This window comes from Erinaceus europaeus, chromosome 20 (genome assembly GCF_950295315.1).
Source record: "Erinaceus europaeus chromosome 20, mEriEur2.1, whole genome shotgun sequence".
NCBI classification, from domain to species: Eukaryota; Metazoa; Chordata; class Mammalia; order Eulipotyphla; family Erinaceidae; genus Erinaceus; species Erinaceus europaeus.
This window is the reverse complement of record NC_080181.1, coordinates 18978639-19262866: the sequence shown is the minus strand read 5'-3', so window position 1 is coordinate 19262866 and position 284228 is coordinate 18978639. Positions and strand designations below refer to the sequence as shown.

At 50.5% G+C, this 284228-nt stretch overlaps 2 protein-coding genes across 3 annotated transcripts in view; both read left to right on the top strand.

The window, feature by feature from the left end:
- Positions 1 to 1594, top strand: part of HTR3A (5-hydroxytryptamine receptor 3A) — a 10963-nt gene extending 9369 nt beyond the window's left edge. Inside the window, exons 8-9 of the mRNA XM_007535352.3 lie at positions 1 to 87; positions 524 to 1594. The exon at positions 1 to 87 is cut by the window's left edge and continues 135 nt beyond it. Coding sequence (XP_007535414.1) covers positions 1 to 87; positions 524 to 822 — 386 coding nt within the window. The 3' untranslated portion in view covers positions 823 to 1594. The remainder of the gene's footprint in view (positions 88 to 523) is intronic.
- Positions 1595 to 69256: 67662 nt separating this feature from the next.
- Positions 69257 to 282491, top strand: ZBTB16 (zinc finger and BTB domain containing 16). Of its 2 annotated transcripts, none has more exons than XM_007535244.3 (7): positions 69257 to 69529; positions 73029 to 74406; positions 183096 to 183193; positions 214901 to 214987; positions 267398 to 267568; positions 274708 to 274875; positions 277107 to 282491. In XM_007535244.3, exons 2-7 carry the CDS (start codon positions 73130 to 73132, stop codon positions 277334 to 277336), a joined length of 2031 nt encoding a protein of 676 aa, XP_007535306.1. In that variant the 5' UTR covers positions 69257 to 69529; positions 73029 to 73129; the 3' UTR covers positions 277337 to 282491. The 2 variants fall into 2 exon arrangements, with proteins under 2 accessions (XP_007535306.1, XP_060036016.1); XM_060180033.1 differs by lacking the exon at positions 69257 to 69529 and adding an exon at positions 69668 to 69804.
- Positions 282492 to 284228: the final 1737 nt, after the last annotated feature.

The window sequence follows — 284228 nt, the reverse complement described above, 5'->3', positions numbered from 1 at the left end:
TCGCTCTGCTGCTATGTCTAGGGGAGCAGCCCACTGTCCGCAATCCCCCGGCCACCCCACAGGTCCCCAAGATAGAAGACTGCCGAGGTGAGCAGGACAGGGGAGTGCCACATGCAAGGTTCCTTTATGGCCAAGGGGGGGCATGCCAAATCAGAAGGGGCGGGGCATTTCCCCCAAGGCAGGGCACATCAGGGGTGTGTCAGGTCAGAGTGGGTGTGGCGTGTTAGAAGGGGCGGGGTGTTCCGAAGTGGGTGTGGCATGTCAAGGGCGGGGCATGTCAGGAGGGGCGGGGGAGCGTCTGAGTGGGTGTGGCATGTCCAGAGTGGGGCGTGCCAGGGGTCGGGGCCTTGGGGTGGGTGCCGGCCTGGAACCCAGAGCTTCAGGCGGGCCCTGGCGCTCTAGTTACTCAGTAAGCTCATCACAGCAATCCCTGCAGACCATAAAACGTAGGGGACACGTTCACACAACCCCAGGCCTGCCTCCCTCAGTGCGCCTCTCCCACACACAAACACACTCCTTGCAGACTTGGGGAATCACTGCTGCCCGTTGGTGGCGCCCCAGAACTTGGAGAAGACCCCGAGGGCCCGCGGCAGCCCGGTGCCCCCGCCGCGGGAGGCTTCGCTGGCGGTGCGGGGGCTGCTGCAGGAGCTGGCCGCCATCCGCCACTTCCTTGAGAAGCGCGAGGAGAGCCGCGAGGTGGCACGGGACTGGCTGCGGGTGGGCTCGGTGCTCGACCGCCTGCTCTTCCGCATCTACCTGCTGGCAGTGCTGGCCTACAGCGTCACCCTGGTCACGCTCTGGTCCATCTGGCAGTATTCCTGAAGCGACAACCTGCAGGGGACATGGGAGGCAATCTGCTGTGGGTGGTGGCAGAGAATGCCAGGGAAACACTTTCACCCCCCATCCCCGCCCAGCTTCCAAAAGCCAGTTTCCAAAACCAGTCCAGTTCAGTACAAAAGCCAGGCCTTAACACCCCCACCCCGACCCTCAAAAAACAAAACAAAACAAAACAAAACTCGCAGTATTCAGTATCTTTGCATTTTCTTGGTCTTCCCTCGCCTGCCCACTATGGCTTTAAAAACCCCCACCATCTTAGGTGGGTGGATCCCTCCCCTGCCCCCTCCCACATACTTAACCTCCCCCTGACTCTACTCTAACCTGCTTCTGCCTCAGTTTCCCCACAGGCACCTCCCTACAGGAAGTACTTTGGAATTCAGTTTCTCCCCCTTCACCTTGTCTTTAGACTGAAGGCAGCCAGCTATCTTTCCTGGATGTGGGTCTCTCCAGCATTCCACCTTCTTCTGTGGCCACTGGCCTCCCCTTGCACTACCTCTACCCCCGCCCCATTCTCCTGTCCCTTAGATGGTGGGGGTAGAGGCAGGGCTGGGTGGGGTAATAAAAAACCAGGGCTCCTTCAGCTCCCTTACTGTCAGCTATCAGCAGCTGAGCTGGCAGAAGAATTTTCATGTTACCGGCTGTGGCTCAGTGGATAGTGCTCTTGTCTTATATGTGTGAAGCCTTGGGATTGGTTCTCAGTGCTATGTACCAGAGAAGTACTCAACTATCACTCTCAGTAATAAATCATAAACAAAAACATTATTACATTATTGGTGACAGCTGGCAAAGTGGCTGAGAGGTAGAAGTCAGGATTTGCAAGCCCACGACCGCAGGCTCCATCCCGGACCCCGCATACACCAAAGCAGAAGTCTGGTGTTTCTCTCTCTCTCTTTCTGGTCTCTCACACATGAAATAAAGAAAACAATTTTTGGGGTCAGGTGGTAGCACAGCGGGTTAAGCGCACATGGCATGAAGTGCAAGGACAGGTGTAAGGATCCTGATTCAAGCACCCGGCTCCCCACCTGCAGGGGGGTCGCTTCACAAGTGGTGAAGCAGGTCTGCAGGTGTCTATCTTTCTCTTCCCCTCTGTCTCCCCTCCTCTCTTGATTTCTCTCTGTCCTATCCAACAACAATGACATCAATAACAACAATAACCACAACAACGATAAAACAACAAAGGCAACAAAAGGGAAAAAAATAGCCTCTAGGAGGAGTGGATTCGTAGTGCAGGCACTGAGCCCCAGCAAAAACCCAGGAGGCAAAAATAAATAAAGTTACTGGTGCGAGGGGACAGGGATTTAGCTCAGAGGTAGAGCTCACACCTTGCATGTCAAAGGTGTTGGGTTCAATCTCTGGAAACTCATCCCTACCCCCCATCTCCAAAAACAGCTACCCAACTGGGTAGTGGTGTACCTAGTTGTGCACAATCGTTAAATCATTAAGTCGTTACAATGTGTAAGGATCCAAGTTCAAGCCCCTGGTCCTCACCTGCAGGGTGTTTCCCTCTTCCCTTTCAATTTCAAAGTCCAATAAAAGAATACAAAAGGAAGAGGAGGAGGAGGGGGAAGAATGTGAGAAGGAGGAGGAAGAGAAGGGGAAGAAGCAGCTTCCAGTAGAAATGAGTTTGGGGGGACTCTCCATAGCTTCAGTTGCCAGGTGCTTCCTGGCCCCAAGGAACGGGAAAGGCAACAGATGGGAGAAAGACGTGGCAGCCACAGGCGGATGTGAGGTGTACGGGTCAGGAGTGGGAATGCTGAGCAGTGGGTGGTGGGGAGGATGGGGCTCAGTTCATCTGGGCTGCTGTCTCTCAGTGAGGCTGGGAGCTAGGAGTAAGTTCACCTGGTCAGAGCTTCCAGGAATGGAGACATCAGCACCTTGGCCAGTGCCTGCTGGCTTGGAGTTTGCAGGACTGAGAAAGGCCAGCCTGGCTTTCACCATCTTTGGAAATCTCCACAGCTAGCAGGAGGCAGGAAGGAGGGTCAAGGGCTGGGGATCTAGCAGGCTTCTCAAATCCTGATTCCCTGCCTCAGGTAGCAGGTCTCCGCCCCAGCCCTGGAGCAGACTTCCTGCACCAAATCCCCCAGAGGCTAACTAACCCTGCTCTCCCCTCCTTGACCTGGTTTCAGGCAGCCTGTCTCCTGGGGGCTCGTCACTGGCAGGCTCCAGGGCAAGGACCCACAGCGAATACTCCAGGGGTCCCACATGGAACTCTGACCAGATACCTCCCCTGGACCCTGCTGCTCACACACCCTGGATGGAGACTGGGCAGGGGCTGGAACCTGGAGCCCTGGTGCCTCCTGTGTGAGGGAGCTGAGGGGTTGAAAAGGGGGCCTGCCTGGTTGAGCATGGTTCCCCTCAGCCAGGTTCCCCAGTGTGCAGTGAGACCCCATTAAATGCTGGTTAGCCACGGGCTCTTGTGCCAGCCAGAATCACTTTGGTCTGCTATCCCCACCCAGACATGTACTTTTAAAATGTTAAATATATTGTATTTGTTTTACTTTAATGATATAGAGAAAAAGACAGATTGAGAGAGGAGAGAAAGAGACACTAGAACACTGCTCAGCTCTGACCTATGGTGGTGCTGGGGTTTGAACCTGGGACTTTGGAGTCTCAGCAGGAAAGTCTTTTTACATAACCATTTTGCTGTGTGTGTCCCCCACTACTCCCCGACATTTGTGATTTTAGTATTCACATCCATCCACCTTTCTCTCTTTCTTCTTCCTTTCTTTCTCTCCCTCTTCTTTCTTTCTTTCTTCCCTTCTTTCTTTCTTCAGTGAGGCACCAGGAAGTGAATCTAGAATTTCCCATCTGTGTGATGCCACTGCTATCAATCTCCCAGACTAATTCTTTTATTCTTTTATTTATTGGGGCTTTTATTCTTTTATTTATTGGGGCAGATGCAAGCACTGATCCATCATTCATGGAGCTGCCCAGTGCTGTCATTGATGCTCCCATGTGGGGCTGGGGCTTGAACCCAGGGCCACCCACTTCCCAAGCCCTGTGCTTTCTGGAGGGAGCTAGCTGCTATTGAGTCAGTATCAGCATCTCACAGCAAAGGCAGGCTGCGGCCTCGATCCCACTCACTATTGTGGTCTGTTACTGAGCTGAGGCTGGGCCAAAGGTGTGGGGAGGGATGGCGGCTCACCCTTCCTTTCCCAGGATGCAGCCTGATGCCAGGGACCCAAAGCTGTCCCGCTTCACTGGGATGTGGAAGGACCAGTCACACAGCTGGAGGGCTCTCATGTCTCCGGCCAGGAGCAAGCAAGGTGGAGGGTCGGGTGCTGTGGATGCACGGCTGGTCAGTAAGTGGGTGGCTATTGACAAAGTGTCAGGAGTAGAGAGCTAGTAAGACACTAATCAGCCTATTGATTTCCCATATTCCCACCCAGTCCTCGCCCACAATCAATGGGGCAACAACGCCTCTGGCCAGGCGGCCAATTAACCACCCCCAGAGTGAGCCAGAGTGAGCCACCAGGAACAGCTCCTGCTCCCACATTCTCCTTGGCTCTCCACCTGGTGTCCAGGTTGTGCTGTGCGGGAAGGGAAATTGTGATATACGGACACACACACACACACACTAACTCATGGAGTTCCTTTGTTTTGCTCAAAACTTCCTCACCTGACTGGGACATGAGTCTTGCCCCACCTGTCAGTGCTCCCAGAAGTAACCCCTTCCCTCCTGCAACTATACACGGCCTCTGTCCCTCAGGGTTAGGCACGAAGAGGAGGCAGTGACTATGCTGTGCCTAAGAGTTAGGCCAGGGGCAGGGAGATAGCATAAGGGTTCTGCAAAGAGACTTTCCTGCCTGAGGCTCTGAGGTCCCCGGTTCAATCCCCGGCACCACCATAAACCAGAGCTGAGCAGTGCTTCTGCAGATGCATGACTAGAGAGGCACCCTCTCCTTCAGGAGAGACACATTCTCTTTTAAAGATAAAAATGTATACATAAACTAATTTTTTAAAGTTACACAAAGGTACCGCTTAAAAAAAAAAAAAAAAAAAAAAAGAGCAGCTCTCCAGCTCATGGACACTCTATCCCACCGCCTTATTCATTCCCCAGTCCTGTTTCAGTCTCACTTCCTTCTTCCCACACCCTTCCTTCCAGCGGAGTTAGCCTCTTGCACATGCGCAGTTTCACTACTCCACCTAGCTAGAGACAGGAAGAGAGATGCCACAGCCTTGGAAATTCCTCCCACGTGGTGCCGGAGCTCAAGCCTGGGCCAGGCACCACCTAGCAAGGCAGGCACCCTCCCCAGTGAGCTCTCTCCCTGGCCCCCCAAACCTGCCTTTTCTACTGGAAAGGCCCCTTCCTATCCCCGAAGGGGTGTGACCTGATCCCCTCCATCCCTCTGCCCTGCACCAGGTTAGGGAACCTCCGGGACATGGGGACCTGGGCTCAAGGACCCAAGGGGAAGAGGACACCAAGGATCGGGCCTGGGTTCAGGTAAAATTTCCCTGGGAGAACAGGAGGTGAGGGGTTGGGGGGGGGGAGCTGTCTGGTGGGTGGGTCAGGCAGGAAGCTCAGTGGAGGTGTGGCTCCCCCCTCCCCCGCCCCTCCTTCAGCCCCAAATCAATACATTTCGAATCTAATCTAATAACACAGATTGAACGCGGGATAATGTGTGTGGAGCGGCCAGGCGCTTTGTCTCCGCTTTCAGGCGGCAGCTGGGGCCCATTATCGGGGACAATGCCCCATGCTAATCACTCCCTCTCCCTTCCCAGGCTTGGGGGTGGGGGGTGAGGGCACCAGGGCATCTCCTCCCCGGATCGGAGAGGTGGGAGGAGGTTGAAGAAGTCCAGACCCGCACACCCGCCTTGCCCTGACACCCACTCTGCTGGCTTCCCTGCCCCCCTACTCAGGGCCCCCACCCAGGCCCCCTGACCACAGGGTGGAACCCCACGCCTTGCTGCAAACAGCAGTAATTAGCCATCAGCTGCTGTCTCCGTGGTGAGGAGCTGGGTGGGCTGTGTGGGTTTTATTTTTTCCCCCTTCTTTCTTTTCTCTAACTCGGTCCTCTATAATTTAAACACTCCCATTAAGGCCTGCGATTGGCCAGCTCGATGGTTACAACGTTTAGCCTTGGCTTTAGGGACAGAGAGCACACCAGATTGGAAGCAGAATCCTGCCCCACAACCTCTCTCTCTTCTATCTGGAACCTCATATCTCTTTTTCTTCCCTTCCTTCCTTCCTTCCTTCTTTCTTTCTTTCTTTCTTTTCTTCTTTTTTTTTTTTTTTTTTTAATTATTGCTAGGGCTCTGTGACTGCATGGCAAATCCACTGCTCCTGGCAGACATTTTACTTTATTTTGATAGGCACAAAGAGATTCAGAGGGGAGGGGGAGATAGAGAAGAAGAAGAGAGAGGGATGCCTGCAGCGCTGCTTCACAGCTTATGAAACTTCCCCCCAGCAGGTGGGGACAATGGCCTTGAACCTGGGTCTTTGTGCTTTGTAAAGTGCGCTCAACTGGGTGTGACACCATCCAACCTCATTTCTTTTAGTCAAGTTTTTTTTTTTTTAAATGTGTGATTAATTGTGGTTTAGGCAAACGCTAGAAGAAGAAGAATTGTGGTTTACACAATTCTAAGACTACAGGGTATAATTTCACACTGCAGCCACCCCTGAAGTTCTCTACCCTTCCTGTCCCCATGATAACCACCATAGTTGTGAGTCTTGGCGATTCTTGGAGACAATTTGTTTACTTCTGGTTTCGTTTTTTTTTTTTTTTTTTGCAAGTTCATGTGTTTAAAGCCTCTATAGTCCACATTATGAATGAAACCATCCGGTAGTCATCTTTTAGCTCCTTACTTATTTCACTAAGCATAACTACTTCCAGTTCCATTCATTTTGTCCCTAAGGACACAATGTCATCTTTTTTGATTGCAGAGTAATATTCCATGAAGGATATATCCCATAATTTCTTTCTCCAGGCCTCTGTGTGGTAGACATTTAGGCTGCTTCCACTCTTTCGGGGCCTTATTTCTAAAGAGATCTCTTCCTGTGTTTCCTGTAAAGAGAGCTTTAGAGTTGTGGGTTGGGAGGGGGGCAAGCAAGAGGAGAGAAACTGGATTTGGATCAGGAGAGCTGCAGCTGAGAGGGGCCTAGAGCCCCAGTCTGAGGCCACAGGTCACCCCCACGCCCATTTCACACCCTCTGTGTGGGGGAGGGGGCGATACCAGAGCACCGTGTAGAGCAAGTGAGTGCCCCCCCCCCCCCGTTTGAACTGTGGTCCCCTTCCCAATAGTGGGTGGCACTTGGGGCCTCTTTCTGCCATCTGGAAAATGGAGTGGAGGGGAGGGCGGGTGGTGGTGCACCTGGTTACGTGCACATAGTATGAAGCACAAGGACCCAAGCAAAGATCTGGGTTCAAGCCTCCGCTCCCCACCTGCAGGGGGTCCACTTCACAAGCTGTGAAACAGGTCTGCATCTGTCTTTCTCCCTCTCTATCTCCCCTTCCCCTCTTAATTTCCCTCTGTCCTATCCAATTAAAAAAAAAAATGAAAAAAATGGCTGCCAGGAGCAGTGGATTTGTGGTGCTAGTACTGAGCCCCAGTGAGAACCCTAGAGGCAAAAATAAAATAAAATTCAGGAGTCACGTGGTAGTGCAGCGGGTTAAACGCACAGGGCATGACACTTGAGGACCAGCATAAGGATCCTGGTTCGAGCCCTGGCTCCCCACCTGCAGGGGAGTCGCTTCACAGGCGGTGAAGCAGGTCTGCAGGTGTCTATCTTTCTCTCCCCCTCTCTGTCTTCCCCTCCTCTCTCCATTTCTTTCTGTTCTATCCAAAAAGGACATCAACAACAATAATAATAACTACAACAACAATGAAAAACAACATGGGCAACAAAAGGGAAAATAAATACATACATACATATATATATATATATATATATATATATATATATATATATATAAAATGGGGTGGAGGGCTCCCTACCAGGCTGGACTCAGACCTCTGCATCCAAGCCTTTGTTATCCCCCTCCACTTCTCCCATCGTCACCCTTTCTCCTGTGCACACCCCTAGCCCCTTCACAGAGGTCTCCCCAAATCCCAGCCTCAAGGAGTCCCTAATCTGTTCATTTGCACCTCCTGGGTCCCTATTTGCAAAACGGAGCCAAACTCTGGGCAGGGAGACACACGAGGACTGTGACAACTGGAACTGTGTCCCCCTCCCCCCAACTCTACCTCCACCCTTCAACTCCAAACTCAGAGAGAAGATCTAGCCCCAGGTTCAGAGAGAGGTGTCCATCTGAGGTCCAGGGCAAGGAGAGCACAGTCTTTCTAGATCTTGTCCACAAGGTGGCAGCAGAGTCCAGAAAGTCTGTGGAGGGGCCTTTAGGAAACACTTTCCCCATTTTCCTCCCCACCTGCCCCCTTAAGAGCCTGTGAGTCTCCAGAAGCCTCTGAAGCTCCTTTTCTTGGAGACCCACCTGAGGCTCCTGTTTCAGAGTGTGCGGTGCCCATCCTGTGGCCTGGGCGAAAGCTGGTCTGCAGACTCCTCTGCCAGCAGTTTCCCTGCCTGGTCTGCTCCCCTTCCCCCCCCCAGAAAGAAGCTCAGTGATCACAGCGAATCACCTCTCATGCCAGAACTCCAGTTTCATTCAGCTCTTTCACCGTGTAAAGCAGTGTGGTCCAGGCCCCAGGGTAGGAAGTGGACATCTCTGGGAGGCCCCCATGCTGTCTGCTGCTCCTGTATTTTGGGCAAGTGCTCCACTTTCCTCCTCTGTAAGATCTGTTCTCTTAATAGTGCCCATCATACAGGATTAATGCTAAGGTTTAAAAGTGAAGGGATGGCGAGTCGGGCAGTAGCACAGCAGGTTGAGCTCACGTGGCGCAAAGCACAAGGACCGGCATAAGGATCCTGGTTCGAGCCCCCAGCTCCCCACCTGCAGGGGAGTCGCTTCACACGTGGTGAAGCAGGTCTGCAGGTGTCTGTCTTTTTCTCCCCGTCTTCCCCTCCTGTCTCCCTTTCTCTCTGTCCTATCCAACAACGAATGACATCAACAACAACAATAATAACCATGACAAGGCTACAACAACAAGAGCAACAAAAGGGGGAAAATGGCCTCCAGGAGCAGTGGATTCATGGCGCAGGAACTGAGCCCCAGCAATAACCCTGGAGGCAAAAAAATAAATAAATAAATAAGTGAAGGGATGCAGGGGGCTGGGTGGTGGCGCACCCAGCTAAGCACACCTCTAAATTGGAGTTCCTGCTCCCCACCTGCAGGGATTCTGCTTCAGGATCCGGGAAGCAGGTCTGCAGATTGCAGGTGACCGTCTTTGTCTCCCTCTCTATCTCCCCATCCTCTCTCAGTTTCTCTTTGTCCTATTTAACAAAAATAACAACAACAAAAGGAAGAAATGACCACTAGGAGCGGTGGATTCATAGTGCTGGCCCCAAGTCATGCAATAACCCTGGTAGGATAAATAAATAAATAAGTGAAGGGATGCTAGAAGGGAAAATAAGACCTTACTTTAAAAAAATATTTTATTTATTTTCCCTTTTTGTTGCCCTTGTTGTTTTTATCCTTGTTATTGTTATTGTTGCTATTGATGTTGTTGTTGTTGCCGGATAAGACAGAGAGAAATGGAGAGAGGAGGGGAAGACAGAGAGGGGGAGAGAAAGATAGACACCTGCAGACCTGCTTCACCTCCTATGAAGTGACTCCCCTGCAGGTGGGGAGTGGGGGCTCGAACCGGGATCCTTATGCCGATACTTGAGTTTCATGCCATGTGCGCTTAACGCGCGGTGCTACAGCCTGACCCCCAAGACCTTACTTTTTCTTTTTAGTGTTATTGATTTATTTGATAGACACTGAGAAAGTGAGAAGACAGAGGAGATGGAGAGGCACCTGGAGCACTGCCTCACCTCTCCCCTTTCTCTTCTTACTTTTTTCTTCCTTCTTACTATTTTATTCAATACTTAAAAAAATTCTTTATTGGGGGGTTAATGGTTTACTGTCAGCAGTAAAATATAATAGTTTGTACATGTGTAACATTTCTCAATTATCCACATAACAATTCAACCCCCACTAGGTCTTCCTCTGCCATCATGTTCCAGGACCTGAACCCTCCTCTCCACCCCAGAGTCTTTGACTTTGGTGCAATAGACCTAATACGTTTTTATTTATTGGACCGAGACAGAGAAATTGAGAGGGAAGCAGGAGATGGAGAGGAAGGAAGAGAGAGAGAGAGAGAGAGAGACCCCCTGAAGCACTGCTTGCAAAGCTTCCCCTTGCAGGTGGGGCCCGGAAGCTTGAACCTGGGTCCTTGCACATGGGTAACACATGCAATGTACCCATGCACTACCACCTGGCTCTACAGTTTACCTGTTGATACTCAGCATTTGGTTCACTATTAAAGCCTGTCATCCTCAGTGCCTCTTTCCAATGAGGGGTCTTTGAGAAACCCCTGAGACTCCTCAGCTGAAGAGACTGGCAGTCAACTGTTAGCGGGCCGTTTTACGGTCATGGGTGGCAGCCCCTTTTATTCACTTTGTTCTCAACAGCTAGATCTTTCATGCCTAGTTTTCAGGAAATGTAAAACTTTACAGCGTTTGTGGCGAGGGGCCTTCATACTCAGTAGTTTCCTGCTCCCTCTGCAGACAGAACTCTCCCATAAATAAGAAGTCTTCCATTTGTGTGGGGCTGGCTGTGGCCACAGCTGTCTTACCCGGATGTGACTACCCTTTGTGTCTGATGCTCTGATTAGGGCTGGGCCTGAATCGAATGGGTGAGGGGCCCTGGGCAGAGGACATGATGATAGGGGACCCTGGGTGACTGCTCCCCACTTTCCTTGAGCCTGATCTGAGGTTTGGGCTCCTGTCCCATCCTTAGTGGTGGGAGCGGGAGGTGGGGGGAATGTCCTTCCTGAATGCAGCCAGGGAGATGGACAGCAATCAGCTCAGCCGGGGTTGCCTGAGGTCTAGCACTGGGTTGGGAGAGAGGAGACAGGGCACATCCTGGCTTCAGGAGGCACCAGCTTCTCTGAGCACAAACCCTGGTGCTGGGAAGGAACACGGAGGAACACAGGACCACTGTCCCCAGGTGAATTCTCTGAGTGGGAACTGGTTTCTCTGTCCTTTTAGTAATAATTTTAAAAAGTATTCTTTTGATCATTTGATCAGGGGGTTAATAGTTTACAGTGCAGTTGTTGATACCTGAGTACAGTTTCACATCTCCCCATGATAGGTATCCACAGAACACTCTCACTCCCAGATTAGGCTTTTTGTTGTTGTTGTTGTCTCAAAAAGCTCTCCAGGAACAGTGGATTCATAGTGCAGGCACCGAGCCCCAGCAATAACCCTGGAGACAACAAAAAGAACGTTGGCCTTGGAACAGGAACTAGGGTTACCTGAGCCAGTCTGGGCAGCTGGAGTGGGGGGGCAGAGGGGGGGCTACAGTTTAAAGGAGAAGTCAAGCGACCCAAAAACATTGCTTACCTAGCAGAAGATGACCCTTACCTTGAGCAAAGTTCCTCCACTAGGGTTATTGCTTGGCTTGGTGCCTGCACAATGAATCCACCATTCCTGATGGCCATTTCCCCCCTTTTATTAGGCAAGACAGTAGTTGAAAGAGGGAGGGGGAGATGTGGGAGAGAGAAAGAGAGATACCTACAGCACCTCCCATGAAGCTTCCCACCTGCAAAGTGGGACTAGGGGCTCGAACCTGAGTCCTTGAGCACCGTAATGTGTATGCTCAGTTGGGTGTGTCACTGCCTGGCTTCCCCTCTCTGTCTTCCCTATTTCTCTCAATTTATCTCTATCCTATTCTTTTTTTTTTTTTTTTTTTTTTTTTTGCCTCCTGGGTTATTGCTGGGGCTCAATGCCTGCACTACAAATCTACTGCTCCTGGAGGCTATTGTTCCCCCTTTTTTGCCCTGGTTGTTTTATCATTGTCGTGGTGATTATTATTGTTGCTATTGTTGCTACTGTTGCTGCTGTTGGATAGGGCAAATGCTAGAAGAAGGACAGAGAAAAATCAAGAGAGGAGGGAAAGACAGAGAGGGGGAGGGAAAGACACCTGCAGGCCAGCTTCACTGCTTGTGAAGTGACCCTCCTGCAGGTCGGGAGCCAGGGGTTTGAACCAGGATCCTTGCACTGATCCTTGTGCTTTGTGCCATTTGCACTTAACCTGCTGCCCAACCCCTATCTCTGTCCTATTCTAACAACAGCAGCAGCAACAACAGGCCTCCAGGAACAGTGGATTCATACAGGTTCTGAGCCACAGAGATAATCCTGGAGGCAAAAAAAAAAAAAAAAAAAAAAAAAAGCTTCAGGATCCAGGTATCCAGGTTTGTGACTGGCCCTTCCATTAAAATACTGAGCTCAAGGTGTTGCCTTTTGCTCCCTGCCCTCCATTTTCTGAAGACCTCATAGATTCCCAGGTGCACCCAGCTGGGCATGTGACTTCCGGGTGGAAAGATCTTGGGACATTGATAGAGATCCTACCCGGAGAAGCCAGCTAACGTTGCGAGGAAAAGACACTAGATCTGGAATCAGAATCCTCAGTTTTCAGTCCCTGCCCTGCCTGCCACTCCGTAGCCCTCATCCCAGAAGATAGTGACCCTCACGACCCAACAACAACATCCTTTTGCCCAAAGAATACCCCGTAAGCCACAGACCCAAAGCCCTCCAGGTCATTCTGGTGTGGGGTGAGAAGCTCCAGCTAGGCTGAGAAATAGTTGACTTTGTGAAATCCTGAATTTGAGCCCTGGCCCGCATGGGAACTCCATGGCTACTGGAGCATTGCTATGGTGTCTCTTCCTCATTCTCCTCTCTCTCTGACTTCTCTTTCCCTCCACCTCTCTTTCTTTTCTTTCTTTCTTTCTTTTTTTTTTTTTGCCTCCAGGGTTATTGTGGAGGCTTGGTGCCTGTACTATGAAGCTACTGCTCCTGTTGCCACTTTTTTTTTTCTATTGTTTTGATAGGACAGAGAGAAATTGAGAGGGGAGGGGAAGATAGAGAGGGAGAAAGATACCTGAAGACCTGCTTCTCTGCTTGTAAAGTGACTCTCCTGCAGGTGGGGAGCTGGGGGCTCAAACCAGGAGCCTTGTGGGTCCTTGCGCTTTGTATTAGGACTTGTGCATTTAAGCTGGTGTGCCACTGCTTGCCTCCCTCCCCCGCAACTCTCTATAAAAGGACACAGCCAGCCCCCAGAGGCTGCTCAATGGTGGCATCGATTTTGTACAAGGCCATTGAAGTGAACCAGCATTCCTGACATCATCTTGCTTTCCAGATGTGTGTTTTTCCTGATGTTAAAGAAAGCCAGTTGCGTGACCCTCTGGGGAAAAAAAAGCACTCAGGTATGATTTGATAATTCTATCTCAAAGGATTTGGTGTTCTGTTGGTATGCTTCTAAAACCTCTTCTGTTTCATTGGTTTAATCCCTCCTGCTTCACACTGTATTCTATTTACATAACCACTGTTAATTAAGCACTGCCCTGCCTGCAGGGCATTGGTTTAATCCCCAGTGGTTCATGATGTATTTTTGCTCTGCCCCCTCTCGTAGCACACCCTGATTTTCACCAATATCTTTTCACTCCACACTCTCTACGTCACATCCTGCTTACATCCTACTTGGCCAGTATATGTATAAGGACAGGATTGTGATGGTGGTGTTAGTTTAGTTTAGTTTAGTTTAGTTTAGTTTAGCTTGGCTTAGATTGTGCTGCATTCCGCATGAATAAAGACTGATCTGTGTACCACTCAGCCATGAGTCCCTGGTCTTCTGTCTCCTGTCAGTGAAGCTAGTCCGACAGTGTTCGTTTTTCTGGGTCACCAGGGTTATCGCTGGGACTCCATGCCTACACAATTCCTATGTTCCTAGCAGACTGCTTCTATTTATTTCCAGATAGTGGGTGAGAAGTACACAGAGAGAAAAAGAGACTCCACAGCATGGCTCCACCACTCATGAAGCTGTTCCCATCAGGTACTCCTGTGTGGTAGCTGGGGGGAGGGCTTGGACCCAGGTCCTCCCATTTGACTGTAAGGTGAGCCACCTCCCAGCCCCCTTGGAGTTTTACAGAACAGAAGACTTCTTTTTAGAAAAAAATTTTTTTTTATATTTATTTATCCCCGTTTGTTCTCCTTGTTGTTTTTTTATTGTTGTAGTTATTATTGTTGTTATAGATGTCATTGTTGGATAGGACAGAGAGAAATGGAGAGAGGAGGGGAAGACAGAGAGGGGGAGAGAAAGATAGACACCTGCAGACCTGCTTCACCATGTGTGAAGCGACTCCCCTGCAGGTGGGGAGCCAGGGGCTCGAACTGGGATCCTTGTGCCAGTCCTTGTGCTTTGCGCCACGTGCACTTAACCCGCTGTGCTACTGCCTGACTCCCAGAACAGAAGACTTCTAGGGCTCCTTCCTCTTGGCAGCACCCTTCCAGCCGGACAGACAGTTCTGTCACAGAATCCTCTACATGAGCCAGAAGACTATGTGTGACTGGATCCCTTCTCCCACACCGTCACATTGCATATTATTATTATTACCACCAGGGTTATCGCTGGAGCTCAGTGCTGGCAGTATGACTCCATTCCCCCCTCCCTTTTTTTCTTTCTATTTTGTTTGATAGTTCAGAGAGAAATTGAGGGGGGGAGGGAGAGATAGAGAGGGAAAACGAGAGACACCTGCAGACTTGCTTCGCCGTTTGTAAACCACCCCCTGTACTGTGGGGTAGTGGGAGCTCAGCTCCTGGTCCTTGCACAGGGTACTATGTGTGCTCAACTGAGTGTGCTCCCGCTGCCCCTTCCCCCACCCCCACCAATGACCTTTATAAATCTTCAACCCCAGCCTCCGCATATCTCAAAGCTTGACTAGAACCTGGTTAAATCTGTTTTTCTTGCACTGACCCTTGCCATACAGTTAACTTTCTGAGGGGTAAGAAATTCGGACCTTTGATTTGATACTAGCCCTGCTTCATTTCACACACACACACACACACACACACACACACACACACACACGCACGCACGCGCGCGCGCGCATTGTCTGGTGCCATTTTCCATGTCTGAAGTGAATTTTTTTTTTTTTTTAACTAGAGCACTATTTAGTTCTGGTTTATGGTGGTGCTGGGGATTGAACCTGGGACTTTGGATCCTCAGGCATGACAGTCTCTTTGCATAACCATTGTGCTCTCTACCCCATGCACTGCGAACTTTCTTCATATATAACATGGGGAGGAAAATATGTTTTGTGAGATTATCAGAAACGTGGCCGCAGTCTGAAAGCATCTGGCACCACACCTTGTCACACTGTCACCTGGAAGGTGCCTTTCAAGGGTTGTTGTATTGGTAGGCTGAGGGTCAGGGGAGACCTCAAGTTGTGAATTCCAGGAGGAGGTCTGTCTCTCCTGCACCTCCCCACCCCTGTTCTGAGGTATAGCCATGAGGCCCAGAGTTGAATTTCAGCTAGTGCTATCTTTGTTGGCCTGGAATCATTGGTCCTTTGATTCTGGGGACATATGACAGCCTTGCCCTGCTCTCTGCTGCTAATCCAAAGTAGGCATGATCATTTTTCTGGAACATCCCTTAAGGGTTGCCCCTGGCCTTCAAGAGACCATCTCAATCATTAAGGGCAAACATAAGGACAGCAAGAAGGACAAATCCTCTGTAGCACAGCACAGGGCTGGAGGAACAGACCTTGTAAGAGAAGATTCCCCTGAGCCATCGCTGTGGAGTTGGCTAACTTAGTCAGGGGCTGTTGGACAGACAGGCCTTTAGATCTTTAGAAGTCTTCTGTTGGCTTGTCTTTCACACATGTATTCTCTCTGGGGCTGCCTCCCTCCGTGCTTGATGAGTCCATGAGAGGGAAACAGGAGGAACCTTCTGGTGATGGGCAGTTTTGCTACCCGTAGGCTGCCTAGCTCTTAAATTAAGGGGGCAAGTTTGCTCAGAACCCATGCCATGGGTTATGGGTTAAGGTCTCTTTGCACTTCCTGCACGACAAAAACAAGTTTTCTTTTCTTTTTCTTTTTCTTTTTTTTTTTTTTTTTCTTTTTTACCAGAGCACTGCTCAGTTCTGGTTCATGGTGGTGCATGGAATTAAACCTGGGATTTTGGAGCCTCAGGCATGGGAGTCTGTTTGCATAACCATTATGCTATCTACCCCTGCCTCCAAAACAAGTTTTCTTAAGCATCTCAGAAACTCAAAGGGAGCAGGACTGAATCCTGTCTGCACAAAACCCTTCCTGTGGAGGCTAAAGTTGACAGCCTGACTTTCTGTGAAGCACTTGCCATTAGCTCCCCTGGAAATGTCTGTGGGTACCAGCCCCCAATTTGGACACAATGGGAAAAGACTAGGGACTCTGTGTGGTGACTTTGGGTCTATGCCTGGAGCACTTGAATCCGTTCCTCTATGACACCAACACTTCCACACTGCCTCTTGTGTGGCCCATGATCACAGGATGGCGGTGCCCCCAGGCCCTGCTGAGACAGACAATCCTCCAGACTGCCTGCAGGAAGAAGTGTTTGGGTGCTTTTGTCTGTGCCCTTCCTCTGCTTTCTGCATGTTTGTGCCTCTCTCTTCCCCATCTTGCTAAGAAACCAAATTAATTCCACTGTCATGTAGCTAGTAGTATCAGTGTGAACATCCTGGTTTTGATCACTGGGCAGTGGTTATGTACAGTGTGAACAAGGGAACCTGGGTGAGTGTCATGTAGGATTTCTCTGCACTGCTTTTTTCAGCATTTTTGTAAGTCTAAAATCAGTTCAAAATATGACATGAAACAGTCTCAGGGCTAGAAGATGGCTCACCCACTACAGTGCATATTTTGTCAGGTGAGATGACATGGATTTGAGCCCCTGGTCGCTTACATGGGAGCATTTGACAGGAGAAGCTTCACTAGCGGTTGAGCAGTGCTGTGGTGTCTCTCTATATCTCTGTCTCCCTCCCCATCTCTGTAAGTCACTCTTGATCTAAGAAAAGAAGAAGTCTCCTGGGAGTGGAGGAATCATGCAGGCTTGGAGTCCCAGTGATAATCCTGGTGATAGGAACAACAAAAAAGGATTTCAGGGAGTCGGGTGGTAGCAGCCGGTTAAGCGCAGGTGGGGCAAAGCACAAGGACCGGTGTAAGGATCAGTGCCTGCACTGTGGGTCCACTGCTCCTGGAGGCTATTTTCTCCCTTTTGTTGCTCTTGTTGTTGTTGCTGTCATTGTTGCTGGATAGGACAGAAAGAAATGTAGAGAGGAGGGGAAGACAGAGGGGGAGAGAAAGATAGACACTGGGAGTCCGGCGGTAGCGCAGCGGGTTAAGTGCATGTAGCGCAAAGTGCAAGGACCAGCATAATGATCCCGGTTTGAACCCCCGGCTCCCCACCTGCAGGGGAGTCGTTTCACAGGCAGTGAAGCAGGTTTGCAGGTGTCTGTCTTTCTCTCCCCCTCTCTGTCTTCCCCTCCTCTCTCCATTTCTCTCTGTCCTATCCAACAACGAGATCAGTAACAACAGTAATAATAACTACAACAATAAAACAAGGGCAACAAAAAAAGGGAATAGATAAATATAAAAAAGTAAAAAAAAAAGAAAAAAAAAAGGACACCTACAGACCTGCTTCACTGCTTGTGAAGCGACCCCCCCTACAGGTGGGGAGCCGGGACTTGAACTGGCATCCTTGAGCCGATGCTTGCCATGTGTGCTGGGATGCATTGGATCGACCTTCTCGTGGTGCATCCGGTGAGTACCCATTCATTGGGGAAACTGATGATCCTTCCTAGCCGACTGAATCCACATGGATCCCAGTCACTTTCAAAGCCAGCAACAAGCAGCTCCTGACAGCTTTCAACCTGACCTGTTGACTGGCTACGGAAGAAGGGCAAACGCTAGAAGAAGAAGCCATGTGTGCTTACCCGGCTGAGCCACCGCCCAGCCCGCTCCGCTGGTGGATTCTTTCTGAGGGTTTCTTTTCCCATCTCTGTTTCTAGCTCTGCCTTTCTATAATCTCTTCAGCATCTCTTTGCCCTTTTCGTTCATTTCCTTTTCTCAGTCTCTGTCCCTCATTTTTCTCTCCCACCAAAATCTGTTCTCCACATACTCTCAGGTTGCTCCTCCTTGAAGGAGCAAGACACTTTGCTCAACTTTGAACATGTCTCTTAATGTACTTAGGATAAAAACAAAGAGAAATTTAAAAGGAAGAGGGAGCAGAGAAGGAGAGACACCTGCAGACCTTCCCCCTTACATGTGGGGGGACCAAGGGTGTTGAACCCAGGTCCTTGCACATGGTAACATCTGTGCTTAACTTAGCACGCCACCATGTGCCCCCCACGCCCCCGCCCCGAGCGGGTTTCTAGTCTCTTCCCACAACCTCCTGCACCCCTGCCTACGTCCCAGCTTTCCGGTCACCACCACCAGGACGGCGCACAGTCCTCCGGCCATTTCCCATGCTGCCTCTCTGAACTTCCGGCTTCCGGTGCGTGCAGGGGCCCCACATCCGGCGCGTGCCCCCAGCAGCCGCAGCTCGGCGACCTGGCTGAAGGATGACCGCGGGGTCCGCATGTGCTGTGGAAATATGTCCAGCCAGGCTGCCTCCTCCAAGACCAGCCCGGCTTCTCCAGTTTCCGACCGGTGGCAGGACGAGATCACCCTGGGCCCCAGCAGCGGCCTTCTGTCTCCTGCGGCCGTAAGGTCAGTTCTAGGTGCAAAAGAAGGGAGGTGAGAAAAAGAGAGAGACTTTTATTCATTTCTTAGTCTGCAGAAGAGGAGAAGGGCGGGGACTCATGCACTTTCACCACTGTGCTCGGAGGGCTTGGTGACTGCTGTGCAGAATCCAGGAGGGAGATGTGTGTGTACGGACCAGGCTGGGGCCATCCCGCCACGCCCGCAGGGCCACCGCCAGCAGCCCCGCGCTGAGCTCAATGCAGACCCTGCAAAGCTCATGGACCCCCAGCAGGGCCGAAATCGCCTCCTCGCAGCTCCTAACCACCCTTCCTCCATCATTTAAGTGTCACTATGCCAAGCAGACCTGAACGTGGCAGTTAAGGGGCTGAGGGAGTGTAAATGTTTGTAGGTTCGCATCCATCAATCATTAGCCTGTCCCCTCCCCCCCCCAGTAGAGGTGGGTCAGGCAGTTCACTTCCAGCAAAGCAGGTCTCTCTGAAAAAGAGACACAAGGTGATATCTGTTGGGAATGAACACACACACACACACACACACACACACACACACGTCAGAAGTCTGGGCTCCTGAAAGTGGCAAAGGATCTATCTGCAGGAGCTGGACAGCGGCTGCTACACAAAAGGGGGTCATGGTGTTTTATTTCTCTTTTTCTGTGGTGCCAGGACTGAACCCAGGGCTTCATACATGCAAAGTGTGCATGCTATCCATTGCTGTACCTCCGTGCCATTTTAGATGGGGTGCCCTTTGAGAAGGTGGCATTTGGATATAAGCATGCAGGAGCTGCGGTGAGGGAGATAGCTCAGCTGGTAGAGCGCAGGACTTTGGTGCCTGAGGAGCCTGGTTTGATACACAGAGCGGTACTCACTCAGCCTCATCTCTTTCTCTGTCTTATTCATGTGAAACTCTCTACAGCTCACACGAAATAAATACATTAAGACAACAACAAGAACACACTGCTCAGCTCTGGCTAACAATGGTGCTGGGGTCTCTGTAAGTCTTAGACACGAAAGTCTTTTATGTAAACCATTGTGTCATCTTCCTGGCTTAGATATAGCATCATAATCATCATCATCATCTTCTTTTCCTCTTCCTCTTCTTTTTCTTTTTTCACTTCTTTGTGTAGGGGGGTGAGGGGTGGCTGGGGGGTGGGGTGGAGTTGTCAACACCAGGGCTTCCCTGCTCCAAGATGACTTTTTCAGATAGAAAAGTTGCAGGTGGGGCAGGAAAGAGAAGCCACAGCACTGTAGCTTTCTCCAGCATGGTGGGGCCAGGTTGGAACCTGGGTGTGGCAAAGCAGATGCGCTATCCTGGTGGCTATTCAAGCCAGTCCCAAATAAATCCTAAAAAAAAACTTGCAGGAAGTGAAAGCAGACCATGCAGTTCTCCTTAGTGTCCGTGGAAGCGTCTGGCACAGACTTTCAGGTTGTTTGCTGAGTAGCTGGGTGACTGGAGAAGCAAAGATGTGGTTTGTCCATCTCCTCAGGCTGGGATCCAGGGCTCCTGGCCACTACCCCAGGTTCCAGGTCTGCAGCTGTGCAGAATCTTCATGATGGGTGACTCGAGACCCTTCCAGCTGGAGCAGGAGCACCCAAGCCTCCATCCTCACGCAGAGAACCCTCCCAGTGTGGAGGGTGGCAAACTTGCATGGGCTGCCTTGGGAGCGACAAATGAGCCCGTGCAGATGGCGCCGAGATAAACGGCACCATCTCTTGACTGTAGTGGTGCAGTCGTAATTTCCCGGTGACATTTATTAGGTGGCGTCCCCTTTCATTTGGGAGCTGCGATAGGTAGCTGGTGCTCGGAGCCGCTTCACTAAGGTGGAGCTGGAACCCCAGGCCTCTTGGGAGATGGCCCTGCACTGTCTCTTCCCCCCTCCTGATGATCTGTGGCCTGACAACATGACTTGGGTGCTGGAATAGTCATCCCTTTGCAGGAAAGAGGAGCTGGCATCTTTGTCAGCGTCTCCCGCTGCGGCATATCCACAGAGAGCTCCATCAAATAATTATCTCCCTTTTGATTTAGTCTGCTCCTTTCCACTCGATGTGCATCTCGATGAAGTAGCCGGCGGTCTCCCGTGGAAAGCTGGGCCTGCTGCTGGGAAGCGTGTCTGTGTACAGTGTTAAATCCTCGCTGCTGGCTTTTCCGTCTCTGCACGCGCAGGCTTTTGGGTGCCAGTGCGCACCCCCTCCCACTTGCTGTGGGGAGAGGGCGAGCCTGGGGAAGCCCACCCAGGAACCCCCTCGTCAGCCCATGACCTTGACGAGGCAGTACACCCTCTCCCTAAGGTCTCCTGCCTCTCCATCCAGGTTCACCAGATAGAGCTCCCTCCTTTGCCATGGGGGGGTCCTGGCCCAGCATTCCCTGCTTCTCAGAATCTAGAGGAAGTTGGAGGTGGTGGCAGGGAGCCTTGCTTGTGGCCTACAGTACTGGAGAGTCTTAGCTTCCTCACTTTCTCTGAAGGCTTCAGCACAGAGCTCAGTGAGCTGCTGGCCCCCAGTAGGAGGTACTCACGCTGAGCTGCTCTTTGCACACGGTGTCCTGTGACCTTTGTGCCCATGTGAACGTGCTTGTTGAATGCACACCTTTGCAGGGCTCCTCAGGACCCCTCCAGCTGCCTCTTCTCAGAGCCAGAAACCTTCTGGGCCTCATGGCCCCTGCGTTTGGAAGATGTGAACTTGAAGCATGCCTGGCCTTTTGCTTTGCTTTGATCTGTTTATCTTCCTAGGGCTCAGACTAGACTTAAAGGGAGAAGACACCAGTGTTGTAGAGCCCAGCCGCCCACCTAACACTGTCCTTCTGAGCACCCACAAGCGCATCCTCTTGGCCTGGCCTCCAGCATTCATATGTCAGTGTGCAAATGCAGACTTAACAAAAGGAGGGAGATGGCTCCAGGTGTGCATCTACCTAAACAGCAAAGGGTCATGGGAAGTGGCCTCCCAACAACCTTGCAGGGCCCTGGACTGGAAAGCCCTCCCTGGCCCCTGTGTCTCGCCTGCAGTCTAAACAGCATCTCCTGGCTTCAGGGGAGGAGCAGTCACTTCTCTCTGGTCTGCAGCCGAGGGAGGAGGTTAGAATGTAGCTGAGGGCAGCGCGTGGACTCCCCCAGGGTGCTTGTCTCCACCCCATTCTGCCACAGACCCTGTGCCGATCTGAATGCTTGATCCAGTCAGGGACAGGTCTGTGCTCCTGGACCAGAGGCTGGGGCTTTGGTCCCTGAAACTTTTTTTTTTCTCCAGGGTTATTGCTGGGCTCAGTGCCTGCACCATGAATCCACCGCTCCTGGAGGCCATTTTTCCCCCTTTTGTTGCCCTTGTTGTTGTTACTATTATTACCATTGTTGTTCGTTGTTGTACCGTTGATGTTCGTTGTTGGATAGGACAGAGAGAAATGGAGAGAGGAGGGGAAGACAGAGAGGGGGAGAGAAAGATAGACACCTGCAGACCTGCTTCACCACCTGTGAAGCGACACCCCTACAGGTGGGGAGCTGGGGGCTCGAACTGGGATCCTTATGCCGGTCCTTGCACTTTGTGCCACATGCGCTTAAACCACTGCGCCACCGCCCGACCCCCCCTGAAATTTTTTTTCTTTTCTAAATTTTTTAAATTTATTTATTTAGTTTCCCTTTTGTTGCCCTTGTTTTTTATTGTTGTAGTTATTGTTGTTGTTATTGATGTCGTCATTGTTAGGACAGAGAGAAATGACGAGAGGAGAGGAAGACGGGGAAAGAAAGACAGATACCTGCAGATCTTCAGTGGCTGTGAAGCGACTCCCCTGCAGGTGGGGAGCCGGGGGCTCAAACTGGGATCCTTACACCTGTCCTTGCGCTTCCTTGTGCTTCACGCCACATGTGCTTAACCTGCTGCACTACACCTGACTCCCGCAACTTTCTTCTTAAAGAGTGACTATCTTCTGTCGTCTAGCTATCTGCCACCTATCACCTATTATCTGTCCATTATCTCCTATACATCTATCTTCTGTCATCTGTCACCTCTCATCTGTCTCTCATCTATCTGTCATCTATCACCTGTTATCTGCATATCCATCTAGCCACTGTCCATCACCTGCCTGTTACCTGCTGTGTATTGTCTGTCTACAATCTGTCATCCGTTTTCTGTCTGCCACTGGTCTGTCATCTGTCTCTGCCGGAGAATGTATCCAGGCTCTCCTACTCAGCACCTCTGAGCAACCTCTTCAGTTTATTTTTGTCATTGTTTTTAGTGAGGAGAGAGGGAGGAGAGAGACTTCATGTCATAACTCCACCATCCGTACAGCATCCCAGGTGCCATCCATGGGGCTCCCAGGTGGTGGTGGGGGCATGAACCCAGCCAGGGTCCTGTGCATGGGAAAGCGCATGCTCTGCTTAGTGAGCCTGAGCCAGGCCCTGAGGATGATGGACTGATTCAGTGACAGAGAGAGACCAGTGGGGCTGGTGCCAGCACTAACCAGAACTCACTGCACGTGCAGGCGGTGAACTCTCCCTTCTCAGTGCTCTCTCATGAGCTACATCAGTGTTCTGTGAAAACTCCCCTGTTGCTTCTGAAAGGGTCCCGTGGCCCTCAGCCTTCCCCTGCACACCAGGGGCAAAGCCTCCGGGTATTGAACCACGAATTGCAGCGTCTTTGTGGGATAAGGGCAGGCGGCTGAGAGGTGTCCTGGATCAGCACCCCAAAGGGAGGGAGAGAGAGCCTTAGCCAGAGGCAGACGAGATCTCCCCAGCACTCTTGCTTTGCCAGCTCTAAGAGACATTCCAAGACCAGTGTCCACCTCCATCCTGGCAGGGCAGAGGGCGAGCGGGACTCCTCGCGGTCTCTAAAGAAGAAAGGGCAGTAGGAAGAAGTGCCCGTGCCCGCTCCCCTGCTCCTCCCTGGTGCACGTGGGGCACTGCGCTCGCCCAGGGAACCTTCTAGACATCCTCAAAGTGCATCGACAACTGTTCAGCATTTGCATTTTACACAGTGCAAGGTTATTTGCCTGCCACGACGCGATCTTCTCTAGTTAATAACCTTGACTTATAGAATAATTGCAGCTATGACTCTGTTCCCTCTCCCTGCCTGGGGTGCTGGCTGCTGGGACCCCCTGTCCTCTTTGGAGACCCACTGCACTCCTGTCCCCAAAGGAAGGGGCCCCTGACTCTTTGCTTAGGCCGTCCGCCAGCACCTTCTGCCCCCCCTTCTTAGAACTCTTAAGACCCCTGACCTGGACCCTCGTATGTCCCATTTCCTTTTTCTTTGCCACCATGTTGTCACTCTCTGAATCGGCACAGTTCCACTGCTCCTGGCAGGTGTGTCTCACTAGCTCTTTCAAAATATGTATTATATGCTTTTTTTTTTTTTTTTTTTTTTTTTTTTTGTCATTGCCGGGTCTTCATCATTACAGGCTGACTCTTTCAGAATGAAACATGGAAGGGCCGGGTGGTGACACTCAAATGAGCCCTGGGTCCCCATCTGCAGGGGGAAGCTTCATGGGCAGGGAAGCAGTGCTGCAGTTGTCTCTCTGTCTCTGTCTCTCTACCATTCTGCTCCTCTTGATTTCTTTCTGTCTTTACCCAGTCAATAGATACATATAAATTAAATGGGGGGAGGGGAAACACCACGGCACCAAGGCTTCCTCCAGTGCCATGGAGAGTGGGCTCAAACCTAGGCTGTGTGCATGACGGTTTTTAGATAGGGGGTAAGAGAGGGAGGGAGAGGAGAGACACTATAATACTGCTCTGCCACTCATGAAGCCTCCCCCATGCAGACACTCCCATGGTATGGCTAGGACTCCAACCCAATCCTTGTGCATGGTAAGGTGTGCACTCTACCAGGTAAGCTATCTCCTGACTCACTATTTTCTTTCTTCCTTCTTCCTTTCTTTCTCTGTTCCTCTTCCTTTCTTCCTCCCTTCTTTTAGATATATATATATATATTTAATATTTATTTATTTTCTTTTTGTTGCCCTTGTTTTTATTGTTGTTGTAGTTATTATTGCTGTTGATGTTGTTCGTTGTTGGATAGGACAGAGAGAAATGGAGAGAGGAGGGGAAGACAGAGAGGGGGAGAGAAAGATAGACACCTGCAGACCTGCTTCACCGCCTGTGAAGCGACTCCCCTGCAGGTGGGGAGCCGGGGGCTCGAACCCGGATTCTTACACAGGTCCTTGCGCTTTGCGCCACGTGCTTAATCTGCTGCGCTACCGCCTGACTCCCTTTCTTTTTAATTTTTTAAATTATGTTTATTTATTTATTGGCTAGGGACAGCCAGAAAGCAAAAGGGAAGAGGGTAATAGATACAGACACACCTGCAGTACTGCTTCACTACTCGCAGAGCTATCCCCCTACAAGTGGGGACCGGGGATTCGAACCCACGTCCTTGAACATTGTGACATGTGCACCAACACCCGGCCCCTTCTTCCTTCCTCTCTTCCTTTCTTCCTTTTAATATTTACTTATTATGAGAGAGGGAGAGAGAGGCCAGAGCACTGCTCAGCTCTGGAACAAGGCAATGGCATCTACGGAGACTTTGAGACCCAGGCATTTCCGATGGTGCTCTGACAGGCTGCACTCTCTCCCCAGTCCTCTGGCTCTTCCTCAGGGAGCCTCACCCCTCCTGCCTCTCTTGAATCCTGAGCCTCAAGTAGAAAGGGGCCAAGCCTTGCTTCCCTCCCCTCTCGGGGGAGCCCTTCCCTGCATGGGTTAACTGTGTGGCTGAAATTGATTGTGATTTTAGTAACTCGGTATAATCACAGTCTACCAGCAGGTTGCTTTTTCAGCAGGAGGGTTCGGAATTATTTTCTGGAGTTTGCAATATAGAACTTAAATTAAGCCTCAGAAGTCAGGGGAGCTCCGCCGCATCCCTAATGTGGTGCTAAATTCTCAGCAGCACAGTCTCCGGATTAAAGCCTTTGCCGACAATTAGGTTCATTAACTATCACAATCCCTTATTTATGCCTCCTCGTGCCATATGGCTTCCCAGCGCAAGGATGGCGCCCGCGCCTCCGCCAGACCATTTGGCATCATAAAAATGTTCACAAATAATATTACGGCTCTCGGGGGCACGGGGCCTCGCTGGGTTCCGGGCCTGAGCGGCGGGAGAGAATATGAAAACATTTTTCTTCTATGGAGAAATAAAAAAGGAAAAAAAGAGAAAAAAGTTCCTTAAGACGGAAGTCTTCCCAGAGCGCAGCGTCATGCGGGGTTTGTTTACTCTGCGAATGGTGGTGTCAATATCCGCCCACGACTGTCTTCCTCACCAGCCCCCCTCACATCAGCTTCATCTTTTCAGCTCTAACTTCTCTGCTTCCAAGTTCTAGGGGTGCACTGCTCCTGGACCCAGCCAGGGGCCCAGCCCACCCTGCCCTTGCCTCTGGGGTCCCAGGGCCCCCTTAACTGTGAGTCGTGTGTGCAGTCAACAGATCTGCTGCCTGGCCTGGCAGGTCTTCCCACTATGGGGGAGAGGAGGAAGAGAGTTCTTGGGGGGGGGAGCAGCAGGAAGAGAGGACCCCACATGGTGGGGAGGTACAGTCTGAGAATGCCCCCTCTAGAGAACAGAACATGTCCCTGCTTCTTCTCTGGGTGTGCATGTGCAGGAGGCAAGCATAGAAACTTAATAGAGGGAGTCCAGCGGTAACTTAGTGGGTAAAGCGCTCGTGGTGCAAAGCACAGGGACTGGCGTAAGGATCCCGGTTTGAGCCTCTGGCTCCCCACCTGCAGGGGAGTCTCTTCACAGGCGGTGAAGCAGGTCTGCAGGTGTCTGTCTTTCTCTCCCCCTCTCTGTCTTCCCCTCCTCTCGCCATTTCTCTCTGTCCTATCTAACAACGACATCAACAACAACAAAAATAACTATAACAACAATGAAAAACAAGGGCAACAAAAGGGAAAATAAATAAATAAAATACCTTTAAAAAATAAAATTATTAGAGGGGAGTTCTGATGGGTTTTCAGGGGGCTCAGAGCTGAGCAGGTGGGTGCCAGCTAGCCCTCAGTCCTTAGAGCAGCCCTGGGCCCGAGGGGGGAGGTGCTACAGTGGTCTCATTGCACAGATGAGCACCAGGAGTCTGCAGTTGGCAGATGGCATTGCTAGGGGTGGAAACGTGGGGTCTACCACACTCCCCCACCCTGTGAGGGGCTCCCCTTACTATTCCCCATGATCTCCCTTTGAATGGAAGTCCTCATGGGCAGGAAGGATTCCAATGCAGGCTCTGGAGAGGGACACCCCTCACTCAGATTTCCCTCCTCTCAAACTAAACATTTCAAAAAAAGAAGATTTACTTTGGGGAGTGTCTGGAAGGTAGCTCACCTGGTAGAATGCACACTTTACTGTGATTGAGGACCTGGTTCAAGCCACTTGCCACCACTTGGAAATACCATGCCCTGGGGGAACCTCATGAACCACAGAGCAGTGTCCCTTGTCTCTCCCTTCCCTCCCTCCCTCCTTCTTCCCTCTCTCCTTCTGTGTCTCCTCTCTCTCTCTCTTTCAACTTAAGGAGTGGTGCCCATTAAAAGCAGTGGGTCCTGCCAGCACCAAATAAATAGATAAAACTAATTTTTGTGTAAGAAAGACTGTATATAACACCACTAAGCTCTCACATTTGGTGGTGCTGGAAATTGAACCTGGGACCTATAGGGGCCTTAGGAATGCAAGTCCTATGCTCTACTGTTGAGCTATCTGTCTAGTCCTCAAATTAAACAAACCCCACTCAGAGTCAATAAGTGGAATGTACCTGCTCTCTTAGACCGGGGTGGGGATACTGTCACATGTAATTGATGAACAACACTTGAACTCAATCAACATCTAGTTCTTTCCCCCAGCACTGCCATTACCGGCTGTTGAGCCTTGTTAGGTCTTAATGTCCCCCTCAGTGATGTGGGCTCATGACAGTGGTATGAAGTGAGTTGGTCTCTCCAAGCAGCACAGAGCCCTATGTCAGCCGGGTTCTCCAGAGCCATGGTCCTCCCTGCCCAGCACGGTGGGCACAGCTGATGGAGGCCTGGTTGGAGTCCTAGATGAGAAGGCCAGGCTGGACGAGACCTCAGAGATAGCCAGAGAAGGTGGTGATGCTGCTGTCACAGCCCCACCGCCTGGAAGGAGCCAAAATAGGTCTCTCACCTGGGCCGCTGTTCCTGGTCTCGTTGCCCTGGGAAGATCAGAGAGGAAGGAAACTGAGCGAGAAAGAGGAATTTGTTTATCGAAATAAACAAACTCCACTAACTGTCAGTTACACGTCAAGTGCAGAAAGGACAGAGCCCATCGACAGACTGGGTGGGTGAGGCTCTGCCAGGGGCTGCCCATGTGCTCAGGCAGCTGGGCTTGGGGCCCCTGAAGAGAGAGGGGACTCTGAAGGCGGGGAACAGTATCCAGGACGCATGTGCAGGGCAGCTGCTTCATTGCTGATGCAGATAAGCAGCTTCTCTCCTCCGGAGGCACTAGTTTGAGGGCTGCGAAACAGTTCACCTGGTGGAGTGCACATGTTAGCATGTTCAGGGATCTGAGTTCAAGGCCCTGACTCCTACATGGGAGCACCTGTATGGAGGATGCTTGGTGAGTGGTGGAACAGAACGGTGGTGTCTCTCCTCTTTCTGTCTGTCACCTTCTATGAATAACAATAACCGTAATAGTCTGATAGGAACATTGGAATCATACAGATGTAAAGCCCTAGCAAAAACCCTGGTGGCAAAGAAGAGGCACTTGCAGGGTCAGGCGGCAGGATGACCAGTTGACTGCTTATTTTAACATGTGCAGAGACCCAGGTTCAAGCCCCCAGTCCCCAACTGCAAGGGGGAAGCTTCACAAGAATGAAACAGTGCTGAGATAGCTCCCTTTCTCTCCCTCCCTCCTTTCCTCTCTCTTCTCAATTTCTCTGTGCCTCTATCCTTCTTGTCCATCTGCCAGGAGTAGTGGTGGATTCGTCATGCAGGCACTTCTTCTAGCGTTTGCTCTTCTTCCGTAGCCAGTCAACAGCATCAGGTTGAAAGCTGTCAGGAGCTGCTTGTTGCTGCCTTTGAAAGTGACTGGGATCCATGTGGATTCAGTCGGCTAGGAAGGATCATCAGTTTCCCCAATGAATGGGTACTCACGGGATGCACCACGAGAAGGTCGATCCAATGCATCCCCAGCGATAAACTGGCGGCAGTTAGTTAACACAAAACAGGCTTGCTTGCTTGCCTTCCTGTCAGTCTTTCCCTGTAAGCTGTGGTGCCCGGTTTGTTGCCTGTGCTACTCTGAAGCTGGGCCCTCCGGGAGGTGGCTCCTAGAAGAAGGGTGCTGTGCCTGGGTCCATGGGTGTGTGCAGTGTGTGTGTGTCCCCAGACGCATGGGCAGACTCTTCCTGAGCCGTCACATCCCCACTGGCCACCCTCCAGCTCCCCACTAACCAAAGGCGTGGCTTCGTCGTGTTTCCTCACACCTCTGACCTCATGTCCTCCATTTGTGAAGGGGGATGGTGAAAGAGCAGGCCTCAGAGCATCGCTGTGATTAAACAACACATGGAGACCATTATCCTGCCATGCGCACTTAATAGATACCATCAGTGACCATCGAGTCAGCGAGGTAGCCCACTTAGTGTGCTGCTTTGCCCTGTGTGCAACCAAGCCTGGCCCCCGCCACACTGGGGGAAACGTTGGTGTCATGGTCTCTTTCTGCTTCTAGAACAATAGTGATAATAAATACTATTATTGCAGCCCTTGGTAGTAGGGATTGCCATCACACAGCCTTCCAGCGGCCTTGGCATCTCTCTGTTCTAGATGCCTCGCTGCCTCTGAACTTTCTCATCTAGTGTGCATTACCATCTGTCCCACAGAGAGTTGCTTCTCCGTTTTGCAAAAGGGAAGATGAAGATTCAGAGAGAACCCACTCCTGGACGCCCAGGCTTCTGGGTACCACCTTTGACCCCTAGGCAAGTGTTCCTTCTGCTCTGCGTGCTGCCGGTCTGCTCCCCGGGAGATGGCGGACTGGGGGTGCAGAGTTCCACTTCCACAGAGGCATCTGGACAGCAGACAGGGAGGATCAGGGGTGGGCTTGCCAGGACCGTGCCCTCCAGCCCAGCCATGCAGGAAGGACAAGAGTGTCAGGGAGTCCACTTACCAGTCGCTGGGGCCACAAGGGGCAGGAAGTGGTTTCAGGGACACTTGACAGAGGCCAGAGGGAAGTGGGCAGTTTGAATCCCAGGCAGCTGCTGGGAATTCATTTTCATTGTGCGGGTGCTGGCTCTTCTTGGCTCCAGCTGACTCCATCAAGGGCCTGATGGAGGGCTGAGCCCAGCCCAGGCCGGATCTGCTATGCCTGCTGCTGCTGCCACACCTTTTCTGTCTTTCTCCCTTAATGGGGTCCCAGGGCTTCACGTATGCTTCCTGGAGGCTTCCTGGGGCCAGTTTCTCACCCTGTATATTACTTATATAAAGTCAGAGAAACGGGAACCAGGTGGTGGTGCACCTGGTTAAGCACACAAGGACCGGCACAAAGATCTGGGTTCGAGCCCAGAAGCAGTGAAGCAGGTCAGCCAGCAGGTGTCTGTTTTTCTCTCTCCCTCTCTACGTCCCCTCCTCTCTTAATATCTCTCTGTTGGCCTGGAGCCTCAGCAATCACTCTGGAGGCAAATAATAATAATAATAATTAAAAAGAGTGTGAGAGAGGGAGGGGGAGAGCCCACAGCACAGTTCCACCATCCATGGAGCTGCCCTGTGTTGCCAGGGATCAACCCCACATGTAAGGCACATGTCTTACTGAGTGCATTATCTCTCCACTCCTCTTCTGGCTTTTTGTCAGTGTAGACTGAAGTAAGACAAGCAAACTTGGCCAGGAGTAAAGGCATGAGCTGTTTGGATGGAGGGAAGAGGCTGGACACTACCTCCCCTGACCCTCAAGGATAATAGAGATGGTCTGGGAATCTTGGCTTCTGGAGTCTGTGCCGAGGTTCAGCAGACTACTCAGCTCATTTCCCAGTCAGCCAGCCACAGGGACAACAGGACCCCCATCCACCAGGCTCAGACACTGTTGGTGTGCAAAGCCTGGTTAACTCAGGAGCACATCTGGCAAACTCAGTTATTGTGAGAACTTCACAAGTACAGGCGCAGGGGCCAGGAGGCGGGTCCCCTGGTAGAGTACACATGTTACCGTGCACAAGAACCTGGGCTTGAGCCACTGCCACCCCGTGGAGGCAGCATGTAAAGCAAAAGCTTCCTGCAAGTGGCGGATTAGTGCTGTGGTGTTTCTCCGTTCTCTACCTCTGTCTCTCTTTCTCTCTCTCTTAAAAACAGAAAAGTAGGGGCAAGATGGTGGCATACCTGATTGACCACACATTTTTTTTTCTTAAAATATTTATTTTATTTATTTATTCCCTTTTGTTGCCCTTGTTGTTTTTTTGTTGTAGTTATTATTGTTGTTGTCGTTGTTGGATAGGACAGAGAGAAATGGAGAGAGGAGGGGAAGACAGAGAGGAGGAGAGAAAGATAGACACCTGCAGACCTGCTTCACCGCCTGTGAAGCGACTCCCCTGCAGGTGGGGAGCCGGGGTTCGAACCGGGATCCTTATGCCGGTCCTTGTGCTTTGCGCCACCTGCGCTTAACCCGCTGCGCTACAGCCCAACTCCCACATTTTTTTTTTTAACCAGAGCACTGCTCAACTCTGGATTATGGTGTGGTGCAGGGGATTGAACCTGGGACTTTGGAGCCCCAGGCTTGAGAATCTCTTTTGCATAGCTATTATGTTCTCTCCCCCACCCAAGCACACATATAGTGTGCATTGATCCAGGTTCGAGCTTCCATTCCCCACCTGCAGAAGGGAGGCTTCACAAGTGGTAAAGGAGTACTGCAGGTGTTTCTCTCTCTCTCTCTCTCTCTCTCTCTCTCTCTCTCCTTATCTCCAACTCCTTTCTTGATTTCTCTGCCTCTATCCAATATATATATATAGTCTACTGGGGAAGGTAGGATAATGCAAGCCTGAAGCTCCAGAGAAATCTGGCAGAAAAACAAAACAAAAAGCTAACACATATGGATTCCCTCATTGGAGATTCAGACTTGGTGAAGATGGACACACAGCTGATCAAACCTCAGCAGGTGGAGGCAAGTTCTTGCTTCCCTGCCTGCCAGTGTCCTGGTCAGTTCTACCTTGTGACCACTAGAGGTCAGTAAGGCCTGAAGGAACTATCTCAGAGGCTGGGCAGTGCCTGACCCCTGGTGCTAGTGTTGCCTGGATAGTTTTCTCACTGCAGTGGCCTCTGGAGGAAGGTTTAGGCTGAGAGAGAGTCAACACTGTGAGGGGTCTGAAGCGGCTTGCTAGCTGGATCCATGCCCCTGAGCACACAAAATCAATTTCATTTAACAAGATTTTTAAAAAATATTTTGTTTATTTTTTATTTATTGGATAGAGACAGAGAGAAATTGAGAGTGAGATAGAGAGGGAAAGAGACAGAAAGATACCTACAGCCCTGCTTCACCACTCATGAAGCCCCCTGCCCCCCGCAGGTGGAGACCAGGAGACCGGGGGATTGAACCTGGGTCTATAGTGTATACACTCAACTAGGTGCGCCACTGTCTGGCCCTCTTACAAGATTTTTTTAAAAAACATCTCTGATGAAAACCTTCCAGTCTCGGCTTCCCCACCCGGAGTCTGCACCAGCATTTTCCCCAAGATCACTGTCCACTCCAGGTGGGTGGGCACCCTCTCAAAGTCTTAACGGGAACCTCCACCAACTTAGAAAGAATTTGGGGCCAGGAAGTAGCTCACCCAGCAGAGTGCACGCTCATGTGTGAGGACCCGTGTTTAAGCTCTCGGCACCTCATGGGAGCACCATGCAGACACCCAAGGAGGCCTCATGAATGGAAGAGCAGTGCTGTGCTATCTCTCCTCTCTCTCCCCCTTCCCCCCACCTCTCTCATCCCTACCTGCAATGAAAGGAGAAATATCTTGCCTCGTTCTGTAGGCTGAACCAATGTTTGGGTCACAAGGGTTGTGTACTTGTACTTGTTTTTGCTGGAAAAGAACAAAGCAAAGTTCCTCTACTTTGGCTGAGACGTGGCGCACGTGACCTCCCTGAGACCCATTTCCAGATGAGAGCATGAAAGCGAACCAGTTTTTCAGTCTGTATCACCTCCAAGAAGAATGACACGGGGGTGGGGTTGGGCTCACCAAGTAGAGTGCACATGTTACCATGCTTGACGGCCCAAGTTCAAGTCCCAGGTGACCATGTGAGAGCACCTTCTAGGGGAAGCATCATGAGTAGAGGAGCAGTGCTGTGGAGACTTCTCTCTCTCTCCCTTTCTTTTCTTTCTTTCTTCTTCCTTTTTTTTTTTTTTTTTTGCCTCCAGGGTTATTGTTGGTGCTCAGTGCCTGTACTGCTCCTGGAGGCTATTTTTTTCCCCTTTGTTTGCCCTTGTTTATCATCATCATTGTTATTATTGTTGTTGCTGCTGTTATTGTTGTTGGATAGGACAGAGAGAAATGGAGAGAGGAGGGGAAGACAGAGAAGAGGAGAGAAAAATGGACACCTGCAGACCTGCTTCACCGCTTGTGAAGCGACCCCCCTGCAGCCGGGGAACCTGGGGCTCAAACCAGTTTCCCTGCACCAGTCCTTGTGCTTTATGCTATGTGCACTTAACCTGCTGCACTACTGCCCGACCCCCATCTCTCCCCCTTTCTCTCTCTCTGTTTCACCCTACATCCTTGGTGAGGCAGGTCTGCAGGTGTCTCTCTTTTTCTTTCTTTTAAAAAGATTTTATTTGGGGATGGGTGGTAGCACAGTGGGTTAAGTGCCCATGGCGCAAAATGCAAGGACAGCATAAGGATCCTGGTTTGAGCCCCCGGCTCCCCACCTGCATGGGGGTCACTTCACAAGTGGTGAAGCAGGTCTGCAGGTGTCTTATCTTTCTCTCCCCTTTCTTTTTCTTCCCCTCTTCTCTCCATTTCTCTCTGTCCTATCCAACAACAACGATAGTTGTAGTAACAACAACAATGATAATAATAATAATGATAAACAACAAGGGCAACAAAAGGGAAAAAAATAGCCTCCAGGAGCAGTGGATTCATAGTGCAGGCAATGAGCTCCAGCAATAACACTGGAGGAAAAAAAAGATTTTATTTATTAATGAGAAAGGTAGGTGGAGGGAGAGAGAGAATGAGAACCAGACATCACTCTGGTACATGTGCTTCTGGGGATTGAACTCAGGACCTCATGCTTAAGAATCCAGTGCTTTATCCACTGCACCATCTCCTGGACCACAGTATCTCCCTTTTCCTCCCCCCCCCCCCGCCTCCCTCTGCCCTGTCAAATAAAACAGAAAGAATATATCCACTGGGAGCAGGAGATTCATAGTGCTGGCACTGAGGTCCAGCAATAACCCTGTTGACAAAGAAAAAAAATTAATGAGAGAGATAAAGAAAGAAAGGAAGATAGAGACTATAGGAGAGTACTGCTCAGCTCTGGATTATGGTGGTGCTGAGGATTGAACCTGGGACCTCAGAGTCTTAGATAGGAAAGACTTCTCCATAACCACTATGCTATCTCCTCAGCCCAAGAAAACACATTACTAACAGACATCTTGGGTGATTCAGAATGCTGCTAGAGGTTCAGAACACTCCTTTCCTCAGCACCCCTAAACTTCTAGCTGGGTTTCCCAGTCCAGGGAATTCCATGACTTGCTTCCTTCACCTCCAGTGAGAGCAGTCTTAAAGAAACTTGATAGCTCTCAGCACCACTCTTTCTCCTCATCCTCTTCCTCCTCCGCTATGCTACTCCTTTCTTTGGGTTCCCTGACCATTTCCTGCAAGGAGGTGGGGGCTGGAAAAATATCCCAGGCCCCTAGGACAGTGATGGAGAGGGATCTGCAAACCAGAGCTAGAGTTCTTGTGGATGTGGGTGGGGTCCAGAGTTTGGGCTTTCACCGACAAAGGGACCAAAGAAGCCAGAGGAAAGGAGAGAGGGTCTGAGAGTTTAGCCTGCAGCCAGGCCCCCACCCAACCATAGCTGCCCCCATCACACCCTCTTCATCATCAGGCCAGAGCCCACAGCCATCCTCCCTTGTCACAGCGACACTGTCAAAAGGGCTGCTCTCCAGGGAGTCATTTTATGAGCCCAACTAGATTAGGAAGGAAAAACTGTACTAAAATAGCTTTGATTACTGAGTCATCACTCCATTGTAAACATTAGACTAGACACCTTAATTCTCCACTTCTCTCTCTCTCCCTCCCTCCCTCCCTTCCTTCCTCCCTCCTCCCATCATCAGTGGCCTGGGAGACTATGCAGTGAGTAGAATGACCATCAAACACGAGATCCCAAGTTCAATTCCCCAGCATTGCAAATACCAGAATATCATTCTGATTCTTGTTCTTTCTGTTCCTGTCTCTTTCTTGTTAATGAAAATGAATAATTTCCTAAGACCTTACACCAGGATTGACAGGGTGTCACAAATGTACGTCATTCTCTCCCTCTTATGGATGGAACTATAGAAATGACTTTTCCAGGACACACACCCGTGAGGCAGTGGCAGGGAGAGAACCTACACCTCGGTCTATCTGGCAAAGCTTCAGAGTTCAGCCTCAGAATTAAAGGTGAATCCTTGCCATCCTCCTCTGCCCAGAGCTGTTTTGTAATGAGTCATTCTCAAAAAAAAAAAAAAAAGGAGCCAGGACCAACTCGGTCCCGGAACTACTTAACATCAGAAAAATTGCAGGGAGGAATTGACAGAGCTGGACTGTTTGAAGAGTCCAGATTCAAGAGCCAGGAGGTTGACTCACTGAGCAGTGCTTACAACACATGGCGCCCGATACCGATGATGGTCAATGAAGGATGCGTGCTCATCCTGAGAGGCTGGGGGCACTGCTACCTAAGGGACAGACTAGAGGGGCCCCAAATGTTCCTCCCCTCCCAATCTGGGCCTCCCCATCCATCAACCCTGCCACCTCTCCAGATCACTACAACAGATTTGATTTTCAACAAATCGAAGGTCAGCTTCAGTCCCGCATCTAGCAAGTCCATCTGTACTGTTTGTCCCTCTGTCACACTGAGTTAGGGTCTGCATGCTGATTTCTTATGCACGGTGATGATGCACACCTTGGGGACTGCAGGGCAGTGAAGGGACAACTTTTCTGACATGGCTTCTCTAGTCACCAAGAAAGCAAAAGATCCTGGGACTTAAAAAAAAAAAAAAAGAAGAAGATCCTGGGACTTGCCTTGCTGTGGCGTTCAATTCATTACCGTGACCAGGAATTGAACCTGCGGCATCTCTGATTTTTAAAAATCATTTTTATATTAGTTTTTGAAGGGTTAATGGTTTCTAGTATAGTTGTTGACACCAGGAGGATACAATTTCTCATCTCCCCAAGATATGTTAGGTGTCTGTCTACAAAACCCCCAAGCCCCAATATAGACCCTTTTCCACCATCATGCTCCAGAACCCCAGTGTCCCTGCTCCTGGACCCCCACCCTGGTCTCCTTTCCCAGAGTCCTTTGCTTTGGAGCAAGACACCGCACCCAGTCCAAGTTTTACTTTGTGTGAGGTCATCTAGTATTCATCCTTCTCTGTTAAGTTTTCTCAGTTATGATTCCTTCAAGCTGCATCCAAGATGAGATGAAGCAGATAACTTTTTCATCTTTAATAGCTGAGTAGTTGTGATAAGAACCATTCATTTTTATTTAATTTTTAAAAATTTATTTATTTCCCCTTTTTGTTGCCCTTGTTTTTTATTGTTGTTGTAGTTATTACTGTTGTTGTTATTGATGTTGTCATTGTTAGATAAGACAGAAGGAAATGGGGAGAGGTGGGGAAGACAGAGAGGGGGAGACTCCGATAACACCACCTGCAGACCTTCTTCCTTGCTCATGAAACTTACCCCTGCAGAGGGCAGCTAGGGGCAGGAACCCAGGTTCCTGTGCATGGTAATGTGTGTGTTCAACCACCCTACCCCAGTGAGAACTTATATATATATATTTTTTTGCCTACAGGGTTAAAGCAGGGACTCAGTGCCTGCACTACCAGTCCACTGCTGCTAGAGCCATCCTTTCTCCATTGTTGTTGTTGTTGTTGTTAGATAGGACAGAGAGAAATGGAGAGAGGAGGGGAAGACAGAGAGGGGAGAGAAAGACAGACACCTGCAGACCTGCTTTACCACTTGTGAAGCGACCCACCTGTGGATGAGGAACCGGGGCCTGGAACCAGGATCCTTGCACTGGTCCCTGTGTTTTGTACTATGTATGTTTAACCTGGTGTGCTACTTCCTGGCTCCCGGTGAGAGAACCTTTTTTTTTTAATGTTTGTTTATTTTCCCTTTTGTTGCCCTTGTTATTTTATTGTTGTAGTTACTATTGTTGTTATTGATGTCATCGTTGTTGGATAGGACAGAGAGAAATGGAGAGAGAAGGGAAAGATAGAGGGGGAGAGAAAGACAAGACACCTGCAGACCTGCTTCACTGCTTGTGAAGCGACTCCCTTGCAGGTAGGGAGCCAGAGGCTCAAACCGGGATCCTTCCACTGGTCCTTGTGCTTCGTGCTGTGTGCGCTTAACCCACTGAGCTACCACCCAGCCCCCAAGAACCATTTTTAAAGAGGTGGTTAGTACTCAGATGATGATGATGATGACTGAGATTGCCATGAGGTTCAACAAGAAAAGACAGGAAAGCCGCGTAGCACCCGGACTGTGTGGCAGGCTCTCAGAAGCCAGGGGAGCGTCCTCATTTACTGTGGTTATCATTACAGTAATGACTAGCAGCCAGCAGGCATGCACAGCCTGTCTTCTCTAAGTCTTTCCCACCCCACCTTGCACATAAATTTCCTTTCCAGGAATGAAGATCTCAAATCTCAGCTCCTGAGGGAAACCGGGCCAAAATGTCAGTCTGACTTTGGCTTGGTTCTCAAGAGCACGCAGAGATGGGGGAAGGCAGACACAGAAAGAAGGGAAAACAGTGGGTGAGCAGGGAGGGAGCCAGGCTAAAGGTCAGGCCTGCTGAGCCAGCTGCGGTGAAGCTGCAAATGGGACCCACACCCAGCCCTGGCAACTTGGGACAACCTCATGCCAAAGGGTAAAGTCTGTAGATGGCCCCGAACACTTGGGACCTGGTTCCATGTCACTGCCAGCAGCTAGGACCCAAAGTTCCCGCCCCCGAGAAGTACAAGCAAATCAGTTCACAAGTGGGTTCACACTTAGACTCACTAGAACTTAGGATGGCAGGATGGGGATAGATAGCAAAATGGTTCTGCAAAGAGACTCTCATGCCTCAGGCTCTGAGATTCCAGGTTCAATTCAGTCATAAGCCAGAGCTGAGCCGGGCCCGGGGGAGAAAAGAGCAAAACTTAGAATCTCTGTGCTGCAGTCGGTGCCAGCCGACAAGTGGAACCGAGACCTGGAGAGGGCGTGAGGATGAAGAAAAGACAGACATACAAAAGATGGGACGGGACAGGAGGGCCAACAGTCCAATGACTGAGACCACCAGTTTATTTTCTCACAGTCCTTTTATAACACACACAGCAAGAAGCTTAATTATGCTGGCTCTGCATAAGGTTTCTCAAAACATAATCCAGGTTCATAAGTAAAGTACAGTTTCTCAAAACATAAGCAAGATACAGTTGGGGCAAAAGTTCATGTAGTTAGACAATTATAATTTCCCAGGGAGTCTGCAAAGTGTTTATCTTTTCTAGGGAGTCTGCAAAATGTTTATCTTACTTTCAGTTCCCTTTGATCTATACCTTCAATTCTTTTTGATCCAATTAGGAGAAAATGTGAGGAGCTTTGCAGAAAGGCTGCTTTGCAGGCCTTTTGCTCATAAGCCCAGGGGCCTTGCTTTACAAGGGACCTGCAGCTCCCGACATGCTGCCCACTCCCAGGCTGAGTCCCCAGAGTCAGCTGCCACCCCAGCTTCTCTATGAATGGATTGTGGGTGAGGAGCCCCAGGAGCTGTAGGCTGACTGGCAGGTGCCATCCCTCTAACCAGCACTGGCCTCCTCCATGGCTACCTCCCGGGGCCCCACGGCGAGCTGTCTCTATGTCAGCTTTGCTTCAGCTGTGTCATCTAGAGTGCAGATGACCTGGTGGCTTTGACCCAAATGAGCAGGGAAGGGGCCTCAGGTAGAGGGCACAGCCTGTGCAGAGCCACGGTGCATGGCGGTGCTCAGGAGGCCGAGATGAGGTGCCTAGACGAGCAAGTGAAGCAGGCCTTGGAAACATAGCAGGTGCCTCCGTTGCCTTCCTCCTCTTCCTCCTGAATGCTGGATGCAAGGAGAGACAACAGAGGGTTGTCAGTATGGGAGTGACAGGGCTTTGGGACAAAGGCTGCCCATGACTACTTGGAGGGAGGCTGCCAAGACGTGGCCAGGGGCATCTTAGTGAAGCTGCCCATGTCCTCTCCATGCTGTCTGCCTTTGAGTCACTGGAGTGACCCTTCTCGCTAGAGAAGCAGAGTGTGACATGAGCTAAACAGACAGCAGGCTTGCAGAGAGCTCCATTGAGCTGGGCCTGGACTCGCTGAGGCAAGCGTGAGGCTCAAGGGCAAAATTCACTGAGCTCTACAGTCAGGGAGGTGCCTCAGCCGGTAGAGCACAGGACTTGCATGTGAGAGGCCCTGGGCTTGATTCCTAGCTCTGTACAGGCCAGAATGGTGTGTTGGCTTCCTTCTCCCACCCCCCTTTTGTGCGCATGTGCATGCACACACACACACATATACACACACACATATATTTTTTAAATAAGTTAATTAAAAAACTCACTAGGAGCTGGAGAGATAGTTCATCAGTAGAGTGCGTGCCTTGCCACGTATGTGACCCTGGCACCACATGGAATGTGCTTTTGCACCAGGGGACAGTCTGGTACTGTGGTCACTCTTCTAATGAAATCATGCACACACACAAGGCCTAACTTCTGTGAATAAGAACAGTGTTGAGTTTTTTTTTTTTTTTTTTTTTTTTTTTTGCCTCCAGGGTTATTGCTGGGACTCGGTGCTGCACCAGGAATCCACTGCTATTGGAAGCTATTTTTTTCCTTTTTGTTTCCCTTGTTGTGGTTGTTATTGTTGTTATTGCTATTGTTGTTGTTATTGATGTTGCTTTTTTGGGTAGGACAGAGAGAAATGGAGAGAGGAGGGGAAGACAGAGAGGGGGAGAGAAAGATAGACACCTACAGACCTGCTTCACCACTTGTGAAGCGACTCCCCTGCAGGTGGGGAGCTGGGGGCTTGAACTGGGATCCTTGTGCTTTGTGCCATGTACGCTTAACCCGCTGTGCTATCGCCCGAATCCCCAGTGTTGGGTTCTTACCCTTAGAGCTGTGGATTGATCCCCTAGGGGGTGATGCCTTCTTGAGCTCCTCTCTCCTGGATCTCCTCTGCCTCATGCAGTCCTGCCTGTGCGGGGTCTGTACATGGTCAGGTAGTGATGGCTCCATAGTGTGAAGGGGTGGGGCTGGAGAGCCAGTAAGCTGTGCTTCTCTGCAGAAAGTTCTGCAAAGCCAGGAGCAGTGACTGCCAGCAAGACTGTCAAAATCCCAGAGCTCTCTACTTCTTTTTAAAGATGTATTTACTTTTTTGGGTCCTGGAGACAGCTCACCTGGTAGAGGGTATGGTTTACCAACTGCAAGGACCTGGGTCTGAGCCCCAGCACACACAGGAGCACCTGAACATGGGAACCACCACAGGCGGTGGAGCAGTGCTGTGGTGTCTCTGTTTCCCCTCTCTGCCTCTCACTCTAAATGGTAACGGCCAAAGAGAGAGAGAGAGAAAGACTGAGGAGAGACACCACAGCTCATGAGGTACCACCCCTGCAGGTGCTCCTGTGTGGCAACCCCGGCAGGACTTGAACCTGGGTCCTTGATCCTGGGCTCTGTCTACCAGGAGAGCCACCTGCTGGCCTCAGGTGGAGCACATATTTCTGAGTCGCCTGCCCCAGGCCAGCCTTGAGACTTGGATACATCAGTGGAGTGCCCTCAACCAGCTTCTATTAACCTGGGGGGGGGGGGCAGGCGGGGGTAGTTACCCACCTGAGCAGCTGGCAGGAAATACACACCAGCCCAGGAAACCAAGGAAACAATTTCTGGTTGTAACAAGTATTATGAAAACAAGCTGAGCAGAGGCCGGGAGGAGGCAGGAGGCAGTTGGGAGGATCTCCCTGGGGCCAGTGCTGTTGGAGTGGCCATATTAGCGGGGGAGACAAATCTATTTCCTCAGAGAAGCAGAGATGGGTAGGCAGCAGCCAGTGTAAAGGCTTTGGGGTGTGTGCCCATCTCACGACTCCCCCTCCCCCTTTGCTTTTGCTACCTGCTTTGGTGAAAGTGTCTGATTTTTTTTTTTTTTTTTGAATAAGGAGAAAATTGTGTTTCCAGACTTAATTCAAGGTAGCTCATAGTTGTCTGAGTCTCCACCAAGGACACTGTATGTGGGTCACAGCCATACCCTCCTTAAAGTACAGTTGCCACAGGCCCTCCCTCTCCCTCCCCCTTCCTCTATGACCTGGCCATGCTCCACCACTGACACTCCTTTCCTTCCTGGAACCACAGCAGAAGCACCTTTACCATTTCTTGCCCAAGCTGAAGCTCTGCTGGCTCCCTTCCCTGCCTCTGCTTCACTTGCTCCTGAGAAGAGCTGTAAGACCTCCCAACACCTGGGTTCCCTCATAATGGGAAGCAAAGCTAAGCACAAGAGAGCCCTCTTTTTCTTGAAGCACACCCACCTTGGCTCCTCTCTAACCTAAGCAGGCACTAGCTCTGAGTGTGTGTGTCTGAGTCCATGTCTACTAGGGAACCACAGGGTTTGATGATAAAAGCAGATTCTGTATTTTCATGTTAGCCATGAGAGACCCGAGGCTTCCAGGAGGGGGTGTCACTTGCTCAAGATCAGACAGTAAGGCAGGGCCAGGTATTGGGGTTCTTCTCAGAGAACTAGGCCAGGCCTTTGAATCCCTCAGAGACATTTTCCATGTGGTAGGCCCATTTTACAGAGAACATCAGGGCAGAGAGGTTAGGCGACTTGTCCAGGGTTACATAGAAAGTGTTTGAGCTAGTCTTGATCCCAAGTCTTCTAGCAGGAAATCAAGTGTTATTCGAATGTCACTGCACACTATCCGGTCTGTCTCACAGCAAACCATACAATACACATTCTAGAACATTTCAAAGAGATATTGGGGGGGGGCTACTACTCTATGATTTTCTTTCTTATTGAAGGTATTCACTAGGTGGTAAATTCAACAGAAGAAAAATTCTTTCTCTGTAAAGAAAGGATGTTGAGAGCCGGACGGCATCACACCTGGTTAAACACACATGGCGCGAAGGGCCAGCAAGGATCCTAGTTCGAGACCCCGGCTCCCTACCTGCGGGGGGGGGGGGGGTTGCTTTACAAGCAGTGAAGCAGGCCTGCAGGTTTCTGTCTTTCTCTCGTCCTCTCTGTCTTTCCCTCCTCTCTTGATTTCTCTCTGTCCTATCCAACAACAACAACAGCTATAACAACAATAATAACAATGGCAACAAAATGGGAAAAATGACCAGCAGGAACAGTGGATTTGTAGTGCAGGCACTAAGCCTCAGCGATAACCCTGAAGGCAAAAAAAGAAAAAAAAAAAGATTTTGTCTTTCTATGAAAAGAGCTTCCATATAGTCAAATGTTGGTACAGCTTCTCTCTTTCTTTCCTCCTTCCTTTCTTTTTTGCCATTAGAGTTATCAATAGGGCTCAGTGTCTGCCTGATGACACCACCACTCCCGCTTGTCATTCGTTATTCCTCTCCTCTCTCTCTCTCTCTCTTTCCTGCTCCACCCCTCATGAAGCTTCTTCCCTGTAGGTAGAGATCTGAGGCTTGACCCTGGGGCTTCTCTGTTGGTAACATGTACACTCTATCCAACCCCATTGAAAATATAAAGAATGAAATGGAAACATACAGGGGGCTGGGCAGTGGCTCAGTGGGTTAAACGCATATAGTTTGAAGCACAAGGACCTACAGAGGGATCCCAGTTCAAGCCCCCGGCTCCCCCCCTTTCAGGGGGGTGGTCACCGATTCACAAGTGCTGAAGCAGGTCTGCAGGTGTCTGTCTTTCTCTGTCACTATCTTCTATTCCCCTCTCAATTATTCTCTGTCCTATAAAAAAAAAAATCAAGAAAATAGCCACAGGAGCAGTGGATTTGTAGTGCAGGCACCGAGCTCCAGCAGTAACCTAGGAGGCAAAGAAAAAAAAAAAAAAAAGGAAACATACACCTATGTCTGGGAAGACAGATAAATCTCTCAATGTGTATATTAGTGGCTTCTCCCAGTCACATGGCGAAAGATGATAATACACTTCCGACTCCGCGGCTGTTACTGAAGGCCTAGGAGACCCCAGAGAATCCTCCTTGAGGCTGTCCAATCCCAATAGTCTGTGACCTGAAATGTTACAACCTGGCGTCACCACACTCTGCTGTTTGTGCTGAAACTCAAGTCTTTCCTGTTCAGGCAAGATCTCCCATGATCGGAGAAGACTCTGGAGAGATGGATGTTAGGTGCTGTGAAGGTGATGCCACAGGTTGGCCAGCAGCGACAGTGCACTCAGTGACACCCACATAACAGCCTCCAAATGGGCTCTGGTCTCCCACACCCCTTTCCTGCCTCTAACCTGCCATATGGTCTTGGGAACATTGGGCCGCCTCTCTTTGTCTGCTTCCTTCCTTCCTTTCTTTTTAAAAAATATTTATTTATTCATTCCCTTTTGTTGTCCCTGGTTTTTATTATTTTTTATAAAAATTTTATTTATTGATTGATGAGAAAGATAGGAGGAGAGGGAGAAAGAACCAGACATCGCTCTGGTACATGTACTGCTGGGGCTTGAACTCAGGACCTCACGCTTGAGAGTCAAGGCTTATCCACTGCGCCACTTCCCAGACCACCCTTGTTGTTTTATTGTTGTAGCTATTATTGTTGTTGGATAGGACAGAGAGAAATGGGAAGACAGAGAGGGGGAGAGAAAGACAGACACTTGCAGACCTGCCTCACCGATTGTGAAGCGACTCTCCTGCAGGGGGGAGCAGGGGGCTCGAACCGGGATCCTTAAGCTGGTCCTTGCGCTTTGCGCCACCTGCGCTTAAGCTGCTGCGCTACTGCCCGACTCCCATCTGCTACCTTTCTTGTAAGATGGTGTGATTGGGACCATGTTTAGTCTCTTCAGATTTTAAGAATCTATCACGAGGGCTGGGTGGTAGTGCACACCTTATTACCGTGTTTGAAAACTCAGGGTTCTAGCCCTCACTCCCCACCTGCAGGGGGGAACTTCATGAGCCTCGAAGCAGGCTTCTTTTTTCTCTCTCTCCCACTTGATTTCTCTTCCTCTTATAAGAATGGGGGATGGGGAGTTTAAAAAAATGGCTGCCGGGAATGGTAGATTTATCGTGCAGGCACCAAGCCCCCGACAACCCTGGTAGGGAGAAGAAAAAAAAAGAATCAGGCATGTTGGGTGGAGGGCAGATAGCATAATGGTTATACAAACAGACTCTCATGCCTGAAGCATACTATATTTATTAAAGTATAACTACATTGGGCCCAGGGTGTGCATGGTGAGTGCTTTGCTCTGTGTGTCCCAGGTTCAAACCCTTCTTCTAGCGTTTGCCCTTCTTCCGTAGCCAGTCAACAGCGTCAGGTTGAAAGCTGTCAGGAGCTGCTTGTTGCTGGCTTTGAAAGTGACTGGGATCCATGTGGATTCAGTCGGCTAGGAAGGATCATCAGTTTCCCCAATGAATGGGTACTCACGGGATGCACCACGAGAAGGTCGATCCAGTGCGTCCCAGGGTTCAGAGCACCAGGGGAAGCTCTGTTGTCTATCTGTCTGTCTATCTCAATGCAAGGGGCCCAGGAACAGTGAATTGGCTTGCAGGAGGTCAAAGTGCTGCAAAACAAAATACCAAGTAACTAGCTTGCCTCCCAGCCCTGCCTAATGGACATGAGTGAACTCCTCACTTGGAGGTAAAAGTAACAGCTTTGTCAGACTACCTGTTTTTCCCAGGAGCCCTCCCTCTCTTGAACCCTGAGGGCACAGGGCGTGACCAAAAAGATGGAAATATCCAATTGCCATACAATAGACTCTGCAAGGACTTCCTTCTAGCACCTGGGCTGTGAGATTTCCTGCAATATTACCCCAGTTCTGCTAAATTGCTACTCCTCCATAAGCCACTGTACAGCTGCCCTCAGGCGAGAGGCTGGAACTTTGTTTCTCTCCCTCTGAATGAAGAAGGCACTGTGACCACAGGGGACACTTAGTAGTAGACACACTCTTCTCTCAAGAAAGCTGGAAGGCACCATAGCCCTTAAAAATCCTGAGGATCATAAACCCCTTCACCCCAATCCCTCTTCACCACCCAAGAATCTTCTAAGAATGGCTTGGCAGCTGGAAAGCTAGGCCGTTTACAAATCTCATTCAGTCCACCCCCTTTCTTTTTAATGGATGGAAGAGTAGGCTCTGCCTCTGGGAACAGAAACTGAGCCAAAGAGGAAGAAGTCCAGGTAAGGTGGTATCTCCTAGCCTACTCTTTGGAGTCTGGGAGCTGGTGCTCCCTTTTGTCAGCTGGGTGGCCACAGGACGGTTGCTGTAAAATGGGAATGCTCTGCCGTGTGTACAGCTGCGGTTTGAGCCTAGCCCCTATTGCGTTGAAGGAAGTTTGGAAGCCTCTTCAAGTCTCTGCCTCTCTGTATCAATCTAAAAAGAAAAAAAAATGGAGGACATGAATTTGATTTAAGTCATGAAATCAATTTCCACTCTCCAGAAACCACAGAGTTTGTCATGCGGTTGACAGGGTCCTTTCCAAGAGCCTGTGTGGAGAAGTTTAATCAGATTCTCTAGAGGAGAGACAAGACTTGGGTTTGGTCACCTTTAATCAGAGGCAGGTCTGGAAGGTACTTGTCCACTTAGATGCCCAGGTCCCCCCCACCCCCCGCTAGTCTATTTGTATTTTGAAAAATGAACAAGTTTAAAAAATGAGGCTGGGTGGAGGTTCACTGGGTTGAATGCACAAATTACCAGGTGTGAGGACCTGGGTTTAAGCCTCGAATCCCTCCCATTGTGCCTGTAGAGTGAGGGAAGCTTTGTGAGCAGTGGGGCAGCACTTCGGCGGTGTCTCTCCTCCTTTCTCCCTGTCTCTTACTAGCTATCAAATCAAAACAAAAAAACAAATGAGCCCTAGAGATAACTTAATGGCAAACACACACATACACACAAATACAAAACAAGTATCTTGCAAAAGGAAAGGCACGAAAAGAATAGTAGAAACACCTGTTCTTGCAATGGCGGTGGGTCTTAGATTGTAACTTCTGGGACAATAATCTGTTCTGCACACGCGATGGTCTTCTCCCCTCAGTACAGAGCGCAGATATGCTTGGACTTTTTTTTTTAATTTCTTTATTGGGGAATTAATTTTTACAGTCGACAGTAAATACAATAGTTTGTACATGCATAACATTTCTCAGTTGTCCATATAACAATACAACCCCCACTAGGTCCTCTGTCATCCTTCTTGGACCTGTAGTTCCCCCCCCCCCCAGGCCCCAGAGTCTTTTATTTTGGTGCAATATGCCAGTTCCAGTTCAGGTTCTACTTGTGTTTTCTCTCTCTCTTTTTTTTTTCTTTTTCTTTTATTTGATAGGACATGGTGCAATACGCCAGTTCCAGTTCAGGTTCTACTTGTGTTTTTTCTTTTTTTTCTTTTTTTCTTTTATTTGATAGGACAGAGAAGTTGAGAGAGGAGAGAGATCTCAAGAGAGGGAGAGAGATAGAGGGGCCAGGCGGTGGCACACTTGGTTAAGTGCACACACTACAGTATGAAAGGACTTGGGTTTGAGCCTCTGGTCCCCACCTGCAGGAGGAAAGCTTCAGGAGTGCTGAAGCAGGGCTGGCTGCAGGTGTTTCTCTGTCTCTTTCCCCTCTCCCTTCTCAATTTATCTGCCTAATAAATCTATCTAATAAATAAATAAATTATTAAGAGAGAGACCTGCAGACTTGCTTCATTGTTTGTAAAGTGTCCCTCCTGCAGGTGGGGAGCTGGGACTTCAACCTGATCTTCATGCATGGTAACCTCTGGGCTCAGGTGGGTGCACTACTGCCCGGTCCCCTTATTTACTTTTATTTTTTAAGCTAACGTCCCTTTTTATTGTTATATGGCTGTTTCTTTTTCTCCTATTTTTAAGTTTGGTTTATTTCTTTTTTAAAAATTATTTATTTACTATTGGGTAGAGACAGAAAAATTGAAAGGGGAGAGAGTAGGAGAGCGAGTCCTGCAGTCCTGCTTCACCACTCCTGAAGCTTTCCTCCTGTGGGTAGGGACCAGGGACTTGAACTTGCACGCTTGTGCACGGTAATGTGTGTGCTTTACCAGATGTACCACTGCCTGGCTCCCTAGGTTTATTTCATCTGATAGGACGGGAATTAAGAGAGGAATGGGGTGCAGGGGTGGGGGAGAAAGACACTAGCAGCACTGCTTAACTGCTCATGAAGTTACCCCTTGAAGGTGGGGACTGGGAGCTTGAACCTGGGTCACTGTCATTATAATGTGTGCAATCAACCAGATGTATGCCACTGCCCCTCTTTTATTTACTTCACATGAGAGACAGAGAAAGAGTGAGAGAGGAGAGAGAGAGAGAGAGAAGGATAGAAGCCAGAGCACTGTTCTGACACAGGCACCATGAATCAAACTGGGAGCCTCAGCCCTACAAGCCCTGCAGGGCACCTGCTCTGACAGGCTGGGGCATCATGCGTCCTGGCCAGGCCGAGGTGAGCATAAGTGAGCACACCAGGCAGGGGTGGGGGTGGGGGGCTCTTCTGTGGACCCCTGGTCTCTGGAGCGTGATCCTAAAGGCTAATACTAATCACGACAGGCAGCCCATCGCTGCCTCCCTGTCTGGCTGAGAGGTTTACAACTTAAAACTCACGGCAGAGGGAGAAATTGGCTCAATCACTTGGAGTAATGGTACATGGAGAGCCAGTTGGGCATGACTGCTACTTAACTCAAGGAAATCGGGCTGCTGTGCTGAGCCCATGCTCACTAATAAACACGTCATGCTATGAGGTTTGGGTGGGTGGGGGGAAGAATTGAATGCTATCCCCTGAACTCCTCACCTTGCTCACTTGGCCTGTCTGCTTGCTCCCCCCTCCCCCCCGCATGAACTAAGTGGGATCAGGCTGGGACGGGGTAGGACCCCAGTGCACAGAGCTGGGGGTTTGGCCATCAGCAGAGTTCACTTTTCACATTTGATTATTTATTTGTAATTTTAAAGACTTACTTGGGGGGGGGTGGCATACCTGGTTAAGTGCACACATTACAGTGTGCAAGGACCCAGGTTCAAGCCTTTGGTCCCCACCTGCAGGGGAAAAGCTTCACCAGTGGTGAAGCAGGTCTGCAGGTATCTATCTCTTTCCCTCTCTATCTCCCCCTCCCTTCTCAATTTCTCTGTTTCTATCCAGTAATAAATTATTTTTTCCAAAAAGACTTATTTAGGTGAGCCAGGTGGTTACACAGCTAGTTAAGTGAGTGTGCCTATAGTGCGCAAGGGCCTGGATTCAAGCCCCTGGCCGCCACCTGCAGGGGGAAAGCTTCACATGTGAAACAGGGCTGCAGGTGTCTTTCTGTATCCTTCTGTCTATCTCTGCCCTCTTAATATCTCTCTGTCTCTGTTCAATAATAAAAGATCTAAAAATAAACAAAAACCAAAAAAAGTTCTTTTAAAAAAATTTATACCCTTTTGCTGCCCTTGATATTGTTGTAGTTATTATTGTTGTTGTTGATGTTGTTGTTGTTGTTGTTGGATAGGACAGAGAGAACTAGAGAGAGGAGGGGAAGACAGAGATGTTGTTGTTGTTGGATAGGACAGAGAGAACTAGAGAGAGGAGGGGAAGACAGAGAGGGGGAGAGAAAAAGACACCTGCAGACCTGCTTCACTGCTTGTGAAGCGACTCCCCTGCAGGTGGGGAGCCGGGGGCTCAAACTGGGACCCTTAGGCCAGTCCTTGTGCTTTGTGCCACCTACTCTTAACCCGCTGTGCTACTGCCCGACTCCCACAAAAAAGTTCTTTAAAAAGTCATTCCTGAGAAAGAAAGGTTAAAGAAAGGGGACTGAGCAGTAGCGTACCAGGTTCAGCGCACAAGGCGCAAAGCACAAGGACTGGCCTAAGGATCTCAGTTTGAGCCCCCGGCTCCCGTTGCTTCACAAGCAGTGAAGCAGGTCTGCAGGTGTCTATATTTCTCTCCCCTTCTCTATCTTCCCTTCCTCTCTCAATTTCTCTCTGTCCTGTCCAACAACAACTACAGTAACAACAACAAGGGCAACAAAATGGGGAAAAAATGGCCTCCAGGAGCAGTGGATTGAAGTAAAATAAAATAAAATAAAATGTCAATTTATTTGTTTATTTTTAGATAGAGGCAGAGAGAGTGTGCAAGAGCTCTCAGCACTGAAACTTCCTTCAAGGAGGCAGGGGATGAGTTCTAACCTGGGCCGCACACACGGCAAAGCCATGCACTATGGAATTGAGCTATTTCACCCGCTGAGTAATGTTAGGGACAGATCATTCATCATGAATTTGCATTTAACTGGATATTCTGTGTTTTATTTTGTGTTACCAAAGCACTGCTCAGCTCTGGTGTATGGGGATCCTGGGGCTTGAACCTCAGGCCTCAGAGCCTCAGGCTTGAAAGTTCTTTGCATACTCCGGCTCCCCAGCCCTTGTCCTGCCTTCTGTCTGACAACCCTAGGGAGAATTCAGAAGTTGTTAATTTGTTAATCAGAGCCCACAATTATTTATACTAAGATGTTCTTACTAAGCAGGTAGCTCCTCTTGATCCCATATTCTTTTCTAGGGCTGGTGGGAAGCCCGTAGCTCCAAAGAATTCTGCCCTAAGTATTGGGAGACAAAGTGTTCCCTCCTCTGATGGATTCCTGTAACACTTGGTGAGGTCCTGTATGCATGCACTCCGCCAGCTCACTCCCTAACTAGGGTTTATTGGGATCCATTTGGCAGGGTTGTGCACTAGGCTTTGAGGGCTGGGAGTGGGAACACGACGTGGAACAAGCCCCAGACCTTGTCTTCTGGGAACTCACAACGGAGGGGGTGGTCGGGACGCTCATAACTCAGCGCCACATGAGGGAGACAGCTGTCAGCACTATGACAGATGTGCAGACAAGTGCTGCAGACCTTACAGAGGAGGGAGACATTCTGACTGGAGGTTGGTGGGGTGGAGATTACACCCAGCACCCAACAAATGGCTTCCCGGAGAGACAAATGAACTTGCCTGGGCAAGGGGGACGGATGCAGGTGGCGTGTCTGGCCTGGCGCCCTCGGCACCTGGCCCACAGGGCGCCCTCTCCTCCCACCCACTCAGCTCTGAAGGGAGAAAACACTGGACTTCTTCTCCAGGGAAAACCCCGAAGGTGAGCTTCCCATTGTGTCTGGAAAATTCATACTGATTTTGCATTCCACGCCGCAGGATGCCCACACGTGTTTTGCTGTAATAGTTTAAATGGAACTGGCTTAAGTTGCCTATCACCGAGACTGGTTCATCTTGTGGCTGTGTATGCTGACATGTCACTTTTTTTGTTTTTTCTTTTCTGCCACCAGGGCCCTCTGCGGCTTTGTTGCCTGCATGACTCCACTGCTTCTGCTGGTCTCCTCTCTTTCTTTCTTACTTCCTTTTTTCTCATGTTTTTTTTTTTTTAATATATATATATTTATTTTCCCTTTTGTTGCCCTTGTTGTTTTTATTATTGTTGTAATTATTGTTGTTGTTATTGATGTCCTCGTTGTTGGATAGGACAGAGAGAAATGGAGAGAGGAGGGGAAGACAGAGAGGGGGAGAGAAAGAGAGATACCTGCAGACCTGCTTCACTGCCTCTGAAGCAACTCCCCTGCATGTGGGGAGCCGGGGGCTCAAACCGGGATCCTTCCGCTGGTCCTTGCACTTTGTGCCATGTGCGCTTAACCCACTGCGCTACCGCCAGTCTCCCTCCTTTTTCCTTCTATTCTCTAGGTAGAGAGTGAGAGGCAGAGAAGAGATAGATAGGTAGGTAGATAGACAGAGGTTTGAAAAGACAGATATGCTGTGATACCACTCCATTGCTGGTGAAGCTTACCCCTAGTAGATGCTCCCATGTGGTGGTGGCCTGGGGCTCAAAACCCCAGTCCTCTTGTACAGTACATATGCTGTACTAGGTAAGCCACCACCTGGATCCCCAAATCACGTTAAAAATATTTGGGGGGGTAGTGGTTCAGAGGGTAGATAGCATAATGGTTATGCACACAGACTCATGCCTGAGGCTCCGAAGTCCCAGGTTCAAGCCCTTGCACCACTATAAGCCAGAGCTGAACAGTGCGCTGGTAAAATAAAATTAAAATTAAATAAAAAAGAAAACTGTTGGGGAGCGGGGCTGGGTGGTGACACACCAGGTTAAGCTCACATAGTAAGAAGTGCAAGGACCTGTGCAGGGATTCCGGTTTGAGTAAGCTCTAGCAATAACCCTGGAGGCCAAAAATGTATTTATTATTATCTTTATTGATTTATTGGATAGAGACAGCCAGAAATTGAGCACTGGAGGGAGAGGGGAAGAGAAACAGAGACAACTGCAACACTGCTTCACCACTTACAAAGCTTTCCCCCTGTAGGTGTGTGTGTGGGGGGGGGGGCTTGAACCTAGGTCCTTGAACATTGTAACGTGTTCACTCATCTGGTACCCAAATCACATTTTTTTTTTAACCAGAGCATTGCTCAGCTCTGGCTTATGGTGGTGTGGGGGGCGGGTGGTGGAGGGTTTGAACCTGGGACTTTGGAGTCTCAGGCATGAGAATCTTTTTGCATAACCATTATGCTATCTACCCCTACCCCAAATTACATTTTTAAAAAATCTTGATTTATTCCCTTTTGTTGCCCTTGTTGTTTTATTGTTATAGTTATTATTGTTATTGATGTCATTGTTAGATAGGACAGAGAGAAATCAAGAGAGGAAGGGAAGACAGAGGGGGAGAGAAAGACACCTGCAGACCTGCTTCACCGCTTGTGAAGCGACTCCCCTACAGGTGGGGAGCTGGGGGCTCAAACCAGGATCCTTAAGCCAGTCCCTGCGCTTTGCACCACTGGCACTTAACCTGCTGCCCTACTGCCTGACTCCTCCAAATTACATTTTTTTAAATAGTGTGTGAACCCTGGGTCTTGTGATTGTACAATACTGCAATTGTCATTATTATTATCTACCAGGGTTATTTGCTCAAGGTCATTTTTCCTTTCTTTTTATTTGACAAGATAGAGAAATTGAAAGGGGGGTAGGAGGTAGAGGTGAGATAAAGAGAGACACCTGAGGACTGAGTGATGGCTCACCTGGTTGAGTGCACATGTTACAGTGCAAAAGAACCCAGGTTCAAGTCCCCGGTCTCACCTGCAGGGGGAAAGCTTCATGAGTGGTGAAACAGGGCTACAGGCATCTCTCTATCTCCCCTCCCCTCTCAATTTCTGGTTGTCTCTATCCAATAAATAAATAAAGATTAAAAAAAAAAAAGACAAGAGACACCTGCAACCCTGCTTCACTTCTTGTAAAGTTTCCCCCTTTCAGGTGGTGTCTGGGGGCTTGAACCTGGGTCCTTGCGCACTATAATGTGTGTGTTCTGACTGGACCCCTTACACCCATATCATACTTTCTTTCTTTCTTTTTTTTTTTTTTTTTTTGTTTAACTGAGGAGGGGTAATGGGGAGAGTTAGTTCACGGTCTTAATGATTGTACGACACTGAAATTTGTCATTTTTATTTTTTGAGGGAGAGGAGGAGAGAGACCACAATACTACTGCGCCATATTTAGTGCTCCACTGTGGTGCTGGGGCTCACACCCAAGGCCTGTGCTCCACTGGGTGAGGTGTTTCCTAGCCCTTGACGGACGACTTGTCCTTGAGGGGTACCTGCTTCAGAAATGGGATGCTGAGTGAACACAGCTCCAGTGCAGGCTTCCCTTCTCTTGCCCCTTGCCTTTGCTCTTTGTCAGGAGGAGGGCACCATTCAGCTTGAAGGACTGTGAGACAGGCTCCGAGCTTTGTGAGCTGATAGAACAGACCTGTGGGTGTGGCCTCAATTTAGAGTGAGATGCAGCCTGGATTGCTGTGTCCTCCTGCGACCCCAGGACCTGCAGAGAACTCTAGCCCTCCTGCAGCAAACTGTAACCTCCTAGCAAAGGGAGGTGGGAACTAGTTAACATCCATATTGTTATGATAGAAATTTTGGTATGGGAGTCCATACCAAATGGACAGAACAGCGGGTTAAGTGCACATGGTGCAAAGCTCAAGGACCTAAGGATCCTGGCCTAAGGATCCTGGCCTAAGGATCCTGGTTCCAGACCCTGGCTCCCCACCTGCAGGTGAGGAGGAGGGGCCGCTTCACAGGTGGTCTTCCTTTACCCTCTCTGTCTCCCCTTCCCCTCTCTTCCCCTCCTCTCTCGGGTTCTCTCTGTCCTATCCAATGGTAACAGTAATAACAACATCAAGGGCAACAAAAAATGGAAAAAATGGCCTTCAGGAGCAGTGGATTTGTAGTGCAGGCACCAAGCCCCAGCAATAACCCTGGAGGCAAAAAGAAAAAAAAAAAAGAAACTTTGGTGCTGATTTTTTTTTTTTTTTTTTTAGGGAGTTCTGTGGAGTGCAGCGGGTTGAGTGCAGGTGTCACAAAGTGCAAGGACCAGCTTAAGGATCCCGTTTTGAGATCCTGGCTCCCCACCTGCAGGGGAGTGGCTTCACAAGCAGTGAAGCAGGTCTGCAGGTGTCTATCTTTCTCTTCCCCCTCTCTGCCTTCCCCTCCTCTCTTTATTTCTCTCTGTCCTATCTAATAACGATGACATCAACAACAATAATAACTACAACAGTAAAACAATAAGAGCAACAAAAGGGAATAAATAAATAAAAATTTTTACAAAGATTGTTTTAAATTCACACCTGTTAACAAGTGGTGAGAAAGGAATTCTCATTTACTTTAATCTGAATATCTATGGGTGTTTACTGTAATTTACATATGTATTAGTGTTTACTGTCATTTGAGAGAGTCCATTGGGAGAGAACAATAGTTAACCATTGTGGTCCAGGAGGTGGCGCAGTGGATAAAACATTGGATTCTCAATCATGAGGTCCCAAGTTCTAGCCACGGCAGCACATGTACTAGAGGGGGAGAGAAAAATAGACGCCTGCAGACCTGCTTCACGGATTGCAAAGTGACACCACCCCCACCCCAACCCCCACCCCCGCAGGTAGAGAGCCAGGGGCTCAAACTGGGTCAGTCAGTCTTGAGTCAGTCCTTGCAGGCTGCACTATGTGCGCTTAACCCGGTGCGCTACCACTAGGCCCCCCCTTTTTTATTATTATCTTTATTGGATAGAAACAGTCAGAAATTGAGAGGAAGGGGGAGATAGAGAGGGAAAGAAACAGATAGATACCTAAAGCACTGCTTCACCATTTGTGAAGCTTTCCCCCTGCAGGTGGGGGCTGGGAGCTTGAACCTGGGTCCTTGTGAACCGCTGTTCCTTGTGCTTTGTGCCATATGTGCTTAACTGGCTGTGCTACCCTCCGGCCCCTGGCTTTCTTTGTCTTTTAAATTATTTTTATTTGTTTATTTATTTTTACCAGAGCATTGCTCTGCTCTGGCTTTTGGTGGTAGTGGTGGTGGGGGGTGAACCTGGGACTTTAGAATCTCAGACATGAGGGTCTCTTTGCATAACTATTATGCTATTTACCACTCCTCCTTTTTATTTATTTATTATTTATTTTTTTGCTTCTAGGGTTATCTCTGGGGCTCAGTGGCTGCACTACAGTCCACTGCTCCTGGAGGCTGTTTTCCCCATTTTTGTTGCCCTTGTTATTTCTGTTGTTGTTGAATAGGAAAGAGAGAAATCAAGAGAGGAGGGGAAGACAGAAGTGGGGAGAGAAAGACACCTGCAGACCTGCTTCACTGCTTGTGAAGCAACTTCCCTGGAGTCGAGGGCTTGAACTGGGATCTTGAGGCTTTGTACCATGTGCACTTAACCCTGTGCGCTACCACCGGGCCCCTGCCCCCCCCCCTTTTAAAATAAAATTGTATCTTTTTTTCTCTCCTTACTAACAGTTGTGTGTTACTATTTTTTTTTTAAAAAAGAACATACTATTCTCCAATTTTTTTCAAACAACATGCAGAACATTCTGCACCTCAAGAGTTAAACAGTTGACCAGTTCAAGTGAAAAAGCAGGTGGTCCAGGAGGTGGTGCGAAGGATAAAGCACTGAACTCTCAAGCATGGGGTCCTGAGTTCAGTACCCAGCAGAACATGTACCAGAGTGATATCTGGTTTTTTCTCTCTCTTCCTACCTTTCTAATAAATAAATAAATAACCTTAAAAAAAAAAAGATGAGGCCAGGCAGTGGCGCACCTGGCTAAGTGCACACATTACAGTGCACAAGAAGCCAGGTTCAAGCCCCTGGTCCCCACCTGTAGGGGGGAAGCTTCACTAGTGGTGAAGCAGGGCTGCAGGTTTCTCTCTGTCTTTCTCTCTTTCTATCTCCCCCACCCTCTCAATTTCTCTCTGTCTCTATGCAATAATAAATTAAAAAATATTTTTAAAAAATTAAAGATCACACAGTGTTACCTATATTTTCTCTTTCCGGTTGTAGGTGAGTAGAATGCCAGGTCTTAACAAAATGACTTGAAGCCCTTATTTTTTTTTTCTTTAATTTATTAGTGTTTTATTTATTAGATAGAGAAATTGTGAGGGGAGGGGGAGATAGAGAGGGAAAGAGACAGAGAGACACCTACAGCCTTGCTTTTCCACTCGTGAAGCTTTCCCCCTGCAGGTGGGGACCAGGGGCTTGAACCTGGATCCTTGTACACTGTAATGTGTATGCTTAACCAGGTGTGCCACCATCTGGCCCCGGAGCCCTTATTTCTGATGAGGATTTGAGGGTTGCTGTGGAGCCTGGAGCCTGGAGATTTAGCTGTGGGACCCCATTTCCAGCGATGGGAGCCTTAAAGGTTCATTTTACATGCTCCACCATAGGAGAATTGCTCCTCTGGGTAGATTTCAGTTTTGAAATAGAGGCTGCTTTGCTCTGAACAAAGCAGTCTTACTTATTTATTTATTTTGGAAACACCCCAGTGTTGGCCCCGGGCCGGTGCTGGTGCTTATGTGGATCCAAAAAGGGAGAAAATGACTCTCTCTTAAGTGCAGATGCCCCTTTCAAACACAACAGAACATGCCCCAGAGCTGGCAGCGACAATTGCCATGTGCCCCCCTTCCCCCCCCACAGCTTTGTTAGGAACTCCATAAAACCTGGCACGAGGTTTGCGACATCCAGCAAAATGGTGGGCCTCTCCCATAATTCCCTGAGCCCCCCTGCCAGTCATTAAGGGGCCTCTCTTATTAAGCATCTCTTTTTCTAAATGGCTGCATCATCTGGCCCCAGTGTACATCAAATCCCATTATAATTATAAACACACTTCCCGGGAAGCAGACTTCAGCCACACGGCCTACCCCTCAGGGCATCTTTGCACTAATAACAGCTCAGATTTGCTCTTGGAGTTGACGGCATTAGGTCCCCGCCATTTGCAATATGCCAGGGACAGGGAGGGGAGGAAAAAGCTCAAGTTTGATGACCTTTGGGGGGAGGGTCACAGTGACCCATGGCCTCAGGGGCAAAAAGAAATTGAAAAAAAAGAATCCGAAAAGAATATATTATTAAAATAAATAATGATACAACAGCTGTTGTTAAGGAAAACAAAGGTAAATTTTTATTTAAAAGAAAGGAGAAAAGCATTGGCCAGTGGGGGAAAAGGAGATAAACGTCTCAAATCTTTTCCCCCTACCCTCCTTGTTTTCCTTCATCATGTAGTTTTTCTCTTCTTCTTGTCTATGGGTAAGACTTCAGGTTCTCAGATGTAAAGTGAAGCTAGGGTTTTTGGTTTGTTTTTTGCCTCCAGGGTTATTGCTGCGGTTGGGTGTCTGCACTAGGAATCCACTGCTCCTGGAGGCCATTTCTTCTCCACTTTTGTTGCCCTTGTTTCTGTTATTATTGTTATTGCTGCCGTTTGTTGGAAAGGATGGAAAGAAATTGAGAGAGAAGGGGAAGACAGAGGGGGAGAGGAAGACAGACATCTGCAGACCTGCTTCACTGCTTGTGAAATGACCCCCTGCAGGTGGGGAGCTGGGGGCTGGAACTGGGATCCTTACGCCAGTCCTTGCACTTTGCACTTAGCACTTTGCTGTCATGTGTGCTTAACCCGCTGTGCTATTGCTGGACCCCTGGAGGCAGGGCTTTTAATGGTTGACTATTGTTCTCTTCTGATGGATATTCACACCACATTAAACAGCAATACATATTTAAATTAGTAAATATCACAGCTACTCAGACTATAGTAGATAATCCTTTCCCACCACTAAATGCTAACAAGTGTAAATTAAAATCTTTTTCTTTTTTAAAAAAATTTATTAAGTGATTTCATAATGACTAACTAGATTGTAAGATAACAGGTGTACAATTCTATATACTTCTCACCACCAGAGTTCCGTATCCCATCCCCTTCATTGGAAACTTCCCTATTCTTTATCCCTCTGGGAGTATGGACCAAAATTCTTTATGGGGTGCAGAAGGTGGGAGGTCTGTCTTCTGTAATTGCTTCTCCACTGGGCATGGGTGTTGACATGGGTGTTGATCCATACCCCCAGCCTGTTTCTGTCTTTCCCTAGTGGGGCGGGGCTCTGGGGAGGTGAGACTTTAGGACACCTTGGTGAGATTGTCTGCCCAGGGAAGTCAGGATGGCGTTATGGTAGTGTCTGCAACTTAGTGGCTGAAAGGTGGTAAGATATAAAGTAGGATAAATTCTTTAATAAACAGGAACCCAAAGATAGAGGTATAGAGCAGATAAATTAGGGGTCTTTGTGTGGGAAGAAGCTAGGAAGAAATCTATTTTAGGTATGTTTCATGTGGTCCATGACTTTAGTAATTTTTGCTTGAGCCTAATAGCTAACACGCAGATGGATTAAAAATATTGTCTGGGGGTAGTCGGGCAGTAGCACAGCGGGTTAAGCACACATGGCGCAAAGTGCAAGTACCGGCGTAAGGATCCGGGTTCGAGCCCCTGGCTCCCCACCTGCAGGGGAGTTGCTTCACAGGTGGTGAAGCAGGTCTGCAGGTGTCTGTCTTTCTCTCTCCTTCTCTGTCTTCCCCTCCTCTCTCCATTTCTCTCTGTCCTATCCAACAACAACGACAGCAATAATTAAAAAAAAAACCAAGGGCAACAACAGGGAAAATAAATAAATATATATAAAAAAATATTGTTTGGGAAGACAGTGTCAGAGTTGAGAATAGCCAGAAAGCTAGTTTAGGGCAGAGGGTAGTTCCCAAACATGAGGAAAGTATTAATACCACTGTAAAAATCTTTTTTTTTTTTTTTCTATCGTAACAATTTGAATGGGGACCGGGTGATGGTGCACCTGGTTAAGTATATACATTACAGTGTGCAAGAACATAAGTTCAAGCCCGTGGTCCCCACTGTCAGGGGAAGAGATTCATGAGTGGTGAAGTGTTGCAGGTGTTTCTCTGTCTCACTTCCTCTCTACCTCCCTCCCCCCTCTCAATTTCTCTGTCTTTATCCACTAATAAATAAATACTATTTAAAAATATATAAATGCAACAAGGGCAACAAAAGGGAATAAATAAAAATTAAAAAATTAAAAATATATATATATATATATAAATGATGGGCTGGGTGGTGACACACCTGGTTGAGCACACGTATTACAACGTGCAAGGACCCAGGTTCAAGCCCCCAGTCCCCACCAGCAGGAGGAAAGCTTTGTGAGTGGTGAAGTAGTGCTGCAGGTGTCTGTCTTTCTCTCTTCCTCTCTGTCACCCTCTTGATTTCTGGCTGTCTCTATCCAATAAATAAATATAATAATAATTATAATAATTATATATATATATATATATATATATATATAAATGTTAACTATTAGTAGTTTCCATCGCCCCATCTCTTTGTTCAGTCATGCTGGGCTAGCGTGGGGGTGCCCCTTCTCAGGCGTGTACTCTCTGGGTTGGAGAGATCATGACCGGAGCCAGCCTGGGCTGCTACTCACTCAGGGGCGTGAGAGAGATGACCCAGGAACAGAGCTGGTGGTGGCGAGGCGATTCAATTCTTTATTGATCAGAGAGCCAAGGATTTTAAGAGTCAGACCTGTAAGTGGCAGGTCAAAACGGAAATGGCTTGACATGGTTTGGAAAGGGGCGGAGAAAGGGAAAAGGCCTGGGAAAGGTAGGAACTTCCTTAGCAACTGTTGCGAGGGGTTAACTGGTAGGATTAATAATACCCTGCAGGCAGGGAGGGTCTTGAGAGTAGAAAGAAGATAGATCAAAGGAATGGAATGGGTGGGGATCTTTCAGGCAAAACAGTGATTATGTAGATAATAAGGGAGCAGGCCATAGTATCAGGAATGCAGGGTGCTTTGTGAGGCAGGGAGCCTGATAAGAGGAGGCAAACCTTGGGGGGTTGTGTCCCTCCTTGCTGGACCTCTCAGTAGAGAGAGGGACTGACAGGATGGATGTCCCCTCAAGTCAAGCCCTGCCAAGCTCAACCACATCCTCACAATTTCCCTACACAGTCACAGTATCAGCTCCATTCCTCCTTTCTGTTTTTGGCAAGCCAGACTCTTGCTATACACAGGAGGGCAAGGACAGGCCTACTACTGGGAAGAGAAGTCTTGCTGTGTAAAGACCACTCTCCTCATGTGTGTGTACAATCAGTACTCATCACAGAAGCCTTTTTTTTTAATTTAATTTTTTTTTTATTTTTATTTTTTCCCCTCCAGGGTTGTTGCTGGGCTTGCTGCTTGCACCACGAATCCACCGCTCCTGGAGGCCATTTTTTGTTTTCTCCCTTTTGTTGCCCTTGTTGTTGTAGCCTCGTTGTGGCTATTATTATTGCCATTGTTGATGTCGTTCGTTGTTGGATAGGACAGAGAGAAATGGAGAGAGGAGGGGAAGACAGAGAGGGGGAGAGAAAGATAGACACCTGCAGACCTGCCTCACCGCCCGTGAAGCGACTCCCCTGCAGGTGGGGAGCCGGGGCTCGAACCGGGATCCTTACGCCGGTCCCTGCGCTTTGCGCCACATGCGCTTAACCCACTGCGCCACCGCCCGACCCCCCACAGAAGCCTTTGACCTAATTGGCTTTCCAAGTTTCTACTAACCGCAGCCCACCTGTCACCTGGTCCTTTCCCCTTCTGAGTCTTCTTCTGAGTGACCATCTAAGGACGTGATGGGAAAAAATTAATTTTAAAATGGGGGTGGGTGGGTGGGAGCGCAGTGGGCTGGGCGTACATGGCACAGAAGAGCGCACTGCTTTGCTGTGTGTGACCTCCTCCTCACTGGAAGAAGGGCTGATACTGTGGTTTTGTTCTTGCTCCCCTTCTGCTCATCAATTTCAGTCTTTCTATCTGTAAAAGTTGGCCGGGAATCATGAAGTCCTGGAGATGACCAAAACAAAAACCACACATATAAAAAATAACACACACACACACACACACACACACACACATTTGGGTAGGCAAAATAGCTTACCTGAATAATGCATTTGCTTTGCTATGTGGACGGCACAGGCTTAATTCAAGTCCAGCCCCCACCACTTTTGAAGAAGATTCAATAATGTGCTTTTCCCCTTCTCTCTCTCTCTCTCCTCTCCCCTCTTAACACTCAGGGTTATCTTTAGGGCTCTGGACCTACATCATTCCTCTGCGACTTGGAAGACTCTTTATTTTATTTTTTCTACTTTTTATTTATTTATTCTCCCTTTTCTTGCCCTTTTTTATTGTTGTAGTTAACTATTGTTGTTGTTATTGACATCATCATTGTTGGCTAGGACAGAGAGAAATGGAGAGAGGAGGGGAAGACAGAGAGGGGGAATTCGCTTGTTAAGTGACTCCCCTACAGGTGGGGAGCCAGGGGCTCGAACTGGAATCCTTACACCGGTCCTTGTGCTTTGTGCCCTTTTTTTTTTTTTCTTTTGTTCTTTTTGTTTTTTGTTTTTTAACCAGAGAACTTTTCAGCTCTGGTTTATGGTGGTGCAGGGGATTGAACCTGAGACTTTGGAGCCTCGGACATGAGAGTCTCTTTGCATAACCATTATGCTGTGGAAGACTCTTTTTATTATCTTGATTTATTTATTGGATAGACACAGCCAGAAATTGAGAGGGAAAGGGATGGTAGTGAGGGAGAGAGATGCCTGCAGCCCTGCTTCACTGCTCCCAAAGCTTTCTCCCTGCAGGTGGGGACCGGGGAATTGAACCCAGGTCCTTGAGCACTGCTATGTGTTCGCTCTACCAGATGTGACACTGCCAGCCCCAACCATCTCTCTATCTCTCTATAAGAGGGAGTGACAGAGACAGAGAAAGAGACCCACTTCACAGCAGGCACGTGCTCCCATGTGGTGGCCAGGAGCATGAACCCAGACCCTTGTGCATGGTAGAGTGTGTGCTTGAGCATGTGAGCCATGTCCTGGCTGTCACTGCTGTCTCTCTCTGAATGTCAGCCTGGAGGAGTGAAACCCTGGCACTGACAAAAAAGAAAGAAAGAAAATAAAGAAAGCAAACACTGAGGGCAAATTCGTCTCCCCTCAATTCCTGCTAGCACATCAACCTCCCAAGTACACGTCTGTGGTGATGAGCTGTTGTAAAACCCTTGGCTCCGGAGGACATGTGGTGTGCTGTGTTTCCCCCAAGAGTCCTTGACCGGCTGCCAGTGCTTGTGACAGCCAGGACTTCCTCCAGGGCAACCTGGAGTTCTCAGTTGTGGAGGAAACAGCTTGTTTTCTTTCAGAGGGGCTTCCCAGCCTGCACCCTCTCTCCCTAACACTGCTTCCTTCCCCACTCCACAGGGCTTAGGGGGGATGCCAAGCAGCTCTCTCTTCCCCACAGAGGTGGGGGGGGGGTATTTATCCTGATTAGAAAAGTTTACTTTCAAAGTGTAGATCTCCGTCCAGGTGGTGGTACACCTGTTTAAGTGCACGTTACTATGTTTGTGCAAGGGGCCAGGTTCGAGCCCCATCTGCAGGGGGAACACTTCACAAGAGGTGAAGCAGGTCTTCAGGTGTCTTTCTTTATCTCTCCCTCCTCTCTCAGTTTCTGTCTGCCCTATCTAATAAAAATTAGAACAAAAAAAGAAAAAACAAGAAAAATGGTCACCAGGAGTAGTGAGTTGAGTGTCAGTAAAAGCCTTCATGGCAAAAACAAACAAAACTGGGGGCTAGGCGGTAACACAGTGGGTTAAGTGCACATGGCATGAAGCACAAGGACTGGCTTAAGGATCTCTGTTTGAACTCCCGGCTCCCCACCTGTGTGTGTGTGGGGGGTCACTTCACAAGCGGTGAAGCAGGTCTGCAGGTGTCTGTCTTTCTCTCCCCCTCTCCCCTCCTCTTTGATTTCTCTCTGTCCTTTCCAACAACAACAGCAATAACAACAACAATTAACAACAAGGGCAACAGTGGGAAAAACAGCCTCCAGGAGCAGGGGATTCATGGTGCAGGCACGGAGCCCCAGCAATAACCTTGGAGGGGGAAAACAAAATGTAAATCTTTGTTCTAGCTAAGGAGTATGACAGAGTGAGTCTCAGCATGCCATTAATGATCAGGATCCCCCAGACTGCACAGAACCTGGAGAGCCTGGGGGGTCTGTTCAGTGGGAGTTTTCTTGTAGTTGAAGACTACCGCCTCAACTTTGCTGAGAGCAGGGAAGAGATGAACTGTGCAGAGATTGGGGGCTGGGGGGTTTTCTGTGCTCACACTGGGGGTCTGACTGCATGGAGAGCTGGTTAACCCTAAACTTGGACAGTTGCTGCAGAGACCTGGCTTCTGAGATGACAAGAATAAAAAGTCCGTTTCCCCCCCCACACACCCCCCCGAGTGGAATCTATTAGGTCGTAAGCTTTGCAGTGGGAATGCTCTGAGTGAAAGTCTTAGATTGGGGCTGGAATAAATAGCAATTCAGCCTGAGGATGGAAGGCACTTAACCACCCAGCCTCAGTTTCATCAGAAACTGGGGGAAGCAGTGGTACATCCCCACCAGTCAGGTGAAGAGAATTAAATAAAGTGATACAGGTTCAACCAGGGAGGTGGCACAGTGGTTAGACCACTAGATTTATAAGCATGAGGTTCTCAGTTCAGTCTGTGGCTTTGCATGTGCCACAGTAATGCTCCGATATTCTCTATCATAAAGAAAGAGATCTTTTAGGGTGGGGGTAGATAGCATAACAGCTATGCAAAGAGACTTTCATGTCTGAAGCTTCAAGGTTCCAGGTTCAGTTCCCCCACACCACCACAAGCCAGAGCTAAGCCAGTGCTCTGGTTTTAAAAAAAAAAAGATATCTTTCGGGGGGGTTGGGCGGTAGTGCACATAGTGTTAAGCGCTAGGACTGGCACAGCTGTCCCAGTTTGACCCCCCCCCCTGTTCCCCACCTACGGGGGGAGGTCACTTCACAAGCGGTGAGGCAGGTCTGCAGGTGTCTATCTTTCCTTCCCCCTCTGTCTTCCGCTCCTCTCTCAATTTCTCCCTGTCCTATCCAACAATAACAACAGCAGTAACAACAAGGGCAACAAAATGGGAAGAATGGCCTCCAGGAGCAATGGATTCATAGTGCAGGCACCGGAGCCCCAGCAATAACCCTGGGGGCAAAAAAGAAAGAAAGAAAAGATCCTTTTTTAAAAAAAAAATGGGGCCAGGTGGTAGTACAGCAGGTTAAGCACACATGCCCCCCCCAAAAAAAATTACTGTATAGAAACAAAAAAATTGAGAGGGAGGGGCAGAGAGAGAGGGAGAGACACCTGGAGCCTGCTCCACTGCTTGTGAAGCTTCTCCCCAGTAGGTGGGGAGCTGCGACTTGAACCCTGGTCCTTGTGCATCATAACATCTGTGCTCAACCAGGTGTGCCACCACCTGACCCCCAAAAATAGATATTTAAAAAAAATGGTGCAGCTAATGCATTAAGATTCATAGTACTTAGAAAGAGTTAATCTCCCCACTGCCTCCTTCCTATGAGATCCCTTCCAGCTGATATACTCCCTCCCACCCTCTAGTGGCCCTGTGGCAGCCCCCCCCCCCCACTAAGCTCTGAAAGGCTACTCTGATGGGAATGTAAGAATAAAGAAGGAGACTAAAGAGTGAGAAGATTCAGCAATGGAATTCCATCCAGAGGTCAATGAACTCCACCCCCCACACCCCATCAGAGTCTTTCTCCTCCTCCTCCTCCTCCTCCTCCTCCTCCTCCTCCTCCTCCTCCTCCTCCTTTTTACTATTTTATTGCCATCAAGGGTTACTGCCAGGGATCAGTGCCTTCATGACAAACCTACCACTTCTGGCAGTGATCCCCCTCCCCTTTAAAAAATAGACAGAAACAAAGTAGAAATGGGAGAAGGAAGGGAGAGAGAGAGAGAGCGACACCTGCAACCCTGCTTCACTGCTTGTGAAACCTCCCCCTGCAGGTGGGGGGGGGACTGGGAGCTTGAACCCCAGGTCCTTGTACACGGTAATGTGCTCTCTACCTGGTGTGCCACTGTCCCGTCCCTAGTGCTTATTTTCTTTCTTTTTAAAAATTTTAAATATTTATTTATTTATTCCCTTTTTTGTTGCCCTTGTTTTATTGTTGTAGTTATTATTATTGTTATTATTGATGTCATCATTGTTGGATAGGACAGAGAGAAATCGAGAGAGGAGGGGAAGACAGAGAGGGGAAGAAAGACACCTACAGACCTGCTTCACTGCCTGTGAAGCGACTCCCCTGCAGGTGGGGAGCCGAGGCTTGAACCCGGATCCTTAAGCTGGTCCTTGTGCTTTGCGCCACCTGCACTTAATCCACTGTGCTACCGCCCGACTCCCCCTAGTGCTTATTTTCAATATTCATCAGAACTGATATACCAGCTTCTTTCCCTGACCATACCTGTCAAGTGAAAAACAATCACTGTGAATGCACGAATTTTCCTCTTGTAATTTTCCATCCGGCTTGCTTTTAGGGGCTACCATATGAAATCTCTGAACCGGGAATCCCCACCCACCTTCTGGGGACCCAAGGATATAGCTCTGGTCACAAATGGTGCCAGCTTTGGTGGGGAAGCTGCTGTCGCTTTATCTGGACCCAATAAACCTTATCAAACTGCTGTGCAGCCAGCCTTGGGCGCTAAGTAGAAGTGCTTGGAGCTGGGTGCTGGCACTCAGCCCACAGCCTCGTCTGCCTTCCTTCTTTCTGTTACCTTCTCCACCTCTTAAATCCAGCATTAATCTCTCTTTAACACTTACTAACAAGGGCTGGGCTTTTTTTATGGGTAGAGTTTATGAAGCAAAGGAGATTTTCACAGAGTGACTATGGCATGGTGGAGGGGGTCCGGGGCAGAGACTGTTTGCAGAGCTGCTCTCTGTCTGATTTCAAGATTACTAGGAGGTTGGGAAGGGCTTAGTTGTGTGCTCTGCCTCTGAACTGGGGAAGGCTGGCAGGTGGAAGTAGGCAGCTTAGGCACTAGCCTCTACAGGAGCCAGTGGGGTAGAAACTCAACAAGTTTAAAACTTTATTAATGGGTGAAAAAGGGGCTGGTCTTTGAGTGACAGAGATGCAAGATTGCTCAGAGAATTTATGAAAACAGAATATACAGCCTTAAAATAGAATTTGGACCGTAATACCCAGAAGCACCCCCCCCCCATGTAAGATTTGTAACAAAATTTAATATGAATGGAGTGGTGGACCCAAGAGACATACCAGTGTTAGCAAAATGGCAGAATTCATATAGTTTCAAAGTTGACCTGCAAGAGCTTCGACATCTAATGATATCTAAAGAAAATATGAAACTGGGGGTTTGGGCGGTAGCACAACAGGTTAAAGCTTAAGCATGTGGTGTGAAGTGCACAAAGTGGTGTAAGGGTCCTGGTTCCAGGGTGTCGCTTCACAAGCGATAAAGCAGGTCTGCAGGTGTCTCTCTTTCTCTCCCCCTCTGTCTTCCCTTCCTCTCTCGATTTCTCTCTGTCCTATCCAACAACAATAGTAATGACAACAATTAAAATAAATACAACAAGGACAACAAAAATGGGGAAAAATGGCCTTTTTGCAGGCACTAAGCCCCAACGATAACCCTGGAGGCAAAAAAGAAAAGAAAAGAAAAGAAAGAAAGAAAGAAAATATGGTAGAAAGAAAGAAAATATGGTGGTCCAGGAGGTGGCGCAATGATAAAGCTTTCGACTCTCAAGCATGAGGTCCTGAGTTCAATCCCTGGCAGCACGTGTGCCAGAGTGATGTCTGATTCTTTCTCTCTCCTCCTATCATATTCATTTATAAATAAAGAAAATATGTAAAAAATATGAAACTCCCTTAGCCACCTGAAGGACAGTGTTAATAGCAGTTAATCAAAAAGAAAAGCCACAATACCTACCACATTCCCCCCTGCTCAATTTAAGCAGTCTTCATTTTCCACAGTAGTCAGTTTTCTGTTTTGTAGACCTCAAAGTACTGGAAAGGAAGCCCCCATTCAAAAGCACTTTACCTAAAGATACTGTACATGATACTAATTTTTTGTCTATTTGAAATATATAAATTGTGCTATGACAAAAAAAAATTAATGAAAGGAGAGAGAGCCAGCACATCACTGTGGCACATATAAGGCCCCCGGCTCCCCACCTGCAGGGAGGGGTCACTTCACAAGAAGTGCAGGTCTGCAGGTGTCTCTCTTTCTCTCCCCCTCTGTCTCCCCTCCATTTCTCTCTGTACTGTCCAACAACTATAATGACAACAACCAGGGCCACAAGGGTAACAAAATTGGGAAAGAATGGCCTCCAGGAGCAGTAGGTTCATACTGACTCAGGACCCCATGCTCTTAGGTCTGATGGTTTCAGCCACTGCATCACCTTCTGGTTCATACCATGTTCAATGATCTCAGTCTCTTTCTCTCTCTCTCTCTGTCTCTCTCCCTCTCTCTCTCTGTATTCTACCAGAGCACTGATCAGCTCTGGTTTATGGTGGTTGGGGGATTGAACATGGAGCTGGAGCTTTGTAGCCTCAGGCATTAGAGTCTCTTTGCATAACTACTATTATACTGTCTACCCCACCTCTCTCTCCCTCCCTCTCTCTCTCTCTCTCCCTGGAGAAACATTTTTTGGTGGTGGTGGGGGGGGCTTTTCTGTTCTTATATCCCTCCCTTCCTTGCAGACCAGTTCTTAACTTTCACTCCCCCTTTCCTTTCAATCCTAGAGACAGAGAGGGAGAGACAGGAGAGACAGCAAAACACTCTCCACCGCTTGGAAAGTATACCCTTGTTCATGCTCCCATGTGCTGGTGGTGGGGGATCAAACCCAGGTCTTTGTACATGGTAAACTGTGGTCTACCAGGTGAACTATCTCGATCTTCTTTCTGAGTTTAGTTAATTAATTACTTTTTATTTATTATTGGATAGACAGAAATTTGAGAGGGGAAAAGGAGGTAGGGAGGAAGAGAGACAGAGAGACACCTGCAGCTCTACTTCAGCACTGGTGAAGCTTTCTCCCTGCAGGTGGGGACCAGGGGCTTGAACCTGGGCCCTTGTGTACTGTAGTGTGTGTGCACTTAAACAGGTGTGCCACTGCCTGGCCCTATTAATTAATTTTTACAGCTTGCTTCTTTTTATTATGTAGTTTTCTTTTTATGAATTTTATTTTTACCAGAGCACTACTCAGCTCTGGTTTATAGTGGTATGGGGACTGAACCTGGGACCTTAGAGTCTCAGGCATGAAAGTCTCTTTGCATAACCATTATGCTATCTCTCCCACCCTGGAGTAGTATTCTGTTTTGTGCACATAGCAGTTTGTGTCCCCATTCTTCTGTTTGTGGATATTTGAGTTGTTTGCACTCTCTGGCTATTGTCAATAAAGCTGCTGTGAACATTTGTGTACCAGTCTCTTTGAGGCTGTATGTTTTTCTTTCTCTTGAATAAATGCTTAGGAGTGGTGTGGTGGGTCATAGGAGAGGTATACGGGTACAAGTTGGCAAGAAGCTACCAACCTTTACCATTTTATATTCCCGTTGACAAGGCACGACTATTTCTTCAGCTTTCTTTACTTCCTTTTCTTCCCTGAGCTGGCAAAACACCTCACTCACTTGGATAGCATGCTGCTTTACCATGCATGTGATCCATGTTGGAGCCTGGCACATTAAAGGAATGTGGTCCTCCCCACATCATCCTGACAAAGGGAAAAAAAAAACTTTTCTCCCCACAGGCAGCCGGTGTGACTCTAGCTAGATAAAAGGTCTTAAATAGGGATCATTCCTTGTTGATCAAAATGAATGGGGGTGAGGGTGGAATTGGGGGGTGGTTTTTTTTTAATTTAAATTTATTCCCTTTTGTTGCCCTTGTTGTTTTATTGTTGTAGTTATTATTGGTGTTATCGTTGTTAGGACAGAGAGAAATGGAGAGAGGAGGGGAAGGGGGGGGGACCCCGAAAGACACCTGCAGACCTGCTTCACAAGGCTTGTGGAGCAACTCCCCTACAGATGGGGAGCCAGGGGCTCGAACCAGGATCCTTATGCTGGCCCTTGTGCTTTGTGCCATCTGTGCTTAACTCCCTGCACTACCACCGGACTCTGGGGGTGGGGTGGGGTGGGGTGGTGGTGGTGATTTTCCTGGGCTTGGCCGGAGGTGGCTGCACACTTGTATCTCCTAACTTGACTCTTTTCCTTCCCCCTCCAGGTTCACTTCTCTGCTGTCTCCTCTCTCTCAAGCCTGCAGTTTGGACTGTTTTCCCAGAGAACCAAGCTTGATGAAACCCTGACATCAACTGTGAGCCCGAACCAGCTCTGCCATGTAAGCTCCACGGGGTGGCCTTCCCCTGCCAGAGGCACATTTCTGCCACTAGTTGGCTCCTGCCACTTCCCTGGACGCTCCAAACCTCGGGCCCTCACTCAGCCGCAACTACACCTGAAACTTGTGGGGGAAATTGCTCACTGCCAGGGACAGCGGCCTGGTTGCGCGTGGCTAAGGCCCTGTGACCTCGGGGGCTGACTGTCCTGAGGCCCCGCGGTGGCGCTGTCCACCCCTGTTCCCCGGACTTCAGTGGGTCGCCAGAGTCAAGGAGATTCCACATTTGCTTCCACTTCTCCGCAGACGCAGGGGAGAGAGGGGGGTGTGTGTGTGTGTGTTCTCATCCAGAGGAGGCTGCTCTGGGGGTGGGGTGGGGGTGCAGCTCCTTCAAGCCCCCCCCCCCCAAGCAGCGCTGAGCAGGGTGCAGGCAGGGCTCAGGATGCTTTTCCCATCGGGTTCCCCGTGGGGCAAAGCTCACGTCTGAAGAGATGCTCGCTCGAGACTGGGAGGGAGACTGGTTTCCTGTGGTCCTCGGCCTCCCCCCGGGTGGTGGGGCAGCCACAGCCCTGGAGTAAGGGGGGGTGTCACCCCTAGACGGCAGACCCCGCGGGCTCAGATTCTCCCGGGCTCTGGGACCCGCGCCTGGAGGCTGAGCGCACGCGAACACCACGGCCCGCAGGCCCGGGAGGTCTGGGCGCGCCCCCTCCCGCAACCCAAAGTCGGGGTTCTGGGGTTGCCGTCCCGCAGCCAGGAGAGGAGGTGAAAGGCGAGGGGACGCGCACGGCTTCGGGGCACACGTCTGCAGCGGGAGGGGGGCGGCGGTGGTGGCAAAACTCCGCGGCCGGAGCGGCAGGGGGAGCCCAGCCCTCGCCCGGCGGAGACGGAGAGGCCGGGCTGTCTGAGGGGGGCCGCGCTCGCCCCTCCGCCATCGCGGGCTCGTTCCCTCCCCGCCGGCCGCAGCTCCATGTCAGGCGGAGCCCGGAGCGCGGCGCGGGGAGGGCGGGCGCGCAGGGGTGGGGCGGGCTGAGCGGGCCGGCGCGGGAGGGGGAGGGAAGGGGGTGGCTGTGGGCAGGGAGCCGGGCTCGGCCGCCAGCACTAAAGATGGAGAAGCGCCGGGGCCTCGCAGGGGAGGGGGCTCGGCGTTGACGTGGGACGCGGCGGAGGCGCCGCAGCCGGTGGTGATTTGCTAACCTCGCAGCAGAGAGGAGTTGAGGGCGATGAGAGCGGGCACTGCGAACTGCCGGGCGCCGCCGCCTCCGTGAGCCGAGAGCAACAGTTCCCCGGCAGCACCCTCCCCGGCGCAGGCACACCCCCCCAGGCGCGCACGCCCTCCGCACGGCGCCCTGCTCGGCCGCGGTGAGTTGGGGGCCGGGGAGGGGCGCGGCGCCCCGGGGCCGGCGAGGTCTGGGGAGCGCGCTCGCTCCGGTCACCCAGCGGCGGGGCCGCTGCCTCGTTCCAGCCGGTTCGCTCCTTCCCGCGGCGGCCGCCGCCGCCGGCTGGAGACCCGCGACCCGGGAGCCCCGCTGTCAGCCCGGGCTTAGCAGCCTTCCGAACCCCCAGCTCCGGGGCACGGTCGGGTCGAGAGGTGGCGGGCCGCGGGCGATCGAGAAGCTTTGTGCCGCCGGGAGGCGGTGGGTGCTCATATGTATGCGGACTGGGGAGCAGGCGCGGGTTGTGGCTTGTGTTTATCCGCGGGCTAGCTGGGGAGCGGGACTGGGGGCTCGGAGGAGTGCATCTGGGGGCGCGGAACTGGAACTCGCCTGGGTTTTCTCTTTGGAAAAAAAAAGCCAGCGTGGTGGGTTCCCCCCACCTTGATTGGTCTTGATCCCCCTCTTTTTTTTTGGGGGGGGGAGGGATGGCCGTGACGAGGCTCCGGAGGGTCTCCGGGTCTCGCTTGGCGAGACCGGTCGGTGTTCCGGGGCTCTCCGGGCGCTCAGGGTGCTCCGGCTGTGCACCTGATGCGCCGGGACGCCTTTGCCACCCGCGCGCCGGCCGCCCCTCAGCCCCGCACGCGCTCCGGGTTCGCAGGGGCCGGGCAGCCCGGGGACCCTCCAGGATGCACAGACGCGCCCGCACTGACTCCCGGCCGGCTCCCCGGGACGCTTGCGGCTGACTGGGCCCCCGAGCCCGGTCGCCCCCCAACCTCGCCACTCTGCTATCCCGGGGTCACGTCCCGGGGTCGGCCAGGCAGGGCTGGCAGCCCGCTTCTCGCCGCCGCTCCCACGACTCGCAGCTGGGCTTTTGTGCTCGCCCTTCGCCGCGGGTCGGGTCCGCCTCTCCGCCGCTCTCATCTGCCCGGCTTCTCGCTTCTTTGCCGGCTCCCTTTCGTTTTCCTTCCTCTGTAGCGCGGCGCCTTTTTTCTTTTCTTCTCTCTCTCTCTCTTTCCTGGCTAGCTCTCGGGAAAAGTTGCTTTCCTAAGTTTGCTGAAGTCGGCTCCAAGTCTTGGTGGGAGAGGCTGGGAGCTGGATTGTGTGAGTGCGTGGTGGATCCCTGGAGCTCCGGCGGGGGAGCTCCGCCTTTCACCGCCAACCAGTTGGGTGCTGGGGCCGATCATGGGCGCCAAGCTGCTCCAGTGCGTGTGTGCGTGTGTGTGTGTGTGTGTGTGTGTGTGTGTGTGTGTATAGAGGAGGTGCCAGTTGATCTGGTGAGGGCACCTTGATTTCCCTCCGGTCTCAAATGCTTGGGGGAAGCATTTCAGCTTGTCCAGCCTGTCCTCTTTCCCCCGGGTTCACCAACACCCCGGAGAAGTCTGCAGGGAAACTCAGGGTGGCGAGATTTGGGTGAAACGCTGGATGGCCTCATCCCCTACCCCAGGGTGGGCAGCAAAAAGAGGCTTGCTCTGCTGACCTGTTAACCCTTTCTGTGTGGAATTTGTGCCTCTAGTTAATGAGGCTCATTTCGGAGGTGAAGGCAAGCGGTGTTGGAAGAGTGAGAGAGAGAGCTCTTTGCCAAGGCACCACGCCATGGTCACTTCTCTGTCGTGCTGGTCACAGCCAAGCAGAGACCACCAGGAGCCTGGCCCCCTGAGGTCTTACCAACACTTTGGAGATGGGCTTGGGAGTCCTGGCCAGTTTACTGACCCAGAGCAGCACTGTGGGAGGGAGAGGCCTTTGTCAGCTTCTTCCCTGCACACTGGCTTTAACTCACGCCAGAGCTGCCCATGCTGTGTCACTCCAGCTTCTGGGAGCCCAGCAGCTGTTGCACCTGGTCCCTGTTTGTCCCTTGGCATCTCTGGAGCCAGCTTGTGCTGGGTTAACAGTGGTGGACACACTCTCCATAGATCTCATAAGCTCCCCAGCTACATTCTGTAGATTATGCTTGTGTCTGAGGGTGTGTAATTGCTACCTCTTATGTAATGGTGCACATGTGTTGAGTCCCTCTCTGGTGGCCACCTGTACATACATGCATTGTGCAGTTAGGCTTACACATGCCGTAACTTTGAGGCACCTGTGGGTATGAATGACCCCAGCTAGTGTGGGATTAGGAGTGTGTGTGTATATGTTCCTGCTAGAGGCAGTGATCAGAGCCTTTGCAGCCCTAAGAGGAGTAAAAGCCAGAGGTCCAGGAAGGCACTTTCTGCAAGTCCTATGCTTTCCCTGCCCAGCCCCCCTGGCTGCCTCTCAGAGGATAGAGCTGAAGGCCCAGGGCCAGGACTTTGGGCCAGGACTGCAGGCTGCTAGTCCCAGCTGGGCTTGGCTTTGCTCTTTGGAGCTCCCACAGTCGGGCAGAATTTAGAAATAAAAGTTTTGAAGTGAAGTTTTGAAGTTTTGAAGCCTATATTGGGTGGGGGTGGAGGGGTTGAGAGTAAAGCTGAGAGAGACCAGTGTTGGAGCGAGAAGAGTAAATTCTTACTGAGTTAAGGGGTCTCTTCATAGTGAGTGGGGGAGTTCAGGCATAAGGAAAGCCTAGGGCTCACAGAACTGTGCTGTGATTTCCCTTTCACTTCATTTGGGAGATGTCAGAATCTCAAATTGGGCAGAACCTTCTCTTTGCTCTCACCGCTGTTGGGCCTATAAGAGCTGAGACCTGGAGGCTTCTGAGAACCACCCATTTCTCCATGAAAATCTCTAAAATGCAGTCCAGATGGGGTAGCAGGTAGAGTTCAGCTGATCCCCAGCATCGCATGTGCCTGTGATATTCTGTTATTTTTCTTTCTCTTCACTCTGTATAATTAGTGAGTCTTTTTATTTTTTAAGATAGGTTATTAAAAAAATACTTTATTTAAACGAGATACACACACACACACCCACCCACACACACACACACACACACACACACACACACACACAGAGAGAGACAACACAGAGACAGACCAGAGCATTGCTTAGCTCTGGTTTGTGGTTGTGCTGGAGGGTTGAACCTGAGCCTTTGGCATGGAAGTCTTTTGCATAATCATTTTGTGATCTCCCCGGCCCAGTAACTTTAACAAAAAATCTTGTAAGACTTGGTTGCTGGGCAGGGGTAGATAGCATTAATAGTTATGCAAAGAAACTCTCATGCCTGAGGCTCTGAAGTCCCAGGTTCAATCTCCTGCACCACCATAAGCCAGAGCTGAGCAGTGCTCTGGTAAAAAAAAAAAAAAAAAAAAAAAGAAAGAAAGACTTGGTTGCTGGGGGACAGTAGAACACAGGACTTGCATGTCTGAAGCTCTAGGTTCGATTCCCAGTGGCCCCATGGACCTGAGTGGTGCTCTGGCTTCTCTCTCTCATTTTGCTTAAATGATAACATAAATCTTGGGGGAAAAAAGATCTCAAGGTTTTTTTGGCTGGGGCCATGAAGAAGTAGTAGCATTTGAATCCTTACTTTTAGTGATGCTCATCTAGCCTTTGCTCTCTCTTTGACCCTTCCTCTCTAGTCCTCTCTGTTGGCTGAGGAAATCTGCCCTGCCCAGCCCTACCCCACACCACAGAGCCCACAAGGTAAGGGGAGCCTGATGCCTGAACCCCAGGGAGCACCATGGATCTAACGAAGATGGGCATGATCCAGCTGCAGAACCCCAGCCACCCCACGGGGCTGCTGTGCAAGGCCAACCAGATGCGGCTGGCAGGGACGCTGTGCGACGTGGTCATCATGGTGGACAGCCAGGAGTTCCACGCCCACCGGACCGTGCTGGCCTGTACCAGCAAGATGTTTGAGATCCTCTTCCACCGCAACAGCCAGCACTACACCCTAGACTTCCTGTCCCCCAAGACTTTCCAGCAGATCCTGGAGTACGCCTACACGGCCACGCTGCAGGCCAAGGCTGAGGACCTGGACGACTTGCTGTATGCAGCTGAGATCCTGGAGATCGAGTACCTGGAGGAGCAGTGCCTGAAGATCCTGGAGACCATCCAGGCCTCTGACGACAACGACGCCATGGAGGCCCCCCTGGGAGACGGCAGTGGTGGGGCTGAGGAGGAAGAGGACCGCAAGGCCCGCTACCTCAAGAACATCTTCATCTCGAAGCATTCCAGCGAGGAGAGCGGCTACGCCAGCCTGGCACCGCCCAGCTTGCCTGGGCCACTGGTGGACCAGAGCCCGTCTGTCTCCAGCTCTTTTGGCCTTGCCACCATGAGCCCCACCAAGGCTGCGGTGGACAGCCTGATGACCATCGGCCAGTCTCTCCTGCAGGGCACCCTGCAGCAGCCCGTGGGCCCAGAGGAGCCTGGCCTGGCGGGGGGCGGGCGGCACCCAGGGCTGGTGGAGGTGAAGACAGAGATGATGCAGGTGGATGAAGCACCCAACCAGGACAGCTCCGGGGCGGCCGAGCCCAGCCTCTCGGGCGGGCTGGGGGACAAGGTGGAGGAGAGGGGCAAGGAGGGGCCGGGGACACCCACCCGGGGCAGCGTGATCACCAGTGCACGGGAGCTGCACTATGCCCGAGAGGAGAATGCCGAGCAGCTGCTGGCCCCTGCTGAGACCGGCCAGGGCCCCCCTGGCCGCCTGGAGCCCCCCACACCCTCGGTTGAGAAGCCCCTGGGCGTGTACTCGGTGCTGCCCAACCACAAGGCTGAGGCGGTGCTGGGTGTGCCTACCGCCGTGAGCTCCGGTCTGCATGTGCAGCCAGCCCTGGCTGTGTCCATGGACTTCAGCAGCTACGGGGGGCTGCTGCCCCAGGGCTTCATCCAGCGGGAGCTGTTCACCAAGCTGGGCGAGCTGGCTGTGGGCATGAAGTCAGAGAGCCGGGCCCTGGGGGAGCAGTGCAGCGTGTGTGGTGTGGAGCTACCAGACAATGAGGCTGTAGAGCAGCACAGGTGAGCCGCTTGTGTGTGTGTGTGTGTGTGTGTGTGTGTGTGTGCGCGTGCGCGCGCGCACTGGGGGTTGAGGGTGCCTGAATCCCCTGTTCACTTTGCTGTCTGTAAATAATAATAATAAAAAAATTCCTATATCTTTCCAAGTTCTGGATGGGGAAGGACTTCACTTTCAGTGTGTGGAGAGGGGCCCTGGGGGATATTTTCTAAAGCCTGGAGAAGGGAAGGGCTTGCAAAATAACCCACTTGGATATCCCAGTATTGTTTTGCCATGTGCACAGCCCAGCTTCGAGCCTGGCCCCAACCCAGTGAAGGTAACGTCGGTGCTGCGGTCTCCTTCTCTGTCTTTGCCTCTCCGCCTTCTGTCTCTACCTAAAAAGAAAACAAAAACTAAAGTAGAACATGGAGAACTTACCGGCCCAGTTTTCCTTTTCTTTTCTATTCTTGTCTTTTCTTTTTCTTGGTGTTGGGGCCCCATGCATGCATTACTTCATGGTCCTGAGCTGCTTTTGCATTCGGATAGAGAGGCAGAGAGCGAGCATGCCAGAGAGGAAGACCCCCCCCCCCCATCGGTAGCACTTCCCATATAAAATGCCAAAACTTGAACCTGGGTCTACTGCCTGGCATGGCCCAGGTGCTGCTTTTTTGAAAAAAAAAAATCATTTATCTAGTAATTCACATGTGTGAGAGAAAGAGAATCAAAGCATCATTCTAGCACATACGATGGTGAGGTTTGAACTTGGGAGTCCAACTCTGTAGACTCTGTAGCCGCTGTGCCACCTCCCAGAATGCATTATTATTATTTTGGTCAGTATCAAGGCTTTCGTGGTTCTGGACTGATTTTTTTCCCCCAGTATAATAAAGGAGGGGGTGGGTGACACTAGGACACCAAAGTGTCTTCCAACATGGTAGGGGTCAGGTTCAAACTTGAGTTTGGTGCCTGTGAAAGCAAGCACACTGACCAGGTGAGCTATCCGCCCTTAGTAGACACCTTCTCTCTTTGTATTTGGCCTCTCAAGTGCTTTTTCTGCTGTTGGGCCTGCCCTCCTCTGCTCAGGGGGGATGATCAAGTGAAGGGAGAAGAAGAAGGGGGATTGTGGGTGAAGGTGAAGGTCTATTGGGCTGGGGCTAGCCAGGTTCCGGGGTTCCGGTGCCCGGGATCCCTTGCACTGGTGTCTGCACAGGGAGACTGGGAGGGGCTAGCTTCTGCCTGGCTGGGAGCAGCTGCAGTTGGGCACGTCATTCTCCGGGAACATTCATCACCCAGAACGTGGCGTCCTCCATTCCTGCAAACACGCTTAGAGGGAGCTGATTTAAATTCACAGGGGAAAGAGGGGAGTGAGCGTCAGTGTGTCAGCCTGTGGAGCCGGACTTTCATCCCATCCCTGCTCACGTTGAATTAAAGGCCACTCCAGGCTGGCGCCAGCTCCTCTCTGCCTTCTGTTGCCTTCTCTGGGAAACAAGCATCTCACGGAGCTCTTAGAGGCAGGTGTCTGGCTCAGTGCTCAGTGCTCAGTGTGTCACACAGAGTCACGTTTGAGCCTCCATGGTAGGTGAGCTGCTTTCGTGAAGGGAGCCCTTCAGACCCTTCCCCAGGGCCCCAGCGATAGTGAGGGGTAGAACTGGAACAACAGGGAGGCCTTTGTAGCAGGATATGGTCCCAGCTGCTACAGCCCAGACCTTGTGTGCCTAAGCCCCCCTGCCCCATCTTTGGTGCCACATGGACTCAAGTGGTGCATTTGCTTCTCTTTTTATCTCTCTTAAGTTACTGACAAACACTCTTGTCTCAGATGAGATAAATCTTTAAGGGGGGGGGGGTCAGGGTTCTGTGCATTGCCTGTCAGAGCTACTGAGGGTGTGGGTAGCAGGCTGCAGGCTTGCCTTTGACCTCACGTCTAGCCTAACCATCCCCTGTCCTCTTACCCTTGCTTCCTGGGTCAGAGGACAGTGTCAAATTGAGTTTTTCTCTGTCTGTCTGTCTGTCTCTCTTTTTTTTTTTTTTTAATTTTTGCTGCCAGGATTATTGCCTGCACTATGAATCCACTGCTCCTGGAGGTCATTTGTTCCATTTTTTAAAAAATTTTATTGGATATGACAGAGAAATTGAGAGGAGGAAATAGAGAGGAGAAGGAGATAGAGAAGGGGAGAGAAAGATAGACACCTGCAGACCTGCTTCACTGCGTGTGAAGCCACCCCTCTGTGGGTGGGGAGCCGGGGGCCTTGAACTGGAACCCGTGTGCCAGTCCTTGAGGTTCGTATTATATGCACTTAACCTGGTGTGCCACCTCCAGACCCCCCCCCCCACCCCAAATTGAGTTTCTCTTGTCAGTTGTGTGAGCTCTCTCCAGTTCCCTCCCCTCTTGCTTGTGGTTTTGATGATCACGAGTGATTCTGTGTATCTGCACCCCTCGCTGTTCTCCCCACTTGGGTGGGGGAGGGTCAGCTGATCACCTTACTCAGGCCGGAAGCAGCTCCGAGACTTACCTTGTGGAAAGTGCCACTAAGCTAAAAGTAGCCAATTTTTTTTTTCCCAGTGGGTGCAAAATACAACCACAATGAAGGTGTGTCTTCTTAGTTCTCCTATAGTTCGAAAATAGACCCAGGTTGTGTCTGTTTGTGCTCAGACTTTCCTACGGAGGAAACCCCCTCCCCAAACTGACCAGAGAGAGTTGTAGCATCCTCTCTGGATGTGAACTGTCTCAGTTCTGTGATGGGGAGGGGGGCCTAGTGGAAAGTAAGTTATTTTCTAGGTCTTGTTGGGTCTTGCTTTCATCTTGTTCCCTGAGAGGGTTACATAAGATAGCTTTCTCACAGGACTTGTGGGGGGAGAGGGTCCCATTCTGTGGAGCTCTGGTTCCTTTGGGGGACTCTGTTATATTCCACAAAGTATGGGTAATGAGAGCTGGGTGTTGATGTGTGTTTTTAGAGCCTTGTCTTACTACTATTATCATCATCATCATCATCATCATCATTATTTGCCTCCAAGGTTATCGCTGGGGTTTGGTGCTGGCACTACAAATCCCCTGCTCCTGGCAGCCATATTCTTTCCATTTTTATTGGATAGGACAGAGAGAAATTGAGAGAGGAGGAGGAGGTAGGGAGAGAGAAAGGTAGACACCTGCAGATATGCTTCACCGCTTGTGAAGCTCCCCCCCTGCAGGTGGGGAGCTGGGGGCTTGAACTGGGATCCTTTCACAGGTCCTTGAGCTTTGTACTATATGCGCTTAACCTGATGTGCCACCGTCTGACTCTGTTTTAAGTTATTTTCTAGATAGCAATGGAAAGGGAGGGAGAGAGGGAGTGGGGGGGGAGGGAGAGAAAGAGAGGGAGGGAGGGAGAGAGAGGCACTACAGCACTGAAGCTACCTCCAATGTGGTGGGAATTGTTCTTGAATCTGAGTCGTGCATATGGTAAAGCAGTGCACTCTTCAGGTGAGTTATTTTGCCAGCCCTATTTATTTATTTAATTATTTAATTATTATTAATATTTGATTGTCATCAGGATTAGCTGGGGTCCTGTGCTGGCATGATGAACCCACCGCTCCTGGTGGCCATCCCCCTCCCGCTTATTTTTCTTTCAACTTTATTTGATGGGACATAGAGAAATGGAGAAGGGGATGGGGCGATAGTGTGAGAGAAGGAGAGACAGCAGCAGACCTGCTTCACTACTTGTGAAGTGTCCCCCTTGCAGGTGGGGAGCAGGGTCACACACTCGGGTCCTTGTGCACGGTGACTTGTGCACTTACCAGTTGTACCACTGCCCACTCCCCTCCCTGTTTGTTTGTTTGTTTGTTTATCATTGCGGCTCTGGGTGATGAACCAAGGGCCTCATGCTTGTGCAATACTGCTCATTGGTTTTCCCAGGTCAACTTTTAAAAGACTGACTACTTAGAGGTGCGACAGGGTCCTGCCCCAGGAGCCATGGAGCCCTCTTTAGTGCTGTTCGTGGTGCTCCCAGGTGATGCTGGGAATTGAACCCTTGGCTCTTTATACTGCGCTCGCTGTGTGAGCTTTCCCTCCTGAACTAGCTCCTGACCCTTGTCTTAATCTTTTCAAAATGGGTCTGGTCATCAGGGCCTGGTGCTGAATGAATGGGGCACCACCCAGAAGCTGTGATGGCTCGTTGTGCATCACCCCCACCCGTGTGAGCTCCAGCCTGTGTTATCTGCAGCGCCGCCTTCCTGGGGCACAGCAGCTGGGCAGAGAATGCCTCATCCTTGGGAGCTTGTGATGGGAGGCACAGCCTGGGGCCCTCGGCTTCGTGCTGTGGGCCGCTGACTTGGAGAATGCTCTTGACTGTGGGAAGTTGGCTTCTGTGGCTGGAGAGCAGAGACAGGGCAGGGCTCGGGGTGGGAAGGTGTGTGTGTATGTGTGTGTGTGTGTGTGTGTGTGTGTGTGTTCCTGTTCCTGTGTCTAAATGACAGGAAGGAAGCAGTGGGGAAACACATTCCTGCATGGACCTTGACTTCAGACCAGATGCACTTTGTGGGGTTACCTTCCTCTCTTTGCCTGAGCTCCTGGGTTGAGGTGCTGTCCCTGTTTCTTGCTGCCTCCTGTTCCTCTTCACACATGGCTACTACCGTGTGGTCCAGAGGGCAAGACAACTGTCAGCAGGAGCCTGTGATGCAGGACTAGGTCGGCGGTGAACAGGGCCATAATTTTGTACTTTTCCACCTACTTACTTTTTTAAAAAAATTATTTATTATTATTTTTTTACTTTTTTTTTTTCAATTTAAAGATTTTATTAACACAAGCTAGAGAGGGATGAGAGAACCAGAGCCTCACTGTAGCACATGAGATGCCAGGGATTGAACCTGGACCTCAGGCTTCCAAGTTTAGTGCCCTGTTCACTCTACCACTGTCTGCCCCCCCCCCTTATGCTACTGGAGTCTTTGCTGGGACTCATTGTCTGTACCAACTTCACTACTCCGTGTGTGTGTGTGTGTGTGTGTGTGTGTGTGCCAATACACACACACACACACACACACACGCACACACACGCTTCATTCTTTTTCGGTAGAGGAAGAGAAAGACAGACAGAATGGGAGACACCTGTAGCACTGTTCTACCATTCATGAAGCTTCTCTTCTGCAGATGGGGACCAGGGGCTCGAACATGTGTCCTTGTGGGGGTTAATGGGTGTTCTTCCAGATGAGCTGCCACTTGGCCCCCTCTCCCTTCTCTACCTTTCCTAAATTTTTTTTTTTTTTTTTGCCTCCGGAGTTACCACTGGGGCTCGGTGCCTGCACTACAAATCCATTGCTCCTGGAGGCCGTTTTTCCCATTTTGTTGCCCTTCTTGTTGTGCTTGTTATAGTTGTTATTGTTATTGTTGTCATAGCTATTGTTGTTGGATAGGACAGAGAAGTCGAGAGAGGAGGGGAAGACAGAGAAGAGGAAATGTTACCTTTGGTGACTTTTTAGGCTTAACTTTTTTTTTTCTTTTCCTAATTTTAGAATTCGAGAGCCAGGGAGACACAGAGAAGGAGAGGGAGCATATGTGCAAGGCACTGCTCTGACATCTTTGGACTTCTCCCCTTGCTGCTCCTATGTGGTGCCAGGGCTCAGACTCAGAACCTTATGCATTTGGGGGTGGGTGGCCTATTGTTGCACCATCTTGCAGGTCCCTTATTTCGTTTTGTAAAAATATGTGTTTATTTTTGAATGTTTACTTTTTTCTTTTGAATAGAAACAGGGAAGTCAAGGGGGAAGTAGGAAAAAAAAAAAAAGAGAGACGCCTAGAGCAGTGAAGCTTCCCGCTTGCAGCTGGGCATCTGGGGCTTGAACCTGGGTCCCTGAACATGGTAACAGATGTGCCACCATTTGCAGGGCCCTGCTCCCATTGTGCTCCTGAAGCAGTAATCTTTGTTAAAAATTAGGTACCAGTAGTAGCACCTGATTTCCTTTTGGGGGAGAGAAAGGGAAGGAAAACCTGTTCAGGATGTAGGGAGGGGACATTGTTCTAGAATCCTATCACTAGGGTTCCCTCTGAGTTGATCCCAAGCTGGCTCTCATGCGGTGGGGGCGGGGGTGGGTACAGCAGGCAGGCAGAGTGACAATGAGTGAGCTGTGGCCCCTGCAGGACACAGAGATGTCAGAGCAATGTCACACCTGGTCGTGAATTGTGGGAAAGCCCTAGCAAAGGTGAAGCTTAGCTCAGCCAGCTGGGCCTACTTCACCCAGTGGATCTAGAAGGAAGTCAGAACAATCCAGAAGGCCTGAAAGATGGGACTCTCTCCTGGGTGAGTGTGTGTGTGTGTCTGTGAGGGGGACCCTACAGAGGACAGTGGCAGAGGCAGGAGGCATCTGGAGGAGTGAATGCTTCTTCAGCCTCAAGTTTCTGCTCTGGCTTTTTCTGAACGGCTCGAGCTGTTCTGCATGCACCTAGTCTGGATCTGATCTCTTTAGAGATCCCAGTTCAACTAACTGACCTGTATGTACCTTTTCTTGTTTCTTGTTTTTGTTTTTGTTTTTAAACCAGAGCACTGCTCATCTCTGGCTTCTGGTAATATAGGGGATTGAACCTGGGACTTTGGAGCCTCGGGCATGAGATTCTGTTTGCATAACCATTATGCTATCTACCCTCCACCTCACAAGTAACTTTTCATTGTGAATTGTCACCTATGAGATAAGAAAACTGGGGACAGCTCAGTTACTCCAGGTGTAAACTCAGGCCTGGGCTAGAGCCCTCAGCCTCCCTGGCTCACACAGCCTGGTCTGAAGGCGTTTCTCAATGTGACGCTGTTTAGTTGGAGTGGGGTCTGGTGTCCCAGGAACTTGTAGATCTTCTGCAGACCAGTTTAGGGGCAGGGTGGTGGCACACCTCGTTGAGTGCACATGCTACAATGTGCAAAGGACCTGGGTTGAAACCCCCGGTTCCCACCTGCAAGGGGGAAGCTTCATGGGGCTTAAGTGTTTATGTGTTTCTCTTTCTCCCTTTCTATCCCCTCTTCATCTAAATTTCTCTACTGTCTCTATAAAGTAAATACATAAGTAAATAAATACCATTTGCTACAAGGTGGACCAGTTGCAGTGTGTATCCTGCACCCTTAGATGGGAGAGGGAGAGGCACCAAGGCCTCACAGCCTCCCCCAGTGGAGCCAGGCTCTCACCCTGGGCCTGTGTATAGCAGGGCACGTGCCTTATTGCTTGGACTCTGGACTGCTTCTTGAAGGGCTTCTCAGAAATCACCAGGAATGGTCTCAGCTGCTTCCCTGGACCCGTGAGTACAACCCTTCCAGAAACTTCTGAGGGCCTTCTCCAGCATAGAGGGGCTGCATAGCTTGAATGCCTGGGGCCCGGCTGCCAGCCCTTTGCCCTAGTCTTTCTCGGGTGGCCTGCTGCTGCTGCTCTGGAGTTTTCAGAGGGTCATGAGTTGTTGACCTCGGTATAGGTCACTTTGGGGGGAAGTGAGAGGTTAGCCTGATCTCCTGGGCCTCTTTTATCACTGAGCAAGCTTGAGATGCCTCTGAGGGCAAACCCTGTCCTGCTTGCAAGAGACCAAGCTGTGGATGAGGGGCGATGGCAGCAGTTTAATTAGGCCTCTGATCCATCGCTCTACTTTCTTCCTCTCCAAAATGACTGCCTTGTAGGCTCACGGCCTCCCCGGACAGACGGGTGGACAAGCGAGTAGACAGTTGGAGTACAGGCCCATCCTCCACTCCTCCTTCCCCCGTCATTCTGAAGTCTGGAAAGCTCCGAGAGCCTAAGGGTTTGGTGTGAGTTGGCAGCCAACTCATGTAGCGGCAAAACCTGATCTGAACTGCTGTGAGGCTATATTTATCCCTCCTCCTCTGAATATTCATATGTTTGGCTGCAGAAATATTAATGTGTTTGATTACAGAGTGCGCTTCCCCAGACACCTCTGGGACTGGCAGACACTCTGGGCCCTGAGCGACGATCCTAGAATCTGAGCAGTTGGGGTCGGTGAAGCCTCCGAGGGTTTGGGTGAGGAGCTGCAGGCCATGGTCAAGCCCAGTTTCACTGACCAGGAAAAGGGGCCCTGGAGCCAGGAAGCGACTTGCCCAAAGTCACGTAGCAGAGGCGGGATGGAGTCAGGAGGCCAGCGTGCCTTCTAATTCACGGTCCTGGGTCCTCTGAGCCTCACCATATAAGAACATGGGCACTGCCGTGCTGGGTCAGTGCCATCTAACCTAGTCTGGGCTGCCAGCACCTCCCCTAACACAGCACCACTGGAGGCTCCAGCTATCTTCCTTGACGTCAATTCCTAAAGGTCAGGTGGAACCCAGCTTCCCTTCGTTGCTATTTATGGCTGTTCTGTCATTCACAGATTTACCCCAATCCTTTCTGAATCCACTGCTATTTCCAGGAAGTGTCTTTTTTCTTTCTTTCTTCCTTTTTTTTGGGGGCGGGGGAGTGAAGTTTATAACCCCCTGGACCTCTGGTCTTCTGGAGAGGTCATTGACTGTGGGGCTGGGTGGGCAGGAGGCTTTGTGGTGGGATGTCCTGCTGTCCCAGAAGCTGGGGCTCTGGACTCAGCTCCAGTTTATTGATTGATGTTTTTTTTTTTTTTTCTTTTTTTCCCTATGCCGTCATTGTTAGGCTTTTAAAGTTAAATCTTCTCTCAACCATCAGGGCCTTTGTTTGTAAAACCAGGCACTTGGTTGAGCTGTTTGAGCTGTTGACTTGTTTATAAATGTTCTTTCTTTTAAATTAAAATATTTATCACATTTATTTTGATAGAGACAGAGAACATGAGAAGGGAGGAGATGAAAGAGAGAGAGAACTGCAGCATTGCTTTACCACTTGCAAAGCTTCTCCCTGCAGGTGGGGTCCAGGATCTTGAGGCCAGGTGCTTGGGCATTGCAACATGTGTGTCCTACGGCCTGGCCCCTAAAGTTCTTCTTCTTCTTTTTTTTTTTTTTTAATTTAGAGAATATTTACCAAGGGGAGCTGGGTGGTAGCACATCAGGTTAAGTGCGCATGGTGTAAAGTGCAAGAGCCAGAGTAAGGATCCTGGTTCGAGCCCCCAGCTCCCCACCTGCAGGGGGTTGCTTCACAAGTGGTGAAGCAGATCTGCAGGTGTCTTTCTCTCCTCTTCTCTGTCTTCCCCTCCTCTCTCAATTTCTCTCTGTCCTATCCAACAACAACAGCAGCAGCTATGACGACAATAATAATAACAACTGCAATAAGTGCAACAATAAGGGCAACAAAATGGGAAAAATGGCCTCCAGGAGCAGTGGATTCTTAGTGCAAGCACTGAGCCCCAGCGATAACCCTGGAGGCAAAAAAAAAAATTACCTATTAATGATAGATGAGAGAGAACTAAGCATGCAGTGTTGGGGACCGAACTCTGGACCTCACACCTGCAAGCCCATCCATCACTCTAGTTACTGTGCTACTCCCCGGACTTAGAAGTACTCATTTCACTCTGTTTGCACCCACTTCTGTCCTGGAGTCCCTCTGGTTAGTTGGACTTTGCTGTTTGGGTCACGATTGGCAGGAAGCCAGTCCAAATTGGGGGTCAGTGTGATAGGATTCTGTCGGCTCTGACTTTGCTTTTGAACACGGGCCCTGAGTCATCTGGAACTGAGACTGAAGCCTTGGAAGTGTTGAAAATGATTTCTTTATCTCCACTGGAGGAGAGTTACTGGCTTTTTCATCTCAGTGTGAAGTTCCATTTGAACTTGCTGTCACTGTTGGATGGAGCTGCTGATTGGTATGGGGGAAGGGGAGAGAAACTTATAGATCAGGGCCTGGAGGATGGTGCATAGGGTTGAACACACCCGTTACCATGCGTAAGGACCCAGGTTTAGGTCTTCAGTCCCCAGCTGTAGGGGGGAAGCTTCCTGAGTGGTGGAGCAGTGCTACCGGCGTCTTTCTCTGTTGACCTGTCTCCTCCTTCCCTCTCAACTTTTCTTGTCTGATAACAGTAAACATTAAGAAAGAGCAAATATCAAAAATGGCCACTGAAAACAGTGGAGTCATGCATGCACTGAGCCCTAATGATAACCCTGGTGGAAAAAAAAAAAAGAAAAAAAATGAAGTTAGTTCAGTGATACTTTTTCCGTCTGCTTGTTCTGCGAAGACTACTTATGAATCTCGAAGTAATGATTGTCCCACACTGTTAAAATCAGGTTTCATCCATAACTCTTTATTTAGCTCATTCAAGAGAGAAAAGTTTCTAATCGCTTCAAATACTAATACTAAGAAGCAATTTTAAACTAAGTCCAGTGGAAAACCCAAGTGTGAGACTTCCTGAGTCTTGCTAAATGAGTACTGGCATGTGTCACTGCATTCTTTGGAAGGTTCTTGAATTTTCCCCGAAAACTAAAGGTTTCCTTCCTTCAGTTCTGTTTCAGCTGTTAGGTGAAAGCACTACCTCCCCGGCAGTGGTTTTGGTAGACAGAAAGATTCCCCAGGGCATGCCCGCCTCCCACTCTTGCCTCTGATTTGTGTCTTACCCGCAGGGAGCAAAATGAAATGTCGGAGTCGGGATTGGATCTTACCACTTGTAGCTGTGTGGCTTTGGGAATAATAACAGTACCATCACATTATTATATAATATCAACCAGGTGAACTATTGCCAGGATAACTTCAAATATAAAGCGTGAGGAACAGTGTCATGGAGCGCGTGGGGTGGGTTCCAGGTAGGCTGCTGCGATTACACTGCTGTGGCCACTGTGACGTGGGGACCCCATGTCTGTTCTGGCCCAGGTGGGTGGGCTCTGTGCTATGGAGGAGGGGCTTCTATGGAACCTCCCCTTACTTGCACCCCCCACCCCAAAGTGCTGGGTGCTTCTGAGCATAGACTCAGCAGAGGAATGCACATCAGGTTCTGTGCTAAGTATATTCTAGAAGTTGCCTATTAGCTTTTTTTTTTTTTCCTTCTTTTTCTTTTTTTGTTACCAAGGTTATCACTGACGCCTGCATGACTTCACCACTCATGGTGGCCATGTTCTCCTTTCTCTTTTTTTCTGTATTTATTTATTTATTTTTGCCTCCAGAGTTGTTGCTGGGGCTCGGTGTCTGCACTACAAATTCACTGCTCCTGGAGGCCATTTTTTTCCACTTTTGTTGCCCGTGTTGTTGTTGTTGTTATTATTATTTTTATTATTGCCATTGCTGCTGTTGTTGTTGGATAGGACAGAGAGAAATCAAGAGAAGAGGGGAAGACAGAGAGGGGGAGAGAAAGACACCTGCAGACCTGCTTCACCACTTGTGAAGTGACCCCCCTCTCTAGGTGGGGATCCGGGACCTTGAACCTGGACCTTAACGCCGGTCCTTGCGTTTCATGCCATGCGTGCTTATCTCGCTGCGCCACCACCCAGCCCTCTTTCTGTTTTGATAGAGGGTGAAAGATAGAGAGAGGGAGGGATAGAAGGAGAGATACCTGCAGCACTGCTCTACCCCTCGTGAAGCTATCCCATGCATGTGGGGGCTTAAACTTGGTTTTCACATGTGGTAACATGTGCTCTAAACATGTGCTCTATCAGTTTGCCATCAGCAGGTTTGTGGACTCCTCCCCAGTCCCCTTTATCATTGTACAACTGAACAGCCTTCCCAGCCCTCCATTTATATTTTTCTAGAGAGAAAGGCAGGAGAGACACCAGAGTACCACTCCACCATCCTGAGAGCTCTTTCTGGTGCTGTCCATGGTGCTGTCGCTCCAGCCCAGAGGCTCCCTCCGGGAAGACATGAACCATCTCCCAGTGCCAGGGTATGAGTTTGATTCCCTGCTGAGGAGAGGGACCCTGATTTGCTTAATAGTAAGGCAGTAAAGGGGGTGTCAGGGTTTGTGCCTAGGTCTTCTGACTCTGAGTCCATTGTTCTTTCTGTCTGTCTAGCTAGGGTCTCCAGCCCCTGGTGGAGCCAGAGAGGGAGTGGGAGGACAGAGAGGACCAGCCTTGTATTCCCAGCAGCTGGTGTTCAGGAGACCCATGACTACTGGCTTAGTCGTCCTCGTTTCCCCTGATGACCTGAGAGCAGGACAGCAGTAGAACTGCTTTGTGCAAAGAAGGACCCAGGCCTGTGAGGGCTGGAGCCACGGGGACCAGGAGTGTGTTCTCCTCTCCCGTCTACCTCCTGACTTGGGGAGACTGGCTCCCAGCACTTGAGGCCTTTTGTGCCTTAAAAAATAAGAATCAAAAACAGAAAAAGGGAGAGGAAAAAAAGAAACCCATTTATAAAAATAAAAATCCCATGCTGTTAATTTCGTGCCAGCATAATCAAAAGCCCCCCACCCCATTCTACTGTTTCTCCTTAAAAGCCCCAGTGTCCTTATTATGCTGGCTCAGTCTGGAAAGAACTGTGGTTGGGTTTTTGCCTATGCGAGGCTTATCTATGCAGCTGCAGGGGTGTCAGTGTGGAAACTTCAGTGGGAGCTTCACAGAATCCTGCTTCTTTCTCTGCTTCTTTCTCTGTACTTAGAGCACTTTGACACTGTCTGTAGCATTTGAATTTCCTCCCCCCCCCTTTCTCCCTCCCTCCCTTTTCTTTCTGTTTTTGATAGACAGCGAGAGACAGAACTAGGGAGAGAGAGAGAGCGAGAGACGTTTGTAGGCCTGTTCCACTGCTCATAAATACCTCCTCCCTTGTGGGTGGGAACTAGGGGCTTGAACCTGGGCACTTGCACCTGGTAGCATGCACCCTTCCAGGCATGCCATCACGCTGCCCCAGGCTCTACAGTTCTTCAGCAGGGACAGATTGTATTCAGCGGGGCAGTAGGAAGTCTTCAAGTTAGGGATAAGAAAGAACTTTCTGGAACAGTGGGTTATGACTGACCAAACTGGTATATTTGCTCAGTCACAGGGATTTTGATGGTGAGGAGCTTTTGGGCCAGCTGGGGCTGTGTGTATTTTAATATTTATTCATTCATTTATTTTTAAACTTAGAGATTGCCCTTCTTTAAAAGCATCTAGATGCCCCAGAAATAGTAAGAAAGGACATAGTTATACATGCAGCTAAGTGGCCCCAACCAGGCATGATGAGGAGACAGACCTTCCCCTCTCAGCTTGGGTCACTGTTTTTTGTTTTTGTTTTTTCTTTTTTTGGTGGAATGTCATGGGGTGAGGGGGGGAGGGCACAAAGATGACCATTAAGGAGCTTGGGTTTGGGCTTGACCTGTTGGAACCACCAGGCTCCTCTCCCTTGAAGTGAGCCCCCCAATAAAGCCAAACATATTAGACAAGGTAATGCAGTGGGGCCTCTCTTCCCTGTGGGCCGCCTACACCCATCTTGTCTTGTGACCCCAGTTGACCACGGGAGACCCAGGCACTACCATGGGCCTGGGTCTCTTAAGTGGATTAGTGGGGCATTGTGCTCTCAAAGGCAGGTTAGATGCCGCCGGTGGTGTGGGCTCTACTGCGGGGACCCCCACCCCTCTTCCCAGCAGCCCCCTCCCCGGCCCTGCGGCCCTGCTTGATTGCTTCCAGAGTTGGGGATCCGGCTTAGCAGGCTCTGGTTTCTCGCCAGTGTCCCTTATTAGTCGCACCTGGCGTCATAACCCGCTAATGGGAACCAGTGCTTGGCTCCTGCGTGGCCGGTGACAAGTCGCCCTGTCAGCTGCGCGAGGAAGTCCCCATTAGCTTTATGGCCAGGAGGACTTGTCCACCTCAGGAAATGAACTCTGCCGCGCAGGGTGCAGGGTGCTGGGGGCCACCGCCCTGACCCTGGCGGCACTGGGAAATGCCCCCCCATCCCTCTGCTTCTCGTCACTTGGGCAGAGGGCACTGCTGTGGTATGTCGCCGCGCCCTTGAACTCCTTGATTTATACGGTGAGGGCAGGCGGCTTAACCATTTCCATGCCCATATGACTGTGTGGTGATGGGGTGTTTTGAGGATCTGGGCGAGAGGAGGCCCTGGAGACGGGGTGGTCTCCAGGAAGGGTGCCTGCTTTTATTCACATTCTTGTGGGGTGCTGCATTTTTCTGGGGGTGTGGGCCAGGGGTGTGGGGGGGGGCTGGGACTGGTTGTGTACACAGTTGAACCTGGGCTTGAATTCTTCCTTCCCTGGCTTCTTAGATGCTTCTTGGCTGTGACAAGACACCATCATCTGTCCCCCCCACCCCATTTCCTGGTCCCCAACATGACATCCATAGCCTGAAGTCATTGGATGATGCTTGTGGAGTACTGATCTGGGTCAGGCTTGGGCTGTGGGCTCAGACTGATTTACTTATTTATTTGGCATCAAGGTTATTAGTGGATTTTTTTTTTTTTTTACTTATAACAGAGGTTGAGAAAGAGGGAGAGAGACAGAGAGGAGAGATACCTGCAGCACTGCTCCACCAATCTAGAAGTTTCCCCCTGTGGGTGGGGACTGGGACCATGAACCTCTGGGGGGGGGGTCCTCATCCATGGTAACCCATGGCGTGCTCTGCCAGGTGTGCCACCATCCTGCCCTGGTGTGGGTTCAGGTTCTAACATTTGAAAAGCTGAGCACATTTCTTTCTTTCTTTTCTTTTTTTTCCCTCTCTCTCATCCTTCGACAGATGTTTGAAAAACAAGAACAAAAAAAAAAAAAAGGAAAACAATAGAACGGGATAGATTTTTCGTCCCATTCCATAAAGTGAGATACATTTTCCTCTCCATCGTAGCCTAGACTCTGAAATGAAAGGCCACTTGACGTCCTCCTCCTCCTCCCCCACCTCTCCCTCCTCCCTCTGCTCCTCCTCCAGGGAGGTTTCTAAATGGGTCTCTGGCAGAGAACAGCAGTATTTGACCTCATTCTTGAGGGCAACTTTTGCCTGACTTTTGGAGAAGAGATGTTTGTGAGTTGTTTAGGCACCTGGCAGTGTTCCTTTTGCTGCTACTGTTGAGGCCACTCTTGCAAAGCCTCCCCCCCCCCCCCGCCACCTCCCATGACAGAAGGAGCAACTAACTGCACTTGAGGGGAGTAGGGGAAGTGTAATAGAGCCTGATCCCCAGGGGTCGGCCATTGGGGGTGGAGATGACCCCTCTAATCTGCCTTGCTTTCTCTGGTATTTATGGCATTGCTGACAGTTTGGGGGGGGGGAGTAAAAATCAGTTCTTAACAGAGTGAAGAAGGGGTTTGAATGCAAAGATAAAGGTGGTTAGGTGTGTTTAGGCGACTGGACTTGGGGTTCTGCAGAGTGTGTAGTTGTCAGGGCTGGCCTCTCCTCCTTTCCCTCCTCTCTGTGCAAAACCACACAGTTCTGTAAAAAGGCTGTCCTGTTCTCCCCGGGCAGGTGAACGGTGCTCAGAGGCATGGCAACAGCTTTCCTCGAGCAAGAGAAATCGTGACAATGGGCCCCTAAGTGCTAAATTCAGGATCCACTTAACATTTGTGAGGCTCCCTTCCTGCACCCGACCCCCAGCCCTCTTGGCAGGAGGGAGAAGGAGAAAGATGGTACTTAAGCCCAGGGATGCCACTGCTAAATCCAGTGACTGTTCAAACCCTCTTCCCCTCTTGAAACTGCATGTGCTCGGGGCTGAACTTATCAGCACCGCGGCCCTGTTGGCCCATGTGCCTGGCCCTTTGCCTCAATTTCCAGCACAATGGTCTGCATTGGCCGTTGGCCCTCTTCCCCCCCTCCCATCCACACCTCCACCCCCCATAATTATCTGCTGTTTTACTTTTTTGTGTGTGACAGCTCTAAGAGTGGAGTTTTTTTTTTTTTTTCCTTCTTCTTTTTTCTTGAGCTGAGGAGCTGCTAAATATTCCCCAGCAGCCAGAGAATCAAGGGTGGGGGTTGGAGCACCAGGCCGAGCCTTGGCATTGGCCTGTTGCAAAAGTGAAAAATATTTCTGTTTGCAGTTAATTTTAGTGGCAGGCCGATCATGTTAACTGGATGTAATTGCTTCCAGATATGGCCGAGGGTTTTGTGTGTTGAGATGAAGGGTCTGGTAAGTGCTTACTTCCTGTGTAAATTAGCCTGTTCCATTCAGTGTTTCATTCTGGCCAGCCTGGCTTCTGTCATTCTCTCTGCCTCTTTCCCCATCAGCCCCCTGCCTCTCAGCCTGCTGGTGTGAGAAACTGCTGCTAGCTTTGTCCCCTCCCAGAAAGAGTGTGATTTTTTTTTTTTTTTTTTTTTTTTGTCACTTGCAGCTGTTCACCTCTTGGTTCTTGGTTTGGGAGTTTGCCTGTCAGATAACGAGAAGGTTTTGCATGCAGCAAGGCAGCCCAGAAGAGCTGCTACCCTCTGTGCCTGGGCAGCTCTGCAGAACTCAGCAGCTCCCAGGGTGCGGGGGCATGGTTGATGTCTGCGAACCCAGAACTCCAGGTTCTGTGGACCTCTTCCTAGCTCACACTCTAGAGAATATCTTCTGTTTATTTTCTTGTCACCAGAGTTATTACTGGTGTCTGTACAGTGAATCACCTCTACCCCTGATGTCCATTTTTACTTTCTTTAAAATTTTTTTAAATCTTTATTTATTGGATAGAGACAGCCAGAATTCGAGAGGAAAGGGGATGATAGAGAGGGAGAGAGACATAGACATCTGCAGCACTGTTTAACTGTTGATGAAGCTTCACTGCAGCTGAGGAATGGGGATTTGAACCCTTACCTTGTACATTGAACTGAATGTACCACCACCCGGCCCCAGTAGGTCTGAAATCTTGGAGTAGAGACATAGCTGAGGTGTGGGGAAGAAACTCGGGCTCTTGGAAAGCAGTCACAGCAACCAGACCTGAAGTCTCTGCCCTTCTCTGCAAAGTAGATCTGAACCTTCCCGCCTGCCCCCCCCATCCCCACCCCAAGACAGAGAACAGGCCTCCCACAAAGCTCCTCTTCCAAGGTCCAGGGGGTTCCCAGGGTTTCAAGGCTGGAAAATGCAAAGCATTCAGATTCATGCCTTCAAATTCCAGCTCTGCCCAGTGGCCTGCCCCCATAGCGTCAGCACTATTTGCATAAGAGGTTGCTGTTTATCTTCCTGTATCAGCTCCGCCTGATAACCCCTGTGGTCTGTTTAACAATCTACATGGGCCAGATCACTTGATAAAGGCCACTTTTTCCCAATATGCAGAGATAAACTATGGGGGTCGGGGTGGGCGGGGTATGTCGGCCAGGAGGGACCAAGTGGGTGGCAGGGGCCCTCTCTGAGGTCAGGGTGCAGGTGTGTGAGGCTGCTGATGGCAGAGAGCAGGTAGCTTGTCACTCCCGACCGCTGTGTTTATCAGGCGGGTTTATCAGCTTCCTGCCCTCACCGCCTTCTCCCCTCCCGCGTGTGGACACTGACTTGAGATTCTTCTGCTCACCCAAGAGGAGCAGGGTGTGGGCAGTGTGGGCCTTTTAGGGGCCTGTCTTCCTCCTGCTTAGCCTGCCTTCCTATCCTTCCCACTGGTTGCTGGCTCAGTGACTTGTGCTGACTTCAAATTAGCTAACTGGATGTGTGGCCCTGTTCCCCTACCCTCAGAGCAGAGGGCCTGGGTGGGGACACAGTAGGGTGGAACAGAAACTTCTGACCCGTTCCCTGGTCAATAAGCTGTCCTGGAATCAAACAAAGAGGTTCAGGCTGACTGCTGGGGCTGGGGAGCCAACTGATAGCTTTGTTTTGATGGCCTTGTGGTGTTTGCACATGGCTGTAAGGGTGCTGGCAGAGCAGGGGTGAGCGCTGGGACAGGCTGCCAGGAAGTTGAACCAGCACAAAGTCCAGGAGATGCCAAGATAGTGAAATGCAGCCTAGGAATGGGGGTGGGGGTGGGGGCATATCCTCTAAGAAAGGACCTTCGTGGGGGAAGGGGAAGGGAAGGTGGTGTGTTCTAAGGACAAAGTGGAGCGATCAGGCACACATACAGGCAAACCCAGGCTCCTGGTGTACTGTGTGCCTCGAACAAGGTACTTAGTCTTTCTGAAGCCCTGGTTCCTTGAACAGTAGAACGGGAGACTAATATTCACACACTCACTCAAATTCTCTCCCCCAACCCCCTCTCATTTTCCCTCCCTAGGGAGAGAGAACCAGAGTATCATTGGCACATGTGATGCTGGGGGTTGAACCTGGGACCTCATGCTTGAGAGTCCAATGCTTTATTCACTGTACCACCTCCTCAGGCTACATTTGGGTAAGATTGGCATAAAGTGCTGGGCTCAGTGAGGGGGATCTTATAAATAGGAGCTAACAAGCTATAGAACTGACCTATGGTTTTTGACCCAGGAGAGAAGCTGTGAAAGGTATCAGTCAACTCTTGTTTGGGGGCACTGCTAAGTCTATGATAGAATTTATTGTTGTTATTATCATTATCTTCTGCTACTAGATTTTTTTTTTTGGACTGGGACATATGATTTCACTATTTCTGGTGCCCCCGCCCTTTTTAAATAAGTTAGAAGGGAGAGAGATACTGAGATAAGGAGAGACACTACAGCATGGCTCTGCTTCTTATGCAACCTCCTCTGTGAGAGCACTCCTGTGTGGTGGCTGGAAGCTCTTGAGCATGGTAAAACGTGCTCTCTACTGGCCGAGCTAGCCCCTGGTTCTTTTTTTTTTTTTTTTAATTTTTTTTATTTAAGAAAGGATTAATTAACAAAACCATAGGGTAGGAGGGGTACAACTCCACACAATTCCCACCGCCCAATCTCCATATCCCACCCCCTCCCCAGTAGCTTTCCCATTCTCTATCCCTCTGGGAGCATGGACCCAGGGTCATTGAGGGTTGCAGAAGGTAGAAGGTCTGGCTTCTGTAATTGCTTCCCCGCTGAACATGGGCGTTGACTGGTCGGTCCATACTCCCAGTCTGCCTCTCTCTTTCCCTAGTAGGGTGGGTCTCTGGGGAAGCTGAGCTCCAGGACACATTGGTGGGGTCTTCAATCCAGGGAAGCCTGGCTAGCATCCTGATGGCATCTGGAACCTGGTGACTGAAAAGAGAGTTAACATACAAAGCCAAACAAATTGTTGAGCAATCATGGACCCAAAGCTTGGAATAGTGCTAGCCCCTGGTTCTGTTAGAATTTGATTTGTTTTCGGGGGCTCGAGCCGTAGCGCAGTGGGTTAAGCGCACATGGTGCAAAGTGCAAAGACCGGCGTAAGGATCCCGGATTGAGCCCCCGGCTCCCCGCCTGCAGGGGAGTCGCTTCACAAGCAGTGAAGCAGGTCTGCAGGTGTCTTATCTTTCTCTCCCCCTCTCTGTCTTCTCCTCCCCTCTGGATTTCTATCTGTCCTGTCCAACAACAATGGCAACAATATGACAGCAACAACAACAATAATAGCAACAACAACAATGATAAACAACAAGGGCAACAAAAGGGAAAAAATGGCCTCCAGGAGCAGTGGATTCATAGTGTAGGCACCGAGCCCCAGTGATAACTAGAGACAAAAAAAAAATTATTTTGATTTATTTTCAAAATAATTACTTAGTGATTCATGAGGCAGAAAAAGGTAGAGGGAGAGAACCAGAGCATTACACCAACATATATAGTGCTCGGGCTTGAACTTGGTACCTCACACATGTGGGCTCTGTTTTCCACAACTGAGCCAGCTTCCAGGCCACCTCCATTGAGGACAGTACCAGCACCATGCCAGTAGGCAACAGCTGGAATAATGTTAGGTGGGTAGCATGAATGGTTACGGATGCAAAGGTCTAAGAAGTCTAAAAGAAGCCTCTCGGGCTTCTGTGTGGTCACCCTTAGCCTATGGTGGGCCACAGCCTTTTGTATCTTGAAACTCTTTCAGAATCTTCTCATCTGCCCACCCCACACACTCCTGCCTTAGCCTTCAGGAGGGTGGGTTTGACATTGGGAAATGGTCAAAAGCATTTGATGACAGAGCTGGTGACTCTAGTGAGTGATGACACTGGGTGGCTGGGGCCTGTCTGGGAAGAGAGGTTCTGGAAAGACCATGGAGGGAGAGCTGAGGTGTGTGTGTGTGTGTGTGTGTGTGTGTGTGTGTGTGTGTGTGTGTGTGTGTGTGTGTGTGTGTGTGTGTGTGTTGGCATTCTTCCTTTGGTGGGAGGTGGACAGAGCCCAGGGCTACAACAGCTTTCCAGCCTCTTTGGATGGAGCTGCCTCCCACTGTTCCAGCCTAGGGCTGGGTTGTCTGATTGCTGTCATGTTTCTGCATTTGTGATTTGGCCTTCTGTGAGTTGGGGCTCCCCAGAGGCACTGGTGGTGTTAAAAAAAAATCCAAACCAACATCAGGATGTTGTTTGGAGTCAGAAGGGATGGATTGTTTTCCTGACAGACTCCTGAGGAGCAGGGCCTGTGTGGCCTGAGTGAGAATCCTGACAGGATTCTTGGGAAGATTCTGCAAGGTCAGAGGAGCTCAGTGCTAAAAGCCTTGCCTGGCACCTGACACCCTGTCAGTGTGTTACCCCTCCCCCCCCCCCCTGTTCCCTAGCAGTGTCACTTGCCAGGAACACCTGGTGCCCTGGGGCTGGGAGGAGGGGAGAATGTTTGCCTTTCCTCTGAGAGTCACCTGGGTCTGGCTGTCCAGGGGTCTGTCTCTTGTCTGTCTATCTCTCTCTCCCCCCTCTATTATTTATAGTAAACATACTATATTGGGGTGTAAAGAGGAAGGATGAGTCATCCCCATTGAAACCATTGATGACATAAATAAAAGCAAAATGCTTACTCTGTTTTGCACCATCTTTGAGGCCAGGTTGTGCTAATTTGAACGCTCCCAGACTGGATCTGTGAAAGTATTATACATACAAGGGGGGTGGGGCGGTTTGAGGTTGAACTCACGGGAAGTAATTTATTGGAAATCCATTTTGGTAGCTATGTGTCCTCCCTTTCATGGACTTCAGAGCTGAATGCAGGTCGGCCTTGCCACACTGCCTGATGTGGGGAGGTGTGTGTGTGTGTGTGTGTGTGTGTGTGTGTGTGTGTGTGTGTGGTGCTGGCCTAGCCACTAACTCAGGCTGGCTTACTTGGTTTTCAAGGCAGTGTGTCTGAGCGCCCCCCACCTTCTGCCTTCTTATGGCCACCTGTTGAAGAAGGCATTGAAAGTCCCTGCTGACTTTGCCGGTGTAAGTTCTCAAGGGGACCAATGACTCCAGACTGTCATATCCTTAAAATCGCTCACTTGTCTCCATGTGCTCACTTAGGGCAGGCCAAGTGGTGGCGAGCCATAGAGGCCCTGTGATTTGCCCCAAGCCACTCAGGAAGCTAGGAGCAAAGCCAGGAGTAAGAATGCCTGTCTCTTATTTCCAACTGATTTTTTTAAAGCATATTTATTTATTTATTTATGCCTCCAAGACTATCACTGGGGCTCGGTGCCTGCACTACAAATCTACTGTTCCTGGCTGTTGTTGTTGTTGGATAGGACAGAGAGAAATTGAGAGAGGAGAGGAAGACAGAGTGGGGAGAGAAAGACATCTGCAGGGGGCCAGACGGTAATGCAGTAGGTTAAGCATACATGGTGCAAAGTGCAAGGATCAGCTTAAATATCCCAGTTTGAGCCCCCAGCTCCCCACTTGCAGGGGGGTCGCTTTACAAGCAGTGAAGGAGGTCTGCAGGTGTCTGTCTTTCTCGCCCCCTCTCTGTCTTCCCCTCCTTTCTTGATTTGTCTCTGTCCTATCCAACAAGAATAGCAAAGGCAACAATAACAGTAACAACAAGGGCAACAAAATGGGAAAAATGGCCTCCAGGAGCAGTGGATTCATAGTGCAGGCACCGAGCCCCAGCAATAACCTTGGAGGCAAAAAACTGATTTTGTTTATTTGGGGAGGGGAGTACTGGGTATACATGCTCAGGCCTCAGGCCTACAACTCCTGCACTCTACCTTTCAAGACTGAATGTGTGACCCCTTTGGTAGAAAGCAGTGCACCTCTGAATCCCCCTATGTGAAACGCTTCTGAGTACCTGCCAGCACCATCCCCTCACACATAGCAGTGCCAACACACACACCGTAAGGATCTCAACTGCTCTGCGCAAAGCACGCCCTCTCCATCGGCAAGCGCCAAGTCTGACTGTCTCTCAGCTCAAAGCCCGGAGCAGAGCAGACTGTGCAAATCTAGAGGACTCAAGATAGACACCGCTTGTGAAGTGACTCCCCTTACAGCTGGGGAATCGGGATCCTTATGCCAGTCATTGTGCTGGTCCGTGCACTTTGTGCCTTGCACGGCGCTTAAGCCACTGTGTACTGCCTGGCCACCAATTTTTTTTTATTGTTGTAGCTATTGTTGTTATTGATGTTGTCATTGTTGGATAGGACAGAGAAAAATGGAGAGTGGAGGGGAAGACAGAGAGGGGGGAGAGAAAGACAGACACCTGCAGACCTGCTTCACGGCCTGTGAAGTGACTCCCCTGCAGGTGGGGAGCCGGGAACTCGAACCAGGATCCTTACACTGGTCCTTGCGCTTTGCGCCACGTGCGCCTAACCTGCTGTGCTACTGCAGACTCCCAAGAACCCAATTATTATTTTTTTGCTTCCAGGATTATCACTGGGGCTCAGTGCCTGCATGAGGAATTTAGTTTTCCCTTCCAGTGGGCATTTTTCCATTTTCTTTATCTTCTTTAGTTGATAGGATAGAAAGAAATTGAGAGAAGACACAGACACACACACACACACACACACACAGACACACACACACACAGACACACACACCTGTAGCACTGCTCCACCACTTCTGAAGCTTGCCCCCTGCAAATGGGGACTGGAGGCTTGAGCCTAGATGCTTGCACATCGTAATGTGTACTCAACTGGCTAGGCCACCACCTGGCCCCAGAATCAATGCCTAAGAAACACTGAGCATTTCTTGAATGCTGGGCCCTGGGAAATCTGTGATGAGGAGGAGCCATGGAGCCTCTGTGAGGCTTTCTGAAAGGAGGAGCAAGGTGCCCAGCCTGTAGCTGTATGGAAACAGGAGAAGAACCAAGACTTGGCTGGTGTGCTCAGTGCCAGGATTTTGGAAGCAGTGGCCTCACTGGGCTAGAACGAGGTTGGTTTAATGCTGAAATGGAAGTTCGGCTGTGCCAGGCCCAGGAGGGGGAGGAGCCGGCCTGGATGGAACGGTCGTGCTACTGCTTGCAAACCCTGTGATCCTTGCCCCGTGCCTACAGTGACACGAGAGGTGGTTTTGCATCCCTAAGCAAGTCCTGAGCATGGCAGAGGATGTGATGAATGCCTCCTGCAGTGCCTGAAGCAAGCTGTGCCCTGGAGAAATGCAACTGCTGTCAGTTGGTCTTTTCCCACTTGACTTGGGAGCAGTCTGGAGCCTTGGAAGGTGTTTGAGAAGGAGCGTGGCAGTCAGAGCTCTCGCCTTTGATACTTCATCCTCTGAGCTTGGATTCAGCTGTTGCCTGTTCCTCGTTTCCACCCAGGAGTCACTCTGGGGCTGGAGAGGTGGCTCAGCAGTAAAGTGCATACCTGCATACGTGAGGTCCAGGGTTCAATCTCTGGCGTGGCATAAGATAGAGCGATGCTCAGGTCTCACTCATAAAAAAAAAAAGAAATTCCCCACCTGCAGGAGGAAAGCTTTGTGAGTGGTGAAGTGGGGCTGCAGGTGTCTTTCTGTCTCTTTTCCTCTCTGTCTCCCCCTCCCTCTCAATTTCTGACTTTATCTATTCCAATAATTAAATAAAGATAATACAAAAATAAAAATAAAAAACATTGAGGGGGTCTGGCAGTAGCGCAGCAGGTTAAGCGCACGTGGTGCAAAGCACAAGGACCGGCGGAAGGATCCCAGTTTGAGCCCCTGGCTCCCCACCTGCAGGGGAGTCGCTTCACAGGCAGTGAAGCAGGTCTACAGGTGTCTATCTTTCTCTCCCCCTCTCTGTCTTCCCCTCCTCTCTCCATTTCTCTCTGTCCTATCCAACAACAAACGACATCAACATCAACAATAACAATGATAACCACAACAAGGCTACAATAACAAGGGCAACAAAAGGGGAAAAAAAATGGCCTCCAGGAGCAGTGGATTCATGGTGGGCACTGAGCCCCAGCAATAACCCCAGAGGCAAAAAAAAATAGGGGATGTGGGATTGAGGGAGATAACACAATGGTTTTGCAAAATGACTGTCGTGCATAAGGCTCCAAAGTCTCAGCTTCAACTCCCTGCACTATCATGAGTGAGAGCTGAGCAGTGCTGTGGTAAAATAGACCCATATGAGGGTGTGGGTAGTGGCGTGCACAGTAGAGCACACAAGTTAACCATGTGCTAGGAGCCATGTGCAAGCTGCAGATCCCCACCTGCGGGGAAAGCTTCATGAGTGGTAAAGCAGTGCTACATTTCTCTCTCTCTCTCTTGCTTTCGAATCCCCCTTCCCTCTCAATTCCTGTCTGTCTGATTCAGTAAAAGAAAGAAAAGAGAAAAAGAAATAAAAGGAACTTTGGGTATGTGTGATCAGCAGCCCCTCTTCCTTCATCTGGCACCCTGCATGTGATGGAGAGGGGGTAGAACGCACCAGATGACTCTCACTGTTGCCTCCTGTCCATGGGTCGGGGGGGGGGGGCTTGCAAGCCACCGGAGCAGAGGAAGTGACACACAGTGGGCAGCAGCGGGCTGTTAGCCGTGGCTGTCTCTGTTAGTAGCAGCCTGGCCACCAGGTTAACCGTCCAGCCATGTCCTGATAGCTGCAGGGCGCCCGCTATCTCCCAGCCGGCTGCCCGCTGTGGTTGTAGCACTACGCAATGCCTTCAAACCCACGGTGGCCCAGGGAGATAAGGCCACGTTGTGTAACCAGGGGCCGGGGCTGTTTGCCGCGGTGGCTCCTGGCCCCTGGGTAACTGCTAACCTCAACGGAGGAGCAGAGGGCCCTGGCTTGGAAAGGCCGTTCGGGGCCCCTCGCCGGCTCCACTGATGCCTTTTTGTGGTTGGATAAAGGAAGCTCGTGTAGGCCGCCCCCAGCAGACTGGGGGGGGGGGGTGCTTGGGTGATAGCTGTTTGCTTTGTTGTGTTTTTCTTCTTTCTTGGCCTTTCTGGAAAAGAAAAAAATAAACAGGCTAGGGGGAGGGTGAGCTGAAAGGGAACAGTTTTGCTTGTCGCCTGTGCCCTTCATCCCAAATGATTTGAAGCAGTTCCTAAAAGCTGGGGAAAGTTCAGCAGGATCTTGAGATCTTCTCCACCTTCCTTTGACACCTCCCTCCCACCCCGGTCCCCTGAGTTGCCTGAATCAGGCTGAATTGGTTTGGGGGGGGGGGGCTTGTTCTGACAACATTGAGGCCATGCTAATGGCTGGGTCCAGGGAGCCTTGGTTGAATATCTCAAGTTCTCTTGCTTTGCTCTTTTTTTTTTTTTTTTTTCTTCCCAATCTAGATGGGGAAAAATGGAGAGGGAAGGAGGGAGGGTAGGTGGGAGAAAGGGAGAGAGGGCCTATAACCGGGTCTTGCGTATGATAATGTGTGCTCAGCTTGATGTGCCACTCAGCCCCGTGTCTAAGGCTCTGCCTGTCTTCTTCCTTTCTTCCGTCTTTCCCGGCCATCTGCTACCTTCTGAAGATGCCTAGGTGAGCCAGAGTGCTGTGCCCTCCACCCTCTAAAGAGATGGGCCCCAGGTTTCTGGAGTGGCCTGTTCTTTCATGATGAACAGTGGCTGGGAGGGACTTCTAGGGCAGCCTCCAGTCGATGCTACACTTCCCCGAGCTGCCTATTCCATTTCCAGAGAGTTCCTTTATTTATTTATTTATTTTTCCCTTTTGTTGCCCTTGTTGTTTAACATTGTTGTGGTTATTGATGCCATTGTTGTTGGATAGGACAGAGAGAAATGGAGAGAGGAGGGGAAGACAGAGGGGGAGAGAAAGATAGACACCTGCAGACCTGCTTTACTGCCTGTGAAGCGACTCCCCTGCAGGTGGGGAGCCGGGGGCTCGAACCGGGATCCTTACGCTGGTCCTTGTGCTTTGCGCCACGTGCGCTTAACCCACTGCGCCACCGCCCGACTCCCCTTCCAGAGACTTCTTAACGCAACCCACCCTCCTCTGCAGAGTCACGGAGACTCAGTCACTGAGCCCCCTGCCCAGCTTCCAGGTTTGTGAATATTATTTCCCCATGTGCTCCGATCGATCACAGTGTGGTGATTAACAGCAGTGACGTGGGGTGGGGGTGGTGGTGGTGAAGCAGTCTGGAGAAGAGGCAGACTTACCTCCTCTGTGAAAGACATGGTGCTCCCGAGTGACTCTCTCCCATCATTTCTGCAGGATACACTTGGGGGCGGGGGTGGGGGTGGGGTGGGTTCATTTTTCTTGGCTGTGTGATTACTCCCAGAGACTACATACAGATTTGGAGCAGGACAGGAAGCAGGAGGGGTGGTGGCGGCAAGAATTGAGGCATAAGAGACGGCCTGTCTTTGAACATCAACAGCTGGTGGAGAGGGTCGTTTGTAGGCTGGGGCTCTCTCTTTCTGCCCACTGCGGAGGTCTGGCCCGGGGATGGGCCAGGGAAGGAAGGCGGTGATGGAGAAGATTCTGGAGGCAGTGGTTTATATTGATTGGAGCTTATCTGGCCCCTTTAGCCAGAGGCTGCTCTTCCCTCAAAGTGTCTAACTAGCTGTAACCGAAGGCAGTGGAGGAATGTTTATCATCTACTCCTTTGCATTTGTTAGGCCCAGGGAATTTATTATTAGAGGGACAGGAGGAGAGAGGGGGGGGCTGTGGAACCGACATAGAGGTCTGTGGCCAGGCTGTGTGAGTCCAGGTGGTGTCCAAGGAGCCTGGTGAGAGGTGGGTTGTATAGAAAGGAGGCACTGAGGTCAGATCTGGGAGTGACACCTCAGAGCCCTATGCTGTTCAGGCAGGCTCACTGGCCCTTCTCAGAAGAGGATCCCCCAAAATCTGAGGGGCAGGTATCAGTGTCCTGGACTATCTGGGTTTAAGAGAGAGATTAATAAGGGGGCGGGCAGTGGTGTACCCGGTTAAGCACCCATAGTACTACGTGCAAGGAGCCATCAGAGTTTGAGCCCCTGGCTTGCTACCTGCAGGGAGATACTTCACAAGCATGGAAGCAGGTCTGCTGGTCTTTCTCTCTCCCTCTCTCTCTCCCTCTCTTCCCTGCATCTTCCCCTCCTCTCTCAGTATCTCTCTGTCTCTATCCAATAAAATGGAAAAAATGGCCTGCCAGGAGCAGAGGATTCATAATGCTAGTACTGAGCCCCAGTGATAGCTCGGGGGGTGGGGAGGGAGAGAGAGAGAAAAAAAAAACTAGAGCAGTGCTCAGCTCTGACATGAGGTGGCTTCAGGGATTGAACCTGAAGCCTCTAGGACCTCAGTCATGCAAGTCCGTGTTCTGACAGGCTGAGCTATCTCCATAGCCCATCATCTATGAGTTTGAACCAGCATGTTTAAGGGTCTCACTCAGGTTTTTCCATCCCAGCCCAGGACACACACGCATACCTCAAACCAAAGGCAACTGGATTTATCTCCATGCTGAGGACCCTAGTGCCTTCTCTCCAGTTCTAGCTGTTCTAGTCCCTTTAAACAGTGACTGTTGAGAGTCTGTAAAATAGCTCACTTGAATAATGTGCATGACCCAGGTTCGAGCATGGCCCCCATCACGTTGGAGGAAATTTGAGTGCTGTGGAGTCTTTCACTCCTTCTCTAGCTGACTCTTTGTCTCTGTCGAAGAAGAAGAAGAAGAAGAAAAATAGATCATAAAGACTCACTAATGGATTGACACCTGTAGTTTGAAGACACACCCCAGAACAGCAAGGACTTAGCCATGGGTTTCCATTCAGAAAGCATCTACCGGGGCCGGGCAGTGGCACACCTTGCTGACTGTACACATCCCATGCTTTGGGACTTGAGTTTGAGCCCCTGTCCCCACCTGCAGGGGAGAAACTTCATAAGTAGTGAAGCCGGTCTGTAGGTGTCTTCTCTTTCTCTCTCCTTCTCTATCTCTATCTCTCTCTCTCCTCTGAATTTCTGTCTGTCCTATCCAATAAAAGAAAGAAGGAAAAAAATAACAGGCATCTCCTGAGTCCCTGCTGTGTTCTAGGGTTGCGGAGATGTGCACACATTCCCTTGAGCTCATAGTAAGTGACATGGGGAATAGCTCAGTGGGTAGAGTGTAGGACTTGCATGCTAAGGTCCTATGCCTCACTGAGCAGTGCTTTGGCTTTTGTTTTGATCTTGTCCCTCCTCTAACAAAGTAAATCCTAAAAAAGTGTCTTAGCGAAACAGAGATGACATGTATAATTACATAGAACACACATGTATGTTTCTGAGTGCCTGTGTATCAGACTCAGCTATCATGTAAGAGGTATTTGGAGAACACAGGAATGGAAGCGAATACTTCTGGTTGAAACCTCAGGAGGGCTTCATGGAGGAGGTAGCATCTGGCCAGTCCATGGACAATGCCTAGGCTTAGATGAGGGGAGCTGAGAGCTGCTATTTCTGGCTAGAAGTGAGCAGGATTATAAGTGTCTGCATGTGGTGGGGGGGCCCAGACCCAGGGCTAGGTGTGAGGTTGACAGGAATGTAGCACATGATGTAGATTGGGGGTGGAAGTGCACCACTCTGGGTGTTTGCACCCCTCGGTTGGCCAGGATTGAATAGCCACCTGCGGAAGAAGATGGAGCAGGATTTTGGGGGAGGGTTGGGGGGGCAAGCAGTCACTCAGAATCCTCAGCCTGAGGTTGTCATCAGCTATCTTTGAGTATTTGGGGTGTCAGGAAACTCTGGGGACAGCACAGCTTGGTTTTCTGAAAGTCTCCCCTAGCCCGACTCCTACCCACAGCCCCCACCCTGTTTTGAGGGGAGGGTGAGCTTCCCTGCAGAGCCCACTGCCCTGAGCACTGTGTGGGGACATTAGACTTGGTGTACCTGCACCCCACCCTGGAGACGTTGGGTCCCTTCCGGAAGGGTAGGGTTTGGGCCTTTGAGCACTCACACGCACACACTGTTTCTCGCTGTAGCTTCCCTGGCCTGCTTAGGGCTTAGCATTGGGGACGTGCGGTCACCTCAGGGCACTGGGCCTTCCTGTAGCTCCGTGCCGTGCGCCACCCCACCCTCTAACTCTGCCACTTTCCCAGCAAGCCATTGTGAGGAGCTTCTGTGAGGTGGGCGCATGGGTTTATCCACCCTTTTCCCCTGCACTCCCTGGCTCTTGTCTGAGTGCACAAGCACGAGTCACTCACTTAGCAGCTACTGCATACTAAGCACTTGATGTGCATGGATACATGAGGTGGGTACAAGTGAGAAGGCTTCCATCCTGGTTGCCTTTTTTTTTTTTTTTTTTTTGCCACCCGGGTTTACACTGGGACTTCGCCTGTATGATTCCAGTGGTCTCAGTGAACTTGCGGGCAAACGCTAGAAGAAGTGAACTTGCGAAGCTTCCTCTGTGCAGTTGTTCCCAGGTGGGGACCAGGAATTCAATCCCATTTCCTCACTGTGGTAAAGTGAGTACTTTAGTAGGGGGACTATCTCCCATCTCCCTCAAACTTGATTTAAAAGAAATAGATTGGTTTACATGATTGAAAGATGTCAGGAATATAGTTTCATGCGGACATACTTATTTGGTAGATACAGAGAAATTGAGAGGAAGGTAGAGATAGAGACACATGGGGGGCTGGGCAGAGGCGTGGCGAGTTAAGTGCCCATGGTGCAAAGTGCAAGGACCAGTGTAAGGATCTCGGTTCAAGCACCCAGCTCCCTACCTGCAGGGGGGGGGGGTCACTTTGCAAGCATTGAAGTGGGTCTTTCCTCCATCTTTCCCATATCTCTTGATTTCTCTCTGTCCTATCTAACAACAACAACAGCTATAACAACAATAACAACCACAACAAGGGCAACAAAATGGGAAAAATGGCTTCCAGGAGCAGTGGATTCATAGTGCTGGCACCAAGCCCCAGTGACAACCCTGGAGGCTGAGAGAGACAGAGACCTGCAGTGCTGCTTCACTGCTTCTGAAGCTTCCCCCCTAAAGGTAGGGAAGGGGACTTGAACCCAGGTCCTTGTGCATGTTAACTGGTTTGCTCAACCAGGTGTACGATGGCTCAGTCCCGTCATAAGTATGTTTGTGGGTGAATCTGAAACTCACTACACCCACCAACCGAAGTTCCTGTGCCATCACCCCAGATTGCTTCTAGTTTGGACCCTGGGGTCACTTGTACTGGAAGCTCCTCTGTCCTCTGCCATCTGGGCTCCAGTAGCCTGACCATTGGCAACTGTCCTTTCAGAGTGCACCTGGGACCTTGGAGCTCCCGAAAGCCATGCACCTGCCTGGACTCAGGTATTGCCCCTAGCTTCCCTGCGTTTCCGGCAGCTTTCTCCCAAGAGGCAGTGTAGCCCACAGGGGGAGCGCTACAGGCTCAGGATCCAGGTTTGAATCCCAAACTGAACCCTGTTTGGGCAGTGAACACACTGGCCTCCTGATCAGTTGGTTCCTTCTCTTCCAGGGGAGATGTCTGTGCTTATTGTCAAACCCTGTCCCGTTAGGTCTTCCCTACACAGAGGATTCTGCCTTCCCTCTGCTCCATCTCCATTCTCCGTCTCGGCATTCTCTTGGGTTCCACCGTCACTTCTCCCTGAGTGAGAAGCTCTTGGCTTCTGTCTTTTCTGTGCCCCCATCCTCCTTCCCTGCTGTGTGTGGGTCACACCAGAGCCAGTGGCCCCACTGTGGGCTTGCCAGAGTGCTGCTCACTCCCTGCAGGGCCCCGATCCTGTGACAGCCATGAGCTGGCTTGCAGATAGGAGCTTGGGCTGTTTCTCCTCTGTCCTCTCCCAGAGACCTGGCCGGTGACCCCAGAAGTGTGAACATTCTGGGCATGTCATCAGCACTCCATTCGGAGGTGTGGGGCCCTATCTCTGATGGGGCCCTCCAGGAGGGTGGGCAGCCAGGCCTAGGGCAGGAAGTGGCTGATTGTGGGGCACTCGCTCACTATGGAGAATGTCAAAGAGTGTCCCCTTCAATCTGGATGGGGTTGCAGGCCACTGAATAGCTGAATTTCTGATGTCAGACGAGAAGAAGCTGTTCTCATGCCTGGCTTATGGATGAGTGATGTAGGCCATACTGACAGAGCCTCTTCCTGGCCATTTTGGGGGGAGGTGCCATGTATTCTTCTCAGTTGGGCATATGGCTGGGGGGAGACACATTCCCTCCTTGTCCCTGAGGTTCCGGAGCCTGAGAAGAGCAGGAACACAGCCCTTGCTTCACTTCCAGGAGCCCAAGTCTGGGAGAATGATGATGGGAAGGTAGCCTGGTGACCTTGTGAGCCTCTTGAGTGCAGGCCTTGCCTGATTAATCTGGGTGGCTGCTGGTGACATGAGAAGCACAGGAGGAATGCCTGGTCCAGCCATAGAGCTCCTGGTTCCACAAGCTGTGGGTGGTGAGAGTTTGGGCAGGCCTGTTGTGGCGAGAGCATTCTAATCCAAGGCTCAGAGATAGGCCTGTTGTTGGTCCCTCCATCCTGGGAAACTCAGTTTCAGACTTCAGAAACACCTCTCCTTCTCTCTTATCTGCTGTGTAGGCAGGCTTTGGGCTGTCGGGGAGGGAGTTTGAGACCTACTTTTGCCTTTTGGGGCAGGGTCGTGGGTGTATCCTGCCAGGGTCCCCTGCTTTCTCAGAAGATACTCAGATCCCTGCCAACCTCTCCTGTGGTTTCTCCTTATTTCCTTGAAGCCTCTGACCTGTGGACAGTTGAAGAAAGAGGTACTTGGCCCTGGGGTTTCTGCTATTGTTTTTCTCCTCCAAGTCCCAGAGTTTATCCTCTCCACCGCCCAGGGTGACTCTGGCAGAAGTCCCGGCAGGTGTACCAGGCAGGTTAAGCACCCTGCACCCTATATCCAGTGAGGACTTTGACTCTGGTCAGAATTATAAGACCAAGGCTCTGGTTTGATAAGCTCTGATTTATCTCTCTCTCTCTCTTTCTCTCTGGCTCATATATCCCTTTCTTCTCCTACATAATAAATAAAATAAATCTCTGAAAAAGGAACCTGATGTTAAAGGGCTTTGTCTGTAGCCTCCTGTCTCTCCCGGCCACTCCCTAGAACCTGAGCAAATCGCTGGCAGAAGTGAGCACGAGTGGCTTGGGCTGTGTGTGCCAGCTTTTGGGGGAGGGATGTCAGAGCGGATGGAGGCCAGGCCTACGTTTGCTCTGTCTGTGTGGGTGCGTGCACTTGCTGGCTCTGTGCTTCCTTGTAACCTCTCTGCCCCCTCTTCCCTTCCTTGTATGCTCTTTTCATGCCTGCCTGTGCCGTGGCTCCTCTGGGCTCCTCCAGCGCTGGGACGGTGTCCTGTGCTGAGCCCCTGGAAGCAGCCAGCCCACTGTCGTCCTCCTTGTTTCTTTTTTTTTATTATTATTTTTTAATTTATAAAAAGGAAACATTGACAAAACCATAGGATAAGAGGGGTACAGCTTCGCACAGTTCCCACCACCAGAACTTTGTATCCCATCCCCTCCCCTGATAGCTTTCCGATTCTTTTTTTTAATCCTTTTTTTTTAAATTTATTTTTTATTTAAGAAAGGATAAATTAACACCTCCTTGTTTCTGTCGGGTTGGCTGGACAAAAGGAACAAAACCAGATGGCTTCCCCACCTCCTCTCCTAAGCTGGTCAGGTTGTAGTATTCTGGGATGATTCTCCTGCATCCATCCACTTCTGCTCCCCTCCCTTTTCCCCCTCAATTAAATTAAATTAAATTAATTTATTTATTCTTAACTGACACCAGGGTTATCTCTGGGATTTGGCGTCAGCAGTATGAATCCACTGTTCCTAGCAGCCATTAGATAGGACAGAGAGAAATTGATGTGGCGGGGACGGAGAGAGAGGGAGAAAGGGAGACACCTGCAGACCTGCTTCGCCACTTGTGAACCCAGAACTTGTGTGTGTTTAACTGAGTGTGCCACCGCTCTCCTGCTCTCCTCCTTTCCCTTAAAAAAAAACTATACATCCAGTATTTTCTTTTCTTAATTTTTGTGGTGCTACACAAGTTTGATGTCATCATTCTGCTGTTGTTTTTTTTGTTTGTTGTTGTTGTTTTCCATTCAGACAGAGACAGGGTGGGAGAAACACCCAAGCTTCTTCCAATACCAAAGCACCTCTCACACAGTCCTGGGGCCTCGAACCTGGCCACACACCACATGATAGGACAACACGCCTACCTCAGTGAGCTATCTGTCCCCCCACCACTACCCCCCAATTGAGCTGGAACAGACTGTGACAGAGTGTTGGCTGAAGATGTGCCTTGTGATGCTTCCCTGTATGTGGGAATTGGGAAGTCAGCTAACAAACACCTGGTCACAGAGTGTTTTTCTCTTGCTGAGAACAGGGTTCAAATCTCTGTTCCCTACAGACATTTAAGCAGCCCCCCCACCCCCGCCCACCCCATGCTTCAGAGTCAGTTGGGACTGACCAGGCCCATAGCCCTGTCTTCACTCATACCTCCAAACCAGTGGGACACACCTCCTTTTGTCCTCCTGTCTGGAGGGCCTTGTGCGGCCTAGCTGACCAGCAGCCCTTTGGGGAGAGAGTCTCAGGGGCTGGGGCCATGGGGGCAGGCCGGCCGGGTCCTTTTTATTTGCAGTGCTCTCTTTCAGGGCCCCAGAGAAACGGGAGCCCCGTGAAAGGGCACTGTGTTTGTGCATTCAGGCCTTCCAGGGCGGGTCACAAAGGCTGGGGGCGTCCGGAGCCCTGAAGGGGCTTTTTGTCACTGGCCGTTTGGCCTGGTTTGGCCTGGGGTGGAAGAGAGGGCGCTCCTTGGAGCTAGTTCTGTGTGAGGTCAGGAAGGGGAGTGGGGGTCAGGGCCCTCATCCTCCCCCTCCCCCACTTTCTCCTTACAGGAGCTCTGCTTGGGGGCAAAGAGGAGAGGTTGCCCAACCTCCTCCCTTCCCCCCTCCTCCCCTCCCCTTGTTCTTAGAGCTTCCGGTTCCACATGTGTGTCTCTGAGCCTTGCTTAGCCCATCTCAAAAATGGGTGTGTGACACAAGGGTTAGGGTAGGTGGTGTTCAGTGTTGGCTTGTGCAGGGCTCCTTCTTTCCTTCTTTTCCAGCTGACCAGGAAGCCCCCTCCCCCTGATCCGCTTGTGGGAGGGTGACCTTATGCAGTGGCCCAGGGCTGCCTTCCACCATTCTCTGTTGGGGTTCTTTGTCCTTGACCTCACTGGTCTGCATTAGAAGTTTTGTAGGGAGGGGACCCAATGGTGGTGCACATGTTACCCTGAACAAGGACCCCGGTTCAAGCCCCCAGGCCCCACCTGCAGGGGGTAGCTTCGCAAGCAATGAAGCGGTGCTACAGAAATCTATTTCCCTCTCTATCTTCCATTCTCCACCTCTGTCCTATTATGGAAAAACGTGGTGGGGGGCGGGGAGAAAGAAGAGTTTTTAGGGAAACGGAGATTTCTAGAAGACTATTCAAAAGATGAAAGTTTAAGATCTTAGAACGTTTGAAAGCACCCAGATGCCAACCACACCACACCCCAGATTGCCCTCTGAGAGGAGATGAAAGCCCCACACCTGCTCTGTGTCAGTAGTCTTCTTTTCTCTCTTCTCCTGCTGGGGCATTTTGTGCCTGTGTGATTCTACCAATCCTGATGGACGCCCCCCCCCCCCCCCCCCGCCCCGGATCAGTAGAAAATAGAGGGAGAGTCAAGAGACTGCAGCATTGCTCTCTACCCACCACTCAAGAACCTTTCTCTGTGCCCAGTGCTCCCATGCAGTGGCCCATGGCTCAAACCCAGATGTTCATGCATGGTCAAATGTGTACCTCTACCCTGTAAGCTATCGCTTGTCCCCGGTGGTGGTCATTTCTGGTACTCCCAGCCATGGACTCTGGTGCTGGTCCCTGATTCCCAGTACCGTGTCCCAGTGGATACACCTTGAAGCAGACACCAGGGCTACGGCTCAGTGACACAGAACGACAAGAGTCCAGCCCCACTAGGGAGCTTGTAGAAGCCCAGGGTGTTTGGCGCGGCAGGACATGAACATCTCATGGAGGGGGGTTGCTGTCCCCCAGCCTGAAAGAGAGTTCAGTCATCCTCCCAGCATTTGGGTCTGGCAACACTTACCATGGCTGCTCCTCAGGGGGACCCCCCCCTCTTGTTCCTGCCCAGTTTCTGCAGAGGAGGCTAACAGACAGTGGGGCAGGAGAAAGGGGGAAGGAACCTGAGAGGAGGAGCAGAGCCGGTGGCCAGAATAAGACCAATAGAGCACTGGCTTGACAGGTAGTAAGAGCTGCAGACCCTCAGCTCCCCCCACCCACCCACCCACCCATTCAGCTGGAAGCAGATCCTAGAACACAGCTGGAAAGCCATGTGGAGGGCCTGGTTTCTCTCAAGAGCTGACACGTATGAAAGATCTTTTCTGCCTCTTTACCCGTTTGTTTTCCGAGTGGTTTTTAGAGAGAGCATTGCTCAGTTTCCTTGGGCCAGTGGATTCCTTACAAGGTCTGGTGCTGGTCACTTACAGACCTTCGAGCCTTTTTTTTTTTTTTTTTCCTTTCTGTGTTCATGTGTTTGGAACAGTGATGATGTCACTGACGCAGATTGTAAACCCTTCTTTGGTTAAGCTCCTCATATAGACCTTTAAAGGTGTGTGTGTGTGTGTGTGTGTGTGTGTGCGTGTGCGTGTGCGTGTGCGTGTGTGTGTGTGTGTATTTGGACTTTTCTCCTTTTTGTGTGTGGATCAGAGAATGAAAGAGCAGTGCACTGAACCTTCCTTTAATGCTGTGGGGGCTGGGCTCCAGCCTGAGTTGTTCACAGAGCAAAGCCGCGCACAAGGGTGTCCAAGCAGGCCATTCATTGGTCCTGGACTTTTCAATAAAACAAAACCATGAGTCCAAGGAAAGCCTGAGCAATTGGCTCAGTCCAGTGTTGGGGTGTTGGACCCCTTTATGTGGGAAGGTTTACTCTTCTTGGTGAGGCTGTGGGTCACCCCTGTGGCTGTTGGGATGGCACCCAGCTTCGGGGTTTGGCAGGGGGCTTGGGCGTGCAGATTGTGGGGACTTCAGGACATGGCTGCATGGATCCGCGTGTCCTAGTGTGAGTGCACATGGTGGGGGGAAGACACCAATTCTCATGGGAGGATGTGGCTTTCAGCAGTCCCGGACGCGATGAGCTAGATGGGGCTGGACTTCACACCTGCATATGCATTGGCTGACTCTTCAGCCGGGGGAGTGGACAGGAATGAAAGCTGTTGGGAGAGATGTCTTGAGCCTCTGAGTGCCTAGGGATGGGGGCTGGAGTTGCCAGAGGCCCATGGGGCTGGGCTCCACTGCTCCATGAGCCCACTACTGGGGCGCCAGCACTCCTTGCGCCTGGCTGGAGGCTGTGGGGCCTTGCCTCCAGAAAGCCTCCTGCATGTTCTGCTATCCCCCCAAGCTGCCAGCAACGTCAGATGGTGCTTACAGCAATCTTGGAGCGTCTCTTGTGACCAAGGCCAAGAAACAAAGCAACACGAAGGGGTGGGAATGGTAAGGAATGAGGTGCAGCCTTTGGTCCTTTGAGTTGGGCAGTCACAGCGGCTAACACAAGTGATGTCTCCTGTCTGTGGACATCTGAGGAAGGGCAGTGGAGCCTTTTGCTGGAACACTAGTGCTCCCTCTTCTGTCTACCTTTGCTCACCCCAGCAGGGTCTTTGGTAATAGCTGCTTGACCTGGCCCGCAGGGAGGGCTGGGTCCCCTGTCTCCAGGTCCCTTGAGCCCCAGCAAGCCCGGACCCTGTGTTGACAAGACTGTGAGATGCCCACAGTCTGTAGGCCAAGGCCTATGATTCATTTCCATTTAACTAATTATTATTCTTCCTCCAGTAGATTTGAAATCTATTTAACTTTTCAGGATCCCGCAGCCTTGGAAATGTTTCAAGTGTAGTCTTCCTGATAGGTTACCTTTTCTCTCCCTGTAGGCTATAATTAGTGTCCTTTTACACAAAATTGGCTTAGAATTGGATTTGGAGAAGATAAGAATCAAATTACCAGTATTTATCTTGTAAATTCTAAAAGATCTACTTAAGACACACTGTATTAAAAAAAAAAAAGAAGAGAAGAAAGAAAGGAGTTGAACAGAGAAGTTTATTCGATGAAGAAGTGAATTCCTCATAGCCAGGGCATCCCAGGGATTAAAAGCTGCATTAAAGCTGCAGATGCTCTTGGCAGGGGGTGGGGTGGAGTGGGGCTGGGGGGGGCACCTTAGATTGGTTTTTTCCCTTGTCTCAGTTTTTATCTACCGTTGATCCACTGCAGTAAGTGGCCTTGACTTCGGATGGTTGAGTACTGGTAGGGACTTGGCTGACATGAAAGTTGGAGTATTTGGGGAAGACACCTCAAAACATGGCTATCTTAAGGAGAGAGAAAGACCTACATTTCTTGCCTTGACATTTTAAGTCACTGGGCAGTGGGGAGACGGGGAGTCAGATCCCTGTAGTCACCACTGTTGGCAGGTTCTGAAATGTCAGCCTGTCCAGTTCCCCCAGAAAGTGGACTCAAAAAACAAACAAGACTGATTTTCTTTTTGTTCACAATGTTGGCTCAGAGAAGAACCAGGCAGTAATGGCTGAGACAGATGGTGAAGTCGTTCAGCCACCTACCCCTATCCACAGGTACTCTTGGGGTCCCCTGCAAACTCTCACACTCATCAAACCGGAAGTGAGAGGTTGGGCCACAGCCCCGGCAATGGTAGGGTCGGCCCCTCACAGATACCCTGTGACCACAGACCCCAGCAATGCTGTGGATGTTGGTTTTCTGACCTAGTTTTGACTTCTTGTCCTTTTCTTCCTTGGGGGAGGAGGTGAGGCTGGGTAACGGTGTTGCATGTGTTGGATGTCAAAGTGTGGATGAAGGATCCATGTCTTTTATTTTAACATTTTGAAAAATGTTGTTTGTGTAGCAGGAGGAGACTGTAAATGGGTGTGGGCCCACAGTCCCGTGGAGGAGGGGGATGACCAGTCGTGGAGGGTGTGGTCATTGACACTGATTCTGAGGAGATAAGAAACTGTTCACATATGACAAGAGCTGTCCTAAAAAAAAAAAATCACCATTTCCTCAACAGTGATAGATAATTACAAAGTAGCTCGCATGTACGAACTATTGTATTTACTGTTGAATGTAAAACATTAATTCCCCAATAAAGAAATTTAAAAAAATTAAAAAAAACAAAGCAGCTCAGAGCATGACTTCATAAAATAGCAATATATATATATGTATGTATACACACACAGACACACAGACACACACACACACACGACCTCTTTTCTTTGTTCCTCCAGAACGTGCAAGATTCTAGTATTCCTGAGAGACCTGACTTTTTTTCCTTTTCTCCCCCCCCCCTTTTTTCCCAGAGAGAAAGTGAAAGACAGAGAGACCAAGAGACAGAAATAAAAAGAGAAGCAACCACAGCACTGTTTGGCCACTCCTGAAGCTTTCTCTGTGCATGGTGCTTCTATATGGTGGGTGAGGGCTTGAGCCCAGGTCCTTATCCATGACTCAGTGTGCACTCCACTGGGTGAGCTATCTCCCAACCTCCTATGTTTATATGTTTGAGAGGAAGAGAGAGACACCAAGACCAGATACTGCTCAGCTCTGTCATATATTGGTGCTAGGGATTGAATCTGAGCCTTCTCTCAGGCATGGAAGTCCCAAGACTACCTCTGAGCTATCTCCCCATAGTCCTTAAAAGGAACAAAACAAATCAGAAAAGTATTTTGCATGCTGTTCCACCTCTGGATATGTAAACCCATGGCCCAGAGCAGAATTATGCCTAGTAACAAAGCATGGGTGGAAGCACCCCACATGTTCATTGTTGGAGGAATGGATGGGTAAAGATGCTGGCTGGGAACACAAGTAGAATGTAGCTTTAAAAATCAATAATGGGAGCTGGGCAGTGGTGCGGCGGGTTAAGTGCATACCATGCAAAGCACAAAGGCCAGCATAAGAATCCCGGTTCAAGCCCCCCTGCTCCCCACCTGCAGGGGGTTCACTTCACAGGCGGTGAAGCAGGTCTGCAGGTGTCTATCTTTCTCTACCCCTCTCTGTCCTCCTCTCCTCTCTCCATTTCTCTCTGTCCTATCCAACAACAATGACATCAATAACAGCAACAATAATAATAGCAACGATAAAACAACAAGGGCAACAAAAGGAAAAAAAAAATAGTCTCTAAGAGCAGTGGATTCATAGTGTAGGCACCAAGCCCCAGTGATAACCCTGAAGGAAAAAAAAAAATGATGTTCTGTCCTAGACACCTGCCTTCCACATGGCTGCATCTTGAATGCTTCACAATACCATGTGGCCCCATGTGAAAGTATCTGCTGGTAGGAAGCACAGCCATGGGGACAGAAAGTAGGGTAAGGTTTTCAGGGCAGGGTTGAGGGAGGATTGGGGGAGCCAGTCTAATGGGTTTCGAGTTGCAACTTGGGGTGGTGACACATGTGAACGTGGAGTGGTGAACATTTGCAGGATGGTCTGAACTTAAGCTGAGGATGTTGAAAACAGGCAGTTGACAGTATGTCTCTTTCGTTATAAGTAGAAACTAAAATAAAGGCTGGCAAAAAGCTTCCTTGGATCATTTGCCTGCTTTGCCATCCCAGCTTGGAGCCTGGTCCCCACTGTACTAGAGAAAACTCTGGGTCTGTGACTTCTTCCCCCTTCTCTCTGTCTGTCTCTGCCTCTCTCTCTTCCACTCTGAAAGAGTCAACCTAGAGCAGCAAAGCCCTAGCTAATGGCCAAACTTTTTTTTTTTCATGCTAATTAGGAATCCTGGCATTTGAGGCCAAAATATTTTTTGGAAAAATACTCAGAACATCATACTGTTAAGCCCCTAGTTATCAAAGCATCAAAGACCGCATGCCATGTATACATAGTTGAGAGACTCAGCCTCCCGACCCCACCCTTGAGCCCTCACTATTGTTAGGAGCTAAATAAGAGTTTCAGTAGATGCTGTCTCTCACGTTGTCTGATTACATGTGGGGAGCTTGTGCTTTTATTACTCCTTGCATTGTTTTTCTGCCCCCCCCCCTTTAAAAAAAAATTCTTGGAGACTTTCTCTAGTGGACTTCTTTCCAAAGGGGAAGAAATAGGAAGGAAAAGAAAAATCTTTGCAATGAATCCTTTTTCCTACTTAAATACTTGGCAAATGTCCGTGGCTTCACAACCCTAGAGGCTTCATGTGGGGAAGGAAGTCCCATCTAAGCTTGCGGAATTGCTGAAAGCTGAGGAAGAGCTGTGTTTTCTGGTTCTTTCCCCCACGGGGTCAGGTTTGAGTGGCTGGGGGCTCCCCGCTGTGTGTGACTTTTTGCACCCCTGCCCCACCCCCTTCACAGCCAGTGGTCACAGAGGGAGCCAGAGATTTTGATGAGTCCTTGGAGCAGCAACTTTTGTACTCTCCCTCCCTTCCTCTTACTTCAGTGACAGAAAAAAAAGAAGAAGAAGAAAATAAAAGAAAAGAAAAAGAAAGAAAAAAATCTAAAAACGCCCTAGGAAATTCAAATCGAGGATACATGCCCACATAAGTCAGCGTCACAGGATGGAAATACATGTTCTGGAAATGGAAGGTTCCCCCACACCTTAGTGTTACCACAGCCGGCAGCCTCGTCCTGGGCCTCTGAGGGCTTAAGGGCCAGCACTGAATGAAGGTGGGGCCCCATACCCCTGTATATATAGCGCTAGGCGTGTGGGCGCTCGTCTGGAAAAAACTTCGTCCTGGCATTTCTCGGTTTATTTTAAACCCACAACCTTTAACGCCAGACACACACACACACAAGCTTCTTTCCCACTTAATGTAACTATACATTGATTGCTTTTAATTAGTGTTGGAGCTTTTTGGGTGCTTTGCAGCTTGGGCTATGTAAAAGAAAGAAAAAAAATATGACTTGGATTAAAAATAAAAATAAAAATAAAAGAAGGCAAAGCAGACTCCTGATGCTACCAGGCATCTTCAGAAAGCCAGCACGGGAGCTCTGTCGTCCTCACCTCCCTGTCCTCTTTTATTTTTACCTCGAACCCAGAGGCCTCAAGGACAGCCTGGCTGAGTCTTTCTGAGCCCACGGCAGTAGATGGAGGCAGGCAGGTTCTTTGGCGTGTGCCGGCAGGGAGGTGGCATCCATGTGTACCCAGCAGCAGGGTTAAGCTAGGGTTCCATGGCATGCCCAGCACTAATGAAGATCAACATTGCCCCAGCGGTGGGGTGATCTCCGTGAAGGGCTGGAGGGGGACAGGGTCCTAGCCTTTCAAAGCCTGCAGGCACTCCCGATCATTTGCCATTCCCAACCTTTGAGTTCTCCCTCTTTACATCCACCCCGCCACCACTCTCTGGAAGCCTCTCTGCCACAGCCGCCCAGTTCTCCAGCAAAGATCCCCCCCCCCCAACTCCTCTCCTGCAGTAAATTACATATTAAAGCAGCCTGGTAACTGAGCACTGGTTGCTGTGAGATAAGGGCTAGCGAATCAATATGTTTGCCATGTGGCTGCTTGTTTATGACACCTGCCTCGAAGAACAGTTGAGCAATGTTCTGTTTGTGAAGGCTGCATTTCAGAAGCTTGTAGCCTCCTAAAACAACCACGCTCTGGCCGAGGGAGAGAGCGAGAGCAGAGAGTGAGCAAGAGAGAGAGAGAAAGGTGCAGCCGCAGATATCGATTTTGGTTTGCTAAGTATGGAATTGCGCTTCTCAACTGTGGGTTCACAGTCCATGGTTTTTCTGCTTTCTTCTCCCCCCCTCAAGGAGGGTAGGTAGAAGCTCAGATCCTCTGAGTGTATCTCTCGGGCGTTCGGCTTGTAATGCTTATGATGTGGTTGGTGGAAAGAAGCACACGGCGTACAAATAGCAGATATGAGTGTTGTTCAGATTCATCTGTTCTCCAGGTTACCTGGCTCTCCCCACTTCTCTTCCGCCCAATCTCTCAGGCTTCGTTAGTCTGTGCCTTTCTAAAAATTAAAGATAAAAGCAACGAGAAGCAGAGCATATGGCGGCCGGTGAACAGACGTTTGGAGTCACCAGTGGGGTTTTATTTTAACCAGTGAACAAGACCATTGTCTTCTGACTCAGATTACTAGGTGAGTCAGAGGTGCGAGGAGCTGTGCATCTCTGACCCCAGTGAGAAGAGTGCCTGTGTGCGTGCATGCATGCGTGCGTGTGTGTGTGTTGCGTGTGTGTGTTGCGTGTGTGTGTGTGTATGTGTGTGTGTGTATGTGTGTGTGTGTGTTGTGTGCCCCCGTGAGCTGGGGGGTGGGAAGCTGGAAGGAGGCCGCAGCTTTGGGGAGAGTCGGGAGATAGCCTGCAGCCTTCTGGCTGGGCCTTGCATTTTGGAAGGAGCAGCATCACGCAACTTCTCCTTTGCTCAAGGGACTTGGCAGCACACAATCTGTTCCCAAGCACCCGAGAATATTCTGGTGCATTTAGATGTGGGTGTTGTCCATTGCTTGAGGGTGCCCAAAGCTCACCTCGTGTTCCTGCACCTTTCTCCCTGCACGATTGTAGCCACCTCATCCTGATGTGTTTTCTGACTTCACCATAAACCATCAGTTCTACCGCAAAGTGAGCTAAATATTTAAAAAAAGGAACCTGGAGATCCCTGGCAGAGTGCCTTACAGGCAGCCAGGACTCCTGACACAGGAGACATGATCTCTTAATGACACTAATCTATTCTGAGGCCTGATTGTTGTTTGTTTGGGTATTTTTTTAAAACCAGGATTGCCAGGTTCTTCGTAATCAATAGTGGCAAAATGTCACTTTGCTTTGCTTCCCACATGATGCGAAGTGGCTTATCCAGTCACCCCTCTCTGTTTGGGTTCAGCCCAAGGTGACACTTGGAATCACATGGAGGTGGCTTGGGAAGAGGGAGTATGTCTCTACCTGTCCCAACCTGGGGACACTGAGGCCACCTCTGCAGCTGATTGACAGCCCCGCGATCCCAAGATTCAAGCCAGAAAAGTTCCCTTCCCAGCATTCCCCCATCTTCAGTGACATGTTAGGTCTGGCAGCTTATGTTTTTTAAAAAAATATTTTATTTACTTTTCATTAATGAGAGAGATAGGAGAGAGAAAAAGGATCAGAGCATCACTCTGGAACACATGCTGTTGGGGATCAAACTTAGGACCTCATGCTTGAGAGTTGAATGCCTTATCCATGGCACCCCTTGAACCTCAATAATTGACTTATGTTGAAGAGGTTAGTGAAAGTCTTATTTTAAAAAAATTTTTTAAAAATATTAACTTAGAGGGGCTGGGTGGTAGTGCAGTGGGTTAAGCGCACATGGCATGAAGCGCAAGGACCAGCTTAAGGATCATGGTTCGAGCCTCCGGCTCCCCACCTGCAGGGGAGTCACTTCACAAGTGGTGAAGCAGGTCTGTAGGTGTCTTATCTTTCTCTCCCCCTCAGTCTGCTTCCCCTCCTCTCTCAGTCTCTCTCTGTCCTATCCAACAACATCAGTAATAACAACAACAATGGTAAACAGCAAGGGCAACAAAAGGGGGAAAAATAGCCTCCAGGAGCAGTGGATTCATAGTGCAGGCACTGAGCCCCAGCGATAACCCTGGAGGCAAAAAAAAAAAAATTAATTTACTTTACAAGAGAGAGGCCAGAGCACTATTCCAGTGTACATGGTGAGAGAACCCAGACTCGGGGCCTCACACATGCACGTCTTGAGCGCTAGCCCTGAGCCGCTGGTCAGTTTGATCCTTAGAAGTTTTATATCTTTCCTACATTTATCTATTTATTTATTTTACTTTTTAAAATTTTATTTATTTATTTATTATTCCCTTTTGTTGCCCTTATTGTTTTTTGTTGTTGTAGTTATTATTGATGTCGTTGTTGGATAGGACAGAGAAAAATGGAGAGAGGAGGGGAAGCCAGAGAGGGGGAGAGAAAGATAGACACTTGCAGACCTGCTTCACCGCTTGTGTAGTGACTCCCCTGCAGGTGGGGAGCCAGGGACTTGAACCGGGATCCTTACACCGGTCCTTGCGTTTTGTGCCACATGCGCTTAACCCTACCGCCCGACTCCCTGCACTTATTTATTATTGGATAGAGACGGAGAGAAGTTGAAGGGGGGAGGTTAAGAAGGAGAGAGATAGAGAGAGACCTGCAGCACTGATTTCACTACTTGTGAAGCTTCCCCCTGCAGGTGGGGACCAGGAGCTAGGACCTGGGCTTTTGCGCGCTGAAATGTGTGTGATCTATGCCACTGGACCCCAGTCCCAGAAGTTTTGTAGTCTCAATCTCTCAGGCTATCAGAAGTTTCTAAAGCAAGACAGGCTTAGCCAAGTGTCTTAGCCTACTTCTGAGGGAAGTGTAGTGGGAGAGCAGCGTGTGGGTTTGGGCTTGTTGACAAGCCGGCTTCTTTCCGTTTGGGTTTATTTAGCCACTGATAAGCCACGATGAAGCTCAGTGAGAACCTTTCTTGTTATCTTAAGTTTAGTTTTCCGCGTGACGTCTTTTCTTCCCTTCTTTCTTTTCCGTCAGGGTTCTCGCAGTGCTTTAGTACCTGCACAGTTCCACTGCTCCAGGTGGCTAATTTTTCCCTTATCCTTAATTTTTAAAAAATATTTTATTGGGGGATTAATGATTTACACTCGACAGTAAATACAATAGTCTGTACATGCATAACATCTCCCACTTCCCCACATAACAATACAACCCCCACTGGGTCCTCCGCCATCCTGTCCCAGGACCCGAACCCTCCCTGCCACCCACCCCGGACGGAGTCTTTTTACTTTAGTGCAATACACTAATTCCATTTCAAGTTCTGCTTAGTGTTTTCTCTCTTGATCTTGTTTTCCAACTTCTGCCTGTGGTTGGGATCATCCCATATTCATCCTTCTGTTTCTGACTTATTTCACTGAACATGATTTCGTCAAGCTCCATCCAAGATGAGCTGAAAATGGTGAAACCACCATTTTAAATAGCTGAGCCTTATCCTTAATTTTTGACAGATTGGTTGGTGACAGGCAGAGAGAGAGATAGGGAGGGAGGAGGAGGAGGGAGAAAAATACTTGCAACTCCTGAAGCTTCTCCCCCGGGTTATGGGCTCAAACCTGGATCCTTGCACATTAGGTAATGTGTGCACTCTACCAGGTGGATCACCACCTGGCTTCTCTGTGAGTGTTGTTCTCATCAAGCGGTGCTGAGAACCAGGTGACTCTGGCTTGGCTGATAGACTGTTATAAAGCAGTGATCATTGCGAACTTAGGAGTGAGGCCGGCTGGTAAGTGACCCCAGAGTTGTGATTAATGAGGCGAGAGGCCCTTGGGTTAACACCTTTGGGGGCAAGAGGGACACTTCAAGCCAGGAACGCTGCTAATCTATCTAGCTCCCCCCCCCCAACCCCCGCTCCTTCATTTTTGGACAATTCTCTTCTGGAAAGGGACTGAGAATAATGACTCAGTTACAGCCCCACCCTTCCTCTCTTCACCTCAGCGCTGGTGTTCTCGGGTGCTGCAGAAACCTGTTTTCCCAAGACAGATTAATTTGTCAGTCTAGCTAGAAGCACTGGAGAGGTTTAATCAAAACTCTGTGGCTACAGAGAACTACCTGGGTGTCAAGAACCTAAACTTGGGGGTCAAGGTTGACCTAGCTGGAGGGCTTGGTGGCTTGTAAAGTCGTGCCTTGAACGGGCCATTCACACATCCCAGGGCTCCTGTATAAGAACAGTATCACCTAACTTAGAAGACCACCATGGGAAGCAGATGCCAGAGCTGTGTGACAGTGCCGGCCGCCCTTGTCATTCCCGCCTGCCGCATTCCTTGAGTCTTCTTCCCTTTCTCCAGAGCGCAAGGACCTACCTGCACTCTGCTTCTCTAACGCCCCTACTTTTGACAGAGGTGAACTCTCGTTTTTGGATGCACTGTGATGGTGGGGATAAAGCAGTAGGTGGCACCCCCGTGGGGAGGGGTTAGGTGGAGTTTAATTAGTGCCCTTTTGTATATTTCTGTTATTTCCACATATATTTATTATTACTTGATTTCCACCAGGGTTGTTGGTGGGGCTCAGTGATTGCACCATAAATCCACTGCTACTGGTGGCCTTCCCCCACGCCCACTTTTTTAGACAGGGATTGAGAGACGTCGAGAGGGAAGGGGAGATAAAGAGAGAGATACCTGCAGCTCTGCTTCCATGCTTGTGAAACTTCCCTCCTGCAAGTGGGGGCTGAGGGCTTGAACCCAGGTCCTTGTGTATTGTCATCTGTATGCTCTACTTTCTGTGTCACTGCCTGGTCCCCTTCAGTTACCCTTCCTTCCTTCCTTCCTTCCTTCCTGCCTTCCTTTTTTGTTAATTCATTATTTATTTATTTTTTAATAGGAAGATTTTCTATTTAAAAAATTTTAAATTTATTTTCCCTTTTGTTGCCCTGGCTTTTTTATTGCTGTTGTAATTATTGTTGATGTTATTGATGCCGTCATTGTTAGATAGGACAGAGAGAAATGGAGAGAGATGGGGAAGACAGGGGGAGAGAAAGACAGACACCTGCAGACCTGCTTCACCGCCTGTGAAGTGACTCCCCTACAGGTGGGGAGCGGGGGGCTCGAAATGGGATCCTTACGCCAGTCCTTGCGCTTACCCCTATGTGCGCTTAACCCACTGCACTACCGCCCAACTCCCTATGTATTTATTTTTTAAAGGTAGACACAGAGAGGGAGAAAGGCAGAAGGAGTGAAACCATAGCTCTGCAGCATCCTTCAGTGGGAGTCTGTTTCAAACCTGGGTTGTGCACATGGCAGAACAGTGACATTCAGTCTCCCTGATACATACAGTTAGGGGCTGCTCTGCACCCTAGGGGAGCCAAGGCCCAAGGTCATCACTGGTCCCTTGAGTCTTTGGCCGCAGCAGTGGAGACCTCTTTCTACTGTATGGCAGTGGCGGGGAGGGGGTTCTCTGTCCAGCTCTTCTGTGGATCTTGTCTCAGTGGGTGGGGCATGGCACCAATTACACCAGTACCGGTTATGCTGTTCTCATCCCCAAACACATTTGGGGGTCTTACCCTTGTTTGTGATTTCCTTTTCCTGGGGGGGAAAAAACCTGAACAAAACCTCCTGGGAAGATTTTCTCCTTGTGGTTCTAAGGCAGCAGCAGCAGCCAGACTTGAATCTCGCCAGGGTCTGAGGCTGCTGAACAAACGGCGCTCTTCAGATCGTGCGTGCTTGGCTTCTCACACACTGCCCGCCCCAGGGATCCTGGGTGAATTTTTCACTCTGGGGCTTTCAGGAGAAAGGTTTGTCATTTGTCATCATGCTCTTCATCCATCACAGCTGCAGTGCCGGTGGTTGGAGCCTAAAGGCTAGTATCACTTGTTCACGTTTTTCTTTTTCTCCCAGGTAAGTCAGTCCTGCCCTCCCCACCCCTCTCGCTGAGAACAGAGCTGATTAAGAACTGCTTGGCCATGCCTTCTGCCTGGCTTGGCATATAGACAAAGAGGGGTGTGCCTGTGTCCCTGAGGTGTGGCCGAGGAAGGAGACAGGCAGCCATGCAATGCTTTCTGGGTGCTGGCAGAATGGGCTCGGGCCGGGGAACCCCCAGCAGCTCTAGAACGACCAGAAAAGCAGGCCAGTGTCACAGCTTTTCCAGGCAGCTTGCTCCCTTCTGGGGCCCAACGCCCTTGATGTTCGCCAACTGCTGTCATCAATGCCAATCTCACACTTACCATCACCTCCAGTGCCTACCGAATGTTAGGCAGTGGAACAGTGCTGCAGGTGTCTCTCCTCTTTGTGTCTCTCCCCCCACCTCCCATTTACTCCTCCCCTCTCTCCTCCCCTACTGCCTTTCACCCTCTATCAAAAAAGGGAAAGAAAAAAAAAAAAAAGCCACCCAGAGCAGTGGAGCTGTGTAGGCTCCTAGCCAGTACTTGGTGGCAGTGGGGGCCGGGGGCCAGCTAATCCTTTTATTTTGTGAGTATGACCATTTTTACCAATCAGGCACATCTTGGAGCCCTTTCATGCTTCTATGTCTTTTTTCCTCTTTGCTGGTGGGAACATCCAGAGACCTTATTTGAAGGGGCAGGCAGCAGTGTATCAGTGATGCTGGTCAGGGAAGTAGCCCTTGCTAACACAGAAAATTCTCCCCTCTTGTCTCTGCACTAAGGATAGCAACCAGGGCCTCATGCATTAATAACTACTGTGATCGACCTCCCCTTCACATGTTTCCCTCTTTTTTTTTTTTTTTTGTGGAGGGGATTGGGAAGAATTGTGTGTGTGTGTGTGTGTGTGTGTGTGTGTGTGTGTGTGTGTGTGTGTGATAACCATAACACCACTGCAGGATGCATAGAGCTCCCCCTGATGCTGTCCATGGTGCTGCATGTGGTGTCAGTGCTCCATCCACCCCAGGGCCCTGCTGTTGTGCATGGTCCTGTGCATGCTCTACCAGGTGAGCTGTCGCCCAGCCCTCATCATTACTTTATCACTGAACTTTTTAAAAGATTGTTAAAATTTATTTATTTATTCCCTTTTGTTGCCCTTGTTGTTTTATTGTTGTAGTTATTATTGCTGCTGTTACTGATGTCGTCATTGTTGGATAGGACAGAGAGAAATGGAGAGAGGAGGGGAAGACGGAGAGGGGAGAGAAAGACAGACACCTGCAGACCTGCTTCACCGCCTGTGAAGTGACTCCCCTGCAGGTGGGGGGCCGGGGGCTCGAACCAGGATCCCTACGCCCGTCCTTACGCTCTGTGCCACATGCGCTTAACCCACTGCACTCCCTCAGCTTTGAACTTGACCACCGTTTTTTGGGGTTAAAATGTAGAGATGGAGTGAGCCTGCAGGTCATGGCAGACATTCTCCTGCCCTTGGTCCTTTGTGGTGGGAAGGAGGGGAAGAAAAGACTGTGGTAGGAGTCAGATAATAACGGGAGCTCAGGAGACAGACACCTGCCTTTACCCCTTAGCCTGAGGCAAAGCCTCCTCTAAGTCAGCGTGGATCAGAGCACCCGGGGACAGTGGCAGTGAGGGTTGCCAAGTATTCTGCTCAAACACTCTCTTGTGTTTGTTTTCTTTCTTTTCTTTCTTTCTTCTTCTTCTTCTTTTTTTTTTTTTTTTCTCATTTCTTTTTTGGTGCGGACCATCTGCCGCTTGTTGTTTTCTAACTCAGGGGCAGAGAAGCCTCTGCTTGTTTTTTGGTGACCACATGTGACAGGTGGGGGGGGATCTTTCTTTTCTCCGGTCTCTCTGAACTCTCCAGAAAGGAGCGGAGGTGGGGGGGGGGGGCTATCTCAGGGGGTTCAGTCCTCACTGCTGCCCTCATACCGTTGGTGGCACACCCTCTGCCCCCTCGGCCGACTCCCTGCTTCTGTACACAGGATGTTTTTCTCTCATGCTTATCAGATGCTGCCTGAGATGCTGGGCAGAGATAGAGCTAACGTTTCACCCATCCTGAATTCCTTTCCTGAGTCGGGGCCTAAGAGCAGCTTAACCGCAGAGCGGAGGGGAGGGAAGGGAGGGCTTGGCCATCTCAAAGGGAGGGCTGGGCGCCAGTGCTGGGGTACACAAAGGAGTTCGTCTCCGTGGCTTATTTCACACCCCTCCCCGACACCAGTGTGTGGGTTTGGAGGCCTCGGAATCAAAGAGAAATCCAATCCAGCGAGCCATCCTTCCTTGTATGGGGGCCAAATCATCGAGGAGGAGGGAGTTATTCTTGTCTCTTTCTTCTCCCTTGTCTCACTGTCTGTCTTCTTTTCCTCTGGGGTCAGCGTTTTTGGCCAGTGGCACTGAGTTTGAGCTCCTGTGCCCCCCGGGCAAGAGAGCAGAGAAGGAGTGCCAGCTGCCCCTACCGGCACAGTGGTCACTCCTGTCTGTGCTGCTTCACGGGTCCTGGAGAGGTGTGGGCTTCCTGTTCACCCCCATGCTGCGGTTTCAGGGAAAACTGGGAGCTGAGCATGTGCTTTTCTCCAGTTCCCCTAATATTAGACCCAACTTTGAAAGCAGAAAGGAATAAAGGCTGGCTAGGGAGGGGTTGAATTTAGCCTGCAAAGTAAATGCCAAGCATGTGCTAGCTTGTGGTTGTGCCCTCCTCACTGGGCAAATAGCCAGGGCCACAAGCTTTCCTCTTTTTGTCCAGGTCTGCCCACAGCCTCCCCCCTTGGCCTTTGCTTCCCCCTTAGCCCCTTTTCCATACCAGCCAGGGAAGAGGACAGAACCTGGAAAGCGCCAGCAGCCAGCATGGCCCCTGGATGGTCCTGGATTATGGGGTGGAGGGTAAGTGGAGACAGGAGAATGGGTTAGTGCTGTGGGGGGCTTGCAGACCTTCTCCACAATCTGTGTGGGAGAGTGAGATGCAGTGAAGGAGGCTAGACTGGGCCTCCGGGTAGCCCAGCCAGGACAGGAGAGAACTTGTGACTGGAGATCCCGGAGCGGCCCATGTGGGCTGCAGCCTGCCCAGCCTCCAAGACAGAGCATATCTTTCTAGCTTCTGCTTCCTGTCTCCATTCCGGGGAGTGGGCATCGACCAAGTCACGCTTTTTCTTGATGGTGCAGAAAGCAAGGTGGTGCCTCTTATCGTTGGGACATTTTTGTGGGTCACTGGTATAATCTCGATCATTCTGAGTGGGCAAGATTAAGTTGATCTGAGCACCTGAATGCAAGTCACTGCTTCCCCCGAGATCTGTTACCAGATGTGACATTTTCTGACCTATCCTTCCAAGCAAACTAGCAACTGTGCCTAGAGAAAAGGCGTTTGTCAAAATGTAGACCAGCCAGTCTTTAAGTCCTTCCAGATTAATCTTAGTTTGTCTTTGCAACACGTGTCGTGTTCTGAATCTTGGAACAAGCAGAGGCTGACCAGATAGCCCCAAGTTCTTTTTTGTTGTTGTTGTTGCCTTCAGCATTATCACTGGGGCTCGGTGCCTGCACCACTAATCCACTGCTCCTGGAAGCCATCCCCCCCCCATTTTCTTGCCCTTGTTGTTGTCGTTATTATTGCCATTGATGTTGTTGTTGTTGGATAGGACAGAGAGAAATTGAGAGAGGAGAGGAGACAGAAGGGGAGAGAAAGACACCTGCAGACCTGCTTCACCGCCTGTGATGCAACTCCCCTGCACGTGGGGAGCTGGGGGCATGAACTGGGATCCTTACGCTGGTCCTTGCGCTTCACACCCTGTGCGCTTAACCTGCTGCGCTACTGCCTGACCCCTAGCCCCAGATTCTTGAATTGAATCTCTTCAGTGAAACCCTGGGCATAGCTATCTCTCTTTCTCTCTTCTCTCTCTCTTTTCCTTCATTTTCTTTGTTTGTTTCTTTCTCTCTCTCTCTCTCTCTCTCTTCCTTTCTTGTGGAGGTGACAAAAAAGAGGTAGAGTATTTGTTTTTGCAGAAATCGGACCTCTCTCTGGGGTCTCTTGTTTATACACAGCACTGAAACAAGGCGCCCCCCCTTTCCCCTCTATCTCAACAGTCTCCTAGGTAAACTTAGAGCGAAGACAAATACTTCCCAAACTGTCACCACGGGTGCCATAAAAGAGACATTTGGACAGAGGTGTCTGGGAGGCCCCTGTCTCTGCTCTGTGTTCATGACGGCGGGCTGGGGCAGCCCTGATCACCGGGGGAAGGCAGCTTTTCTTCATTTAGCTTTTAATTGCTTCCTTTCACTTTTATGTATAAAAGATTGTCCATTTAATTAACTCAAGAATGCAATTTCAAAAACACTAATGCTTTACACATGATGGCTTTTAAAATAAAAGTAGCGCTCTAATATTGCATAATGTCTTCCTACTCCCCCCCCCCCCAATCCTGAGCCCCCCACCCACCCACAGTCTGTGCTAACCTCTGGCGGTGGAGGGTGTGAGGAGGAAAACGTCAGCCGTGGCGGTGTGTCCGCCTGCATTTCCCACTGAGCAGGTGGTGGCATGGCGACTACTCGTTTCTCAAGAGGTTCTTCTGCCTTCTGTGGAGTGAGGCTGCCTGTTCCCATTTCCTCTTTTGGAGTCCCAAGGCCTCTATTCCTGTCATGGCTTTTGTTCTTAAAATATTTATTTTATTTATTGACGTATGAGAGAGTTTCACATGACAGAGAGAAATCAGAGCACCACTGTGGAACACACAGTGCCGGGGAGTGAACCGAGGAGCTCAGGTCTTTCAGGTCCAGTGCTCTAGCAGCTAAGCCAGCTCCCCACTGCTATCACTACCTCTCCGAAGAGCATCATCATGGTGATTGGGGTAGAATGCACAACTTGGCATGTCTGAGGCTCCTGGTTCGATCCTGGGCACCGCATATATCAGAGCGGTGCTCTCTGGCTTCTCGTGAGATAAATAAATCAAGTCTTAAAAAAAAAATTTTTTTTTAAGTGGAAAAAGCAGCAGAATGATGTAGTCTATGGGCAAATGGGTGGGAACGTAATATCTTTACTGTCTGCACTGGATTGTGTCAGTTAACCTGAGGCCTGATGACCTATTTCATCACCTTCCCCCTTTTCCGTCTGAAAAGAGATCTGGATCCCTCTCGTTCTCCCTCCTGCCTTTGTCACCCCCTCCCCAAATGAGGGGAGCTCTCCATCAGTGCCTCTGATGGTCTTTTTCCAATGGAGGATCCTCAGATGACACAATTCAAAACTTCTCACCAGCTGTCACAGCCTGGTCCACGGAAGCTGGGGAGTTTTGGAAGCCCAGCTGTTTTCTAGGTGCCAGTTTGAGCTTCAGTCACGGGGGCTGGGGATGGGCTAGGAGTAAACCCAGAAGGAGCCAGCCTTGATGTCTGGCATAGTCTTCCCGATCAGGAATTGGGGCCCCTGGGGACCCCTTTGATTTCATTGCTGTGATACAAGAGAGGAGCCCCAGGGGTCAGTGGCTTGGCTGAGGAGATGGGACATGGTGCCTTGTATGGCCTGAGCGCTCACTCCAGGTTCTCTTGGACTTTCGCTGCTGGGCTATGATGTAAGTTCCTGAAAGGCTGAAGCTTGAACCCTGTTGCTTGCATGTGTCTCTCCTGCTAGAGAAAGCTCATATCACTGGTCATCTGCCATCCATGACTCCACGTGTCCACAGCCTCACCTGTTCAGATCTTCAGTGCTCGTTCTGCTCAGGTCTTCTTCCCCGGGACCCTCAGAGTAAGCAGACCTAACCCCTCCACCAAGGGTTTCACTCTCCATGGAGCCACGTGGGCCATTTGTCAGGTGTGTTCTTCCTCCTCTTCGAGTTTTTTTCCAGAGACCGTGATACTGGAACCTTCCCCAGAGGTCACAGAGGGGCTGGTGAAATAGTTCACCCAAGATAGTTCACCACCCAAGTTGAAGCCTGGCCTCCATCGTACTGGAGGAAGCTTTGGTGCCGTGGTCTCTTTACCCCTCTCTGTGCCTCTCATTTTCTATCTGAAAAAGTTGGCCTGCACGGTGGTTATGGATCAACCTGCCAATGCACACGTCCAGTAGAGAAGCAGTTACAGAAGCCAAAACGCCCACCTTCTGCACCCCATAAAGAATTTTGGTCCATCTCTCGCATCTCCAGAGCTCTGGTCCACTAGGGAAAGATAGAAACAGGTTGGGGGTGTGGATCGACCTGCCAATGCCCATGCTCAGTGGAGAAGCAGCTACAGAAGCCAGACCTCCTGCCTTCTGCTCCCCATAAACAACCTCGATCCATACTCCCAGCGGGGGAGAAGTGATAGGATGAAGATAAGAGGACTCTGCACTACAGCTCCATCAGCACCCAGAGAGAGAGAAGGAAAAGGAGAGGGATATATGGAGGTAGTTATGATGTCATGAATGGCTTAGAGGGGTACAGAGGATTGAATCAGAAAAAGAAGTGGATAACTATGAATAAATGCGGACAGATAGTTATAGAAATGATGGTTGGCCCATGTCTACAACCTTAGGGGAAATGTGGATTGCAGTTTGGAGACTGAAGATTCAGAACTCAGGTGGGATAGTGTAGATTCAAATCCCTGTCGACATGTAATTCTGTAATATAAAAGTAAAAATTAAGAATTTTTGTCCATACTCCCAGTGGGGGAGAAATGTTAGGAGAAGGTGATCAGAGGGCTCTGAACTCTACTTCCATCAGGATCCAGAGAGAGAGAAGAGGAAAAAAGGAAGGACATTCAGAAGTAGCGATAAGTGTAGGTGTGACTTAGAAAGGGAGAGAAGGCAGGACCATAGGAAAAAAAGGGGGGGCAAATATATATAAATGTAGATAGTTATAGAAATAATAGTCAGTCAACCCGTATCTGTGATCTTTGGAGAACTACTGCAGTTTCCAGTGGAGGGAATGGGGATGCAGAACTTGAATGGTGAGGAATTATACACCTGTTATTTCATACTTTTGTAAGTCCATATTAAATCAGTAATAAGAATGGGGGAAATAAAAGGTTTGCCTGGAGCAGTAAAGCCCCTGTGACAGTGAGGGGAGGGAGGAGAAAGAGATGAAAACTCCCACTTTGAAAGAGCAGTTATATAGTTGCTAGCAGTGATGAAGAGATTTCTTTCCTGCAGTGGAGTCGGGAGCCCTGACAGTTTCCTCAGTGTATGTGGGGGTGGGGAGAGGGCAGGGGCATGCATGGAGGCAGATGGCAGATCTGTAGAGGGAGAGAGGGAGCTCCCCAGTCTGAAAGTCATCATTAGGCTCTTCATGTTGCTTTTAACGTGAGTACCTCTTTCCACTCACCAGCAGAAGCCCAAGGTGGGGACAGGCACATGCAGCATTTGGTGCTGGCTTTTAGCTGCCATCCCAGAGGCAGTGGCCCTGCCAAACGCCTCCCTGGGAGTTGCTTCCTCTCCGCTGCCTGTATGTTCAGCAGATCAGCCCTGCTTCTCCTGGGTGCTAGTGGGGCTGGATGCTTTCAGTGCGACTTGGTAAGATCTGACGACTCACTGTGTCAGGTCTGAGTCGTTGACATTTTTTTTTTCCCCATGGAAACAAAGGAAAACTGTTGTAGTTGCTTCTTTGCTTTACACCAACCATCTTGAACTCTTGCAAGATGTCGCAGGAGCTCTCTGTCTCCAGAAATGGGTGCCCTGTGTCCTTGTTCCTATCACATGTGGGTGACTTGGCCTCAGGTACCCATGTCTGGCACTGAGCAGCTGAGGCCAGCGTGTGGGGCTTGGCAGCTGTGTAGCACGACGCCTTTCTTTGGCCAGATTTTTGTCCTTTTTCGGGGAGAGCTCTTCCAGTGAGCCCAGAGGGCACTGAGAATGTTGTGGGCGCTTTGGGACTAGGTCTGTTTGTCCAGACTGCCTTGTACTGGGCCCCATTTTCCCCTCCCATCTTTACAAGCAGGATGATTGGTTTGTACTTAGGCAGCACTCATTGTGGGAGGGTTTGAATGCCGCTCACAATGGAACCTGACGGGGACCATACTGTTTGGTCCTTCTTTCCTTCCTTTCCTTTCTCTCCTCCCTCCCTCCCTCCCTCCCTCCCTCTCCTTCCTTCCTTCCTTCCTTCCTTCCTTCCTTCCTTCCTTCCTTCCTTCATCCCTGCTTCATTCATTGAATTGTTTAAAAGTGTGTGTGTGTGTGTGTGTGTGTGTGTGAGAGAGAGAGAGAGAGAGAGAGAGAGGCAGGCAACAGCCACAGCTGGTCTTTTGGTGCCAGCTTTTGCTCTGAGACCCCAGGCCCTAACAAAAGGGAGCCGCTCAGTGTACAAAATATTTGCAGCATATTGCAAAGTGACTCCTGGGTCATGGGGCTCTGGGACTACAATGCCCACTACATCTAGCATCTTACAGAAGCTTTTTTCTTGGCTTTTCTCCTCTCACCCCCACCCAAAAAAAAAAAAAAAAACCCCAATAAACAAAAGTGCCCAGTGTGAAGCTTGACCTGCCTCTATTATTGCAGAAGCGGACACTGTTTGCTAGAGTGGAACTGGTGTCCTTTCCTCACTCCTCTTTCTGTGGAGCTCCTCAGTGAATTTATTTTCTTTTATTTGTTTTGCCACCAAGATCTTCAGTGGCGCCTGCATGATTCCACTGCTCTGGGTAGATGCTTTTAATCATTATTATTATTTCAGGGACAGAGAGGGAGAGGAGAGGAAGAAAGAGAAAAGGGACAGAGAGTGACCACAGCATGGCCCCCACTGCTTGTGAAACTTCTCCTGTGCAGGTACTCCCATGTGGTGGCCCAGGGCTCGAACTCAGGCCCTCCCTGCCATGGTATGATGTACACTCCATCTAGTCAGCTATCTCCTGGCTCCAAGGAGCTCTTTAAAAAAATGTGTGTATGTGTGTGTGTGGGGGGGTCAGGCAGTAGCTCAGCGGGTTAAGTGCATGTGGTGCAAAGCACAAGGACCGGCATAAGGATCCTGGTTCGAGCCCCCCACCCCCTGCCTACAGGGGAGTCGCTTCACAGGCGGTGAAGCAGGTTTGCAGGTGTCTGTCTTTCCCGCTTTCTGTCTTTCCCTCCTCTCTCCACTTCTCTCTGACCTATCCAACAACGAACGACATCAACAATAACAGTAATAATCACACCAAGGTTACAACAAGGGCAACAAAAGGGGGAAAAATGACATCCAGGAGCGGTGGATTCATGGTGCAGGCACTGAGCTCCAGCAATAACCCTGGAGGCAAAAGAAAAAAGGTTATTTTAAAGATCGATTGATCTGAGACAGAGTGAAAAAAAAGATTTTTTAAAGGGATTTTTAAAATATTTCTTTTTAGAGAAAGAAAAATTGAGGAGGAGGGAGGGAGAGATACCTGCAGGTGGGGACCAGGGGCTTGAACCTGGGTCCTAGTGCAGTGATGTGAGCACTTAACCAGGTGCGCCACCACCTGGCCCCGAGAAGAAAGAGTTTCTCAGGAGGGAGGGAAGCTAGAGCTGTTCCAGAACATGTGACGCCAGGAGCCAACCTCAGTCACAAGTGTCCCGTGCGCTCTCCCAGGAGAGCTATTTCCCAGGAGCTCCGAGGAGTTCTTGTTAACACCGGCGTGAATATTCAAGCTCCTCTTGCTTTTCTCCAATCCCCCTTCTCTACAAAACTGTTTATTTATGTATGCATATATTTATTTATTGCCACTAGGGTTACTGTTAGGGCTTGGTGTCTGGGGCTTAGTGCCAGCTCTATGAACAAACCCACTGCTCCCATCAGCCATTCCCCCCCCCCCTTTTTTTAATACTAGATTGGACAGATAAAAATTTAGAGGGGTGGGGGAAATAGAGAGGGGAAAAGAGAGACACCTGAGAAGTGTGAAGCCCTCAGCTATTCAGCCGCAGGCCTTTAAGTTGGCTGGCTGTGACTAGGTGCCAGGTTTGTCTGACAGCTGAGCCTGTGCTCTGAACATCTTCTGGGGCTTTCTCATGGCTGTTGGGCTGGACCGACCGCCCTGGCAGTGCTGACTACGCTGATGGTGCCCCGGGGTAGACCAGAGCTCCCATGGGGGTTTTCCAGACTGCCCTGATGTGTGCTTCCTGTGTGTGCTTCTCCAGTGACTCCATCCCGTTTGTCCTAACCCAGGGCAGGCTTAATTGAGCCTGTGGGCAGGGGGTTCCAGAGGGACAGGTGGAGGAAGGGACTCCTTCACCTGAGCCTCTCAGTGGTCCATTGGAACATGGGGCCTCTATCTCTAGGAGCTCAGTCTGGCTGCCTAACCGATTGCATGGCTGGGAGCATGCTGGACCCCCAGAATCATAGCTGGCCTGCAGGGAGAGAGCGAGCTTGGGTCTTTGTGCATCAGCATGTGACACCCTTAGCTTAGCCAGGCCCTTGGCTGGACTGACAGTGTCCACAGTCTTCCCTGGTATATTGGCTCCTTAAAACCGGGTCCTGACCCCCAGGGCACTGGGGCTACTCACTTCTGTGGAGAGACCTGGAGGTCGCTGGCCTTCCCCAGCCTTGATGAAGTTGGGAGACCAGCGAGGCCCAGATGTTTCACATAGTTTTTTTCCATTGCCCTGATCCGGAATGTGTTCCCTCAGGACGGGTTATGGCCTGGAAGTGAGCCTAATGTAAACATCCTTGCTGAGGCCAGTCTTCTAATTGAATAGAGATGGTTTGGGGATGTGCAAGCTGGGGGGAAGGGGAGTGGGGGAAGAGGCTTAGCAATTGAGTTCAGAGACCAGGCTGGGTTGGGGGGTGGGGGTGGGGTGGGTGCTGTCTTCCTGGGGTGCCCCATAGATATAGGACAAGAGCTGGTTTCCAGGAGCATTGTCTCCGGGGACTCAGTTAGCTTAAGCAGTATGCTCTTTTGAGGAGAAACAACTGCAGTTGTGGCGGGGTTGAACATCTGGGCAGAGCAGTGAGGGGAAACCGAGGTGTTAGAAGAGCTAGGATGGAGTGTGGTGGTTACATGGAGGCTTTTGTTCTGGGGATGCTGGGGGGGAGGCTGCTAAGTCTAGCACTTGGAAAACCTTCAACTTCCTATTCAGAACCACTCCTTTCATTTGCTCTGTACCCCCTTATTTCCCCTTATTTATTTAAAATGGTTTCTCTGTGTCAGCAACTGTACAGTAAACCATCTCTCTCTCTCTCTCACACACACACACACACACACACACCACCACCACCACCACCACCACCACCACCAGTAAAGTGAAAAAATAATAAAGTAAACACAAAGAAAGAAAGAAGTAGGGGAGGGGGAGAAGGAGAGAGTATATACTTGACACAGCTCTGCTCTGTTCTGCCACAAGGTGATGCTGAAGATTGAACCCATGGCCTCTGGGGCCATAGACATGCAACTTGCTGCTCTAGCAGGCTGAGCTATCTCTTCCGCCCTCTGTTTTTCAAGACAGTGCTGGAGAATGGACACTACGTATCATGCATATACTCTGCTTGACTCAATTTTCAGGTAGTCACCGTCCAATTTTCTTTTAATTTAATTTTAATACGTGTATTTATGAGAGAGAGAGAGAGAAGCACCTCACCATCCATGGAATTTCACTTGTCTTTTTTCTTTTTTAAGACTTTCATGCTTGGCACTCCAAAGTCTTTTTTTTATTATTATTACATAGAGACAGAGAGAAATTGAGAGGGGAGGGTGAGGTAGAGAGGGAGGGAGAGAGACACTTGCAACCCTGCTTCACCACTTGTGAAATTTTCACCCTGCAGGTGGGGACCAGGCGCTTGAACCCGGGTCCTTGCATACTGTAATGTGTGCACTTGTCTTTTATTGCTCTCATGTGGTAAGGAGGCTCAAACACAGGGCCTCAGGGTAGAGGGCAGACTCTCATACTGCTATGCCCCCCTCTGTCTTCCCATTGCTGTTTTTTTTTTTTTTTTTAATTTCTCCCCCTTTTGTTGCCCTTGTTTTATTGTTATTGTAGTTATTATTATCATTGTTGTTATTGATGCTGTCATTGTTGGATAGGATAGAGAGAAATCAAGAGAGGAGGGGAAGATGGGGGGGAGAGAAAGACACCTGCAGACCTGCTTCACTGCCTGTGAATGGAACTCCCTGCTGGTGGGGAGCCGAGGGCTCTAACTGGCTTCCTTATGCCCGTCCTTGTGCTTTGCGCCACGTGCGCTTAACCCGCTGCACTACCACCTCCCATTGCTGTGTTTTGCGGACATCTGACTCACAGAGGAGGGAGGGGTGAAGAATGTGAGAGGGTTATGTGTGTGTGTGTGTGTTTCTTGAGGGGGACACCCCATATTACAGAGACTGTATCCTTCTTACTGTGCCCCCTCCCCCCTTTTCCTTTCTCTTTGAGGGTCCACACCCTGAAGTGGCTACTGTCATAAGACAGTCATCTGCAGCAACTTGTGCAAAGACCTTGCCCGTCAGTAATCTGGGGTCCCCAGGGGAGCCTTCCCCATGAGTGAGCAGGTGTCGGTGTCCACCAGTGCCATTCTAGCTCCAGGCACAGCTCTGTCCCTGCAGGTTCTAGGAATAAGGGCCAGGCAACAAGCAGCCAACAGGAATGGGCAGAGGAGTCACCTTGTGACTTTTGGGGGACTCACTGCTTGAGTGGGCCTAGGCGAGGGATAATGTGGACAGTGTCCTTCGCCTTCAGGACACGGGCACTAATCTTACCATGATGGAGCTGAGCTGATTTGATGGCTTAGAATTTTGAAATTGCTGGAAACCCAACGAGGTTAATGTGAAATATTTACTTAATAAAAGGCCTCATTACCTGACGCTGAAGGCTAGAAGGGGGGAAGGAGAGCCCCGGGAATGCACCCGAGCTTTCAGAATTGAAGTTGGGCTCAAGTTTTCTTGGGGAAAAAAACTGAATTCTGTGATCTCGTTTTTACACATGCTGTGCTTAAATATTAACACCAATTGAGCAAATTGCCTTTTAACTGCCTTTATTTGCTTTCATTAACAGTATAATTTAAAAGCTCCAGAATTTGCATGGAACCTGTTGTGCATGTTGGGGGGGAGAACTATTCATAAATTAATTAATCGTGAGAACATTATCTTTAGGGAAGGTCACAGAATGTGAGGAGCGTGGGTTCTGAAAAGTAGTGACATGTTTTTGTTTGTTTGTTTGTTTGTTTTTTCTTCTTTTTGGGGACTTGGTGTACTTTTGGCTCCAGGATCTGGATGTGAGTGAGTGAGTGAGTAAATGTAATAACTTGGCTAGAAGAAGGAAAATTTTAAGGACGGGACATGTTTTAAGTTAAGTTGAGTGAACCTAATTAAATTACACTGTAGTTGCCAGAGAGCTAAAGGCAATACAACACCATTGGTATTTAAGCTCAAGTTTCAAAATTAAAAGCAACTTATGTAATGGGCAGTGCTCCTTAATTGTTTGTCTCTTCCCACCCCCACCCCCACCCCCCCCAACTCCTTTCTCTCTCTGTCTTGTACTTCCACATCCTGGGGTGAGATAGGGGGGAGAGAGAGAGAGAGAGATAGAGATCAGTTAGTGCTGGCTTCCCAAGATCATTTAGCTCCCGTAGGCGACATGAGCTGTATCGTCCTGTGATGAAATGACGTTAAATATGTAGAAAGTTTCCAGAAAGATTTCATTGAGACTAGTTCTTCCCTTCTGTACAGATGTTTTTGTGGTTTGGAAGCTGGGCCAAGGCAAACATTGTGGACAAGAGACAGAGACCACCAAGTCCTAGGAAAGGCTGTAACTCCTCTGGGAGCTGTTTGGTTCAAGCGGTTTTGACACCTCTGTTTTGACAGCACTTCAGCTTTTCTCCTTCTCCATTTCCTCCCCTCTCCCGGCACTGCTGGCTTGTTGTGGGTGGCTTTCCTAATTAATTTAATCTGCAGTCTAGTTTTTGTAGGCTCCCCGATGCCAGCAGGCTGAATATTTATCATGTTTTTGCTGGCTACTGGTGAGGGTGTGTTTTTCTTTTTCCTTTTACTCAAACTCTATGACCATTCCTGAAAGGCATATCCCTTCTGATGAAAGAAAAGAAGAACATGAACATGGCACCAGTGAGCATTTATTTTTCAGATGTGTTTTCTTGGAGGTATGCGTTGGAAATAAATATCTAAAACCATACAGTGTGTACATTTAAAAGCTCATCTACCCTGCAGGGGAGTCACTTCACAAGCGGTGAAGCAGGTCTGCAGGTGTCTATCCCCCTCTCTGTCTTCCCCTCTTCTCTCCATTACTCTCTGTCCTATCCAACAACAATGACATCAATAATAACTATAACAATTAAACAACAAGGGCAACAAAAGGGAATAAATAAAAAAAAGGGTCATCTACAAAACTTTTGATATTGATAGAAATAAAGAGTGGATAAATCTGACCACATTAAAAAAAAGATTGAAAACATTTTGAATGTTAGCCTATTGGATTTTTCCCCCATACATATATGTTGCTTCTCTTTCTATGGGAATCTGAAATGCTAATCTGTGCTCTGTTGAATGTATCACTGGTATTTTTCCCACCCTCTCATTTGTCCTGCAAGCTTGATTATAGCTTGGTTTTTTTTTTTTTTTTGGGGGGGGGGGAGAGAATCAGATGACATGTTTGTAATTTCAGAATTTTGCAATGTCTGTAGAATGGAGAGTTTAAAGGCCTTAATGGTTGTGTTTTGCAGTTTAACTGGGGGTGGGAGTTGGGGTTTGAGCGAGAAAGAAGGAAATGAAGGAAGAGAGGAAAAAAGCCAATGATATTTTTTAAAGTTTTTTTTCTTCCCTGCAAAGAACCCCTCTGTTTTCAAGTTACTCTTCCTGTTCTAGTGTTTTCAGTGTGTCTCTGGAGCACAGAGACGTCCCTATTCTCAAGAGGCGCATGCTCAGAGTTGCTGGCCACAGGCAGAGTTGCTGTCTTTACTCTCCTTCTTCTAATCTACCTGCTCAGTCTTTAAGATTCACTTGAAATGGTCACACTGCAAAACCACTTCTGCTTGCCCACCTTGCATTCTTAGCTCTTACACGACCCGTGCTCTCTGATGAATGGTAGTAATGCCCCTACACAGCCAGCCTTTCTGCTGAGGGTTTCATTTGGGAGCCAAGACTCTCATTCTATCTTATCTTTGAATTCTGTTCTGTCTTGAGCAGTCAGTGTACAATAATCATTTATGAGTGATTTACGATGAGGATCAACTCTCACCCATTCCTCTTTTTAATACCCTTTCCTGAGGCTCTCCCATCCTTCAAAAGGCATCTGGGACCTCTGAGTCCAATTTTGCATGTGTTTAGTATAGACATGATTGAAGAATCAACCTGGAAACTGGTTGTTTGGGGAAAGAAGAAAAGGAGAGAAGATCAGGGAAGGAGGGATTCAAGAGGTGCCTGCATTGTTCTCTTGCTGTTCCCAGCCCCAAATCCATCTGGTCATGGGACTTCATGGCAGCTGCAGTACCTCACAGGCATTTCCCTTTGAGTGAGAAGACGTAGGACAAATAAAAATAAATGATGATATGGGGGCTGGGTGGTGGCACACCGGGTTAAACGCACATTATGTGAAGCACGAGGACCTGAGTGGAGATCGATCTTGGTTTGAGCCCCTGGCTCCCCACCTGCAGGGGAGTCGCTTCACAGGCGGTGAAGCAGGTCTGCAGGTGTCTGTCTTTCTCTCCCCCTCATCATCTTCCCCCTCCTCTCGCCATTTCTCTCTGTCCTGTCCAACAATGACAGCAGCAGCAACAAGAACAACAAATGGCCACCAGGAGCAGTGGATTTATAGTGCAGGCACCAAGCCCTAGCGATAACCCTGGAAGCAAAAAAAACAAAAAACATGGTCTTTGATTTTTGTTAACTATCCCGTAGTTTGCAAGGTAGAAAATTTGTTGAGGGGCTGGGGGTAGATAGCATAATGGTTACGCAAAGAGACTCTCAAGTCTGAGGCTTCAAAGTCTAAGGTTCTATCCCCCGAACCACCATAAGCCAGAGCTGAACAGTGCCACCTTTGGCTAAAATAAATAAAAATTTTTTAAAAAATTGTTGAGGAAAAGGGATGTCAAAAGGCAGATATTCTCTTAAACGACCTTCCCGTGGTCTCCATTCTATTTTGATTCCTGACCCTTTTTCCTTCCCCTTCCTCGGTGAAACTGGCTGGGCTGCCATTTTTCAAAACCAACTCTCTTGGGCCAGGTGGTGGTACACTCAGCTGAGCACACACATCACAGTGAACAGGATCTGGGTTCAAACCCCTGGTCCCCACCTGCAGGAAGGAAGCTTCACGAATGTTGAAGCAGTGCTTCTCCCTTCAATTTCTCTCTGTCCTGTCAAAATAAAATAATAATAACTGCCCTTTCCCCAGGCCCCTTCTGGTCATTGGGGCAGCCCTCCATTCTCAATTTTGTCATCTAGTGCCCTCAGCTGAAAACTGCCACGTGTGCTTTGACGTGTGTATTCTTGTAGTCATCCCCTGGAAAGCTGCTTGATCACTATCGGCTCTTAGTGTCATGTGTACGATGACAAAACTATGCCCCTGCTGGGGAGCTGATTTATTAGTGGAAGTGTTGGGTGGAGGATTGGAATTGCTATTGGAAAACTTATCCTATGGGGCTCTTTGATAATTTCTAGGTGATTCAGTACAAACACTGCTGTTTCTCTCTCCGTGGTAGTTTTTCAGGAAAATGAGCAGAAATACTAAGGTTTTTTTTTCTTTTCTTTTCTTTTTTTTTTTTTCATTTGAGGATCTAGAAGAACTTGGTGTCCTAAGTGAGGCTGTTTCTGGAGAAGGTATTCCTGATCCTTGTTACAGTGTTTGTCACAAAGCAGGGGGACCAGTAAGTGTGGGTTGAATGACAGACTTCCAGGGATGAGGATTGGGAGCTGGGAGTTGATTGTTGACTTGGGAGGGGAGGGGCTGGGGAGAGATCTCCTGGGAAGAGACACACAGGAGATTTCAATGAATATTCTCCTCCAGGCTTTTGCCTGAGATAGGAAAACAGCTCTTACTCTCTTCCCACCTGGCTGATGGGTGTTTGTGCATATTTGAGCTCCCATGTTTGAGAAGCAAGTTTGGTTCAGTTCTTATCAGAGCTCTTTCTAGGAACAGAGCACACATTACATTTTCAGGGTAGAGGGAGGGAGGTCAGTGTGCCTGCTCTGGAATGTTCTAGTTCAGAGCTCCAGGGCACAGAAGCTACAGTCTTGGGAATACAGGTCCTCCCTTTCTCTTCCCTCTTCCTTTCTGCCTTCCCTTCCTCCCTCCCTCTGTCTTCTCCTCTCCCCTGTGCGTGGACTGAGTCTGGCTGTAAACCTGTGGACCCTTTTAACTTCTCTAACTTTGTCTTGCCATGTCTGGAAAGAACCTTCTAGAGCAAAATGCACCCCTGCTCTGTAAGTGGAGGTGGCAGACCAGATAGTAGTCACTCCCCAGTACAGTTTCATGTTGGAGTCTGGCACCTCCTCAGAGGTCAAAGGTGAAGCAGACGGTTTCCTTGGTGTTGTTTTCCTTGCCCCTCCCCCCTTTTTGTTTCCTTTAACCCCTCTGCCTTGTTATCTCAACTTCCAAATCTCAGCTTTGATGTCTATTGTTAGGACTTCAAGAGGGCTCTTAGCACATCAGCAGGTGTTGCTTTTAGAGACTTCCACATTCTTCTGGGGAGAGGAGGTCCACCACATTCCTTCCAGAGCTCTTCTTCCACTGGAGATGGAGCCAGAGGCCCCAGAGTGGCCTCTTCCTGGACCCTGGACCTGTGCATCCCTCTGGGGTGATGGGTGTGCCCCAGAACTTTCTCTCCTTCTTTTTAAAGCTTGTCTGGGAAGATCTGTCTTCCTTCAGAGTGGCTGAAGAGAGCCAGCCTAACAGCCTCGTATTAAGGTTTCATTAATCAAAGACACTTCCACTGCCCCTTTACAGAAACACCGCCTGCTTCGGCTGTCCTGCTCTGACAACCCACTAATTTATCTTGCCCAGGCAAAGGGAGGGGAAACAAATGGGGGGAAACCGTGTGTGTGTGTGTGTGTGTGTGTGTGTGTGTGTGTGTGTGTGTGTGTGTGTACGCGTGTGTGCTGTGTGTGCTGTGCAGCTGCTCTGCAGGACGGCTGGCCCCCGGGCCCCCAGTGTGCTCAGTCCTCTATCGACAGGCCTCAGACTGCACCTCTTGTCTACCCTGGCCGCTGGCCCCTCAGCTGAGGACCTGAACTCCTGTGAGCAGATGCTGGAAATGGGTGATCAGGGTTGTCTTTTTTTTCTCCTGTCCAAGAAAATGTCCATTTTTAAGTCATCAAAATAGCTCAGTGGGATAGAGCTTTGCTACGTATGTGTGTGAGTCATGTTTGAGCTCGGGCCCCACTGTATTGGAGAAAGCTTTGTGCTGTGATCTCTCTTTGTCTCTGTCTTTTTAAAAAAAAAGTCTACTTCCGGGTTCCAACTCCATTCTTTGCTGAAATTGGGAGTGGAAAGTGCTAGACGAAGTGTGTGTGTGTGTGTGAGAGAGAGAGAGAGAGAGAGAGAGAGGTAGAGAGAGAGAAGTGAGAGAGAGGGGCCATTCTGAGTTTGGTGGGGGCATTAATGCCATAAGTTGGCATAAACCTCTCTTTTAGGCTTTAATCCCCACCCCCACCCCTCACCCTTCACCCCTCACAGGAATCTGACCTGTGCCCCTTAACTCTGAAGATGGATATTTGGAAATCTCTCAGGATCTCCTCAGTAAGTGACTAAGGTAGATGTGTGTGTGTGTCTGTGTATGTGTGTGTGTGTGTGTGTGTAGCTAGGCCTCCGCTGGGGAGGAGTAGCTTTCACCTCACTTTATGCTCATCAAATATTTACTGAATACCCAGGGGATGTGTTTGGTTTTGCTGGAGAAGGAATGGGGAGGCATAACCCTCTCCCCAGTTCTTAATTTGGGGTTAGTGCTAGTACACAAATAGTTGTAAGAAAAGTCGAATGAAGCATGCTCCCTTAGTCAGTTAGAAATGCCTTGGGAACTCCCAACAGGAGCGCAGTCTCTTCCCCATTCGGCAAGTTGTATGTAGTCATCTCTGTGGCAGGCGATGGGGAGACAGAAATCTGTAAACACGGTCCTTGTGCCCAAGAATCTAGTTAGTCGGGGAGGTGAATACACAGGCCCATAAAAGTAGTGTAATAAAAGTGGTGATAAAATGAAGAACAAGGTGTAGAAAGAGATGGCGGAGAAGCAGTGATTGAGCGTACTGGGGGAGGGGCTGCAGGCAAGACTTAGGTATGAATTGAAGGTGGTGCCATCAGACCTATGAAACATGAGACAGCTCACTGGTTAGACCAGAGGGAAAAGCTTATCTTGTAGAAACAGCTGTGCAAAGGCCCAGGGGCCGTTTGGTTCCCCTGGAGCTTGAAGTGTGGGACACAGGTAGTGGAGGTGATGGTGGTGGTAGTAAAAACTTGATTTTTTTTTGCCTCCAGGGTTATCGCTGGGACTTGGTTCCTGGAGGCCATTTTCCCCCCTTTTGTTGCCCTTATTGTTTATCGTTGTTATTTTTATTACTATTGTTGTCATTGCTGTCATTGTTGGATAGGACAGAGAGAAATCGAGAGGGGGAGAGAAAGATAGCCACCTGCAGACTTGCTTTATCGCCTGTGAAGCGACCCTTCTGCAGGTGGGGAGCTGGAGGCTCAAACCGGGATCCTTGTGCTTCACGTCATGTGTGCTTAACCCGCTGCGCTACTGCCCGGCCCCTGGAAAACTTGATTCTAAAGGTCTTCCTTGCTGAGTGGTGGGACCTCAGCTTGATTCTGTAAACTGAGTGGCATTAAAGAAGGAAGTGTGGGAGCCACCCAGAAACAGGGGCACCCTCTTAGGAACCAGTGCTTTTGGTGAGAAAATGCACGTGGCAGAGGAAGTGGGCAAGGGACAGGGGAGATCACAGGGTCTCGTTGATTGGGCGGAAGAGTTGAGGACGGAGTTGAGAGAGACTGGGGTTTGGAGAAATGGTGAATGGTTGGAATATCAGGGAAAATGGTGAATGGTTGGAATATCAGGGAAGATCTGGGTTAGGCAGATAAAGTTTGGGACATGCTGTTTGCAGGGGATCTCGGCAGGACTAGAAGTGTGTGCTTAGGGGGTCGTCTGTATCCCAGTGGGTGTCGAAGGCAAGCGATTTTGCAGAAGTTGTCTGTAAACCACCTCAGTTGTGTTTCCTGACTTTCTGACATGACACTGGAGTTATTCTGAATCAGAAATCTCTCAGCAGAGAACTGTCTTTTGGAGTCCTGCAGAATAATGAGAAGTGTTTCTCATCAAAGACTTTTTATTTGTGTGCATGCTGACAGTCTGGGGAGCAGAGATAGATATTTTTCCTAGTTTTGGATTCTCGGGCCATGAGCTCTTCCTCACTCCTAATTAATCCTTTGTAGTGAGTGACTGATGAAATCATGACTCTATGAAATTTTAATCCCTGGCTGTTCAGACTCGAAGGAGTTTATCACAGGACCCCAGGTGGATCTGAAATTAGCGAGCTGAACCAGTTGCATATTTGATTACTTTGTAAAACCCGCGAGGGCTGGAGGGACCAGAGTCTTGGGCAGGGTTTGGGGGTGTGTGCGGGGTGGTCTTGACTAAATTCTCAGGTGAGGCACGTGGGATCTTGGAACATGGAGATCACTTCGGGGAAGATGAAATAAGGAACCTGTGAAGCAACAACCTTCAGTAAATGTTGGGAAACATTTCTTCCATAAACATCAATTAAAAAAGAAGGAGGAGAAGATGGAGACCACATAATTGTCTTCTCTGAGAGGAGTTAGATCTAAGGTGAAGTGTTCTAGCTCTGGCTCCTGCTCTGCAGTCGTTTCCTATTCCCTTACCCATACCTCCCTCACCCTCACCCTCCACCCTGAAGCAGGGAGAGCCAGTCTCCAGGGAGGACTTAGGAAGAGAGACTGATGATGAGAGCAGAGGGGCGCGTGCCTCTGCAGGAGATGGAATGTCCCCACTCACTCCTGTGGCTTCACTTAGCTCCAGGTAGTGAGCTCTGGCTTGGTGCAGCGAGAAGCAGGGCTGCACAGTCTGCAGAGTCGCTCAAGTAGTGAGTTGGAATTGGACATTTCATGTTGGCCTTTGTTATAAAGAACTCAGTTGAGTATGGGGAGAAGGAGGAAGGACGCCTTGATGTGCGGTTTCAGGTTGGAGAGAGGAGTGGTGGAGGGAGCACTTAAGTCTGTTCTCACAAAGTGGCTGGGAAACTTCTGTTTGGGTGTTTGCATGAATGGAGAGGGGAAGTTTATTTTTTATTTTTTATTTATAAAAAGGAAACATTGACAAAACCATAGGATAAGAGGGGTACAGCTTTGCACAATTCCCACCACCAGAACTCTGTATCCCATCCCCTCCCCTGATAGCTTTCCTATTCTTTATCCCTCTGGGAGTATGGACCCAAGGTCCTTGTGGGATGCAGAAGGTTGAAGATTGGGCTTCTGTAATTGCTTCCCCGATATCCATACTCCCAGCCTGTCGGAGAGGGGAGGTTTTAACCTCAAGCAGAGCAACAGTGTTCCTTTATTTAAAAACTGATTTAGTTATTGAAGAGAGAGAAAGAGCCAGAACATCACTCTGACATAGGTTGCCTCCTCATTTAAAGCTGGATGCCTGTGGCCAAGGAGGGTTGCTGGTCCCTGTCCTCTGCTTTCTTCCCTTCCTTCTCCTTCTCCTCTCCTCCTCCTCTTTCTTCTCCCTCTTCCACTTCCTCCTCTTCCTCCTATTTAGATAGCAAGAAAGAAGGACAGAGAAGAGAAAGAGGAGGGATTCAGCACTGCTCCAGCATCCACCTCTCCCAGTGTCACCCATGGTTCTCCCACGTAGTGTGTTGCTTAGAATCCAGGGTCTTGTACTTGGCGAGGCATGTGCTGTAGCAGGTGAGCTGTCTCTCGGTGCCTGGGTGTCTTATTTACTCAAGGGAAGCAGTGCCATGTGAGAAACACAGTCAGGGCCTTCCTGGCCTGTAGTGTCTGTGGTCTGTGGACTCCAGTGACTGTTGGCAGGCAGCTCATCAAGAAAGATGTGTGTGGGCTCCTTGGCCTCAGCTCCTCGTCGGCCTCCATCTCTGCACTTACCTCTGGACTCTTCTTTCTTGCTCCAAGATGGTGCCTCCTTTGACAAAAGGCCTGGCCAGGGAGTTGGATATCTGTAGATTATTGATGGAGGCCTCTTCTGGGAGGTCCAGCTGCAGTTTCTGTGTCCTGGTCTATCCTGTCAGAGACAACTCAGGACTTTACATGACTTTAGCTATTCAAGTTTCACAAACCACAATACTGGGAGAGAAGCTCTTCTGTTATGTGCTAAGAATATTTTAACAATTCATGAATTATCCCTGAGTGGCTAGGGAGAGAGCTTGGTTGGTAGAGTGTGGGACTTCCATGCCTGAGGTTCTGGGTTCAATCCCATATGTCCTGGGCTAATACTCTGGTTTCTGTGTCTCACATGCGTACAAATCAAACTCTTGCTTGCTTCTGGTTTGAACAATAAAATAAATAATTAAAAAAGGGGAGGGGAGAGAGCCATTGACTTAGAGAGTGGGCTGGTTTCCCCAGTCATATTCCTGTTCAGGCCAACGGCAGCTGCTGTGTCAAAGCTGCTGACGGCCAAGCTGGGAGGAGACGCTTACAGAAGGGCGGGGGGCGTTGTTGGGTGGCGCCATTTCTGAACACGGCCACTGAGAGTAGTGGCCCCAGTCTGGCGCCAGGGCAAAGGCTCTTCCTGAGTTGCCTGCCAGTCAGATGGGAAGACTTATTTCTCACCTGAGCCTAACAACCAAGTCGAGGCATTTGACATGGTCTCTGCTGTGCCCCCTCCCACTGCTCCAAGTGGCCATTTTTTCCCTGTTGTTTCCCCTTTTCTGTTGTTGAGAGACAGAAAAAATTGAGGGGAGGGGGGCATAAAGAAGGAGACAGAAAAAGAGATACCTGCCACATTGTTTCACCACACCTGAAGCTTCCCTCTACAGATGGGGACTGGGGGAGGGGGAGGCTTGACCTGAGTCCTTGTGCATCGCAATGTGTATCCTTAAATGGGTGCCTCACCACCCAACCCCATAGGTGCTTCTTGATTCTGGCTAGCAGCGCAAGATTTAGCAAAGGCTCTGTCATTAAGGGAATGCTTCATTGTACCAATTCACTAAATCATGAAAAGCAGACCCACGAAACTTGGACCGTTGCTGCCCCTGCTGTATGGAGGTAGATGCTGAGACACAGAGCCAGGGAGTAGCCTGGCCAGGGCAGCACGCCTCTCCCCAGAAGCACCAGAACTCAACACCAGGACCATCTGATCCCAGATCCCAGACCTTCACTCATTGCCAGCTTTTGAGCATCTGACTGGTAGCCCCACATCTGTGTCTCTTCTTGTTGGTGGCTCTTCTTTCTGGACCATCAGGCTCGGCCCTTGGTGATGGGGTGGTGTCGTGCCTCCTTCTCAGCGCTTTTTGATGTCCAGATGCAAACCGTCCCACATCAGATGCTTCCTGAGCCTGAAACCCGTAGAGCTTGCCCAGGAACAAGTTGAAATGACTGCATACTTTGGAGACACTGGCTTGGCCTGTTTCAGAAATGGTGATTTCTATGCAACCATTTATCCTCACAGATGTGTGTGCCTGGTATGGTTGGAAGAGGGTGGCATCAGAAATGGAAATGGCCTTTTATGTTTCCCTTAATGACGCATCTCCTGAGTGTGAGGCTCAGAAGGGGTGTGTGTGTGCATGGCGCCCGGAGAAGCTTTGTGGATCTGTGGACCAGCAAAGAGGGTTTGTGTCTGGGGAATGGGGCTAAATTTGGCTCCTGATTCTTTAAAGAGCATTTTTTCCTTCTCTTTTTGGGCAGATGTACCTGGTGATTTCAGTTCAATCTCTGTTGGTCACTCTGGTTTTCTGTAGAATATAAGCATTCACCATGGGGAGCAGGGTGGCTCAATGAACATGCGCTGCTTGGCTCTCAAAGATCCCAAAGTCTGGGCTTGTGTGTCTTCCTTAGGGGTCCATCCTAGGCCTCATAGGTTAGGAAAAAGCCATCAGTGACATTTGAAGCTAGACAGGAGGAGTGCCTTCATCCAGGAGAGTGTCTTGCAGTGCTGAGGGCCAGGCTAAAGCTCCCCCTTCACAGGGCAAGAGAATGGAATTAAGTGCTAGGTGCCAGGAACCCGCTCCACATTCTTATTCTCTCTGCCACCCTTGCTTCAGTCTGAGCGCGTAGTTTCGTTTTCATGGCTCTGCTAGCCACAGGCTGAGTCTAAAAATGGCCACGCAGGACACTCAGGTCTACATGTGACAGGGCCTGACTCAGCTTTCCTTGCCTGTCCTCCCCCCAAGTTCCAGGAGAGGGAGGTTGAGGGAGTAACTGGCACAGGTGTCTGTCCTTGGCCAGTCACTCACCAAAAGCTTAGTATCACGGGTCCTGCTCTTGGCCGCTGTGACAGAACTTCACAGACTGGGTGGTTTCAATGACAAGCTATTTTCTTACAGTTCTGGAAGCTGGAAGTCTTAAGATCTTGCTGAGAACACTCAACCAGGCTTGCCTTCTCCGTAGTCTTGTGTCAGACACAGACATACACAGAGTCATAAATTCTCTCGTGTGAGTGTGTGTTTTTCCTATAAGGGCACTAATCCTTGTGTATCAGAGCCCCACCCCTCTGACCTCGTTTAACCTTACATACCTCCTCACAGGTCCTATCTCGGAATACAGGCACATTGCAGACTAAGGTTTCGATGTGTGAGTTTAAGAGGAGGCATGAGTCATGCAACCTGGCAGCCATTAGCCATTTGAGTTGGTGGGGCCTTACCAGCATCCCCCAGAAGAGACCACTGTGAGCGGGGAGGCTGAATGTGGTGCCTGCCACCTGTGGGACGAGACGCTCGACCGTACTGAGCTGCAGTCAGGGGTGCGTGGCTCTGCTGCATATTTGCATGTATTAGGTTGCTGGAAAAGTCATGATATTTTTGTGTAGAAAACCATGCCATGATTTTTCCAACAACCCAATGTGCATGCATGCATGTCCATGTCCTTGTGTGTATGTTTAGGCGTGCGCACACGCACACACACACACACACACACACACACACACACACACACACACACACACACACACACGAGTAAAAGCAGAGAGGACTTTCTAGAGAAGGAATGGAGGGAGATTTGAGGGAAATGTAAGGCCCTGCAGGCCAGCTGCTCCCACAGTGCAGTGTGTGCCCCACACCCTCCTCTACATGGAGCTAGGAATCCAGTATCAGTTCCTGTTCCTTGTGCTCTCAGAAAGAGCTGGATTTATAATCTCTTAGTTTAAGTTCTAGAGGAACCCAGTCACCCCCACAGACAGTTGCCTTAAAAAAGTTTTTTTTTTTTTTTTTTTTGCTTCCAGGGTTCTCGCTAGGGCTTGGTACCTGCACAGTGAATCCACTGCTTCTGGAAGCCTTCACCCCTCCTGATTTTTGTTGCCCTTGTTTCTCTTGTTATTGCTATTGTTGTTGCGGGATATGACAGAGAGAAATCGAGAAAGATGAGGAAGACATAGATGAGGAGAGAAAGATAGACACCTGCAGACCTGCTTCACTGCTTATGAAGTGACCCCCACCCCACAGGTGGGGAGCCAGGGGCTTGAAACTGGATCATTATGCTGATCTTTACACTTTGTGCCATGTGCCCTTAACCCTCTGTGCTACCGCCTGGCCCCCCCTTAAAAATATTTTGAGCAACACGGGGTGGGGTGTGGTGGCGCATGTTGAACACACATGCTACAATGCACAAGGACCCAAGTTCAAGCCCCTGGTCACCACCTGCAGAGGGAAAGCTTTGTGACTGGTGAAGTAGTGCTGCAGGTGTGTCTCTGCTTCTCTTCCTCTCTATTTCCCCCTTCCCTCTTGATTTCTGACTGTTTCTGTCCAGTAAATAAATAATGGTAATATTAATAAAAAAAGAGAAAAACATGGCATGGGGCCTGTGCTCCCTGCCAGTGGCTTTCATGTCACTCGAGGGGACCAGAGGAGCAATATATTTTTAAACTCTTGGAGCCCACAAGTCACTTATTTTTAAATTATGGATCAAAACATGTGAACAATCTCAACAGGGTTTTGGCAGATGTACTCTTGAGTTAAGGGCATGTGCTTTGGGGAGAGGGTCGAGAGTGTGGTGTGTGTATGTGGGGGTGGTGGCGGGCACAGTGTCCCAGCTGGAACCCTCTCTGGGACTCTCAGGATGACCCTGTCATGCTTGCTCAGTGTCCCTGTCACCGTGGGGTCAGGGGAACTCACGGGAGCGAACAGCCTCTTTTATCTTTTAATACATCAGTGTCAGCAGTGTTTATAGCTGAGGTGGGGCCTGGGTGGCCACAGGTTCATGAATGCAGCTGAGCTGGGTCCCAGGGACTCTTCACACCCTCTCCTGTGCCCACACCACCCACCCACACAAGGCAGGAGATGAAGTGCTCTGGGAGGCCCCCCCAACCCCTGCTAAGCTCAGGGATTAATGCCTGGGACCCATGGAGAAGACCATAAAAGCAGCACAAGCATTAACCCCTTGAGCTCACCACTGTCCTCCCCCTCTCTCGGCCTTGAATCCAGGCTGTTGGCTGCGTCAGTGAAACTTGAGCTGTGGGTGCAGAAAGAGACAGTTAAGCCACCAGGCTGGTGGCGATCTTCCCTGTCCTTATAGACTCAGGAGACACCTGCTGCAGTCACTCACTGCCTCTTGTGGGTGGGGGAGTCCTGGGAAGTTCACATCCCCAGATTCCAGGAGCAGACAGCTTCTGGTGCTCAAGGTCTCAGGGACTCAAAAGGTGGAAGCTTCAAGGGGTGTGTTCCTCTGTAGCTCAGCCAGTGCGGGGGTGCCGCTCATGTGGCTGGCTGGTGCGTGCAGGATGCCAGCCATTCCAGATTCTCTTGTTTGCACTAGCCACAGATTCCGGGCCCTCTACCTTCCTTTAAACTTTGGCTGGATTCAAAAAAATACCCATGGCGGGGATCAGTCACACACCTGGTTAAGCTCACAAGGACCTGAGTTCAGGCTCCTGGTGTGTCGTCCCCCCACACACACCCTATCCCCAGGCGCAGAAAGGAAGCTCCACAGATGGTGAAACACTGATTCAGCTCTCTCTCTGTCCCTCTCTGTCTCTCCCTTCCCTCTTAATTTCTCTCTGTCCTCTCAATAATGTATTTAAAAAATATGGCAACGATGACACATTCATGAGCATTTTTAAAATGAACCCAGGACTTGAAGCAAGGTCCTTGAGCACTATAACATGTTCAACCCATTGCACCATTGCATGGCCCCAGTAGTTAGTGCAGGGCTGCTCCCCCGTTCACGAAGGCATCCCCCTTGGTGCTGTCCATGGTGCTTCTGTGTGGTTCCGGGGCTCAATCCCAGGGCGTTGCCTGGCTGGGTGAGCTGTCTTCTGGCCCACACACACTCATTTTAGGAACGAGAGCAATGCAAAGATAGATAAAGAGCTCACGATATCCTCATTTCCCCCTCACTCCTGCTCTCCTCTCCCTTGAGCTAATTTCAGACTTAGAAGTTTTAAGAAGAATACAGAAACCTCCCATAGTGACTGCCTTTGCCAATTTAGAGTTTGCCAGTTTTTTTTTAACTTTTTGTCCTGTAAGCTTCTTTTCTCCCTTTCTTTCTCTTTCCCTCCATTCCTTTCCTTTTCCTTCCTTCCTTCCTCACTCCTTTCCTTCCTCCCTCTCTTCCTCCCTCCCTTCCTTCCTGTGGCACCAGGGCCTCAGGCTTCTATCACTTTTAGTCCTCCTTTTTCATTCTTTTAATTTCACATCGAAAGGGCAAATGAATGGGGGGGGGGAGCTAGCAGGGTACTGCGTATGTCACCGTCTGTGGGTCTTCCCCTAGTGCTGTGGTGCTCCCATGTGGTGCTGGGACTCGGTGCACGGTGAGGCATGTGCCCGACTGGGTGAGCTATCTGCCAGTACCCAGTACCCTGCTCCCCACATGCGTTTCTTTCTAATGCAACTCTGCTGTGACCTTTTGCGGTAGAGGTGGGAGATGTCACCTTTTTTTCATTTTAGGTGTGAGAGTCACTGAGTGGGGTACAACCTCCCCCCAACACACACACACACACACACACACACACACACACACACACACACACACACACACACACACACACACACACACACACACCAGGAAGCACAGCCTGGATTTCCACACAGCTAACTCTGTTGTCACTCTTGTTGGAATTTTTTTCCTTCCTCCTGAAACTTCTTTTCCCGAGAGATAGCAGAAGGTGCATCTGTTCTCTCCAGGAGGAGGCGGCTGCAGGCCTCAGGAGTCCTCCGGCCTCTCCTCCATTTTGATTGGGAGTTCGAACCTGAGGCCTGGACCGTGGTTACCTGTGCTGTTCACCAGGTATGCCATCACCTGACCCTCAAAACCCTCCTTTCTGACAGTGGACACCTGAGCCTAGGGGTGGGACTCACTGGCTCCTAGATCAGGGTTTCCCTGCCTTTCCTCACCAGAACCTCCTCCTTGTAGACCCAGGGGCCACACAGCTGGGGGCAGCACTGGCTCCAGAGGCACAGGTGCTATTTCTGAGTGGAGTGGGAGGGTGGGCTGAGCACCTTGTCAAGCCCTTGCTGTGTGGTGCCGCCTGGTGCCGTGCTCTTTGTAGATCCTGCCCTGGAGGATTCTGGGCTAGGCTTCCCAGCAGGCCCTGCTGACCACCTGCTTGATGGTCCTACAGAGTGGGGGACAGAAGCCCTTGGCCCACAGGGATTGGTGGAATCAGAGCCCTGGAGGGGAGTGGGGAAGATGTGAAACAAACACCCCCAGATCTTGGTCATGTGCACTGAGGGCACAAAGCCATCCTATTTTATTTTATTTTATTTTATTTAGTTTATATACAAAAACAGCTCTAAACATAAAATTTCTACTTGTGAACGTGGCTTATTAAAAAAAAGGGGGGGCACACTTAAAACATGTCTGACGTTTAGGATGATAGCAGGACTTTAAAACAAATCGCATTTTGAGGAAATGTTAGTGTGTGCGCGTGCACGTGCGTACGTTTGACTAAAGAAGCTAAATCCCTCTGTGGACATTCTTATTACAATCCTTCCATGTCAGCTTCACAAACTCAGTTGAAAACATATGCGGGACTACTTGTGCTTGGGAGAACTCAGAAGGACCCCAGGGGCCACCGGGGGGACTGGCCCATGGTCTAGAAATGATGGGTGGGGGCCTGGAGGTAGCGCAGCAGGTTAAGTGTCCATGGCACAAAATGCAAGCACTGGTGTAAGGATCCCAGTGTAAGCAGTAACAACAACAATAATAACAATAACAACGATAAAACAACAAGGGCAACAAAAGGGAAAAAATGGCCTCCAGGAGCAGTGGATTCATAGAGCAGGCACTGAATCCCAGCAATAGCCCTGGAGGCAAAAAACAAAAAAAAGCTGTTAAACAAAGTGATGGTGGGGGCATATGGTTCTTTTGGCCACTATAGGAAAAACGGAACCATTGCAGCAAGCACTTCTTGAGGAGGGGTCTCCTCCCAGCCCTAGGCAGGCCAGCCCACCACTTGCATGGCTCAGCAGGCAGCCCCCTAGCCTCCTTTGTAGAGAACATGGATAGAGGTGACTGAGCCCCAGGGTTCTGGATACCTCCCCTGTGGCACAGTGGTTCTGGGGTGTGGGGGTGCCATCCACACAGAGCAGAGGGCTGGGCTGAAGACCTTGGGCCTCTGGACTCACAGCTCTGGGCTGTGAAGTCTGCCGCCTTCTAGCTCTAGTACCGAACAGATCACTTAAGCACCTGACCCCTAGTTTGCATACCTGCAGAGTGGGGAAATCCAGACAATGCAAAACAGCAGCCACCGGGGCCAGGAAGAGAGTTCCCCTGACCAGTGCTTGGGCCTTGCTATGCTGGAGACCCAGGTGCGAGCCCAGCTCCCACTGCATTGGAACAAGTTTCAGTGCTGTGGTGTCTTTCTTTCTCTCCTTCTGTCTCCGTCTCTATCTGCCTGTCAAAGCCAGCTCTGAGTGGAGAAGCTGGAAAGATCCTTAGCTCCAGGCCATAGTGAGTGCAAAGTAACACTAATGTTCACTCATCGTGAGTGAACATCAGTGACACTTGTCACCCTGGGGTGCTCCTGAGTGACTCAGGGATGTTGCAGAGTGGGGCTTGCACCCTCCAGGACAATCCACCTCCAGTGTGGGGATCTGAATGGTGAAACCCTGGTCAGGCTTAAAAGGGGGAGCGAAATTAGTGCTGCCACTTTGTTCACCCCTCTGTCTCCCATTTCCTTTCATGAGGACTGTAGGGGGGGTGGGCAGCCACAGCGTGGGGGGTACAGATGCTCTGTGCTACCAGGAATGGGCAGAAACTTCGGGGTCCTTGGAGGCCTGCACAGTGACAGGCCTTGGCTCCTGGGCGAGAATTAAGAGCAGGTCCACAGGCTTCCTGCCTCGCCTCCAGGCCCAGGTCTGTTGCTTTCCCTCTCTTCACTTTGAAGAGAGTCAGCAAAATCCTTATTTCCATAAGCAACCCCCCCCCACACACACACGACTGTAAAAAGCTGAATCCCAAACCTGTTATTATAGCTGTTGATGCTATTTTAATCCGCTCTGTGTAGAGGTAAGAGTGGAGCAATGATTCTGCAATTACTGAGTACATTTGATCCCAGTGCAGCCACCGGAGCTGGCAGAGAGCCCTCGGTGTGGGCCGGGGCCGTGTGTGGCGAATCACTTTCGAATTTGCTAAAAATATGCCCTCTCGCAGCCACGCAGAGAGCAGCCTCCCTCCTCGACGCCGCTGCTCCCTCTTCCTCCGTGCTTCCCGCCTTATGTGGGCTTACAGTATGTGTCCTGTGCCCCCCACCCCCCTTGGGTTTTTGTCTGTCCTTCTTGGCCTGGGATCTGTCCAGTGTCTCTCACCCTCCACCCCACCTCTTTCTTCCCTGCTCCTGAAGTGTTTTCCATTCCACCCACCGGCTTGTCCACAAAACCATTTTTCCCATTCGCTGTGGTCAGGAGAGAAATACTTAGAATTCTGAGCCCACCAGCCATTTCCCATTTCCACCTGGCCTGGCGCCTGCCTGCCTCCTCTGGGCAGTAATTGGTGCATCCCCAGGCTCCCTGGGCTATCTCTGGTCCTATTTCATTCACTTTTCTATTTGCAGAAGCCAGGCCCATTGCCCTCCCTCTCCCCCCCCCCCCGCCACCCGCCTCCCAGTCGGTGACCTTGGCTTTTCCGAGCGCCGCACTGTAAATGAAATGTGGCATTGCCGCACAGATCTTGATAAAATATATCAGTGGATGAATTGATTTTCATATTGATTTCCTCGGACGAGCAAGGTGTGTGTGGAAATCAAGTAGCTCTTAATGATGGACCTGGAGAGAGGCTCTGAGGCCAGCTGGGAAGAGCAGCCTTTGTGTGTGGGGGTTCACTTAGGCCAAGTTCTGCCCACTGAATGGGGGACCCAGGACTCTCTGCTTTGTGGGAAAGTGCCAATGTGACACACGCACATGCACGCACACACACACACACACACACACACACACACACACACACACACACGGTGTGCTTGTAGAGAGAGAGGGCTATGTGTCTGGGTCTCTGGGGGAGCAGAGAGTGGGTGTCCCTGGCTATATGACCATCAGAGAGCGAGCTGGGAAACCCCCAGGCCACAGAGGAGACTGCCCTCCAGAAAGTCCTGAAGGGGTGTGAGATTTGAATGCGAACTTTCACCCTCACTTTGATCTGGCAGGTGAGCTGAGATATGGGCAGCATGGGGCTGAGTCTGCATGACCCAGGGGAGCCTGGGATATGTGCTAGCCAGGCCAGGTGCCTCTGCCTCAGAGCAGGGATGTGCCTTGGCCTGTGTGATACCCCATGCACACACAGGAAGCTGGGCAGGAGCCCCTGAGTGTGGGCTGGTGTGAGTTTGGGTGCACGAGTACCTCCAGTCTTGCAGTGACTTCTGTTAGTGTTAGTGAGCTCTAACCCACCAAAAGGACAGTACCCAGCAAGATGATTCAAACTGCATTTTCTCTTCTTGCCTCTGCCCCCCACCCCCTGCAATTGCTTTCCCAATTCCCTCTCCTGGCTGCTCTTAGATAAAATAGATGCTTTCAGCCCTCACTTCGATCCAAGAGAGTTGAATCTTTTTATGAGGCCAAATAAGCATAGGTTAGAGTGCTGCTGCGAGTGCACGTGCATGTGTGTTTGCTTCTGAAAACAAAAACAACAACAACAACAACAACAACAAAAACAAACAGCGAGCTGGACTATTTGGGGATGAAGCCATTCACTACGTTTTCTGGCAAACTGAGGCTTCACAGGATAATCCTTTTGGCTATTAAACTCTGCCAAAATGCTTTGCAGAATTGATGAGTCCCATGTCTTGCTTTGCTCTCAAGCGCCAGGTAGTAAAGGTTTTGAGTACTTGGACATTACAGGATTCAACAGGGCACAAGGGTGGGGATTTTGGCTATCACTTAGGATTGCCCATGCCATACAGGCCATGTGAAACCTCGGCGTGAATTAGTGTTTACCCTGAGAAGTAACTTTGTCCCCCACTGCACCTGTGGTGAATGTCTGGAGATGTTTCTTACTTGTCACAACCCAGGAAGCCTGTTGTTTGCATGCAGTGGGTAGAGGACATGGAGGCTTCTGACCACTTGGTGGCCAGGACAGCTCCTTCTTCCTCTGTAACCCTGTCCTACTGCAACTAACCATTCTTTCTGAAAACCGGGCAGAAGTGGCTTAGAGACCCTTCCCTAGGATGTGTCTTCAGACGCTTTTATGCCAAAAAAAAGTTAACAAAGTCCTTGTACACAAAAGTCTTTGCTTTCACTGGTCTGGTCTGTCTTATAAGTCAGGTGCTGGTGCTGGAAGCATTCTGAATGATCGAAGCCTCCAGTTCATTGGCCTCCATTGTCCCACTAAGAAGTTGGGGAAGGCGGCCAGCTTGCAGATAGGCAGGCCTGTCCTTAGCTGACCTGCTGGGGAAGGCACAGAGCCACCCAGGACATTTAGGACCATGAGAAACCATCAGGGCCACACTCACTTAAAGTACAACTGTGCAGAATAAATAATCCCAGAAGAGGCTATGTTTCACCTTTCTCTCTTTTTTTCTCTCTCTCCTCTTTGGACAACTCAAACTCAATTCTCGAGCAGTCTTTAAGCAGAACTTTCTGATGACCCAAGGTTTAGTCTCCCATTTCTTTTATTATTTATTTATTTGTTATTGGATAGAGACAGAAATTGAGAGAACAGGGGGAGACAGAGAGGAAGAGAGACAGAGAGACACCTGTAGTCCTGCTTCACCACCTGTGAAGCGACTCCCCTGCAGTTGGGGAGCCGGGCGCTTGAACCCGGATCCTAACCGGTCCCTGCGCTTTGTGCCACGTGTGTTTAACCCGCTGAGACCGACTCCCAGTCTCCCATTTCTGGTCAGAGACAGTGTGGCATTCACATACCACTTTTGCATGGTGTTCCCATCTAGTAACTGGGGGCTCGAACCCACGTCCTCATATCTGGTAAAGTCTGTGCTCTACTGGCTGACCCACCTTCAGGGCCCCCATGCAGCTTCTGCACTTTTGACTGTCTGTCTTCAAAGATACCACTGGAAATCAGTGAATCAACATCCCGAAAAAATGCCTTTGAAGTAAGATCATGACTGGCTCAGGAGACTCGGGCCCAAAAGACCTCCTGTCATTTGGAGGAAGAGCTTTTATTGGGGACAGTATTTCTGGTGAGGTCTCAGTGTGTCTAATCTAGAACTAGCCAACATATAATTTCTTTTTCTTTTTTTTTAAAAAATATTTATTTATTATTTATTCCCTTTTGTTGCCCTTGTTTTATTGTTGTAATTATGATTGATATTGTTGTTGTTGGATAGGACAGAGAGAAATGGAGAGAGGGGGAGAGAAAGATAGACACCTGCAGACCTGCTTCACCACTTGTGAAGCGACTCCTCTGCAGGTGGGGAGCTGGGGGCTCGAACCAGGATCCTTATGCCGGTCCTTGTACTTTGCACCATCTGTGCTTAACCGCTGTGCTACCGCCCAACTCCCCAACATATAATTTCTTTCTGTTACTTATACATAGTAGAGGACCCAGACATTTTCTGTCTGTATCACTGTAAGGGGTGGGGTCTGTGTGTCTGGCAAATGCATGATTGTGATGAGAAGTTCAGTGCTTGGCCTAGGGTGCAAACCATCACATCCCAATCAGCCTTACACAGGGCAGAAGCCTGGCCCCTCTCCCCAGCTATGTCCCAGAGCCTCGCCTCAGCTCTGCCTGTAGGGGCCGGATGCAGGGAAAGGACCAGAGCCCTGAGCTCTGATGACCCCTGCTTCCGCTACCATCCTGGCTGGATGACCTTAGGCGAATTGCTTAACCTCTCTGAGCCTAGAACACAGTACAGCATTGGGGAGGTGGGCGCTGGAAGGGTACTCTTTGCTTTTCAAGGAGCTGGGTAAAGACCAGGAACCCAAGGGTAGAGCCTCGTGTCACCCAGGTTTGAGGACACTGAGTGGAGCACCTCTGCCAGTGTGTCTTGAAGGACTGGGGCCCCGGGTCTCTGGCTGCTGGCTTCCTTACTGAAATGCTCACTGGAGTCGTGACTGTACCTGGGGTCTCAGGCTCCCCGTACAGCCTCCAGGGGGCTCAGTGTGCCTTCTCCAGTGTGAGATGAGGTGTATTTATAGCCAGGGCTAAATACAATCAGAAGGTTCCTTATAAAACTGTTATTACTGCAGCACAAACTTAGAAATGCTTGAGGTTTCGGCTCCTTGGCTCTTCCATGCGGCAATGAATATTTTATGGGAAAGGAAATACTTAGTGTCTGACTCTTTTTATAGTGCAACTACTCACAGGGCTGGTAACCTTCCAGATCTTTCCAAAATCAGGACCGTGGTCTCTCTGTGTGTCTCTTCTCTCTTCACCAGCTCTGTGAGGGCCCTGCCTGTGCTCAGGCCCTAATAGTAGACGTGTTCATTTGTGCACTTAATGGGGGACAGGTTCTGATCCTAAGTCAGACAGGCTGGCTGCAGTCCAGGTTGTCCCACCCTATCTGGCACTGGTGGTGCTGGTCAACCCCGGGGCAGGTCTGCTGGCTGCCTGGCCCCCACTTGCATTTTTCTACTGTGCCCTCTTTGCTGAGTGCCTGGTAGCCCTGGACAAACATGGCCCAGTCTCTACTTAGGACTGGTAAGTCTCTACTTACCCAATCTGATCTTAGGATTAGGAAATAAAGATGAGGAGATAGCAGTAAAGCCTAGGATTTGTGTGCATGGAATCCCAGGTCCAATTCCTGGCACCGTATGCATCAGAATTGAGTGGTATTCTGGTCTCCCTCTCTCCCTGTTCACCTCCCTCTCCCTTCCACTCTCACTCAGAAGTAAAGCCGTAAATTAATAATGGGGCCTAGATGTTTGTGTATCCAGTAGAGTGCACATATCATGTTGTTCAAGGGTCCAAGTTAAAGCATTTGGTCTCCACCTACAGGGTAGAGCAGTGGGCAGGTGTCTCTGAATTAAAAGGTGGGGGGGAGTATGGCCACTAGGAGCAGTGAAGTTGTGTAAGCACTGAGCCCCAGAAATAACCCTGGTGACAAATAAAAAAGGTCTGGGAAGTATGTAGGGCCTAAGAGCATGAGGTCCTGGGTGTGACTCCTGGCATTGTGTGTGCTAGACTGATGTTCTTTGAAAGAAAAAAGAGGATCAGAAGAGAGGGAGAGGGAGAGACTAAGTAGATAGATACAGACCCAGGCAATAGCTCAGAGGGTGGAGCACATGCCACGCTGGTTGTGAGGCCCTGGGCTCAAGCCCGGCACCACATAGGAGCACCACCTCTCCTTTCTTTTTGCCTGTCTCTTCTTTTTTTTTAATATTCATTTATTCCCTTTTGTCGCCCTTGTTGTAGTTGTTATTGTTGTCATAGCTATTGTTGTTGGATAGGACAGAGAGAAATGGAGAGAGGAGGGGAAGACAGGGGGAGAGAAAGATAGACACCTGCAGACCTGCTTCACCGCCTGTGAAGCGGCCACCCTGCAGGTGGGGAGCCGGGGGTTCAAACGGGGATCCTTACGCCGGTCCTTGCGCTTTGAGCCACCCGCGCTTAACCCGCTTAACCCGCTGTGCCACCACCCGACTCCCGCCTGTCTCTTCTTCCCCTCCCTCCCTCCCTCCCTCCCTCCCTCTCTCACTCCCTCCCTCCCTTCCTCTCCTGCTCTCTCTCAAAGAAATGATGATAAAATCCATCCTGGCTTCACCAACCCTGGTGTAAGGCTGAAAAGTGAACAGACACAGTAGAATAGTCAGAGGGTCAGCAGAACCCAAAAAGCCCTCTTCCTGCTCGAGGCCCAAACTAATCGCGGAAAGCCTGCCCCAGGGTAGTTGGCTGGGTTTCTGAGGTTTGCCTCTCAGGCTCTCTTCCTGTGGGTCTTCCATTAACCCCACAGGTAAAGCAGGAGGGGCCTGGTGTGGTGTTCTTGGCTCTGGCTTGCTGGGCCCAAGACTTCAAGCAGAGGAACTGGGTCTGCTGGCAACTCAGCCTCTGTGGAGATCACTCTTCTGCCATCTTGGTGCCCTCTTGGCCTGCATTGGCCCATGGGCCTTAGAAGACTGTTGTGATCACAGCAGATCCACAGACCAGGGAGATGGTCAGATTGTGGCATCACCCAGTGCCCCATCTCAGGTGTCAACTAGCTTCTGTGGCTTTCCTCAGAGGTCCCCACTGGCTGACAGATGACTAAGGGCTCCTGTGGAGATGCCCCAGTGTGGAGGGGGTTGTAGGTTTAAGGTATGATTTTACAGGATCCCTCCTTTGGCCACCACCTAGCTGGCTATGGCTACACCCAGGCTCCAGGCCTGAGAATAGTGCCCAGTGAGATCTGGATGTAGGCTCCACACTTGATTTCTGGGGCCTCAGGGAACTCCCAGGCTTCACTCTGTCTGCCTCCTGCTCTGCCCCCATGTTTGTCCTGACTTCAGAGTCTGTAAGGGGAAGCGGTGATCATCCAGTGATGGCCTTGGTTTCCTCTCTCAACTCTGCTTGTGTTGAGGCCAAGTGGGCCTGTGTTCTGTCATCACCATTTTGTCTTGGGTTCTTCCCGGCCCCGCTGCTTTCCAAGTCCTCATCCTCAGCACGTCGCTTTAGTCTTGTGTTCTTAACAGGTTCAGTAGCATTTTGGGTGGTAAAAGTGAGGGCGAGAGTCATACACTATTATTATTCATTAGTTCACTTTTGTGAGAGATACACAGATACAGAAACAGAGACTGACCAGAACACTTCTCCACTCTGACTTAATGGTGCTGCTGGGGAAGTTGAACCTGAGACTCTGGGGGCCTCAGGTATGCAAGCCCTATGCTCTAAAAGGCTAAGGTCTCCCAGCCTGTATTTTCAATTTAAAATACACAGAATGGGGCAGTGTAGCATTTTATACCTGGTGTTGCCTGCACAGTTAGGGAGTTTCATCTGATTGAAATGACAGGTTCCTGTGACCACCAGGTAGAAGGGTTGGAAAAAGGTAAGGCCCAGAGGACTGAAAGGTCTCCAGTGCCCCGAGCACTTCATTACTAGCTGTCATGTTGGTACTAACCCTCCTTGTCTGTGAAGTCAACGAGCAAAAGTGGATAAGAGAAACGAAGCCTGGGAGAGAAGAGCAAGGGAGAACCTTGCTACAGTGCCTGTTGTGTGACAGATACTGCCAGGTGCTTTGAAATAAGTGCCTCGCAGGTGCGTTCCAAAGCACAAGCCCACAGTCCCCTGCTTCTGGGAACAAGACAGCCCATAGATAGGACTGTTGGTCCAGGGCTCAGATAAGTCACCAGTACTTACCCATCCTCCCTCCCTCCCTTCTTTCTTTCCTTCCTTCCTTCCTTCCTTCCTTCCTTCCTTCCTTCCTTCCTTCCTTCCTTCCAGGGTCATCCCCCCCCACATACACACCTACTTTATTTGAAAGAACAGAGAGAAATAGAGAGGGGTGGAGGAGACAGAGAAAGACAAAGACACCTACCTGCAGACCTTCACTACTCTAGAAGCCTCCCATCTGCAGATGGGGAACGGGGACTAGAACCCAGTTCTTTCTACATGGTGTTGTGTGTGCTCAACGGGGTGTGTCACACTACCCAGCCCTTGGTCACCAGTATTTTGTCTGACTCACTGTCTGGATCTGTGCCAGGTTCTGTGGGATACTGAAGGGAGTGAGTGCTGTGATGCTTTCTCTCAGGTTGGGAACCACATACCATATACATATATACAGGTGTTCACACATGCACACACATAGTAGATCCATATACATATATACAGGTGTTCACACATGCACACACATAGTAGATCCATATACATATATACAGGTGTTCACACATGCACACACATAGTAGATCCATATACATATATACAGGTGTTCACACATGCACACACATAGTAGATCCATATACATATATACAGGTGTTCACACATGCACACACATAGTAGATTGTGCCAGCAGGAGACATACGCACAGGCTGTGGTGCCAGAAATTCCAAGGGCACTGTGGATGGGGCATCGGGAAATGACATGAGACCATATGAGACTTTCTACCATTTTTTCCCCCACTGATTGTTCCGGGGCTGTTATGATTTTTATATTGAGGTGGTGTTTCAGGAGTATGACTTTTACTTCATCCCAAAATGTGAGCAAGCACATTTCATCCATCCCCCAGGTGTCATCTCCCTTTACTCCAGGGGCACCGGGCTCTCTCCCTGCTTTTAGTCCATTTCCTCTCCCCATCTAGTCACCTCAGATCTGAAGAGGGAAACCCAAGGTGTGTCGTGCTCCACCCCGTGTGTTCCCCGGCTTTGTTTTTCGGATCTCACATGTGAGACCACCAAGAGTTGTGTGTCTGCCCTGCTCCTTCTGGCTGGCTTCCTTAGTAGAGTCCCTCCAGCCCCATTTGAGTTGTAGCTACTCAGATACCATCTCGAAGCTTTTCTTTGAGCTGAGCACATTCCCATAGTGTTTGTAGACTGCATATTCTTTTTAGCAGAGGGGTGGCTAGTATGGGCAGCCTCAAGGCAGCAGGCCAGAAAAGAAGAGCTCGCTCCCAACAAGGTCACATCCCCCCACATCCCCAAGAGTTCATGACTTAGCAAAGATTGCTAACCAGCAAACCTTAAGATAGACCAATTGTCCTGGGCCTTCTAGTTTGGGCCACTGAATTCAGTGCCACCAGGAAGGTTTTAAGGTGGCGTGTGTGTGTGTCTGTGTGTATGTGTGTGTAAGAGCCAGAGAAGGAGATGAAAGGAGGGGAACACAGAGCCAGAGAGAGGGCAAGAGAGAGGGCAGCAGGGAGGAAGCCAGCCCCATATGACTGGCTTTGAAGATGGAGGCAGGGACTTTGGGCCAAAGAATGAGAGGTACTTCTAGAAGTGGATTCTCTCGACCTTCTGGAAGGAACGCAGCCCCGGCCACACCCTTAATTGTTTTTAGCCCAGCGCAATGCATTTTGAATTTTTTGCTTATAAAACAGGGAGGTCATAATTTGGGGTCATTTAAGTTGCATAGTCAGTGGCAGTTGATTACAGAAAGAGAAGGAAAGTGATTATAGGGAAGCCGGAGGGGCCTGAGTGATTGGGTCACAGGATCTGAATGGGAGCCAAGATCTTTTTGCATTCACCGCCTTTTGGGACAGCTATAGGCTTGGACCCTGGTGAGTGGTTTCTGAACTTCTAATCCCAGATGTGAACAACCTGGATGAAGTTGTGAAAATAACTAGGACTAAGAAAGAAGGACTAAGAGTAGCCTTTGCCCTCAAACACCATCTCAGCTTCCTGGGCAGGTCTTTTTCCTCTCTGTGGAGAGACAGACACCCTAAGTCTGACCACCCAAGAGCAGCCATGGAAATGGGGGTCTGATGTGCATGCATTGCTTCAGAGGTACCTCACAAAGGGAGAAGGGCTCAGATCATAGATCTGCCTGCCTTTGGGCTGTCAAGAGTTGCAAAGATCTTCCTTGAGTCATAGATGAGGCCAAAGTGCTCCTGGGTTTAAGAAAAATCTTGCTGTCAAGATTTGTGACCACTCCAGAGTTCTCTCTCCTGCTTGGCTCTGGGGTGGAACTTTCCAAGGGTCTTGGCTTCTTGGCTTCTTGTCAGTGTGTAGGCTGTTGACCGTGAGAGTTACAGGCATCAACTTTGCACAGTCCCCCTGAGAGATGAACGAAAGCCATCACCAAACCAGAGAGTTGCCTGCCAAAGCGGGTGGCTCAGGAAGGGTGACACCCCACAGGAACCTGAGAGCAATGACTTTGTCGCAGGCATTTCAGTCTTAAGATTCCAGTGCAGAGTGAACTGTAGGGCACCAGCCCTCCTGAAGGTTGTAGTTTCTTGTCTCTGGACTTTGTCTTAGCTCTTTTTTTGTTTTTGGCTGGGTCACATGCTCTATTCTCTGTCTTGTTGTCCTAGCCTTCTATCCCCTGGACTACCATAACTTCCCATCTGGAAATCTAGGTTCGAGGAGAGGGTTTAAAATACTCCGAGGCGGGGGTGGGGTGGGGCGGGGAAGGGGGGATTCTGTCTGGGAGGCTGGAGAACATTGAGCCCTAAATACAGAGAAGGCCCAAGGAACTCCCAGGCTCCTTGGTTCTCAGGAGGTTAACCTGATGTGGGAGCTGTCACCACACGTGTGGCTGCTCCTGTTTCTTGCTCAGGGATGTGAGCTTTGGGGTACACTGTTCAGCAGAACTGCCGCTAGCTACCGGTGCCCGCCATCTACTCTCACCCCTCTTTCTAAAGAGAAACTAACCTGAGCTGCCCTGATCAGGCCACAACTGGGAGCAGTTAAAAGTGCTTGGCTCCCCCGCTCACACTGTTTCCCACCTGTACTCCTCACCCCAGATGTGGGTGTCTTGGCAAAGAAAGCTGAAGAGGCTGCCTGGGTTGCTGTCCATTTCTCTGCCTGGTTGGAGGAGAAACTTAGCTGGCCCTAGTGGAGGACATGAGGTGACAGAATGGGGCTGTTCAGGTGTCAGTAAAGTATTTCTGTGCCTCACTCCAAGGATTTCCAAGACACTTCTAGATCCTTCCACTGAGCTGGTAGACAGGCCCGGCGTCTTTCAGCAAGACAGTTAGCGCCTGGATTCCACTGGGCCAGAGGAAGGGGGACACTGATTCCCCATCCAGACACTGTGGTTTTATTTCTTCAAGGTCACCAGGCCCTTCTCTTTGGGCAGGGAGACTCAGGCTGGGTATGAGGGAGCTGCAGAGAACCACTCAGATTGGGGGTGTTCTGAGACTCAAGTGAATACCCTCCCTGTGAGTGTTGCATGGATAAAAGGAGCTCAAGGGAGCTCCTGCCTGGGTACTCTGAGCACAGCGCCCTATTGTAAGTCCTCCCACGTGGTATAGGAGAGCAGGAACCAGCTCTGGGGGGACCTGGGGGAATTGCTTACAAATAGGCCATGGACCAAAGCTTGGGCAGTTTCTGCAGTGCAGGGAGGAGGGAAGAGAGGGAGGCCAGGCCCCTGCGGCTAGGTGCGTTGGGGGTGGGGGTGGCTCTACAGGTGAATGAGGTCCCCAGACCTCAGACCTGACTCCCGAGAAGCAGCTAAGGCTGTATGTCCACTCTTGCTTTGCAGTGACATTCATGACTTTTTGTTGGTAGCTTCTAGCGCTGCGCTCCTGCGTCTCCTTCGTTGCTGTCATGTGAGAGGAGTGTTTGCTGGTTTCCAGTCTTTCTCACACTTGTGTCTGGTGTCACCTGCTGAGTGTTAATGGTCATCGAGGGTACAGCCTGGGCGTCACATTTCTGACGCTTCCTGTGGCGGTCAGCATTGCACCCTGCATTATGGAGGTGAGAGCTGTTTGCCAGCCTTAAGTGACTGGAGGGAGCCACCTCTCCCTGTCCCCTTCTTTAGGAAGGACAACTTACATGTAACCCATTGTGCCACTTGTCATCTGTCTCACCATAGCCCAGCTTTCTCTCAGAGGCTGACACCATCCTTCTCCTCTTCTGCGAGTCACTCTGGGAGGAATCATAAGATGAAATCCCTGGCTTGAGAGTGGCCATTCGGGGACAGAGGAGACCCTGGAATATGCCACCCACACACCTGGCACTTTGGCCTTGTGGGTTTCTCAAGGCTCCCTGATCAAGGCATATCCTCTGGGGGTGGGGGTGGGGAGGGAGTATCTGTACTTGAGGCTTCCCATTTGCCACCAGTTACGACTTCCGTCCCACCTCCCGCTTCCCTGCCCTCTGCAGTGCCCTCTCTCCTTCCTCACTCCTCAGAGACCAGGTGGTGATGGTCTGGGGTGCGGTATGGATACAGGCCCCTGTCGTCTGCATGTGTGTGGTAGGGATTCTCTGCCCAGCGTTTCCTTGCCTTGCTGACGACAGACTGTGGGTGAGGAGAGAGCACCCTGGCAAGGGACAGACACAGCATGGGTCGACCAGATGGCCCCAGTGCCATGTGTCACAGGAAGGGTGGCATAGGGTCCCGCTGGAGCATGTGAGGCCTCTGCTCTTTTCCTTAAATTATTGAATTTCTGAGAGCGAGCAAGAGACACCAAAGCACTGCTTTCCCGGGTACTGTCCATGGTGCTCCTGTGTGGTGCCAGTGTTCCAACCCAGGGTCCCACGCACAGCAAGGCCTGTGCTCTGCCTGGTGCGGCATCTCCCAGCCCCTCTGCTCTTACACGCAAACCTTACTTGTGTACTTATTTATTTTTATTGAGCGAGAAAGTAGTGCTGTGTCATTTCATACTGTAGTGTTGGTGATTGAACTCACGGCTTCACGCGTGCAAGGCATATGCTCTACCACTGAGCGCCACCCCCCCACCTCCCTCCTCTGTCAGGCCCAGCAATGACTCTCCACCCTGCTCTTCAATACTCTGCTTCCCGCTTCCCCACCCCCAGCCTGTCTCCCCTCATCCCTAGCCCAGGTAGCAGGCATGGAAGAGGAGGTAGCGTTTCCAAAAAGGGCAAAGCAAGCCCAAGAGCTGCCTGGTTTCTGGGCATCTTCTGGGCCTGAAGCTCCTCTGGGTAACTTTGAGGCTTGGGTGCCCCATGATTTGGGGTGTGGCAGTCACCGTCCTGATGTGAAAGTTCGGGAGGAAGTGCTAGTTCCTCTCAGCTGTGGATAGTCTTCTCCCTGCAGCTAACAGCTTGGCCTTGGAGGGATCGATTGTTCTTGGTGTTGCATCTTTCACCCTGTCTGGAGAGGAGACCTGGGCGGGTATACTACAACTCCTCTCACCCCCTCTGCACTGCTCACCAGCCCAGGAAGCCAGAGGGCAAGAAGGAATGCAGTGTAGCCAGGGCACCGTGAGTCCCAGATGCCATCTGCGGTCTGATCCTGAGCTGATGATGGCATCTTCAACGGGGTGGTCGTTGCTGTCGGGGAGCTGATGGAAGCAGCAGAATGTTCTGGGGTTCCCTGCTGCTGTGATACGGACTCCGTGGAGCCAGACATCTGCACACTAGGTGACAGACAGATAGGTGGCTTATTCCAGCTTCTTTCTTCTTGTTCTTTCTTGAGGGAGCAGAAGCATTTTACAGGTGCATAGCAGGGATGTTATACAGGCTTTTGCTTTTTTTTTTTTTTTCCTCTCTTCTTTTTGCCACAAAGGTTATTGCTGGGGCTCAGTGTCTGCGGGATGAATCCACCACTCCTGGTACCAGATTTTTTTTCCCCTTATTTACTCCTTCCTTCCTCCCCCCTCCTTCCCTTCCTCCCTCCCTCCCTTCCTCCCTCCCTCCTTCCTTTCTCTCTCTTTCATATAAACCGAAGTTGAGAGAGGAGGAAAGGTGACATAGAGAGGGAGAGAATAAGAGAGACACCTGCAGCATTGCTTCACTACTTTCTCCATTGTAGGTGGGGACTGGAGGCTTGAACTGAGATCCTTGTGCTCTACCAGATGCACCACTGCCAGACCCTGGCCAATCTTGGCTCCCAGGATAGGTCCCCTAGGTGAGGCCTCTCCACCTGCACTGCTGTTCCCTCGAGTGGGCAGACGTAGGCCTCAGCTCTGTCTCCCCCACTCCCACCCCCCTCTGGCCACATTGCCCACTACATCTCTGCTCTTCCCCTCCACACCCAGCTTGGCGGGGGGAGGGGTGTTGGCTGACATTTCACACATTACCACATCCTCCTTTCAGGATGCTCTCTCAGCCTGGCCTCTTTCTCACCAATTAGTTTGTGATCTGGTCATCACTCTCTCGGGGCCATCCATCTACTCCCATCTCACACCCACAGAGTCTGCTTCCAGCACATTCTGTCCCGTCCCCACTCCACCCCCATGTCCTGCTGCTGTCAGCCCACTTGGCAGAGGAGAACGCTGAGGCGTAGAGAAGCCTGGTGTCTTTCTGTGTGTGCTGGGGAAAGACCCCAGGCTGCAGACATGCCCTGAACAGGCCTTCCGCCCTGGAGCTGGGAACCTGCAGGCCTGGGCTTTGCAGTCAGGGCCAGGGCCAGAGTCTCAAATTCTGCAACTGTCTGCTCTACTTGCTGGGTGTGTCAGCCTCGGTCTCCCGGTCTCCCGTGGACTGTCACCTCAGCTGAGCTGTCTCCATCCTGTCACCCCAGTTAAGTCCTCACCACTGCAGGGATACACCTGATACCCAGGCCAGAGGTGGGCTCAGCTGGTTAGAGCACCTGCTTGCATGCCTGAGGCCTCAGAAGCCCCAGGCTCAGTCCCCGGCGCCACCTTATGCCGAAGCTGAGAGGCGCTCTGCTGTTACTCTCTTCCTTGTCTCTCATATAATAAGCATATTAATTTATTAAAAAAATAAATAAAATAAAAAGACTCAAAAATTTCTACTTCAGGGCTAGGAGAGAGTTCACCTAGTAAAGAACACACTTGACCATGTGCAAGGTTCTGGGTTCAAGCCCTGGCCACCACTTGGGAGCACCTGCATAAGGGCCACTTCGTGAGTGGTAGAGCAGTGCTGTGGTGTTGTTCCTCTCTTGTCCTCTCTGTTTCTTCATAAAGTAAGTTGGGGGGCACACAGGTGGTAGTGCGGCAGGTTAAGCACACATTGTATGAAGTGCAAAGACCCATGCAAGGATCCCAGTTCAAGCCCCCAGCTCCCCACCTGCAGGGGGGGTCACTTCACAAGCAGCAAAGCTGTTCTACAGGTGTCTATCTTTCTCCCCCCTCTGTCTTCCCTCTTCTCTCGATTTCTCTCTGTCTTAATCTAGCAGCAACAAAAACAAAAACAATAATAATAACAACACAAGGGTAACCAAAAAAAAAAAAAAAAAAGGCCTCTAGGAGCAGTGGATTTGTAGTGCAGGCACCGAGCCCCATCACACAGGGCTACAAGAGCCAAATAAATAAATAAATAATATTATTAATAAAGTCAGCTCGGGAGTCAGGAGGTGGCACAAAGCACAGGGACCAGCGTAAGGATCCCGGTTCGAGCCCCCAGCTCCTCACCTGCAGGGCAGCCCCTTCAAAGGTGGTGAAGCAGGTCTGCTGGTGTCTGTCTTTCTCTCCCCCTCTCTGTCTTCCCCTTCTCTCTCCATTTCTCTGTCCTAGCTAACAAGACAACATTAATAACAACAATAATAACTACAACAACAGTAAAAAAAAAAAACAAGGGCAACAAAAGGGGAAAATAAATAAATATTAAAAAAATAATAAAGTCAGCTCATCAAAGGCTAATAATACAGGAAAGTAGACAGAATAGAACTGGGGAGAGTTCAGCACTAGAGCTCAAGACTTATCTCCTGAAGCCCCAGGTTTATTCTCTACCACACCTGTTGAGTAGTTTTCTCTCTCTCAGCCTCTATGTCTCATAAAAATAAATATCTGTAAAACTAAAAGGGGGAGGGGAAGGCATAAAACACTGTCTGGCACACAATAGCTGCTCTGTTAAGTTTGGTGTGCAATGCTTCTTTGTCCCTGATACCATCTCTGTATGGTTATTTGTGGCACTCTCCTCTCCTCTCCTCTGGTGTCTCTGGGATCAGAGACACTTGGGCTTTCAGAGGTGACTCAGTGACAAGAACTCAGGGCATCTCTGTGGCCAGAAGTAATGGGGGGGGTGGTCTTGGCCAATGGAAGTCTGGGTAGGCTTCTTGGAGGCAGCCTGGGGGGGGGCATGGAGAAGCATCCTGTTGCCTACAGACTGCCCCCCACCCCTCCCCCTACAGCCCTGCAGCCTGCCCGTCTGCACACAAGCCTTGAAATGACAAAGTACCCTTTAGTTAATTGCACAACGGATTGCCCAGAGTTAAAAGTTCTGATTTATATGACTATAGCTCTAACTGCTCAATAACACAGGCCTGTAATCTACTTTCATTTCAAACACAACGGTGATTTATAGGGCAGCCTGCCGCTTCAGCTCAGAAATGAGGTGTTCAACATATGCTCTGTTGACATAAATTTGGAATTTATTGCTGTTGTCAAAACTGCCTGTTGGACAAAGGTGGGTATTAAGGCAATAAATGGTTCAGAATAGTTTTCTGTCACATTTCCTAACCATTGTATTCAGTCTATTTGAGGGGAAAATATATACTTAAAAGTAATCAAATGTCCCGAACCCATGCATCTTATTCTGAATGGTGGGGGAGGGGGGGGAGTGGAGGGACGGAGGGGCAGGAGGGTGGGAGGTGGTGGGCTGTAAGGGGAGCAGGAGAGGAGGGGGAGTGTTGGTGGTGCTGTCGAGGAGAGAGAGCTTTCCGGAAGTTACAGCCCATTTGGAAAAGATTCCACCCTGCCTCCTCTTCCCATTAGGAGGTGGGCTTGCCTTTCTCATTTATCGAGAAGGGGGGGGGGGAATGAAAGCTCATTAAATAAAAATAGTGAAGGGCGTTTTTATGTGTGGGCTCCAAGCCAGCGGTGTTAGGGAAGGAGTCAGTGAATGCGGAGCTGGGGGAGGCAGGATAGGATTTTGTTGATGGGCAAATAAAGCCACTGGCCAGCTTGATTTTTCTTGCTCAGTCCCAGCCCTGAGCAGGGGTTTGCTCTGAGGCTCCAGGGCCCTTGGGGACCAGTGGAGGCTACCTGTGAAGGGGCAGGACATGTGGGGACCAGGTTTCCTGTCTACCCCATCTGCATGCTGCCTTGTTTTCGACAACACTGAGTAGTCCATGTGTACCCTCCCCTCCCCATCTCTGAAATGGCCTTTTATTTTTCCTTAGGGAGGGGACCAACCCTGGACCTCATGCTCTTGGGATTCCATTGCCTTTTCTTCATTTTACTGACTCACTGCTCAATTCTGGCTTATGGGGGTGCAGGGGATTGAACCTGGTACCTTGGAACTTCAGGTACAAAAGACTCACACACCGTTGTGCTATCTTCCTCACCCTGCATTGCTCTCAGGCCAGCCCTTTAATTCCTTTTATGTTAGACCCAGAGAGAGAGGAAGAGAGGAGAGACAGCATAGCATGGCTTCATCATGGGGAAACTTCCCCATGTGCCCTAGAGCCCTTTCCAGTGCTCCCATATGTGGTGGGGCAAGAACCTGGGGGAGGCATGTGCTCTGCCCTCAAGCTGTCTCCTGGTCCTCTAAAATGTCTTTAAGAAAAAAAACACATATCCATGTATTTACTAATGAGAGAAGGAGGGGGTGGGGTGGGGAGAAGGAGAAAGAAGCAGACCGTCACTTTGGTACACACGTTGCTGGGGATTGAACTCAAGGTTTCAGGTTTAACAGTCCCAACACTTGACCCACCTTCCAGACTTCCCTGCTAAAAACACCTGGAGTGCCCCCCTGTTAGCCCCGCCCTGTGCTGACCTTGAGAATGCAGGCACTGCGCAAGTCTGTGCATCTGTGGACAGACAGCTGCCAGAGCAGATGCGGGCCCGGCTCTGTGGGTCCAGTGGAAGGGACCTGCTTTGGGAGTGATAGCTCCTTCTTTGGGCTGGTGTCCCCTTTCTTGCCTTGTGAGGTCTCCCATAAGGTAGACAGTGACATACAAAGAAGAGAGCAGTGCTTGGGGGCCCATATTGCTTTCCAGAGGCCTGGGAGGTCCAGTCCAGACCATCGCTGGTGTGTGTGTTGTGTCTTTCTGTGTCATGTATACTAAAAGGGAGACCCGTGCCCCTGGACTCCAGAGTAGCAGCCTCTGCTCCCCCCACGGGCTGACCCCTGTGCCCTCTGAGCATGGGTGGTGAATGTGGAATCACATCCCAGACTCTGAGTGTAAAGCCAACACAGCTCACTGCGCTTGGCCCTGTGCTCGGTGGCAAAGGACAATCCCACACGTGTCCGGGTGGTGCCTAGACTGTGGCAGGGCAGAGCCACGTGTCTCCCGCACGCCCCACCTCACTAGACAGCCTGGCAAGTTGGAAAGGAGCCCAAGGCCAGCTGCCTGCTACTTCTCTCCGTGACAACAGGCCCAGTTAGCGGGGGTGGGGGGGGGGGATGTGGATTTGTTGCTTTTATTTTTATTTTGCCTTTTATCTCTGTACCCGCACGCTTGGGGCATCTGGGCGTTGATGGATATACTCTCACTACACGCACACACGCACGCACCCAGAGCATGAATGCCAACTGTGAGCCCCCCCTCCATGTAGCCCACCCTCCCTTTGCCACCAACCCCTGCTCTTTTCACACAGTGCTCCCCGTTGGGAGAACTCATGATTTTTACACCACACGGTCCTGACTAGCTATCGCCCGAGCGACTGGCTCTTTGAAGTGCTTTCTGCTGGGCCTTTACAGGCCATTTTAATTACCTGCAGCTTGCCAGGGGCCCCGCTCCGTCCTGCCAGCCTTTGTTTGTTTGTGCTTCCCTGAGACGCTGTGCAGAGAGAAAGAGGGTTCCCTGCTTCTGCAAATGGAGCACGCGAGGAGGAGAACCTGGGGGACCCCTTCACAGAGCCTGCTCTGGGCCACCGCACCCACCCTTTTGCTTGGCTTCCCACTGCTCCAGTGGGTCCTGGCTCTGGGGACCCTCCCTGAGCGTGTGCCTAAGGTTGCTGGGAACCTGTTGAAATCTGCTTTCCATCTTTAACCCCCAGCAGCAGGGCTGTCAGAGCTGCCCTTGCTGCTGACCAAATCAGAGTCAGCTGTGGTTGACAGCCTCCTGCTCATGGATTTCCTCCCCCCCCTTCAACTAAATCTGCTTAAGGCACGCATGTTATTAAATTATCAAGGCTGGATGTGGGCTGGGACACCCCAGCGAGGCAGCACCAGCTCCGAACCATTCGGTGTGGGCCTTGTCTCCTTTCTCCTTCTATCTTCCTGCTTTTGAGTGAACTGAGTAGGAAGAACTTTTCTTCAGAGGTGTCTGTCTGGGAGGGCAGGTCTGCAAATGAGGGCTCGGTTTACCAGAGCAGCTATGGAAATCCCTTTCTCTTGGGCTTTTCGCTGCATACCCCCCAAAGGCTTTTGCATTCATTTGATCTTCCCCCTGCAATTATATTGACATCAGAAATCTCAGTTGCTGATGGGAGGTGGGGGAAAGCACAAAGCTGCCCCACAGACATTCTGGCAGTCCCCCCAAGTGGTCCTGGTGGAGGGACCAGGGCACCCTTCTTGGGTGATGACCAGAAGAAATGGTGATGCCACCTGTGTGTGAGACCGCCACACCCATGTCCACAGCCCTGCTTTTCATGGTCGCTGAAAGATGCAAACAGCCCATTGTCCATTGATGGACTGTGTCAGTCCAGTATGGTCTGTCTGTACAGTTGAATATTATTCCCCAAGGAAGAGGGGAAAGTGCTAACACAAGCTGCAGGGTGGGTGAACCTTGAAAACACTAAGTCACAAGCCTGGGAGCCAACCACGGAAGGCCGTGCGTCCTGGTCATGCTTGCCTGTCTATGGAATGTTAAGAGCAGGCAAAGCCGCAGTGGAAGATAGCAGCTGAGAGACGGCCAGGAGCAGTGGACTCATCATGCAGACCAGACACCAAGCCCCAGTGATCACCCTTGTGACAACGAAAGAGAGCATGTTAGATAGCATAGAGAGAAATTGAAGGAGGAGTTGGAGGTAGAGAGCTAAAAAGACCAAGACTTACAGACCTTCTTCACCACTTATGAAGCTCCCCACCCCCACCGCACCCTCCGCAGGCGGTGAGCAGGGGGCTCAAACCTGGGTCTTTCCATAAGGTGACTTGTGTGCTCAACCAACTGCACCACCACCTGGCCCCTATCTTAATTCACAAGTGATAGTAGCTAGGGAGAAGACATAAGCATTGCTGGGGATTGAACTGTGAGCCTCATGCTTAAAAGTCCAAGGTTTTATCCACTGTGCCACCTACTAGGCTGCACCTTTCATCTTTTCCTCTGCCTCTACCTCTGCCTCAGCCTCCTGCTACACTTGCTTCTGCTGCTGCTCCTCTTTCTCCTTTTCACTGCATCGGTGAGTGAACCAAAGGCTTTGCACAAGCATGATACTCCCAAGCCGCTATCCTGGTGTATTTTTTTTTTTTAAGTTAGGTATACTTAAAGAGAGAGAGGAAGAGAGAAGGGAGGCAGAGGTGAGAGCCACCAGTGCACTGCTTCACCACCTCTAGAACAGTGGTGCTGTCCAAGGTGCTGCTCTGTGGTGCTGAGGATGGAACCCAGGGACGCACACATGATAAGGCATGTGATTTCTCCCTGCTGAGTTACCTCCTGGCCTTCTGTGTTTCTTTTCTTGCTGCTGATGGTTCTCCTGTGCTTTTAGGGGGAGACTGGGAAGATATGGTGGGTGAGCTGAGGGCCGCTCAGGAGGATGTGAACGTGAATCTTGAACTGAGAAGTCTGGAGACTTCTACCTGCCCTAAGTCTGCCTCAGTTTCTTCTCCTGACTACATGGTGGCTTAGATGATCCTCAGGAAGGCCGTTTCCAAGTCAGATCAGATAGATATTATAGATGCATTGGCATTAATGTTATAAATTCCCAGTTGACTAGATTTTTATTTTTTACATTTGTCTCGAAGAAAATGGTAAGAAAGGACCAGCCAAAAAAGTGGCCATCTATGTGGTCTCTGCTTCTCTCTCTCTCTCTCTCTCCATGACAATAACTGTCTCTGTGTGATTAGGGTCTCTGTGCAGGTTAAGCTGTCCACATCGCTTATCTTGTATTCATAACTGATGTTTAGAATGATGACTTGCTAGCTTAGAGTCCTCATAAAAAGTAATTTAATTTTCAGTGTACTAAAGCGGAAAGAATGAGGCAATAGACATTAGGATGATTTTCCAGAAGGGTTTAATTCCAAGGGAACTTTCTCCTTAGGCCCTTAATAAGCCTCTGCGATTGTCAGTAGCCTTGAGAGGCTCCCACAGCCAGCCTGTGGGACGGGGTGGGGGTGGGGTTGCCTTCTGGACTCAAGGAAGAATGTACAGGATGTTAACCTGCATAGGCAGGTGTCACAGTTCCCCCAGCACCCTGGGGGACTCTGTAGCCTTTTACAAGCCTCTTTGCTCATGCTGTTTGCCTAGTTTTAAAAGCCTCACATAAGGTGGCGAGAGAATAACAACACCAACAACAAATCCTTGTTTACCCACAGCCACAGTTCAGTTCCCTTATAGGGCTTTTTGGATTTATTTTTGTTGCCCTTGGACTGACATCAAGCATGCAACCTGGTGCCCTGCTTGGAGTTTGAGAGAAACTCCAAAAAGCAATGTGTGTTAAGGCTTTTTTTTTTTTTTTTTTTTAACATAAGAAGAAGAAGAAGAAGAAGAAGAAGAAGAAGAAAATAGAAAGGAAAACTACAAAAGTGTGTATTGATCCCTTCCCCTCAGATCTTAACTGGCCAGGCCATAATACCTTGCTTACATCTGCCAGGGTTTTGTGGCGTTTTGCAACATCTCCTTAATCCAGTGAGCATAAATAGAACATTTCAATCATATTTGGCTCTCAGGAACTCCGCCGATAAGCGCGCCTAAGACCTTGTTGAAAGAGACTGTATGAGATTGTGTGCGATACGATCGTCCTATAGCCTCAGTGCCCAAATGAAAAAACTTCTGTTCTTGGCGAAATTTGTGGATAAAGATATTTCAGATGAATGACTGAGGAGCGCTCGGCCTTATAAAACAAAGACCCAGTTACAGAGCAGCTAGAGGCCCGGCCTCCCGGTGCCTGGCGGTCAGGGAGAAGGGGGGCGCTGAGCAATGGCTGCAGGGAGATTAGCCGACCTTTTGTCACTCTCCTCATCGTAGCCCCACACTGGCCGGTGGCCTCGTCAGAAAGCACCGTGCCTGCTGTGCCTGTGGCCATTGGGAATGCAGTTGTGTAGCCTCTGATTTTCACCTCTGCAGTTGGCACCAAGCTGCCGTCGCTCGCGGGCTAAGGAAGGTGTGTATGATCTGAGAATCCCATGGGAGCCTCTTTTGGACAGTAGGGCAAGTGTTCTTGTCCTGTGCTTTGTGCGTATGGAGTTGGTAGTTTCCTAAAGATGCACTTTTATTCATTTCATATGAGAGATATAGGAGAGAGAGAGAGTTTGACATGAGAGAAAAAGAAAGGCTGCAGCAGCACATGCAGTGCCAGGCATTGAACCGGGATCTCTCAGGCATGCAAGTCCTGTGCTCTACCAGCTGAGCTACTTCCCTCACTACAAGGTGTTTGATTTCTTTCTTTCTTTCTTCTTTTTTTTTTAGAAATAACTGAATTTTTAAAATTATCTTTATTTGTTGGGTAGAGACACCCAGAAATCAAGAGAGAAGGGGGTGTTAGAGAAAGAGACACACACAGCGAGACACCTGCAGCCCTGCTCCAGTACTCGAAAAGCTTCCCCCCTGCAGGTAGGGATCGGGGGCTCGAACCCCAGTCCTGGCACATTGTAACACAGGCACTTAACCAGGTGTGCCACCACCCAGCTCCTTGATTTATTTTCTTAACATTGACATTCTCCCCCTCTGCCTTCCCTTTCGTAAGAACTCGGCACACTCCCGCCGATGTTGTCAGCAAAATGCCGGAGCTCAGCGATGAGTCTGATGTGGATTCTTGCAGAAGGAGCCACAGAACTAGAAAGAGGGTGTGGCACTGCTAACGTAGCCCCGTGTCAGCCCCTCAGCACTGTAGAGCTGGTGGGAGTGAAAATAAGGGACCATCTGACAAAACCCTGTGCAGTTACAGAGATGCACAGGGGCGGACGGCCTGAAGGGCCCTTGATGGGCCACTGCCAGAACCAGAGTAGCAGAACCAGAGCTTTCTGCCTCAGTCCCCTATTTGAGCCAAATAGCCCATTTCTTTTCCCATTTGTTTGCCACCAGAATTTTCACAGGGGCTTCATGCCTGCATTCACTCCTGATGAATTTTGTCTGTCTGTTTGTTTGTTTGTTTGTTTGTTTTTAATGATAGAGGCTAAGAGAGAGACAGAAGAGGTGAAACACCTTAGCACTACTTGTGAAGCTTTCTCTGTGCAGATGCTCCTGTATGGCTGGGGACTCACACCTGGGTTCTCAAATATGGTAAAGTGTGTGCGTATTGTCAGGTGAGCTATCTCCCAACCCCCCAGTTGGGCTATGTTTTAGATTTTAACTATTTTAAAGAAAACATGCCACCCTTGATGTTTTTCTCCTCCTCCCTTTAAAAGGCTGTGTCACAACCAGGTGGCCCCCTGACTTCATAGCTGTACTGACCTGGGTCCTGAGCAGAGACACTGACCATGCAACCCCCTTCCCAGCCCACCCTGCAGCAAGGAAGGTGTTAACTGTTCTTCTGTGGGCTCTTGGTTGCATTTTAAAATCTATGATGTGAAATCATCGCCTTTTATTGGTATATTTACTTTATGGCATGCATAAAGAGCTGTATTAAAAAATAAATTGTGTTGTAAAAGCATTCGGTAATGTTTATTAATATTGACTAGTCAGGGAGCCACGAACTCTATTGCTTGAAGGATAATTTGTGGTAATACCAGCTAAGCATTCACAGCTTGTCAAATGACTGTCTAATCTCAGCATTAAAAACAAAAACAACAACAAAAAAAAGTGGGGAAAGGATAATTCCCTTTTAGCCTACAGCAAAATGAAAGGGACCTATTCCCCAGGCAAGGCCCACGCCTGCCCCCTCTTGGCTTTCCCTGGGGACCCCAGGCCTCTGTGCTGGACTCAGTCCTCTCTTTGCTGTAGGGTGTTTGGCGGCAGCTCCACAGCTCCTGTCCCTGCTATGTTGCCTGTTGCTGTGCTCAGGACTGTGGAGGCAGGGGTCTTACTGCTTCAAAGAAGATGTATTCATTTGTTAACGAAATAGAGAATCAGAGCATCACTGGCATATGTGGTGCTGGGGGTCAGACTCAGCACACCAGGCACACAAGTTTTGCATTCTGCCCACTGAGCTGCCTCTCAGACCAGGAGCTCAGAGTCATAGAAGAACTTAGTCCAGAGTCATATACGAGATATTTGAATAAATGATGTGGGTGTGACAGATAGCCTTTCCAGGATGAAATCTGCCCCCAATATGATTCATTCCTTAGGGTGATACATGGTCTCCCTTAGAAGGGCGGGGACACTCCTTGAAGTGTCCACATGTTCCCCAAGTGACCTGTTGTGGCTGTTGAGAGGAAGCCTCTAGAACAGGCTGTGTTCCCATTAATCCCCCACCCCAAGGCATGTGTGGAAGTTGAGTCATGGGAAATTTGGCTCAAACCTGGAAACACCCTGCATTGTCTCCGGGAGGGGCTCTGGGGAGCAAATCTTTGATAACCTGAGCCCAGTGACTTCTGGCCATCTCTTCTGTGTAAAATGAGAGCCCAGAATGCCATCGATTGCTTGGGGGCGGTGGGGCAGGCCCGGCCTGCCTGGTGGGCTCTGCTTCCCATTGGGCTCACCTGCCGTTTGTTACTTCGGGGTGGAGAGCATTGGCAGAGCTCCACAAAGGGACCTGCCTTGGACCAGGGGACCCTGGTGGCAAATCTATGTCCGTGAGTCCAGTGCTGCTCTTGGCAAGAGGAGGTGTATGTGGTCGTCGGGTCCTCATTCGAAGTGGAAGATCCTGAAGTGTCATCGGGACCTAACTTTAGATCCAACTCTCACACTGTCCCAACTCATCCGAATCTGTTCTGAGTCCCCACACAAGCTCTGTGTCTGTCAGGAAATGAGCAACAGCAGCACCCAGCACCAGGGTGACCACTGGCTGGGGACCAGCTTGGGCTGTGCTGGGGGTGATTGGTGGGAAGAACCTTCAGGGTCATCCTGTCTGGAACATGGATGGAGCCATTCCAGTCAAGAACACGGACGGCACTGCCTTCCAGAAGCCTTCTTTGGTGGGCTTCCCCTTCCTCCACCCATTGAAAGCTGGACAGGGGAGTCGGGCTGTAGCGCAGCGGGTTAAGCGCAGGTGGCGCAAAGCACAAGGATCGGCATAAGGATCCCGGTTCGAACCCCGGCTCCCCACCTGCAGGGGAGTCGCTTCACAGGCCGTGAAGCAAGTCTGCAGGTGTCTATCTTTCTCTCCTCCTCTCTGTCTTCCCCATCTCTCTCCATTTCTCTCTGTCCTATCCAACAACGACAACAACAATAATAACTACAACAATAAAACAACAAAGGCAACAAAAGGGAATAAATAAATAAAATAAATATTTAAAAAATTAAAAAAAAAAGTCTCATCACAAGAAAGCTGGACAGTCCAGCTGTGGCATCTTTGTCCATTAAGTCATTCTAGTGTTTAGTGCCCAGTGAGTCCCCCAGACCCCCTGATGAGTGCCCCTGGGAGGTTATGGGTGCAGGATCCTCTCTCTCGGTCTGTTCTGACTGCCAGCTGTCTCTGACAGAGGAACTTGTCAGAGGGGAGAATGCATGGTAAGGCATAGGGCCTAGAAGCTTGCACTCTGAGGCACGCAGTGCTGCTACCCTCCTCCCCTCATCCTTGCCGGGTCCTCTCCATACCTTGCTGCTGCTGCTCATTCTGCCCTGGGCTCTGGGTGGACTGTGCAGAATCTGCAGGCTTTGAGTGAGAACTATGGGCCTGACACTCAGGCTTCCTGCAGCCACAGCCCTCCGTTAAAGTCCTTGCTGGAGGCTTTAGAGCCCATGGGCCAGGCTGCTGCACTTGGGGGAAGGGAGCTGCCACGAAGCTCTTGAACTCTGCATATCGCTAAGGCGCGAGAAGGGACACCTGCACCCTGCCTGAGCAGGTGGGATCTCCCTAAGGGGAGTGTTCAGTAGCCACTGCCTGTGCTTTTCCCCGAGCAAAGTCTGGAGCAGGTAGGTGTGTCTCTGGGTTTTCAGACTCGCTGTTGTGCAGCCGTGGCAGAGATGAGCATGCACCCTACTCACTTGGCTTTTTTTTTTTTTTCCTAGTAAGATCTGGGTGATAATGAACCAGTGAGAAGGAACAGGTCTTTCTTTCTAGTTAGTTGTCAGAAAGTTCAGATTTGCCTGGGTCTGATATCTCCCAAGGATTTACTTCTCTTGAGGAAAGAACTGCAAGCTAGCTTTTACTTTGTCTTTTTTGGATGCAATTTAAAGTCTGTCTTTACAGGGGCCAGGTGGTAGTGCACCTGGTTAAGCACTGACATTACAGTGCACAAGGATCCAAGCTCCTGGTCCCCACCTGCAGGGGGAAAGCTTCATGAGTAGTAGAGCAGGGTTACAGATCTCTCTCTCCCTCTCTTATTTCCCCCTCCCTTCTCAATTTCTCTCTGTCTCTATCCAATAGTAAATAAAAATATATTTAAAAAATAAATAAAGTCTGACTTCACAAGGTGAGTTTGTCCAGTAAGCTAGGTGTAGTCTGGGGGTGAGCAGTTCTAGAGTCCTTTCTCTAAGAGTTGGCAAGGAGCCCTGGGCAGGACAGAGGCACACAGACAGCCATGACCCCAACTGGGCTACTTTGAGCAGTGTTGGCTCTTCTCAGAGAAACTGGTGTGGAACCCAGGTGCAAAGGCGCCCTCAGCCATCCACTTTCTTTGTGTTGACAGTGCATGACCGCAGTTGGCCACGGGCTGTTAGGGAAAAGACAGGGCTAGACTAGACGGAAACACAGGACGGAGTGTGGTGGGGAGGGCTGAGTAGACAGATCGGTGGTGGTGATGGTGGTGGCTGAGACTGTGTTGAAGGGGGTCACTGGACCATGAGTGCTGATACATTTGCACTTTTGCCCCAGAGGCCAGCTGGAATCCTCCCCACACCAGCCTCCCTATAGACTGTTCTAGGGGCCTGCTGGTAGCTCTGTCTCTTGAGAGTACTGAGACCCTTCTCTGCTATGTCCTTGTCCTCTGAGTTAGAAGTACCCCCCCATACCCATTCATCCTTCAATGTTCAGTGATTATATAGAGACTGGCAGCCCCATGCTGGGCTGGCCTCACCATATATAAAGCAAGGAGACTGTGCCGGCCTGTTGCGTGGGAGGTGACACCACGAGGGGCTCACAAGGCGAAGTGGCTCCAGCTATGGTGATTGCTCACCTAACTGTGCCCCACCTGCCGGCGCCACCACCTTCTGCACCATGTTCCGCCCAGCAGCCAAAAGGAGCCCTCCCCGCAACTTCCAGGCAGATCCAGCCACACCCAGAGAGAAAGTGTGCCACTCACTCACTCACTCACTCACTCACTCACTCACTCACTCACTTCCTCATGGGCTTCCTCTGCAGCCTGTGGGGAAGAGAAGTGGGCATCCGAAGGCTGCAGTGAGTGAGTGAGTGAGTGAGTGAGTGAGTGTGTGTGTGAGTGAGTGAGTGTGTGTGTGTGTGTGTGTGTGTGTGTGTGTGTGTGTGTGTATTGGGGTGGGAGTGGCTGCTGAAACCCGAAGCCTGACCATTCTGGGGTCCTTGAGAATGCAAACCTGAGGATCAAGGAGATAGCTCAGAGGTAGAGCACAGGACTAGTGTGCCCCTGGGTCGATCCCTGGTACCACACATGTCCTAGAGCTGAGCAGTGCCCTGGCCAATCGCCCCTCCTTTCTCTCCCATTAACAGAAAGTCACATGTGGGTTGGGGAGATAGCTTAGCCTGTTAGAACATCAGCTTGCATGCCTGAGTCTGCAGGTTCAATCCCCAGCATCACCTTATGCCAGAGCTGAGCAGAGCAGCTGTTTCATATTCTTTCTTGCTCCCTTCCTCTTTCTCTCGCAGTCTTTTTTAAGAAGTGCACTAAAAGAAAAAGACAGATTCTGACAGGCCCATCTTGTTCTCCTAACAGCCACTTCTCGAGAGGGGGCGTGTGCTGGAGACGGGAACACTACTAATGGTGAAAAGGGGCCAGGCGGTGGCGCACCTGGTTGAGCACATGTTACAGTGCACAAGGACCTGGGTTCAGGCCCCTTGCCTCCACCTGCAGGAGGGAGCGGTGAGGCAGCGCTGCAGGTGTCTTTCTCTTCCCCTCCCTTGCCCCTCCTTCCCTCTCTTTCCTCCCTCTTCTCTCTGTTTGTCTTGGTCTCTGTCCTAAATTAAAAATAAAAGATTTTTTTAAAAGGTACAGAATGGAAACCATGGGCCTCTTAGCCACTAGGCCTGTCTATAAGGGTATGGGGGTGGGGTAGGTGTCACCCCTGAGCAGCCACAGCCACCTGGGCAGGAGCCTCAGCACACACACGTGTGCACATGTGCCTGAGAGTACACTTGGCCCAGAATGCTGGCAGTACCCACCCCAGTGCCCGGCATTGTGAAATGGCTCCAGAGTTGAGAATGTTCAGTTCAGATGTTCTGTGTTGTGGCGGTTACTCAACTGGACCAGCTCGGCAGGGCCAGGGGTGGTGGGGTGGGGTGGTGGGGTGGGGTGTACAGCAGTGTCGGGGTGAGGGCTCGTGCAGGATTGGGAAATCTTGTGTTGCCTTCGGCACCAGGGTAAAGGGAAAGCTAGAAAACAAATAGGAGATTGAGAAAGAGCTCTGTGGGGAAGACGGGGTGGGGGCTCCCGGGGACTGCACACACAGACCCTGAGGGCTGTCTTCACTCTGCTCTGGGCAGTGGCCTATGGTCTGTAGGGCATGGTCACATGCACAGGTGTTATCTTGTTATTCTTTTCCTGTGACATACTCCACCCATGAGATGCCACCACTCACTGGCCTCCCCCAGACCAGTTTGTATTGTTCTGTTTTCTAGAGGGGAAAGAGAGAGAGAGAAACAGAAACAGAGAGGAGAGAGAACACAGTACCCCTCCACAGCCCAGTGCTGGCCTTGGTGCTCCCATGTGGTCCTGGGCCTCAAGCCCAGGTTCTTGTGTGTCGCAAGACAGGCACCCTTCTGGCGAGCCATCTCCTGACTTGGGCTGTTTTTATTCCATTTGTTTTTTTAGCTACCGGTCTTGTCACTGGGGCACAGTGCCGGTGGCATAACTCCATGACTCCTAATGGCCATTTTTTGGTCTTTCCTCTAAAGAGAGGGTGAAAGACAGACAAGAGCGAGACACAGAGAGAGGAGAGATACCATAGTACCTTCCCACCATCTTTGATGTGTCTCCCTGCAGGAGCTCCTGTGTGATGCCCAGTGCTTGAACCTGGGGCCTCGAGTATAGTAATAGTAACGTGCACTTTACCAGGAGAGCCACCTGCTGGCCCCTTCCTATTCTTGTTTTTGAAGACCTATCATCTGTCCATCTGTCTTGTCTATTTACCTACCTATCAGATTGTTGGAAAAGTCATTACATGCTATTCTATGCAAGAATGTATCATGACTTTTCCAGTAAGCTAATATCTACCCATCTGTCTGTCTAGATTTTTACATCCAGGATTATTTCTAGGGCTAGGTGTCAGCATGATGAACCAACTGTTTCTGGTGGTCATTTCTTCTTTTTCATTTGATAGAAACCGAGAAATGGCGAGAGTGGAGAGCTAGCTAGAGTACTGTTCCACCACTCATGAAGTTTCCCATTTCACCCCCACCCTCATTGCTGGAGGGGCGGGGGGGGGGAACCAGAGGCTTGAAACTGGGTCCTCATCCTGTATCTGTTTAGTTATTTTTTTATTAAAAACATCTTATGAGGGGTCAGGCAGTAGCACAGCAGGTTAAGTGCACGTGGCACAAGCGCAAGGACCGCCATAAGGATCCTAGTTCAAGCCCCCAGCTCCCCACCTGCAGAGGGGTCATAAGCTTCACAAGCGGTAAAGCAAGTCCACAGGTGTCTTTCTTTCTGTCCTCCTCTCTGTTTTCCCCTCCTCTCTCCATTTCTCTCTGTCCTATCCAACAACAACGACAGCAGTAGCAACAATACTAATAACAGCAACGATGAACAACAAGGGCAACAAAAGGGAAAAAATAGCCTCCAGGAGCAGTAAATTCATAGTGCAGGCACTGAGCCCTAGCGATAACCCTGGAGGCAAAAATAATAATAATCCTCTGTATTCAGTGGCTAGAGATAGAGAAATAGAAAGGGAAGGAGAAAGCGGAGGGGGAGAGAGGAAGAGACACCCGCAGCCCTGCTTCTCCCCCTCACCCTCATAGGTGGGGACTGGGAGTTTGACTCCAGGTGCACCACCACCCTGTCCTCCCCTGTTAATTTTTATGAGAGATCAGAGTGCCACTCAGCTGTGGCACATGCTGTGTCAGGGACTGAACCTGGGGCCTCAGATATATAAGGCCTGTGAGTCAGCTTTGCAACCTGGCTGAGTTTCCATAGTGTAGAGTTAGGGTTGGAGTGGAGAATTAAGGGGAGGGGACATGGAATTTGGACAGTGGTGTCACGGGTCACTCAGTATGGCTGTAATTTGGGTGCTGAGCCTTAGGGCTGGGCTCTGCTAGGTTGAGTCTTGAACCCTGGCCTGGAGTCTTACCAGTATCTGCACTAGTGATCCAGTTAATGTTATCAGTGCCAGCGACTGCACAGCCTCTGAGCAGACTTCCAGCGTCTGCCTCCACTTCTGCACCAGGTGGCTAGCTCTGTGGGGCCCCAGCGCTCACTCTGCCCTTGTCCCCCCAGCTCCTACCTCCAGATGTTCTGCCCGAGGCACCCAGGTCTTTGGTGCCCAGGTTCCTGGAGAGGTGGTAGAGCAGGTGGAGGGGTGATGGCTCTGGCTGTAATGTGTAGGATGTGGGAAGGGGAGCAGGGGTAGGAGGGGTGTCAGTGTGTGGTCCAGATGGTCCTCTCCTTAGTCTGCTGACTGTGGGCTGTGGCCCTGCTATATACAGACCCTTCCCAGCATCCTACGCTCCATAGCACCTCCTAGCAGTGCAGCAGGGCCTGGCAGGCAAGGTTCCAGTTGGGAACCCATGGGTTGTGGAGGACAGTCTTGCAAACTGGACCTCAGTCCGGTGCTTTTCTTCAGGGCAGTGGGTCGTGCCCACCGAGCCCCCCTCCCAGAGCACTGCGTAGCTTGCCTGGGCAGGTAGGGCCGCCCGAAACACACCTGCTAGCCATTTCCTAAGTCTGGAACCCTTGGCAAGAAATGAAAGGAATGTGCTTCCTGATTGCATCTTGAGGGATAAGGATGTGCATGTTGGGGTGTCACCACAGAGACAATCTTTGGAAGCCTGAGAACAATCACTGAGTAGCCTTAAAGACCTCCGTCAGACTGGAGGATAGCTCACCTGGTAAAGCTTATACTTGACCTGTGCAAGGACCCAGGTCCAAGACCCAGGGCCAGCACATGGGAGCACCTTGCAAAGGGTAAGCTTCATGAGGGGTGGAGCCTTGCTGCAGTGTCTCTCCTCTGTCACTGTCCCTGTCTGAAACATAAAAATAGAGCCTGCCACTAGATGGATCTGTGCTGGCTTGACCATGAGCATTTTGTCCGTCTGTCCGTCTGTCTGTCTGTCTGTCTTTCTGTCTGTCTGTCTGTTTTGGGTGCCTCTTCCTGCTTTCCTCTACAGTTGGCTTGGATTTTTCACATGTGGAGTCTTTGTGCCATCCTCAGTAGTGCCCTGCTCTCCCAGTCTTGGGGCGAGACCTGGGCTGGCAGCTGCCCTTGGCAGTGGTTCTGTGGCGGGGGGGGGGACAGGGTGATCAAGGCTGTGACTGCAGGGTCTCCCCAGCTTCCCACTCCTTCCCTCTGCTGGTGGCATGGCTGCTCAGCTCCCCCTGGGAGTGGAGGGCCAGCTGCCTGTCCAGCCAGCAGCAACAATCTGTCCTTTCCTCTCCCCGCAGGAAGCTGCACAGCGGGATGAAGACATACGGGTGCGAGCTCTGTGGAAAACGCTTCCTGGATAGTTTGCGTCTTAGAATGCACTTACTGGCTCATTCAGGTAGGCTGGGGCGTCCTGAGGGTCCGGGGGTGGGGGGGCAGACACCCCCCCACCCTGCTCAGAGAATGCATATTCCCACTGCCGGCCTAAGTTGTTGTCCCCTCCTCTGATGGGTGCTCCTTCCAGGCTCCCCAACAGAAAGTCCTTCTGACCGGCCACCCACGCCCACCCGCCTGCTCTCTCCTGGGTTTCCCGGGGTTTCGCGGTTCCCCAGTGCCCAGTGATCTACCTTCCCAAGTCAACAGCGGTTTCATTAGCAACACAGTTGTGGAATTAGGTTCTCACTGTCTAATGAATCTGACTATTGGGTTCACATTATACCGGAGCCTTTAATTAAATAGATATAGAAAGGTTGGAATACAAAAAGCTAGTTACGGCGTGCTGTCTTTTGCAAGTTAATTTTATCCAATTTGAAGAGGGGTCAGCCGTGTGGCTGCTGGTGTTTTCTGTTCAGGTTCTAGCAGAGCGGCTCTGTCCTGTGAGGCATGGAAAGGGGAGACGTGCCCCCGCTATCCTTGGTATAGGAGAGAAACAGCGGGGTCTTCTGATGCTGACGACTTCAAAGCCAAGGGCTTACCTGGCTCTGGTGGATGAAGTTTCTGTAGTCCCTTACTGCCCTGGAGTTGGTTTTGGGGGGTTGTGGCCTGTGGTGTCTGGTCTTCCTCACTTTGAGGCCTGAAGAAGCATCATATACTAGAGGCGAGTGTGGTACACTCCCTGCCACTGAGTTGGTGGGTAATAAATTCCACTTCTTGCCTTCCCCCCAGTCCTAAAGTTGTTGTCCTGGGTATATGCCCCTCACCCCAATCTGACCACAGAAGCTTCCTGTCCGCTGGTGGCTTGCAGCCTGTCCTTGCTCCATCCATGGCTCGTGCCTGTGCAGTTGCACAGAAGTGAGTGGCTGGGCTCTCGTGCTTCCTTCACTGCTACCTTGCAAGCTGGTGCCGCTCTCAGTGGATGCTGTCCATCTCCTGGCCTACACGGTCCATTTGTCTCCAGGACCCAAACTCCTTCCTTCCTTCCTTCACTTCCCTCTTCCAGAGCCAGGGGCTGGGCCTCCACAGGCATTGGTGTGTGTCAGTCTGTCCGTGTCTTTGTGGATTATCTCTTTGCCCCTGCCCCTCTGTGCCATCTTTGTGCTGCCCACCAGCCCACATGGACCTGGAGTTCTGAGTCCACGCCTCCTTCCTTCTGCGCCTGCTCAGTTGGTTACTTGCACAACCTCCCTGTTCAAACTCTACAGTGTGCACCTGGCATCTCCTCTCCCTTGCGTGTTGCTCTGGGTCCAGCTTGCAGAATGCAGTGTGTGTGTGTGTGTGTGTGTGGGGGGGGTCCTTGCCCCAGATCCCCATGTGGGCTCTAACCATGAGTGCCCATGACACCCGCCCCCCCCCCCACATACACCTTACAGTCTGTGGTTGAAGCATCCTCACCAGGTCCATGACTCGTTCTCCCTGACGCCCTCTCTCTTCTTCCTCCTCGTGTTCCCAGCTCTGGTCAGACTCAGCCCTGTGGTTCTCCCCGAGAACCGCTGGCATGGCTTGCTTTCTTGGCCCTGTAGCTTTGTCTTCCCACCACCTCTTCCTGGAGTCAAACCCCCCCCCCCAGGTCTCCCCGGACCCTCCAGGCTCCACCCTCAGTATCTCCCACCTCTAGCTGGGTCCAGACGTGTCTTCCTCTGGCTGCCTCTGCACTTTGAAGCTGGAGATGGGGAGTGTGTGCCTTCTTGTTGCTCTGTGTCATGGTTATTTATGGTCTCGCTGTGTTGCCCCTGGTGGGGAGTCAGGTTTTGGTGTTCAGGAGGCCATCTGACTCTGCCACCTGGGGCAAGAACTCTGCACCCTTATATGATGGTTAAGAGCCCTTATTCCTCCACAGAGAAACTGTGAGGCACCCCTTGGTCCTGGGTAGCTTCCCTTTGCTAAGGCCCTCTAATCTCCTCCCAAATACTTGCAGACAGGGTCTGCACAAATCACAGTGCTCCCTCGCCTGGCACATCTGTTGGTGCTGGGCAGTGAGTGGGTAAGTGCGTGCAGCAAACTGAGAATCATCAGGGCCAGTCAAGGAAGCTCAGATCTCCCTCTGGGTCTCTCTTGCTCTAGCAGCTGTCCAGACAGTGCCTTGGGGGACTACAGGGGGGGTGGGGTGCAGCCAAGAGCCCAGCAGCCAGTCCTGGCTGAATATGACTTAGCCATGGGACCCCATGTGGCCACTGGGAACCAGTGTATCTCAGGGCCACTCACTCACTACCAGGCAACCTAGAGTCCCTTGGACACTGGAGGGGGCTCTGTGTCACCTCCCCCCCCCCCCGAGCAGCCAGTGGAGACTTTCTTCTAGGGGTCCCCGCAGCTTTGGGGGCTGGGCCTTGTCTCTTTGTCCCTGCCTACAGTCTCTGTGCAGCAGGAGCTTAGTGGGGCCAGCTCATTGCCTGAATTATGCCCTCCCTCCATGGGGTCTGGAGAGACTGGGCCTGAGCTTGGGGAATTGGGTCACAGGGCTGGGCTGGGAGTGCCAAGGCCGAGCTAGATTCCCAGCACAGAAGCCCGGCTCACCATCTCCTGCCTGCCCCCCTCACATCACATCTCTGTGGCTTGAGAGGCAGCATCTGATAAGGTAGAGAGCACCTTCTCTTTCCTTCTGGGCTGTTCCTACACCCTGAGTTCCTGGAATGGCCCCTCTCCACAGTCCACCCCCAGGGTCCAGAGCAGCTGGGCAGAGGCCCCATAGTTGCTCCAGAACAAGGTTGGGGGACGTCTTGTTATTTAAGGGCTTCAGGCTTTGGAGAAGTGAGTCGGAGCCAAGGGCTGGGGGCACGGCTGTCCTGGCTCCGCTGCCCTTGTAGGGAACATTCCTGCTGTTCACTTCTGCTCAGCGGAGCAAAGCCCAGGGCTCCACTTCCTCGCAGGCTGGGGCCACCCCCACCCCTTGGCGAGCCGGCCCGTGTTTGTTATTGTAGTTCTGGCACGGGGCCAGGCCTGGCGGGGAGCCAGCCTTGTGGGTACAGTGTGTACAGTCAGTGCTGAGCCAAGTTTGTCATCATACGCCATTAATTTATTATTTTTCTTTCATTTTTTTTTTTTCTAATCTGCACGGGTGGGGTAGAGGGAGAGGCAAGACAAGAGTTTCTCAACTGCCTGAGATGAGGCCACATGGAGGCCAGCGGAGGAGGCCATGCATGTGGTTGGCTTAAGAGGGAGAGCAGGGGGGAGTCAGGAGGTAGTGCAGCGGGTTAAGCGCATGTGGCGCAAAGTGCAAGGACCAGCGTAAGGATCCCGGTTCGAGCCCCCGGCTCCCCACCTGCAGGGGAGTCGCTTCACAGGCGGTGAAGCAGGTCTGCAGGTGTCTCTCTTTCTCTCCCCCTCTCTGTCTTCCCCTCCTCTCTCCATTTCTCTCCTATCCAACAACATCAATAATAACTACAACAATAAAACAACAAAGACAACAAAAGGAAATAAATAAATAAATATTAAAAAAATACTTTTGCTTACTTTGCCTTCTCAGCTTTCCCTCTTCCCCTCCTCTCCCTTTCCCGTCTCTCTCCCCCTCCCTCTCTTCCCTTCCCTCCCTCCCTCCCTCCCTCCCTCCCTCTCTCCCCCTCCCTCCCCCGCCTGTCCCTCCCTCTCTGTCTCCTTCTCTCTCTCTCTCCCTCTCTCCTTCCCTCCCTTCCCTTCCTTGTCTTTCTCTAGCCCTTGCTCGGCAGTAGTTCCCAGCAATGGGTGCATGAAGCCCACCCACCTAAACCAGTTTTCATTGTATTGAAGTTGACAATTTGTTTGATTAGAAGTTACCCCCGTAGGAGGGCCTTCTCTGAGATAGTTTTTCCTTTCTCTTTCTTTCTTTTCCTCTGTCTCTCTCTTCTCTTCTTTTTGTCTCTTTTAAGACCTTAAATGGTCGGAGCGAATGTTCCATTTAATTGAAGTCTTTATTTCAATTTGAAAGCGTTAACTAACCCAGTGTTTATGAGATATACCTGATGATGGCAAGGCCTATGAGAGAAGTCACCCAATTGATTCACTAGTGAGACTCAGCTGGGCAGGCCCTGTGTCCTGAGCTCCAGGTGGCATGGGGGGGGGGTCAGCTGGGTTAGAGCACAGGGTAGAGTCATATTCTCTCTCTCTCTCTCTCTCTCTCTCCCCCTCTCCCTCAAACTGGGGCTCAAACTGGGATCCTTTCACAGGTCCTTGAGCTTCTTACTGTGTGCGCTTAACCCAGTGCGCCACCACTTGGCCCTTGTTCATATTTCTTATATGAAAGAGAGACAGACAAAACACCTCTGGGTCAGGAGCTTATATATGCATTCCCACCATACCAAGAGTTGAAACCAGGGCCTTGTACATTCTCAAGGAGGGGCCCTATATGTCTAGCCTTTCGCTGAAGACTGAAGAGACCTCTTGATGCTTCTAGAAGATGCCAAAGGAAGTAGTATGAGGGGGTGGCACTGCCCCCCACCTGGACTAGGAAGGGCCATTGGGCTTTTTGATAATGGATGGCGCTGGAATAGAGGATTATGAGATCCCCTTAGAGTAGCGGTGTGACTGGTGGCCAGTTGATGTTGGGGTGCAGCTGGTTTGCAGGGAGGCCCTGCCATCATCTCCCATGGCCCTTCTCTGCGTCTACAAGGCAGTGCTGGGGAGAGACCTCTCCCACACCAGCCCCTTTGTGGTCCCAGGCCCGAACAGGAGCTATGGCTCTGGGCAGCTCCGACCCCAGCAGCAGCATGGAGTGAGCTGGGCACAGCATCTGGGGCCTGGGGCCTCAGACTGTCAGGAAAAAGCAGGACAGATTGGGGCCAGAAACCAGATGGGTTCCCACGTGCTTTCCCCGGCCATGGCTGAATGGCAGAAGAAACTAAGGAAAGACAAGATGTCAAAGGTCTGTGGGTTGTGGCGGCTCTTCTATGGAGCCCTCTAGGCCTTCGGGTCCTTCTTGCTGAAGACAAGGAGGCAGGTGAGCCAGGAAAGCTGCCCATGGCTGCGAGGGGTTGGAAGCTGGTCCCCAGGGCTCGCCACTGGAGAGGCCACTGAGAACTCAAAGGTGGCTTTCAAAGGCCAAAACTCCTCTGACCTTGCCACCTCCTTTTCTCCCTTACCTCTCACTGCCCAGACCGGGGGGGGGGGGGGGGGGCTCTGCTAAGGGCCAGAGATTGGTGCCTGGCCAGGCAGACCCACCCAGGTTGGCACCTCCCCTCTCCTCCAGCCACTGTCCAGTTCTGGTCCCGGCTCCTTGGGCCTGGTTGGTGTTGTGCTATTGGAGTCAGACCTGGAGGCAGGAGGAACCTTCCCCCAGGACTTCTAGATTGCTCTCTGGAGGCTTTCAGTGGGTGGGGTGGGCTTAGGGTCCAGAGGAGTTGCCTGAGGGAGAGGCTCAGAAGCCCTGCTGCCTTCTCTGGGGTCCCCACAGTGAGCTGGTGCCCAGAGCAGCTACTTTCCTCGGCCCCCAACTTGTATTCTCCCTCTCCCTCTCCCTCTCTTCCTCTCCTCTCCCTCTCCCTCTCTTCCTCTCCTCTCCCCTCCCCTCCCCTCCCCTCCCCTCTCCCTCTCCCTCTCCCTCTCCCTCTCTCTTTCTCTCTCTCCTTCCCTCTGTCTCCCTCTCTCCCTCTCTGTCCCTCTCTCTCCCCCCTCCCCTCTCCCCCACCCTGCCTCCCTCCCTCTGAATCTGGCTGGCTTCCCGAACTTTTTCCCAGAGTGGTGTCGTCACTGGCCTGCCGGCAGGTCTGGATGTTCTGCCAGCATTCCAGAGAGTTTATGATCGCTTGCAGATGTGCCTCCAAGAACACACTGTACCCAAAGCAGAAATTAATGCAGGCTTGACTGCTGTCCAAGCCCATCCACGGGAGAGAGAGGGGGAAAGAAAACAAAAACTGTTTAATGCTGTTGATAAATTATACACTGGCTGATGAAAAATACATCTCACTCCCCCCACCCCAACTCTCCCTGCTTCCTCCTCCTGTCCCCCACCTCCTCCACCCCCCTCCACCCCCCTCCACCCCCCTCCACCCCTTCCACCCCTTCCACCCCCCCCACCCCCGTTCTGCCTCCAGCCTCAGCTGAGAACAGGAGAATATGGTTTTACTTTCTGAGCTCCTGTTTTGGCTGGGCTCCGAAACCCTGTCTCTGCCTCCCAGCCAGGGTATTTTCCTCCCTTTACCTGATGAGATACACTGGTGGTTTTTGTTTTGTTTTGTTTGTTTGTTTGTTTTTTCTTCTTCCTTCTTCTTTCCAGCCCAGATGGAGTGTTTTCAGTTTTGCTGTCTGGGTGTGTGTTTGTTTTCTTGGGGGCCAGGAATTTTGTTTACAAGTGACATACACGTCACTGTGCTAAGTGCAGTGCTGGTCCCATTATCTGCCCACCGCAGTGCTAGGTGATGCCCGTGTCTGAGGTCCTCTCCATCCCCGTGCCCCCTCCAGTCCCATGTCAGGCCAGCTGAACAGAGAAAGTTGAGAAAGTTCATAGCAGGTCATTGTATCAAACAGTGTTTTCACCACTTCTCTCCCACCCATCCACCTCCAAGCTCCTGTGTGAAGAAGGGGTTTGCATATACCTCCCTCCACCCAAATCCTCATGCCTCTCCCTCCATCTGGTGCCCTGGCAGGGGTCGAGGAAGCTCATGGCACCCTCCCTCCCCCTTCCCCCCTGGTCCCAGTCTCTTCCCCCTCGCTCGAGTCTCCCTGTCCCGGCTGATTCTAGAAATCTGTTTCCACATTATGTCTCCCCATTTACATGGCTTTTGTGTTTTTTAATACTGCTAATGTTTATCATTTGCCCAACAGGCTCGACAGATTTTGCTTCCTGTCGAGCATGGAGGCTTTAGAGCCCCCTCGTTGCTAAGTAGCAGTCTCCCTGTACTGTAATGGGCTGATTGTGTATTCTGCGCGGCGCGGGATCTTATTTTTGTATGCAAGACAAAGTGTTTTGATGGAGGACGATTGCGGCAGTGTCTGGAGGCTGTTTGGAGTTTTATGGGCTGTACAGTACACTGTGTGCTCGGCGAACAGAACACAGGCTGTTGAATTTTGGATGAGATTTGTCATTCCTCCCCCCCTCGCAGAGGAGCCTGTCGGATAGAACATTACTTGAAGGGTGGAGGAGAGAAAAGTGGAGATTCTGTAATAGCCCATGTTCTCTGTATCTCTCCCCCCTTGCTTTCCCGTTCCTTCTCTCTCCCCATGTGTGTCTCTTTGTCTCTCTCTCTGTGTCATGCTGTCTCTCTTAATTTTTTCCTCCAGTTCTAATTGGAGGTGCTCCTCCCCCCCCCCCCCATGCCCCTTTACTACCACTGTGTGATTCTGTCAAGCTTGATAGTGGTGTTCCTGTTTGGAAATGGATGGCCCCAGATAGACTGTCTGTCTGCCTGCTGTTCTCCTCTTTCTTTTCCCTTGCTCTTTCACTCCTTCCAAACTTCACAGCTGCTCTGCTAGTGCTTCTGTTGGTCTGGGGATGTGTGGATGATGGGTGTGTAGGCCAGGCTTGCTGTGTAAGCTGCCATCCTCTCCTTTCCTCTGCTCTCATGTGCCCTTCAGGTGGGCCTCCCTGCTCTCTCTGCCCCTTGTCCTTCATGTTTTCCCCCTCCAGCCAGGCCGGACCCTGGGTCCAGGGGACACGGTGTGTGTATATGTGTGTTTGGGGGTGGGGGCTGGCTGCCCGCAGCTCTGCCCTACACTGCCCACAGGCTCTCGGTCACTTCTGGCCGCTCCATAGTGGCACGTCTGCTTCCCAGCTTGCTTTTCTCCTCACCTTCCCTCTTCCCCATATCTCCTCCCATTTTATGCACCTGTTTGTCCTACCCTTGGGTCCCTGTTGGCCCTAGCCGTTTGGTGTTGATTTTCTGAATTTCTACAGACAGATTCATCTGTCTCCATCTATCTTGGGTGTGGGCTGGGAAGCACATCCCTCAGGCCCTGGGATGGATTGTGGAGCTCATGAAACTTGGGCGCCCCATTCCCTTGCCCCTCAGGTCAGAATGGGTCTTCCCTGGCCTGGGTCTTTGGCTGTTTCTTTACATTGAGCTGAGTGTGGGGATGAGCAGGGGGCAGTCACTGAGTGTTTGAGGCAGAGCCCACTCTGCCCTGTGGACGATATTCCTCACATGCCAGGGCCTGGCAGAGTGTTTGTGGGGGAGGTGGATGCCCTGCGACTAAAGAGATTGATCTTTTACCTTGAGGTGTCTGTAGTTCACAGTGGCCTTCCTCAGAAGGCCATTTGGTGTGGTGAGCCCCTTTCAGGGAGTTGGCCAGTGCAGGGGAGGGGATGGAAGCTTCTGGAAAGACAGGTCTTTTGGATACTATGAGGAGTCTCAGGTTGAGAGTCCCACAATGGAGCTCGTGAACAGGGAGACTGGAGGCAGAGGACAGAGTGGTGACATGTGCTCAGCTCTGGAGACCTACAGGGTTCATGGTGGCCATGTTTGTTGGTCCTTCACAAGGGTCAGGACCAATTCCATTGTCCTGTAGAGAATTGCTGTTAGCAGCCAGGCCTGCAAGTTACTTGGGGTTCCCCACTCTTCTCAGTGAGACTGTTTGGCAGGGATGGACCCTGCGTCCTGTTGCCCTCAGGGACACCAGGTGGGTGGGGACATTGGGTGACATCCTGGTCTCTGTAGTGGCCCCAGTGATTCCTGGTGAGGTGATGTGGCATCTGGGTGACATCCTGGTCTCTGTTCTGGCCCCAGTGATTCCTGGTGAGGTGATGTGGCATCTGGGTGACATCCTGGTCTCTGTTCTGGCCCCAGTGATTCCTGGTGAGGTGATGTGGCATCTGCCTGAGGCCTTGGTTCTACTTCCTGAGAGCAGGCAGAGCACAGGCACGCACAGGTGCATGCGTGTGTGCATGCCTTTGTGTGAGTGTGATCCTGAAGATTGTTCTAGGCTCATCTGTTACTTGGGCTCAGTGGAGGAAGTCGGATGGGACAGTTCTCTGGGAAGGTATACTTGTAAGGTATGAAAATAGCTGTAGTTATGTTCCCAGAAATGTGAGGGTGTGTGTGTGTGTGTGTGTGTGTGTGTGTGTGTGTGTGTGTGTGTGTGTGTGTGTGTGTGTGTGTGTGCCATGAGCAGAGAAAGAAAGAAGGGAAGAACAGAGAAGAAGCACTTACATGAAATATTCAGAACTGTTCCTTGGCTGTAATGGCCTCGCCCGCACAGACCATTACCTTGCAGATCTAAAAACTAAATGAGCTCATCATACAGAGTGACTTCCAGTGACATTCACACCCTCCTCACCTTGCCTTCCAACTTCATTGCTCCTTAGGAGTCCTGGGATGTTGGGGGTGTGGCCTCCACCCCACCCCCTGGATCTGTGAGCCATCATAGAGGTCTTATGGGGGGAGGAAGAGTCCTCTCAACAGGGTCTTCCCCACCAAGGACCCTTCTAATTTTAAAGACAGTCCCTTGACCTCCGGGGTCTGAAGGTGCCCCCCCTCCCCCCAAGACTGGAGTTGCTGAACGATCTGCTCGGCCGAGCCGAAACACGGGTCGGCTCTGGAATAGGAGGCGTGTGCACAAAAGTTGTTCGTTTTTGCAGGATTTCATCTTGGGGCTGTGTTATGAATGGCTCTGTGTTCCGTGCCCTGCCCTGCATTTTCATAACTGTCTCTCCCACTTTGGGTGAAGGGAGGGAGGGCAGAAATAACAGCAGCAGCATTCTGTGGGCAAAGGAAGAAAACAAGAGAACGGGGCAGAGAACAGGCTAAATTTAAAATTGTAATTGGCTGACTTCCACTGGCTTGCGGGTGTTTTAATGACTCATAATAACTTCATTTAAAACCAGCTGAGCAGAAAATAGATTGGAGAGGAGCCTCGGGCCATTATGGATTTGTTTTTTTTTTTTTTTTTTTGACAAGCTCGGTTTTCAGCAGCCAGGAAGAGCTTTCAGAGAGGGCTTGGCTGTGTTCTCTCTCTCTCCCTCTCTCTCCCCCTCTCCCCCAGTCTTTCTCCCTCCCTCCCTCCCTCCCTCCCTCCCTCCCTCCCTCTCTCTCTCTCTCTCTTCCTGTCTCTGAGGGTTGGTGGTCGCCCAGGAGAGATTGCATAGAAACCAGAGCTGCTTCCCTCATCCTCTTCTTTTTTTTTCTTTAACTGATTAAAAATAGATGCCTTGAGGTATTATTTTAGTATCAGTAGAATTTTTTTTTATTTTTGATGTGGTAAATGGAACATAAATAAAATTGTTTTTGAAATTACTGAATTAATGAGGTAGTAAAGCAGCGACGATGCACAAATTGCCTTTGCGTGTCCTGATCCATATTTGAGGGGGACAGTCCCTCCCTTTATTTATTTACTCCTCACCACCACCACCCAGCCTTCCTCCTCTGGGTTTGGACCCTCCCTTGTTAGAGCTGGGTTCTGTGATTCACCCCAACACGGGCTGAATGATTTCTCTGGGAAGCAGTGGGGTTTTGACAGGATGGCTCCTGACCGGCTCCCCAGTCAGCTGGAGGAAGCGGGAGTTTTGGGAATTGCCAGAAAAAGGCTCTAACCTGCGTTGTGCTGTTTTAAATAGCTCCCGTCTGCTTCCTGAGCTCGGCGCCCTGCCACACAAGTGAGGGAGCCTTCTCTCTCTCTCTCTCTCTCTCTCTCTCTCTCTGTCTGTCTGTCTCCCCCCCTTTCTCTTTCTAAAGTCAAGCAGTTCAGCCATAGGATGCATCTGCCCGGGAATGACCACAGCCCCCTGTCCATCCCTTCACTGATTTCTGGAAGCTCCTTATCTCTCAGCCGTCCACACCCATGATGCCACCTGTCACCTTCTGAGTGTCATAGCTATTTATTTGCCTGTTCTTTCTCGACCGCCAGATTGGAAGCTTCTTTAGAACATGCGATTGAGTCCTGTGCCCCCCCCCCCCACCTTCCTCACAGAGTATACCTCCTCTCTGGTGACTGTAATCCAGCTGTTTGAGAATGTTATCGATGCTTCTAGCGATCCTTAAAAAAAAAAAAAAAAAAAAAAGATTGACTATGACATGTGCACTCAACCAGGCACAGCACTGCCTTCTACCTCCAAAAAGATTTATTAATGAGAGAGAGAGGTGGGGCGGGGGAGAACCAGAGCACCCTGCTGTCATCTTTGGGGCTGAAGATCAAACTCAGAACCTCATGCATGCAAGTCCTGTGCTCTGCTGCTGCGCAGCCTCCCTGACTGCAGCGAGACCCCCCCCCCCCATATGTCTCCACCAAGGAATGGAGGGACGAAGCAGCCTGGCACTCTACATGGCTGAACTCCCTGCATCTTGCCGTGACCTTGGAGGGCAGGCAGACTCCACTTTGTAGCTGAGGACTCCAAGGCTTCAGTTAAGGAGTTCATGTTCCTTGCTCAGTAAGGTCAGGCAGACAGGAAGTGGCCGCTTGGAATTCCCAGGCAGGGTTCTCTGCTGCCCGGATCTTGTTCTAGATGATTCTATGCTGCTCCTCTTGGGTGGAGTGCCTGCTTTGCTGTGTGTCTAGATCACCAGCATCATGTCACGGAGACTGGCGTGTCAGGATGGAGAGGCACTGTGCAGGCCCTGTCCCTAGGGGGGTGGGGGGTAGAGTGGGCACCCCCATAACTGCCTTTGGCCCGGGGCTTTGGTTTATTGGTTTCACGTCCCCTCTGCTGAGTCACGTGTTCAGCTGTGGCAGCCATGATTTTCTCCCCGGGACCTTGTGTGCTGGAAGGTTGTTGGTGGTGGTGGTGGTAATAGTGGTGGTTGGGGAACCCTGCAGGAGGATGATCTGTGGGTGAGTAGGTGCCTCCCCAAAAAGTAAGAGGTTGGCTGTGTCACCTCCCCAGTCCTCCTCCCCACCTCTGTCCACATACAGGGGAGGCCCCTTGTGACCGGCAAGGTGGGGACTCACTGAATGCCCCAGCACCCACCCCCAGCCTCCCCACCAGTGGAGCTGACCACTCCGCCGAGGCTTGTCTGTGTCTGTTCTTCACGACCCAGTCTTCTCCAGACACACACACGGGCGCTCTGGAACTTTCTCTGGAGACCACACCGCTAGCCAAATGGGACCCAGATGGTGAAGGGTGGGCAGCAGAGAAGCCAGGGTGGTTATTCTGGGTGACTTTATGGGGCTCTCTTTGTGTGTATGGGTGGCTAAATCCATGAATATCAGTTGTCTCCTGCCGAGGACTGGTGGCACGTGTGCCCAGACAGACTGACAGAGGGTCTGTCAGCTTGCCAGCCTGACTGCGAGGGTGTCCCACAAGGCAGGTGGGGGGGTGCTGTCCTCCAGAGGGGGAGCAAGTGCTACTACTTAGCAGGAGGGGGGATGCCCTAGGCCCAGGGTAATGGGGTGGGGCGGGTCCTCAGGAGGAGGCTGGTGGGCTCACACTGGGTCTGCCCTGCTGGTGCGCAGGTGTGCAGGGTGAATGCTGGTTCTGGATAGGAGGCCGGGAACATGCATGGACTCTAGCTGGCCCGCCGGTGTCTCTCCTCCCCTCCTCGTCCTTCTCCATCCAGGCTGGACATACGTCTTTTCCTTTGCTTTGCTTTTCAAAAACCTTATTTTGAGAGGACAGAGAGCAATGGAGAGGAAAAGAGAAGGGAGCTAGAGAGAGAGAGAGAGACAGACAGACCCGCAGCCCTGCTTCACTCATGAAGCTTCCCCCTGCAGATGGGGACCAGGGTCATGAATCCAGGTCCTTGCACATGGTAACTAGCACTTAACAGATATGCCACTGCCCAACCCTGTACAATTTTTCCTAATGATATGTTTTATTTATTTATTTATTTATTTATTGAGAAAGAAAGAGAAGTGAGCAAGCCAGCTGGGGAGACAGCGCAAGAGTTATGCTTGAGGCACCAAAGTTCCCAGGTTCAGTCTCCATAAGCAGGAGCTGATCAGTGCTGTGGTAAAACAAAGCAAAAACAGAGCAAAACAAGTTGAAACAATACTCCAGTCCATGCAGTCCCCAGAATCATACTGGGAGGCGTGGATATGCAAATCCTGTGCTCTACTAGCTGAACTATTTCCTCAGCCGCAGTTTCTCCTTGAGTGTATCCTAAGAACTGGCAGGGGTGTATCTGACCCTCATTGGGCTCCAGGCTGAAAAAACACTGCCCTAAAACTGCAAAGCGGGCGCTTGAAACACCCATCCGCCTTTGAGACACGGAGGGAGCAGACATCAGCAGCGTAGAAGTGAGGGTGAGGTTCCACATTATATGCAGCTTTGGGGTAGGGTGTCATCTGTCTCTCTCTGCCTCTCTCTCATGCCCAGGACTTTAGAAAGCTTGGTTTAGAGGGATGTCCTCCATGAGGGAGAGGGATGGCCTGGAGGACAGAATGGGGAGGACTGAGTATACCGAGCCCTTCCGAACCTTCTGGTAAAGCTGCTGCCATGCGCCCTTTGTGGGTGGGGCAGTGTCAGGGGAAGCAGGTGCCGCCACTCTCCTGTATTTCAGCCTTTCCCTCAGCTGGGTGCTTTCTGGGATTCAGCCTGACAAAGAGTCCCTTCTAGATGTTTCCTGGTTTGTTCACAGGTCTTTCCCCATCCTCCCCTCCCCTCCCCACCCCCCCAACCATCCCACTTTGAAATGCATCGTTCTTTCGCTTGCCAGGAAGAGGGAAATGGGAAGGAAAAAAAAAAAGCAAAAAAAAAAAAAAAAAAATCACAGTGCTAAAGTTTTCATTAGGTAGTTGGGCTAAAAAGTCTTCTGGCGTATTTGGATTAAGCCTCAGCGACTCTCTCACTGGCTATTATGAGCTAATTGAGCATCAGGAGCTCATTGGTGGCTGCTCAGAGCTTTTTGAGGGACTAATTATGCAAGGCCACCATCTCCTTCTCAGGAGTGAGGTAACCCCAGGTGAGGTGTGAGCTCCCTATCTTGGATTTGCCAGAGCTGGGACCGATGGAGAGCCCCAGCCATTGGGGAGGTCTGCTGTCCCCTCAGGAGCTGTGCCGTGGACTCGGCACTCAGCTGCCTTTGCTGGGATCCGCAGGATGGAGTAGCCTGGCACACTGGGCGAGGCCCGTGGGGCCACTCAGGCACTGACTGCTCTCTGGGCCTGGGGTCAGAAGCTGTATATGTCAGATGGAGAGGGACATGCACAGGCCTTGGTAGCATGGGGACAAGGGGACTTGGAGGCCAGCATCCTCACCACCTCACCGTGAGCTTACAGCAGGGCCTGAGTGCAGGGAACGAGGCCGGCGTTACATCCTGCCTCCTGAGGTCTCTCTGCCTGGGCCAAGGACAAGGAGGCGGCCGTGTGACAGACCCAGAGGTCTTGTACATCTGGATGCACACTCAGGAGGGCGCCGGCTGGGCTCGGAGGGCCGGGACCTTCCAGTGCCCTCTGGCAGGGGCCCAGCCGAGCGTGTCCTCTGAGTGGCTCTGCCTGGCCTCTGGCCTGCCGCCCATCAGCATTGAATCATGCCCCTCTGAGGACAGCATGTCACCATACTTCTCGATATAGCCCCTGGTCCCGGGAGGGACAGCCAGAGCCACGGTCACAGGCACACCAGCCTCCTGACACTGCCTGCCTGGCACAGATTTCTTCTGCCACTGTTCAGCCTGCACCACTGAGAATCCCACCCTGGAATATGAGATTATTTCAGATAGCGCTAGAACCAGGGCCAGAGAGATCACTCAATGGGTAGACCCATGCTCATGGACCGGGTATAAACCCCAGCACCACAAGGGAAGGTGCTGTGGCACTGGGAAGCTCCAATGCTGGGTGTCTCTTAGTCTCTCTGTGAGTTACTTTTTCTGAAAGACAAAGGATCTTGGGAGTAGTGATATTGTATGTGTACATTTTCCACGGCCCAGTGTAGTTTTCAGAATGCTGCCTTCAGTCTCTGGTCTGGGCTGTCTTCTTCCCCTTCTTAGGGCTGTCAAAGGCCCTAGTCAGAGGCTACTTACGTGGAGGCAGGGCACACAGTTCAGTTAGGTCATAAAATGAGCTGAGAAAGTTACAGAGGCCTCCCACCTCTGCCTCTCACAGGTAGGACATGTAAGATGGTGCTTTCTGGTATCTCACCAGGAGGGAAGGCAGGAAAACAGGCAGGCAGGCAGGCAGCTACCTGGGAATTGAGAAGAGCCCTATGCAGTCAGTTTGGGGGCAGAAGACCAGAGAAGGACCTGAGTGGCAGCCCCACAGAGCCTCTGCCTCAGGGCTTTGTCCAGGAACCACGTGGGTTCCCAGGGGCGCCCTGCCCCTTGTCCACGGGCCTCCTGAAGCTCCACTCAGCCACCTGTGGTGGCCATCCTGACACTACACAACTTTTCTATGTGTGTCACACAAGACCGGAAAGACAAAGACTGGCCAGGCATTGAAGGGAGGAGACCAGAGTCCGAAGTCCCAGTGACAGCTGCCACTTGAAGGGGCAGCAGGTGCCAGGAATGTTCGGGAAACTTTCCTTCGTTCTCTCCTTGGACTCTCACTTGTCCCCTAGGAAGCTGGGACTATAATTAGGCCCATTTGACAGATGAGGAGACTGAGTCTGGATGCCGGCCATCACCCAGCCAGTAAGAGGCAGGGTTGGACCGTCAACCGCCGGGTCTGACCGAGTCTAAGCACTCAGGTCTTCCCCTCTGGGAAGTGTCGTCTCCTTGCCTTTTCCAACTAACTCATTACTCCCTGCCCTAAGACGAGACAGGACCCAGACTACACGCTCACCCATGCTCTCCCTGCTTCTCCTGCACACACCAAATTCTCAGGTCCTCTTAGGACACCAAACAAACCTGCCTTGTTAGGACGCAGCGGTCCGATGGCATTGTAGTTCTCTGGTGCGCTTGAATGATGCCACGGGATTTGAGACAGCAAGGAGAGAGGGCACAGCTAGTCCTTCAGCATGAGGCCAGCCAGAAAGGACGTTCAGGGGTAGGGTGAGGGGAGGCGGGCAGTCCATGCTGTGAGCGGGCATGAAGTGTGCCAGGCAAGATGTGTGTTTTGCCAGGCACAGCCTCTCAAGGCTTCTGGATTTCTTGCCCAAGAATGTCAGCGCGGTGGCCGTAACGTTACACCTCAATTATGGTGGTGTGTGTGTGTGGGGGGGGGGGTGGTGTCGAGAAAGAAAGGCTCGGAAACCTGCGAGGTTCTTTACATCCGCAGCCTGAGCCACAATTAAGGCTTCAGAAACACCAAAGGCACAGCCAGCGAGTGTCATTTTTAACCGGTTTGAACATTTTACTACTTCCTAACATCAGAGGCAGCCCGGCTGGGGCGCCTGCTTCTTGTCCTCAATAAAGTGATTAAGCTGAATGGGTGTTGGGGAGTATTATTAGACTGTGAGGGGCTAAAAATAGAAGTGTTCTATTTTCTGAAAGCCACAGCAGGCCTGGAGAGATTGGCAGCCTGGAGGTGTCATCGAGCCCCGAGCCCCGAGCCCCCCCCCCCCCCCCGTGTGTGTGTGTGTGTGTGTGTGTGTGTGTGTGTGTGTGTGTGTGTGTGTGTGTGTGTGTGTGTGTTTGTGTGCGCGTCCGTCCTCATCCATCCGTCCATCCAGTCCTGGACTCTGGGTTCTGATGCCCCAGGGTGATAGGTGTTGATAAACCAAGTGACAGGTCTCCTGTCCAGTCAAGATAGAGTAACAGTGGAAACTCTGGTTGGCTGAAACCTTCAGGTGCGTGCGTGTGTGTGTGTGGGGGGGGGGTGAGGGGGGGGATTAAATGAAGCCAACAGTGCCTATGCCTGGGATAGATTCCCAAGCCTAGAATTGACATGTTGAAACCCAGACTAATTGGCTCTGTTATCCTGAGTGGGTGGGTGGGGTCCCACTTGGCCAATGAGTACAAAGCAGGTTCTGAGGGCAAATGTAAAGAGATGGGAAAGAATGACCCTCCCAACCCCCAGACTCTGAGTGAGCACATCCATTGTAAAGCTTCTGGGAACTGGCAGAAAGAAAGCTAACTTTTGGGTGAGCTGAAGGTTAAGAAACCTTTGTCCAGTGTGTCCTCTCTCATTCAAAGCCATTCACTGTCTTGAAAGCCCGTCTGTCCTCTTGGAGGTGAGTTTGATGGGTTGTGTTGATGGGTGGACATCTTGCTTCCTGGGAAGACAGACATGGCCGGAAGGGCACTGATGACAAGGCCTCCTTGGGGTCTCACTGACAGCCAGTCTTGAAAATCAGGGATGCCCTTCCTTCTGCAGAGTCCCGCTCATTTTTACATCGTTGAATCCATTGCTCTCCACAGTTGCTTTGAGTCATGGGGAGGGGCTGGGAGAATGCTGCCCGATGGACAGGTGGAGAAAGGGAGACCAGGCGAGTTGGGGTGCTAGAATGTGCCATAGTCCCCAGCAGGGACAGATCTAGCCCCTGGGGCTTCATCTCTGGTACAGGCTCTTTCTGATGGACAGTGATGAGGCCTTCTGGGACCAGGAGCTGAGGGGATGTGCATGAGGAAGGGGCCTAGAACTCTCAGCCCTCCTGGGCTAAGCCCCAATCTGTGGAATAGGAGAGGACAGCGCGCACTGCCCTTGCCATCTTTTCTACACCAGTTGATGGAATCTTCTCACTCTTGGGCCAGGGCATAGCTCACCATGCAACAGACCTAGGGTTCCAGCCCCTGGCACTAGGAGTAGCTTTACGGTTGGTGGAGCCATGGTGTGGTGTTTCTATATCTGCCTGCCTGCCTACCTACCTACCTACCTACCTACCTACCTACCTGTTTTGAATAGAACAAAGCGGTGGTCACCTGGATGCCCAGTGTCCCCTGGATCTTGGGAGACAGTCTCTGCCTCACTGGCCAGGCCCACACTGTCTGAGGGTGATCCTCCAGGCATCTGCTCCCTCTGTCCCTCTTCACGGCCTGGTAGAGCCCAAATTAGACTTCCAGGTGCTTTGCCCACAAGCTCTACCCACCCTGTCTTCTCCCTTGGAGCTGCTTCTAGTTCAAACTCATCATGTGTAGACAGATGGAGTGACTCACTCAGGAGGTGCTCATGGCTGGTAGAGCCCTCCTTGACCAGTTATCCACACAGCCTCACCCAGCATCCTTTGCACCCTGAACAGCTGAACTCCATGTGTGCAAGAGAATGCAGTATGTCAGCTCCGTAGGCCACTCACCTGGGCAGGTGGGTCTCCCCCAGGCATTGCCAGGCTGGAATGTTCCAGACTGGGGTTCCTGGAGCTTCCTGAAAACCATCAGCTGGGCAAAGTGGAAGTATTCTTTAGCCATAATCGCTCCCAGGCAGTTACTATATGCCAGGTACTTGATAGAAATTCTTAGCTTAAACCTAGGTTTAAGCCCTGGGTCTCCACCTGCAGAGGGAAAGTTTCAGTAGTGGTGAAGCTGAGCTGCAGGGGTCCCTCCCTCCTTTCCTCCCTCCTTCCCTCCCTGTCTCCTTCTCTACCTCCATTTCTCTCTGTCTTTATCCAAAATAAATGAACAAAATATTTTTTAAATTTTTGTTTATTAGATATATTTAGAGAGAAATTGAAAGGAGGGGGAGAGAGAGAGAGGGAGAGACACAGAGAGACCTGTAGTACTGGTTCACCACTTGTGAAGCTTTCTCCCTGCAGGTGGGGATCAGGAGCTTGAACTCAGATCTTTACACACTGCAGTGTGCGCCACTGTATGCCCCCCAAGTATTTTTTGGTTAAATAACTAAATGAAAGAATCTGCTCAGCTCAATAGTGTTGCCCTGAGAGCCTCAGGGGGCATCCTGGGAGCAGAGTGGAGAAGCAGCATTTCTTTGACCTTCTCTTTGGTTTGCCATAGAGGCCCTGGGGGGGGTGGGGTGGTACAAGACGTTAAACCATAGTCCCATCTTGCTTCCCACTCCCCAGAAACAGTCTGCTGGAGGTCTTTCTAGAGGGGACGCTCTTCCCCTCTTCTTCTTCTCTTTTGTGTTTTGGCTGGCAGGCCAGGCTGGTTCAGCTCTCCTGCCCTCTCTGTGGCCCTGGGATTTAGGCTCGAAGAGAAAGTTACAGTAATGACAGTGGTAGGAATGATAGCAGGTCTTTACTGAGCCATTGCCCTCTGCCAGGCACGGTGCCCACAACTTAACAGATGCTGTTTAATCATCACTCAGCCCTGTGAAATCTCTGCATCCGATTTCACAGGTGAGGGCACGGGCCCAGGGAAGATTGTGAGCTTGCTAAGGGCTGTAGCTTGAAATGGTCAAGGCCGGACTCAAACCCAGGTTTGGTGCATTTCAGAGCGAGGTCTTTTAACTTCCTGGCAACTGTGTACAGAGCACCTGTGTTTGCACTGGCTGTGGGCTGTGCGTCTAATTGCTGTTACTTGTTGCTGATAAATAACAGGCACTTTCCGAGTCTCTTTGGGCTTAGAACTGAGTTGCTGGGATAAGGGACAGGGGCCGTTGTGACCCTGTGGGATTTACTGTCAGAACCACAGTATTTCAGTAAATGCCAAGGGCACAGGGATGCCACAGAACCTTTCGGTAGGTGGTATAAACTTTATAAGGTAGGAGAAGAAATATTTCCCCTGAGTTGGAAGATAGCTCAACATTAGCACACAGAACTTCCCATGCCTGAGGTCCCAGACACCCCAGGTTCCATTCCTGGCACCACCACATGCCAGAGCTGAGTAGTTCTCTGGTTTCTCTCATTAAAAAAAAAAGAAAAGAAAAGAAAAGAAGAGAAGGAAGGAAGGAAGGAAGGAAGGAAGGAAGGAAGGAAGGAAGGAAGGAAGGAAGGAATCTTTTGTGACCTAGCAATGGTGCGCCTGGTTGAGCACACAAATTACAATGCATGAGGATCTGGTACAAGCCCCTGCTACCTTCAGAAAGTGGTGAAGCAGTGCTGCAGGTGTCTCTCTCTTAATATCCCCCTTCCTTCTTGATTTTTCTCTGTCTATATTCAACAAATTTTAAAAAAATAATAAAAATTGGGGTGGGGGAGGGTCCTGAAACATGATGGCAGAGGAAGACCTAGAGGGGGTTGAATTGTGACGTAGAGAACTGAGAAATGTTACACATGTACAAACTACTGTGTTTTACTGTTGACTGTAAACCATGAATCCCCCCCAATAAAGAAAAAAATAAACATTTTCCTTTCATCATTGTTATCACTGGGGCTCGGTGCCTGCATGGGGAGCCAGGTAAATCCACCATTCCCAGTGATATTTTTATCTTCTTTCCTTTCTTCTTCTTCTTTTTTTTTTTTTTTAACTCCTTAGGACAGAGAGAAATTGAGAGGGGAGGGGAATAGAGAGGGAGGTTAGGAAGGAGGGGGGAGAAAGAGACCCTCAACCCTGCCTCAGAGCACTTGTGAAACTTCACCCCCTGCAGGTGAGGAATGGGGGCTTGAATGCTGGTGCTTATGTATAACATGCACTGACCCCCCCCCCGTGTCCCCCAAATCGAGATTTTTTTTTTTTGATAGAGATAGCTAGGAATCGAGAATGGAAGGGGAGACAGAGAGGGAGAGACACCTGCAGATCTGCTTCACCACTTGCAAAGCTTCCCCTCTACAAGTGGGGACTGGGGGCTCAAACCCAGGTCCTTGAACACTGTAATATGTGCGCTAACCAGGTGTGCCACTACCTGGCCCCAACGAGTTTTTTTTTTTTTTTTTTTTACACAAGAGATCTTTTTTCAGATTGACATTCCCACTGGGCCACCCCAGGATCTCAGCTTCTGCAGCAATGACATGCAGCCACAGTGAGCTGTTCAGCCCCTAAATGGGACCTGTCACTGACATGGAAACCTGACACCAAAAGCTCTAGAAGCCTTGCCACCTAAAGCTTTAGAAGCCTGGTCCCTAAGGATCTAAAAGCCTGGCACCCGCAGGCCCTCTCTTTGCCGCCCTGCCAGGTGGCTTTCTCAACCCTGCCTGTGATGGGGACCCTGCACCCCAGGTTCATTCACCTGCAGCACCCTGACCTTTCCCCCACTTGGTGGTCAGGCGCAGCACCCTTGACCCTGAGCCAGTCAGCAGGGCTGCTGGTTTCCCACTGGACGCACCTGCCGGGGCCTCTCCCCTCCCCCTGCCATTGGCTGCCTTCCAGACGGTCTGGTTCCATATCAGTTCTTGTTTTGTTGATAAAGGCCCGGGTGGGGTGGGGAGGGGGAGCACGCTTGAGCTCCTCCTCGGCGTGTCTGCGTCTCCTCAGTAGAGGAACACTCAGTGCTGACCCGCGGCGCTGGCAGGGAGGCGCTGTTCTGTCTGATAAGAGGTACTGTAAATAAAACTGTACACCGCGGCCCCGGGCAGCCGCCCCGCGTCTGTACTCATTGTTCTGACAGCTCGGCTTTTTTTGGGTCTGCTGTTTTGGTACAGACTGTACTTCCTTATGTAAGCAGGCGTGCAGATCTCTTCAGAACGTTCAAGTTGTTTATTTTTAAAATCTCAAGGAATTAGAAAGGAAAGGGACACTCAGCTCAACATGAGAAGCAGGCCAAATGTTAGGTGGTTGCTTTGGGTTGTTGTTGGTTTTTGTTTGTTTTTTCCCCACTCCTGTGGTTCCTGATTTTTTTTTCTGTTGTTGTTTATGTTATGTTTTGTTGTTTTATCTTTTTTTTTTTTGCCTCTAGGATTATTGCTGGGGCTTAGTGCCTGCACCATGAATCCACTGCTCATGGAGGCCATTCCCCCCCTTTTGTTGCCCTTGTTGTTGTAGCCTTGTTGTGGTTACTGTTGTTATTGTTTATGTTGTTCCTTGTTAGGTAGGACAGAGAAGTGGAGAGAGGAGGGGAAGACAGAGAGGGGGAGAGAAAGATAGACACTTGCAGACCTGCTTCACCGCCTGTGAAGGAACTGCCTTACAGGTGGGGAGCCAGGGGCTCAAACCGGGATCCTTATGGTGGTCCTTGTGCTTTGCGCCACGTGCGCTTAACCCACCCACTGACCCCCGTTGTTTTATCTTTTAACCCTTTGTTTTAGCCCTGGAGAGGAAGACACTTGGGAGAGGGAGGAGTTCTGAATTTTTTTCTTCTTCTTCTTCTTCTTCTCTCATTGGCTTCTCTGCTGTAGTTCCTTCAGAGCTCTGCCAGCCCACATCTGACTGTAACCAGAATCTTTGCTTCCCCTTTCCTTGGTGATATTAGTGGGGAAGGCAACAGAGAGGAAGCCCCAGTGCCTAGCCCAGGGGCGAGAGCAGAGGCAGCATGGGGAGCCTGCCCCAACTTCCTCCTTGTTGTAATACTGTTTCCAGAAATTTCTCTGAGGACTTTATTGGCTCCTTTGACTCCTATGTGGGAGTCTGTGATGGGCTCCAGTTAGTGGAGAGGGGACTGGGTGAAGGGTGCCAATCTTAGCAACCGTGGGAGACTGGTAGGGACAAAGATGTGTGTCTGTCCATTGAATCTCAGTTAAACTCGGAGCTGGGCAGGGAGTGGGGGTCCCTCAGCTGGTCTCTGCCAGACAGAAATCTTGGCCTGGAAGGCCCCCTTGACACCTTGGGGTGTGTGAGTCCTGCCTGGGCTTTTGGGCAGCTGAAGAGAGAGCGCCTTGCTCCTTAGGAAGCCCTGTTTCTGATCTGTACTCTCCACTTCCCCTCAGCTGCCCAGATCCTGGCCAGACACCATGTCCTTGAGTTCTGACAGGGACAGTGAGAGCCCAGAGTGCGGGGAAGCAGGACTCTGCCACCCCCTAGGGGACAGCCCTTCCCTCCTGTGCCCAAGACCTGTCTCTAGATCCTTCAGTGCTCAGGCACGGTGTGAGCTGATGTGCCAGGTTCAGAACCAGGGTGTGGGGACGGGTGGGGAAATGACCCTCTGCCAGGCAGATCAAAGAGAGCTGGGCACCGCCTCGTGTGTGCACAAGGTGCCCCAATTTGTCTGGGGGTTGTGGTTTAAAGCTTAGAAGGTTAATAGCTGCCAGTCGGAGACTGTGTGAGTGGTTTTCCTCATTCCTTAGCCGAGACAGTTCCTGAGCTTTAGACAGTGGAGCTGAACACTGTACCCACCTTGGTTCACCATCCTGGGAGTGAATCTTGCTGCTTCCATTTGACAGATGAGGTGGAGGCTCACTGAACCGAGGCAGCTAGCTAAGGGTCCCCACTGGTGCGCCGCTTGGCTGGGGCTTGAACTCCATCTGTCTGATTTGGGTCCTGAGCTCTCGCTGCCTGCTGATTCCGGGAGCACTCTTGGGGACCCACAAGGAGTGCAGTATTGGCTATTAGCCGTGACATGTGTACCCCCACCTCTCTCCAGCCTGGCTGGCAGACTGGGCATTATGCTCCTGGTGCTGTGAGGGTAGGTAGGTATGACGTCCATGACAGCAGGAGCAGAGCCAAACCTAGGGTCTGCCTCCTTCCACCCTCCACCTGCTCTTCTGCCCTGGTTCCCTTAGCTGTGCAATTTGGGGAGGGTCATGGGAACTGGCTCCCCTCTCTCTGTGCTGTGTGAAATTTTTTCCCCTTTTGTTGCCCTTGTGGTTTTTCATTGTTGTCGTAGTTATTGTTGTTGTTATTGATGTTGTCGTTGTTGGATAGGACAGAGAGAAATGGCGAGAGGAGGGGAAGACAGAGAGGGGGAGAGAAAGATAGACACCTGCAGACCTGCTTCACCCCCTATGAAGCAACTCTCTTGCAGGTGGGGAGCCGGGGGCTCAAACCGGGATCCTTATGCTGGTCCTTGCGCTTCGCACCATGTGCACTTAACCTGCTACGCTACCGCCCAACTCCCAGTGTGTGACCTTTCTCCCTTCTTAACCCTTGCCTGAACCCCCTTTCACTCTGTGTCAGCGGCTGGCCACCCAGTTCTCTGCTCCCTGTAGGGCCTCCCCTCCACCACTAGTCTTCCTCCCACCTGCCTGCAGCTCTGCTCAGATGCCTGTTCACTGGGAGGGCTTCCCTGGCCCATCTTCATATCCCTTGTCACCACTGGCTATATAGTTACTTAAGTAATAATAACAATAATGGCAATGCTATTATTAAATTATATTGATATAATTTATTGTGTTTCATTTATTATTGTTGTTGTTGTTGTTATTTCGCCAGCAGCGTATCACTGGGGCTTGGTGCCTGCACGACAACACTGCTCCTGGTAGCTGTTTCTTTCCTGTACATGGAGGCTGAGAGATAGAGAAGGAGAGGCACTGGGGCCCTGCTCCATTTGTGATGTCTCCTCTGGTAGGGACAAAGATGTGTGTCTGTCCACTGAATCTCAGTTAAACTCGGAGCTGGGCAGGGAGTGGGGGTCCCTCAGCTGGTCTCTGCCAGACAGAAATCTTGGCCTGGAAGGCCCCCTTGACACCTTGGGGTGTGTGAGTCCTGCCTGGGCTTTTGGGCAGCTGAAGAGGGAGGCCTTGCTCCGTACGTAGGAAGCCCCATCTAGTGGCTCGGGTGTGTGTGTGGGGGGTGGAACCAGGGCCCTTATTCATGCTGATGTGTGCACTCTGCTTGGTGAACCACCTGCCAGTCCCCTTACTACCGCTGCTACCTCCGCTTCCTTCTTTTTTTTTTTTTTCTGCTTTGCGTTTCTACTTTTTTTTTTTTTTTACATGCATAACATTCCCCAGATTCCCATTTAACAATACAACCCCCACTATTTCATTCATCATTTTTCATGGATCTGTATTCTTCCCACCCACCCACCCACCCCAGAGTCTTTTACTTTGGTGTAATACTCCAATTCCATTTCAGGTTCGACTTGTGTTTTCTTTTCTAATATTGTTTTTCTTGCTTCCTTCTAATGATATTATTATTGTTATGAGTATTTTAGTTAGAGACAAAGCAGAGAAAGAAAAGGAGACCACAGTGCCAAAGTGCCTCCAGTGCCGTGGGGAGCTGGGCTTGAAGCTTGGTTGTGCGCGTGGCAAAGCGTCCATGTGCGCTATTTCACCTGCCCCCCCCACACACACTTACTATTTTTAAATCTCATTTCAGGCAGCATGGTGGCAGGGGAATGAATCCAGGGCCTCACATGTGTGCCGTACCACTGCCCAATGGCCTCCTGGTTTTCTTACTGCTTGTTTCTTAGAGAGGAGAGACATCACACCTTAGCACTGCTCCACCACCCATGGAACTCCCCCCCCCCCCCCCCGCTCCCACACCAGTGCTGCCCACACTGCTTGCATGTGGGGCCAGGGCTCTAATTCAGGACCTCAGACAGCTTCTAGCCAGCCTCTGTTTGATTTTTTTTTTAATTTTTTAAAATTTATTTTCCCTTTGTTGCCCTTGTTTTTCTTTAATTGTTGTAGTTATTGTTGTTTGTTGTTTTCGACGGGTTAGGTTGTTTTCGCTGGGCTGGCTTCACGGGCGGGTAACAGACGACCAGGGACTCATGGTTGAGCTGTAGGCAGTATCTCTTTATTCATGCAGGACGCAGCACAATCTAAGACGAGCTAAGCTAAACTCAAGGTACTGTAAAACTCACAATGCTGTCTTTATATATACTTGCGAAGTAGGGTGGAAACAGGATGTGACATAGAGAGGGTGGAGAGAAAAGTGACTGGTGAAAATCAGAGTGTGACAAAGAGGGGGCAGAGCAGGCGAGAATCCTATCACTGAACCACAAATGCCCTGTAGGGAGGGTGGAACTTGTTAACAGTGGTTATGTAAATAGAATGAAGTGGTTATGTAAATAGAATAGTGTTAAGCAGGGGGGATTTAAACCAAATGAAACAGAAAGGGTCTCATGCATACCAACAGTTGTTATTATTATTGATGTCATCGTTGTTGGCTAGGACATTGAGAAATGGAAGACAGAGAGGGGGAGAGACAAGATAGACACCTACAGACTTGCTTCACCACCTGTGAAGTGACTCGCCTGCAGGTGGGGAGCCAGGGGCTGGAACCGGGATCCTTATGTCGGTCCTTGCGATTCATGCCACGTGCGCTTAACCCGCTGTGCTACCACCCGACTCCCAATTTATTTATTTTTTTAATCAGAGGCATGTTATCTACTCTAGAAAATATGCTCAGAGTGTATCTCCTAGAGCAGTGCTGAGTAAACACCAGCTGTACCTCCTGGATGTGTCTGACGGCCATGGGGAAGCTTGGTCATGCTCTGGAGTCCTCCCACTCCAGTATGAACCCTGGGAAATGGGGGGGGGGTCAGTTAAACGCTACCAGCATGTTCCCCCCTACACCTGTTGGATTGCACTGGCTAGGCTGCCGCCCCTCCCTGTCAGCCTGCGGGGGGGGGGGGTGGTGGCTCCTGTGTCCTGTACATGGCCAGTGGCTGGTAATGTCACCATCATGCATTTGGGGATGGGCCTGCATTTCACACGCCCGGGAGTGGGTTTGAATGCAGCCCTGACACCGCACGGAAAGCAGCAGCCGACAACACGTGCACAGCAAACAGGCAGAGACTGTCTTATTGATTAACAGATGAGGCCTCTATTATTGATCAGAGCCGGGCCGGGAAATTTATCACTTTTAATTTCAGGCCTGCCAAATATTTCTGCCTCTGAGGCAGCCATTACAGAGACAATTTAAAGGCACATGCCTGGGGCAGGCGGGGGGCTCTGCTGCTCTCTCTGCTGGCTTCCTGGGAACAGGGGCTGCCTGTCTTGCCTGTGGAGAACACCCTGGGGCTGATGGGGTGAGCTACCACTATTCCTGGGGTGAGGAGAATTGTGATCTCGGTCACTGTGGATAGGGCACGTCTTCATTCACAATTCTACTCTGGGACTTGAGTCAGGAGGGCACGTACCTGTGTGTGTGTGTGTGTGTGTGTGTGTGTGTGTGTGTGTGTGTGTGTCCCCGTCCCTGTCTGTCCCCGTCTGTCCTTTGAGGGTCTCCAGATGTGGTCAGGCCCAGGCCAGCCAGCCACCTGGACTCCATCCTGAGTGCTTATCTGCTTTACTCTGCATCTGAATGCATCGGATGGCACACTTCCAGCCCTGGGTGCCAGCCTGCCCTGCTGCCTTTCTCTCCCCTGGTTCAGTCCCTCATGCGGCCCTCAGGGCTGTTTCCTAAGAAAGCTCCACGAAGAAGCTGCTGGCTCGCTCCTCTTCAGTTGCCTGGCAAGCATCCCCTGTCTTTTCCCTGTATCCCCAGGCCGCTTCCCTTCTCTGCACTCAAAGGCTTTTCCTTTTCTGATGCCCTCAGCTGATAGAAGTGAAGAGAGAAATGCAATTCTGATCACATCCCTCACAGATCCGCAGCCGATCACTGCTGGCTAATGACTCAGGTGGGGGAGGCTGCTCCTGGCCCCACCCCCCGCCAACACCACTCTGCCCTTTGCAGGGTGCTAGCATGTGACTTTATCTGTCCTGGAAAAACTTTTTTGTTTTCATTCCGATAGACATACAGAAGTGGGCGGTCACCACAGCACCAAGTTTCCCCCACTTCCTGGGCACTCCCGAGTGGTGCCTGGGCTCAAATCTGGGCCACATGCTCAACCAGGCAGCCTCACTCCCTGCTAAGTTATCTCTCTACCACAGCAGGACCTGGTTGTATTGGTGTTTCATTCTCTGCAGGTCCATCTAGCGTTATGAGTTCTGTTCCCTAAGTGTATGCTAATAGTGCTCCAAAGCCGAGGGTCTTAGACACGTGGGGGAAAAAAAAGTAGTGGAACCATTTTTCCTAATAGGATTTTACACAGAATATATAATGCATGAAACCAGCAAATTGGATTTTCTTTTCTTTCATTCTTTTTGAGTTAGAAAGCACCTTCTTATTTAAGAAGTATTTTTGCAGGTGAAACCTTCCAGAGGCTTCAGGGTTTAAGAGCAAAAGCCTCAGGGGCTGGGCAGTGGTGCACTGGTTCAGCACGCACATCACCACTGTGCAAGGACCCAGGTTCAGGCCCCTAGCTTGTACTTCCAGAGTGTGGGGAAGGGGAGCTTCATGGGTGCTGTAGGGGTTTCTCTCCTCCTCTCTCAATTTCTCTCTATTCTATCAAAAAAAGAGTGTGTGGGGGGGGGAAAAGGCTAGTGGAAGCAGTGGATTCATCATGCAGTTACCAAGCCCCAGCAATAATCCTAGCTGCAAAAATTTTTTAATTAACAATAATTTTTTTAAATACTTTATTTCCTTTTTTGTTGCCCTTGTTTTTTTTTTATTGTAGTAGTTATTGATGTCATCGTCATTGTTGGATAGGACAGAGAGAAAATGGAGAGAGGAAGGGAAGACAGAGAAGGGGAGAGAAAGACAGACACCTGCAGACCTGCTTCACCGCCTGTGAAGCGACTCCCCTGCAGGTGGGGAGCCGGGGGCTCGAACCGGGATCCTTACGCCGGTCCTTGCGCTTCACGCCTCCTGCGCTACCGCCTGATTCCCAACAATCATTTTTTTAAAGAAAGCTCTGGAGTCAGGCTGCCCAAGTTTGAAGGCACCCCCACTGTTATTCACTGTGTGATTTGGGCCAGGAGTTTTCTCATCTACTACATGTAGTGATCACAGTATGTAACTTAAGAGAGGGGGTAGGAGGTGGCACAGTGGATAGAGTGTTGGGCTTATAAATATGGAATCGTGAGTTCAATCCCTGGCGTTGAGTGTGCCAGAGTGATGCTCAGGTTGATTCTCTCTCTCTCTCTCTCTCTCTCTCTCTCTCTGCAAATTAATGGATATTTTAAAATATGGTTGTTGGGGTGAAATGAAATGCTGTATTTGAAGCCCTTCACCTCACTCCTGGCATCTGGTCTGGCCTCGGTAGTCTGCCATGGTCTGCAGACAGCTCTGGAAGTCACACACAGGTAGGAGAAGCAGCTTTGCTTTTTGGAGGAGTGTCAGGCCAGACTGGAGCCCAGGCCCAGGCACACGGAGACAGGTGCAAGACAGGACCTGCTGCATGGACTCCTGGCTGACGGTGCAGGGGGATCTGGAGTAGACAGACGTGGGCCTGCAGCACAGTGACCAAGAGAGATTGTGCCCAGAAAGGGACAGTGAAGCCATGCACTGTGGGCTACGTGATGGGGGCAAGACTGTGGGCAGTCTGGAAACTGGCTGGAGGAATGGAATTGCTGCAAGTGTGGCTTATCCTGTCTGCCTGAACAGGGATGACTGAGCACTGAGTGGCCTGCAAAGACCCTGTGTCGGGGGGAAGGGGGGATACGGGACCAGGGGGCAGCTGGGGGTGTGTGGATAATCTTTCTCAGCTCTAGACACAGCCCCCTCCCCAAGGACTGGGGTGCTGGGGAGCAGTGACTACTGACTGCTGTGGAAGAGATGTAGCTAAAAGAAAATTTATTTTATTTTACTTTTTTTTTTTTTTTTTTTTTTTTTGCACCTCCAGGGTCATTGCTGGGGCTCGGTGCCTAAACTATGAATCCACTGCTCCTGGAGGCTGTTATTTCCCTTTTGTTGTCCACTGTTGTTGGATAGGACAGAGAGAAATCAAAGAGAGGACAGGAAGACAGAGGGGGGAGAAAGTTAGACACCTGCAGACCTGCTTCACCACTTGTGAAGGAACCCCCATGCAGGTGGGGAGCCGGAGGCTCGAACCTGGAGGGATCCTTACATGGGTCCTTATGCTTTGCGCCATGTGAGCTTAACCCACTGGGCTACCACCCGGCCCCCTAAAAGAATTTCTTTCATGCGGTACCAGACATAGAGCCAGAGTCTCATTCATGCACTTCCTCCTTAACCCTTAACCTAGCTACTTAATTATTTTTCTAAGTATTATTGCCACCAAGCTTATCACTGGGGCCTACATGACAAGTCCACTGCTCCTGGAGGTCACCCCCTTTTTTCCTTACTATTTTATTTGATAAGACAGAGAGAACTTGCTTGTAAAGCATGGCGTACTCCCCTCCCCCCACAAGTGGGGCGCAAGGGCTGGAAGCTGGGTCCTCACTGATGGTAGTGTGCACTCAGCCAGGTGTGCCACCACCTGGTCCTTCAGCTGTTTAAATTTTCAGAGAGAGAAATAAAGAGAGAAAGCAAAACACTGCTTCTTCACACTTGGTGGCATAAAGTGTGGGGGATCAAACCCAGAGCCTTGCGTATACAAGGTAGAAGATCTACTACTGAGTCCCTGGCCCCTGGGAGGCTGTTTTTTTAGTTTCTTTTTTTTTTCTTCTTCTTCTTTTTCTTTCTGCCTCCAGGGTTATTTCTGGGGCTCAGTACCTGCACCACGAATCCACTGCTCCTGGAGGCTACTTTTCCCCTTTTGATGCCCTTGTTGTTTATCGTTGTTGCGGTTATTATTGTTGTTGTTGTTGGATAGAACAGAGAGAAACCGAGAGGAGGGGAAGACAGGGGGAAGAGAAAGACAGACACCTACAGACCTGCTTCACCACTTGTGAAGCAACCCCCCCCCCCCCCATGCAGGTAGGGAGCCAGGGGCTCAAACCAGGACCCTAATGCCGGTCCTTGCACTTTGCTCCATGTGCGCCTAACCCACTGTGCTACCGCCCGACCCCCTGATTTTTAGTCATTTATAGGAAAGCTACTACGGCTTGGGACAGGGTCCCCTGGATGAGAGAAAATGGGGGATACTCAGAGACTGTCACCAGGTGGTCACAAGCTTCCCTCTGTTCCTCCTGACCCAGTGGCATCCGTGCTTTGAGCTTCATAGATGAAGTCCACTCTGAGGAGTTGACCATGCCATTACCAGAGTTTCTTTCAGGCGGGGAGTGGCAGGAAGGGATCCTGGGGTAGAGGGTGAGGGCAACAGGTGCAGCTGGGGGTAAGAGGAGGGGCTCTTCCTTGGAAACCATAGCTGGAGAGAGCCAGGTTCAGGGCCCACCAGCAGCTACCTTACAAATGCAGAAGACAAAGCCTGGGCCATGAAAAGGGCTCTCTGTGCTGTGGGGTGAATGTGCTAGAATGTCACTGGCCAAGGACTGGCTCCTCCAGAGACTGGGGCCCTCTGGGACTAAAGCTGAGCCTACAAAAGTGGGGGAGGGGCATGGAAGGTAAGCACATCTGGAATTCCACTCAGGGGCCATCACTAGGACTGGCTCCCAGAGGTGTTTGGGAAGACGTGTGGACACTGTACGCAGCCAGGTGTGGGGGGGTGGTGGCGGGGCCGGACTATGGTTTTGGACTTGCTTGTGGCTGGGAGGTGACTTGGACAGAGCCCAGAACTTCGGTGAATGAGGTCCTGGGTTCACTCCATGGTGCCGAAGCAGCGTTCTGATCTCGCCCATTAATGAATATGGGTCATTGTAGGGATGTAGGATGTAGGGAGTCAGAAAGAGAAAAAGATGTAGGGAGGCCAAGATGTAAGGAGTCAGAAAGGGAAAAAAAAATCCATCATTCCTGGGCCTTCATTCTTCTGAGCTACCTTTCAAATAGCAAAAGGGACGGAAACAGGGAGGGCAGTACACCCCACCACTAACCACAACTGTCCCTGTGCGATGGGGGCTGGTCTTGACCAAACAAGTGCGCCGTCCAGGTGAGCTACCTTGCTGGTCTGGGGTTGGAGACATAGCTCACTGGGTAGGACGTGAGCCTTGCCGTGCATGTGCCCCAGGTCTGAGTCCTGGCACCACATGGGGGAAGTGAAGGCACTGGGGGGAGATCCAGTACCATGGCAACTGTCAAGATGAAAAAGTTGGCCAGGGAGCCAATGAAGTCATGCGTACATTAGCCAGCCCCTGGCTCCAGGGGAAATAATAATAATAAGTAATAATAATAATAATAGCGTATAGCCAGACTGAGTAAAGGAGCCATCCAAGTAGAGGCATCCCAATACTTGCTCCTTCCCTATGAGGTCCATTTGGGCAGCAGGGCACAGTAGCCTTTGCTCCCCTAGAGCCAGCCTCACAGGGGTCCCCTTCTTCTGGGCACTTCTTTGCCAGCTCTCATCTCAGCTGTTAGGCTCTGTCCCCTCTCCTCCCTGGGAGAGCCCCAGGTGGGGTGTGGGTGGTGGGTGACCACGTCCATGAGATGGACGGCTGGATCTCCACAGCTGCCTAGCAATCTCCCCCCAGTGTGATGCTGCCCGCCCCCGCCCATACTGCCCTGTGGTAACAGCCTTCCCTTTCTTTCAGCGGGGGCCAAGGCCTTTGTCTGCGATCAGTGCGGGGCCCAGTTTTCCAAGGAAGATGCTCTGGAGACGCACAGACAGACCCACACTGGTGAGTGGACCCTGGCCCTGGGCCCTTCAAGCAGGGCCGCTGAGGCAGGAGCTGGCTGCCTGGGTCTGGCTGAGATTTCTAACAGGCCACTGGGGTCTCATCTTGCTTGCCCAAGATAGGACCTCAGGGTCCCATCCCTTGGTATGACTGGGTGCCCTCACACCCCATTGGATGGGCTCAGGGTGTGTGTGTGTGTGTGTGTGTGTGTGTGTGTGTGTGTGTGTGTGTGTGTGTGTGTGTTTTTACAGGGGGAGAGGGGACTGTAAAGGACCAGCAGTGTCCTGTCACAGAGTCATCATCACATCCCCTGCTTCATCTTGGGCACCGGCCTCCTGGTGAGCTGTCTGTCACAGAGCCCCCTCTCAGTGTCCCTTCACCTCACTTAGCTTGTCCCAGAACAACACTATGAGGGCCTGAGGTGAGTAAACAGAGGCACAGAGGGAACAAAGTCAACTCACTTGGTGAAGTAAAAAAGCAGAAGCGGAAGCCATGGAACGTCAGGCTGCAGTTCCGCTCTCCTCTCTGCTTTCAGGACGGGGCTGCCTTACTTAAACTCTCTTGACTGGACCTGCCTCCATCTTTGAATTCAGCAGGGTACCAACAGCCTCTCATCTCACCACATACAGTTGTCCTGGGGCTTGAATGTGCTGCTTCCTATGAGGCCAGGGAACTAGCACAGTGGTAGCACACAACACTTAAGTGCAGGGGGTTCAGGGTTCGATCCCCAGCATCACCACACATCAGAGCAGAACTGGAGGGTGCTCAGAGTGTGACGACAAAAGACAGCACAAACTAAGATATTTTCTTTGATGTGTCTTATGAAATGTTTGGTCTGAGTCGCATTCTGTATATCGGTACTTGAATGCAGTGACATTGCTGAGTTCTTATCCTCTAAATACAACTCCTTAGGCAGCTAAAATATTGTCCCAGGTTGGACAGCCTACATCCCTACCCCTGTCTAATAATTGGGTATGATAATATCAGAATATACAAAGTGGTGGTAAAAAAATAAATAGGGACCAGGGGGTGGCACATATGTTTGAGCACACACATCACCATGCTCAGAGACATGGGTTTGAACCCCTGCTCCCTGCTCCCTGCTCCCCACCTGCAGAGGGGACACTTCATGAACAGTGAAGCGGGCCTGCAGGTGTCTCTCTGTCTCCCTCCCTCTCATCTCCTGGCCTCTCAATTTCTCTCAGTGTTATCAAGTAAAATAAAAGAAGAGAAAAATGGCCACCTGGAGCAGTGGATTTGTAGTGCCAGCACAGAGCCCCAGCGGTAACACTACTGGCAATAAAAAATAAGGGTGGGAGTAGATAGTATAATGGTTCTACAAAGAGACTCTCATGCCTGAGACTCTAAAGTCCTGGGTTCAATCCCCTGAACCACTGTAAGCCAGAGCTGAACAGTGCTCTGGTTAAATAAATAAATAAATAAATAAAAACTTGTAAAATCAGATAGGATAGGGTAAGTGAGTTGTGATAAGGAGGACATGGTGCGGTGGAGAAAGCAGTCAGGGTGTACTTCTCTAAGAAAGTGAGGCCTCTGAGCAGAATAAGAGCAAAGGAGCGAAGTTTTCAAGAAGAAGCTCTGGACAAAGGGAAAGTTCTCTTTGACAGGTTGAACTTGACAAGTTCAAAGAGCAGCTGAAGGCAGAGTCCCCTGGGGCCAGAGGAGACCAGTGCACAGAGTGCTGGGCGATGAGTCATAAACCATGTGGGCTCCCCACCCCTAGACAGGCATTCTGATTGTATTCTCATCTGCTAACAAACAGCTCCATGGAACAGGGATAAAATATTTGTGAACCGTAGCTTCTGCTAAGAAGCTTAGAGCTCAAAAATGGAAAGAACTCTTACAATTGAGTGAAAAAAATGCAAATAACTGGAATAAAAAATGGGCGAAGGACCTGAGTAGACATTTCTTTGCAAGTAGACAACTAGTCGATGCACTCGTGAAAAGATGCTTCACACCATTATCCATCAGGGAAATACAAATCCAAATCAGAATGAAATACTCCCAGCCACCAGCACAGGGCTACAGTGACAGTGACAGTGACAGAGAAGAGGGGACTGTTTCCAAAGATGTGGAAAAACCAGAACCCACATGCCCTGTTAGTGATACTTCAGCCACATTGGGGGAAAGAAAAAAACAGACAGACAGTTCCTCAGTTAAAAATCAGAGTTGACACCTGACCCAACAAGAGCCTTTGTGTCTAGAAAGACACCTAGAGAAATGAAGGCATGCATCGCCATCAAAATCCATGCATGAGGGCCAGGCGGTGGCACACCTGGTTGAGCACACACTTTACCATGCATAAGTTCAAGCTCCCATCCTCACTTGCAGGGGGTAAGCTTTGTGAGCAGTGCTGCTGGTCTCTCTCTCTCTCTCCCTCCCTCCCTCCCTCCCTCCCTCCCTCCCTCCCTCCCTCATTCCATCCCCCTCCTCTCTTAATTTATCTGTCTCTATTCAATAAGTAAAATAAAAATAAAATTTAAAAACCCATTCATGAATATTCATAACAGCCTAAAGGGTAGAGATAACAGTTTCTAACCTCTGTGGAACAGATAAAGTGTAGCTGCTGCATAAAGTGTAGCCAGACAGGGGGTCTGGCTATTAAAAAGTGAAATGCTGGTATGTTCTACAGCATAGAGGAACCTGTAAAATGTATTCTCAGAGAAGCCACTCACCTACGACCGTGGGTTCTGTCATTCTTGTGTGCGAAGCATCCAGAATAGGCAGGTTTAATGAGACAGCAAATAAACTAGAAAGTGTCAGTTGCTGGGGAGGAATGGAAAGTGGGTTCTGAAATTGATTGTAGTGATGATTGCACGGCTCTGAATATATAAAAAACCTTTGAATTCTATGCTTTAAACTCAATGACACGTATACTGAGTGGTGTATGAATTATGTCAGTGAAACTGTGCACACACACTGGACATGCCCAGGCATTTACAGAGAAAGGGAGAACTACTCTGTTAGAGGATTCTGAGTGGGGGTATGACATGACTTGATGTAAGTGTTTCAAAGATCACTGTGCCCCCATTGACCTCAGAGAGTGTTTCTAGTTATCAATTGTTGTGTGTAATTCCCTCCCACAGGGAATTAGAGCAAGACAGTGCTGTTATCTGATGGCTTCTTTGGGTTGACTGGGTGGTTGTCTTTTTTTTTTTTTTGCCTTCAGGGTTATTACTGGGGCTCAGTGTCTACACCTTGAATCCACTACTGCTGGAGGCCATTTTCCCCCTTTTGTTGCCCTTGTTGTTGTAGCCTTGTTGTGGCTGTTATTGTTATTGTTGATGTCGTTCATTGTTGGATAGGACAGAGAGAAATGGAGAGAGGAGGGGAAGACAGAGAGGGGGAGAGAAAGATAGACACCTGCAGACCTGCTTCACCTGTGAAGTGACTCCCCTGCAGGCGGGGAGCCGGGGGCTTGAACCGGGATCCTTACGCCAGTCCTTACGCTTTGCACCACGTGCGCTTAACCCGCTGGTTGGTTGTCTTGTGAGGTCTCTCTGGTGGTCTCAGTCAGCTGGAGTCACTGGCAGGATCTGGGCTGGACTCATTCACACTCCTCACCTGCAGTCTGTCTTCAGCAGAGTGGGCTGGACATAGTGGGTAACAACTCTAGGTCCCAAGAGTTAGGAGGAGAAACTGCCAACCCTCTTAAAACTCAGCTGCAGACAGTATCACTTCTGCCTTATTTTCTTGGTCAGAGCAATCACAGGTCAGGAAGACATGACAAACATGTGCCTGGAAGAGGAGCTGCTAGAAGTCACCTAGCAAATAGCAGGCAGACTGGACAAGAAACTGTGTCTGCTACTGTTTTTTTTTTTTTTTTTTTTGTCTCCAGGTTTATTGCTTACTGCTTCTGGCGGCTATCTTTTTTTTCTTTTTTCCATTGTTGTTGTTGCTGCTACTGTTCTTGGATAGGACAGAGAGAAATCAAGAGAGGAGGAGAGAAAGATAGACACCTGCAGACCTGCTTCACCACTTGTGAAGTGACTCCCCTATAGGTGGGGAGCTGGGGGCTTGAACTAGGTTCCTTGTGCTGGTCCTTGCACTTGGCGAGATAACCATAATCCTTGTCCATAACCCGGCCAGCGCGCTATCGGTTTTACAGGTGTTTACCACCACTTTTTTTTTTTCATGCTTCCATCTCATAACAGCTGCATCTCTCCACTGGGAAATGTACCTCCTGACACTGGGACCATGGCCCTTGTGTGGGTGTTGCCCTGCCTGTGGCCATGCCAGGAGGAGGACCTGGAGACAATGTTTGATTTTAGTCTGCATCTGCTGTCTTGGTCATGGGGAGGGCGCAAGGTTAGTAATTGTAGCAATATGTATCTGTGAATTTGTTGGAAAGACCATACCGTGTTTTCCTGTGTTATATATTTTTCTTTTCTTTCTTTCTTTCTTTCTTTCTTTCTTTCTTTCTTTCTTTCTTTCCTTCTTTTTTTTTCTTTTTTTTTTGCCTCCAGGGTTATTACTGGGACTCTATACCTGCATTATGAATCCACTACTCCTGTGGCCAATTGAAAAAAAATTTTTTTTTTATTTAATAGACCAGAGAGAAATAGAGAGAGGGAGAGAGAAAGATAGACACCTGCAGATCTGCTTCATCACTTATGAAGTGACCACCACCACCCCACACCCTGCACAGGTGGGGAGCTGGGGGCTTGGACCTGGATTCTTGTGTGGGTCCTTGCACTTCTTACTCTGTGCACTTAACCAGTTGTACCACTGTCCAACCCCGTGTGTGTGTGTGTGTGTGTGTGTGTGTGTGTGTGTGTGTGTGTGTGTGTGTGTGTGTGTTTCCTATGCCAGAATGTGCCATAGGAAAAAACTTCCCCGGCCTCCCAGTAGTAGTAAAACTTCCCTGGCCAGATAGATCACCTAGTAGAGCACCTGCTATGCCCACTGGAGGAAACTTGAATCCTGTAGTATCTTTCTCTCTTCTTACTGTCTGTCTCTCTATCTCTTTTCTGTTTTAAAAAACCTTGACCCCAATAAATAAAGCCTCTGTGACCACCTAAATGTGTGTGTGGGAGGCCTCAGTTTCAATCCCTAGCACCAGAACCGTGCTCTGGTCTCTCTCATTGATCCTCCTAAAGGTAAAAAATAAGTTAAGTTGAATAAAAATAAAAAGACCACGAGGAGGCGCAGCTGGTTGAACACGTTACCATGTGTACATCCCTGCTCCCCACCTAAGTGAAGCAAGGCTGCGGCTGTCTCTCTGTCTCTCTCCCTCTCTGTCTTCTCCCCTCTCAGTTTCTTTGTCCTATTAAATGAATGAATGCAAACATTAAGGGGGGGCAGATCTAAGAGATAGCCCACCAGAAAGGATGCATGATTTGTCGTCGATGTGTGGGCTAGGTTTGAGCCCCGGCACCATATGGAGCAAAGGCAACTCTGGTACTGTTCTCTTTCTCTCTCTGTCTCTCTTCCTGAATGAAAAAGGTTGCTTTGGGAGAGGTGATCTAGGCTGGGGTTAGTGAGTGTTTTGCAGAAAACTCAGAAATTTGACACATGTGCCAACAGCTGTATTTACTGTAAACCATAAAAAAAAAAAAAACCATGTACCAACAACTGTATTTATTATAAACCATTAATTCCCACCAATATATATATCTCCAGTTCCCTTTTAGCCAAATGAGTTTCCTTGTCTCCTGTCACCCTTCTGACCCCACACCCTCTGGCTTTCTATCCTGGCATGTGTCACCCCACCCTGCCCAACCCCAAGAGCTTGGTGGACACAGGCTGGTGCTCTGGGAAGCCACACTTGCGGTTCTCTGTGCCGGGCTGAGCTTTGTTGTCATACACCAGCTTTCTGTTTGGGTACAGCGAGGACTTTGAAGAGATAAACAGAGATCGCTTGACACCTTTTATATTATGACAAATACATATTGCAAACACACTGCTGCTTCCCAAATGTTTGGGTGGCGGAGCAGTGAGGAATTAACAGCTCCACGGCTCCCGGAGATGCTGGTACTTCATTTACACATCCGAATTTTCTTGACACTGCTCAGTAAGAGAAAAAGTGAGAAGACACACATCCACAACACACACGCTCACGTGCATGGCTGTGCACTGCTGGGCTTCTATATCAGGAATGTCTTAAATTAGTAAGCAGTTTCTGAAGTCCAGATCAACTGATGAATACCATTAATGGCTTAATTTATACTCTGGGTTTGAAATTTGACACATGGACACTATCTTGGCTCAGGCAACACAAGTGGTTTTGTGCCAGAGGTTTTAATGACCGATCAGTAATATAAATTGCTGCATCACTGCACAGAAATAGCCTCGCCATGTCATTTGATCTAGAAACTTCTCCGGCCAGGCAGCAGTTAATAAATTTCAAAATAATTACCCTCTTTATTCAAAGTCAAACTAATTAGGAGTGGGTTTTACAAATCATAATGTTGTTGGAGCCACTGTACATGCCCATTTGGGGTTGGAAGAGGCCTGGGGGCAACATACAGGACTGGAGGGGGGGCGTTTAATTAGAGGGCAGGCAAGATAATGCTGGCAGCTGAGCTGGGCCCAGGGTGGGCGGGGCTGTCTTCAGTGTGCCCTGGGCTGGGCGGAGCTGAGCTCAGTGTGCAGGCCTTGGGGTCAGAGAGGCTTCCTAGTGGTGATGGAAACATGGGGGCCTGGACCAGGCAATGCTGGTCTGTGCAGGGCCATGGCCATTCCATCTGATGTCAGCTGTTAATGTGGTCTTGGGTGTGAGGCCCTCAGGCCTGATCTGTTACCAAGAAACTCTGTCCTATCTTTGAGGAGGGGTATGTGAGCGTTCCAATGTTGAGGGTTTTTTTTTTTTTTTTTTTTTTGCCTCCAGGGTTATGGGGGTGGGGGTGCACTATGAATTCACTGCTCCAGGCAGCCATTTTCCCCCATTTTATTGGATGGGACAGAGAGAAAATTAAGAGAAGAGGGAGAGAGAAAGACACCTGCAGGAGGGATCTGAAAGAACACAGTTGACTAGGGAGAAGGAAGCTGGCAGTGGGCAGGTTTGGGGAACAGGGTGGACTCAGTAGAAGCCAGAGTGAAGACCAGGACACTCTCTAGTGGTCTGCACTCACCAGGAAAGGGAAGTCCTGGGGAGGGAGGCTCAGGTTTCTGTTGTAGCTTTCAAGAAAGAGGGACCCGAGGATCCTCACATCAGGTGTCAAGGACAGGGTACCTAGTGCACAGTGAGTCAGAACTTAGGATCTTGGGTTAGAGTGTCTTCGATTCAAATCCCAGCCCTGTAACCTCTGAGTTTCATAATCTTCAACAGGTCGCACCACCTCCCTGAGCCTTCCTCCCTCCTTGGTAAGAGGAGGGCAAGGATGGCATCTGGCATGGAAGGATCATAGTGAGGACTGAATCCAGTCATGAGTGTCAGTCACTCAGCATAGACCTACACGGCTGTGGTCACTGTCATTGCATCAGCGTCACCCTCTTCCTGGAAGGGCACTCAGTCCCCTCTGGGCAGATGCAAGGGGAGGGCCCAGGTGATGGTGGGGGCATGTAGGCATAGGACTGGTCCCCAGCCACTTTGTGGGGGGGGGGGTTCCTGAGCTCCCTTGCTATTCACCAGACTATTTCTAGGTGCCCACCAAGCTAACAAACAGCCCCCTAGGGCTGCCTGGTGTGCTTGGAGAGGCAGAAAGAGGCTCAAGTTTTCCATGCTGACCCATATCACAGGGCAGATTGGATCCACTTGATTTGAGGTCCTGGCACTGTGAATGCCCAGAGCTAGTCAGAGGGACCGCCATCTACCAGCACCTAATGTGATGACAGGTAAACCGAGGCAAGACCAGCTGCAGAGCTGGGACCAACTGCGCATCATAGAGGAAGGAGACCGAAACCTCTGGCAGATGAAGTCTCAGGAACTCCCAAGTGTCCTGCAGAAGCCCTGCCTAGGAGTGCTGGTCCCCTGCCTCCCAAGCAAGACCCTCCAGGGGCCGGGTGGTGGCTCACCTGGTAGAGCACACGTGCCCTTGCTCAAGGTCCTGGGTTTAAGCCCTAAGTCCCCATCTGCAGGGGTAAAGACCAACCTCCACCTCACCATCCTGACTTCTGCCTTCCTACACGGTGAAAATACACAGATACAGCTCCAGAGCAGAAGTTCACTGGGAAGGAAGGTGTGTACCTTGCCATGTGTGCAGCCCAGGCTCGAACCCTGGTACCCGGTGGGAAGTGCTGTGGCACTAGAGGAAGCTCCGGTGTGGTAGTCTCTTCATCTCTCGGTATTCAAATAAGAAAGCAGCTAGGGATGCTGACATTGTATATGCATACAGCAGCTCCACAAGGAGAAGAAAAAGGAAGCCAACACAGATAGGCATGAGCATTCCTAGGGCTGAGCATTCTGGTGCTTGGATGCTTAAGGGAAACTCAGAGACCCAGGACTGTCGCTTTAATCTCTGGATGAGCCAGATGTGTTCCGCTTTGACCCCCAGCCCCCAGTCTCAGCCTGCCTCCCACCCCCACTGGCCAATGACCTGGGGTATCTCAGTCTGTGTTGCTTTAACTCTCTCATTGCTTGGGCTCTAAAGTGCCTACTGTGTGCAGGTTTGATCCAAAAGGGAGGAGAGCCTGGCTGCTGCCTCTCAGTGTGTGTGTATGTGTGTGTGTGTGTGTGTGTGTGTGTGTGTGTGTGTGTGTGTCACAAAGTTGTTGTGCAAGGAATGAGCGGGTAGGCTGAATGTGCCTGGCCCCTGATGGCTGTGATAGCAGTGCTGTTGGCCTATTGGCTCTGGAGTTAGGATTCTGTTATGTCCCGGCTGGGGCTGTAGAAGATAGAGTCCTTTTCCCCACTAAAAAACGCGGACACTCAGACAAAGAGTACTGCAGACCAGGGGCCAGTGCTGCCTGCCCAGCCATCTGGAAACCAGGACTCCAAGTCCTCAGTTCAGACAAGGACCAGGGCAGGAAGACAGAGCTCACTCAGGGGGAGGGACTCCTCATACTTCTGACCCTATTCTCTCTCTCTCTCTCTCTCTCTGTCTCCCTCTCCCTCTCTCTCTCTCTTTCCCTCTCTGCTTCTCCCTCTCTCTTTCTCTCTCCCACTCTCCCTCTCTCTTTCTCTCTCCCCCAGGGTTATTTCTGGGGCTCAGTGCCAGTACTACAAATCTACCACTCCTGATGGTCATTTTTCCATTTTATTGGATAGAGCAGAGAGAAATGGAGAGGGGAGGAGGAGGTAGAGAGGGAGAGAAAAACATCTGCAAACCAGCTTCACCACTTGTGAAGCATTCCTGCAGGTGGGAAGCTGGGGCTTTTGAACCTGAACCTTGCACTTAGTACTGTGTACGCTTAACTGGATGCCACTGCAGCATTTTTTTCACTCTCCCAACAAGTCATAAAGGCAACACATGCACAGGCACTGCTGGCTCTCTGCTCATACCAGCTCCTCTCTTCCCGCCCTGTTCTCCCTTTGAGGGTCTTTGGATGGGACTTCAGGGTGTCTGTCATCAACCTGGGAAATGAAGTCCTTGTCTGGATGTTTTCAGGGGCGCAGGCACAGCAGGCGAGGCAGACTCTGGAAGCTTCTAGCAGCCACATTCCTTCCCTGGGCGGGGATGGGATACCAGCCTTGCCCCCTTCTACCCGGGGCCTGGCACAGGGGCAGCTCTGGGCACTGTGGAGCCATATCAGGGTGGCTGGCCCTTGTCCCTAGCACTGTCCCCAGCAACTGTCCTGGCCCCCCCCCCAAAGACAGCCAGCTGGTGACCAGCCCGGGTGGCGGGGTGGGCTGGGGTGAGAGAAAGGGCCAGATGACAGGGTTTCATCTGCCTAATATGCTACATAGGGGAGGGGGGGAGCAGCAAAGTGGGCCCAGGAGGCAAGGTGAAGGGCACAGAAAAGGACAGGGCAGGGCATCATGGGACAAACACACTGAGTGCATCCAGGTTGGTCTGGCTGTCCCCCTCACTGAAAACACACCAGCTGGGGCTCAGTACCTGCACTATGAATCCATTGCTCTCCGTAGCCCTTTTTTTCTCCCCAACCCCCTTTCTTTTTTATTAGGTAGGAGAGAGAAAAATTGAGAGGAGAAGGAGAGAGAAAGAGTGACACATACAGACCTGCTTTACCACTTGTGAAGATTTCCCCCCCACACAGGTGGGGAGCTGGGGCTTGAACCCACTAATATGTGTGCTCAGCTCAGTGCGCCACCACCTGCCCCCTTTCCCAGCACTTAACTTTTATAAACCCTGGGGTGACTTCTACAGGGGCTTCACAGACTGTGCCAAGGAATCAAGCCTGAGTAAACTCGGGTTTGAGAAGGACCGCAGGATGCCCAGAACTGTGAGAAGGGACCATCACTTACTGTCAGGGACTGGTCGCTGCCCATCATAGACCATGCATGTGACCTCCCTCCTGGCCATCAGTACACAGACGTGCTGGAGGCCTAACAGCATGTTTATTTCCATGCAGTGGGTAGGGAGGCCACCCAGCTGTCCCTTCCTGCCCGGACAAGCTGTCTTTCCCCACTCTTCACCCTGGTGGAGCTCAAGGCCAGCTTCTGCAAAGGGGGTGGAGGGGGACAACTCCTGATGCTTTTATTTATTTACTTTTAAAAAATATATATTTATTTTATTTATTCCCTTTTGTTGCCCTTGTTGTTTTATTGTTGTAGTTATTATTGTTGTTGTCGTTGTTGGATAGGACAGAGAGAAATGGAGAGAGGAGGGGAAGACAGAGAGGAGGAGAGAAAGACAGACACCTGCAGACCTGCTTCACCGCCTGTGAAGCGACTCCCCTGCAGGTGGGGAGCCGGGGTTCGAACCGGGATCCTTATGCCGGTCCTTGTGCTTTTCGCCACCTGCGCTTAACCCACTGCGCTACAGCCCGACTCCCTATTTATTTACTTTTAATTACTAAACTTTTATCTTTTGAGCCATGTTAAGTTTATGGAAAAGCTGATAGGCACAGTTTTCTTCTTCCACCTGCCCTCTCCCCCCACACCCATTTACAGGACACCTTCCCCTCCCACTCCCCCCACACCCCACACCCCTGTCCACTTTAACAGCTGGAGTGAGAGAGTTCACAGTTGACAGCATAGGACAAACTGCTTTCTCTCTGTGTGTCACTCCAATACTAGGTGTGCGTGCGTGCGTGTGCGTGTGTGTGTATGGGGGGGTGTCATGCAGAGAACATGCTCTTCTGAGAGGGGTGCTGTGGTTTCAGGCACTGAGACTCTGGCCTTGTTTTGGCTGACCTCAAGTTTTCTCAGCCTGACTTCTCACGTCTGTAAGCAGCGATCACTATTATGTGCTTGTTCCAAGGGCTGAATCAGACAGCATGTGTGGAGCGCTTTGCCTGGGCCCGGAATACAGAGCAGCCTCGACATGGTAGCTGTTCCTGGTAGTATTTTTAGATGCTGACAGTTTCTGGCCCTCGCCAGACCAAGCCTAGCTTTTTCTTTAATTAGAGACTGAGGCGATAGAAATGTATTGAGTGCACCCTGCGTCTGAAGAAGGGATTACAGACAAGGGACTGCGTGGGGCCAGAGAGACAATTCACTGGGTAGGCTTGCCTGCACTTCCGTGCCTGTGTCCCAGGTTCAAGCTCTGGCCCTGTGTATAAACACCACAGCATTGGGGGCAGTGTTAGTTCTGTGGTCTGTCTCTCTCTCTCTCTCTCTCTCTCAGCAAGAAGACAAAAATAATAAATATGAATGAGGCACTTTGAAGAGCTGTTCTGGAAATTGGGAAATGATAGAAGCTGAGCCTTGAGTGTGGAACCATATGCTGTAATCTTACAACCTTGTAACCCACCCTGAATCACAAATAAAAAATGGGTGACAGGGGGGAGAATCTTGAGAACTGTTGGTCAGAACTTAGGCTGTGCCTAGCTAACCCTCTGCTTTCTATTTCATTATTATGGGAAGTTTATCACTGAGTCATTACCACTTAGAGCCAACTTGATCAGAGAGGGAGAGAGAGAAAGACGCTACCACACTGAAGCTCTCCCGGGGCCTTGTGGGCCAGGTGGGAACCTGGAGTGTGTGCATAACAAAGCAGGTCCCTGTCCAGCTGAGCTGTATCTGCTCCTCTCCCACTCTCCCCTCTGCTTCCAATAACCCCTGACACTATTCACTGGATCTACTGGGGACTTTCTGGGTCCCTTCATCCTTACTGTCCTGAGCTGCTCCTCCGTCATCAGCCTCTGTCCCTGATTGGGGCCCTGCATACTCTTTCCCCTCCCACTTTCCTCCATCTCCCTCTGCCCCACTTCCCAACTCCCCCTCTGCTCCTTGAGGGCTGTCCCTTCTCCCAGCTCACACCACCCTTCCCACCCACCCTCCAGGAAGAAGTTCATAGAAATCTATGTGTAACTGAAACTTGAAAAGTCATAAATCGCCCTGTCTTTTTTCTCTGGGATGTTGGTAGCATTTTGATTTAATAGTTGGACAAACACAAGGGCCTATTTTATTCAGAGTTTACAGGCCTCAAGGCTGTTATTCCTCCAAATTTAATGGCAGCAAAATTGCAGGGTTTGCTATAATTTGCCTATTGCTTTCTGCTCCGCCATTGATGTTTATTGTCAGCGGGATGGAATCGCGCTCCGACTCACTTAGATAACATGTCTGTTAAACATTTAGATAATTGTACCATCATTAACTTGTCACATTATTTTAGAGATTCAAAACAGAAGCAGGTTATGTAGAGGTACCAGAGGGGACTGGAGGTGGGTGGAGGAGGGGGAGGAAGAGGGGACAACCTCTCTGGAGTGAAAACAACCCGAAGAGAAGTGAGTTGGTGTCATGTTCTTGACATGCCATCTGAATCAAAGTGACACATCTGCAGAAATGTGACTGAAGGTTGCTCCCTGCCCAACTGGAGTGCCTTCTGGGGCTGACCACCCTCCCACCCCCTGCCATCTACTGTTCGCTGTCCACCCACCCCCAGCACAGCAGATGCTGGGACTCCTCCCCACCTTTGGCCTTCGTGGCCCAAAGATCAATCTTCAGCTGCTCTTAGGAATGCTGATTGCAACATTACATGTAATTACAAAGCACCGAGCGCAGACTCGATGGCCAGAGGTAAGAAGTCTGTTAATTCCCTTACCTGCTGTGCAGAGAGGTGTCCAGTGTTTCCTGTGGTAAAAGCTGCTCAGAGAACAGGCTGACCCTGTTCACCGGCCAACGTGACAGCCATCCTCTGAGCTTCTGGAAGCTTCTACACTGATCAGCAGTTGGTATCTTTAGAGACTGGGGTAGTAGGACCAAGAGAGGTTTACTTTCTGCTCTCATTCTCAATCATGATGCTGCTGGTTGATTTTATTTTGATTAAATGATAACGATTTATTGATTTGTCCTATTCATAAACTTTTGAAGGGGGGCTGGAGAGGGAGGGAGGCTCAGTGGTAGAATGCTAGCCTTGCATGCATGAAGTCCTGATTCGAACCAGCACACAAAAAACAACATAATGATTCTGCAAATGACCTTCATGCTTGAAGCTCCAAGGTCCCGGGGTCAGCCCCTAGCACCAGAGCTGAGCAGTGGTCTGTTCTCCTGCTCTCTCTCTCTCTCTCTCTCTCTCTCCCTCTCGTCTCAGTAGAATGAATTTTAAAAATATCTGAAAGGGGGAGTTGGGCTGTAGCACAGCAGGTTAAGCGCAGGTGGCGTAAAGCACAAGGACCGGCATAAGGATCTCGGTTCGAACCCCGGCTCCCCACCTGCAGGGGAGTAGCTTCACAGGCAGTGAAGCAGGTCTGCAGGTGTCTTTCTCTCCTCCTCTCTGTCTTCCCCTCCTCTCCATTTCTCTCTGTCCTATCCAACAACGACAACAACAATAATTACTACAACAGTAAAACAACAAGGGCAACAAAAGGGAATAAATAAATAAAATAAATATTAAAAAAATTTTTTTAAAAAATCTGAAAGGGAGTTGGGCGGTAGCGCAGTGGATAAAGCACACATGGTACAAAGCGCAAGGACCAGCGGAAGGATCCCAGTCTGAGCCTCCGGCTCCCCACGTGCAGGGGAGTCGCTTCAGAGGCAGTGAAGCAGGTCTGCAGGTGTCTGTCTTTCTCTCCCCCTCTCTGTCTTTCCTTCCTCTCTCGATTTCTTTCTGTCCTATCCAACAACAACATCAACAGTAATAATAATAACTTACAGCAATAAAAAAGGCAACAAAAGGGAATAAATAAATATTTTTTAAAAATTGAAAATTTAAAAAATAACAGAAACAAATAGAAGGGATTGGGTAGTGACATATTTGGCCGAATGCACACATTACAGTGCACAATAGCCTGAGTTCAAGCCCCTTGTCCCTTTCAGGGGGAAGCTTCACAAGCAGTGGAACAGTGCTGCAGGTGTACCTCTCTGTCCTCCCTTCTCAAGTTCTCTCTTGCCTCTACCCAAAAATAAATGAACAAACATAAAGTTTATTTATAAAAAAGAATATCGTGAATAGTGAAGTTGTTGTTATTGCTGTCATTGTTCAATAGGACAGAGAGAAATCAAGCAAGAGAGATGGGGAAGATAGGGAGAGAGAAAGACAGACACCTGCAGGCCAGCTTCATCACTTGTGAAGTAACCCCTGTGCAGGTGGGGAGCCGGGGGGCTCAAAACGGGATCCTTATGCTGGTCTTTGCACTTTGCGCCATGTGCACTTAACACCACCACTGCACTACCGCCTGGCTCCCAATATCCTGTACTTTTTTTTTTTTTTGCCAGTAGGGTTATCACTGTGGCTGGGCTTGAATCTAGGGTTTCATATGTGGTGAGGTGCATGCTCTACCAGTGGGAGCTATTTCTCTGCCCCACAATAATTATTTTGGGAAACCAACTTCTAAGCTCATCCATACGTCTACATGCAAACTTGCATATGAATGTTCATAGCTACAGTCTCCTTTCGCATCTGCCCACGTGTTCATTCACGGTGTGGCGTATCTGCCCAGTAGAATATTCTTTGCTCACCGTAATGGAGTCCTGATACAGGGTAGAACATGACTCAATGTTGAAACCAATGTAGAAGAAGCTAGACACAAAATGCTGCCTGTTGTGTGGTCCCTTTGATGTGGAATGTTCAGAAACGGGCAGGCTGTGCACACAGCTGTAAGGGACTGGGATGGAGGAATGGGGATTGACAAGTAAAAAGAACAGAGTTTTATGGGCCAGGTGGTGGTGTACCTGGTAGAGCGCACACATCACCATGTGAAAGGACCCAGATTTTAAGCCCCGCCCCCCATCTCCATCTGCAAGGGAGAAGCTTCATGAGCAGTGAAGCAGTGCTACAGGTAGTGTTTCTCTTCCTCTCTGTGCCTCCACCTTCCCTTCCCTCTCAATTTCTCCATCTTAGCGGATAAAATTTAAAAAATAGCAGTCAGGCAGTGGGTTAAGCGCATGTGGTGCAAAGTGCAAGGACTGGCATAAGGATCCTGGTTCGAGCCCCCAGCTCCCTACCTGTAGGGGAGTCGCTTCACAGGCGGTGAAGCAGGTCTGCAGGTGTCTATCTTTCTCTCTCCCTCTCTGTCTTCCCTTCCTCTCTCCATTTCTCTCTGTCCTATCCAACAATGATGACAGCAATAACAACAATAATAATAACTACAACAATAAAACAACAAGGGCAACAAAAGGGAATAAATAAACATTTTAAAAATAAAAAAAATAGTACAGGTTTTTTAATGTGTTGCTAGGGGCTGACCTCAAAAACCACACGTATGTGCTCTACCACAGAGCCACCTCCCTGGACTGATTCTTCGTTTTCCTTTTCTTTCTTTCTTTTTTTTCCTTTTATTTCTTCTTCTTCTTCTCCTTCTCCTTCTCCTTCTCCTTCTCCTTCTCCTTCTCCTTCTCCTTCTCCTTCTCCTTCTTCTTCTTCCTTTCCTCATCCACTCTGGCTTAACAGTGGTGCAGGGGATTAAAGTTGGGACTTCAGATCCTCAAGCATGAGAGTCTCTTTGCATAACCATTATGCTAACTACCCCACCCCCATTTTATTTTCTTCTTTTTATAAAAAATTTATGTATTATTGGATAGAGACAGAGAAAAATTGAGAAAGGAGGTGAAGCTAGGGAGAGAGACAGAGAGACACCTGCAGACCTGCTTCACCACTCATGAAGCTTTCCCCCTGCAGATGGAGACCAGGGGTTTGAACCTGGGTGCTTGTGGACTGCGATGTGTGCTAAACTTACCCAGGTGTGCCACTACCTGGCCCCTTTTTTATTTTTTTTCTTTCTTTTTTTAATCTTTATTTATTTATTGCATAGACACAACCAGAAATTGAGAGGGAAGGGGGAGATAGAGAGGGAGAGAGACAGAGAGACACCTGCAGCACTGCTTCACCACTTGTGAAGCTTTCCTCCTGCAGGTGAGGACCGGGGACTTGAACCTGGGTCCTTGTGCACTGTAACATGTGCTCTCAACCAGATGCACCACCACTGGCCCCCTATTTTTCTTTTAATGAGAGACAGGGAGGAGGAGGAGAAGAAGATAGAAGGAAAAGAGGAGAAACAAAACAACATCATTCCATGATCTATGATGTTCCCATGTGGTTCTAAGGATCAAACCCACGACCTCATGCATGGCATGTTCTCTACCCACTGAACCCATCAAGAAAGCCTAGAAACTTTGTAAAGGTGATAAAAGCCTATGGCCATACTACCCTGACCACACCTGATCTCCTCTGAAGGTGGTAAATTAGGTTACATTAGTAATGGCTCTACAGCTTTGTGAGTACATTAAAAACCACAACTAGGGAGAGCCAGGCGGTAGCGCAGCAGGTTAAGTGCACGTGGCACAAAATGCAAGGAACAGCATAAGGATCCCGGTTCGAGCCCCCGGCTCCCCACCTGCAGGAAAGTCACTTCACAGGCGGTAAAGCAGGTCTGCAGGTGTCTATCTTACTCTCTCCCTCTCTGTCTTCCCCACCTCTCTCCATTTCTCTCTGTCCTATCTAACAACGACGACATCAATAACGACAACAATAATAACTACTACAACAATAAAATAATCAACAATAGGGCAACAAAAGGGAAAATAAATAAATTTTAAAAATTTTAAACCCTACAAATTGTGTATTTCATAATCTTTTGTGACATGTGAATGCTTTCTGCATTAAAAAAAAAAAAGACCCTAGTTGGCAGATCAATTCAGTTCACATTTTTCAAACTCTGTCCAGACTTCATTGCCTTACACAAAAGCAGATGGTCAAATGGCACCTGCTCCATCGGAACTTAAAACACTCAGCAGCACTTCCAGCCCCTGAGAAGTCCTAGGGGGGAGAGACTGTCTGTATTTACTACACACTTCCCCAGTGATGCTTGACCATTTCTTTGGCAGAATAACTGCTACCAAGTTAGGAAGCACTCAATAGCTGTTTGCCATCTAGAAAATAAAACAGGACTTCTAGGAATAGCATTGATTCTGACAGGCTCTGCCAAATGCTTACACTGGCCACATCACAGAACTTTCCAGAAAAATGGCTGCTTCCATAATAGTGATCTTTCAGCTGATGCAGAAAACTATTGTGTCTTTGGACTGAGTCTAACCCCAGAAGGCAGCAAATAGGGTGGCTTGGGAATACATCTTTCTCTTCGCTGTTTCTTCATTTTCAGAAATAGGGAGGGAAGAAAGAAGAGAGGATGGAAGGACCAGATCTGGAGCCTCAGTGGGAAAAAGCTTGTGACTCTGACCTGCACAAAGTCAGGGAGAATTTGGCAGGTTCCTTTGATGAAGGTTTCTAAAGAGAGGTCAGCCATTCTCTTCACCCAGAGGCAAAACATGGCTGGTACGGGCCCAGGCAGTCTGTTTCAAGAACTGCACAAATCATGCATATTCAGTGTGAGCGAACTAGAAAATAGACTCAAAGTATCTCAGTGGTAGAGCACAGGACTTGGATGGAGAGGCCCCAAGTTCAGTTCCCAGTACCACATAGACTGCAGTGGTACTCTAACATTCTCAGTCCTTCCCTCTCTTAAAAAAAAAAGGGGGGGAGGAGGAGGAGGGGGAAGGGGAAGAAGAAAGAAGTGGAGAAGGAAAAGGAGGAGAAGAAGAAAAGAAAGAGAGAAAACAGATCAAGGGGGCTGGACAGTAGTGTACCAGGATAAGCACACATAGTATAAAGCACAAAGACACATGCAAGGATCCAAGTTCAAGCCTTTGGTTCCCCACCTGCAGGGGGGTTGCTTGACAAGCAGTGAAGCAGGTCTGCAGGCGTCTGTCTGTCTTTCTCTCCCACTCTCTAGCTTCTCCTCTCAATTTTTCTCTGTCCTCTCCAATTAAAAAAAAAAAAAAAAAGCCCACCAGGAGCAGTAGATTCTTAGTGCTGGTGTTGAGCCCCAGTGATAATCGTGGAGGCAGGCAGGCAGGCAGGCAGGCAGGCAGGCAGGCAGGCAGGCAGGCAGGCAAGAAGGAAGGAAGGAAGGAAGGAAGGAAGGAAGGAAGGAAGGAAGGAAGGAAGGAAGGAAGGAAGGGAAAAGAAAAGAGAGAGGAACCAGGAAATTATTTGTCCAGTAGAGCAAATCACTATTCATTGTGTGAGGACCCAATTTCCTGTCCTGGCTACCACACGGGAGTACCAAGCAGGGTGGAAGCCTCACTCATGATGAAACTGGAGGAAAAGTGCTGTGGTGTCTCTCCTCCTTTCCTCTATCTTTCAATCTGGGGAGGAAAAAAAAAATCCTGCAGGTACAGCCCTCACAGCAACAACAAAAGGAAAGAACCAATTCTTCTGAGTTCCCACCATACCTTTCTGTTTTCCTTTTAAACAGAACTGGAGTAATAATGCCTTGCATGCTCTTACGAGCATTGCTTAGAGGCCCAAGGTTACCCTGTTTCTTGGTCATACTGATGTTTCCCTAGTTATTCTTTCCTACTCTGTTTCATCTTTTTGTTTTCCTTATCCCTCACATGTCTTAATAGGGTGCCCTCTTAATACACCATGCTTCGAGGTGGGTAAACCCCCACCTAGGGGCTTCTACCTGGGAGCTGCAGGCAGAGAATAGCAGCACGTCTCTTATCAGCAAGAGACTCCACCGGGCAGGTGCTTTCTCAGTAGCTGTCAGCTTCGCCACTGCAGGCCATAGCCCATGAGCAGCTCCATCTTCTGACAAGCCATTTCCCTTGGGTCTTCAGCCTGACCAGTGGCCACCCACCCAGGACTGTGTCCAGGCATATCATTTATCTCCTCTCCCTACTTGCCAGACAGCACTGCCTGCTGTGGGCTGGGTAGACCAGACAAAACCCAGGTATCTCTTTACTTGACAAATGAAAACCAAGCATCTCCTTGTGCCAAGTGGTCCAGGTCCAGTGAGGGAAGGTTTCCTAGACAAGAGTGTGGAACAGGTAGTAGGAGAAGGACTTTTCTGGCAGACCCACCTTCTCTGAGCATTAGAGCGAGTTACCTGAGGGGGGGGGGTTTGCAGGTTCAGGTCAGAAGAAATGGCCCCCACCCCCATGAGGAGAAGATCCATTTCAGATTGGAAATGACTTTGTCTCTAAGTGCCCATTGTCAGATGGGACACACAATCTCTTCCGCCAAACAAATATAAAATGCTCGCAGCCTCTGCCTGGGAATTTCTATTACTGTTTCACAGGACTCCAGAGAGTTTTAAGATAGCAATTGGATTAAGCTTATGGGGAAGATCCCATCAGATAACATTCTTTTTCTGCAGGTGGAGATAATGCACTCAGGTATTAAGTATGTTTTAAAGGTAATTATCTTTTCCATATTCATTTTAGTTACAGGAATGGGAAAGGGGGAGGCTTTGTATCGGAAAGCTGCCCCCTGGGCCCTGGAGTCATTCTGACTTCTCTCCCCTGGGAAATATACTCGAAATGTGGTTGTTTTTTTTTTCTTTTCTCTTCTTTTTCTCTTTTTCCTGACAAATGAATGTGCACCAAGTATTTTCTTTCTATTTTGAAATGACTTTGGGATCCCTGTTTCCTGAAAGTGAAGTCTTAGCCACTGCTAGACTTTGTGAGATTCTCTAGTTTGGAGTCCCTGTTCTAGAAGGTTCTCTGAGCTCTCCCCCATTAAACTCCTCTGTGTTAGGTGGGGGTAGAGGGTGCCCTGTCACAGGCCTGAATTCCCCTCAACTTCTGAAAGTGGAGCCTGGACTCACCGTTTCCTTAGACTAAGCCGGGTAGCGGGGTGTATTCAGATTGACTGGGATGGGCTAGTTCTGTGTCTCAGATTCTGCCTTGGAAGCCTCCTAGACTTCAGAGCTGGAACACAAGACTCTCAAGAGCGTGAGTCTGAGCCTCAGCGAGGTGCAGCAGCGTGCCTAGGATTACATAGCAAGGTAGAAAGACATAAGAGGAAGTCTGAAAATAATACATCTTAAAAATCAGTAATCGGGGGGCCGGGTGGTGGTGCAGCGGGTTAAGCGCACATGGCACAAAGCGCACAGACCAGCTCAAGAGCCCCCGGCTCCCCACCTGCAGGGGGTCACTCACAAGCTGTGAAGCAGGTCTGCAGGTGTTTGTTTTTCTCTCCCCATCTCCGTCTTCCCCTCCTCTCTCCATTTCTCTAGCAACAGCAACAGTAATAACAATAATAGCAACAACAAGGGCAACAAAAATGGGGAGGGGAAATGGCCTCCAGGAGCAGTGGATTCGTAGTGTAGGCACCGAGCCCCAACGATAACCCTGGAGGCAAAAAATAATAATTATTAAAAAATTAATAATCAGGAACACAACTGCTATTAAGGAAAAACAAAAAGTAAAACTTTATTTAAAAAAAAAGAAAAGAAACATTGGCTAAAACTCAGTTCATCTTGTTCCCCCAATTCAGGGGGGAAGGGGAAACAGGAAGAAAACTGAGGTTTGTTACTCAGATCATCTCTAAAGTCAGATCTCCCTTTGGACAAGTCCTCTGCAAATATATAGCTTCCCCCCCCCTTTCCTCCAGTGTTCAGGTTCTCAGCAGTCATACATAAAAACTGAAACCAAGTCTTTTAATGGTTAACTATATTTCTCTTCTTGGTACCAATAGATATTCAGTCTATTATTTCTTTTCTTCTTCTCCTCCTCCTTCATCTTCGTCTTCTTTTTCTCCTACTATAAGATAAAATGCTGTTCTTTTCCCAGCCCTAACAGTTTTCAATTAAAAATCTCTTTCTTGAGACCAGGCGATGGCTCACCTGGTTGAGTATATATATTATATTACAGTGTTCAAGGACCCAGGTTAGAGCACTGGGTCTCCACCTGCTGGGAGGAAGCTTTGCAAGTGATGAAGCAGGGCTGCAGGTGTCTCTTTTACTCTCTCCCTCTCTATTACCTCCTTCCCTCTTGTTTTCTGGCTGTCTCTATCTAATAAATAAATAAAGATAATTTTTTAAAAGTCCTAAAGAAGAAATAAAAAAGAAATCTTTTTCTTAAGATCAGAATTTCTGTCCTAACAATATGGATATTAACTAGAACATTCAACAATAATTTTCCATCTCCCTTTTCTTAGTTACGGACACATTGGGGTCAAGACTCAGAGATCCTGATCTAGGCCACATCTTTTGTTCACCTCTGGGATACCCACACCTCTGCTGCCCCACCTCACCCCTGCTTCTGAGCCCTTCAAGAGCAGGGCCTTGCTAAAAGTTATCAGTCAATAACACACAACTGCTGGCGAGGCAACACATAATAAAATTTTATTTAAAAGAAAAAAGACAAAACCATTGGTTCGAATCAATTCCTGAGGTTTATTACCTAAATCATTTCTGAAATCAAAATCCCTTTCTTTAAGAGTCTTATTACTTGTGACATACTCTCATCTCTTCCACTTACTCTAGGTTCTCACAATCAGTCCTATGCCAAAAGCCCTTTTTTAAAATTATTATTAATTTAATAACGATTGACAAGATCATAGGATAAGAGAGGTACAATTCCACATAATCCCTACCATCAAAGTTCCATATCCCAGCCCCTCTCCTGCAAGCTTTCCTATTCTTTATCCCTCTGGGAGCATGGGCTCAGAGCCCTGCCCACTAGGGAAAGACAGAGACAGGCTGGGAGTATGGATTGACCTGTCAATGCGCATGTCCAGTGGAGAAGCAATTAGAGAAGCCGTTGTTCCTCCTTTTCTGTGCAGGACATACAGAAAGGATTAAAATAGAGATCTCCTCGTAAACCAGAGATCTTTTCTTTTTTCTTCAACTTTTTTCCTCTTCTATAACTTTTCTTTGTTTTTGATAGAGACAGGGAGAAATTGGGGGTGGGGAGACAGAGACCCCTGCAACACTGCTTCACTACTCATGAAGCTTTCCCCAATACAAGTGACCTACAAATGGTAATATGTGTGTGCCCAGCCAGGGGTGCCCAGAATTTTTCTTCTTTTTTATTTTCCCTTTTTGTTGCCCTTGTTGTTTTTCATTGTTGTTGTTGTTGATGTTGTCGTTGTTGGATAGGACAGAGAGAAATGGAGAGAGGAGGGGAAAACAGAGAAGGGGAGAGAAAGACAGACACCTGCAGACCGGCTTCACCGCCTGTGAAGTGACTCCCCTGCAGGTGGGGAGCCGGGGGCTCGAACTGGGATCCTTACACAGAGTTCTTTTCTTAAAGACAAGTGTCTTAATGGTTGTCTCCCAGATGCCAATAGAAATTTAAACTACAGTTTGTTTGTTTGTTTTTTCTCTCTACTGTAGAATTCCTTTCTCTTCCCAGCCCTAACAGACATAAATCCCTTTCTTAATAATAATAGATGTCACCCAAAGTTTCTAAACAGTAGAAGGTGCTAACTAGAGTTTCTTAATAAGAACTTTCATCTCTGCTTGTTTGGTTACACTAGGAAGGACAGCACAAGTGTTTCTAGAGAGATGATAAAAAAAATTTTTTTAAGTCCTCTTTTATTTACTTCATATGAGAGAGGGAAGCCAGAGCACCACCCAAATATAATATAGTGCCGGAGATCGAACCAGGATCCTCAGGCGTGCAGATTCCTTTCTCTTCCAACTGAGCAATTTCCCCAACCACAGTTTCTTGATAAGAGATGATTAAAGATTCAGGAGGCACCTCACACTTTGCTGGTTGGAACCCTGCCATCAACCACATAAGAGCATCATGCACAGCACCACAGAGAAACCCCTATGAATTGTGGGACTGTGCTATGGGGGATCCCCTTCCTCTCTGTATCTTCTTCTCTGTCCCTCTGTCTTTCCATGTCTTCAAGGGAGTGGTGGGATTGTGTGAGCATGGGCCCTCATAGCAAAAAAATAAAGCAAAGATGTCAGGCAGTTGAGTGTGATGCAGTGCTTGGGGCAGGGGCGGTGTGGGCAGTGTAGGCATGGGGTTTGAGAGGGTGTGTGTGTGTGTGTGCGTGTGCGCGTGCGTGTGCGTGTGCGCGCGCGCGCGCAGGTGCAGTCCTTTCATAGTTCCTGCACATGGGGCTTCCCAGCTTCTGTCTTTGCATGATTACACAAGAGTTTGTGCTTCATGTGATCCCAGCTTGTTGATATGAAGGCAGCACACTCTAGGGAAAGAACTCCAGGGGACACGTATGTTACATATGTCACACCAGTCCCCAGGCTGGTGACCTGCAGTGTTCCTGGACCTGGAATACTTCCCTTGCCTCACTGCCATGAGATGGGGTGGCGGTGAAGAGCTGGGTGCCAGGTTGGTGCTCGGCCTCATGCTCTGTGCCCTCAGTCAGGATGACGCTGCCATTGACAACACACACCAGACATTACCGTTCCCACGTGCACCTCTCAAAGCCCCCACTGCTTCATCCCCACCACACATGCAGATAATCTGCGGGAGTTTTACAGAAATGAAAAGGTCAAACAGAAATACCAAGCTGCATTCTTAGCTCCTGCCCCAAACTACCTGGATGAGAATCTTCTTGGGGAGAGTGGGGGTGGTGGATATCTGGAAAGTCTTTCCAACTTCTCAGGAGACTCACCTGTCCAGCATGAGCTAAGGACAGACAGGAGACAATGAGATGTTTCCTCCTCCAGTATCTTCCGATAACTCCCAGAGAGGCTAATGCACTGAACAGGCCCCCGCCTTCTCTCCAACTCCCAACTCCCATATTCTTCTGCTGAAGCTGAAACTTGCAAGAGGGGGGGGGGGTCTCTGGGGGAGGTTCAGGTGAGGCCCTGTGATGCCAGTACACCCCAGCCTGTGTCTATAACCAAACAGGGACAGATGGGGTGATGGAAACTAGTTAGCATCTATATTAGAGAAACTTTGGTGTTAGAGATTTTATTTTACACCTGTTGACATTGGTGGTGGGAGAGGAATTCAAGTTTGTTTTAGTCTGAATATCTGTAGGTTTTGATGGTAGTTTGATTATCTGTGAGTATTTACTACAGTTTGAATATCTATTGGAAGAGAGCCATAGATGAACATTAAACACCTGGACTCACTTTATTGTTATTATTATTATCATTATATATATGAATCTGAATTCTTACATGTATAATTGAGAAAGACAAGAAAGGGAAGGGGAAAAGAATTGAGAAGTCAGACAGAAGAAACAGCATAATGGTTTTGCAAAAGACTCTCGTGCCTGAGGTTCCAAGGTCCCAGGTTCAATCCCCAGCACCACCATAAACCAGAGCTGAGTAGTGCTCTGGTCTTTCTCTCTGTATCTTTCTTTCTGTATCTAGTTCATTAAAATAAAATACAGAAGGTATTTTAAAAGATATATTAAAGAAATTTCAAAAGTCAGGGCTGGGTGGTGGCGACCTGATTGAGTACACTTGTTACTGTGCACAAGAACCCTGGTATGAGCCCCTGGCCCCTACCTGCAGGGGGAAAGCTTCACAAGTGGTGAAGCAGGGCTGCAGGTGTCTCTCTGTCTCTCACCCTATTTCCCCCTTCCCTCTCGATTTCTGGCTACCTCTATCCAATAAATTAATAATGATAGAAACTTTAAAAAAAAACAAAAAACTTTGAGAAGTCTATCTTCTTTTCCCCTATTGGCCAGTTCTCTTTTTCTTTTTAAGTTTTACCTGTGTTTTCCTTAGCAGCAGTTGTATGCTATTACTTATTATAAGAACACAGAGTGGGGCATGGGACCTCTGGAGCTTTGAGCCAGCTCCTTGGTGCTTTCTTACAGGCAGAGTGACTTTCTGGGGCTAGGGGCCTGTGCATGCCTGGTCTGGCAGGCCGGACTGTTGTGTGAATGTGTGCTTAAGAGGCTCTTCCTAATCCCCTTCCATCCTGTGTCTCCTATTTCTGAGAAGGATGCCTGGGATTTGTGGAGAGTGGAAGGATCTAAAAGGGCAAAGACAGGAGACCCTGGTGCCTGGATTCTGAAGCTCCCGCATTCCAAAGACCCCCTCCCCCCGACCACCACCCCCTCTGGACCCTTGAGCAGGGAGAAGCCATTGTGTAGCCCTGGCCTCTGACCCCGAGACTCTGGGACTCGGCAGGTTGTTGACACTTGGACAATCATTTCTTACAAGGAGGCCGCCTCCCTCCGGAGCACTCCTCTCTGCTTTGGGGTGGTGACTGTTCCCTCAGCCAGAGAGGGGGGTGGTAAAGGAGGAGGGGGACCCGCTCCCAGTCAGAGCACAGGACAGGAGTCTTCTGTTTCAGGGGTCCTTGAGCAGTGCCCCCAGTTTCTCCATAGCTCCTCCCTCACTGGCCAGTTTAGAAGCACCCTAGGAGTAGAATTTGGTGGTGGTGGTGGTGGTGTGTTTTTTTTGGGGGGTGGGGGGGAAAAGGGATGACAGGGCTCAGGAAATGACTGTTCTGGCCAGGAACTCTTCTGGCTTTCCAGTAGTGAGACACTTACAGTTAAGGGGCCCTGTTTTCGTTACCAAGTATGCCTTTCTGTATGTGTCCAGCTGTCACAGGAGCAAAGAATATTCTAAGCTCAGTGCTACTGCTTATTGGAAGCAAGACTTTGCACAACTCACTTGTCCTTTTATAAGTTCTATTTCTTCACTGATAGACTTCAAAAGCAGTGACATCCAGCCACCCCCCACCGCTACCCCTTACCTAGTGGTTCTGCTGTGAGGCTCAGGTAGAATAAGTTGGGTTTTGTTGTTGTTTTCTGTTTGTTTGTTTTTTCCAACTTTGACTTTTGGTGGTAGAGAGGCTTGAACCTGGACCCTCAGGCATGAGAATTGTTTGCATAACCATTATGCTATCTCCCCAGCCCAGCTCAAGTATAATAATCCTTATGGAATCCTTTGCTCCCTGGGAATCAGATGTCCAGTTTGGTTATTATGGTGTCTCTTACAGGCAAGCTGGTGTGTGTGTGTGTGTGTGTGTGTGTGTGTGTGTGTGTGTGTGTGTGTGTGTGTGAGATGTACTGGGGGGTGGCTGTGTCCCCTGCATTTTTCCACTCTTGCTCCTTTCTAGGGCATTTCAAGAAACATGACTTAGAAAGGGGGTTGGGAGGGAGTCGGGCTGTAGCGCAGCGGGTTAAGCGCAGGTGGCGCTAAGTTCAAGGACCGGCGTCAGGATCCCGATTCGAGCCCCCGGCTCCCCACCTGCAGGCAGATCCCTTCACAGGCGGTGAAGCAGGTCTGCAGGTGTCTGTCTTTCTCTCCCCCTCTCTGTCTTCCCCTCCTCTCTCCATTTCTCTCTGTCCTATCCAACAACAATGACATCAATAATAACTACAACAATAAAACAACAAGGGCAACAAAAGGGAATTAAAAAAAAAAAAAAAGAAGGGGTTGGGTATGACAGAGGGACTCTTACATTTTTAAGTGCCACTTTGCATTCCTTTCACCTCAGCCTTAACAATAAATGACTCTGAAGCGTGCAACCCGGAGCTGTGATGTTCCATTGGGCATCCCGGCATCCCTCCTCCTTGAACACACCAAATGCCTTGTCTCTCCCCCCACCACCTCAGCACTGAGAAAAAACTGTCTTGCTAAGCTACAGAGAAATCTCCCCTGTGCTTTCATTCTGGAAGGATAAGATTAGTGCAGCCATATTTAACCTCTGACCCTGGCACAAAAGCCTTATCAAAATGAGTTACCAAGAGATTCCGTCTTGCTCTTTCAGTCCCCATGTCCATGCTGGCCTGAGGCAGGTTAGGCTCTTGGTAACCGAAGGAGAGTGAAGGTTCCCCGGCCCTGGGGGCCCAGGTAGGCTGAGGGCCGGAGATGAGAAGCTTACACTCTGGTGGGCATCAGAATTTGTGTACCGGATCCAAACACTTTCTCCTCAGAAACAATCCTCATTCTTGGCTGTGTTGGAAATCGGACTCTCGTCAGACACCCTATTGATATTTGGACCCTCACTCCTCAGAACTTTCTCTCAGGCCTCCTCCCTCCTGGCTCCCTGGACAACTTGAAAGTGGTGGTGGATCTGAACGGATTGATTTCTAACATCTTGCTCTTGCTGGCAGAAATCCATACAGATCTGCCTGGGGCACAATGGGGCGGCAGTGTTTGTGTGTTGTCTGAAGTGGGACTCCCAGCTTTTCTCCTCTGCAAAATGGGCCTGGTCCTTACTGGGCCTCACCGGTGCTGGAGTCTAACTTGAGGACAGATGATAAGGATACAGGCTGAAGAGCTGGGGCAGGGGGCATGTGTGACCCTGCCTCTGGGGGTTAGTCAGCACTGGCTGCTGTAGCCGTCATTATCCTCACACCCCATTGCCTTACTGGTGGCGTCCATACCTCCCCAGGTCTGGGGGTAGGTGGTGGGGTGACCCATTTCCAGTTCCTTCTCCTTCCTACTTCCTCTGTAGTCATTTCCAGAGCCCTCTCTGGGCCCAGGGACCTGAGGGAGGAGGCCGGGCTTCATTTCACATGCCACAACCTCCCCCCTCCCCAGCCATGGGGGTGGGTGGTAAACGGGGAGGGCTAAGCCCTTTATAAGCTGGCGATGAAAGCTGTAAACCGAGATGGTCAAGGGTCCAGCCAACCGGCCTGGATTCTGGCTGGGCCCCCAGAATGCCGAGGGCCCCCTTTGAAGAAGCCAGTGTCTATTTACAGTGTATCTCTGCTAAACCCCAGTCCCGGCCCAGGGCAGGGGGACGCGCCCTCCTGGCATGTGATTGATTATCTGGTATTTGTGCCATTGAGGACTTGTCAGCGGCCTGGGGTCAGGGGGTCATCTCGGGTGTCCTGCCGCCAATCCCCCTCCCTTTGTACAGTGAGGCCGGGCCAGCCGTGCACAAAACAGCTCTTTCTTTGCCTTGGGAAAAGGGGGAGGGTGTGTGTGTGGGGGGGGGGGGGTGTCAATGCAGTTTTTTTCCTGACCTTTCCTGAATAGTGTCCTTTTAATTCTAAAGGACTTTTAATTAAAAAGTAGCAGGAGAAGAAAAAAAATCACCTCAAGAAGGTTTAACTTACCTTAACAGATACTTTTGTGTCCTGAGAAGCTGGGAATGACTTTCAGGGAAGGGGTGGGGGGCACCAAGGAACATAGGTCAGGGTTTTTATGTGGTCTCTCTCTCTCTCTCTCTCTCTCTCTCTCTCTCTCCTCTCCAGTCATCTTCAAAGCTCCAAGAGTCCCTACTCCTCACTCCCTTGTGGCTTCTACTTGGGAAAGCAGGAAGGAAGGAGGCCATTCTTCCATTGTGATGTGGCCATAAAAGCAGAGGGAGGGCCCCTGGTCCCACTTCCAACTTCTTGTCTTACAGCTAGAGAAGCCTCACCCCACAGACCACACGAGTCACATGGGGGTTGGCAGCATCAGGCTCAGGAGTCTGATCTTTTGCCCCTCCTTCTGTCTCTTGAGCACCTCAAGTTGTTGGCTCAAGTATAGATCACCCAGTGAGGGTGAACGTGGAGTTAACTGTAGACACAGCATCTCCCTTCTGAGTGTTTGAGGCTTGCAGATCGCTAGTAGGAAGAAGGAGTCTCTGGGGGAGCTATCTGGCTCCCTCTCTCTTTCGCCGCACCCCAGGGAACTGTTCTGCAGAGATGAACCCCAAATACTCTGCATGGTAGGAGCTCAGCACCCCTTCTCCCAGTCTTGTTCATTCTGGTGACCCGATGACCTCCACCCACCCACCGGAGCTCAGAGAGCCTGAGCAGAAGTCTCCACTCTGTCTGACCATCAAGGGACCTTCCAGCGCTGGCACTATCCAGGGCACCTCCAATCCCCAGAAGGGTGTAGTGGCACTTCACTGGGAGGAGGCTCTGGCCACAGCTTTCAGCTCAGCCAACCACAGCGACAGCCCAGGCAGAGCGAGAACTTTTCCAGAGCCAGCTGACCTGTGGGCATCGCCTGAAACTCAGGTTTCTCACACTTGCAATCTTGTCCTTCCCCACTCACTCCCCCTCCCCACCGCCCTTTCAAAACTGCAATACAAAGAATTGTCTTGCAAAGATGAGCTTTCAAGATCTTAATTCCCTCCCGTTGCCTCCATTCCCACTTGAGTTAAATTAGTGAATGCTAATTTGGACTGATGGGGTGCACCATGAGGAAGAGAAGGCAATTGTGAGAGCTCCGGCTCCTGGTCCTCAGAAGAGAAACCCAAGATTTAGCTTGAGTGCCAGGCACTGTGTTCATGCTTTAACGGATCGTTCCAGTGAGGCTCTTCAAGGCGGTGCAGTCTTGTTTCTGAAAGAGGAGGAGGTAAAAACAACTTTCCCTGGGATGCATAGCTGATAACTGTTACAGTTAACACACAGCAAACAGCTATCTGTGCTAGGTAGTACGAAACATTCTATATCCAGGGGCCAGGTGGTGGCACACCTGATTGAGCACACATGTTACAACACAAGGACCCAGGTTCGAACCGCCAGTCCGCACTTTCAGGGGGAAAGCTTTGTGAGTGGTGAAGCAGGACTGCAGTTGTCTCTGTTTCTCTTCCTCTCTGTCACCCCCTTTCCTCTCAGTTTCTCTCTCTCTCTAGCCAACTAATATATAAAGATGGTAAAAAAAAAATTCATATCTGTCTATCTTGCCACCAGCATCTTCACTGGCGCTCAGTGCCTGCGTGACTCCACCATTCCCTGAGGCCATTTATTTCTTTCTGGTTGTTTGTTTTTTTTTTTATAAGAGGTTAAGAGACAGAGAGGGAGAATGAAGGAGAGAGAAAGGGAGACAGAGGAGAAACACCTAGAGCACTGCTCTGCCGCTAATGAAGCTCCCCACCCCCACCCCTACCCCTACCCCCAGCAGGTAGGAACAGGGGCTTGAACTCAGGTCTTTGAGTATGATAATTTGTGTGCTCTACTGGGTGTGCCTCCACCCAGCCCTCACCCCACCATTTTATTTATTTTGTGATTTATCTAATGAGAAAGAGAGAGAGAGATAGCAGAATGCTGCTCAGCTCTGACATATGGCAGTGCTGGTGGTTGAATCTAGGGCCTCAGGCATCTAAGGCCTCTGCTGTGATACAGAGCTTATCTCCCAAGCCCTACCAAACATTTCTTTTTTCTTTTTTTTTTTAATTTTTTATTTAAGAAAGGATTAATGAACAAAACCATAAGGTAGGAGGGGTACAACTCCACACAATTCCCACCACCCAATCTCCATAACCCACCCCCTCCCATGATAGCTTTCCCATTCTCCATCCCTCTGGGAGCATGGACCCAGGGTCATTGAGGGTTGCAGAAGGTAGAAGGTCTGGCTTCTGTAATTGCTTCCCCGCTGAACATGGGCGTTGACTGGTCGGTCCATACTCCCAGTCTGCCTCTCTCTTTCCCTAGTAAGGTGTGTCTCTGGGGAAGCTGAGCTCCAGGACACATTGGTGGGGTCTTCAATCCAGGGAAGCCTGGCCAGCATCCTGGTGGCATCTGGAACCTGGTGATTGAAAAGAGAGTTAACATACGAAGCCAAACAATTTGTTGAGCAATCATGGATCCCAAGCTTGGAATAGTGGAGAGGAAGTGTTAGGGAGGTACTCACTGCAAACTCTAGTGTACTTCTGCTTTCAGGTATATATTTTGCAGTAGTTTATGGGTACGTGTGAACATAAGTTCTCTCTCACAGAAACTGGTGTATATCTAGGTTATGGGACTTTGTTAGAAAGTGAACCACCTGAGATGAAATTAGAGTATACTATGAAAGGAAAGGTCTCACCCGAGTGATGAAGCTGAAGGGTTGTCATTCCACACGTGAAGTCTCTGGACACAGTCTGAGGTGAAGCATGTTGAGGTGGCAATCGTTTCGTTGGTTAGGTTGTGATCAGCAGATGCAATATTATTTGGTTTGGATTGGGAGATGCATACGGGAAAGTGGGCCCTATCCAAGGGTTCCAGGACTGGGGGAAGTAGGGGCTCTATAGTGGAGATGTGAGGTTCCTGCTGTCTTAGGGTTCAAAAAGACAATGGATAGTTAATGTTATCATCACATTTTAAGTACATGATCTCCTCGAATCCACAAAGCCCCTCGGTCATAGGTGTCACTAGTGCCCTGATGATACAGACGACGAAATAGTCACAGAGGAGCTAGGTATCTTTCCTGAAGTCACACAGCAATATTAAATGACCAGCCCGGCTTTGAACCTCCATGAATGAAATGAGCCTTGATGGACTTAATGTGGGGTTCCCATTTGAACTCTTCACCCACTCTGTGGGTTTTAGAGCTGGCGTGGAACCCAGAGCTTTCTGACGTCACTGTTCCTGGTGTTGTTTTTTCTCACTCTCCGAAGATATATTTGCTGTAAAACAACAATGTAGACCCAGAGCCATTAGCCAGAGACCAGCAAAAGGTCGCTGTCACTAAGTGGCAGCCTGGGTGGTGTGTGGAGTAGGATTCAGAGAAGGAACATGTGAACAAGGACAGCGGTGAGGCTCAGTCCTGAACTCCCAGAACCAGCTCACCCAACCTGGGCCTCGTACCCATTAGATGTCCCCTATTGCTGCTGATTGAGTTGTCAGGAAGGATTTTGTGGGGGAGCTGGGATGGGACTGAACTAAGGTTTTCAGAAAATGAGGTTGAGAACTTGCCACCATTGCTGGTGCCTGCCAGATACCAGGGACTCAGGTGGGCAGATTATTCACCTTGTGATTAACTCTTTCAACAACCAGTGGCTGTTACTGCCCCCCCCCCCCCCCCCCGGCAAAAAAGAGTCAACTGAGACCGTGTCTAGGGATTCAATGACTTCTCTCTTCTCCCCCACCTGTTTCCCAAATCCTTCTCCCCTTCCAAAGCAGGAAGTAAGCCAAAGTCCACTGTGGGGAGATAGACCAAAAGGCCCACAGGGCCTGGAGTGCCAGGGCGGGAAGAGTTGTTTCTTTGATACGTAGGTTTCTGGATTCTATGAAGCTAACTGTGTCCAGCTACTTGAATTTATAATTCAGTGCCCAAATGCTGAAAAGCCTGGTCTTTTATGCCGCGTAATGAGCACTATTAAATGAGATGGTGAAACTAATTTTATGAATGATCCTTTATGACTTACCTGATAACTAGTCATTGTTCACCACCACAAAGGACTCATAACTCAGTATGGATGGACTGTGGTTGCCTGCAGTAAAATAACGTGTCTTGAGTTGCTGTCTCACTCCTCCTGAGTGGCCTTGGCATCCTGTTCTTTCCTTCTTTGCTCTCAACCTTGATAGAGGGCAAGGCTTTGGAAGCAGGTGGTCAGGGGTCACTGGGCCTCTCACTGGGGGCTGGCTGGCCAGGAACTTGCCTTTCAGAATTTCTTTTTTCTTAGGAGAAGAGGAGAATCATGGTAACTCTTTGCAGCTACTCTCTGGTTGACACCTCCATGTTATCAGCTGTGCTGGTGGGGAGGGGGTAGAGAAAAGACACACGGAGAAAGATGGACATTGGATGTTCTTAAAAGGAGCAGATGTGGGTGAGAAGCTTAAAGAGATGCTGGTGAGAATTTCTGGAAGTTAGGCCAAAAAACTGCTTTGTCGAGAGCTCCTTCTGCTGAGTGTACTCATGAGCCTATGCCTTTGCTACAGCTACATTTATTATTTAATTTAAATTTGAGTTCAAATTAGCAAGTAATAGACATTCTCCTTAAAACTCGGGCATCAGGCCTGGTGGTGGCACACTTAGTAAAATGCACATTACCATGTGCAGGGACCTGGATTGGAGCTCCTGCTCCCACTTGTATGGGGGGCAAAGGAAGCTTCATGAGCAGGGAAGCAGGTCTGCAGGTGTCTCTTTATCTCTCCCACTCTATCTATCCCTTCCCTCTCAATTTTTCTCTGTCCTACCAAATAAAAGAAAGAAGTGGTCATGGGAGTGGTGGATTTGTCGTGCAGGCACTGAGCCTCAGTGATAACTCTGGTGTCAGTCAACTAAAACAAAGGGGACAGGGTGGGGATAGAAGTGTACTGGGTTAAGCACACATAATATGAAGCACAAGCACTGGGGTATAAGGATCCTGGTTCGAGCCTCTGGCTCCCCAACTGCAGGAAGGTAGCTTTACAGGTGGTGAAGCAGGTCTGCTGGTGTCTGTCTTTCTCTCCCCCTCTTTATCTTCCCCATCTCTTGTCAGTTTCTCTCTGTCCTATCCAACAACTAAAATGGAAAATATGGCTGCCAGGAGCAGTGGAATTCATGTTACAGGCACCAAGCTCCAGCACTAACCCTGAAGGCAAAAAAAAGGCTCCTCAGGCACCACAATGAATCTGACATAAGAAAGGTTGGTGGGCAGACAAAATAGTTCACCCAGAGAGTTCATCTGTTTTGCCATGCTTGCACCCCAAATTCCAACCTGGCCCCCAACACTGCATTGAAGGCAATATTCCTCTCCCTCTCCCTCCCCCTCTCCCTCCCCTCTCCCTCTCTCTCTCTCTCTCTCTCTCTCTTTCCTAAAAAAAGTCAGTCAGAAGTGAAGCTCTGGTGATGACAAAAAGTAAAATGAGAAAAGCAAGGCTGGCTGCTCTTGTCTGAGAGACAGGAGACTGGACTCAGTGGTTAACCCACCCCGAGAGCCAGGGGACCTAGACATCCTCACACAGACCCAGCCTGGCCCAACCACCTCCTCAGAGCAGCCCCTTGGGCTAGGGTGGGAGGGAAGAGGCCGACAGGACACAGGAACAGTCTCGGGTCTGTGGGTTTCCATCCTGCATCTGGGGGTTGCAGGGCCAGACCTCTGTGCTGGTCTACAACATTCCTAGGAACGTTCTGGAAGACTCCCACCCTGTTGCAACTCAGGCTCATGGGGGGTGGAGGGGAGAGGTCGGGGAATGACATTTCATACCAGTCTCACTGTCCCCTCCACCGTGTGTGTGTGTGTGTGTGTGTGTGTGTGTGTGTGTGTGTGTGTGTGTGTGTGTCTGTCTGTCTTCATTCTGTTTATGAGGCTGGGTTCTATCTCCTTTCCAGGGATGGGGGGCTACTGAAGCCCCCCTCCATTCCTCCCAGACCTACCACTCCCCATTGGTTTTGTCCTATCTGTCCCTGCTTTCCCCAAGCCCCTGTGCTCCCCAAGTGAACACTTGCTTTGGGGGATCAACCCGAGCTCCTCTCCGCTCCCCTCCAACGGCAGGGCATCTTGGGACCAGCTGTCAGCATGATTGACATAAAGCCAATCTATAAATAAAGTCTTTTTCTCTTCTCATAAAGACTTTGTGGTTGTGTTTGCCTTCAAGGTCAAGATCAGACCTTTCTAAATAAACACATATCAAAGGATCATTAGCAAAGCAGCACTGTTAAATTGAGATATTAACTTCTGTCAACTGCTTGCTTCTTTTCTTGCTCTGTAACTCACTACTGCAGTGGGTTTTTATGATTTTGTCCTTAGGCGCCAGCATCTGGCTTCTGTAGAGACTGTAAAAATTAAAAAGCAACACAAATCATGGTGAGAGCAAAGCAGTAAATTCAGTGATAAGAATTTAAAATTAAAATGTTTCAGTGCTTTTGTATTCGGCAAAAAAAAAAAAAAAAGTGAAATGAATAGGACTGCTGCCTGTTGCCATAAACCTCAGCCCAGCTCATTGTCCGCTGCAGGGTTTCTATTTTTGTGTGTCTCTGTCTGTCTCCTTCGCTCATCACCATCAATCCTGTCGTGGCACAAGGCGAGACAGGAAGCACAAGCCGTGTGTGTGTGTGTGTGTGTGTGTGTGTGTGTGTGTGTGTGTGTGTGTGTGTGTGTGTGTGTGTGTGTATGACACCATAACACATTGGAGCAGGACAGTAGCAAGTCCCCAATCCACACCACACATATCCATGGTCACTCATAGCAACCAAGTAAAGCTGCCTGAGGATGTTTTTCTGAGCAGCTGCGTGGACCTGAGCAGAGCAACACTGGCCTGGCCTTTGGGTCAGTTCTGGGGATCAGAGAAAAGTAGCTTAGACTCTCTTCCAGCAACAAGATTCAGTGTTTCTCCTTCGGGGTGGTGGTGGTGGTAATATTCTCTCTCTCTCTCCTCCCTCCTTCCCCTCCCTCTCTCTTTGCTACTAGGGTTTTCTTATTTCCTTTTTCTTTCTTTTATATTTATTTATTTTCCCTTTTGTTGCCCTTGTTTTTGTTGTTGTTGTAGTTATTGTTGTTACTGATGTCATCATTGTTGGATAGGACAGAGAGAAATGGAGAGAGGAGGGGAAGACAGAGAGGGGGAGAGAAAGATAGACACCTACAGACCTGCTTTACCGCCTGTGAAGCGACTCCCCTGCAGGTGGGGAGCCTAGAACCAGGATCCTTCCGCCAGTCCTTGTGCTTTGCACCACGTGTGCTTAACCTGCTGTGCTACCACCGGACTCCCTATTTCCCTTTTCTTTTTGTTGGTGGAAGACCAACAAGTACAGGAGATGGTGTGCTGCCTGCTGTGTGCAATCCCTCCTGGGGAACCATTCAGTATGGGCTGCCTTGACTTCTCCAGTCCATCTGGCTTGGGGCCTGTTGGGAGAGTGTTGTCCCCATGTCCACACATGGCTCGGGGGAGCTGGGGAGGTAGCCCTGTGGGTCCTTTCCCTGAGCGAGGTCTTAGCGAGGCCAGTGGACCTGAAGACAGAGCTCTTTCTCCCAGGGGACCTTCTCCACCACCCCACCCCCTGAACCCCCAGAGGTGAGAAGAGAGAGCCTAGCCTGCTTCAGTCAGAGACATAGGCCATGCAACTTGGAGGAGCACTTCGCTCCCTGCACCCAGATGCTCCTTGGGATAAACCAGCTCCGCCACTGGCTGCAGCCAGGAAGTGAGCTGAGCGAGCGCTAACCACAAGGGCGTGTGGCCCTGACCCAGCCTACAGCTGCCTCTGTCCTCTCTGGTGGGGGTGTACAAGCTTACACATGCGTGTGTGACTTTCTGTAGACCACTGCTGTTGTTGCTGGTGTGTGTGTGTGTATGTGTGTACATGCCAGAGCCTTGTATGTCAGTGATTCTACCAGTCCCAGGCCAACATTTTCATTCTTCTCCCTTTTAAAGCCATGTACAGACATACAGAGGTAGACAGAGACAGATGCATTGCAGCACTGCTCTACAACCCATGGAGCTTCCTCTTGATTTTGTGGTTCAGACATGAGGCCTTGTGCTTGCTGAGGGATTATATTCTACTGGATGAGCTATTTCCTGCTTATAGAAGATGCTGCTGTTGCTTTTTCTTCTTCTTCTTCCTCCTCCTCCATTTGCTCCTTTTTTGTCATCAGTGGAGATTCATTGCTCTGAGCTGACTTTTCCAGAGAGAGAGACAGAGAGACAGAGGGAGAGAAGCCACAGCACTGAAGCTTCCTCTGGTGCTGTGGGGGGCCGGGCTTGAACCTGTATCACTCTCAAGGCATAGCAGGCACACTCCAGGTGAGCTGTCATGTCAGGCTGCATCTCTTGTTGAGAAGGGGTAGACAGGTGTCCCAGGACCAGTGGGTGTTGGCACATTCATTTCAGAACCCAAACCTGACCCCACTTCATCATCAGAGCCCGAGAGTCTTCTGTGACCACCAACCCAACTTTGTCCTTTTCCATACATGGCGGGGACTTAAGGGGGCGGGCGCTGTACCTCAGCCGTCACTGTCTGTCCACACTGCCGTCCAGCACAGGGACTGGTTTAGGCATGCTGCCCGGTCTGTAGAAATGGGAGGAAAGCTCTAGAAGCACCTTGCCCTTCTCTGTTGCCACCTGGCAGGCGCCCTGCTGATGCATAAGGAATTCCATGGGACGGAATTCCACACGGCTCTTCCCCGTGTGGCTTCCGTCTGGGGACACTTGAGGACTGGCTGATTTGGGGAGAGTTGCCAGGAGGGTGTGCAGGGCATTCTCTCCTGAGCATCATGGAGCATCATCCAGTTGGAGACCTGTGAGCACATGAGTAGCAGACAGTCAAGGATGTTTTCTGTGACACAGGCCCATGCCTTATTACAGGCCCAGCCCTCTCTGCTTCGCTCTACTCAAAGGCCTTTCCGCTGCCTCTGCTTCCAGAATCTACTTAGGCTCCCAAGGCGTCTGGGGAGGGAGCCATGGAGCAGCAGACTTGCTAAGTAAATAGGAATAATCAAACAGATCCTCCCTGGGGAGCGCTTTCTTTCTATGAAGATGTTAATTAATATGAACGCCTGTCCCCGTGCTCAGAAGCAGCCTTTCCACACAGGCTTGGGGGGGGGGGGCGGAGCCTCCTGGCTGGCCCTGGGTCCCAGAGGACTCTTGGGATCCTCCTCTTTTGCCGGGGGAGGGGGCTTGGGGGTGGGGGGGCAGGCTAGATCTAACTCGTTGAGAGATTATGTAAGCAGCTTTGTTGGAAATGAAGGGCACATTGGGTAGATGCCCACAGAGGTGAAGAGGCACTTAGGGGACTGGATGTGGCTGAGTTAGAAGCAGCACAGGCCCCGTCTGTGGTTCCCTGTCTCCAAACCACCCAGTCAGGCTGTCCTGACAGCGCAGCCAGGTAGAGACCCAGATGAGCAGGGCTCTGGTCTCTCTCACATGGATCTGAAGGCTCCGCCGTGTGTCTGTCTGGGATTACATGTGACCATCAAGGCTGAAGGCCTCTGCTTCTGCTGAGGCAGCCAGGTGATGGGAGCATAGAGTTTCTTACTGAAAAGGGCCCCCCCAGCAGACCTCACCAATGTGTCCTGGAACCTCACTTCCCCAGAGCCCTACCCTACTAGGGAAAGATAGAAAAGGGATGAGGGTGTGGATCGACCTGCCAATGTCCATGTCCAGCAGAGAAACAATTACAGAAGCCAGAATGCCCACCTTCTGCACCCCATAAAGAAGTTTTGGCCTGTACTCCCAGTGGGGGAGAGAATAAGGGGAGATGATCTGAGGGCTCTGAACTCCAACTCCATCGGGACCCTGAGAGAGAAAAGGAAAAAGGGAGGGACATTTGGAAGCAGCAATAGATGTATGTGTGCTTAGAAAGGAAGAAAAGATAGAGCCATGGGGGGATGGGCACATACATACAAATATAGACAGGTGGTTGTAGAAGTAATCGCTCACCCCCACCTGCAAGCTTAGGAGAACTGTTACAGCTTACAACGGCGGGAATGGGGATTCAGAATTCTGGCGGCGGGAATGGTGTGGAATTATAGCCCTGTTATCTCTCGTAACTTTGTAAATCAATATTAGATCACTAATACATTTTTTTAAAAAGTGGGTGGGGGAGAAGAGAAGCAGAGCACTCTGCTGTGACCACAAACAGTTTGAATATTACAGCACGGGGCTGCCTGCCTTGCATTGGCAAGCCAGCTGGGACACGTTTGAATGCAGTGATGTGAATTCAGAAGTGAGGGAGAGAGACTAACTGACCTTGTGTGCCCATGAGCACTAATGTCCCAGAAGGCGGGGAGTTTTCAAGATAGAGTTTAGAACCCAAAGGAAACTCAGCATTGTCAGAACCTTCCAGAAAACTCCCAACTCACTGCAGAGATTGAGAAGGGGTCCCTGGAATAGGTGGAAAGGGGACAGGTGTATGTGGTGTCAGAGAAGTTGGAGAAAGAGGTTCCAGCACAGAACAGTTGTGGTTGGTCTCCAAGATGCCCCCTAAGAGGAAAGAGAGAAAATGGCAAATGTGGTGATGGGGGGTGGGGGGGTGGTCATTGGTTTCTACAAGTAAATAGTTTTGGTCTTCATGGAACGGTGGAAGCATGAGATCCTGGAATGGTGCAATCTGGTGACACAGTGGGTCACAGAGATAAGAAGCATGGGAAACATTTGAGGCAGATGCATCAGGAGCTCTTCTCAGCAAGGAGAGGAGCTGGGTTAGACCTCAGCAGGGGGATGGAGCTTGGGCAGACGGAGGTCTAGGACGGCTTCCTTTGGAACAGGGAGGGAAGCAGCTGGTGGCTGGACCCTGAGCCTGCTAGTGTGGACTAGATGGAGAAAGGGAGAAGACAGGCCAGGGGAGTATTTGGAGATCTGGCTGGTTGGTAGCACTTGAAGGCAGGGGAGGAGGTTTCCACTGAACACTGGAAGAAACGGCTCACCCAGCACCAGGCCTAAAATAAAGTACTAGTGGTTATAATGGGAAACTTAACAAGTACCAAAATATTTTCATAGAAGCTTATTTTATTAGTCTTTGACAGAGTTGGGGCCTCACACATGCACCATTCCATTGTTCCTGCCTACTCTCATTTTGTTTATTTCAGACAGTGAGAAAAGAGAGGCAGAGACACCACAACGTGCTCCACCATCCAGGGAACCTCCCCTGACATTGTCCATGGTTTTTCCATGTGGTTCTGAGGACTTGAATCCAGGTCCTTGCACTTGGTCAAGTGTGTGCTCTGCCTGGCTGAGCTATCTCCTGACCCTTAATGTATGTATGATTGTTTTTGTTTGTTTTGTTTTGTGATGTTGCTATTACCTTGCTGGTCAGTCTCAAACAATGGTCACAGCTTTCTTGCAGAAGCACTTTGCATGAGTGATTTGCCCAGAAAATGGCACTGCTTCTCTCTTAAATGGCATGACAGTCCCTTCACCGTCTCTGTGTCCAGGATCTGCTAACTAGACTTGTCAGTGACTTCCATTCTCCACTGAAGGAACTGCTGTGTTTCAGGGTGAGGGAGGGTGGCAGAAATGCAAATGCTTGGGTTTTTTTTGTTTGTTTGTTTGTTTGTTTTCTCCCAAGTTCATCTGCCTCCAGAATATAGTCTCTGATCCCTGGACAATTTTGGGGTACCAGGAGCGGGGGGGGGGGGGGGCGGGGCGGGTAGTGACTAACAAGACACAGTGTTTGGTCTAGCTCTTCTGCCTCAGAGGGCTGTGGTCAGGGCCAGGAGTGGGCCACTAACAGGAAGGGGACAGAAAGCCTCCCTGGGCCAGTGGCCAGCCTGCTGTCTGGGTGGGTGGGGCTGGACTCCCACCCTTGGAAGTGTGCCTTCTGGCAGCTCCCCCGCCCCCTCCTACCCCCTTTTCCAAAGATGCAGAAGGGAGCCATATGGTCCTTTGTGGGCACGTTTGCCCTAGTACAGTATCTTCCCAGAGTGAATGTGGGGCCTGGCTGCCCAGTGTCAGCTGGCCTCCCCCCTCCCCTGAGAATGACAGGCCCCAGGGAAGTGGGAGAAGGGGCAGCCTCCCAGATTTGGGGAGTCCTGCAGAGTTAGGGTGAGTAAGGAGTCTTTTGGTGACATCCCCCATACACTCTCTCTCTCTCTCTCTCTCTCTCTCTCTCTCTCTTTCTCTTTCTCTCTCTCTCACACACACACAGAAAACTGTTGAAGTGAAGTCAAATGTCTCAAAGTCAGATCCCTTTTTAGTATGAATTTGCTGTGTCTCATTCCGAGCACTAATTCCAATTTAATTGCAAGTGGCCTGAAGCCTCTTCAATAGGAGTAACAAATGGTTTGATTTTGTAAACTTCATCAGACTGCATTTTAAATGCGACACAGTCGCCCAGCTCGAATGCCAATGAAGCACTGGAGTAGCTCTCTGTTTACTAATTATCCGTTTTTACTCCAAGCCACGCTGGCTGGCTTGTCTGATTAAATCGGATTTGTGGGATAGAGAACAGCTAGCAGAGTTTTCTCTATAGTAAACGAGATTGAAACTATGGGCCGCCTGGCTGCACACTGTAAATTATATTTCCTTTTAAAGGGGACGCGTCTTTTTTTTTTTTTTTTACCCCCGTGGGCGCCGCGCCTGCATATTAAACTTGGTGTGGCGCAGGGTGGACCCATCTTAGGTTCAGGATCCAGCCTCTTGCCTCCTGGGAGCAAGCTGGCTTCTGCCAAGGCTGCCATCTTTCCTGGGTTGCTGGCTGCGTTCGGTGTCCCTGACCCATCCCATCTCTCCTTTTCCTTCTGAATCTTTGGCTTATCTCCCTTGCCTCCTGGGATTTATCTTATCCCCTTCTTTCAGGAAGGTACCTGTGGCAGTTTGGGCTTGTTGGAATCTGTGGGGAGTTGGCCAAAAGAGGATTCTAGCAACAGCATTAACTGGGACCCAGCATATGGCCTGGGGCAGAGCCTGTCAGTGAGGCTGGAGCACTGGCTCACACGTCTGCCTGGACAGGAGTTGTGGACAGCGGAGCAAAGAGAGTCAAGTTCTCCAAAAGAAAGCATGAGCTTCGGATTCCGGCTGTGGAATCCTATGTATTGGCAGGGTTCCACCGCTGAGACCAGCAGAGGTGGTGGTGACACTGGCACTTAGCCCACAGGTGAGGTGTTGGAGGGTGTTTGTCCAAAGCTGAAGAGGAGGTTGGAACAGCTGTTGTGTTGTCGCCCGATTCCCAGGAGTCTGACCTAAAGCTCTTAGACTCTCTTGAACTCTCTTATTTAGTCCTCTGTCCCTGGAGGAAAGCCAGTGCTATCTGTCCCCGGTCTTTACTGCAACACACACACACACACACACACACACACACACACACACACACACACACAGCCACAAGTCAGCCCCAAATAAGCTCCAGTGCAAGGCTCCTTGATGTCTGAGACCTTAAGCCCTTCCCTGCGCTGCCCTCACTCTGGGTATGGTGCTCTGTGCTGGGAGGTGTTGCTATTTCACTTCACTTCTGACCATCCTGCAAAGTGCAGGGCACCACCCTTTCCCCTCTCGGGCCATTGTGCACGGTATAGTAGGGGCGGCCTGGCGGGGGGGCCTGGTTACCGTGGGAATGAATGGCCACTGCATTCTCTCTGGAGCTCACTGCCCTCCTTTTAATTGTTGACAGTAAAAAGCATTTAAATGCTGCTTAATTTGTAATCATCTTCTGGGGGGGAGGGAAGGAGAGGAGCCATTAAAATGTCAGTAAAACGAATATGTCCTCTCTTCCTCACACTCATTCTCTCTCTCCCCCTCTCCCCTTCTCTCTCTTTCTCCCTTTCTCTCTCTGTCTCTCCTTCTCTCTCTCGCCCTTTCTCTCTCCCTTTCTCTCTCTCTCTTTCTCTCTGGTTTGATATTTGTTTATTTCTATGGGGTAGTTTCTTCTTTTCATTGCCCAACACTGGTCAGATATTGAAATGGCTCTGAAACAATCATCATTTTGTTTGATTGCGATTTCCATGTACACACACACACACACACACACACACACACACACACACACTTCCTGCTCCCTCCCTGCCCATTCTTTGTTTCCTCTCTCTATTCATCATTCTGTTCTGCTCCCTTCTGTCTCCTGTCCAGGCCTCCTCCTGCCTCTGTCTCCACTTACAGTAAGACCCCAGCCCAGCTTGGTCCCCCCCAAAGTTTCCATTTCCGGGACCAGTTCCTTCCAGGGGTCTCAGCAGATGTGGGGGTACCTGGAGCTGGGCAGACCAGCTCTGTAAGGAATATCTCCGAGATTTGGAAGATGGGTAAGGGAGGCAGAGCTCCAGGGGGTGACCCCACAGGGAAGGAGATGGGGTCTGGCTACAGAGCCCTCCCATGCTCTGCTCAGAATGTGGGTGCCTGAGTGTAGGCCTGAATCTATGGATTCAGAGGGGCCACTACTCTGATTCCCCTTCTATGTTGTGTGTGTGGAGGGGCAGCTACATGGTTCCTTGTCCCTTCCTTGTCAACTGCCAGTTCCCAGCGGCCATCAGGTAGACAGTTCTGCCCCCCTCCCACACACACTCCAGAGCTGCTTGAGACAGGAAGAGAGTGACACACAGCTTGTCCCCTAGCAGATGCTTGGCCCACGTGATACCCTTTCTCTTCCTGGGTGAGCATAAGGCAGTGGTGCCCAGTGAAGCCTGGGGCATCTGTCTAGGGCCTGGAGAGATGGTGCAGGGGACGTGCCCAGGATGTGCATGCCAGATACCCTGGGCTGCTGATAGCCAGAACCAAGTGGTAGATCAAAACAAGAAAAAAGACAGTCAGATGAGATATTGACCACATACAGCTCAGCTAGAAAAAGGAAGTCTTGGGCCTTCCAGCACTTTTCTTTCTTTCTTTCTTTCTTTCTTTCTTTCTTTCTTTCTTTCTTTCCCCTCTTTTTTTTTTTTCTCCAGAGTTTTCACTGGGGCTCAGTGTCTATAACTAGCAGCCACCTTTTCCATTTTATTGGGGAGGACAGAGAGTAATTAAGAGGAAAGAGGGAGAGAGAGAAAGACACCTGCAGACCTGCTTCACTGCTTGTGAAGCTTTCCCACTACGGGTGGGGGGCAGGGGCTCAAACCCTGATTCTTGCATGAGTCTTGATGATTTGTACTATGTGTGCTTAATCAGATACACTACTGCCTGGCCTCTGCACCTCTCTCATTGATACTTTCAGTCAGGGGACACCCTTTAAAGATCATTTACTTGCCCACCCTGCCATTGTTTGGATCACACAGGCCTGGGAAAGTATAGAGATCCCCACTCCTGGACAACACCTGAAAGAAGCTTCCTTCCCTCAGCTGGCTCTATAGAGATGCTGGGCTGGGCTGGTCTGGGCTGGGCGCCTGGGCAGGCCGCCCTCTCCTCTCCAGGCTGTTGAAGTTGGTCCAATTTTTCAATCGTGGGCCAATTAGCTTCACAAATGGGGGCCCCTGTGGTGCCAGGGCACATTTGTTCCGGGCCTGCGCACTGGTCGGGCCCCATTGTCCTGTCTCCCGCCCCCGCGTGGACCCATTGTCCTGGTCCCCAGCGGGGCCACTCACTGCTGATTTATCTGGGCGGGCGTCCTGTGGGCTCCGGCTGCCCCACCACAGCTGGTCGAGGTGCTTAAGGCCTGGGACCCCCTGACCTTTGCTCCAGTCCTGCTGTCATTTTGAAAGTGACAGACCAGAAGCCTGCATACCTCTCCGGATTTACTTTATTCTCTCTCTCTTTCTCTCTCTCTCTCTCTCTCTCTCTCTCTCTCTTTCTCCCTCCCCCCCCAACCCCTTTCCTTCTCCCAATTATGGTCAAAGTTAAGGTTCATTCTGGAAGGTCTGGAAAGGACCAGGAACTGAGCTGGGTAGGCACTGAGGTACTAATGAAGAAGAGTCCTTCCTCCCCTGACTGTCCTTGGGCCAGGAGAGATAACGAAATACATCCCCACAGCATGACAGTGCCCAGGACCCCAAAGGTGGGTTCAACATCTCACAATTAGGCTTACGTTGCCTGGGAACCCCCCCAAAAGATAGCCTTGTGGGTGGCTGATTAAACAGGGAGGTGGCTGTGTGACCAGATGGCAGGACTCAGCTCTGGGCCCTTTTCAGGCCCCTGACTCTGTCTCAGCAACCAAATGCAACTTTCCTCCCCTATCCTCCTCCCCACCCTGCTTTCCTGCCTCCTTTCTCGTCCGCCTTCTCTAGCGTCACCCCCTTGTTGGCTTGTTCCACAGAGTGATTGACAAAATTAGTAAATCCATTCATGTTTCTTTTATTGTGCAGGTCTCAATAAATCCCTCATGTCCAGGGTGCACCTTAATGAGCTAGTGAGCTGACAAATTTGTTTACTGTAGCTGGAGGTGCTGGGTAATAAAATGCACTTGTGTCTGCAGCTCACTGCTAAACAAATACACAGTGTCCAGGGAGCAGGCGCCGCTAGCCTCCGCTGCCACCAGAGGATGTAGCCACATTCCCTGAGAGATGGTGGTGTGTGTGTGTGTGTGTGTGTGTGTGTGTGTGTGCGCGCGCGCTGCGCGCGAGCGCTCACATGCAGATATGCTTTGAGACATGTCACCACTCCCCCATCCATTGCTTCGTTTTGAAACCAGATTAAGTCGGGTGATTCCAATTCCTCCCCCTTTCTGATTATTCATTGAGAAGACTCTACACCCCAAGCTAAGGATGTGAAGGGGGGGGGAGGGTGTATGGATATGGGGTGCCTTCGAGGGAGAAAGGGCTGTTGGGAGGGTCGGGTGAGGAAGCTGGATTTGACATGGCTGAAATGGATGGGAAAGCTGGGGAGGGTTCGCTGCTGTTCGCTGCTGGCTTGGCTTGGGAAGGTGGGACTGAGCAGCCGATGGGAGGAGGCCCACCGTGGATGGCTCTGTGTGCAGGAGACAAGCCCCATGCGCTTGGCTTGTAGCTTCCAGGGTCAGTGTGCTCCAGCTTTCTGGGGCTGAGCAGGTTGACCCCTCCCTCTGGGATTTCAGCAGCTCACCCAACAAGTTTGTGCAGTCAGTGGACGGCCAGAAGGAATACTCAAGCACCCGGCTTTCTTCTTCCCATCTGTAAACCCTGTAAAGGAACCAGCCCCTGAATTTCTGCGTGGCGCAGGGGACATACAAAAACAGGTGCCCCAGCCAGGGTCACGGTTCCTTCCTGTCTGCTACCCCCGTGTCCCTCCCTCCCACACACCTCCCTCAGACCTTCTCCATCCTCCTGCGTAAGTCTGCCCAGGGCTGCCTGGCTGTGTCTATGTCTTTCACCTGTTGGCTGCTGCAACCCTGTCAGTTCTGTCACAGCTAACGTTGGTGCCGTGATGGTCTTTGAGTGTGGTTACAGGCCCGCCTTGTGGCTGCAGATTGTGTCCTAGAAGAAAAGTCATCCTGGGCACCAGAGTAAGTTAAGACAACTTGTCTGAGCGGGGCCCAATGCCAACGTCAGCTGAGGCATTCATATTTCATAGGTGATCCCGAAACCCGCCGTTCGCTCTGCTGCGGAGATAAACTGCTGGAGGTGGTGGGGGGAGGCCACCTTGAGTACACGTACAGTCACACGCTCACTGGCACAGACACACACATGCACATGTTGCCATCATGGCCAGCTTACCAAAAAGGAAAAGAAAAAAAAAACTCCCAAGTATATTTAAGAGCCCTCTGCTCTTGATTAAGAAACAGCTTCTTGCAAGGGATAATAAGCACCTTGTACAGAGAAGGTGCACCACCTGAACATGCCTCCAGCTGTGCGGCCCGAGCCTCTTCCGTTTCTATTAAAGGGCTCATTGGTATGGAAATGGTGCGTGCAGGTGTAAGCTCAAGGAGTTTGGTGTCTCAAGCTTCCAGACCCGGCCATCACCTGGGGGAAATAAATACCCTGGGTCTCTTTCTGTCACCCCTCCTGCCTCCTGTGCTGTCCTGGCCTTGGCTGGCTCCCCCTTCCCCCCCCTTTTTTATTGTTGGCTAAAATTATACTTGTTTGAAAGTGCTGCCCTTGGGAAGAGAGAGAGAGTGTGTGTGTGTATAGTTACCATGTCCAGAGAGGGAATGGATGCCCGTGGAACCCCATTTATGTCCAGGGACCCTGCCCACAGGACCTGGAGTGAACTCTTGGTTCACCCTTGCTTGCTCTTCTCCCTGAACTACTGCCCTGCCATCAGGCACCCTTTGCCCAAGGCTGGGCCTGTCCCTTCAGAGGAGCTGAGGACAGGCTCGTCTTTGACCTCATGAATTATTTCCTTGGGACCAGGGTTGGGTGTGACTCTGATCTGTACTAGCATTTGCAGATAGGAAGGAACCAGTTCAGAAGTGCTTGTCCGTAGCCTCCTGTGCAGATAGCCGTGTCTGAGATGAAGAAATGACACTCCAAGAACAGCAGTTAATGGGCCAGGGCTCACCAGGCCTGGAAGGGATTCTGGGCTAGTACAGGGACTTCCTGACTATTTCACTGCAGCATGTGGTCAGAATTACTCCTGCGGCGCCCTGGGTTTTTGATTCTTAGCCATGGTGCTCATAGAACATGGAGTAAAGACTAGGGATCTCTCCTTGGAAGTCAGGAGAACTGGGCTGGGGAGATAGCTCAGCATTAGAGCACAGGACATGTGTCTTGTACTACCAGATGTCACAGCTGAATTGCGCCCTGTGCTGGTTCTCTCTCTTGCTTGCTCTCTCTTTCTCTGTGTCTCTTTAACTCTTCCCCTCTTATTATTCTTTTAAAGAAAAAAAAAGACATTAAAATGTCTGTGGCTGTTAGGCAGCCTCTTTGGGGACCTCTCAGTTCTGGCTTGTGGCCTAAATGGACAAGAACCTGACTTTCATCCCTAGCACCATAGACAGCACCAAGGGAACTCCACGGCCAGTGGAGCTATGTTTCTGTGTCTGTCCCTTTTTTTCTCTTCCATCTTCACCCCCTAGCCCCTCACCTCTCTCTTTCTTCTTCTCTAAAGGATTTAGAACTTTAAACCTTTGGCTGGGGAGGCCATTTAGCAGATTCACTTATGTGGGAGGCCTTCCATTCAGTCCCTGTGCTGCGTCCAAGGAGAAAGTAAATCAGTGCTACGAAGGGTTTCTCTCCTGGGTGATCCAGGAGGTGGCATAGTGGATAAAGCACTGGATTCTCAGCCATGAGGTCCTGAGTTCAACACCCAGCAGCACATGTACCAGAGCGATGTCTGGTTCTTTCTCTCTCTGCCTATCTTTCTCATAAATAAATAATTTTAAATAGTGGGGGGTTCTCTCCTGGTAGGAAGGGCTCCCAGAAGGAAGGTGTTCACTCACCTAATAGGCCTTTTCTCAGGTCAGCTTCCTGGAAGAAGCAGCCTGAGTTAATAAGCAGCTTAACCTTGTGTGTACGTGTGTTGTGCCAGGCTGCCATGATCTTCATCAGGGTGTCTTCACAGGAGACTCAGCGCAAGGTATATATGTTGTGGGAGGAGGGAGGGGAGAGGCAGAAATCCAGCCCCCCAGAACTAGGTACCCAGAGGAACAGGTGGGTGTGCTGGTTCAGACAACGGTGTCTTCCGAGCTGGCACTAGCTCTGCTGCCACAGGGTATCGATGCAGCCTATTCACATGGGTCACCCACTGTCCCATGGCTATTCTTCCTAGTTGCCAGCAGAAGCAACTGGTCCATGGAGGTGCAGCATCTTGCTCAAGGTCACAAAGTGGGTGGCAGATGCCCTGACTGCTTCTGTCTCCCCTGCAGCATGCTGACCTGATGGTGACTCCTGAGATTCCCTTGCAGCCAGTGAGGAGTGGGGAAGAGTCCTCCCCTCTTTCTGCTCCCCACTGCCATGGGCATGGATTTTCCCTGGGAGCAGAGGAAGGAGGCGGAGGTGGATTCCAGGGGCTCCTGTAGAAGAGAGCAGAATGTTCTAAGGCCCGGGCCCCATGCCCCGCCGCACGCCGACGCCACAGTTAATGAATTGCTAATACAATTTTCTCCCATCATTTTATTTCCATAGGCCCACGTTCTAATGTGTTTCCGAAAGCTCACATTTATCTGCTTAATCTCCTGGTGTAATAGAATCTGCCCTGACTCATCATCATACACGCGGACAATCAGCTCAGCAGCCACGATGGCAAACCGTTTAAGAACTCACATCGCGCCTTGAGATTTTCAACTGGCACGCTCCGCTGGGTCTGCTGGGGTCTCCGAGCTTCTTCCCCACCCTATCCATTTCTCTTTTTTGAGATACTCTTGCTCCTCTCCAGGGCTTCGGGAAAGGGATGGGGACAGAGGCTTGCCCGGCCTCAGACCCTTCTCCTCTGACTTGTGGTCTGTGAGCAGTGAGAGCCCCTGGTGTCCCAGGACGGCGAGAGAGATGGTTGGGAGGGATCTGGCAGCCTTTCCTTTTCAGGGTTTCACATGCCTCCTCCTTGCTGCCAGGGTTTCGCTGGCGGGGTTTCACATGCCTCTCTTATTTTTTCTAGGTAGAAGGTAAGAGAGGGAAAGGGAGAGAGAGAAGAGGATACCCTAGCACCATTCCACCATTCATAAAGCTTCCCCCTTACATGGCAGCTGGGAGCTGAAACCCAGGTCCTCCTCTTGGCCCTCTGATTGTCTTAACTTTGCTTACCTATTTATTTTGTATGTTATTATATGTATATGGATTTTATTGTCACCAGGGCTGTTGCTGGAGCTCTGTGCCCACACTATGAATCCTCCACTCCTAGCAACCATCTTTTCCTTTTCTTTCTTGCTTTTTTCTTTTTTTTTTTTTTTCTGTTCTATTTGATAGGACAGAGAGAAACTGAGAGGAGAAGGTGAGATGGAGAGAGAGAGACCTGCAGACCCGCTTCATCACTTGTGACGTGTCCTTCCCCCCCCCCACTCTCCTCAGGTGGGGAGTGAGGGTTCATATCCAGGTCTTTGCACATGATAATACATGCATTCAACCACGTGTGCCACCACTCAGCCCCCCACCCCCACCCCCGTCTAACTATAAACCTGTCACCCAGCTGTGCAGCTGCCTGGCCAGGACTCTGGGTGCCTTGCTTCCCCTCTGCCATCCAGACCCTGGCTCCTATCCCATCGTATCTCAGGTCTCCTTGCTCTACTTCTCCTGTCCTCACAACCCTGCCCAGTTGGACTCTGCCCTCCTCCCACCCCCCTTCCTTCTAGCCACTTGTTTCTTTGACTGGTCCCCACCCACGCTGCCCCTAAGGCCACCCCCCGCACACACACACACACACACACACAGGCTGAGTCAAGAACATCCTTCTTCCTTCCCTGGCAACACATCACTTGTAGCACAAGGCAGGATCACTTCCCTCTGCAACCTGACTCCCAGACACTTCTCTCATCCCTCCATCCTCCATGCCTGGCCTCCTGCCTCCCTCAGCTACTCTGAAACGTGACTGCAGGGCTTCCCAGGCCAGGCTCCAGCGCCCCAGCTCCCAATCCTCGCCCTCTCCATTCTGTAATGAAAACTATTCTTAGAGGCCAGGTGCTAACTCACAGTCCAGCAAGCCCCCTGCAGTGTGTGAGGCCGGGTTCAGCCTGGCACGTGGGAGCAGTTTGCGTCATCAACAGGACAGGGCTATGGTGTCCTTCCATCTCCATTCTGTTGTTCCACCCCCCCCAAAAAAAAAAAAAGAAAAAGAAAAAAAATAGAATGAAAATTAGGCCAGGCGGGTTCAGGCAGTGATGCACCTAGTAGAACACACATGTTATCCTGTACACGCCTGTGGACCATGTTCAAGCCCCCTGGGCCCCATCTGCAGGGGGAAGGCTTCGCAATGAGTGCTACAAGTGTCTGTTTTTCTCTCTCCCTCTTTCCCTCACCCTCACTTCATGGCTTGTGCTGAATGGGGCTGAGCTGGAGGACTTCAGAAACACTGTGTGACTCCCATCTCTGTCCTTCCTCCCAGACCCATGTACCTGGGGCCCTGAGCCTGCAGAGAGACTGTCTTACAGGGGTACACAGTTATGATGAGAGGACCACAGAGAAAGTACCTAGCAGATGGGCACCTACCTCCTGTTCTTTGAAGCCCCTGCCTGGGTCTGGTCTCCCTGCCCTGGTCTAATTGCCAGACCGTGGACGGGGTGAGATCTGCACACTGCCCTTACCATCACCCCACTGTCTACTATGAGCCCCCAACTGTGCAAGCCCCCTACACACGCTCCACACAGAGCAGCCAGGCCGTCCCAGCACAGCTGATGCTGCCCACATGCAGTGAAGAGGGAGCAGATGGGCTCCCGGGGGTCGGGGGGAGGAGTGCTGACCAGCTTGGGGGACAGGATCCAAAATGGTGGGTGGCTCGGCAAGCCCCCTCTGAGGGCTGAGACATTACTGACAGGCTGCCTCGGGGTGCTGGGCTCTGAAGAGCCCTGGCTGCAGTGCGGTGAGGGGTGTGGGTGTCGGACCCCTGAAAGTGGGGAGTGAACTGGTGACAAATGGGACAGTGGCAGTCTGTCTGTGCAAAGTGCTGTGGATGCCTGCACTTGTGAGCCCCCGAGGGGAAGGAAATCTCATGTTAGAGTCCTTTGTATTGCCCGTGGAAGTTGGGGGTAAAACCTATAATGTTTGTGTGTGTGTCTGTTTGTCTACCTATTCAGTTTATCTAGAACAGATATACTTGAATTTAGCCAAAAGATCAAGAAGCAGTAACTCATCCACCCGTCCCTCCCTCCCTCCTTCCATATCTCATATCTTTCATCTATCTATCTTTTCTTTTTTCTCTTTCTTTCTTTCTTTTTTTTTCTTTTTGTCTCCAGGGTTATTGCTGGGACTCGGGTGCCTACACTACAAATCCACTGCTCCTGGTGGCCATTTTTTCCCATTTTGTTGCCCTTGTTGTCGTTATTGTTATTGTTGCCATTGATGTTGTTGGATAGGACAGAGAAAAATGGAGAGATGGGAGAGAAAGACACCTGCAGACCTGCTACACCACTTGTGAAGCAACCCCCCAGCAGGTGGGGAGCCGGGGTCTCGAACCGGGATCCTTACACCAGCCCATGTGCTTTGCGCCACGTGCACCTAACCCACTGCACCACTATCTGACCCCCTCCATCTGTCTTTCTTTCTGACAAGAACAGACACTATGCTTGATCTTGGCCAAAGGTGAAGAAGCAACAGCTGTCTCCCTACCTACCTACTTCCCCCTCCCTCCCTCCCTCCCTCCCTCCCTCCCTCCCTCCCTCCCTATCTCCTAACTTCCTATGTACCAGTCTACCTACATGCCTTCTACATGTCTAGTCACTCCTGTCTACATCTCTCTCTATGGATCTGTCTTTCTGCCCGTCCGCCTACCTACCTCCTACCTTAATCTAATGAGAGTGAGAGACACTGTAGAGACCAGAGCCCCACTCTGGCATGTGTGATACAGGATTTCTAACCTGGGTCCTCAGCTGTGCAAGACCTGCACTCCATCTCCGCCGCCACATCCTCAACCACAGACCTGCGATGCTGAGCATGGTTTTCAAGACCCTGTATGACTGACTCCTGCCTACCTTTCAGTCTACCAACCACCTACCTCCTCCCTTTCTGGCAGATAGAGCATGGCTGCAGCCATCTGTCCTTCTGTCTGATCCCCAGAAACCCCCCCCCACCTCACCTTCGAGGAGTTCTGGCTCTCCGTGGGGCCCTGTACTTGGGGCACGTCTCTGAGTCTAGCCTTGTCCTTGGCTGCAGCCCTCAAGCCCCACACAGTCGGCAAGTAGAAGGTGCTTGAATGACACCTGCTGAGGGAGGGGACCCTCAGCGTGTGGCTTGATGGATCGAGGGGCAGTTAAAAGATGGGGGTCTGTAAGCTGGCTGGTTGAAATCCAGGTGGCCGCAGTTCCCACTGTCGCTGGGGAAGGAGCTGTGGACACGTCACTTGCTCGCTCTGTCTACCTTGGTTTCCCTTACAGGAGGGTGAGGGTTTAGAGCCCACCTATCCTGGACGGGGCTTTACTCAGGTTACATTGGAACTGCGATGGGCCACGTGTAGCATTTGTCATCATGATTCCTCACTGAGACCACCCTGACTTCATGCCTCCTACCCCAGTCACAAGAGTCCCCGTGACTCCGGCGCCTCAGTGCACTGCCTCAGGCACAGGACTCACAGCCTGCACAGCTCTGACTGCCTTGCCTTCCTTTCTTCCCACTGCACTGCAGGCCCCAAGGGCACGGAGGGAAGGACCGAGTTCACTCCTGGAGGCACCTGTCAAGGGCTTCATCAGCGTGGTGACCTGAGCCCCCTCTGGGGGGGAGGGGGCTGAGGCTGCTCTTCCTGGTTCTGCCTCCGCCTGTGTCTCTGGCCCGGCTACCCCTCCTGAGTCACCACCCCCCTGTCTCCGCAGGCACGGACATGGCCGTCTTCTGTCTGCTATGCGGGAAGCGCTTCCAGGCACAGAGCGCACTGCAGCAGCACATGGAGGTCCACGCAGGCGTACGCAGCTACATCTGCAGCGAGTGCAACCGCACCTTCCCCAGCCACACCGCCCTCAAACGCCACCTGCGCTCACACACAGGTAGGCCGCTCCCGGCCAGGTGGACAGGTGGGCCACGGGGCCTGGCTGAGCCAGCCGCTGCCCTTCACGGCTCAGGTGGGGCACGGGAGGCCTGGAGTCACCCAGGTGAGTGTTCACAGTCCCTCCCCGCTGTCCCCCGACATGTGACCCAAAGGTTTCATCTCTCTGCCTCTCAGGGAGACATTATCACACACACAGACATGTGATCTCACCTTGAGGAAGTGGGATCCAGGGGCCAGGCAGCGGTGCGCCCGGTAGAGCACACACACATTACCGTGCACAAGGACCTGGGTTCAAGTCCCTGGGCCCCACCTGCAGGGGGGAGGCATCGTAAGTGATGAAGTAGTGCTGCAGGTGTCTCTCTCTATCTCCCCCTTCTCTCTCTCTCTTTTTTTAATTACCACCAGAGTTATTGCTGGGGCTTGATGCCCGCACATATTCAATCCACTGCTCCTGGAGGCCTTTTTTTCCCCCTTTATTTGACAGGACAGAGAGTTGAGAGGGAGAGAGACAGAGAAACACTTGCAGTACTTGGTTCGCACAGTCCTTGGCCCGCTGCTCATGAAGCTTCCCCTCAGCAAGTGGGAAGCAGGGGCTTGAACCCGGGTCCTCGAGTGTGGTAATGTATACGCTTAACCGGGCATGCCACCACCCGGCCCCCTTCCCCTTCCCTTTCAATTTCTCAGATTACCTATGATAAACCATAGGTTGTGATATTAGAGGTACTGAACACGTCCACACCTTTCTTTTCCTCTCTATAAATGCTGCCCACATGGAACCACCATCTGTACAGCTCCAGGTCTACCTCAGTCTTATTCAAAGTCGGCAGAAGTGCCCGTTGAGTGACTAAAAGCACCAAATCATGGCCTAGGAGGGAGCTCATCCTGTAGGGCATGTGCCTTGCCACACTAGAGGCCCCACGGTCAAGTCTCAGCACCACGCGGGAGCAGCAGAACAGCTCTGTGGATGGTGGAGGGGTACTGGGCTGTCTCTCCTGTCTCCCGTCCCTCTCTTTCTAAACAGACTAACAAACAAAATTAAAAGAAGATGGGGGTGGAGTGTAGACAGCATAACGGTTATGTAAGCAGACTCTCATGCCTGAGGTGCCAAAGTCCCACATCAATCCCCCACACCACCATAAGCCAGAGCTGAGCAGTGCTCTGGGGGGAAAAGAAAAGATGAAAGGGGGGGGCAGGCAGTGGTTCACCCAGTAGAGCACATATGTTACCATGCATAAGGACCTGGGTTCAAGTCACAGTCCCTACCTTCAGGGGCTAAGCTTCACAAGCAGTGAAGCAGAACTGCAGATCTCTCTCCCTCTCCCTCTCCCTCTCTCTCCATCCCATCTCCATTTCTCTATGTCTCTAGCCCACCCACAAAAGTGTGGGTCTGGGGGGTCAGCACTCAGTGTCATCTCATTGATGAGTATTCCCAGGAGGATCTGATGAAGGCAGAGCTGAGAGAGACCAACCTGCTTGGTCTCTGACTCTGTCTGCTGCATCCTGGTCACACCCACTCGCTCCTGCTGCTCCAGGCCCCGGGTTCACAGCAGCAGAAGCAGTTGTCCTACATGTGCACCCAGCCTTCTGAGAGCATTAAAAAAAAAAAACCTTCTTATTGTATAGAGACAGAGAAATTGAGAGAGGAAAGAAGATAGGGAGGAAGAGAGACAGACACCTGCAGTCCTGCTTCACCACGCGTGAAGCTTTCTCCTTGCAAGTAGGGACTGGGGGCTCGAACCTGGGTCCTTGCACACTGTTTTGTATGTGTGCTTAACCAGGTGTGCCACTGCCTGGCCCCAATGTGGGGGCATTTAAGCAGAGAGCCTTGCCAAGCCCCAGAAGGTGGCGGCGGAGGGAAGTATTCAGTGGCTGGGGGGGGGGGGGGGCTGGGGGCTGGGTCAGGAGCCAAGGTGCTGGCCAGTTCCTGCTCAGGCACTGTCTCCTGGGGCTGGGGTGATGGTGGGACATTGCAATGGCCCTGGTGCCTCTGGCCCCGGAGTGATGACTCACACTCTTTCTCTTTCTGAGACGCATCTGGGTCTTCAGCTTCCAAGGCTGCAGGTGGCCCTGCTGTGTGTGTGGCTTAGGGTGGGAGGAGGGTCACAGCCCGGGACGCAGGCCGGAGCCCACAGAGCTCCACGTAGTAGGTGTGAGCGCATGTCTGTTAACAGAGCTTGATCGTGACTCTGGGAGCTTGTGTGCAGGCAGGCTTCCTGGGAGGCGGCCCCTGGGAGGAAGAGGGTACTCTGGCTCATGTACTGGCCTAATCTAGCCTGTCCTCACCATGATGCTGCCCAGACACTCACCACTGGGTACCCAGGGTTCTACCCAAGACAGCACAGAACCTTGTACCACCAGCCTGGTTCTTTGTCTCTGCATGCATGGGTGGGGCAGAAGGAGGCAGGAGTGCTGGTGGGGCTTTCTCCCTGGCAGGGGGATGCACAGTCCACTCAGTACTGCCCCTGGGTCCCCAAGTGCAGCCTTAGCAAACATAGTCAGTCACCTTTTTTTTTTTTTCCTTTTCCCTTCTTTCTATTTTGATAGGACAGAAAGATATTGAGAGGGAAGGGGAGGAATAAGGAGAGAAAGCAAGACACCTGCAGACTTGCTTCACAGTTTCTTGAAGCTTCGCTCCTGTAGATGGAGACCTGGGACTTGGAACTGGATGCACCACTGCCTTGCCCCCATCACCTCTTTTCTTTATTTGGTGGCACCAGAGTGAACCCGGGACCTGTGCCTGTGTGATACCACCACTGAGCACCCTCTGTGGGTTTTTTTTTTTATTATTTCTTCTTTTTACTTATATTCCCTGGGCATGAGGAGGGGTATAAATAAACAGACAGACAGGCAGCAAGGGGAACTATGCCACATCATTACTACCTCATGCACGGAGCTTCCCCCTCAGTGGAACTGCCCGTGGCTCTCCCATGCGATGCCCATGCTCAAACCTAGGACCTGGGCATCAAGAGTGTGTGTACCTGTGGGACTGTCTTGCCACTGGCTGACCTCGGCCACTCTCAGCTGCTGCCTCGTCAGACGGGCCAGAGTCCTGGGGTTTGAATGACGCTAGGACTCTGGGTCCCACTCGGTGCTAGGCTTGTGCTCCCTCGAGATGACACCTGCCCCCATCCAAGCTCAGATCCAGGGGGAGGGGCTGCCTGCAGACAGTGCTGGTGGAACTAGGGGGTGGGGGGCATGTGCAGTGCCAGCCATCCCCCTGCAGACAGCCCCAGGGTTCTCACACCGTCGGGCCTGCACACACTGCCACACACCCCACACAAAGCCTCATCAGCATGCTGATCTCCTTGGCCCATTTGCTGCGGGCCCAACTGCCGAGCGCCTGCAGCTGTGTTTGGTAGGTTAGTACAGCCGTGCTCTTGGCATTGATGGATTCCTGATCCACATAGCTCCTCATATAATAAACTCTCAGCTGTGCTGGGGCCAGGGACGTGGGGGGCGAGGCACAGGACCACCTTGGGCTTGGCTCATGCCAGGGTGAGCCCCAGGTAAGGATGGGTCCCGGGAGCCCCAGGTGCAACGGGCAGGCCAGAAGGGGCTCTAATTAGTCTCGTTGGCCCTGCCCTTAATGTCAAGCTCATTAACGGGGCCCCAGAGTTCATCAACATGCCGCAGATTGGCTTTTGAATTCTGCAGCCAGCTCTGAGTGCGTTAAGGCCATGGAGACGTGATTGACTCTTGGGGTGAGGGTTTGGGCCGGGCTGGGTGGTGGGGGAGGCTTCTGTGTGCTTCGGTATCAGGTCTATGTCTGGGGTGGTGTGTAGTTTGGTTTATTTTATTGATTTCATGTGTGGGGCTTGTCTTAGTTCTTTTCCTGCCTGTTCTCCTGTGCTGACTCTGGAGATTCCCTTTTAAACCCACTTCACATATGATTCCCTTCATCATGAACTTCATACCCCCCCTCCCAGCCAGCCAGCCAGCCAGCCAGCCTGCCTCTCTTGCCTTAACCCTTTGTTTCTTAAACGCTGCTGAGGAGGGGGCGTCCTCTGGAGGGGTGGGGGAGGCCCCAACAGTGGCTGGGTAGCTGCTGATGTGTGTTTTAATTACCGGTTGGGCTGAGGTCTCACGTGGCCCTGGCTTTATTTATTTATTTCCTCCTTAATGAGGATACTGAAGCCTTCATTAAAGTCGTAATCGTTGCCGATGGGGTGGGGTGGGGTGGGGTGGGAGGGAGGCCAGGGCTGGAAAGCAGACACAACGCATGCACAGGGCGCACACTGTCACACACGTGGCTTGTTGGGGTGGGGGGCAGTCTGCAAAATCTTGGCGCTACAGGGACTGAGAACCCAAGAGCCAGGCTCACCCCAGAGCTACATGGGAGACAGTGCTCACTATCAGGAGTATGGGTGAGCCACTGCTCTGAGTCCTTCCATCCTGATCCTCCATGGAAGTCCTCACCCCTCTGCACCCTTAGAGCTTCCTACAAAGCTCACACCACAATGAAGCCCCTCGCACTGAGCAGAGCCCCACACCCACTCCCCCCACACCCTTACCAACCCTTCAGATGCTTCCGGGGGAGATGAGAATCTATGTGGGTGCTGAGCTGAGTGGTTGTGTGTGTGTGCTTTCGGGAGGCTTGGTTGGCATCCCACGGAGGAAAGAGAGAGAGTGTGTGTGAACAGAGAATAAAATATCATTCTAAAGAGGCAGTGAAGGCACAAGCCCGCGAGTCTATAACGAGAAGGACAATTTATGCCCAGGCACGAGTACGGTTTGACATGGGGATAATGAAAAAACGCAGGTCATTGTGGATGACTTAAACCTTCAGCAGCCGAGGAAAATGTATGAAATGCAGAGGACATTACACGGTTGGCAGCCCCGCACATCTGCAGAGGGCCCCGTGAAATACAGTGGGCCATTCTTTGCCATAAACTGTGGTTGTTGGGAGATGCAGCCCCGAGAAATTGTAATTACAGTGACAAGACAAATCAGCGATATTTAAATATTCATGAACAAAGTCCGGGGCGATCAATCTATCTTTATTGTCTGTGCTTTCACTCTGGTCATAAATAAGGAGCTGATGTCCTTACTTTTTATCCCCCAAAGCCCCCACTTCGGATGCAAAGAGAGAGTCGTCCCCTCACACTCTAACCTTCCCACTCCACATCTGGCCACCCCCACCGAGTCGGTGTCCAGTGATGGGAGGAGGCCGTTGGGCTCAGATTCCTGACAAAGTTTCCTGTACCCAGCATGCCCTGGACTTCTGCTCTGGGTCACCCATGGGCCCTGTGGTGAGGCTCCAGGGGGCAAACAGAATCTCCTTCTTACCCTGGAGATGCTTCCATTCTGACTCCCAAGCGCATGCCAGCAGATACAAGGCCTCATTTCAATCACCCCTCAGGTCCATTTCCGGTGTTTGGACTCTGCAGCCAGAATCTTGAGTTCCCACCCGACTGCTTATTAGCTGTTCGATGCTGGACCACACTAAAGCACCTCCAATGTTCTGCTTTTTCTCATCTGCAGAAGGAGGATGCTGATAACTTTTACAATACAGTTGTGATTGCTTGATGGGTAATCAATCGCTCAGCGCAGCAGTGAGCTCTCAGTTCACATGAGCCATTTTAGTGGGAGCCATTAAAATTAATACTATTAGGGGCTGGGTGGCAGTGCACCTACCTGGCTGAGCACACATAACAGCCCAAGGACCCGGATTCAGGCCTCCAGTCCCCACCTGCAGGAGGGAATCTTCAGACGCGGTAAAGCAGTGCTGCAGGTCTCTCCCTGTTTCTCTCCCTGTTTCTCTCAATTTGTCTCCGTCTACCCAAAATAAATAAGTAATATTATTGTTTTTAAAACTACACTACTATTGGGGGTTGGGCAGTAGTGCAGCAGGTTAAGCACACATGGCACAAAGTGCAAGGACCGGCATAAAGATCCCGGTTCAAGCCCCCGGCTCTCCACCTGCAGGGGAGTCACTTTAAAAGTGGTGAAGCAGGTCTGCAGGTGTCTAGCTTTCTCTTGCCCTCTCTGTCTTCCCCTTCTCTCTTAGTTTCTCTCTATTCTATCCAGTAACAATAACAACAACAACGATAAACAACAAGGGCAAAAAAGGGGAAAAAATAGCCTCCAGGTGCAGTGGATTCATAGTGCAGGCACCAAGGGCCCAGTGATAACCCTGGAGGCAAAAAAAAAAAAATTACACTACTATTATAGGAACGTTATGGACACACCCTCTTTATTTTCGGGGGAGAGGTGGCAGGACAGAGAGGGAAGAGTGACTAAAACAGAGCTTCCAAACAGAGACCATATTTAAGCTGGGCTTTGAAGGATGACGAGGAGTTCGCCAAGGAGAACTGACTGAGAGAATAACTCTATAACTGAGGAGCGGGGAAAGAGCAGACGTGGTGCCAGTGAGGGCAGTATTCTCACTGCTCCCCCATGTGGAGAGGTAGGGAGTCAGGCTGGAGTAGTCCTTACCCCTGACCAAGGTGATAAAGATAAGCAAGCATGAGAATCTAGAGGAGCCCTCTACCCAGAGCTTGGTGGGGATTGCTTTCTGGTGGGTGCTGCTCACACCTTCACCTAATGTGCTGGTGACTGCCGGGATAGCCTGAGGGTGCTTCTTCCCGAGCAAGTGCTCTCTGGGTTGGAGAGAACTCGACTGGAGCCAGCCTAGGCTGCTGCGTGGGAGAGGGATCAGGAACTCGTACCGGGCATAGCAGGAGAGAGACTCTGGGACTCTCGGAGCGGAGCGGGAAGGCAATTCCAGTGTGTGTTTAATCAGAAGAGCCTCTGTATTTATACTTGCCAAGAAGGAAATAGTAGGGTGGAAAGCAGGATGTGACGTAGAGAGGGTGGAGCGAAAAGAGTGCAAACTAGTGGTGGAAAATAGGGTGTGACTAGGAGAGGGGGCGGAGCAAAAAGAGAGTTGGAACCAGTGGGATTAAACCAGTGCCCTGCAGGCTGGGCTGTTCTCAGTAAAACAGTGATTATGTAAATAGACCACAGCGTTAAGCAGGGGGGAGCTGGCGTACTGCCCGACAGGTGACCCCTGGGCCTCCGGAAGGTGGACATTTGTGGTGAGCACAGAAAGTCTCACCCTCCAGATGCAGTGAGCACACTACCATCCCCTAAAAGGGGTGGCAGGCAGCAGCCTGATCCAGCCCCCTGTCCCCACAGGTGACCACCCGTACGAGTGCGAGTTCTGTGGCAGCTGCTTCCGGGATGAGAGCACACTCAAGAGCCACAAACGCATCCACACGGGCGAGAAGCCCTACGAGTGCAATGGCTGCGGCAAGAAGTTCAGCCTTAAGCACCAGCTGGAGACGCACTACAGGGTGCACACAGGTACTGAGGGCCAGTGAGGGCCCCTGAACTGGGGGCTGGGGGGCGGGGAGCAGATGATGCCCCAAAGAGACCCAGGTGAGGATGACTCAGGAAGAGCCAGTTCAGTGAATGGTTAGTATCATGGCCTGAGAACCATTTCCCTCCTTGCAGGGCCAAGGCAGACATTACTAATCAGTCACAGCACAACTTGCCACGAGTCCACACCAGCCATACCAATACATCACACAGATGATGTATAAGATGATGTCTGTCTATAAATCTTAACACAAGGTTAAGTTGGCCTGGTTAGCTAAAAAGAGAATTTGGAGACTGGTTGAATGTTAAGTTGAGGGTGAGAGTGAGAACTAGGGGGGGGAACACTGAACTAGCTTAGGATGTGAATGGAGGGATGGGGTAAGTTCAGTCCTGAGGGCAGAAGAAGAGGATATTCTACTACTACTGCCACCAAGGTTATTACTAGGGCTCAGTGCCACATCACGAATTCACCACTCTAAAGTGGCCGGTTTTTCCTTTTCTGTTTTCTTTCTTTTTTAAAACTGAATAAGACAAAGATATTGAGAGAGTAGAAAGAGAGAGAAATCTGCAGCTCTGCTCCACACCACTTGTGAAGCTTCCCTCCTGCGGGTGAGAACCAAGGGTTTGAGCCCCAGTCCTTACACATAATAACATGAGCCCTCAACCAGGTACATAAAGCAGATGTGAGCTGCTGTTTTCCCTGGGGTCTGGGGGCAGCGGGAAGTGGGAGATTCTCTGGACCTGTTTCCAAGAGCCAGTTTCTTTACATCTCTCCACAAGTCCAAGTTAGGCTGTGTCACCTTGGTTGCTTAAATCAGCCCTGTTGGGAGGACTCTTAGTATGTGGGGAGATGCCACAGATGACAGCTGGGGGGGAGGAGAGCACCTCACTACCACCAGCACACTATTCAGAAGGACCCTCAGTGCAGAGAGAAGGTAGTGTAGCGGATAATAGAGAAGGAAGGTGGTGGAATCTGGCCTTCTAGGAAGCCTCCCCTGATCAGGGGCATAGCTGTCCTGTCTAGAGGAACAGGGAAGCAGGTCCTACTGAGGTAGGAGAAGTTAGATTCCCATATGAGGGGAAGGGGAAACAGGATGTGAGATGCAGGTGGTGATAAAGAGGCGAGAGCCCAGGAGTAGCTGGGGACCCACTGTTGACAACTCCGTGACCCTGAGGATTTCCCAGAGCCCTGGAGCTTCCTTAGCCCCTCATCAGGGATGTGACCTGGCGGGTGGATCATTAAACGCATCGGCAGTGACTATTGTAAATAGCCGGTCGATGGTTAGATCACTTTGGCTGTTCATTACTTCATTATTTGCTGGGGCCTCTGCACAGAGGAGTATCAATAGTGCGATGGCTGGCCAGTTAATTACTGTATTGAAACAAGGTTCCCTCACATCCTCTGCTCAGCTCCAGGGGGACTCTTGGGGGGGGGGGGTGGGGTTTCCTGGGTGAACCTGCCCCAGGTTCTCCATTCCTCCCCCCCAGCAGCCCCTGAAAGAAAGGCAGGGCTCAGAGTCTTAGAGGAATAAATACAATTTATAGTATAATGTGTTTGCTGTATTTTCTTTCTTTATTTCTCTCTTTTAAACCAGTGCAGTATTTCTGGCTCTTGGGGGGGTGGGGGTGGGGGTGGGGTTCAAACCTGGGACGTTTCATTTGCAATTTCTGTGCATATGAAGGACCCATTTTCCTAAGTTTTATTCTCCAACCTACTCCCTGTCATCTGTAGCCCTGAAAGAATTCTAGTCTGTTGTTCTCCTGGAAGAAACTGTTGAAAGGGCAGAGGAGAGAGCATAATGGTTATGGCAAAAAGACTCAGTTCAGTCCCCCCGCCCAAAGATTTAAGGGCTCCTAGGACCCTTTTCCTCAACCTCCATTTCCTTCTAAGAAAGGAGAGAGCCTCTGCTTTGAGGAGAGTTAAGACGGAGAAGACTTGAGAAACTCTGCTGAGTAGTGCTCTCCCTCCCCAAAGCACACATGTTAACAGTCACTAGCTGCAGGGGAATACAATTCAAAAGGAAGCTCTCAGCCATACCAGCCCCATTCCGGGGCCCCCAGAGCCACCTGCAGCTGTTGGCCACCATGTTGGATGGTGCAGCCGCCATGCAGGAATGTTGCGTGGGCGAGGGGGACCCTGTTCTCCCAGGAGACCAGGCTTCCCCTCACTGTCCTCTCCCTTTGTCCTGCCGGTCTCTGCCCTCCTCTGCTCCCAGGTGAGAAGCCTTTTGAGTGCAAGCTGTGCCACCAGCGCTCCCGGGACTACTCGGCCATGATCAAGCACCTGCGGACGCACAATGGCGCGTCGCCCTACCAGTGCACCATCTGCACCGAGTACTGCCCCAGTCTGTCATCCATGCAGAAGCATATGAAGGGCCACAAGCCCGAGGAGATCCCGCCCGACTGGAGGATAGAGAAGACTTACCTCTACCTGTGCTACGTGTGAACAGCGGGGGCGGGGGCGGGGGCGGGTGGGCAGGGTGGGGTGGGGGGGAGAGGAGGTGTCACCGGATGCAGTCAAGGAAGGACTGTGCCAAAAAAAAAAAAAAAAAAAAAGGAAGGAAAAGAAATAAGAAAAAATGGAAGCAAAGCAAAGGGAAAAGATACTTGACAGAGGTCTGGCCTTGGAGTCTCACTGGGTGTCCTATCTGGCTGAGCTGGACACCTGCTCACTGCCCCTTCTGGGGGGACCTCCATCCCCCTTTCTCTTGTGGGGAGGTGGGCCTGTACTTCCTGTGGAGGTGGTGGAATGCTGGCCTCCTATCCCTCCTTTTGTGTCCAGGAGTGGAGTGGAGGAGTCTTCTGGCCATGGTCTGCCCACTGTCTTCCTACTGACCCTGAGGGCCATGGGGTAGTCTGTAGATCAGGGGGACCAGGTTTGAGGGTGTCACTGGTTGAGAATCCAGCTCTAATTTGCTGGAGCCACCTGGAATGGAGGGGACTCCCTTCCTCACCATGGACTTCTGGGGTACTTCTAGGCAACAACATCGGGGAGTCCCCAGCCTCAGGTCCCTCTTATCCCTGGGTCTCCCACCCTGAGGGGGAGGGACTGGCTGCCCCAAGATGGTGGTACCCCTGCCCCCCCCAGCTCCCAAGTGGATATCTGACTCTAGAGCCCTGCCTCCCACCCACAGCTTCCTAAACACCCCAAAACAAAATAGTTGGGCTCCCCCACTTTAGCTAAGGCCTGTCACCCTTAAGATTCCCGCTGAGCTGCTTTTTTGCTTCCGGAATGGAGAGAGACCACAGAGGACTAGGTCCTGCCTTCCCCCTCTACCAACCAGCCAGCCACCCCCAACAGCCGCCACCTTGAGAGGAAAGGCAGCCTGGGAAGAGCCCCAGGGCCAGGGGAAGGCTGTGACGGGTCCCCATAGTGCCCTTCCACACCCAGAGAGGGGAGCCCCCCTACACAAGCCCAGGGCTTGGGGTGTCGGCAGGTAATGGGGCTGTGGGGACCCCAAGCCTGGGGAGCTAAATGGGCTCTTCAGTCTGAGGGCTGCTGCCTAGAGTTCCTGGCTTAGCCGCGCCCCCCCCCCCCCCAAGTCCACAGGGAGGAGGAGGAGAAAGCGCTTTGGCCTTCTGTTCTGTTTTGCTTCTTTTCACTGCCCTCCCCACCCCCCACACCCCCAGTTAGCACATTGTACTTGAATTACCTCAGTTTTTTGTGACCTCATGAGCTTTTTCTTAACCCCTGGATCTCTTTTTTGGTTGGGGGTTAGAGGAATGGAGTGGGTAGGAAGATGTCCTTTTCTGTTTCTTGGGATAACTGAAGGTGGGGTTCATGGACTTGAACTGGCCTGGGGATGGGCCCCCACCACTGGCCTCCCAGCTGGAAGGATGAGGCCCCTGGTAGCTGAGTCCTCAGGAGCCCTGGGGTATGAGGTCTGGGGCATGTGAGTGCTGGAGTGACAGGGGGTGAAGTCATCTGTTCTAGGCCCACCTTCCTTAGCACTCACTGGGCCATGGGGGAGTGTAGTGTTCATACCCTGTGACGTGTCCTGTCCCACCCCCTCCACTTCTGTGTGCATTGTTGCTGTGAAATCAGGGTTGTGTTGTCAAGGCTGGTGTGGGGCCGCGCTGTGCTGCGTTGGGGGTAGGGTGGGGGTTGTTTTTCTCAAAGCTACCTCTTCTGTTTGTCCACTTGTTCTTTTTGTCCCCTTCATGCCGCCCCTTCTGCTGCTCTGCATCACCCCCACACACCCTCCACACACACACACACACACACACACACACACACACACACACACACACTCCCCAGCCTCCCACCCCACCCTGACGTGACATTTGGAAAGAAAGCACATTGGCAGTATTTGTGTCTGTTTGCTTTGGGCTGGACCCGCCCATTCTCATTTCTTGCTTTATGTCTTGTACAAGTCGTCCCTTGTGTGTGTTTGGATGATTCTTTGTCTTCCCTTGCGCACTCTTTCTCTGAGAGAGTGGTGGCTATGGTATTTCTTCTTCTCCTCCTCCTCCTTCTTATGACCCTTCTTCTTCTTCTCCTTTCTTTTCCCCTTCTTCTCTTTAGATCTTAGAAAGTAGTTTAGGGAAGCATTTGAGGGAGGAGGGTTATGAGAAATAGAGGATTATGGGAAGGGTCAGTATTGTTACACCCCACACACACACACAAACCCCTCCTCAGGCCCCACCCCAGCTGCCCTGCCCTGCAGTCTCTCCCGCCAAGTCTGAAGGCCTTAATAACTGTGTGTTGGGGGGACATAGACGCAGAGTGGGGTGGGAGTGTGTCACGGGGCAGTTGTGTGCGGCTGCTGAAGTCAGCCGGGAGGATGGTGCTTGGCAACTCTAGCAGTGACTTAGTGCTTTGGGAGGGAGCAACAGGGAAAGTTCATGCGAGAGCAGTCGTGCTTAAAATGGGAGAAGAGTGGGGTCACTGGAGTGGGGTGAGGGACGCCTGACAGAAACCCACGTGCACTATGGCGTCCTCCCCCCACCCCAGCTCGGAAGGAAGAAGAGGGGAGTGGCTTGCTCCCCCCAAAGGTGAATCCCAGAAAACAGTATTTTCAGTAGTGTAGCCATGCAGCTTTGAGTGGGGAAGGGAGGAAACAGACATTTAAACCCTCGTCGACACCCTCACCTCCCCTCTTCGTGAAAGCAGAGAAGGCTGAGCTGGCTGAGCTAGCATTTACAGACTGTAGTATTTTTGTAACATTGGTTAGTTCTTCCACCAACTCCAGGCCCTGCCCTTGCCTTCTGCAGTGTGAATAGGAAAAAAGAAAACTCCATTGCTGACACCACCAGCCACACAAAATGTCCCTTTGCGTGTGCGTGCGCGTGTGTGCTTACGTGTGTGTGTGTGCGGTTGTGTGTTTAGCCCCATGGTATTGTGAGCTGGTGTCACAGCACTGGATGATATGGCCTCCCCCTGTCCCCACCAATTGTCCTTGAGGGGTCCCCAGAGGGAGACAGGGCAAAGGGGTGCTTTCTCAGGAAGCAGGATTGGGAGATAACAGGGTGGGCTTCCCCCCCCCCCAGCTGCCCCAGACTCCCTAACTGGGAGTCCCTAGGCCTCTTCTGCCAGCTGCTAATTTAATTCAGAAAGACCTTCTGGTCTAGCTTTGGTCTGGGGGTGGGAGTGGGGGGGGCCTGGTGGCCCAGGGGAGACTCAGAAATGACCTTGGAGGTAGTCCCTCAGCTGCTGTGGGGGCTGAGGGACAGGTGAGTGGTGGGGACTTTCTCCCCAGGTGAGAGCAAAGTCCTTGTTCTCCTGACTTGGGGCACCCCTGCTCCCGTCTGCTGGGGCCTGTGGCAGGCCCATTTTACTCCCTCCTATAAGTCCAAGGTGGTGGGTTGCCCCTTTTCTCCATGCTCAGCCCCCTCCCTGCTTTGACATTTTCCCTCCTTCCCCCTCCCTCCTTCACGTGTTCCCTCCTTCACTTCTGCAAAGCATTACGAATCCTATGTATATATAGGACAGACAGAGATATAGAGAGATATATATAGCAAGAGAGATATATGATAATAACTATGGTTGCTGCTCTGGGGGTGCATTGGAGGAGGCCACAGATGTGGGGGAAGGGAGATGTGGGATGCAGGGGTGAGGGCAGTGCAGGGGGGAACCGGTGGATCAGTTACAACCCAGGGAAGACACTGTGGGTTTGTTCAGTCTTTGTGCCTGAACTGTCATGTTGAGAGAAAAAGGAAAACGGATACACTGCATTTTCCACAAGTCTGGTACCTCCTGGGTGGCTGGACCTAGGGAGATGCAGGGGGTGTGGCAGGTAATTCCTTGGGCTCAGCTCCTTCCAAGGCCTGAACAGCAGTGGGTGGGAGCAGAGGGCATCTGTGGCCTAGTCCCTGCTGGCCCAACAGGGAGAAAGCTGGGGGCGCAGCCCCAGGGCAGAAAAGGAGACCCGGCCCCAATTCTGCTCAGTCGACCTAGGCCTGGGCCTGCCCCCTCCACTTCCACCCAGCTTCCTCTTGCCTAGAGCATCATGGCGGCACTTGCGGTTCTCTGAGCTGGAGAAATGAATGAGGGGAGACAGCCAGTCTAACCCTGCCAGGTGGGACTCCAGGGTGAAGGGGAACAGGAGAAAGTGCAGGCCCAGAGGAGTGGATGGGAACCTACTGCTCCCCTTCCCCCTGAGGACAGGCAGCCCCTCTGCAGACAGGGTCCCTGTGGTGTCACGTGGTGTTTGTAAGGTCAAGACGCTGTGGTGATGTGTTGTGACACCAACCCATATATATATATATATATATAAAGATAAATAAATAAATATATATATGTATGTAAATTATAGCACTGAGGGCCAAGCAGCCCTGCTGGACCAAGCAAAACTAAGCCTTTTGGTTTGGGTGTTATGTTTTCTATTTGGTTGTTTGTCTTTTTTTTCTGGTGGCTCATCGAACGTCAAGACAGCACAAGTGCCAGTCAGATCGCTCTGTGTCACAGGAAAGTGTGGTTTTGTTGTTGTTTTAATTAATTGATGTTCTAGTTCATGTCTACCTCAGCACCTCCTCTTAGCCTAATTTTAGGAGGCTGCCCAATTTTGCTTCTTCAATTTTACCAGTTCCTTTTTTGTACAAATCACCATCTCTCTCTCTCTCTCTCTCTCTCCAACCCCTCTCCTCTCACGTGGGTTTATGCCATTCTCTCTCTCTCTTTCTCCCTCCCCCTTCCCCCTCATCTGTCCCCCTTATGGCCACTCCCCCTTCCCCTAACCCAGTTGTACTTACCAGTCCTCTGTTCCCCTCTGAAGCAGTTCACTCGAAGTTTGTGCGGCTGTGGTTACAAGCTTTTCCGCATCTGCCTTCGTTCTGTGTAGACTGAAGCGTTTCTCTGTACTTTTCAGTGTTCCCAACAAGGTTTAAAAGGAGAAAAAAAAAAAAAAAAAGACAAAAAAAGAAAAAGACAAAAAAAATGACTTTACTGCTGCAGGTTTTTTTCTCTCCATGTGTCACTAAGTGAAGTTTGTGCCTTCTATAGCAAAGAGAATATTTTTTACATCCCTACTAACAGTAAATTTTTTTGTAGTGGACATTTTTTGTATTTTTATTTATAAGTCTCATAAGAAAAATAGCAATGTTCAGTTGTATACCTTGAATCTGCAGTTAGAAGAGAATAAAGTTAATTCAGTTGTCTCTGGCTTGAAGTGTCTCCTTTACTTTTTTTTTTTGGGGGGGAAAGGGGGTTCCAAAGTGCTTCTTGTTCTCCACTGCCTTTGTGGGGAGAGGGTGCTGGTGATTTAGGGTGATGAGCTTTCTGTTGGGGCTGGGAGACAAGAACACTCTAGGGAGGGGGGCCAGGCAGTGGCGCACCTGGTTAAGGGCACATATCATGGTGCGCAAAGACCTAGGTTCAAGCCCCTGACCTCCAGCCACAGGGGGATGTCTCCGCAAGTGGTGAAGCAGGGCTGCGGGTGTCTCCCTGTCTCACTACCTCTGTGTCTAGACTATAACAAATAAAACATATTTTTTAAAAAAGCGCTCTGGGTCACACACATTCAGCCTTATGTTGGTCACTCCACCAACTGCCCTGTGTACTGGGCGCACACCCACTGCATTCAGTGCACCGTTCCTGGTTCCTTACACGTTGTGGTTTTTAAAACAGCACTTAGGGCCCAGTGGGCTGTTGCTTTGCCAGGAGGGAGACCTGGGTTCAAGCTCAGTCCCTGTCACATTGGAGGAAGCTTCTGTGGTGTGGTATCAGGGTCTCTCTGACGCTGTTGACTGGCTACGGAAGAAGGGCAAACGCTAGAAGAAGAAGGGTCTCTCTCCCTCATCCTCACCCTCTCTGTCTCTCTCTCTGCCTATCTGAAAAATCAGAGCAGTGAAGCCCCACAGACGACAAAATAATAACCGCATTATGTACACCAGTACTTGGTGCAGTCTATGAGGCCGGCACTTACTCATGCCTTCCCCATCCACACTCACCGGTGACTGGTGACTGCTGTCCAGGCCCTGGGGCTGGTGGTTGTGGGAACAGCAGGGCCCCTGCCTGCTGGGAGCTGCCATTCCAGCCAGGCCCCTGCAGCTGAATCCCTTTGCTTCTGTCACAGCTCACCCAGCCTCACCCAGTGTCAAGGGTTTGTACTCATGTTCTTTGACACCCAAGCAGGCTGGCTTCCTCACCATGTGGGGGAGGGGGAAGGGGGACAGGTAGGAGTTGCGGTGCGAGCCTGTGGGAAGAGGGGCCTTTTAACCCATGATGCTTGGTGGATAGGGAGCCTGAGCTGGCTGAGCTGAGACCCATCCCCACCTGCCTGCACGGTTTTCCAGAAAGAACCTGACATAGCAGGACAGACACCCAGCCTCCTCTAAGCTGGCGTCTCTGGTTCCAGGCCCTGCTCTGTTTTCATCCCTTTCTAGTTCCCTTCATCATCTCTCTTTTTTCACACACAGCCTCTTCCCACCTCCCCCTCCCCCACTTCTCCCTGGACCCCCCCTTTCTCCTCTGCACCTCTGCCCCCACCTTAACTTCCCTCTCTGTGCATTTCTCATCCTGGAAGACAGTCCTCTGCTCCAGCAGCCCGTCTGTCCCTTTCTTCCCCTGGCCACCCCTTCCCCCTCCCCCTGGGCCTCAGCTTCTCTTGACAGATGGGAGGGCAGTGAGCACTCCCTCTTTAAAACAACATTTAATCGCTGTTTTCTGTTCTTGGACATCAAAGCTGGGGCTTAGGCTCTGTGCTGGGGTCATGGCGGTGCAGGCTCTGGAGGAGCCAGGGCGCTGAATAGGGGCCGCACTGAATGGGCTTTGTGTGGCCGCTGGGGTCTGCCTGCTTTACGCGCTCTTTGACCCAGAGATGATCTCATGGAGAGAAAGGGGCCCTGGCTTGAGAACACTCACTGGACCCGGGCCCTCCCTCCCTCTTCCGCCTTCCCTC

What these genes read in the sequence shown, in the direction of transcription:
- ZBTB16 (XM_007535244.3), top strand. Translation starts at nt 73,130, where the DNA reads ATGGATCTAACGAAGATGGGCATGATCCAGCTGCAGAACCCCAGCCAC. An exon ending in GCACTTACTGGCTCATTCAG is followed by an intron (nt 183,194 to 214,900) that starts GTAGGCTGGGGC and finishes CCTTTCTTTCAG; the next exon opens with CGGGGGCCAAGGCCTTTGTC. An exon ending in GCACTACAGGGTGCACACAG is followed by an intron (nt 274,876 to 277,106) that starts GTACTGAGGGCC and finishes CTCTGCTCCCAG; the next exon opens with GTGAGAAGCCTTTTGAGTGC.